This window comes from Macaca thibetana, chromosome 20, assembly GCF_024542745.1.
Source record: "Macaca thibetana thibetana isolate TM-01 chromosome 20, ASM2454274v1, whole genome shotgun sequence".
Lineage (NCBI taxonomy): Eukaryota > Metazoa > Chordata > Mammalia > Primates > Cercopithecidae > Macaca > Macaca thibetana.
The window spans coordinates 41114092-41385952 of NC_065597.1; the positions used below are offsets into that span (position 1 = coordinate 41114092).

General features: G+C 44.8%; 3 protein-coding genes and 1 long non-coding RNA gene across 9 annotated transcripts; 1 reads left to right on the forward strand and 3 right to left on the reverse strand.

The window, feature by feature from the left end:
* Nucleotides 1-2683: 2683 nt before the first annotated feature.
* LOC126944915 (uncharacterized) lies at nt 2684-45277 on the reverse strand. The gene is made up of 5 exons (XR_007722224.1): nt 45110-45277; nt 20857-20967; nt 20514-20773; nt 10692-10893; nt 2684-3282 (listed from the first exon to the last, which is right to left on the reverse strand). It is a non-coding gene; the product is annotated as an uncharacterized LOC126944915 (long non-coding RNA).
* A 58874-nt stretch (nt 45278-104151) lies between these two features.
* CYLD (CYLD lysine 63 deubiquitinase) lies at nt 104152-164166 on the reverse strand. 4 transcript variants are annotated; one of them, XM_050774787.1, is made up of 18 exons: nt 164094-164166; nt 163375-163454; nt 155963-156589; nt 154263-154565; nt 151662-151767; nt 129796-129894; nt 128140-128256; nt 126055-126434; nt 124685-124850; nt 123617-123758; nt 121666-121788; nt 119163-119254; nt 118259-118325; nt 114423-114555; nt 113408-113516; nt 112485-112603; nt 111709-111925; nt 104152-109772 (listed from the first exon to the last, which is right to left on the reverse strand). In XM_050774787.1, the coding sequence occupies exons 3-18, from the start codon at nt 156464-156466 to the stop codon at nt 109588-109590; spliced, it is 2862 nt and encodes a 953-aa protein (XP_050630744.1). In that variant the 5' UTR covers nt 156467-156589; nt 163375-163454; nt 164094-164166; the 3' UTR covers nt 104152-109587. The 4 variants fall into 4 exon arrangements, with proteins under 4 accessions (XP_050630744.1, XP_050630747.1, XP_050630745.1 ...); XM_050774790.1 differs by having other exon boundaries at nt 163394-163454; nt 164094-164127; XM_050774788.1 differs by having other exon boundaries at nt 164002-164102.
* A 9055-nt stretch (nt 164167-173221) lies between these two features.
* Nucleotides 173222-212816, reverse strand: NOD2 (nucleotide binding oligomerization domain containing 2). 2 transcript variants are annotated; one of them, XM_050774785.1, is made up of 12 exons: nt 212750-212816; nt 206092-206558; nt 197896-198001; nt 193538-195353; nt 189884-189967; nt 189577-189660; nt 186550-186633; nt 183905-183988; nt 183166-183249; nt 180970-181053; nt 176637-176720; nt 173222-174806 (listed from the first exon to the last, which is right to left on the reverse strand). In XM_050774785.1, exons 2-12 carry the CDS (start codon nt 206548-206550, stop codon nt 174734-174736), a joined length of 3042 nt encoding a protein of 1013 aa, XP_050630742.1. In that variant the 5' UTR covers nt 206551-206558; nt 212750-212816; the 3' UTR covers nt 173222-174733. The 2 variants fall into 2 exon arrangements, with proteins under 2 accessions (XP_050630742.1, XP_050630743.1); XM_050774786.1 differs by lacking the exon at nt 212750-212816 and adding an exon at nt 208725-208989.
* Nucleotides 212817-221522: 8706 nt separating this feature from the next.
* On the forward strand, nt 221523-235408 carry SNX20 (sorting nexin 20). Of its 2 annotated transcripts, none has more exons than XM_050774803.1 (4): nt 221523-221931; nt 229615-229753; nt 231221-231372; nt 232969-235408. In XM_050774803.1, exons 2-4 carry the CDS (start codon nt 229624-229626, stop codon nt 233635-233637), a joined length of 951 nt encoding a protein of 316 aa, XP_050630760.1. In that variant the 5' UTR covers nt 221523-221931; nt 229615-229623; the 3' UTR covers nt 233638-235408. The 2 variants fall into 2 exon arrangements, with proteins under 2 accessions (XP_050630760.1, XP_050630759.1); XM_050774802.1 differs by lacking the exon at nt 221523-221931 and adding an exon at nt 225436-225599.
* Nucleotides 235409-271861: the final 36453 nt, after the last annotated feature.

Sequence of the window (271861 nt, forward strand, 5' to 3'; positions counted from 1 at the left end):
GGAGCTAAGCCCACCTCCACTAGCTCCAGGGATGGGCACATGCTCTAAGTCCACCTGATTTGCACATTCCATTCCCCCTAGCTCTAGGGATTGATTTATGGGTGGATTTACTTCTGAGACTTCTTGAGCCATTAGGGAAGCGAAGAAAGTTGTGATGATATGTATCCAGAGCTACTAGCAGCTGTCTTAGCACCAAAAGGGGAGAACCTGCCTGAAAATGGAGCTGGTCCAGAGGAAACTAGAGCAGAGAGATGAAAGGACCAAGGGAGAGAGAGAGAAAATGCTAATACAATTGAGCACTCATATTCAGCCATCCCTGAAGTCCATCTTCCCCTGTAGTAACATAAACCAGTAATCTCCCTTTACTGCTTAGGTCAGCCTGAGTTGCAAATCTGTCGCTCTCAACTAAGCTTTTACTAGAGCAGTGGGAAAAAAAGAAAGAGAAAAAAAAGAAAAACAGCAAGCTTGACCTTCTCGCTTCTACTTTTAATCTTAGTTCTGACTTGTAGGAAGAAAAGTGCCGCCTTCTCCTTTTAGATATGTGAAGGTAACTCTCAGCTATCTGCCTGCTTTCCTCTGCCACTCTTCTGCCTCCACCACCACATACACAGGCACACACACACATGCATACAGACACATGCACACATATAATGCACACACATAATGCACACACACACAGTCTTCTCCAAGCTAAACTCCATAGCTCCCTCAACCATGAATCCAGACCCATCTTCAGCCCCTCCTCCCTCAGCAGCATCATTTTCAGGAAGTCTCCACTCAGACCTCCTGGACAAAAACTCCCTCCATGTGCAGAAAAGTCCTGAAGTATATCTGGTTAGGAACAGATAACTGAGGAAGGCAGGTCCCAACCGGGCTTCAGCCCTTTGTATTCAGTGTGTCCACATACAAAAGTGCAAGGGATCAGAGGCAGGCAACTTAGGAGGAAGCTCGGTGATAGGAGGGCGCAGACAGAGAGGCAAGGTCAGCAACACCACCCAGTGGGGGACGCCAGTTAATGGGAGGCAATTTTGAATTCAAATCCACTCTTTAAGACAGAGGTCACCAACTGGCAGCCTGCTTAGTGGACCAGCACACACTTACATTTCATTTGGCTTACACCGTGGTTTTAAATTATTTGAAACTGAAGAATGTCACATAAGAATCCAAACTTTCTTTTTTTAAATTACTTAATTATTTTGAGACAGAGTCTCACTCTGTTGCCCAGGCTGGAGTGCAGTGGCATGATCTCGGCTCACTGTGACCTCCGCCTCCCAGGTTCAAGTGATTCTCCTGCCTCAGCCTCCCGAGTAGCTGAAATTATAGGCACCCGCCACCATGCCCAGCTAATTTTTTGTATTTTCAATAGAGACGGGGTTTCACCTTGTTAGCCAGGATGGTCTCAATCTCCTGACCTCGTGATCCGCCCGCCTCAGCTTCCCAAAGTGCTGGGATTACAGGCATGAGCCACCATGCCTGGCCAAGAATCCAAAATTTCTAAGTCTCTTAGAAAGCTGGCACCACCAGGCCCATATCCCACAAGGTAACGACTGATTGGAGTGAGACATGGTAGCCCCTTTAAGAAAGGCCAGGACACTCCTATCTCCACCCTGTTGTCTCCCAACACCCTGCCATCGCTGGCATGTGTCAGCGAGCTTGTGCTGGCTGCTGTGTTTCCCATAGAAGAGAAAGACTCCTCTCTACCCCTGCCAATCAAATGGAAAAATAAACATCCATGTGTCCATGTGAGTGCATGATCTTTCTTTCTTTCCTTTTTTGCTTTCTTGCTTTCTTGTTTTCTTCCTCCCTCCCTCCCTTCCTCCCTCCTTTCTTCCTTTCTTTCTCTTTTCTTTCTTTTCCTTTCTCTTTTCTTTCTTTTCCTTTCTTTCGTTCTTTCTTTCTTTTCTTTTCTTTTCTTTTCTTTTCTTTTCTTTTTTTTTGACAGAGTCTTTCTTTGTCATCCAGGCTAGAGTTCAGTGGAACGATCTTGATTCACTGCAACCTCCACCTCCTGGGTTAAAGCGATTCTCCTGCCTCAGCCTCCTGAGTAGCTGGGATTACAGGTGCCCACGACCATGCCCAGTTGATTTTTGTATTTTTAGTAGAGACGGTGCTTCGCCATGTTGGCTAGGCTGGTCTCGAACTCCTGACCTCAAGTGATCCACCTGCCTTGGCCTCCCAAAGTGCTGGTGTACAGGCATAAGCCACCAAACCGGGTCAGCTGCTTGATTTTTCTTACATTTAGCCTGCTTCATTCACTTCCATTACTTCCCTGACCCCAGAAGTGATTGAAATAATTCTTACAAATTTCAAATATATTCAGAATTGATAAACAGTAATCATTGGCACAGCTCCATCAGATAAAATATTGAAATAATTCTGTGCTTATTGGTTCATTACCACTGTCCTGAGACCCTGGGGGTCTCCCCCGGTGCCTAACCACAGTCTCTGGCACTTCCCGCCCTCTGCAGTGATGCAAGTCAGGGGATAACTGCCACGCGAATCCCTACCTTCCCACGGCGATGCGGCAGGTCAGGAGGTAAGGCCCGGCACTGCAGTTGGTAACCCTTTCTGACTGGCCAGTGCCCCAACTGAACCACTTGTCCATGGTTTGCGTCTCACCCTTGAAAACACTCCACAGTTATCTTACTTTGAGTTCCCCTAGAGGCAGACTGTGAGACACAGATTTGGGTGCAGGTCATTTACTTTGGATGCGATCTCAGGAGGCAACAGTAAGAGAGTGAGGAAGTGAGGCCAGGAAGGGAAGGCAAGACAGGGGTGTCGATGAGCAGGTTACCAGGGTTGGACAATGGGAGCTTGAGCATGCTGGGGACTTGTGGGAGATTGCATAGAGCACATCTCAGGGCTGTCCCACCTGAGAGGGGAGGAAGCTGAGAATTTATCCACCAGCTCCATTTGTCATTGGTAGAGAGCTGCTTCCAAGGACATTAACTCCCTGGCACTTCTGGCCTGGCCTGTGTTCAGCTGAGAAAGGCTGCCAGGCAGGTAGAGAAGTGCGAATGCTTACAGCAGGTAGCTGGTGGTGTGCACTGAACAATTCACTGAAGAAGCGGGCAGGTATGACAGAGTCTGCTGCAGCAGTAAAAATCAGTGATGACATGCATGGCAGGCAGAACTGCTTTCCAGGTGGCAGGGGATCCCCAGTCATGGAGGTTTACCAAAAGGAGACTGGCTGTGTTTTTCCTGGATGATTTGTTTATATAAGATCCCACAATTCTCTGGCTCCTGGACTGCTTATTTGCAGAAATTTCAGGATTCTCCTGGCTGGGAAAAAAAAAAAAAAAAAAAAAAAAAAAAAAAAAAAAAAAAAAAAACATGGAGAAACTTCAACATTCAACATTCTAGGAAAATTTGGCTCCACAAAGATACTATCGACTCATTGCCTGCTTCCTGCTAATCTAACCATTTTCAAATTCCCCTTCGCAATTACTGCAATCAAGTTATTATCAATCATACTATCAATTGCTTGCCCCGCTCTAGGATGTAGGTTAAATATTCTTGTGTCAGTGGGATGCTGCATCCTAGATTTTCATTGAAATCTAATGACTTTCATCTTCAAAGAAACTGTTTGGAGCTAGCGCTCCATCCCCACCCCTGCTGGTTTAATTACGGCACTTCATACATTTCGCATTCTGAAGATAAACACCCTGTTCAGCGTTTATCCCAGGGAGATGCTTTTCAAGGGGTAATGTTCCTAAAGTGCCCACTCCAGCGAGAGGATGGCTCATCACCTCAACCTTATGAATGTGTACTGGCTTCTGGTGAAGTGCAGCCAGGAGGCTTCGGCATCCTCCCAGCTGGTGCCTCCCTGTGCTGGGACCTGGGCCCGTGCTCCAAACAGCCACAGAGAGAGTCTTGGTGATCGAGGCTGGAAATAATACCAGATCATTGAGTGGGCACTTCTGGAAAGTAGAGCATTTGGGTATTTTTCCAAAGCATTGTTATACGTTTAATGTGTGCTTCCTCAATTTTCCCACCATTTATTGAACATTCATTTAACAGGTATCGCACCACCACCAAGTCATCAAGACCTGGAGAAGGTGGGAGGAATTTAGGAAAGATAGTGCAAGATGGAGAAGATGGGTACCACTGGTGGTCCTGAGATCAATGGGGCAATGGGTGTTGTAGCTCATCCTGCCACCTCCCTTCTTCTAAGTGTCCCCTAAGAAAGAGAGGCCCATGGGAACTATGAATGCCTGTCATGTGCCAGGTACCATAGGCACAGCAGTAGACAATGCAGGTATCCTTCAAAGCATCCTGTCCACACAAAAGTCACATTTCCAAGGAGCAGGACCACACACACACACGGAAATATAAAACAATCACTAATTAGGATAAGATCCATGAAAGGGAAAATAGAACCCCACAGTAAAGAAATATAGAAGGGAAGGTGTTTAGGAGAGTTGAGCAGAGAAAGTGTATCAATTTAGGTCTTCTGAGAAGCAGATGTCAAGACAGGAGTGGATGTGCAAGAGATTGTTAGGCAGAATGTCGATGAAGGATAAAAGGTGAAGGAACAAGACGAGACGGGGAGAGCCTTCAGGTTGAAATGCATATCTGACACCTGGGAAAGGAGAGAGAGAAGGAGGGATTGAGTAGGGAGAGTCTCAGATACAGTGGAGCTCTGAGAAAGACTCAGTCGGGTTCATGAGGAGTTCTGGGAAAGACTCGGTCAGATTCAGTGGGTAGTACCTGAACAAAGCAGATGCACATCAGGCAGGAATGGTCCAACCCTAGAACCCAATGTTCTCAGTCACTAACAGCAGCCTGGGGGAAATGTGGGCTTAACATGAATGTAATGGTGGATCCTAAGGTGTGGCTGCTAGGGGCTGCCATTCAACGATGCTCCCCACACTAGGTCCTCTTGAGCGGAAAGCTACATGGGGCATCTCTATGGCCTCCACAGTCCACCCCTTGCTTTTACAGGTCCATTTCTCCACACATGTTTGGGGAGCAATTCCTCCCTAATTCCCATGGGCCTCTCTTTCTGAGGGGACACTTAGAAGACAGAAGGTGGCAGGATGAGCTACAACCCCCATCACCCCATTGATCTCAGGACCACAAATGGCACTAACCTTCTCCTTCTTCCACTGTCCTTCCTAAATTCCTCCCACCTTCTCCAGGTCTTGATGACTCATTGGTGGTGTGATGCAACCCTTCATTGCTAAGGAGTCTGAGTCCTTGGTAATCATACATTTCTTTTTTGTTTTGTTTTGTTGTTTTTTGTTTGTTTGCTGTTTGTTTGAGACAGAGTCTGGCTCTCTTGCCCAGGCTGGAGTGCAATGGCGTGATCTTGGCTCACTGCAACCTCTGCCTCCCAGGCTCAAGCCATCCTCTCACCTCAGCCTCCCAAGTAACTGGGATTACAGATGCATCCAAGTAACAAATCCCAAGTAACTGGGATTACAGGTCAACCATGCATGGATAATTTTGTGGGTTTTTTTGTAGAAATGGGGTTTTGCCATGTTGCCCAGGCTGGTCTTGAATTCCTGGGCTCAAGAGATCTGCCCACCTTGGCCTCTCAAAGTGCTGGGATTATAGGTGTGAGCCGCCACAACCAGACTTATCATACATTTCTTACTTTGTGTTTTCTGCATGTGTTCCTTCACAGTTACAATGGGGAAAGGGAAAACCAAGTTCCACACATATTCCTCTTCATTCCCATTGTGTACTAGCAGCCCTATCCCTTCCTGATGATAGGATCTATTATCCCTGCCATGATGGTGACTCCTCTCTTACCTGCTAGCCCCCAGATACAAAGTATTTAAAGCACCCTGGTAGCAGTGGTAGTTTTGTAATTCAATGGTACTCTTGCTGTGTCCCTGGCAAGAGTGTATCCTCTTTGGGAACCAAAATATTTAATCCCGCAGAGTCCACGGTTAGGGGGATGGAAAGCATAAAGTTTCCTGCAAGGTCAGTGGGAATAATGTTAAGGGATGCTTCCTTTCCTTGGTTCCTGAGTCCATGTACTTTTCCTACCTGGGACCCAGGAATCTCTGATAGAATGCATATATTGCCTTCTGAAAGATGGCATCTGATGGGCTTGCCGCCAAGCTGGCACTTACTTGTGCATTTGGAAGGCCATTCTAACATTATATGAGGCCAGCTCTTTCTGGATGATATGGTACATGACACAACCAGTAGACCCTAAGGTCACTGACTCAATTTTACACCTCCTTCACTATAAAATGGGTTCCCTAGACAGATGCTACATTGTGTGAGATTCCATGTCTGTGAATCAGGAATTCTACAAATCTCTGAATAGTTGTGCCAGCTGAGACTCTGCAGGCAGAAAGGCAGAACTACACCTGTAACAGGTACCTATCCTATAAGGTTGAACCACTGGTCCTTCTAGAACAGAAGGGGCCCAATGTAGTCAACTTGCTACCAAGTGGCTCAGTGGTCTCCTTGAGGAATAGTGCCAGATCTAGAGGCTCGGTATTGGTCCATGGTGCTGGCAAATTAGGTATTCAGTGGCAGCAGTAGCTAAATTGTCTTTCCTTTCTGGAAATTCATAATTAGACCCATACTAACCTTTGTCTCTACAATCATGGCCATTCTATTCATTTGTCCATTCTGCCAGTTCTGGGGTGGCCAATGATGAAGGGTGGTTACAGTCAACTGGCTGAGTCATTTTGTCTTCTTATTCAGTGCCTCTTCTGTGGTGGATAGTTTCTGGTCAGAGTTAATATGTGATAAAAAAATCTTCAGAGTTCACACCAACGTCCATATGTCCATCCACATGTCTCAACCTCAGACCTCCTTGTCTCCAATCCTTTCATCCTTTTCCTGCCAGGACTCTGATCAGTCAGTCAGGCTATTGGCCTCTGTCCAGGAATCTTTATATATTCTCAACTCAGGCCACTTCTCCTTGCTTTGAAAGATATTTTTTCTGGGTATACAATTCTAAGTTGATATGTTTTTTTTCTTTTGTTTTTTTAAAAATATTGCTCCACTGTCTTCCCACTTGCATTGTTTCCAACAAGAAATTTTCTGTCACCATTATCTTTATCTGTGTATACCATGACTCTTGTTTTCTCCCCTCTGGCTGCTTTTAAGGCTTTCTTTTTATAACCAGTTTTGAGTAGTTTGATTACAATCTGCCTTGTTATGGATTTCTTAATGTTTCTTGCTCTTCAATTTTGTGGAATTTCTTGAATCCGTGAGTTTATAGTTTTTATCAAGTTTGGGAAATATTTTAGCCATTATTTTTTAAAATTTTTATCCATGCTTCTCTCTTCTCTCCTTTGAGTACTCTACATATAACACGTCAAATAAAGTTGTCCCGCAGTTCACTGATGCTCTGTTTGTTTTTGTTCTTGTTGTCTTTCTTCTGTGTGTTTCAGCTCAGATAGATTCTACTGCTATGTCTTCAAGTCACTAATCTTTTCTTCTGCAGTATCTAGTATACCATTGATCTCATGCAATGTATTTTTTATCTCACATATTGTACTATGAGACCTAGAAGTTCAATTTGGATCATTTTTTCTATTGCATATCACTACTTAACTTTTAAAATATATACAACACTACTAAATATTAACTAATGTCTGCTAATTCTAACTTCTGTGTCAGTTTTAGTAAATTTTATTTGCCTGATTTTTCTCCTTATTATGGGAGACATTTTAATGCTTTTTTTCATGCCTAGTATTTTTTTATTGAATGTGAAGTATTGTGGATTTTACTTTGCTGTTTGCTGGATTTTTTAATTCCTAAAAGTATTCTTGAGCTTTGTTTTGGATACAGTTCAGTTACGCAGAAACAGTTTGCTCCTTCAGGGTCTTGCTTTTAAGATTCATTAGGCAGAACCAGAACAATGTCCAATCTACAGTGAATTATTCTACACTACTGAGTCAAGACCCTTCTGTGTATTCTACCCAATACCTCCTGAATTTTTAGATTTTCCCTTATGGCTAATGGAAACACGCACTGTTTCCAGCCCTCTGTGAGTATGGAGTGCTATTCCTTATAATCCTTTCAGAGGGTTCTATCCCTAGCCCTGGTCAGTTTCCTCACACGTAGGTATTTATCAGTTCTTTTCTGAATACCTGAGGGAATCCTTCTGTAGACCTCTAGAGTTATCCACCTGTGCAGCATTCTCTTCTCCAGGGTACCATCCTACAAACTCTACCTGCCTTTTTCTCTCCCAACTTTCAACTCTGCCTTCTGAACTCGAGAGTCTACCTGAGTTTCCCCTTTCTGGGCCATAATCTGGAAAATTTCTCATGGTAATAAGATGGGGCACTCATAGGGCTCCCTTCATTTGATTTCCATTTCTGAAAGGTTATTCCTCTTCCTTGCCTAAATTTTCATGTCTTGAAAACTAATGTTTCACATATTTTGTGTATTTTTGGTTGTTTCAGGAACAAGAGCAAATCTGAAACTTGCTACTCCATCTTAGCTGAAAACAGAAGTTCTCCACCTCTGTTCCTCCATATTTGCCTTCTGTTTGTAAATGTTAGGCAGCAGTCTTATTGGCTGCCTGAATATTTTGCCTCTAAAGACACCAGGCTCGTTATCCATGCTCTCAGTTCAAGCCACCATCGCAGCCCTTCTGACCTTGCCAGTCTTTGTGATAATTGCAGTCCTCTGGCTTCTGCTATATTAGGAAGTCATTATCTTCCTAATGGTCCAGTTCTGCATCTGCCTCTCCTATCAGCAGCCTTAATCTGAGGAGGAGAGCCAACAATGAGTTACTTGGGAGGCTGGTGTGCTTCTCACCAGTGCACTCCTGATGTTATTGGTGAATGGTGTGTCCTCTTGATCCTCTAATGGAACATATCCTCTATGGGCCTTCTGGCCTCATATACTGCATGTCCCTTTCCCTCAGGTTTTTTCCTCCTGCCAGAGAAACTCAGCTATTTCTACTTCATCTCAGTATGGGCCATTGCCTTCTCTAGGCTTCTAGAAGCTTCTTTAGCAGTGAGTTTGTCCCATTTCCTCAGGCCTTTGCAAGGCTATTAAATCTTAGTTCCAAGAAAGTGATGTCAATTCAATGAATTCTTATTTGTTCAGTTATATGTTCTGGATCTTTTCATCAAACACTCCAGAAATCCTATCCCAGAGGTACTCTTTTGCCTCCTGACAGTACATACTTGCTCATTCATGCAACTCCCTCAGAAGACCTCTTTCTCCTCTTGTCAGGTGAGCATGCTCACAGTAGGTTTATACTGGCCTGGTATTCATATATTAATATAGAAATTGAAGCATGCCATACCTAATAAAGGTGCACAAATCCTGAGTGTATTGATGGATTAATTTGCATGAAGTAAACACACCCAGACATCCATCACCCAGGTCAAGAAATGAAACATGGTCAGCGCTCCAGAAGCTCACCTTGTGGTACCTTCTAGTCAATGCCTCCCTTCTAAAGATAAGCATGAGCCTGACTTTTGCATCACAGGTAAATTTTGTTTGACTGTGAACTCTTTATAAGTGGAATCATGCAGTATGTATGCCTTTGTGTCTGGCTTCTTTGCCTCAACCATGTTTGTGAGTTTCATCCACATTTTCTCATGAGGTTGTAGTTCATGCATTCTCATTGCTGAGTAGTAACCCACCATATGATTATATCACAATATAATAATCTTTTTTACTGTTTATGGGCATTGGTTTTTTTTCCAGTTTTGTGATATCACCAATAGCACTGCTATAAGCACTCTTGTATGTGTCGGTTGGTGAACATAGGAGCACATTTCTGTTGGGTGCATATGAAGGAGTAGAATTGTGGGGTCTCTAGGTAGGTGTATGTGCATCAACTATATTTTGAAACAAGCTGGTGAGTGGGACTTTTCTCTCTAAGTCCCTGATCTAAGTTTGTCACAAGATAAGTGATAAGTGCCCTATATTCTATAGAGGAGCTGGAGGACACACCCCCTCAGACTTCTTAAGAGGTATCCTAACAGGTCACCCACTAAGACCTAACAGTATCCCCATCACCCACTCCAATCTATATAAGGAGAAGAGTAAATGTTTGAGAGAAATATGGGGAAGTAGATAGTCAGCTTTGAGAGTTGTCATCCTGGGCAGAGAGCACTGTGACTCAGGAAGAGGGACAGAAAGGGACCAGGCATGGAAGGTACAGCAGCCACCAAGTATGGGACGTTGCTCAAGAGATTGGCTTCAGGGACCAGCCTGACACCCATGGCTGGTGGCTTGCTGAGCTGTGGAGTCTGGGAGCCCCATTCCACCCTCAACTGGGATAGGATGAGATGAGATAAGAACCGTCCTGGGAGTGTATACTTAGGAGCTTAAGGACACATGTCTTAGGCTGGGTTCCCCCTGGAATCTGACCCCGTGCTAAAGACTCAAGCACAGCAGTTTGATAAATATTCCAGGAAGTACTGAGAGGGAAGTAGGAAAATGAGAGAGGGATGGAAAGGAAGCCAGTACAGTGTGCATTAATGAGCAGGGACCGTTGTGGGCAACTGGAGCTCAAACCCATTGATGACTATCATGCACACACCGTGACCCAAATAAAGGCAAGGAAGCTGGGGTGTTTGTCCACCGACTCCTATTCCCAGGCATGTAAGCTCCCCTGGTACATTGAGCAGAGCCCACAGGAAGAAAGTCACAGGTGCTAACCACGACTTTCACCCCATGGAATATGACAACAAGGAGAAGTGCATACCTGCTACAGCATATACGTACGGAGATTCACACCCGCTTCTTACCTGGAGAAACTCTGGAAGTGGGGGTCACGCTGGGGCAGCCTTCTGTGGAAAGGTGAGGAGAGAGGCAGCAGCAGGCACCCTATACCACCTCAATTTGCTGTAGCAAGACTGCACAAGTTTCCTGTGGACCAAATACAGGCCACGGGAGGTAGCTAGGCTCAAGATGTCTTGAAGGCATCTTGTCTGTTAGTTGTAGGGTTTCCTGCAAGAAAGGAGAGCAAGAGGAAGGTCCCATGAGGTCAGCCAGAGAACAGGCAACCCACACCCAGAAATAGTGTCACACAGAGATCCTTCCTGAGAAAACCATGATGCCCCATGAAAGCCAACAGAAGGTGCCACTCCCTGATAGAATTGATGCCTTGTAACGGCCCATCCAGGATGACATCTGTCCTCTCACCTCAGGGCTCACAGACAGGGGATAGAACACCCACAGCAGCAGATAAGAGGGCAAGGAGGGAGAAACATGCTAGACAGTCCCAATTCCCCAACCTCCCCTCCTCCAGGATTCCAGCTCAGGTCAGGCTGAGACAAGAGGAGGGAGGAAGACTGGAATAGCCTGCAAGACTGGATTTGATAGAAACTGGGCAGGACATTTTAATACCTGAAAATGAGTCAATTGCAGAAGTTAACAGGAAAGCTAACCCATCCATCTGAGATATTGACAAGGGAGGAGCAGACAAGACAGTTTGAAGGCAGTAGTGTGTGAAGACTGTTTCATAAATGGCTAACATCCCTGTCCTGCTTCTCCCTCCTATGTCTGAAATGCCCCTGCCCTCAGCCCACCACAGCAGAATCCTTTCTCTCCCTGAGACACAGGGTTTTCAGCCAAGCATCATCACCATCCCTCCAACCATTCCAGTAACGTGTTCCTATGTTCCCAACGGGGTGGGCCTGGCCTTCCCAGGGTAGGTGCATCTCTCAGGCATTACCAATCACAGGGCTCCATCCCATCAAAGCTAGGAAGAAAAAGATGCTCGCAGGATGTCCTGTGTTTTCTTAGAGTCTGTATTCATCTACTGGGCATCTACTCACTGGGTCAATTGTATTAACAATATTTCCTTTTTTTCTGTAGTATTGATGCTCTGACATTTGTGGTCTCTCTAACTGGGGAGAAACTGCCTCTCCCAGGACTAGCTGATTCCTAGAGATAATAAACAACTCAACCTGACTACACACCTTTCATATGCAAACCAACCAACCCTGAGTTCACACCCCCAAACACCTCCTTTATTCAACTCTCACGCCGCAAGGCAATATTTGCCCTGCCCCACATCAACCCAAGCTCAAGTACCAGACCACTAGGCACAAGTCCCTATGCCCCAAAGCCTCCCAGAATTATTCAGAATAGCTAATTCCAAACTAACTACCCCACACACCCATAGCCAATGCCTTGCCTTGCCTGAGGAAACCCTAATCAAGGCTCAGGCAGAGGCTTTCCCCTCACTCCCTCTGCCTCCTGACCAAAGCTGATGCTTCTCTCTGTGGCCTCGTGGTGTGGTATGTCCCTCCTCTCATGAGCTGTTCAGTAATAAAGGTCTTATTTCAATGTCATGGACCCCTTTGTGTCATCCCATGGCCACCTCTGTATATTAAAATCCTGCAGGAGGCCAGGCGCGGTGGCTCAAGCCTGTAATCCCAGCACTTTGGGAGGCCGAGACGGGCGGATCACGAGGTCAGGAGATCGAGACCATCCTGGCTGACACGGTGAAACCCCGTCTGTACTAAAAAATACAAAAAACTAGCCGGGCGAGGTGGCGGGAGCCTGTAATCCCAGCTACTCGGGAGGCTGAGGCCGGAGAATGGCGTGAACCCGGGAGGCGGAGCTTGCAGTGAGCTGAGATCCGGCCACTGCACTCCAGCCTGGGCGGCAGAGCGAGACTCCGTCTCAAAAAAAAAAAAAAAAAAAAAATCCTGCAGGTACACTTTGAGACACAGGATACAAGGGCCTTGAAAACTGGCGCTGTCAGGGGCATCTTTACAGCCCCATGTAGAGAGCTGCTAAATAACCACCCCAACCCAGGGGAGGCAGAGCTGAGAAATGAACACACGGCCACAGTGTGGACCACACTTTTGTAGCACCTGGGTTCATAGGCTTCACCCTGAGCATTCTGTTTATATAAGCCACAAACAAAACAAAACAAAAGTTTTTTTTTTTTCTGTTTTTTTTTTCTTAACTTTCCTTTAACCAGGTCAAGATGCACTTTCTAATCTTTGTAGCTAAACGTTCTGGCTAACGTACTCTCTTCCCAAATCCCTGATTAAGTCTCACCTCCTCCAGGGAGCCATCCCAGGTTACCCCAACGTCCCAGTCTCTCCCTCCTCAGAATGCCAACTGCTCCTAGGATCTTGTAACATCTTCTATTACTCTCTCACATGCCATCTCATACTATTCTCTAACCGTCCCATGATTTCCCTGTGCTCCCAGTTTCTAGAGAGCAGGGGTGCTCTTTAGGTCTCTTCCTGGGAATGCTCTTACGCCTCTAATTAATTTGGGAGCCTCCCAGTGGTACCTATCTGTGATCAAATCATCAATGGTCTAACAGCAGGTGATCTTCCTGCCCCTCCTTATCCCTAGATGCCCACACATGGCCTCACTGGAGAGGCTATGTATAAACCCAGCTGCAATTTCCCTGCATCTTATCCTAAAATTCAAAGACATCACAATTTCCCCTTGACTTCTCCTGAAAACTCAAGAACCACATCACTTCTCAAGGCTCACCTGGCCTGGCTCACCAGCCAGTGGAAAAGCCCAAATGGGCTAACACTAATGTAAACCCTTGTGGGTACCTAGTTCACCTTTGGTTTATCTCACCTTCCCCAACTGGTTAATTATGGGGAGAGGAAGAGAGTAATGACACCACTTCCCAGCCTCTATGGTCTGGTCCATTCATGGAGAGGACACAGCACTTTGGGGGTCACAGTATTCTGAGTTCAAGTCCTGGCTCTACCACTGCCTGACTGTATGTTTTCAGGCAAGTCTCGTCCCTCTCTCCAATCCTTGGGAACTTTTGATCTGAAATAGGGTCATTAATAATCCAGACAGTGAACTGGGTGCAGTGGCTTATGCCTGTAATCCCAGCACTTTGGGAGGCTGAGGCAAGCGGATCACCTGAGGTCAGGAGTTCGAGACCAGCCTGGTCAACATGGTGAAACCCTGTCTCTACTAAAAATACAAAAAATTAGCCAGGCATGGTGGTGGATGCCCATAATCCCAGCTACTCAGGAGGCTGAGGCAGGAGAATCCCTTGAACCCAGGAGCGGAGGTTGCGGTGAGCCAAGACCATGCCATTACACTCCAGCCTGAGCAACAGAGAGACTCTGTCTCAGAAAAAAGAATGAATGAAAGAAAGAAAGAAAGAAAGAGAAAGAGGGAAAGAAAGAAAGACAGAAAGAGAGAAACAGAAAGAGAGAGAAAGAGAAAGAAAGAAAGAAGGAAGAAGAAGAGAAAAAGAGAGAAAGAAAGAAAGAAAGAAAGAATGAAAGATGAAAGAAAGAAAGAAAGAAAGAAAGAAAGAAAGAAAGAAAGAAAGAAAAAGAAAGAAAGAAAGACGAGAGTAAAGAAGCCAGTATGTTCATGTATATTTTGTCTTAACATAAAGCTAGAAGGAATATTTAAGTGAAAATTGCAAAAGTAAGACAATCTTAAAAAAAGTATCAACAAAATAATTATAGAGTGGATGCATGGGCAGATATAGCAACAACAACAATAATAATAAAGATAATTGGTGATAAGGGCAAGAGGCCAAATCTATTTCCTAAAAATGAAAAGCAATGTTCATAATAAAAGCTTGGAAAGAATAATATCAAGCAAAACCATATTTCATTTTAATGTGTAAAGTACTTTCTCATCTATGATCTACTGGGCTAATCTCATGCAGTGAATGTTCCTGCTCTCCATTTTAACAAAATAATTAAAACTGAGGTTCAGAAAGACTAAGAGGCTTGTCCTTGGTCGTGTCAAGGCAAAGCCAGGGTTATATATCAGACTGGTCTGGACACTACTTAGAAAAAAGAAAAATCTCCGCACCTGATTCTGGGAGAATCATTCTAGGAAGAGTACGGTTCAGGCCAGATTCTTGTCCCAGCACCTTCTATCCTGAAGACACACCCCAAAGGTAGTTGGGATCATCCCCTTGGGCAGCAAGGGGCACGTTCACCCAGATCCCCAACTAAAATGTCTCTGCCTCATGAGTTTAAATGATTAGCTGCTTCCAACCTAGTCCCCTCTTCTCCACCCATCCCTTCCTCCCCGACTCTGGGGCGCTGACACTCCACTGGAGTGGCAACTCTTTTGAGGACGCTAAAAATTGCTTTATTTTTCACCACTAATTTGCCAACAAGCTCAGTCGTCCATCCAGTTGGCCCGAAATGAAATTCTATAATTATACAAAAGCCTGGGTCAGCGACCTTCTGATTGCAATATCTTGTCTCTTTTGTCCCTTCCTTCCACCACCTCACCCATGGGACGAAATTGCTTCGGCTCCTCCGGCAGCCTCCGGAATGAGGTGGTATTGGAAACTAGTGAGGCGTGGCCCTGCGGAGGTGTTCATAGCTTTGCAATAATTTACCCATTTTCATTTGTTTGATTTCATTAACACCTGGGTCTCAGGGGAGAGCCCAGTTGGGAAGGAGGGAAAAAACAAGTGATTTCAGTTGAAATCGAGTGGTTGTCACTGCCTTGTCTTGCAATACCAAGGGAGTGTGGAATGCCAAGGGTGTAGTGGGGTCTGAGAAGGGTGATGAAGGAGGCCTCTCCATACAGGCAGCTTCTGCTAAAAAGTCTTGCCTTTCACAATCCTCGGTCCTCAAGGGTCCCGTCTCTCAAACTCACCCCGTTGACACAAGGGTATGCCCTACACCAGTGTCCCTTTCTCAACAAGCCAGCCTTACTGACCCATTGGGCCGAGGTTACCAGGGTGGCTGCATTCAGACAGCATGGCTTAGTGTAAGGGCATGGATGCCCATAACTAGGATCCAATCTGACTCCACCTCCTGCTTGCCTGGTGGCCTCGAACATGGAGCTTCAACTCCAGGAGCCTCAGTTTCTCTCATAAATAAAGTAGAGATGACAGCACCTACCTCATAAAGTTGCTGCAAGAATTAGCTGGGATAATGAATGGGGAAGAGTCCTGAATGCTGTGTCTGACACATTGTGAGTGCTCAGTGGAGAAAGAACAATAGTAGTAGTTGCCATCTTTATGATTTTCTCTTCTTTTTCATCTTTGCTATCACCATCATCATCATTATCATCATCATCATCACCATCATCAATCATCACTCCCCACCTGGCCATCTCAGCCTCCACAGGCTCTCAGCAGACAGAACCCAGTCTCAGAGGGAAGGCTGAAATGCTCACTGGCAGTGAGCAAAGTCCCCGGGCCCAGCTTCCTCCAGAGAGTGACTTTGATCCAGTATAAGTCACACTACCGACCGGCATGGCACACCCTTGCTCAAAGGCATAAGAATTCTGGTGACTTTGTGATGTCCAAGTGATGGAGAAGGACACTCCATTGGCTAATGGCATCTGATGGTGAGACAGCCCCTTGTGGCCAGTCTGGATCTGTTTATTCTCCCCGTTCCCTAGAGCATCCCAGCCTTCCCCAGGGCTGGGAAGCAAAAGCCATTGCCATTTTAGCCCATGGAAATAGCAGACAGTTGGAAACATCACTTTGGGGTGCAAGGGTCTTCCAGAGGTCCCTTGAATCAGCAACAAGGGGCCTTAGAGTCTGCTTCCATCCTCACAAGAGGTTGATCTGCCTGTAAAGGCAAGTCCTTCTATTGCCAGTAACAAGAATGTGCTGATGACAACAGCTGGCATTTATTGAGCACTTACTGTGTGCAATGTTCTAGGCACTGTCCATGTGTTAACTCACTTCACCCTTATGAGTGACTGCCGTGTTTGTCCCCATTCTATTGCTGAGAAAGCTCAGGCAACAGGAAGTTAAGGCCCTTGGTCTGACAACCAAGAGTGGTCGAGCAAAGACTCAATCTGGTCTGCCTGACCCTAAAGTCCACGTCTTCCAGCTTTTGGACAGCTCCGGCCATTACAAAATCCTTCAGTAATTGGAATTAAAATCTTCTTCCTGGAACTTGTGCCCCTTGGTCATGGTTCTGCATTTAGGATTCTCTCTGCAGAACTCAACCCCCTCCAGTGAGACAGCCATGTCCAGGGATGCCTTCAGCTCCCAGTGCCCCCACCCAGCTCCTCAACTCCAGACTGCAAATGCCATTAACCGTAGCTCACGGGCCATGAGGTAAAGAGCTCCCTTGCCCAGCCATTCTCCTCTGGACCACCCTTTAAACAGAAGCCTCAGAACAAGCTCTGATGGCAGCAAAGGGAGGGGAACATCATCTCTACCCTTCCAGATGCCCAGCCTCTCATCGGGAATTCTTGACTACACAGTTCTGAAATTTCCCCATGCTCCAGAATCCTCTAGGTCACTGGGCACACGTGCAGATTTCTGGGCTCCACACGCAGACATTTAGCATTAGAAGGATCTGGTGAAGCCCCTAAACCTGCATATGTTAAAAATAAAACAAACAAACAAACAAACACCACAGGGAATTCCTAAGTAGAGAGGGTGCGAGTGGGGAATGGGGGAGGTGCACCTTAATTATGCCTTGAGAAACCCCGCCTGAGGCCTCAGCACCTCCTTGTCCAGCCATCCGCACGAGAGGGTCAACTCAAGTGCCTGAGTGTCCTCTCTGCACCCTGAGAGGCCGATATCCGCAGCCATGCCCTGACTCCAGCCTCCCGCACGGCAGCTGAGGTCCCCCACCCGGGACCATCACAAGCCCATTAGAAAGCCCCAGGCTCTGAATGCAGTCAGATTTCTACAGCAAAACCACATTCCTTCGGCCTAAGATTCCTTCTTTCTGTTTCTCTAAAGTAATAACTGGTCTCAGCCAGCGCCAGAGAAAGGCAGTCTCCCAATAGCTGAAAACATCTGAAACTGGTGATCAGCAGCTTCCTGGTAAGACCCAGGAGTTGGGCAAGTGGACTCAAGCATGCGTGCTAAGAGGCAAAATGGCAGCGTTTACTTGGTATATGACCTTCCAGGGATATTTGACTGGTAAAGGAAGAACGCCTCAAGTGAGCACACACACAACTTCAGTAAACACACTGCGCATGCTCCCATCCCAAGCGCTGGTAGGCTGCTGTGCATGCAGACAGCCCACCCCAAGGGAAGACAGGGGAGAAGCGACGCCCGACCCCGTAAGTAGGCTCACATATAAGACCCCAAGTCAAAGGTCAAACAGGGCACTTATCTTTCAAGTTGTCCATGGGCCCTCTTCCAAGTGTGCTTGTCTTCATTCTGTTCCTACTCTAAAGCTTTTTAATAAACTTTCATTCCTGCTCTAAAAACTTGCCTCGGTCTTTCCATCTGTCTTATGCCACTCGGTGGGATTGTTTCTTCTGAGGAGGCAAGAATTGAGGTTCTGCAGACCCGTAGGGATTCGCCGCGGGTAGCACTAACATCTCTCCATAGTTGGCTCCTTCTCCCCACCACCTCCCCCAGGGAGGTCTTCCCTGACCACCCTATCTGCAGTTAGCCCCTTCCAGACCCTCTCTGTCATATAATTCTGCTGGATTTTTCTCCATTGCATGGAAATGTCTTAGGCACACATGAAGCCTGTGTCTCTTTCTCTGCCTCAGTTTCCACATCTGTAAAATAGGGAAAATGCTACCTGCTGGGCTGCTGGGATAATGAAATGAGTTAATACAGGTACAGCACTCAGAACAGTGCCTGGCACACAGTAAGCACCATGAAAGTGGTGGCTTTATTCTTTATATTAATATCATTGCTCTCAGTCTCTGGAGCAGCACCTCATACACAGTAGGCGCCCAATACGCATGTTTGAATAAATATACGAATGGATGGCTGAGCCACCATGCAGAGAACCTGAAAAGTCCCACCCCGCCTGCTGCTGAAGACCCAGGCCACCCCCTTCTCATGGGCTGTAATTACCCAATAACAAGAAACCCAGCCCCTGGGGCTTCACGCACAGCACATTTTCCAAAGATGAAAAGCTCATTCGTTAATAACTACATAGCAATATCTAAAATTTTGGTTGCATTGTGAGGCCGGGTGGCTTCCCCATTCACCAATAATGACAGACCACTTAAAAAATAAATAACACATATAATTTAAGCAACTAAAACAAATGGCAGTGTTGGCTTTCCCTGGGAAAATATTTTCACTATTTCCTCTAGGCGTCCCCATGGGTGCCCTTGCCTCGGCCTCCCCTGCTGAGATGCTTTCTCAGCAGGTGGCCTGAGAGTGGAGCATGCAGAGCAGTGGCAGAAAGGAGGCCTCACCCACAGCCTCCCAGAGTTCTTTCCCAGAGAAGCCTGGGCTTGTGCTCTCCAGAGGAGGGAAGGGGGAAAACTGCCTTCTCCCTCCACACTCATATTCACTACCTTTCCCCACACTCTTTCCCCTGTGGGGAGAGTTTGTAACCTCAAATCCCTATAGGGCAGACAGGCAATGTACATGAGCAAAGCAGGTGGATGTATGAGGCAATAGGGACGGGTGGGACTTGTGGCAAATTGAAGAGGAGACACCCCTCCCATAGGGAACAAGCCTCACCAGTGGTTGCTATGCAGGAATGCAGGCTCAGTTTTGCAAAATCTCCTGACATTTCAAAATAAGCCATCAATTTGAATTTAAAATGTCAGTCCCTTTAACAACCTCACGTGTCCCTCATTCTGGGTCCTGCTGCCTCTAATTTCATCTCTGACTTCTCTACCTTTCACTCACCCCGCTAAGGCCACACTGGCTTCTTTACTGTTCTTGGACCAAGACGGGCACATTTCCACCCCAGGACATTTGCACTGAATATTCCCTCTGCCTAGAACATTCTTCTCCCAGATAAACTCATAGGTCAGGAGGCCAGTATGGCTGGAATGCAGTAGGTGAGGAGAAATATAGCAGGAAAGAAGTCGGGGTGGAGCCCGGAACAGCCAGATTATAGGTGAGTGGTGGGGAGGTTATAAATTTGTAGGCCTGTTTTTGGTCATCACAAAGATTGGGGGTATTAATGGCATTTAGTAGGTAGGGGCCCACATGCTAGACCCCTTGTGATGTGTGGACAGCTCCTCACACAAAGAATTATCCACCATATATCAAGGCAGGTAAAAAACCTAGATAGAATTTGGAGCCTGGAACCTAACTTGATTTCATATTTAACCCAAAGGAATGTGGGGTTATTTTTGGTTTTGTGTTCACGTTTTGCTCAATTTCATTAAACACTGAGCTTTCTGGGCTGCTGCTTGTGTGTGGATCAAGAGGAGGTTATGCTCTGTTTTTCTGGGGGCTTTATCAGGAGTTGATCACCTTCACGGGGACCCCATCAGTGAAAGCCATGCCCTTCATGGAGTTTGAATCATTGAGTGGGTGCCAAACTGTATTTGTTTTGCCCCATTCTTAGAAAGTCTACTTGCAGAGGGGGTTTTGACACCTTCGTTGTGTTCTTCAGAAGAGTTGGGCTGGAATATTTACATGCTGAGATAACTATTATTTTAATATAAATTAGTTTCCTTTTAATTCTCCTCTAGAATACAGTTAGGGCATTATGTGGCTTACATGGATTTATTTAAATTGTGTCTATTGATAGGTGATATTGCCTATGAATTTCATTTCAGCATAGTGTAATAAGGGGCATGTCAATGTATTTGTTATTTTAAAAGGAAGAAGAAAAGGAGACCAGGCCTGATAAGCCTGAGTTCCCAGATGTGGAATTTCGCAGGATACAGTCAGGGACTTGCCCTTTTCCTTGGCTAAGCCAGGAGCCCTGGCAGAAGATTCATCTGACCTGCACCTTTTAGATGCCACTCCAGGGGGCAAGCGTGAAGCAGCAGAAACTCCTTAGGAAACATTCAGCCGTCCAAGAGAAACGGGAACAGAGCAGAGGAGGTGGTGAGAGTGCCTCTGAGACTTGCTGAGGGGTTGGATGTGGAACTTGTGAGAAAGAGGACACAGGGATAACTCCACAGTGTGGTTCCGAGTTACCGTGGAAGTCGGAAAGGAAGTGGACAACTTCTGAGATCAGGAAATCTGAATCTTGATTTGGGTGCCTACCTGTGCCCAGCAAACAGAAAGAACCCAGTGGTAATGCCAGGGGCAAACCCCCATTCTGCCTCCCCCAGCCCATCCCGCCCCACCAATTGCCGTCACCAGCAGGTGGCGCTATGGAGCAAGCCTGAGACCCGGAGTCAGAAAACCTGGATCCGAGTTCTGGCTCCCGCAATGAGCAGAGGGGAGCAAAGTGGGTACTGCAGAGAAATGATCCCCTTGTCACCAACAGCACCGCTGTCCATCTTCCATGCCTCCTTGTGTCCCCACAGGCTAGCCTCAAGAATGGCAGGGACTCTCAGACCAACTCTCAGCTCGATTTTCAATTTATTATCTATACCCAGCTCCTTTCCAAAGATACTTGAGGTGTCTTTCAAAAACACACACAAAGGAGCGAAAAAGGAAGGGAAGACAATTAAGAAGAGGAAACAGATAAATAATTCTAGAAAAAACGGAGCTGTCATGACTGGGCACCATGGCAACAAACAAGACAAAATGGGAAGGCCAGCTGTTGCTGCATAACAAATCTCCCCAACATCTAGAAGCTGGAAACATCATTTGTCACTCCTCACAAATCTCAGGCTGGGCTGCACAGTTCTGCTTGTCTGAGCCAGGGTTGGCTGATCTTGGTTGGGCTCATGTGTGCATCTGGAGACCAATGGCAGGCCGCTGGGTGCTGGCTGCTCTGAGATGGCTTTAACTGGGACACCTTGGCTGGGTTCTACATGGCCTCTCATCCAGCAGCAGGCCAGTGCAGGCTTGTTCACATGGTGATAGCAGGGGTCCGGGAAAGCAGAAGCTGTCAGGCCCCTTGGAAAGCCTCTTCCTCTAGGCTTAGAACTGGCACACCAGCACTGCTGCTATGTTGCACTGGCTGAAGCAAGCCACAAGGCCAGACCAGATTTTAGGGGCAGGCAATGGACTTCACTTCTTATTGGGAAGAGTGAAGGTTATTGCCATTTTTGCAACTTACCACCATGATAAATTGTGGAGCTCTAATGATCAAAGAAGAATAAATATGGCAGTTTCTTGGAGCAAAATCGTCCCCCTTGACCAACTCAGAGAAACGTTCCCAAGGGCAGACACCACACTGGCCTCATTTTCTTCATAACAGTGATCATCCATTGAGTACTTACTGTATGCCAGACCCTAGGCGTCCTCTACATTCATGTGCTTCCAAGAGCACAGGAGGCACAGCACAGCTCTTCATCATGAGTTTAGCTGGTACACAGATAAACAGTTATGATGTCGTCTTCTTTGTTTTTTCTTATTGTTTTGCATTTGTGATAAGTGATATCAATTTTCCTCTAACGCTAATGATATAAAAATTTCCTTTTGAAATAGATCAGTTCAAGTCTTTTGACATGGATTCATTTAAGAATACATTAATTAAATAAATAACGAGGGCGGGTGTGGTGGCTTATGTCTGTAATCCCAACAGTTTGGGAGGCCAAGATGGGAGGATGGCTTGAGACCAGGAGTTTCAGACCAGCCTAGGCAACATAACAAGACCTCATCTCTACATAAATAAAGAAGTCAGCCAGGTGTGGTAGTGTGCACCTATAGTACTAGAGGCTAAGGTGAGAGGATCCCTTGAGCCCAGGAGTTTGAGGATGTAGTGAAGTATGGATAACACCTCTGCACTCCAGCCTGGGAAACAGAATGAGACCCTCCACCTCTAAAAATAAAATAAACGTAAGGGTACAGGTGGCATGTGGTCATAGCAAAACTCATGAGGCCGCAGACCACACACTGAAATCTGGAAAACACACTGAATTATCTCTGTTCATCCCTGAGAGATACGTATTGTTTTTCGTTTTGCAAATAGGGAAACTGAGGACAGACGGGGCCCCCAGAGGCACAGACTCAGGATCGTGCCAGATGTGCAGCTCTGTCTGAAAAAGCCCTGAGTGAACGTTCCCAGGTGGCTTGTAATAGGAAGCTTGGCACATGGCAGAGGCCCATGGTGGCATCTGTCACCTAATGAGACCCCCGGGGCTTCCAGGGTGCCCCCACCACTGCTACTTCTGGGCTTCTGAGGATAATGAGGATGGCAGGCTGGAGCCCTCACAAGGCACACTTTCAGAATCTGCATCAAATGGAATTTGAATCGGAAAGTTCCCTGGAGACCCAAGGGAGGCATCAGGCTGAAATCTCCAGTAGAGGTAGGTGGCAGGCATGGCGCATGTTAGCTGAAATCACTCTGCACCTGAGAGGCCACACACACAGGGTGGCACTGAATAAATTAGGAGAAAATAGACCTGCTTCTCGGAAAGGGTAGTGGAAGGCCTCTGTGCTCCCAGTGCTGTTGTGAGTGCATTCTTTCCTCAGGTTCCAATGAAAGCATGTCCCGTGGGGCCCATCCTGAAGCCAATGGGCTGGGTCCAGCGAGGGGCAGAGGAGGTCAGGAGGGAGGTGAGAAAGCTAGCAGAGCACTTCCTTGCTGCACACTCCAAGCTCTGGGCCTCACAAGCATCCGAGCACTCGTTCAGGGTCCCTGTAAAACAGATCAACATTCTGAACTGAATTGTACCCCCCATACTTCATAGGTTGAAGTCCTAACCCTCAGGACCTCAGAAGGTGGCTGTATTTGGAGATAAGGCCTTTAAAGAAGTAATTCAGGTTAAATGAGGTCATTGGGGTGGGCCCTAATCCAATCTGACAAGCGTCCTTAGAAGAAAAGGAGATTAGGACACAGACACTCAGACAGAGGGATGACCATGTGAGGTCACAGTGAGAAGACAGCCATCTGCAAGCCTAGGAAAGAAGCCTCAGAGGAAACCACCCCTGTTGATTCCTCCATCTCAGACTTCCAGCCTCCAGGACTCTGAGAACACGCATTTCTGTCCTAAGCCACCCAGGCTGTGGCATTTTGTTGTGGCAGCCCCTGCAGACCAACAACAAGCAGTGAGCGCTCTTGGCGGCTGCTATGGTGTTTACATCACTTAGAAGTTCTTCTTGGTGTCTAGATCTTTCTCTCCTTCTCTTCTTTCTACATGCCCTAGCTGGGGGATCAAAGAAAACCCGTATTTCATGGGGCATTCATGCCAGAGCATGCTCCAAGCAGGAAGTGCCCTGTGAATATTTCCAAAGTGAAGGAGTACCCAGGGAGAGAGCTGGGGGTGCTGGGTGGGGCCAAGAGTAGGGTGGGAAGGTGATTTCTGCCTGAGGAGCAGGACACACAGCAGACCAGAGCCTTCCTCTACTCGTGCATTCACTTACTCATGTGTTCATTCACTTATTCATGTGTTCATTCATTCACTTGATGGATTAGCCCTGATCCCACCTTCAGGGAATTAGGGGAAGGCTGCTGTGTTCACCCTCCCCAGCCCACCCAGTGGGGTGTGGCTCTGTAGGCAAGGAGTGAAGCCAGAGGGTCAATAGCCTGGCTTTGAAGTGTGAACCTGCCTTTATAGGTTGTGTGGCACTGGTGAACCCCGAAACATCTGGAGCCCTAGTTTCCTCACCTGCCAGCTGAGAATAATAATCAAATCTACCTTGTAGAGACTTTTGAGGACTAAATGAGATGACACAAGTAACCTGCTCAGAACAGAATGTGGCACATGGCCAGTACTCAAAAGTCAAGGTCACAGTTTATTGCTATTAATATTACTCCCATTCCCTGTCCTGAGAGATCCCAGCCTGTGCCCGATCTTCATATGGTCTCATGCTCACTTCATCCCCCAGGGCCCTTGCTCAAGCTGTTTCCAACACTCCACTGCACCCCATTGCACCCCCAGTCCTCCTTGCCTGAGGCCAGCCTACTTCTCACCTCCTCCAGGATCACCACCTCCCATGCAGCCATGCTCCAACCTTCTGCATCTGCAGTGCTGCCACTTAGCACTACTTGGGGTCCTCATCTCTACCCGGCACTGGGATGCTTTCTGGTCAGAACCTAAGCCCTCCGCTTTCTCATACCCTCCTCCAGCCTTACCTAGGTGCACTTCCTGGCTGTTCCATGGAATTTGTCCCAGAAATCAGCTCCAAACTTCATTCTCTAAAGCAGTGGCTCCCAACTGGGGCTGCTTTTGCCCCCTCGTCCCTGACTGAGGGGGCATTTGGCAACGTCTGGAGACGTTTTTGGTTGTTACAGAGTGGGGGTGGCAGGGGTGCTACTGTCATCTAGTGAGTAGAGGCCAAAGAGGCTGCTAACCTCCTACCATGAATAGGGTCTCCCACAGTAAACACCCACTCAGAATGTTCATAGTGCCCCAAGGTAGAGAAGCCCTGCTCTCAGGAGGCACCTGCTCTCCTTCAGAAAGGGTGAGCCCTGGGGTTCCGGGTAATTCGATTCTCAGGACAACGCACATCCTGGCTGGGAGGGCCTCTACGCGCGGCAGCCTCCAGCACCTGGAGCTGTCTGCCCCTGACGCGGAGCCCTCCCTCGCCCGCCCCTTGTCACAGCATCCGCGGATCCCTGAGGATTTGTATGAAGCAATTGACCTGTGACTAAGGCCAGCTGAGCTCGCCTTGTTCCCGCAGGGCGGGGACAATACCCCCATTAATTGGGAGGCAAGGTCCCGGCACAGCAGCGCAGAGCATAGATTGGGGAGGGGCGTGGAGGGGGGCGGGGAGAAAAAGGGCAGCTCCAGAGCCGTCCTAGGTGGGGGGCGGGAGTCCTTAGTACTAATGGTTATAATTAGCACAACATGAATATCAGCATCTCCTCCTAGATGCCTAGTACATGAGGGCTCCTGCTTATTTACATCCCTGATAAGATGCCTCCACCTGCCAATCTCAGGGGTATAGCCCTTGTTCCCACTTAATATAAGAGGAAACTGACAGAAATCCCAGACGATTTACCCAAGGTCACCCAGCTGGTAGATGGAGAAGTAGAGGCAGGAACTCGGATTATCTGAATTATGGTTTGTATTAAGCACTCATTCTGTGCCAGGCGCAGTGAAAGTACCAGATGGGGAGTTTGTAAACTGGGCAAAGGAGGGTCCCGGAACCTCAGAACCTGATGAAACCCTGGCCCGTCTACTCTGAGCTTCAGCCCCACCCACAGTGCAGAAGAGGCCCCTTTCTACCACCAGGCTCCACCCCCAGAGCCATTGATTGGACTGTGCAGAAGGGGTGGGGCCCTCCAAGCCGAGATAAGCCAATCAGAACCTCTCTTCAAGGAACTGGAAATTAGAACAGTGTTTGGGCCAGATAGATGGTGGTGGGCGGGGGAGGAAAGGTTTTGAGGGAGCAGCACCCTTGCCTGATGGGTGCCCAAAGCTAGGGGCAGGTGGAGGTGAGAAAAGGACAAGCTCTGCAAACGTTGCAGAAGCGTTCTGTCTGTGGAGAAGGCATGGGACTTTCACGTGGAGAGCAGCTTACTCCTGCTGAGAACTTTGGGGAGAGAGAGGGGAGCAACCATCTCAGACCTGAGCGGCTAAGGAGCTGGGTCCCCCTCTGTCACACTGTGCAGATCTGCTGGACTTTGCAGTAAGCAGCTTTCAGGTCTAAAGGTGAGTGCCCAGGGGATATGGGCGGGGCACTGATGGGGTGAGCTACACCAGATTTTTAGCCAGATCATTGGGAAAATGCTCATGCCATCTTCTGAGACACAACTTCCTGCTCAATTCCCTCCTAGGGCTTCCCAACACGTTTAGAATAAAATACCAGGAGATTATCCTGGTCTAGAAGGCCTTACAGGATCAGGCTCCAACTTTTGCACCAACCTAACACGCAACTGTTCCTCTCTACATTCAAGCCTCTGCTCGAATGTCGCGTGATTAGTGAGTTCTTCACTGTATATCCTCCTTACGGTAGACCCCTCCTCTCATCTCTCTTCCTGTCCACCTCATCCTGCTATCTTGCTATATATCCTGCTATAATTGATAATATATATTTACTTGCTTATCTGATTTTGTTTGGCCTGTGCCTGGCATATGCTAGTTAATAAATACAGTATTGGTTAGGGAGGGAGCGAAGGTTCAGCTGCCTGGATTTAAATCTTGGCTCTGCCACGTATCAGCTGAATGACCTTGGAAGTCTTCACTCTCTGTGTCTCAGCTTCCTCGTCTGTAGGACAGGAATAAATAAGAAAGCAATGATAATAATATCTATCTCATGGCATTGTTGTGAGAATCAGGTGAAATCATGTATGTACAATGCCTGGCACATATTCGAGTGTTTAACAAATGCTAACTGTGTTTATCCTTGGACCCCAATTACCCCATCTGTGAAATGGGGTTCTTGTAAGAATTAAATGAAATAATGAATGTAAAGTGCTTTGCATGTAGTGCACCCTCTATAAAAATTTGTGGTTATTTTTCATTAATACACACACACACACACACACTCTGTCCATAAAGGCTATCCATTTATGCCTTCCCCAAGCAGAGTTCCTGAATTAGCATGGATCTAAGTAAAACCTTGAAATCAATGGTGAAGGAGGACAGCTCCAGCTTAGCAACTTCCACACTCATTGCGTCTGAGCTGATGCCAACACAGCTTTCCCTTCTTGTGCACTCTGGGAGCTTCCTGGGAGCTCCCTTTCTGGGAGCTTTCCCTTCCTGTGCACTCTGCAGCTCTTACTCTCCAATAGGCAGCCTGGCGTCCCTACAAAACGGTCCCACACAAGCATCGGAACCCCGGCTGCTCCCCCTCCAGAGCCCAGACCACCAGGCTGAGCAGCAACCGCGCCTCTGTGCAATGTTGCTCCTTATTAGGCATCATTAGGTACACAGTAATTATAATAATTATGTGCACTGCTTAGGCGACCATCCTCAGTAACAACCACTGCTATTCAGAAGTCATAATTGCTGCATCGAGACTTAAAATGAAGGCTAATTAGATGTCAGTTGCTACCCCCTCAACTCACAGCCTCCTACATAATCTCTATATCCAAAATGCCCCATGACCACCAGCTATCCTTGATTAATCTGCAGACCCCAAAACAAACAATTTGGTCCACAGGAGAGCGTGGATATGCCAGCGGGATTAAGAGGGAACATGTGGATGCTTGGAGGGTACTTGCAGGGTGTTGCATCATTTCAAAAGAAAAGAATTTGGGATCAGAGGTGGCTGAAAAACTCAGGCTGAGAGTCAAGAGATGGGGTCTAAGTTCTGGTTCTGTCAGGGTCTTGATGTGGTGTTGAACAGATCACCTTTTTCTCCATCTGCAAAGTTGGAGGAATGGACCAAGGGATGCGCTGCAGGGGCCACTTTGTAAAGTATCAAGTGATACTTTATAAGGCAGCAATAAACAAAACAGATGCAAGCAGAGCCTTTGATTAAGGCAAAACAAGAAGTCTGGTGACTCCCTGTCCTTATCTATCTGCCAGCACCCTCTGAAATAACTCTGCAAAACCTTGGGTTTCCTAGGAGACAGATTGGAAACTGCTGGTGCCTGTGCTCTCTGAAGCACTGGTTCTCAAAGTTAGCCCCACATTGGAATCACCTGGGCAGATTTTAAAACGGCTGATGACCAGGTTTCACTCCAGAAGTTGTTTTCTTTGGTCTGGGCTGTGACCTGGTCATCAGGGTTTTTTAAATTCTTCCTGATGATCCAAAAACGCAGCCAGGCTTGAGAAGCCCTGCTCTACATGCCCTGACACCTGAACATTGAAAGTATTTACGATTCTGCTCGGCCTAGTACAAGGCTTCCCCTCTCTGGGCCTCAGTTTCCCCATTTTCTAAAATGAAAGCATATACACAGTGGCCTCTAAGGACCTCTGGTTTTAAGTTTCCTTCAAACTGGGATTAATCTAGAGCTTGGCACCCTGAGAGTGCTGAAGTGTGAGGGAAGCCAAGGCAGTTTGGGTCCACTTTTCTCTTCCAAATAATATTTGTGTCTACTCCTATATGTGCAGGCCTGTCCTCAATGCTGCAGAATAAAAATCACAAGAAGTCAGCTAAACGCTCTTTGCCCTAAGGAACTAACAGGGAATTGTATGTTGGAAATGAAAGGATTAAATAGCAACACACACACGCACACGTGCGCACACACACACACGGGCTCATCAAAGCCACCTACAGAAATGCTTTAAGGACTGGAGACAATACACAGAAGTTGTTATCAAGGTTCCTGGCCCACGAAAAATTCCCAGTAAATGACAATTTTTGTTATCGTTGTACACAAATCCAGCATTCTCTTGGGTATGCTGGGTAAAACACTGTCTTCTGTATTCTGTAATAGCAGCACAAATGAACTAAGACACCTTCCTAGCCTATAAATGCCCCAGAAAGCTTCTAATGCTGTTCAGCACAAGGGTACAAATGAGCTTCTCTTACCATGAAGCCTCATCTTTCAAATGCTGCCACTACTTGCATGAGCTACAGACAAGCTCTGCAGGGCCAGGAAGAAAAATAGCAGATAATTCCTAGACAGCACCTACTATGTGCTAGACCCTGTTCTAAGCATCACATATGTATTATCTCATTTAGCTTTCAGTATGACCCCATCAGTTGGGTACTACTATTATCCTCATTTTGCAAGTGATTAAACTGAGTCATGGGGAAATTAGGCAAGTTGTCCTGTTCACATAGCTGGAAAGTGGTAGGAAGCACATTGTAGAAGACTTTTCCCTTTCCCAAGTTCTTCCCTTGGGCATTTCACCAGCCTGAATGACTCCAGGTTTTCAAGGCAGGGCATTAGAGTATGGGGGGTATGTGTTAATATGGGACCCTGAAGTTTCTGTTGGGACACACTCCCTGAAGATCCTTGACCAATAGATGTGCTATGGATATACACAGTGAGCCTCTGCAAGCCTAGTTGAGAGCTGCTGCTGAAGGCTGAGAGCTGAATGGTGATATCAGAGGCTACAAAGTGTAGGGGGTTCTGGCCTAGCCAGAATGAAGAAACCCTCGCTGAACACCTCAGTCATTCAGCTGAGCAATCAGAAAGTCTATGCATAAAAGGTAAGGACCACATCCTAGAGTAAGAACGGTGTCCTAACACTAAGGACAAAACCTAAATCGATGTACTCTAACAAAAAATAAAATGCAGCTCAATAAAATCAAGACACTCTACCAGTAAATTAACTGCCTTCCATAACAAAATCAACACCATTTAAAGGATAACAACAAAATTCAGAATATCCAGAACACAATAAAAATTACTACACATGCAAAAAAGTAGGCAAAAGTGACCCAAAATCAACCAAAAAAAAGACAACCTTGAGAGGTTCAGAAGTTGGAATTAACATCCAAGGACTTGAAAACAGCTATTATAAATATGTTTAACAATTTAAACGAAAACATGGACATGATGAATGACAAATAAGGACTCAAATACAAACTGCAAAAGAACCAAATGAAATTCTAGAACTAAGAAACATAATATAATGAAATGAAATATTCAGTAAAATTAGTGAATATTTAGAATCATATTAGATATTGTAGAAAAAGTCAATGAACTTGAGGCTAGATCAGTGAAAATATCCAATTTGAAGAACAGAAAGAAAACACTTAAAAAATTAACAGAGACTTATCAACTGGGATAATATTAAGTAGTTTACTGAATAGTTAGACACATGCTATTGGAGTCCCAGAGTGATGAGAAAGAATAGGACAGGAAAAATGGTTGAAGGATTATTTCCCAAATTTCATGAAAAGCATCTGCTGAAAGATCCAAGAACTCAGCAGACCCCAAGAGTAAATACAATGAATATTTTTAGAGGACATATTTTAAGATGGTGAATAAAAAAAAATAATATATATGTGTATATATATATATTCAGAATTGTATATCTAGCAAAAATATTGCTCTAAATAAGGTTGAAATAGACATTTTCAGATAAACAAAAGCTGAGAGAATTCATTGTCAACAGACTTGCAACACACACACACACACACAAACACACACACAAATGCTTTTAAACATAATTTAGGCTTGGGGATAATTAAATCAGATGGAAATTCAGTTCTTGAGGAAAAAATAAAGAGCACTGGAAATAGTAAATAAGTGGCCAAGCATAAATGATTATCTTTTCCTCTCTTTAGTTTTGTAACAGACAACTGACTATTTAAAACAAAAATAATAGCATTGTTTTGTGGAATTACAACATATGTAGAAATAGTATATATGAAAACAGCAGGAAGAACATGAAAGATAAATGGAATTGTAGTTTTATAGGGTTTCACTTAAATTTAAAGTGAATCATAGTTAAAATTTCACTTAAACCTTAAGTGAATTTATAGAGTATTAATTCTAATAGGCTATGATGAGTAGGATAGCTAAAAATAGAGAGCTAAAAAGAGAATAAACAAAATAAAATAAAATAGAATATAAAAGTGTGCTGTATGCCCAAAATGAAGCAGAAAGGGAAGACAGAAGGAAAAAATTAGTGAAATAGAAAACAAATATAAGATAATAGGTTTAAACCCAGTCATAGCAATAATTACTTTAAGTGTAAATGCTTTAAACACTGCAATTAAAAGACAGCTGTTGTCACTCTGAATCAGACAAACAAGACCAACTCTATTCCTACAAAAGAAATATTTTAAATATTAATACAACAATTAAAAGGAAAGGGAAAAGATATATGCTATGTAAACAATAAACATAAGAAAGCTGATTTATCAGAAAAAGCTATATTATCAGAAAAAAAGACTTTAAGACAGAGTATTTCTAAAAATAAGTGAGCACATTTCATAATTATAAAAGGAGAATTCATTAGAAAGGCATGACAATTGTAAATGCCTAAAAGCCTAAAAATAAATTTTAAAATACATGAAACAAAAGCTGACATAACTAGGAAAAAATAGTTAAATCCACAATCATAGTAACTTATTATAAAACCCCTATCATACTAGTTAGACAAAATATAAGAATATGTGAAAAATAATATCAACCAATTTGATTTACTAGAAATTTATGAAAGTATTACACCCAATAACTGCATAATAAACATGCTTTGTGAGTGCACATGACACAGTTACCAAAATAGACTATATGTTTGACCAGAAAATAAATCCAATCAATTTCAAATGATTGAAATTTTACAGAGTATAATCTGTGACAACAATGAAATTAATCTAGCAATCAATAACAAAATTTAATAATCCCCAAATATTTGGAAATTGTACAACACACTTCTGAATAACGCATGAATCAAAGAAGAAATCACAGGAATGAAAATAAGGGCATTGTTACTGACCTTACTGGGAAATAAAGGAATTTAAAATAGATTAAGTAAACAATTATATGCCAAACATGTAACCCAGATTAAATGGACAAATTCCTAGAAGCATACAAATTACCTAAACTGACTCAAGAAGAAATAGAAATCTCAACAGACCTATAACAAGTAAAGAGATGAAATCAGTTAATCAAAATCTCCCAAGAAAGAAAAGCCTAGAACCAGACATATGCACTGGTAAATTCTAGCAAACATTAAAGGAAGAATCAATACCAGTCCTTCTCAAATTCTTCCAGAAATTTGAAAAGGAGGAAACACTTCTTACTTATTCTGTGAGGTCAGCATTTCCCTGACACCTGATCCAGATGAAAATATCACAACAAAAAGAAAGCTCCAGGTAATATACCTTATGAATGTATATGTAAATCCAACAGTATATTTGGATTTAGACCAAGTGATATTTATTCCTGGAATGAAAGAATGGCTCAATATATGAAAATCAATGTAATATATCACATCAACAGAATGCAGGGGGAAAAAAACCCCACACAGTCTTCTCAACTTATACAGAAAAAGTATTTGACACAATCCAACATCCTTTCATAATACAACTAGGAAAAGAAGAGAAGTTTTTCAATCTGTTAAGGGGCATCTATGAAAAACCCACAGCTTATATCATAGTCAAAGGTGAAAAATTAATAGCTGTCCCCCTAAGATCAAGAAGAAGAAAAAGATTCTTGCTTTCATCACTTATATTCAAAATTGAAATAGTTTTAGCCAGAGCAATTAGGCAAGAAAAAGAAATGAAGTCACCAAAATTGGAAAGGAGTAAAACTAACTCTGTTCACAAATGGCATGATCTTATGTATAGAAAACTCGAAAGAATCTACAAAAATAATCAAGTGAAGCTAATAAATTCAGCAAAGTTGTAGTATACGAGATCAACACACAAAAATACGTGGTATTTCTATACACTAGCAATGAATAATCTGTAAAGTTAAGAAACAATTACGGCAGGGCACAGTGGCTCATGCCTGTAATCCCAGCACTTTGGGAGGCCAAGGTGGGTGGATCACAAGGTCAGGAGATGGAGACCATCCTGGCTAATACAGTGAAACCTGTCTCTACTAAAAATACAAAAAAATTAGTCAGGCGTGGTGGCACGCACCTGTAGTCCCAGCTACTCGGGAGACAGAGGCAGAGGAATCGCTTGAACCCGGGAGGCAGAGATTGCAGTGAGCTGAGATTGCACCACTGCACCCCAGCCTGGGCAACAGTGTGAGACTGCGTCTCAAAAAAAAAAAAAGAAGAAAAAAGAAACAATTCCATTTTTAATAGTGTGAAAAAGAATACCTAGTAATAAATTTAACCAAGGAGATGCAAGACTTAGACACTTAAAAACTGTAAAACATTGCTGAAAAATAAAAGAAGCCCTAAATAAATGAAAAAACACCTTGTGATTATAGATCAGAAGAGTTAAAATTGTTAAAATGTCAATATTACCCAAAGCAATCTACAGATTCAATGCAATCCCTATCAAAACCCCAATGGCCTTTTATGCAGAAAACGAAAAATCTGACTTAAAATTCATGTGGAATCGCAAGGAACCCCGAATAACCAGAAAATCTTGAAAAAGAATAATACATCTGGAAAACTCATGTTTCCTGTTTTCAAAACTCACCACAAAGCCATAGATCAAAATAGAGGGGTACTGCCATAGGATACATGTATAGATCAATAAAATAGAATTGAGAATGGTCTATAGTCAAAACATGAAAATAAAACCACTACATCTATGGTAAATTGTTTTGACAAGGGTGCCAACCAAGATCATTCGATGGGAAAAAGTATTATAGAGTTTTCAACAAGTATGCTGAATGACTATATATCTGCATGCAAAGGAATTCACTTGGACCCTTGCTTCACACGTTATACAAAAATTACCTCAAAATAGACCAAAGACCTAAATGTAAAGGCTAAAACAATAATACTCTTAGAAGAAAACGTGAGGCTAAGTCTTCATGACTCTGAATTTGGCAATGGCTTTTCAGATATAATACCGAAAACACAAGTAACAAAAGAAAAAAATGGATAAATTGGAATGAATCAAAATGAGAAACTTTTCTGCATCAAATAACACTATCAAGACAGCAATAAAAATCTAAAAAATGAAAGATAATATTTGCAAATACTATATCTGCTAAATCTGGTATCCAATATGTATTATCTTATAACTCAGCAAGCAAAAGACAATTCAATCAAAATGTGGGAAAACGACTTGAATAGTCATTTTCTTAGGAGGATATGGAAAATCCCAAGAAGCATATGAAATAGTGTTCAATGGCATTAATCATAAACAAAATGCAAATCAAAACTACAATGAGTTAACACTAGGTTGGCTATAATAAAACAAATGGAAAATAACAAGTTTTGGTGAGAATGTGGAGAATGTGAAGCCCTCATGCACTGCTGGTGGAAATGTAAAATGGTGCAGCCACTTTGGAAAGCAGTTTGGCAGTTCCTCAATAAGTTAAACATAGAATTACCATCTGACCCAGCAATTCCAGTCCTAGGTATATACCCAAGAGAACTGGAAATAGGTGTTCAAACAAAAGCTTGTACACAAATGTTCATAGTAACAATATTCACAATAGACAAAAGGTAAAAATACCCAAGTGTTCATCAGTTGATGAATAAATAAGCAAAAGATGGGATATTCATATAATGGGATATTATTCAGCCGTAAAAGGTAATATAGTTCTGGTACAAGCTACAACATTGATGCACGTTTTAAACATTATGATGCTAAGTGAGAGAGCCAGGCACAAAAGCAATATACTGTATAATTCATTTATATGAAATATCCAGGATAGAAAGACAGATCCATAGGTTCAGAAAACACATTACTGGTTGCTACGGGACAAAAGGCAGAAAAGGATGAGAAGTTGTTATACAGAATTTTCTCTGGGGTTGGTGAAAATATTCTGGAACTAGATCATGGTGATGGTTGCAAAACATCATGCAAATTGTAAGTGCCACTGAATTGTACACTTTAAGATAGTTAAAATGGTGAATTTTATGTTACATTTATTTTACCACAATAAAAAGATAAGATACCACAAAAAATCTAGATGCTGATATTATAATAAAAGAAAATTGCACAATATGTACAATCTCCCTCATATCCATAAGTTCAAATAATTAACAAAATATTAACAAATAGAATACAGCAATATATAAAAAGGATAATACATTATGTCAACAAAATGAAATGTATCTCTGCATGCAAGATTGATTTAATATTTGAAAGGCAAGCAATGTAATTTACCACATTAACAAAATAGAGGGAAAACTATATGATCATCTTAATAGATTCATAAAAATCATTTGACAAATTTAATACCCACTCAAAAGCTAGCAGGAAACTAGAAATAGAAGAAAACTTTCCTCTACGTAATAAAAGGAAACTCATACAAACAAACAAACCTACCATAAGCATCATACTTATGACAAAATGTTTAATACTTCCTCCCAGAGACCAAGAACAAGGCAAGTATGTCTCTTCTCTGTATTTCTATTCCATATGTATTGGAGATTTTTCTCAGTGCAATGGAAGTAAGAAAAAGAATTTATTTAGCGGGCCGGGCGCGGTGGCTCAAGCCTGTAATCCCAGCACTTTGGGAGGCCGAGACGGGCGGATCACGAGGTCAGGAGATCGAGACCATCCTGGCGAACACGGTGAAACCCCGTCTCTACTAAAAAATACAAAAAACTAGCCGGGCGAGGCAGCGGGCGCCTGTAGTCCTAGCTACTCGGGAGGCTGAGGCAGGAGAATGGCGTAAATCCGGGGGGCGGAGCTTGCAGTGAGCTGAGATCCGGCCACTGCACTCTAGCCCGGGCGACAGAGCCAGACTCCGTCTCAAAAAAAAAAAAAAAAAAAAAAAAAAAAAAGAATTTATTTAGCAACATCTTTCGTCTTAAAAGATCTTGTGTGCGTGTGTGTGTGTGGTGTGTGTGTGTGTGTGTGTGTGTCTGTTAGCCATATCACCATGAATGCGCCCTATCTCATCTGATCTTATGAACTTAAGCAGGGTCAGGCCTGATTAGTGCTTGGAAGGGAGACTTCAAGGGAATACCGGATGCTGTAGGCTTAAAAAAAATTTTTTTTTAAAGAAGAGGAAAACTAATTGAAAGTCATATATATCAAAAATAAATAGTTACATTTATTTCTAGATTACATTATTATTATGGACTAAATGTTTGTGTCTCCTCCTCAGGAGGAGGAGGCTATGTTGAAGCTTTAACATAGTATTAGGTGGGACTTTTGTGAGGTAATTAGATCTATGTGAGGTCAGGACGGTGAAGCCCTCATGATGGGATCAGTGCCCTGATAAGTAGTGCCACGACTTCTTAGAAGAAGAAACATCAGAGTGTCCTCTCTCCACCATGTGGAGATACTAAGAGAAGGTAGCCATTTGCAAGCCAGAAAGAGAGCCCTCACCAAGAACCAAATCTGGTGATACAGTTACCAGCCTCCAGAACTGAGAAATAAATGTCTAGTGGTTTTGTTTTTTTGTTTGTTTGTTTTGTTTTGTTTTTTGTTTTGAGACGGGGTTTTGCTCTGTTGTCCAGGCTGGAGTGCAGTGGCACAATCTTGGCTCACTGAAACTTCTGCCTGCCAGGTTCAAGCAATTCTCCCACTCAGCTTCCCAAGTAGCTGGAAGTACAGGGGTGCACTACCACGCCAGGCTAATTTTTGCATTTTTAGTAGAGACAGGGTTTCAACATGTTGACCAGGCTGGTCTTGAACTCCTGACATCAGGTGATCCACCCACCTTGGCCTCCCAAAGTGCTGGCATTGCAGGCATGAGCCATGGCGCCCAGCCAATGTTTGTTGTTTGAGCCACCCAGTTTATGGTATTTTGTTTTTAACAGCCTGAGCTGCCTTAGATAATGATTGTTTACATAGAAAAATCCTAAGCAATCTACCAAAAATACTATTCAAACTAAGAGGTGGATTGAGTAAGGTTACAGGAAACAAGGTTAATATACAAAACCAATTATATTTGTATATAATAGTAAATAAAATACTACAATTGTAAAATAAATTGAAAAATTATACCATTGCCATAATATATAAAACATAATATAATTAGGAATAAATGTAACAACATATGAACAAAACTCCACAACAAAAACTAAAAACCTTTGCTGTGGGGAATGAAATCAGGCCTAAATAAACAGATATACCATGTTCATAGATTGAAAGTTCAATGTTGTTAAGATGTCCATTGTCCCAAAATTAATATAAATATTCAAGACAATCTCAATCAAAATCCCAGAAAGTTTATTTTTGTATAAATGCACAAGTTGATTCCTAAATTTACATCAATATTCAAAGGAGCTTGAGTAGCCAAAACAATTTTGAGAGAGAAAAAAGGACAAAATTGAAGCATTCATATGATTTGATTTCAAGATTTCCTATAAAACCATAATAACCAAAATAGTATAGTAATGAAAACTATGACAAATCAATCAATAGAATAGAATAGAGAGCCCAGAAGAAGATTCAAACATATACAACCATTTGATTCTCAAGGAAGTCATCAAGGCAACTTAAAGAAAGAAGTTTTCGCAACAAATAGTGCTGAAACAACTGTATAAATGGATGGTAGAGAAGGAATTTTAACCCCTACCTCACACTACACACAAATTGAGCTAGATCATAGACTTAAATGTAAAAGCTAAAACTATGAAAATGTAGAAAAAAAGCATAGAAGACTATCTTCACTACCTGGGGAGTAGGCAAAAATTCATTAGACAAGATATAAACAACAATAACAATAGAGAAAAAATAATAACTTAGACTCCATCAACTTTTTAAAATGGTCATCAAAAGGCTTTGTTAATGATATTAATAGGCAAGCCATGGTCTGGGAGAAAATATTTGCAAAACAAATCCTTGATGAAGGGCTAAAAATCATGATAGATAAGGAATTTCTACAACTCAATAATAACAGATATAAATAATTCAATAAACAACAAGCACAAATTTGAAAAGGCACTTAATGAAGGAACATATGTAAATGGCATAGGATACACATACAAAAAAACTGCTCAATGTTATTGATCTTCAAGGAAATACAAATTATAACCACATGAGATACATCTACACACCCACCATAATAACTAAAATTAAAAACACTGACAACGCTAAATATTGGCAGAAATCTGGAGCAGCCAGAAGTCCCACACATTGATAGTGGGGTTATAAATTAGTACAACCACTCTAGGTAGGTGTCTGAAGTAAACATATACTTTGCCAATGACCAAGCAATTCTACTCCAAGGTAGTATTTACCCAAGGGAGATGAAAAGATACATGCCCCCAAAATACATGTACAAGAATGCTCATAGAAGTTTTAGTTATAATAGCCCCAAACTGGAAACCACCCCAATGTCCATTAATAAGTGAATTACAAATGGGATGCTCAGCAAGCAAAACTAATGAACTACTGATACATGCTAAATATGGATAGATTCAATAACATAATGTTGGGCAAACTAAGCCAGTCATAAAAGATTACACATGTATGATTGCATTTACAGTCATGCACTATATAATGATGTCTCAGTCAATGATACTGGTTTCATAAGATTATTTCATATTTTCACTGTACCTTTCCTATATTTATCTATGTTTGGATGCACAAATATCACTGTGTTACAATTGCCTATGGCGTTCAGTACAGTAACATGCACTACATGTTTGTAACCTAGAAACAATAGGCTATACCAGATAGCCTAGGTGTGTATGTAGCAGGCTATACCATCCAGGTTTGTGTAAGTACACTTTGTGATGTTCACACAATAACAAAATCACTTATCAATGTATTGCTCAGAGCAATTCTCCATTGTTAAATGATGGATGACTGTGCATGAAGTTCAAAAACAGGCAAAATAAATCTATGTTGATAAAAATGAGAACATTCATAGCCTATGGTGGGAGTAGAAGGCCTGAACTGGAAAAGGGCATTAGGGAACCCCCTACAGTGATGGAAATGTTATCAGTCACACACTTGTCAAAGCCCAAATTGTAGACTTCAGACGTGTGCACTCCAGTGTTTGACATTTTATCTCAGTATCTTAAAAGTATTTGTACACACACACACACACACATAATCACAAGTATAAGTTGCCTATACTTGCTGCTCTCTCTGTGGCTCTACTTGGCCCTACCCAGTTTCCAGACACATAGCATTTCCAAAGCGTTTCCATACATTTCACTGAGACTTCTAGGAAATAGGGAAAGGATTGTGAACTCCATTTCACAAATGAAGAAGATTAGTCACAAATTGTGACTAAATCAACATGTTACAGGGCAGATATCTCTTAGTTGATAAGAAGTAGTGTTACTTCCTGTAAAATGCTACTTATGTAGTATCACTATTACTACTACTACTAATAATAATAATAGCTAAATTATTTTGAGTAACTAAAATGTATTAGGTCTTGCATTATTTTATTCCATTCAGTGTCTATGCTAGAGCTCGTTCATACCAGTTTGCAAGGGTCAATAGTTCAATTTTCCAAAAACAAAAAAAAGTCAGTGGGTTGTTAAATACATCTACCATTAAAAATTAAATCATATCAATTTACAATCAAATAAATTATATTCAAAACAAAAGTTAGTAATTCTTAAAACTCACCACTTTCTAATTATTATCCTATGATCCGTGGTCTTGGGGTTATTTATATCTATTGTATCTTTATAGTGAAAATAGTATGTGCTTGTGTGCTCCTGTGCATCTCTTCCCCACTTCAGGGTTAGTGACATCGTGTTGTTTTAAACTGGCCATAGTAGAAGTCTTTACACCGTGGAAATCAGCAAACACCACAAAGCAGGGCTTGATTTATTGATTTATTGATGATCTGGACTTTAAGAAACTGATGAGAGCTGGGAGCAGTGGTCCACAACTATAATCCCACCACTTTGGGAGACTGAAGCAGGAGACCAGCCTGGGCAACATAACAAGACTCCAGCTCTTAAAAAATTTTTAAAAATTAGCCATATGGGGTGACACGTGTGTAGTTCTAGCTACTTGGAAGCCGAGGCAGGAGGATCGCTTGATCTCAGGAGTTCAAGGTGGCAGTGAGCTATGATCACACCACTGTACCCCAGCTTGGGGAACAGAGTAAGTCTGCGTCTCTGGGCAAAAAAAAAAAAAAAAAAAAAAAAAAAAAAGAAAATGATGTTAATCATCAATTCAACAAGAAGTCTCTTATGCCAATGACAAAAAATGAAATTTTTAATAGATATTTTAGTTGTTTCACTTATATCTTCCTCATTAAAAAAAAAACAAAATTACCAACAAATATTTATGTCAGAACTATACTCATTTGTCAATTGCAACTGTAGGTTGTCTATGAATAGGAGAGTTTGACAAAAATCAACAAAAGCATTCTTGGAGAATCAATTGGCCATATGGAATTTATCATAAAAAGAACTATATGCTTTATTATTTGTAAATTCGGTATTACATTCATTTATATCGGTAAGTTTTATAATTAACTTACATATATACATGCAACTTTTTTATCAAGCTGCTTGTTATACATTTACCAGCACATTATTGATGTAGCCACAACACAAACATATAATAACATATATCATTACAAATGTTCTGTGGAAAGGAAATGAAGAATCAGAAAAATTAATTAACTTGCTCAAGCTCAGAGCTGACTGTCTCCAAAGTCCAGACTTTTATTCACCACACAGTAAAAGTAGCTCCCCCAATACAACAACTCTCAGAGCCATGGCATTCCATTGCTAGAAGGGATCTCAGAATTCATCTTAGCCAGTGTCTCTCCCACTCCCATTTTATAGCCAGGAAAACTGAGTCTCTGAGAAGGGAGAGAGTCTCGCCCAAAGTCAATACCTGGTTGCTGGCAGAGCCAGGACACGTTCTTATCAGGAGCTTCGCCTCTGCCCTAATAGACACCCAGAGAGGATTTCAGTGGCCTCTTTCCCTCCCAGTCCATTAGCCCCAAGCACCCAGCAGGTCTGGCACAGAGGGGCACCCAAGAAATATTTACCCAACGAAGCCAGAGTGAATCTTACTGCACATACTCAGGTTAGAAAGGAAGATCAAAATATTTTCTCTGAATCAAATAAAATTTCTCTTCCAAGCCTCCATCCAGCAGGCCTGGCCAGAAAATCAGTCTGAACTATTCTTGGTTCACCTGAGAGACCAGGAGGATTCCTTGGGGCACAGCAAATGGGAAGGAGGGCACTGTAGTTGCCCCCTTGTCATGGTGGCCCAGTCCCTTCACCAAGATCCATTCTGGGTGTAGCAGTTTCAGTGAGCCACCATTCCCAGGCCATTGGGTTTCCCAGTCACCCTTCCGAGGCCAGGTAAGTGGATGTTCCCGAACACAAGGCCAGATGCTCACACACATGTTCACACACATCTGAACACTGACGTAGGCACATAGAGACACACACTGAGAACCTACTCACACCAACACAGACACACCACACCTCGACACACCACACAGACACCACACCAGTCATCCCAAAACACACACCTTATAAGACACACTGATGTGCCAGGCCTCATGCACAAACGTACTAACGTCTACACCGCACACTCACACACAATGACACGAGCACAGATATTTGCTGAGATTCCCACTGAAACAGATATGCACACTGGCAAAAACATACACACACACGCACTCAGGCCCTCATCAGAGACACACACTGTGACCCCCAGCCAGGAGAGTGACACACACACCGCATTCACAAGGACACACACACACTCCCACACAAGCAGACAGACCTGCCCAGACAGAAGCATGCCTGCATCGCGACAGCACAGACACACATCCAAGGTTAGGTTCACATTCTGACATACATAGCCTCACGAACAAATGCAGATGGTTTGCACACCCGGACACCAGCACACGCTGCACACAGGCTGAGAAACCGCATGGGTTCTCGCACACACGTGCACACATGCCCCACGCCTGCACCCACGGAGCCCGCAGGCGGCCCCGGGCCTGTGCTGTTCCCTGGTCCATGCTGCCACACAGTGGAGAGGCGGCATCCTCCCCGGCACCCTCTCCCACCCTCTCCCACCCCTGCTCGGGCAGTCATGTGAATGAAAAGACAAAAATATAGATGGAGTGGGGGAGGTGGGTAGTGAGGAAGGGAAGGGGCAGAAGATGAAATAATAATACTGCTGGGTTTGTTCATTTCGGTGATAATTAGCGGCGCATTCACGCCGCCTCACCGGCCGCTCCCGGCTGGTCCCGCGTGATGGATGCCTGGTGGTGCTGAATGCAAATTAGCATAATTTCATTACCGAGGGACCCGTGAAAAGGTTCAATTATAGAGCAATCTCATTAATACCAGGGCTTGTTAAACTAATAGAAAGAGACAGGCCCCGCAGCTCTGAGAGGTAGACATGTGCTCAGAATGCAATTAATGCTGAAACCCCAATACCTGGGCCACACCTCACACCCTAGGACCTGCCCCAGTGCCCTGCACACTTGGGCTCCCGAAGGAACAAGGTTTCTGGTCTCGGCAGCCTAGATCATGTCAGAAAAGCAGAGCATCCAGCTGGGTCAGCCTTGTCAATAATCCAGTTCACTGTTATGGATGGGGAAACTGAGGCCCACAGTGGCGAAGTGGCTTATCCAGGATGTGTGGTATAATAGAGGGAGCAGGGCAGTAAGGAGGACATTCTGGTGGGGGGAAAGTGATATTCATCCCTGCTTTAGTGCCTGGTTCCATGACACATCACCCGTCAGGAGCTGCTCAACTGTGACTCAGTTTCTCCATTATGACGGAATCCCCACTCAGCATTCCTTCATCTCCCCCTAAAGTTTCTCAAGGCAAATGCACCCGCCTCAGCCCTTTCAGACCAGCCTGACTCAGCCACTGTCACCCCAGCTTCTTGAGATGGGGGCTCTGTCAGAGCCGGGTGAGCTGAAGCCATGGCTCATTCCGGGAAACAGCTTCAGCACCATCCTCTCCATCCCCGCTTCCACCCGACCCCCTTCCCACAGCCAACACCCCAGTCTAGAAACTAGAAAATCTGGAAGAAACAGCTCTCATTGAGGGAGGAACTTCCTTTCCTCTCTGAACTCTTGCAAATGGGAGGAAGACTGGCGCCTTCCACCTTTGGCCTAAGAAGATTTCTTAGGGATGTTAAAATCACCCCCTTATTTGACTTCCGCAAAAAATGGGTTGTATCTTAAACACACACCCCAAAGAACCCTTGACAGTGACCTCATGCCCCAGCTCTCTTTCCCGTCCTGGAATTGTACACACACTGAGCTGGGTCATATGAATTTGCTGTATTTTTTATCACCTCTGTAATATTTGATTTTTTGTGCAATTTTAAGTAAAACACCACAAGTCCCAAAATACCCCCAAGCTGGAGAATGACTCACACTGTATATTACTGAACATATAAAAATATGCAGTGACTCAGAAGGGCCCAGCAGAAGCAACAAACCCCACAAAAGACCTCATTGTTCATATTTTAAAGGTAAAGGGGAGGGAGCTGAGTGATTGCAAACTCAGAGGACGGATTCAGACTTTGACTGCTGACACTTGTCAAACTGCCTGTCAGTCTTTGAGGTGTTTTGGTTCTCTCTTTTTCCAATGACATAATGAAGCCAGATAATTTCATAAGAAGAGCAAGCCCACTGGAGACCCTCATTTCTATTTCAAAGTGATGATGCAGAAGGAGTGGGGAGGTAACATTAGAAACCCTTGGGCCATAAGACCCCAAGAAGCAGAATGTCCCCAGGAAAGCCGCAGGATTTCTGACCAGGCTGATACTCCCTCTCCTTGCAGGGGCCTGTGGCAGAGCCCGGGATGGGGGACAGAACACGAGAGGAACGACTCAGTGGAGTGATGGAACGTGAGCTCAGAGACCCAAGGCCCAAGGTCCTATGACGCTAGGACTGGCTGGTCACTGCAGGCATGTGATTGGCCACCAGGAGAGAGGGCTTGCAGAGCTGCAGGGAGGGCAAGGGCCTGGAGAGCCTCATCTTACCAAGAAGAGCTTTGAAAGCTTCACGAGATGCTTCTAGCATTGCATGACCCAGAAACCAAGGGGCAGGTCTAGTCCTCCAAGTTAGAAAAGTAACCACTAGAAGCACTGAAAATTAATAATGGGATAATGTGGCGGAGTGGAGGGGGTATGAGTGGGAGAGAAATTCTCATCCATCATCTTGGAAAGTCAATAGATTATGTCCAAAACTGATGAATCAGGAAATAGTGGCAGACATGCATTATTTAGAGATACGGGGCACTGGTGTGGACACAAGGCTGGGAGTTAATGTAGAGGCCTCTGGGGAGTAGACATGGGTGGGGATGGGTGAGGAAGGGGTCTGGCCTTTGTTTAATATTTTATTAAAGAGCTTTTGTTTATGCTCCTGACTGTGCCTCCAAATCACCCATTCCCATCACCCTGAATGGTTTTACTGACTACCTGAGAACTCAGATAGGAGGGCGTGCCTGTGTGTGTGCCTATGTGTGGATGTATACACATTTGCACCTCTGCCATGCATCCCAAAAATCACCACTGGGGGACAGTGACCCAGCCTCTATTCCATCTGGGCTTCAGGTTTTCTAATCTGCCTAATGAGAAGTTTGAGTGAGGGCCCTTTCCCTCTTGACAGCCTGAGGTTCCGTGTTAACAGAGTTTAAAGTCAAAAGTCCAGATTCTAATCCCGCTTCTGCCACTTCCTAGCTGTGTGTCCTTTAACAAGTCACTCGACCTCTCTGTGTCTACTTTCTTCTCTCTAAAATGAGCAGGCTGATGGGAGCTGGGCACATCTGTGAGGTTGCTGCAGCCACATCCTTGGTTTTCAGCCTCCCTGGACTCGCATGACACACCTCTACCTCCCCATTCCATCACCTCCGTCCTTCCACTCTGTCTTCCTTTCCCTCATCTCCTCTCCTACTCTTGGTGACCATTGGCAAGAAGTAGTCTAAAAGCGCAAACCACAGTGAAGGATCAGGAGATGAAAAAGAACAAGATTAGGAAGGGACATGGGCAGATGGATGGTAGAAGAAGGGGCACCAAATGTGGCTCTGGGTTAGTCAGAACTCTTTGGGCTGAGAGTAACAAAACCCAATTCAAACTCGCTCCAGCAAAAAAAAAAAAAAAAAAAAAAAAAAAATACAGAGAGAGCGAGCGAGCAAGAGAGAATTAATTGGGCTTATGTAACTGGGAGCCAAACACCACCTTCAGGTATGGCTGAAGGTTCAAGCAGTGTCCTCAACAACCCACCTCTCTCTCCACGTCTCAGCTCTCCTCTGCATCAGCTCTCACACCAGCAGCTGGTTCCTAATCACAGGAAGGATGGTTCTTCAGCTGCTGATTTCAGAAGACCCTCTCCCTCCCCGCATCCCTAGCAATCTCCCCAGAAGGAACTCAAATTGGCCCTCCTCGAATCACATGTTCAGTTCCGGACCAATCCCTGTTTCCAGGCAGGAGAGGTCTCCTGAATGGCCCACAAAAGTCACATGATCTGCCCCGGGGAAGGGAGGCAGGACCCTTGGTTGGCAGCCCCCATGGAGGTGGGAAGGAGATTCCCCAAAAGAGGCGAAGGGAATAAGGAACAAATACCTGAAAGTCACGTCCAATGCCAAGATTTTCAATTTGGAAATGAGGTCTGGAGAAGGAGGGCAAAGCCTGCATAGGCTGAACCGACAGTGAGACAAGCAGCAGAGACCTTTGGCAGCCCCTGGGGATGTGGGTTGGAGTTTGAGGATGAGGCAGAGCCAGTCTGGAGGCCATGCAGGAAGAAAACACAGTGCAAAAGGAGCAGAGACCCCAAGTGCACCTCATAGTTCAGAGATCGGAGTCATGCCCCAGCCAGCTCCCGGGTTCCGGCTCCTGGCTCAGATGTCCCAGAGGAAGGCCAGTGGAGCTCTGTTGACCAGGTCAGTATGGAAAGCCCTGGTTCTCAGGTCCCCAGCACCTGTCGCCCATCTTGACGAGGTAGATGAGGAAGGGTCAGGCTCCCACCAGGCCTGCCCCGATGCTCCAATTAGATACCACCCACCTCCACCCATCCTCTACTGGCCAAAGCGGCAGCTCTTCCTGCCCTTGGCCTGGTGTGGGAGGAGGACCTGATGAACCTGTTCACTGAGCGCTCATTGTCTGCTAGGCACTTCAGTTGCATGATCTCATTCGATCCTTATTCCAACTGTTTAATTCCCATTTTGCAGATAAGGAAATGGAGGCTCAGAGATGTTAAGAGAGGCTAAATAACCTGCCTGGGATCTCACAGGAAGTGCTGAATGCATCAAACTGAAGAGCCTATGCTCTAAACTACTAGGCTTTATAGTATATTTTTAAAAATATGTTTACATTTACCTGCCTAGAAATATTTTTGTACTTCTTACCAGGGGCCAGGAACTCTCCAAAGCACTTTATATGCATCAAGCCTTTTCATCCTCACATAATTCCATGAGGTCGATACTATTGTAACCCCCATTTTACAGATAAGGAAACTGAGGCACAGAGAAATCAAGTGACTGGCACAAGGTCATACAGCTAGTGAGTGGCAGAGCTCTGGCACCTAGGCATGTGGATGCAGAGCCTGAACCTTTACTAGTGCTCGACCATGCTCCTCAGGGGTGGGGGTGCCTCTGATGCCCCTCTGAGTTCAGAGCTATCCCGGCAAGTACTATGAGCTGTGTTGAATGGCTTTCGGTCTAGCACAGAAGGTTCTACAGGGAATTCAGCACACTGACTGCCCCAAAGCCCTGAAGTCAGCTTTCCTGAAGAGGCCTGGGACCAAGATTCTCTGGGCCTCCATCTCTTCATCTTTAAAGGGGGCTCAGACTTGGGACAGAGACACATTACTGCACGTGGGAGGAGGGGATGAGAACTGCAGAGGAAAACAGACACACAGAGGCAGAGAGAGGCATGCAAAGAGGAGAGACAGCCCTGCAGAACCTGGGGGACGCAGGCAGCCCTGCCACCACCGCCAGAGCACGATGAGGCGAGTCTGCCAGCTGGGCAGGAGAGGGAGGCAGCCCGAGGTTTCGGCAGCCCAGCTCACTGTGCATTCCCCCGGAACCCCCCCCACCCTGCCCAGCTGGCCTTCAGCACATTGTGTGGAGACTTTAGGGGATGCACAAAACTTTCTTCCCTCCAGGACGGAAGAGAATGGGGAGCGGGCATTGCTTGGAGATAAAGATAGGGCCTCATACCAAACATGACCCCAACTTCAGTTGCTGTCCCTGACCCCAAGACTGCCCTTCCAGAACAGAAAAGCCCTTCTTGTCATCAGCGCTGCTCTGACACCTGCTCTGGCTCCCGGGCCCCCAGCAGAACATCTGCACATCCCAGCCGACATTCCCGGCCTCCACTGCTTCTCCTTAATACCCCACCACTTCCTCTATACTCAGCCAATGTGCCCACTCCCCCCGATGCATACTTTGATTCAGTCCAGGCCCTACACACAGAACACCCTTCCCACCACCACTGCCCCAAGTCTGATCTGTCCTTCAAAGCCTGGCTCCAGTGTGGAGCTGCCTAGGCTTGCCCACCACTCTTACCCCAGACTCCTCCCTGCATGCTTCCTCTCCCTCACGTTCCCCAGCCTCGCTTCCCCCAGCTCTACTTCTTCAGGAATCTGTTCCCCGACACCCAGCCATCAACCAAGCCTGCTAGGGCTCCCCTTTTGTGCTTCAGTTCCCACATCTGCATAGGTGAACAAGGCGAGTATTTACATTGCAAGGTGGCAGTGAGGGTTACAATTAGAGAACACAGGTAAAATGTTTAGAACAGAGCCTGGGACTTGGTAAGAACTCAGTGAATGTTGTGTTGTTGTCATTAGTGCTATCTAGGAGGATATGGCAAGCTGTATTTTCCAAAATATTTTCAGTCCCATGTGCTCTTGAAGAGAACATCATCACATCCCATCAAGGATTGGAAAGGTCCTGTTCCCAGCACTTTGAGAGGCTGAGGCGAGAGAATTGCTTGAGCCCAGGAGTTCGAGACCAGCCTGAGCAACATGGGAAGATCCCATCTCTACAAAAACATAAAAAAGGAAAAAGAATTGAAGAATTTACAGTCTATTTCCTTAAAACTCACTAAGAAAGAAGTCATGCTATGTGACTTCTAAGGCTAGGACATAGAGCTTCTCTCTGTCTCTCTCTCTCTCTGTCTCTCTCTTTCTCTTTCTCTTTCTCTTTCCCTCACTTTTTCTCTCCTTCTTCTTACCCTTGGAACCCAGGCTCCACATTGTAAGAAAGCCCAGTCACATGGACAGACCATATGGGGAGTTCCAGCTGGCTGTCCCAGCCAAGGTTTCAGCCAACAGCCAAGATTAACCACAGCCACGTGTATGAATGAGCCTTCAAATGAGTCCAGCACCCAGCAGAATAATGCCCCCGCCCATTTCACAAAGATCACCATGCCCTAATTCCTGGAACCTGTGAATCTGCTGCATCACATGGCAAGCAGAACTGGCAGATGGAATTTAGGGTGTGGACCTTGAGGTGGGGAGGGCAGCCTGGATTACACAGGTGGGCCCGATCTAAGCACATGAGCCCTTATAAAAGCAAAGAACCTTTCCTCAGCTGCCAGACAGCTGGCAAACAGAATTGGAGTGGCAGAGAGATGTAATCAGGAAGGGCAGAAGAGACTTAAAAGGAAGAGAGGCTTGACCTGCTGTGGCTACCTTTGAAAACAGAGGAATGGGGCTCCAAGCCAAGGGATGCAGGCTGCCTCTTCATTGGAATACTGCCAGCAAGGAAACAGCCCAGCAATTGCAAGGAAATTAAGTTCCCAACAGCCTGAATGAACAAGAAAATGCACTCTCCCCTGCCATGCTCTGAGTTTAGCCTCGTGAGACTCTAAGCAGATACCCACGCAAGCCCACAGGACACAAGTCTCCACGTTTGTCACAGCAGCAGTCAAAAATACAGCAGCCATCAAGGTTTCCTTCTGAGGCCCTCGACATCAGGGAATAGAGACAAGCTCTCTTCCCACTCCTGACCTGCAGAGGAGGTGAACAAATGGCTGTTTTCTGCCACCAATTCAGGTATTACGCAGCTCTAGTAGCTGAATGGGGGGGCTTCCAGCCCCTTTCCCAGAAGGAACTGCTGTGTCTTCTGAAATCACCAAGCCACAGTTTCCTCATCTGTAAAGTAAGAATATGGACCATAAAAGAGGCAACTTGTATGTGCTGCTATAAAAAGGCACCAGGCGGCCGGGCACAGTGGTTCAAGCCTGTAATCCCAGCACTTTGGGAGGCCGAGACGGGCGGATCACGAGGTCAGAAGATTGAGACCATCCTGGCTAACACGGTGAAACCCCATCTCTACTAAAAAAAAATACAAAAAACCTAGCCAGGTGAGGTGGCGAGTGCCTGTAGTCCCAGCTACTCGGGAGGTTGAGGCAGGAGAATGGCATAAACCCAGGAGGCGGAACTTGCAGTGAGCCGAGATCCAGCCACTGCACTCCAGCCTGGGTGACAGAGCGAGACTCTGATTCAAAAAAAAAAAAAAAAAAAAAAAAGCACCAGGCTGGACTTTTTAAGTGAAGGGTTGATGACCAACGTACATCATACAATTCCATTTTGTGAAATGAAAAGCCTTCGTTGCCACAATGAGAAACCACTTCACACCCATTAGGATAGCTATTATCAAAAAAGTAGAAAATAAGAAGCATTGGAGAAATTAGAACCTTTGCACCTTGCTAGTGACAATGAGAAATAGTTTGACTACTGTGGAACGTGGTACACAGGTTCCAAAGATATAAAACATAGAATTATGTGGATTTATTCATTCCACTTCTGGGCATATACCCAAAAGAATTGAAAGCAGGAACTCAAACAGATATCTAATACCCCCATGTTCACAGCAGCATTGTTACAGTAGCCAAAAGGTGGAAACAACTCAAATGTCCATTGATGAATGAATGGGTTTTTTAAAATGTGGTATATCCAGACAATGGAATATTATTCAGCCCTGTAAATGAATAAAATTCTGATACATGCAATAACATGGATGAATCTCGAAAACATTATGCCAAGTTAATAAGCTAGACACAAAAGGACAAATATTATATGATTCCACTTACAGGAGGTACTGAGAGTAATCAAATTTATAGATATAGAAAGTAGATGGTTGTTGCTGGGGCTGGGAGAGAGGAGAATGGGGAGTTATTATTTAATGGAAACAGAGTTTCAGTTGGGAAAGATGAAAACATTCTGGAGAAGGATGGCAGTAATGGTAAAAATAGTAAATTGTATGTTATGTCTATTCTCCCACACTATTTTTTAAAACCCTTATGTGCACATATTGTTTGTATCTGTATTGTAGAAAGTTGAAAAGGATGCCTTCAACATTACTCAAGATAGTCACTATAAGGGGTAGGGGCATGGAACAGGAGGCAGGGATTCTACTTTTTACTTTATATACCTAAGCGCTCTCTAACCATCTTACAAGAAACAAGCATTAAATTTGCAATAATCATATAAACCAATGTGTATTTTTCAATGGTGACAGCAACACCCACCTCAAAGAGATAATATGAGGATTAACATTCTCACTGTAGGCCAGGCACGGTGGCTCACTCCTGTAATCCCAGCACTTTGGGAGGTCAAGGCAGGTGGATCACAAGGTCGGGAGTTCAAGACCAGCCTGGCCAACATAGCAAAACCCCATCTCTACTAAAAATACAAAAATTAGCCGGGTGTGGTGGTGCGGGCTTGTAGTCCCAGCTACTTGGGAGGCTGAGGCAGGAGAATCGCTTGAACCCAGGAGGTGGAGGTTGCAGTGAGCTGAGACCACGCCATTGCACTCCAGCCTGGCAACAGAGCAAGACTCCATCTCAAAAATAAATTAATTAATTAAATTAAAATAAAAAAAACATTCTCACTGTAAGAAAAGCACCTACCCAGGCCTGGAGTGGAGTTCTCACATGAAAAATATAAAAATCCCTTCCCTTCCTTTTTTTCTGTCCTGAGAATGTGCACGCTGTACAGAAAAGCCCACCAGAGGGTTGAGGCTGGAGCTGTCCATCTCACTGTCCGCATCCCGGGAGACCCAGCCCAAGCCTGGTAATCCCATCTGATCATGACCCTGGGAACCTCTCAGCGTCTCTGCAATTTAGCAGGAGTGTTCATTCTTAAGTATGGGGAATGAAAACATGACCCTTTCTAGGTGGTCACATTATTAGTGGTCACATTATGAGGGGCAACAATTGCTGCCTTCTGGATCATTCCCAAAAACCCAGAAAAGCTCTAAAAAGATCATATCACTCATCCTTCTGTCCTCTTGCCCCGATGCCCTCAACCACAAACAAACAGAATTCCTTTTACTCTTCCCTTTGACTGTGCCATAGTACTTTTTACTTCCTGGAAGTTCTTCACAGTGTCTAGTCCAAATCTGTCATGCTGCTGCCCCAAGAAAGTCTTTGCCTTTGTAAACTAGTGGCCCCTACCTAGCAGAAAAGAAACTTTACAGATGTCCTTCCCATTAGAACTAGAGCCTGTTCCATGCACACCACCTGAGGAGTATAGCAAATATCTTCAGTTCAGCTGTGTATTAGGGCTCTCCTGAGAAAGAAGCAATTGTGTGTGTGTGTGTATGTGTGTGTAGATAGATAAAGTAATTTATTATAAGGAATTGTCTCATACAATTATGGAAATGGGTAACTCCAAATCTGCAGTGTGGGCAAGCAGGTGCGGCCAATTGTGCAGATGAAGTCCTTAGGTAATCTGCTGGACAATTCTTTCTTACGTGGCAGAGGATCAGCCTTTATTTCCATTCCAGTCTTCAACTGACTGGATGAGGCCCATCTACATTTATAGAGGCCAGTTGACTGTACTCAGTCTACCAATTTAAATGTTAATCTCATCAAGAAACACCCTCACAGAAGTATCCAGAATAACGTTTGACTGAATATCTAGGCACCCCATAGCCCAGTCAAGTTGACACATAAAGTTAACCACGGCAAGTAGGTAGAGCATGGGTTGCCAGCCATCCAAGACACTGACATTGATCAAGCTGACAATATGGCACATGGAGTGCCCCTAATCACCAGCCCTGCCTCTGGGCCCATAAAACCAGAAGCTGTACATAACATGGGGTAGATGTCAATCTGGGATTAGCAGGATCCCCATCCTGGTAGAGCTTTCATCCCCTGGAAGTGCAGCCCTTTCTAATGAGCCCATACCGACCACCCTTTGAGTTTCTGTTTCCATCAACAGCCTGGTTTTTTTTTTCTGTCAAAGCCTGTTTCTGAGGCTGTGCAGACCCCCACCCTCCTCTTTAACTAAACACCCAGTGGTTATGAGTATGGGTTGTAGAGAGAGGGAGTGAGGATTCAAAAGGCCTCAGTTTTCCTACTTATAAATTGGAAATAAGTAATAATGGCATCCACCTCACAGAATGTTATGAGAAATCAATGAAATAATACATATATTGTGCTTATATAAGGAACCTCATTAATAGTAAAGCATGAATAAATATTTACTGAGTGAATCACCATCATCATCGTCATTGAATTGGCCCTTACACACCAAAATGAATCACTACAGTTTTACATAACAGAGCCAGCAGTATACTACTCCTTTGGTCTTTCAACAATTCCGAGAATAAATATAGGTGATTTTCTTAGAAAAACCCCAAAGCTCAGAAGAAAAATAATTTTTCTATGATCAAAAAATTTTATAATATAAAAATTAAAACTTTTATACAGCATCCAGATCACACAGTCAATTTAGACCATAAAAGAGCCAAGAAAATGTGTGCAATACAAAGAAAAAAGGTTAATATTTATAATGTATTAATGAACTGTTACCAATAGAGAAATTATTTTTTAATTTTAAATTGAGATAAGGTCATGAATTAGCAAATCACAGAAAACCAAATTCAAAAGGTCAAAAAGCACATGAAAAGATGTTCAAATACAGGGCTTACAAATTGAAATAACAGTGAGAGATCATTTTTCATCTGCCAGAATGGCAAAAATATTAAGTAATATCTACTGCCAAGGAGATGTGGGAAAATGAGTACCCTTGTTCAAAACCAGGGTAAATGGGAAGTATTTTAGGCTTTCTGGAATGCATTCCAGCAACAGCCATTAGAATGTAAAAATACATATATCCTTTGACTTGAAACTCTCTCTCCTGGAAATGTATCTTATAAAAATTAAAACCCTGGTACCTGGGAATAGACATGTGCTTGTCATACAGTTGTTCACCAGACTAGGAGATGCCTATCAAAAGGCAAATGGATGCATAATATTAATGTTATACAGACACTAAAAAGAACGTATTAGAGCTATGCCAAACAGAAGAGAATTTCCTCAAGACACTGATGAGTAGGAAAAGCAAAAAGCAGAAAAGTATGTACAAAATGATCCATTTTTGTAAAAGAAACAACAACCTAAAAACTCCAAATTCATAAAGATATGTAAATATTTGTGTGCATGAAACAAAAATTATGAACAACATAAATGCAAAAAACAGTGTCTGCTGTTTTAAATACATATTTACATATATAAAAGTATAAAAATGGTCTATCTAGAAGGATAACCACCAAAATGGAAGAATCATGGTCTGTAGAGAATTGGAGCAGGCGAGTAGTTAAATGACCTTTAGCTTTATTTATAATACTTTATATCATTGAAGGAAAAAATACTGCAAGCAAATATGAGAAATGTTAGTGGCTGAATGGTGCAAGTAGGGATGTTTGTTACGTTATTCTCTGAAATAACAATGAACTGAAATAAAACTGACTACAGATCTGTTGTATAGTGAGAGATCATCAAAAGCATTTGTTCTCGGGGCAGTCCATGGATCTACCATGTACAGCTTCCCCACCTGTACCATGAACATACATGACTACATTCACAAGTTGCTGAGAGGGTCAAATGAGATAATACATGTAAAAACACCCAACAGTCAGCCAATGCCAGTCAGTCCTGCCTCCCCAGACACTTGGGTAGATGTTTGCAAAGATGCTTTGGTGCTCTTCCCAGTGGGGGCAGCTGGTAATTTGGCCTAGGCTACTGTAGCACATGGGAGCCTAGATGGCTCATCTGAACTCTTGGCGGGGAATCTAGGAAGATTATAGGCAGAGGGAACATCACAAGAAAAAACAAACAAACGAACAAAAAACTACAGACCAATATCTCTTACAAATATGCATGTAAAAATCTTCAACAAAAATCTTAGCAAACCAAATACACAACATATAAGAAAAATTATATACCATGATCAAGTGGGATTTATTCAGGAATGCTAAGTTGATTTTCAGCATCTGAAAATCAATTAACATAATACATCATATAATAGAAAAACAAAAATTGCAAGATCCTCTCAAATGACACAGTAAAGGCTTTTAACAAAATCCAGCACTCCTTCATGATAGAAAAACACTCAAGAGACTAGGAATGGAAGGAAACTCCCTCAACCTGTTACAGGGTATCTACCCAAAAATCCACAGTTAATGTCATACTTAATGGTGAAAGACAGTATGCTTTCCCCTAAGATCAGGACCCAGACAAGGATTTCTGCTTTCAATACTTCTATTCAACATTGTACTGGAGTTTTTAGCCAGGGCATTAGACGTAAAAGAAATAGAAAACATTCAGAATGGAAATGAAAAAGTAAAGCTATCTCTATGCACAAATGACAAGATCTTGTATACACAAAATCCTAAGGAATTCACTAAAAAGCTATTAAAATGAATAAATGAATTCAGCAAGTTGCAGGACATAAGATCAATACATAAAAATCAATTTGTATTGCACTTGTAAAGAACAAGTTAATAAATGACATTTTAAAAACAATTGTATTAACAACAGCACCAAAAAGAATAAAATGCTTAGGAATGAATGTAATAAAAGAAGTACAAGATTTGTACCTGAATACTACAAAACATTGTTGAAAGAAATTAAAGAAGATCTAAATAATTGGGAAAACATCCCATGGTGATGATCAGAAGACTTAACATTACTTAGATGATGATACTCCCCAAACTGATGGACAGATTCAACACAATCCCCTTCAGAATCCCGGATAGCTTCTTTACAGAAATTGACAAGGGGATTCTAAACTTCATATAGAATTTCAAAGGACCACAGACAGCTGAAACAATCTTGAAAAAGAAGAAAGAAGGTAGACTCACGCTTCCTGACTTCAAAACTTATTACAAGCAACAGTAATCGAGACAGTGGACTCCTGGTATAAGGACAGACATACAGACCAATGGAAGAGAATTGAGAATCTATAAGTAAACTTATACATCTATGGTCAACTGATTTTTAATGAGGGTGCCAATACCATCCAATGGGGAAAGAACAGTCTTTTCAACGAATGGTACTGGGACAACTGGATAGCCACATAAAAAAGAGGGAAGTTGGACACTTACCTCACACTTTATATGGCTCACACCTGTAACCCCAGCACTTTGGGAGGCCGAGGCGGGCAGATCACCTCCCGAGGTCAGGAGTTTGAGATCAGCCTGGCTGACATAGTTAAACTCCGTCTCCACTAAAAATACAAAAAATTAGCCAAGCATGGTGGTGGGCACCTGTAATCCCAGCTACCAGGGAGGCTGAAGCAGGAGAATCACTGGAACCCAGGAGGTGGAGGTTGCAGTGAGCTGAGATAGTGCCACTTCATTCCAGCCTGGGCAATGGAGCGAGACTCCATCTCCAAAAAAAAAAAAAAAATTAAGATGGATCAAAGACCTCAATGTAAGAGCTAAAACTATAAAACTCTAAGAAGAAACATAGGAGTAAATATTCATGACCTTGGATCTGGCAATGCCTGACCCTTCTCAGTGTCAAGGAAGGCCCTGTGACAACTGTGCCCTGGCACAGTGCATGGCACATGGTGAGAACTGAGAGGAGACAATGTTGGTTTTCTCAACATTTGTTGGGTTAAATACATTTGTTGAATGAATTAGTGAATGACTTCTGTACCCAACCCCAAGTGGAACTGAAGCCAAGCCACACACACACGTGCACATGCATGCACACACACACACACACACACACACACACACAGTCTGTGCTATGGGCTGAATAAGGTCCTGCTGAAATCCCTTTCTCTCTTCATCCTCCCTCCCCACTCCCTTCCACAGACTCTACCTGACAAGACCCAGTACAGATGCCCGCTCTTTCTGGAAGCCTTCTCCTATCAATCAGTGATTCACTCAGCAATCACTGGGCATCTGCTCTAAGCCAGGCCCTGAGCTGGGTCCTGGCAACAAACAGCAGTACAGATGTGGGCCCTAAGCTTACAGCACTCACAGTTGCACAGGGGCCATGGACCGGAGCCTTGACCTTTCCTCCCACGTACATGCTCTGCTCTGAACTTTCGGGGAGGCACCGCACACCACCTCCTACTGGAGCAATCAATAAAGTGGCTGATTTGCCATTTGACTGAGGTACAAAGAGGCCTCCTGTGCCACCCAGTTAGGAGGGAGCAGAGTGGACTTCCCAACAACCCCAGGACCACACCTGTCTTAGGTGTTCAATACTCATTTATCCGTACAGGACCATTCTCGTGAAAAGTTGAAAGCTTGTTTCTCCGTGACAAAAAGTCCCAAGAAAAAAATGCCAACTGCTAATGCTGATGGTAGGAACAAAGAGAATACAAGAAAGAATACAAAGAGAAGCAGTTTAAGAAAGTAAACAATGGGATAAATTAAAAACTACAACCTATGTTAACCTGGGCTTGAGCAATGTTATGTCCACATCGCTTGAAATGGAAACCAGGAAAAGCAAATCATGAGACTGTTTCAGAAAGGGCTCCAAAGATGAGCAGATGACTCATCAAATAAGAAGGAAAACTTTAGGCAAAGTTTAAAAGTGACAGAACTTATTTTAATAACACCATTAAATCTTTCAGTGATGGGAGCAGGTACTTAGACAACCCCCTAATATTTTTCTCCTTGTGCATGGGAGATGGGGGAAGGAGACATGATACACTAGAATGTTGTATTCAAAGTGGGGGGTCTGAGAGTGTCTTCAGATCCATCCTTCCTGAAGAGGTATGGGGTCAGTGAAAACACCTGATGAACAGATATTCACAGCAGTGTTGGCTGAAGCAGCAAAGAATTGGAAAACATTCAAATGTTCAAAAACTCAGAGCCCCTCTAAGCCATGAGGGTTGCATCTACCCCACAGAATATATGCAGCCTCTAAAATAAAGGTCTTATGTATTAGATAGAAATGTGTCCTCTTGAAAGTATTATTTTTAGAGATGGGGTCTTATTATGTTGCCCAGACTGGTCTCAAACTCCTAGGCTCGAGTGATCCCCCAACTCAGCCTCCCAAAGTGCTGGGATTATAGGCATGAGCCATCATGCCTGGCCCTGGCAGTATTTGAAGTGGAGAAAAAAACAGGATACAAAGTGCTGTCTGGCTGAAAACGCAACTGCAAAACCATACATTCTGGAAGACAGACACAAAAGCATGGGACAAGGCCTTAATTTTAGAAAAATTGCAAACGACTTTTTTTTTGCCTTTTATTTTTATGGCTGTTGCTACAATATTGTTTGCACAATTAAAAATGCTGAAATCAAAGCCAAGCCATTTAAGGATAGTTATAACTCAGATTTCTCCAGTGACATTTAAACAATCACTTACTGAGCACGGACCATCAAGTCTGTGACTGGCCCTATTCTGGGATTTTAGGATTCCAGAGACAAAAAGAGGCTGAGCACAGTGGCTCACGCCTGTATCCCAACACTATGGAAGGCCAAGGCAGAAGGATTGCTTGAGCCCAGGAGTTCAAGACCAGCCTGGGAAGCAGAGTGAGATCCTGTCTCTGAAAAAAAAAAAAAAAGAAAGAAAAAACAGCCAGGCGTCGTGGCACACACCTACTATAGACCCAGCTACTCAGAAGGCTGAGGTGGAAGGATCACTTAAGCCCAGGAGTTCAAGGTTTCAATGAGCAATCACACCACTGCACTCCAGCCTGGGTGACAGAGAAATACCCTGTCTCTAATTTAAAAGGAGAGAGAGAGAGAAAAGGACATGGATCCTGTGCTTAAGGAACTCACAGTAAGGGATGGGAAGAGGAGGTAGAACCTGAACAGATCATCACAACGTGGTAGAAAGGCTTTGAGCAAGATGGTCATAGAAAATAGGAAGGATAATGTTAAGAATGACAGTGATGGTAACAATGTCCAACACTCTTGCAGTGCTGTATGAGGCAGGATAAAACAGGTTATGATGCAGTAACAAGCCCACAATTTTCGTGGCTTAAAACAGCCAAGTTTTATTTCTTGCTCATGCTACTTGTTCATTGCAGGTTGGCATTGGAGGAAGGGAGGGAGGAAATGCTGCCTGTTATAGTTACTCAAAGACCAGGGCAAGTGAAGCAGCCACCGTCTCAAAAGCTGATGGTCACTGTGCCACAAAGAAAGAGAACTCAGAGGGTATCTTATAACTGCAGTTAAATAATCTGGTCTAGGAAGTGACATCCATAATTTCTGCAAATAATTCATTGGCCAGGGCTAGTACCATTCCCCTAGCTTCAAGGGGAGTAGAAAGTGCAATTCTACCGCATTTGTGCAAGTCAGGGAACAAGAAATATTTAGTAAATTGCATTAATAACTATCATCTACATTTGCTACTTCAGGTACCACCCAAATATGTTACATAAATCAGTTGATTTCATGCAGATAACAATCATAGGAGGCAGGGACTATATCCCCATCACACAGTTAAGCAAAGGGAGGTCCAATGTACTCAACATTAAGTAATGTACCCAAGGTCACAGGGACGTGTCACAGCTGGAATTTGAACCTGGGACTCAAGCTCCAGACCCATGTCACTCTATCAGATGGACTCAGGAGAAGATGACCTCTTGGCCTCAGGGCAGGAAGGTGATCCGGAGAGGCATATTGGAGCCAGAGGTCACAAAGCCTCACCACGGTCAGGACACACACTCAGCCATCTTAAAGGATGCTCTCACCTAAGATGCGTCCAGCATTCTGCCAAAAGTGCATTCCCTGAATATAATCACAAGGAAACTATCAGACAGATCCAGGCGGAGGAACATCCTCCAAAGCCACTGCCCTGAACCACTAGCAATTCCAATGTTATGAATGACAAGGGGGAGGGCAGGACCTGGGGGCTCAGGCACTGTTCCAGGTGAAAGGGGTGTGAATGCCACTCTTGGCTCTCAGCTGCATGTTATATCTGGGGTGGGGGTGGATCCAGCCTGGGCAAGATAGCAAGACCCTGTCTCTACAAAAAAAAAAAAAAAAAAAAAGTTAATTAGTGGGGTGTGGTGGCACCCGCCAGCTACTCAGGAAACTAAGGCAGGAGGATCACTTGAGCCCAAAAGTTCAAGGCTGCAGTGAGCTATGATCACACCACTGCACTCCAGCCTGAGCAAGAGAGTCGGACCCTGTCTCAAATATATATCTATATTTGGGAGGAAAATGCCTTAGAGGACTTTACTGAAATAATTGACAAAATTTGAATATGAACACATTAGATAACAAATGGGCTCTTCTGTCCCCACAAATACCTCTAAGAGGGAAACTACTCTCATTAATGTCAGCACTAGCTAGAAACTCCTTGCAAAGTTTCCTCCCAGACCCAGTGCTTAGCACAGTTGTAGAATGAATTAACCTCTAGTAACCCTGCATGCCAGACTGGCTAATAATTTGTGAGGCCCAGTGCAAAATGAAAATGCAAAGTCCTTTATTCTAAAATTGTTAAAAATGTCAAGACAACCATCAAGAATATAAGAAGGCAAGCCACTGGGAGAAAATGAAAAAGACATGTCTGATAAAAGACTAGTATCCAAAATATGCAAAGGACTCTTAAAACTCAAAAATAAGAAATGAACAATTTAATTAAAAAATTAGCCAAAGACTCTAACAGACACCTCATCAAAGAAGATACACAGATGACAACTAGCATATGAAAAGATGCTCCGCAGCATATATCATCAGGGAAATGCAAATTAAAATACGAGATACCACTATGTGCCTGTTAGAATGGCCAAAATCCAGAACAGTGATAGCTCCAAATACTGGCGAGGATGGAGTCAATAGGGAGTCTCCTTCACTGCTGTTGGGAATGCAAAATGTCCAGACACTGTGGGAGACAGTCTGGCAGTTTCTTAGAAAACTAAGCATACCATTACCATACAGCAATCCATAGTACTACTTGGTATTTACCAAAAAAAAGTTGAAAAACTATGTCTGTCCAAAACCTGCACACAGATGTTTGTGCCAGCTTTATTCATAATTGCCAAAATTTGGAAGCAATCCAGGTGTCCGTCAGTAGCAAATGGATAAATTCTATGTCCAAACTCATAGAATGTATAACACCCAAAGTGAACCTCATGTAAACTACGGAGTCCGGTGATAATGATGCATCAATGTAGGCTCACTGACACAAATGGACTCCTCTGATGGGGATGCTAATGGGAGAGGCAGTGCATGTCTAGGGTGGCGTAGGGTGGGGTGTATACGGGAAATCTCTGTACCTTCTGCTCTGTTTTGTTGAGACCTAAAACTGCTCTAAAAATACAGTCTCTAAAAACTTTCTAGACAGTTACATTAAACTAAGGGCATTAAACTAAGCATGGTGCCTGCATGGGTCACACTCACACGAAGCCAGTCCTGTCTGCTGGGTCTCCTCACCTGGCCTGACCCTGGCCATCACACCCAGGCAGTGGGAGCCACCACACAGTCACTACTGGGCCCACTTTCATTCATTCATTTATTCATTCAACACAGATTTACTGCGTGTCTATGACACTCCAGGGACTGTGCTCAGTGCTGGGGACATAGCAGTGAAAATATAAGTCCCTGCCCTCACAGAGCTCAAATTCCAGAGGGAGAGACAAACAATAAACAAGATAAATCAATATATCATCAGTTCGACAGTGAGCAGGGCAGAGGAGATGTATGCAGTGTGGGGCAGGGGTCCAGGGGGTGAGGGGGTGAAATCATAACTGCAGAGGTTAGAGGAAGTATCACTGAGAAGGTGACCATTGAGTAGAAGTGGGGGACTGAGTCATGCCCAGTGACTGGGAGGCAGAGGCAGGTTCCAGAGAAAGAGAAGAGTGGAAGCAAAGGCTCTGAGGCAGCAGCATGGCTGGAGTGTTCAGGGAACTGCAAAGAGGCTGCTGTGGACCCAGGGGAGGGAGAGAGAGGGATGGAGGGGGAGGCGAGGTCGGTGAGGAAGGTGGGGCCAGACCACATAGCGCCTTGCCGGCCATGGCAAGGAATCTGGTTTTTACTCCAAAGAGAAAGAGGAAGCCAGGGAAGAGTTTTGAGCAGAAGAGTGACCTGGCCTGACTCCTGTTTCTAAAGGATCAGCCTGGCTATTGAGTGGAGGACAAGTGGGGATGGGGGACACGGAGAGGCCCGCTAGGAGATGCTGGCCTTCCCCACCACCCGCCATCCCGCACAGGCCATCTGCCTGGTGGCAGCACCCGGGACTCTCCACCCCTGGGCTTTTGCAGCAGGTTCTCAGGCAGCAGGAGGTGCTGGGAATTAACACCCCCAGGGAACAGCCCTCAGCCAGTGACAAATGGAGTTGAAGAGAAGACCACAACTTCCCCACCTCCAGGTGGGACAATCCCAAAGTGTGCCCCACAGTGCCCCCGCAGGCTCCCTAGCAGGACTGCACCCCAGCTGCCCATAGCTGTCACCTGCTTGATGACGTACCCTGTGTGTGCTCCTTCTCTCCTCTAGCACTGCTTCCTGGGACTGCCTCCGGGAGAAAGCACTTGGGGGGAACTTGTCTGAAGATGTGCTTCTGGGAGAACCTTCGCTAAGAGGGAAGTAACTTAAGTGAGTCGAAGGTGGCTCAGAGGGTGGTTGGCATCTCACATAGTAAGAAGGGATTCTGGCTACATTAAGAAGGGATTTACCGACGAGCAGGGGGTGGTGTCTGCAGACTCAAGGCACCTGTCTTCACCTCCCAAGCCAGGTGCCCAGGCCTGAAGGCACTCAGCCTCCGGGAGCCCACGAGGCAGGACTGTGCCCTGACCACAGGCCCTGGGCGCCGGGCCGCCAGCCCGTGTCCTGCAGGGCGGAGGGTCTGAGGCCTCCTGAGTTAATGAGGTCCCCAGCAGACGCACACCCCGCTGAAAATGACAAACGAACAGCATTACAGGCCGTTCCCACAATTACTATCAGTTGGCTGTAATATAAATATGCAAATTCTCTGGGCTTGAACTTTAACACCCTCGGTAGAGACCATTCATCTCTTTAAAGTATTAATTTAAGTTGTAAAAGGGCCCATACATCACCGCGTGTCATTTTGAAAACAAATATTAATCAATTTTACCCTCGGAATTGCTACAGCGGAGGCGGCCCCCACGGCTGCGGCTGTGGCACCAGGAAGCGGTGGCGGGAGATTTACATATTCATCCGAGCTTAAGGAAGCCGCGATAATACAGGTACAGCCCGAAACCCGCGCCCCCAGACCTTATCTGCGCGCCCCGCCGGCCCGCGGCTGCTTCTGCATGCGCCGCGCAGCGCCTTGCAAATGAGGCCCGCGGACCGCTGTCTGGATAACCTTGAACGCCACCGAGATAGGCGGCGAGGCCGCCTTCCGACTTCTTTCCCAGAAATCAAAAAGGATTGAGAAAGGCTAGGCTCTTCCTCTCCAAACGGGAGAAACAACTCCGGCCTCCTTGGAGGTCCTGAGCAAGACAGGCTGGTCCCTGAACCCAGCTTACTTTTCCACCAGCCTTAAGAACCAGGACACCAGAGTGGCAGGTCCTGGAGGAACGGGGAGGACTGGAAGTGGTGGTCTTCTGGGGACAGAAAAGGGCTTTGGAGTCATATAGCCCTGGCTTCCAAAACGGAGTCTGCACATACATGCCATGGATTTGTATGTGCATGGATTTATTTAACTTCTTGGTTACCTTAATGGAGAAATGTACCCAGATATTAAAGATATCAACTCAAAGAGTCGTTGGCAGGTTTAGAAATTATCTATGAAAAGCACCTAGAACAGAAATGGATATATAGTGAGGGTTGGGGTGACATCAACAATTATTATTATACTCAGTTATCTTCTAGGATGACCATGCCCCACTCCTCAACTGCACATGCTTTGATCTTTCTACCTTTGCATCTGTAGTGGGTTTGAGGGACAGGACCTCCTGCTCCGACCCTGCCTACTGCCACTGTGGTAGTCTAACAGAATCTGCTACCCCCTGCCTGAAGATCTGCCAGTTCCTTTACAAAAGGACAGGGCATCCTGGAAAGAAATGCAAGCCAGGTTGAAGGGTTAATAGCTCCCACTCCCCAAGGTACTGACCACTCCCTGCTTCCCCTAGGGAGATACCTCCATCCTCAGCCGGAGAGAGCACACTTCCAGCCTCCTCCTGAACCAGGGCTTGCAGGGCCACAAGGCTGCTGCCTTTCTCTGGTACTGGGGAGTGCCCACGTCAAGCCAGCAGAGGACACGTTGCACCTGCACAGGTGCATGAGAGATGCTCCTTTCTTCCCAGAGCCATCCTATAGTGGCCTGCACACCCTCATCAGCATCCACTGCATTGTATGCATGTACACATGCTGTATGTACACATGGGACACTGGCTCACTGTGTGGCTGACCTCCACATCGCAGCCCAGAAAACCCTGCCTCCCTTCATTGGCCCATCAGCAACGTTGGAACTGGACTTTCCTGATGAACTCTATGCATAGAACAGTGCACAGTCGAAGGGTTCTTCCCGGAATGGTGATGCTGACCAGTGAACATCGTCCACCACCTCCTGGTAATGCTGAGTGTTGGCCAATGTCAAACATTCACTAGGACAGTCGCAGATCCTGGCTCAAGTGAGGAAAAGAAATAGCTCCCAATCCTTCTCCCTGGTGCTAGGGTGAGAGGAACTCATTTCATCACTGCTAAGCCTGGGACAGGAATCACTCAGGGATGCAATAAAATCCCCACCCTGCAGGTATATCTGAACCAAATGAAGTACCCCATATATGTCAAATCACGTGTAAGCATGTGCACATGTATACACTGGACTATGTGTAAATGTGCACATTGCCCATGTATGTTAAGCCATATGCAAGGATTTACATGTGTGTATGTTCTACCACATGTAAGTGTGCATATGTGTAAGTCGCATGTGTGTGCACGTGTGTTGATCCACGTGAGTGTATGCACACATGTACATTAAACCACATGTAGGTGTGTGCATTGCACATGCACATGTGTATTGAACTACATGTAAGTGTGTGCATACATGTATGTTGACTCACACAGAAGCACTGCAGGTGCATATGTGTATATCGAACCACATGTAAATGTATGCACACATTATGTTGGTCTATGACAGTCTGTGCAAAAAAAGACATCCAGAGATAATGACAGGAAATAAACACAGTGGCCATTTAACAAAGAAAAAAAGAAAGAAAGAAATTCTGTTTAAAACACCCTATATTCAAATTTTTAATTAAAGCATTCATCCCACAAATGATTATGAAGGACCTAATTTTTTTTTTTCTTTTTAGAGGCAGGGTCTCACTATGTTACACAGGCTGTTCTTAAACTCCTGGACTCAGGTGATCCTCTGGCCTTCCAAAGTGCTGGGATTACAGGTGTGAGCCACCATGCCCGGCCGGACCTAATATATTTCAGGGAAATGTCCAGTCAGGAGGTCAAAGGGCTGAGTTATGGGGAATGGACCAGCCAGAGTTTTCACACAGTTCATTAAACCTAAGACACAGTTTTAGTCTATGAAAGAAGGTACGCTGTGATAAATTCAGGAAATCCCAAGTCAAGTTCTTTCCTTCTGGCCTACGACTTAGTAATCAACATGGTTATTCCCTGCTACTTAAGGAAAACCCATGGTTCTGAAGGACAGTGGTAGTATAGAGGTAAAACCTTCCAGAAAACAAGTGTATTGGTTTTTTTGTTTTTGTTTTTTGATACAGGGTCTCACTCTGTCACCCAGGCTGGAGTGCAATGGTTCGAGGCTCACTGAAGCCTCGAACTCCCAGGCTCAAACTATCCTCCCACCTCAGCCTCCCAAGTAGCTAGAACTACAGGTGTGCACCGCCGTGCATGGCTGTTTTTTTAAATATTTTTTGTAGAGACAGTCTTGCTGTGTTACCAAGGCTGGTCTCAAACTCCTGGTTTAATGCAATCCTCCTGCCTCAGCCTCCCAAAATGCTAGGATTATAGGCATGAGTCACTGTGCCTGGCAGTGGTTTTTTTTAAGTGCATAGATTTTTTTTTCTAAGTGGAATGTTGTAATAAGTTGGCCTTTGCCAGGAAATCTATCTTGACGTCATATTTTCCATGCAGGCCCAGGATACCTTGTTAGTAGATCTCTAATTTCCTGGAAGTCAATTACCTGATCAACTGAGCAGCAAAGACAGTGACCTTGGGCACGTTACTCACTGTGCTTCCATTTCCTCACCTGTGAAACAGGGACAACACCAGGACATGTCTTTTAGCATTGTTGTAAGGATGAAACCAGTCCAAAACTGACTCTGATACATGATGAGCACTCACTAATGTTAGCTATCATTAATCACCATTGTCATCATCATAACTCATCATTGCCAGCAGACATTTTATTTTATTAAGAATGCTTTTTTAAATTCAGTGCCAGTACTAAAACACTAGACATAAAATTTAGAATCCTAGTTATTGTTTAAAAATCCAAACCTTAGTGGGGCACAGTGGCTCACGCCTATAATCCCAGCACCTTGGGAGGCCAAGGAGGGAGGATTATTTGTGTCCAGGAGTTCAAGGCCAGCCTGGGCAACATAGTGAGACTCCATCTCTAAAAAAAAAAAAAAAAAAAAAAAAAAAAAAAAAAAAGCTGGGTATGGTGGCACGCACCTGTAGTCCCAGCTACTGAGAGGCTAAGGTCATGAGATTGCTTAAGCCTAGGAGGACTACAATTGCTGCAGTGAGCTGTGATCGAACCACTGCACTGCAGCCTGGGCAACAGAGTGAGATCGTATCTCAAAAAAAAAAAAGCAGGAAAAGAAAAAAATAGTAAAATAAAATAAAAACTCAAGCCTCTGGGTCCACCAGGCCTGGATTGGCCCAAGACAACTTGTAGTGGCTGCCCCTCCAGGCAGAGAGGCATGTGCCCTCCAGCTTGCCACCGTCCCCATCCAGCTCAGTCGCCCATCTCTATTGCCGCCTGGCCCCCACGTGATCCTGAGGGTGAGAACCTTGGTGTCCTGCTGGTAAACAGATGGGAAGACTGAGGCCCAAAAAGGAAAAAGGTGCTTCCAGCTCTGGGCCCCAGGAGCCACATGCCCCCAAGCCCTGGCCCGGAGCCCTTTCCACGCTTCCATGCTAAATTCCTTTGGCCCACAAGACCAGAGGGAGGCTGAAGTCTCAGCTCCGATTTTTCAAAACTGAAAGAGACCAATCCCCTCCTACTCAATATAATGGGATTTCCAAAGATGGATGGAGATAGTAGTTTAGGGTGGGGCTGGGGTTGTTGCAGGAGTGTGTGGTATGTCTGGTGTTTAATGTTTCAGCCTCTCTTCTGCGTTCTTTTACATTTAGTGAATTACTAATATTAAGGCAAAATAGATCTATTAGACAATTACCTAAGGGAACTCAGCTGCTACCATAAAGCCAATGAAGTTATGACAGCAGGGCCCGGGAGGAATCAGAGCTGAGTAAAACCTGTCGAGGCTGCTGACAAATGATGATAAAGTGATCGCTTGTGCCAGCGCTCAATGGAAATTGACAAGGTGAGCCTCCCCACCTAATGAACAGATCCAACCCCTGCTCCCGATGAAATGCACAGCAAGTTTAATCTCAATAAGCATCAAAATAAATTTGTTCCCACATTTAGAGACAGCACAGACACGTGGGCAGGAGCCATGGTCTTCATGGACAGGACCCAGTGTGTGGTGTGGGGGTGGCAGTGAAGGTGCTGGGGACTTTCCCATACACAGTATCCCAGGTGCATCTGCCTAAAAATACCTCCGTTGCCCATCCCTTCACTCCCAGAACAGAAACTGAGGCTCAGATGGCACCTACGTCACAGAGACCCCAACCGCTCAGAGAGCAATTGTCTCCGTAACTCCTATTAAATGTGCGCAGCTCTGATTCTTATAAAGTAATGTCAGTTATAGAACAATACCAGCCTGCCAGGCAAGACACATTAGAGGAACAAGGCGGGTGGCGTGGGGGTGGGGGGAGAGACACCCCCACCACCAACCCTCGGAATACAATGCACCAGCTGCACATTAATAAATATGTAATGTTTGATTAGAAATATGTATAGTATTTTTTCCCTCCCCAAATGCCGGCTCGCCCTCAGGCGGAAGACGGGATCTGGCCCACACTGACGGGTTTCTTTCTTGCTTGCTTTGAAAATACAAACTCAAATGTTTTCCTGTCCCAGCTGTTTCCCATTGTTGCTGTTTATCAGCTTGAAGGATGAACAGTGGAATAAAAAAACACGCTTGCATTTCAAATGTGCCAGTCAGTCACTCCATTGTTCAAAGAAGAAAGCTTAATTGTCTGTGCTGGCAAACTTCTTTTTGGTGAATGTCCAGGTTTTAAGAAAAGCTATTCAGCTGTGCAATTTGTTTAATACATGCAGAGAAAAGCATATAAAATCACACGTTTTTCTGAAAAAAAAAAATTAAATAAGGGGAAAAGAGGAATTTTGGAAAAGAACGAGTCACACATTGAAGTTTCCCGATTGCCCCCACTGGGCACAGGTTTCTGTGTCCTCTACTGAAGTCTCGGTTTTCTCTTGGGACGCTCCAGAAAGTCCCACTCAGTGGTTGAGCTTGGTGCTGACAAACAGCGCCGTCTCTGAGCTGACAGCCCAGGCAGCAGAAACTTCAGATTGTGCCGACCAAAGCTCGGCTTTCCCTGTGATTACACCAACTTGTATTTGAGCAGCTCCTGCTTTCTAGGAGTGAGGTACAGACATAGCCAGCAATGCTTGGGAACTTCTGTGGATAAGGTTAGTTATGCCCAAACAGAGAGGCCCTGTCACAGCTCACCTGTCAAGGAGGGCACACAGGGATAAGCCTGGGCACCCCCCAGGAACCCATCTATTTCAGGGGCAAGTGGAATCTGTGGTTGCCTGGTGAGCCTGTGGGGAGAAGGCACCCAATCTCAAACACCACCTCTGTCCAATCCCCAACCAAATGGCCGAAATGCAGTTTCAAAGGAGCATGGTCTTCTGCTCGGACTTGAATGTTCTGGGCTTACCTTGCAAAGCAACCTGGCCTCAAGAGGTTTCCATGTCAAAACTGGATGCTTGGGGACGGGAGAGTAGTTTGCCATATCAGTAGGAAGAGCTTCTGTGTCCCCTCCAGACCCCCAACTGTTTAAGAAATGGCCCCTAAGATGTAGATGCCTGATACCAGATCCGTATTGGTGAGCAGAGGACAGAAGAGAAATTGGACATGCTGGCATTGAGGGTACACCAAGGCACTGGGGGAAAGGGCCCCCATAGTGTGATGGAAAAAAGAGGCAGCTTCATATCTTACCCGGAGGGTGATGGTATTACCCATCTCAATCACTCTCTTTCCAGATTTTACCAGTAATATTTTTCGATGATAAGTAGAAAGAAATGATAAGGACATAAGTATCCCCACCCAGTTCTTAACAATGCCCCCCACCAAATTTTTCAACATTCTTGCCCTGCTGTGTCCCAGTGTCATTCACAGTGAATTATTCACAGCTGCCCCATGAGGTCAATGCCCCCACTGCCTCAATAACGGAGAGAACGAGAGACTTAGAGAGGGCCATGGCATCCCAGCATCCCACAGCTGCTACGTGGCAGCATGAGGACTTGAACCCAGTCCACTGAGTTCTGGTCCACTTGGGCTTTGTGAAGAGAATTCCCGGTAGAAAAGGTTAAGCAGAACCTTGTCAAGTTTCTCAACATCCCAACCAGCACTCTCCTAAGAGTAGCTCCGGACTGGCCAGGGCAGCCTCTCTGGGCTGGGCACCTGATCCTAGGGGTGGCCTCAGGGTGACCCAGGAAGCCTCTGTGTCCCTAAGCGGCTCTCTGTCACACTCTCCAAGGGGGTGATTTCAAACATCCTCCCTTGTCTAGAGCTCCTTGGCTCTACTCTTCAACTCTCTCCCTCTGCTTATGACAACTTCGAGTTCCATCTCACAGGGAACACAGAAGGAACAAACGGAAGCACAGTTCATTTCCTGCCACCACACCTGGGAACACACCTACAGCTATGCCTGCTCTTGACCTGTCCTGCCTGTCCAAAGCTAGCCCAGCACCCGACCTTCAAGCCTGGCTCCTCATGGTCTCCCAGGAACTTCGCTGCAGCCATTGTCACCTCTTCTCTGCATCTTCTCCCCTACTGGCCACTGCATCACCATGGAAACATGGCTAAGACTCTCCTGACTTAAGAAAAATGAATACACAAGATAGACTCAGGAGGACAACCCAGGCCTAGCCAGCTACCTGTCCTCTCACCCCAATTCCTCAAAAGAAAAGCCATATTTAAAAGACAAAATGAATCTATAACCACATGTGGAAAAACAAGAACTTGTCCGCAATTCCTGGAAGATGGAAAGCAGATGGAACTGGGTTGGCAGGCTTGGAGGAAACCACAGCCAACCACCACGGCCAGAGCTGCTGAGAAAGTAAGAGAAGATCCAGGGTACTTGGGTTCAGAGTAAACAAATACAAAGAAGAGGGGGTGGAGTGATCAGCAGAGAAATTAGCAAAATAACTGTGTTCAGAATTGGTTTTCATTGGAACCAATGGAGCCAACACCCACCCCCATACCCAAACAGGAGATTGCAGCAGCATTTAGCTCTAGGTCAAAACTGAAGGATTGCACAGTAAAAAAAAAAAAAAAAAAAGAGAGAACCCACATCTGCAATCAGTTTTATCCACTGATTTGCCACAGTGAAGTACAGGCACCTTCATTCAGCATCAAGAAACATTTCTTTTTCTACAAGCCTAAACAATCCTGTTATGGTGTAAGTACAATGCCAGAAACCCTCTAGTCTCATTCACAATGAAACAAAAAATATATATAAAATACCTAGAGATAAACCTACTAAGAAATGTTCAGGACCTATGTGAAGAAAACTATAAAAATTTACTGTAGGACATAAAAGAAGACCTGAATAAATGGAAAGACATAACCATAGACCTGGATGGAAACACTCAATATTGTAAAAATGTCAAATCCCCTGAAATTAAACTATAAATTCAATACTATCCCAATCACTATCCCTACAGAATTGTTTATGAAACTGGGCAAGCCAATGCTAAAATTCATTTGAAAAAGAAAATGCAAGAGAATAGACAAGAAAAATTTGAAAAAGAAAAACAAGTGTTTGCATATTCCACCAAATATTAAAACAGACCATTAAGTGGGTACAAGAACATGAAGCTGATAAGACCAGGCAAAGAAATCAAAGAAGCAGAATATAAAGCCTAGAATGGAAGCCTATTTATAGGAAAAATCAAGAAAATGATGGCGTTTCAGATACATGAAATTGTGACATCTAGAGTCCCATTGGAAAACAGAAAGAAAACATAAGATCCCTACCTCACATCATATATAAAAGTAAGTTCCTACTGGATTAGGAAGCTAAATATAAAAGACAAATCCAGAAAAGTATTAGAACACAACACCACATGTGCATTTGAATGATGTAATTTTGAAACTATGTAATATAAAAATAATAATGTCTCCATATTACATACAAAATGTGAAATCCTCCCAAACGGGGGAATTGGCAACTCATTGAGAATTCCATAATTTTCAAACTGGTAGGCCGGTGAGTTGAAACTGCATTTCCATTAGTGCAACATGGCAATGCCGCTAGCTGGTGAAAAGAAGGACGTGCTGTCCTTTGTCATTATTGTGTGACCCTTGCTATTGTTCCCCTATCACAACTTCCAACAGTACCTGTAGTGACTAGTGCATATTATCTTTAACATTAACCGATCTTGTGATTCAAAATATTTTGTAATCTTGTAGGAACATTATCCAAGCATTGATTAAAGGGTGGTGGTTGTGCTAGAGTTTGTGCTAAAAATAAATAAATAAATAAATAAATAAATAAATAAAAATAAAAGAATAAAATAGCCCAGGCATAGTGGCTCACACCTATAATCCCAGGACTTTGGAATGCTGAGGTGGGTGGATCACAAGGTCAGCAGATGGAGACCATCCTAGCTAACACAGTAAAATCCTGTCTCTGCTAAAAGTACAAAAAATTAGCTGGGTGTGGTGGCACATGCCTGTCATCCCAGCTATTCGGGAGGCTGAGGCAGAAGAATCGCTTGAACCCAAGAGGTGGAGGTTGCAGTGAGCCAAGATTGCACCACTGCACTCTAGCCTGGGTAACAGAGAGAGACTCCATCTCAAAAAAAAATAAGAATAAAATAAAATAACCACCTAAAAATCAATAACTCTGGGCCAGAGAAGGGAAAGGATAAAGTTATTTTGAAGAAGGCCAAAGTGCATGCTCTGTAAAAATGTCAGAAACATTACTGAAAAAAAATTACTATCATTATAGGTATGTGGCATTCCAAGAATACAAAATTGCCACTTACCACCTCATGGAGAAAGAACTTGTGAATTATGGAGGCTATGAATTACATGGGGTCTGTAGGATGCTGTTTTTCCGCTCCCAGATTGCCTTTCCGGACTCCAGTGAGTTTGCACCAGCTGCACCCTTCCCTGGAGAATTGCCTTCAGCCCATGAGAGGGACTATGACCTGGAAGTTGGACCCCAACACACAGCAAGGGCAGCCCACAACTAATGACTGACTGATCAGTGTGATTTAGAGCTCAGGGCTCTTATCACCATGGCTCAGACCAAGATTGAGCTTTGCTTAAGGTTTGCTTCCTTGCTCTGCTCTCTCCCTTGTCTTATTGTGCCTAATTCCCTCCCATAGAGGATTTTCCTGAAAAGAATTCTCCTGATTAATCATGTGCTCCTTGAATCCTTTTCTCAAGCTCTGCTTCTAGGGAATCCAAGCTAATATATTTGGTACCAGGAGTGATCCTAGGAAATAGATGAGAAGGGTAGGATTCTGAAGTTCCTAGATGGCTAGAAATCACAGCCCCATCACCGGTGCTTAATGTACAGTGGCAAATGGCAGGCAGTGATTGTTGCTAAGATTCTACCACACCCAGGGCGTGGGACACAGGTGGAAGAGGTTCACTGCCCTGTGCAAGAGCTTTGATGTTTGAGAGGTGTGGAAAAAAAGAGTTCTTATAAAGACTGTAGAATTGGGTGCCCACCAGTGAATGCCAATCTTGCCTTAAGAAGAGGAAAAGACAGACTCAGGGCCATCAATCACAATGTGAATCACAATGTGAAGCAAAACATGAGGGTCTGAGAGTCCCTTGGCAGCATTATAGGAACTCTCATCTCCCACAGCTGGAGGCAGTCAGCTGACTCCCAGGCCCTGGCCTTAGGGATATGAGGAAAGGACTTAAGGATGAGAGTGGCAACTTTTGGGAAATTTAAATTCTGATTCTCAGCCTAAGCAAGTTTTCTACACCAAAGTCAGGCCTCTGACGGAGAAGGTGCAGGAATCTGGAACTTGGAGTAAGAACATTTGAATACCTGCACTTGAGAACTTTGGGTCTTCTGGGTCTGCAGAAGTTGCCCATCCCCCCTGTTAGGAGACTATCCAAGAAGTCTCAAATGAGGATTATTATAAAGCAGCACTGAGCCTCCTCAGTATCTGCTGTCACCTCCTCTCCCAGCCACCAGGCTAATTTGTAGGGCCAAGTCTCAGCATGAGTCAACTGTGTGAGGCCTGCCTAGGAATGGGAAATGGGAAAGTTTCTAAGTAAAAGATTCTGCAGGTACTAGTGGACATGCCCTGGCAGGACTGGGAGGGCATGCCCAGGAGTGGATCCTGGGGATGCTGGGTCAAGGTGGACAGAATTTATCACTGAATAAGGGAACATTTGTTGACAAGGCAGCGCTCTCCTTTGACATGGAATTTAACACCCTGGCGAGGCTTCCAAGGATGGGTCTAATACATAGCTGGGATGGCTCTTAGAATCTTGGAAAAAGCTCACATTGGCCCTCATTAAATGAAGCTGAGATGCCAGAGCTCTCACTGCAGATGATGGACGAAAGGATCAACCAAGTGGTAGCTGAATTGCAGTTCCTATGCCAAAGGAGGTCTGTTTACTACAGCAGAGTAACACAACCTTGGCTATGTGGCTATTTATTTCTGATCTGCCAAACGTGTTCTTTCCAATACTATGTTTGTTTCCTGGGGCTGCCATAACAAATTACCACAAAGTTAATGACTTAAAACAACAGAAATTTATTCTCTTACAGTTCTAGAGGCCAGCAGTCTGAAGTCAAGGGGTCAGCAGGCTGCCTCTGGAGGCTCTAGGGAAGAGTCCTTCCTCTCCTGGTGGCTGCCGACTGTCCTTGGCATTTCTTGGCTTGTAGACACATCACTCCAATCTCTGTCCTCTCCTGTATATATTCCTCTCTCTTCTCTTATAAGGAAATTTATCATTGGATTTAGGGCCTACCCTAATCCAAGATTATCTTATCTTGAGACCCTTTATTTAATTATATCTGCCAAGACCTTCATTCCAAATAAGTCCACAGTTCTAGGTTCCAGGTGGGCATATCTTTTCTTTGGTGGGGTGGGGGGAGGTGCATCATTTAACCCCCTATACGTGCCCATCACAAATGAGGATCAGAAACTGTTTGCATCTATATCCAATGGATAATAGCATACATTGATAATCCTGCCCTGGACTATGGTAGTTCTGATTTCTGCCATAATGTAGTCCATAATGTGACCTAGGCCATCTGGACACTTCACAAAGAACCTGAAATTACTTCTCTGTATCAGTGATATGTTAATTGGATCAGATGAGCAAGAAGAGACAAGTCATCAGGATGCCTGGGTAAGATACATGCTGTCCAAAGGATGGGAAGTAAGAAATGCCAGGTATATATCAGCAAAGTTTCTAGGGTCCAGTGGTCTGCAGCAGTGGAGCATCTCTGTATTATGTGATTCTTGCATTGCTGCAAAGAAATAGCTAAGCCTGGGTAATTTACAAAGAAAAGAGGTATAATTGGCTCATGGTTCTGCAGGCTTTACAGGAAGCATGGTGCTAGCATCTGCTCTGCTTCTGGGGAGGCCTCAGGAAGCTTACAATCATGGCAGGAGAAGGGGGAGCAGGCATATCACATGGCCAGAGCAGGGAGGAAGAGAGAGAGAGAAGGTGCCACAGACTTTTAAACAATCATATCTCGGGAGAATTCACTCACTGTCACCAGGACAGCACCAAGGGGATGGTGCTAAACCATTCATGAGAAATATGCTCCCATGATCCACCAGGCCCCACCTCCGACATTAGAAATCTCTAATTTCTAATTTGACGTGAGATTTGGGTGGGCACATGCATCCAAACAATATCAATCCCCTCCAAAATAAAGTAAAGTTATTGTTCTGTGCAACTCTTACCACTAAGGAAAAAACCCCAGTGCTTGGTAGACCAGTCTGAATTGAAGGATGCATACTCCCACACTTGGGAATACTGCTCTTGCCCATTCAATGACTTGTGAGGAAAGATGCCAGTCTTAAGTGAGGCTCAAAGCAAGAGAGGGCTCTGCAGCAGGTCTAGGTTGTGCTACAAGTCCTGTAGCTTGGACCATGTGACTCCATAGACCCCCTGGTACTGGCATTAGAAAAGAAGTAAGATCTCGAATTAATAACTTCAGCCTCCACCTTAGGAAACTAGAAAAACGTGGTTCACGCCTGTAGTCTCAACACTTTGGGAGGTTGAGGCAGGTGGATCACGAGGTCAGGAGTTTGAGACCAGCCTGGCCAATATGGTGAAACCTGTTTCTACTAAAACTACAAAAATTAGCCAGGTATGGTGACAAGCACCTGTAATCCCAGCTATTGGGAGGCTGAGGCAGGAAAATCACTTGAACACAGGAAGTAGAGGTTGCAGTGAGCTGATACCACACGACTGTGCTCCAGTCTGGGTGACAGAGCAAAACTCTGTCCAAAAAAAAAAAAAAAAAAAGAAGAAGAAGAAGAAGAAAAGAAAGAGGAGAGAAAGAAAGAAGGAAGGAAAGAAAGAGAGAGAGAGAGAGAAAGAAAGAAAGAGAGAGAGAGAAAAGAAAGAGAAGGAAAGAAAGAAAGGAAAGGAAAGGAAAGGAAAGGAAAGGAAAGGAAAGGAAAGGAAAGGAAAGGAAAGGAAAGGAAAGGAAAGGAAAGGAAAGGAAAGGAAAGGAAAGGAAAGGAAGAAAGAAAGAGAGAGAGCAAATTAAACCAAAATGGAAGAAAGCAAATAAAAATTAGGACAGAAATCAATAAGATAAAACATAGGAAAATAGGAAAAATCAATAAAGCAAAAACCTGGTTCTTTGAAAAGATCAATAAAATCAACAAACCTTTAGACAGAGTGATCAAGAAAGAAGAGAGAAAACACAAATTGCCAATATTAGGAAAGAAAGCAGGTACACAATGATAGACCCTATGGAAATTAAAATGTTAAAGAGGTAATACTAAGGGTGACTTTGCCAACAAATTTGACAATTTAGATGAAATGGAAAAAAGCCTTAAAAGAGACAAACTACCAGTGTTTATCTGACAAGAAATAGCTTTTCATATAACTTTTAAAGAAATTTGATTCATTGTTTAAAACCTTCTCACAAACAAAACTTCAAGCTCAGATGGTCTCACTGGTGAAATCTACCAAACTTTCAATGAAGAAACACTACTTTTCTATAAAGCAGAAGAGAAGGTAATACTTTTCAACTCATTTTGAGGTCAATATTGCCCTGATATCAAAACCAGACAAAGATACCACAAGAAAACTACAGACAACGTCACGCATGAACATAGACTCAAAAATATTTATTAAAACATAGCAAATAAAACTCAGCAATATATAGAAAGTATACTACATCATGACTAAGTGGGGTTTACCCCAGAAATGCAAGGTTGGATTAACATCCAAAAATGTGTAAATTCGCCACATCAATAGGCTGGGAAGAAAATGAAATGATCATCTCAAAAGATCTAATAATAGAGATTCAAAAAATTCTCATTATCTGTCTGGTGAGGACCTGGTTAGTATTTTAAAAAGTCAAAAACTAAAGAAAAAAATTCCCATTTTCACCACTTCTGTTCAACATCGTACTAAAGGTTCTAGTCAGTGCAATAAGGAAAACAAAAGAAATAAAAAATACGTGTATTCAAAAAGAAGAAATAAAACTGTCTTTATTTATAATCAATATGATCATATACATTTAAAGAAATCTATGTGAGTTTAGCATGGTCACAAGTTGCAAGATCACTATACAAAAATCAATGACATTTCTGCATACTAGAAACGAACAATTGAATATTTAAATTTTAAAAAATTACAGTTGCTTCAAAAAGCATGAAATAATTATGGATAAACCTAATGATATGTATGTGGGATTTATATGCTGAAAACTATAAAACATTGCTGAAAAAAATTTTATAAAAGACCAAAATAAATGCAGATAAACCAGGTTCATGGATAAAAAAAACTCAGTATTGTTAAAATGTCAATCCTCCCTGTGATAATTAATTCTAGGTGTCAACTTGGAGGATGTTTTTGGATGAGATTAACATTTAAATGGGTAGAGTTTGATAAGTGGATTGCATTTCTTCATGGGGGTGGATCTCATTCAATCAGTTGGAGCCCTAATAGAACAAAAAGTTCGACCTACCCTAGCAAGAAGGAATTCTGCAGCAGACTGCCTCCAGACCTCATCTGCACCAACAGCCCTCTTGGGTCTCAGCCTGCCAGACCACACTTCAAATTTGCAATTTCCAGCCTCCATAATCATGTGAGCCAATTCCTTATAATAAATATAAAGATATATGTTATACACACACACACACACACACATCCTATGGGTTCTGTTTCTCTGGAAAACCTTGACTAATACACTCCCCAAATATTTCTGTACATCCAATGTAATCCCAGTCCAAATTCTAGCTAGCTTTTTGTGGACATTGTCAAGCTGATTCTAAATTTACATAAAACAATGAATGACCTAGAATAGCCAAAACAATTTCAAAAAAGAACAGCAAAGCTAGAGGATTCATGCTATCTAATTGCAGATGAGATGGTGTAGTGTTTGCATAATGAAAGTCATATAGATCAATGGAATGGAATGAAGAGTCCAGAAATAGAACCACACCTCCATGATCAATTTATTTTTGACAAAGTACCAAGGCAATTGAATGGGGAAATATTGTATTTTCAATAATAGTGCTAGAAAATGGGGCATCCATTTCAAAAGAAATGGAACCTTAACCCTTTTGTTGCAGCATATACAGAAAGTAACTTGAAATGGTTACCTAAATGTAAGTAACTAAATGTAAGAACTAAAGATTTAAAACTTCTAGGAGAAAATATACATGACCTGGGTTTTGACCAATAATTCCTGGATAGAAAACAACAAGCGTAAGTCATAAAAAAGTTGATAAATTGGACCTCATAAAAATGTAAAACTGTGCTCTCCAAAAGATATTAAGAAAAATGAAAAAACAAGTCACAAATTGAGAGCAAATGTTTGCAAAACACATATCTGATAATTGTATGCATTCTCAATGGAGGCAATACCATTGAGGGGGCAAAAATTTGTTCTTGGGGGCTAAAAATTTTAGATATCATAATGATATGTGTGCCTGCAAAGGATCATGGTATATAAATAGATATGTGGTATGTCTGTTATATTAAATTTCATGGTGGATGGAGGGAAACATTAGGAAAAAATGTCTTAAAAGGCTCTTGAGGGGCAACATTTTAAAATATAATGAGAAAGTCTGGATAAAGAAAGGGCTTGTATCTAGAATAATATATAGAACTCTTTACCATGCAAAAAGACAAAGAATTTGATTTAAAAATTAGGCAAAAATATGAACAGATACTACACCAAGAAAGATGTAGGAACGGCAAATAAACCCATGAAAAGATGCTCAACACTGTTAGTCATTAAAGAAATGTAAATGAAAACCACAGTGAGATATTATAACACACATACTAAAATAGCTAAAATGAAAAAGACTGACAATATTAGCTGTGGTAAGAATGTGAAGCAACTGGAACTCTCTTGGAAACCATTTTGCCAGTCTTTGGTAAAGTGATGCATACCCTGACCTCATGGCCCAGTGGTTCCACTTCCAGGCTTTTACCAGGAGGAATGAAAACCTGTGTCCACACAAAGTTCTGTGGTCAAATGTTCATGACAGCATTATTTATATTAGCTTACAGTAGAAATAACCCCCAAACCCATTAATAAATGGATATGATGAAATACTGCTTAGCAAAAAGAATGAACTACTGATCTACGCAACAATATGAATAAATCTCAAAAACATTATGGTAAGTAAAAGAAGCCAGACCCAATTTGTATGATTTCATGAATATGATGTTCAGGAAAAGGCAAGACTGTAAGAACAGAAATCAAATCAGTGGTTGCCAAGAACTGTGGGTGAAGAAAGGGGACTGAACAAAAAAGGGACAAGAGGAACTTTTCTTGCTTGCAGGAGATGTTTTATCTCTCAATTGTGGCTGTTACATGCCTATATATATTGTTAAAACTCATTGAACTGTACACATTTAAAAAGCTATTTTTACTGTATGTGAATTACACCTTAATAAACCTGAAAAAATACAACTTTTAAGGCATTCTAGCTACCTGCAAGGCTCTAAGCTGACCCTATTCTCATGAAGCTTATGTGATTTAGTGATTTATCCTGCATATGGTTCCAAGACCAAGACTGAAAGCAACGAATGGGGAATGGATGGGAAAGCAGAAGTGGGCTCAGCGCAGGAGTCCTCCTAACGGCCACTGCGAACTGACTCGTTCTCCCTCCCCACCCGGAGCGTACTGACCACTAAGGCTGAGAAGTTGCTCTTCCCCCTCTTTCCTCAAAGTGTGGTCTCCAGACCAGCAGGACCAGCACAGCCTGGGGGGCTTCATCAATGCAGCCTTGCACACCCCACCTCAGGCCAGATGACTCCAAATCTGCATTTTCAATCAGACCCCCCAATTGTTCCCATGATATTTTCCCCAGATGTGTTCCTATATATATAAAACCCCCTCCCCAACTCCCCAGATACACTCTCATCATTAAAATCAAAGGTTGAAAAGCTCTGGTCTAGTCACAAACTCACTTCTGTCCCCACCCACCATTTGAGTTGGAAGTTGACCAATATCAATTGTATATGTTCCCAGACCCATGTGATGCCAGCGTTTCTTACTGAGTTTCTGTGGCTTTTTAAAAAATTTTATATTCAGGGGTACATGTGCAGGTTTGTTACAGAGCATATTGCATAATTCTGGGGTTCAGGCTTCTATTGAACCCATCACTGAAACAATGAACATAGTATCCAATAGGCAGTTTTTCAACCCTTGCCCTCTTCCCTCTCTCTCCACTTTTGGAGACCCCAGTATCTATAGTTCCCTTCTTTATGTCCATGTATACCCATTTTTGAGCTCCCACTTATAAGTGAGAACATGTAGTATTTGATTTTTTGTTTCTTCATTAATTCACTTAGGACAATAACCTCCAGCTGCATCCATGTTGCTGCAAAAGACATGAATTCATTTTCAATGGTTGTAAAGTATTCGAAGGTGTATATGTACCACATTTTTTAAATCCAATCCACCGTTGATGGGTGCCTAGGTTGACTCTATAACTATGCTATTGTGAATAGTGCTACAATAAACATACAAGTGCAGATATCATTTTGATAAAATGATTTCTTTTCCGTTGGGTAGATATCCACAGGTAGTATTTGTTGGGTCAAATGCTAGTTCTATTTTTAGTTCTTTGGAGTTTCTATAGCATTAATTAAATAATATTCAACCAATGAAATATGAACATTTTTAAAACTAATTTGAATGTTTGTAAAAGATTCCATAATGGTAATTTGCTTTTAAAATGTTGTGTTCCCTAATGAAAGCAGTAGACAAAAAAATATTGTCATGGAAATAGAGATGAACAAGACAAGTATAAATGTTAGGAGAAAATGTCATAGAAATCCAGGCTTATGTATTCAGATTGCTTCACATGTGTCTTTGTCACTCAGGCTTTAAAATGCCGGAATTGGATGTAGCCAACCTGCATTGCAGATGTGATTTAAAAAGGAAGACAACACTGAGTTGTAATTGCTATAGAACTCACCTCCACCCCAGGTCTTCCAGGGGGATTTAATAGTAGAATTTCAGGGTCTGCAATGGGCACAAAGGAGCTATTTGGAATCAGATGGGCAAGGACTCAGACCCAACTGGTCTTGGGGCACCCTGCAGTACCCCTCACAACCACCAACCCTGACCTGAACAACAGCCTCATTTTGGGGGGTCTCAGACTTCACAGCTCCTGTCACCCTTTTTTTTTCCTTTCTTTTTATTTTTAGAGACAGCATCTCACTCTGTTGCCCAGGCTGGAGTGTAGTAACACAGTCACAGCTCATTGCCTCCCTGGACTCAAGCGATCCTGCTGCCTCAGCGTCCCAAGTAGCTGGGACTACAGGTGTGCACCACCATGTGCAGTTAATTTTTTATTTTATTTTATTTTATTTTATTTAGAGATGGAGGTCTCACTATGTTGCCCAGGCTTCAGAACTCCTGGCCTCAAGTGATCCTCCTGCCTCGGCCTCCCAAAGTGCTGGTATTACAGGCATGAGCTTCTGCACGTAGCCCTCCTCCTTCCTTTTTCCCCAAACCCCCATTCTTCTCCTTCCCGCCAGTGCCCACTCTGCCCCACTCCCTCTCCCTCCTCCAAAAGCTATCTTCCTTTGCCCTCTCAGGATCTGACAGGGCAGACAGCAAACCTGGAGGATACCTGGAGAAGACAGCGCATGGGGCTTGAGAAGCTGTGAAGGGCACAAAAACACACCATCGTTTTTGAACCCCTGCTGTGGACCTCACAGTTCTGTCTCACCCCGAGTCTTTTAATCAGTGTGTTCACTACTGTGAGGTCAATAAAAATGGTGACCCAGTGTGTTAGTTTCCTTGGGTTGCTGTGACAAATGGCCACAAACTTAGTGGCTTAAAACAACAGAAATGTATTCTCTTACATTTCTGGAGGCCAGAAACCTGAAATCAAGGCATTGGCAAGACCACACTCCTTCTGAGGCTTGGCGGGAAAATCTGTTGTCACAGTCGGTAGTTAGTCAGATACGAGCAGAGCAGGAGAGGGTCACCCCCACCAGGAGTGTCAGGCGACCATCAGGTGATGGTCGGATGGTTACTAAGCTGTCTCTCTAAAATAATAATTGGTGACAGCCGGCACCAGGGAAAGGCTGTCTCCCAATAGACAGAAACACCTGAAACTGGTGGTCAGCGGCTTCCCAATAAGATCTCAGGAGTGGGCGAGTTGGCTCAAGCATGAGCACTCAGACGCAAAATGGCAGAGTTTACCTGGTATATGACCTTCTAGGAACACGCCTCAACTAAGCATGCGCACAACTTCAGTAAACACACACACATGCGGCCCCTGCCAAGTGCTGTCAGGTCACTGCACGCGCGGACGGCCCACCCCAGTGGAAGAATCAGGGGAGAAGGGACACAAGACCCCGGAAGTATGAAACCCTAAGTCAAAGGTCAAATCACACACTTGACTCTCTACCCACCCGCTTGACCCTCTTCCAAGTGTACTTTACTTCCTTTCATTCCTGCCCTAAAACTTTTTAATAAACTTTCACTCCTGCTCTAAAATTTGCCTTGGTCTCTCACTCTGCCTTATGCCCCTCAGTTGAATTCTTTCTTCAGAGGAGGCAAGAAATGAGGCTGCTACAGATCCATATGGATTTGCTGCCAGTAACACACTTTGATGCTACGTGACTCGGACAGGTTCCCTAAGTGCTAACGGTTCCTGTTTCTCTGGCTTCTGATGCCTGCTGGCAGCCCTGGGCATCCCGTGGCTGGCAGACTCAGCGCTCCCATCTTTGTCTCCATTTCACATCGGTTTCTCTCCTGTGTGTCTCCTTTTCTTTTCTTTAATTTTTATTTATTTATTTACTTTGAGATGGAGTTTCGTTCTTGTTGCCCAGGCTGGAGTGCAATGGCACGATCTCAGCTCACTGCAACCTTCGCCTCCTGGGTTCAAGTGATTCTCCTGCCTCCCCCTCCCAAGTAGCTGGGATGACAGGCACCCACCACCATGCCCAGCTAATTTTTGTAATTTTAGTAGAGATGGGGTTTCACCATGTTGGCCAGGCAAGTCTTGAACTCCTGACCTCAGGTGATCCACCTGCCTCATCCGCCAAAATGCTGGGATTACAGGTGTGAGCCATCGCGCCTGGCCTGTGTGCCTCCTTTTCTGTCTTATCAGGATACTCGTCATTGGCTTTAGGGCCCTAATCCAGGTGTAGCATTACCTTGAGGCCCTAGTCTTAACCACATCTGCAAAAATCCTTATTCCAGATAAGACCACTTCTTAGGTTCAGAATATCTTTGGGGAGGCTGCTGTTGAACCTCATCCAGGCTCTACTTTTGGAGAATGGCTTAGAGGGATCAGCTCCTCCCTCCTGGTTTACCTACCCTCCCTCCCGTAAGTAACCAATCAGAAAAAATCTCCATGTGATACTAGAACCCAGAGCTCAAATTATTAGAAAGCCAAAAACTGAATTTCCCATTTCTTAAGAGCAGGGAAGGCCTTGTCTTAGGAAAACACAACTGCTAGGTCTCCACTCTCTGAAGGAGAGGGTAATTTATATGTATCTGGGGAAGGTCCACCCTCCCCTCAAACCACTCCAGGAATAGGCCAAAACCCTCCTTCAAAGGGAAAGCGGGCTGATTGGTCCTTTTCAGGATGACATAAATTCTCATTCTCTGCACAGGTAATTTGCAGGATACAATGAATGAGACAAGTGGGGTGAGTACTAAGGACTGAGCGTAAGGGGCTGGGGGCAGGGGGTTGGTCCTCCTTGCCATTTCCACCAGCCCTTCCCCCTTACTTTGATGTAAATAATTGGGCTTTTCTGACTCCTGGGCAAAGTTATGCAAACCCATCTCCAAGTCTCTTTCTTCTAGTGAGGACCCTTCCTACAGGGAAAATTTCAGAACCAGTGCATTGGTGCATGTGGAAGGAGAGATATTCTTTGCTTGGATAATCAGGGAAGGCTATACAGAAGGAGAAAGTAGACACCTGAACTGGGCTTTAAGAGCATTCCTAAGCAGAGGAAACAGAATTGAACCAAGCAAGACAGAAGCAACACATAACAGAGCAAGGTACAGGTCAGACACAATAAACAGATTTGTAGTAGGTACCAGGAGCGCTGTGTTTAGAAGGATTGTGAGGTCACAGCCAGGCTCCATGCAAAAGTTCGATGATCAGTTAATGATGTCTGCTGTGAGAGCGGTGATATACAAGTCATCCCTGACCTAGGGTGTCAGCAGAGTTCGATGTCACGGAGGAGAAAGCGAGATAACTATAACTCATTTGGACAAATAAAGTCGATTCCTAAAGCCACCTGTTATAGGTTAACTTGTTTCCCCTCCAAAAAAAATATGTTAGAGTCCTATTCCCCAGTCCCCTAGGTGTGACCTTGTTCGGACATATGGTCTTTACAGAAGTACTCAAGTTAGAACAAGCATATTAGGATGGGCCCTAATCCAATATGACTGATGTCCTTATAAAAAGGGAACATTTGGACAGAGAGACAGAGGCATTGACAGAAAGTCTCGTAAAGAGACACAGGGAGAAGACAGCCATCTGCAGACCCAGGAGAGAGGCCTGGACCAGTTCCTTTCCTGATAGCCCTCAGAAGGAACCAGCCTGGGAGGCAGCATATGTGGATGGACCCCGATGGCCTTCCCTTTATGCTAAGGGTTGCAAACTTAATTATCTCTGGTGTCCAGGCCCTAGGAGGCAGCCAGGCGGGGACTGTGGAGAATGGCAGAGCTCAGGACTGATTGTGGGGGTCCTCTCCTGCCCCTGGATGCCCTTGTAGATAACAGCACCTGATGTGCCAACTCCTCCAGTTTTTCAGGAAAGGCTGGAGATTCAGATTTTGTGTGAAATCTTCCATTTTTCTAAACACTGGTTTAATTAGAGTTCTCCAGAGAAACGGAACCAATAGAATATACATGTGTGTGTTTCCGTATACAGAGAGAGAGTGGGGGAGACAGACAGACAGACAGAGAGGGGTTTATTATGCGCAACTGGCTCCTTCGAGTAGGGAGCCTGAGGAGCCCCTCGATCTGCCATCTGCAAGCCCTTTGGGCTTGGACTTGAACTACACCAGCGGCTGTCCTGGGAGAGCAGGTGGAGTCAGTCCCAGTCTGAGGGCAGGAGAAGATGAGAACAAGATGTCCCAGCTCAAACTGTGAGGCCAGAAAAAAGTGGGAGTGGATTTCTTCTCTTTTTAAAATTCTATTCAGGCCCTCAAAGGATCGGATGCCCCTCACCCACAACTGCTTAACTGAGTTCACGGATTCAAACGCTAATCTTGCCCAAAACACCCTCACAGACACACCCAGAAGCAGTGTTTAATCTGGGGACCCACTCAAGTTGACACATGAAATTAACCACCATGGCTGGTAACTTTTCACAAGTTTTTGCAAACATCATGCAGGCAGGCCTTGAGTTTGCAGCCTCCGCTCTATGACGCACAAAGCAGGGAAAAGGCTATGGTTCGCAATCTCTATTGCTTCTCCTAGAAGGGGTAGAACTTCCTTGGAAACACAGACCAACCCATTCTAGCCCTTGAGGGAATGGTGTACCCTCAGGGGCAGGAGTGCGGCCCCTGAGGGTACACTCTGAGCCACTGGTCTAGTTCAAGCCCAAGCCCAAAGGGCTTGCAGATGGCAGATTGTGGGACTTCTCAGGCAGACTGAGCTTGCAGTTCGCACCCACCAGAGTCTTCTCAACGCTCTGATGCACTCCCTGTTATATCCTCCATGGCTCCTGTTCCCTCCCTCACAGGTAACCACATGTCAGAATCCAGCCCTTGCTGTATCTGGAATAAGCTGATCAAAGTGCCCTTTCTTTGCCAGAGACACTGATCAATACAGGGCTGTGAAGTGCCTGGCACACTCAGGGGCCACTTATAACAGATAGGACTCCTCTCCCTGAGGCCCTTACTATCCCTCAGCTGTCCACCTGCCCACCGAGATCCCTCCCACACACCCCAGAAACCTCTGCAAAGCAACATCGTGTTTCCTCCAGCAGCAGGTGTGGGGTGTAGAAGGATTCGGGTTTGATAAAGAAATGCTGGCCAGGCACTGTGGCTCACGCCTATAATCCCAGCGGGTACCTGTAATCCCAGCCTCTGGGAGGCTGAGGCATGAGAATTGCTTGAACCTGGGAGGTGGAGGTTGCAGTGAGCCGAGATCACGCCCCTGCACTCCAGCCTGGGTGACAAAGTGAGACTCTGCCTAAAAAGAAATGCTCTTTCCCCCAATGACCACTTGGCCCGTGGGCAGATTTTTAGGACAGCCCAGAGTGAGTTTACTACAAAAAGCACCTGGAAAAGCCATTTCAGAGGAGGAGGGGGAGGAAGAGGAAGCAGCAGCTACAACCTGGAAACAGTCTAAATGGATAAATAAGTGACAGCACAACCAAGCAATAAAACAAAGCAGCTACTTACAAAAGTGAATACACCTTTATGATATGCTAGTATTGATCGGCAGTCTCCGAATTGTGTGATTCAATGCATAAAGCCAGTCACGGAACCAACTGTAGAGACTGCACATGCAAGGCCAGGCGCAATGGCTCATGCCTATAATCCCAGCAGTTTAGGAGGTCGAGGTAGGTGGATCACCTGAAGTCAGGAGTTTGAGATCAGCCTGGCCAACATGGAGAAACCTCGGCTCTACTAAAAATACAAAAATTAGCTGGGTGTGGTGGTGCGTGCCTGTAATCCCAGCTACTCCGGAGGCTGAGGCAAAAGAATCGTTTCAATGGGGGAGGTGGTGTTATGCCTAGACCGTTTATTCCCCGAAGAAGACCACCAGAGTCCAGAGTCAAAGCTAAGCAGCAAGGATCTTTATTACAGGTTCGAACCTGGAACTCTCCCCTCGCTCGTGAAACGAGACGGGCAGGAGAGCTCCCCCACTCAGCTCCGAACAATGTTATATAGTCTAAGAAAAGTGGGCATAGAGTTATTATACAAATCAGATATATGATTGGCTAGTGTTTGAACAAGGCGATTTGCTAACTATGATTGGTTCCTGCCATTTCTGATATTTTGGTTCAAACTTTGAGGCGGGAGAGCAGGTTTATGGCAGCAAGAGTTTATCTTACTTAAACACGTCTTGTGACCTTGCCTCAGAACTTACAAAATCTCTGGTATGTGCAAAACAAAATCTCTGGTACGTGCAGAAAACCAGGTACTCACAGAACTTACGAAATCTCTGGTATGTGCAAAGATTAGAGAGCAGAACAAGGGTGTAGCGGGTGGAGGGCGGGTACACATCTATCTTTGTGTCCTTTCAGTGGAGGTTGCAGTGAGCTGAGATTGCACCGCTGCACTCCAGCCTGGGCGACAGAGCAAGACTCTGTCTCAAAAACAAAAAACGAAAAAATGAGAGTGCACGTGCATCCTCAGAACAGGGGTGGGGTGTGCATTTGTTTGCCTATGTCTATACATGAAAAAATTATTTCTGGAAGGAAATAAGAAACTCGAAAAAAAGGTTCAACTCTAGGGACAGGAATTAGGAATTGGAAGGCACAGGGAGGAAGGAGATTGGCTTTTCACCTCTACACTGTTTGACAGGTTTTTTTTTTTAACTGTATGGTTATATTAGGGTTTTTTAATAAACATTTTTGTTTATTAAACAAGTGATGGTTGGAATAATTTTAGGTTTGCCCCAGAGTTGCATAGATAAATGAGTTCCTATATACCTTCATCCAGTTTCCCCTAATGCTAACATCTGACATCACTGTGGAACATGGGTCCAACCTAGAAAATTAGCATTGGCACAATCCAGCAGGGCACAGTGGCTCACACCTGTAATCCCAGTACTTTGGGAGGCCAAGGCACGTGATCACCTGAGGTCAGGAGTTTGAGACCAGCCTGGTCAACATGGGGAAACCCCATCTCTACTAAAAATACAAAAATTAGCCAGGCATGGTGGCATGTGCCTGTAATCCCAGCTACTGGGGAGGCTGAGGCAGGAGAATTGCTTGAACCCAGGAGGCAGAGGTTGCAGTGAGCCGAGATATCGTGCCACTGCACTCCAGCCTGGGCGACAGAGGGAGACTCCATCTCAGAAAGAAAGAAAGAGAGAGAGAGAGAGAGAAGAAAGAAAGAGAGAGAGAGAGAGAAAGAGAAAGAGAGAAAGAAAGAAAGAAAGAAAGAAAGAAAGAAAGAAAGAAAGAAAGAAAGAAAGAAAGAAAGAAAGAAAGAAAGAAAGAAAGAAAGAAAGAAATTGGCACAAGAAAGAAAGAAAGGAAGGAAGGAAGGAAGGAAGGAAGAAGAGAGAGAGAGAGAGAGAAAGAAAGAAAGAAAGAAAGAAAGAAAGAAAGAAAGAAAGAAAGAAAGAAAGAAAGAAAGAAAGAAAGAAAGAAAGAAAGAGAAAGAAAGAGAAAGAAAAAGAAAGAGAGAGATTGGCACAATCCTATTAACTAAGCTATTGCCGAGACCAGCTCAGTCCGGGAGACCCTAACCCAGCAGGGCTAGAGGAATTAAAGACACACACACAGAAATATAGAGGTGTGAAGGGGGAAATCAGGGGTCTCACAGCCTTCAGAGCTGACAGCCCCAAACAGAGATTTACTCATGTATTTCTTAACAGCAAACCAGTCATTAGCATTGTTTCTATAGATATTAAATTAACTAAAAGTATCCCATATTATGGGAAACAAAGGGATGGAACGAATTAAATGAATAGGTTGGGCTTAGTTCACTGCAGCAGGAACACGCCCTTAAGACACAGATCGCTCATGCTAATTGTTTGAGACTTAAGAATGCCTTTGAGTCGTTTTCCGCCCTGGGCGGGCCAGGTGTTCCCTGCCCTCGTTCCCCTAAACCCACAACCTTCCTAAAGCTTGTGCGTTAGGGCCATTATGAACATGTTACAGTGCTGCGGAGATTTTTTTTTTATGGCTAGTCTTGGGGCCAGTTTATGGCCAGACTTTGGGGGGCTTGCTCCCAACAGCTATAGACTTTATTGAGATTTCACCCGTTTTTATGCAAAGGCCCTTTTTCTGCTCCAGGATCTCACAAGGCATTTAGTCATCATGGCTTCAGTCTGTGCGTTTCTGAATCTTTCCATGTTTTTCGTGTCCTTGACACTTGGGAAGGAAAATCAGAGGAAAGGAGCCTGTCCTCCAGTTGCACCCCAACTCTGGCTGTGCTACCTTGGGCGAGCTGTGTCCCACTCTGGGCCTGCGTTTTGTCCTCGGCGAGGAAGGGCTCCAGAAGCCGCTGCCCTACCTTCCTCAGGGATGGATACCTAAGAGCTTTGAAAACTGCTGAGCTCAGGGAACATGAGGTTGCATACCGCTGATCCTCAAAGCTTTATTCCCTGTGCAGGGAATCTGAGTGCCTTTCCCAGCCTGGGCACCTCGGTCTGTTTAAGGACCCCTCTTACAGGCTTCAGCAGGCTTAAAAGATCCCAGCCTGCTGACCACCTCCATTCCAAGGTGCCAAGCAGAAGCTAGGTAAAGGGAGAGATCCCCACCTCCTGCCGCTAATCCAGGGTGACAGAAGCAAGGGGAACAGAGGAGAGAAGGGGCTTCCCCAGTGCACTTCATGAGCCTGCTCCCACCATGCCTTTCCTCTGAGCAGGGCTGTGGCTGGGAACTCACTTCACAGTCCTGGAAAGCGAGGCCACAGTGATGCTCCCAAGGTAACACAGTGAAAACCTTTCCCATCGAGGACTTACCGCAGGTCCGGATGTCGGGCGGGAATTCCACCCTATGCACCACCCCATCCAGGGACCACCCCTCTGGGCTGGGGAAGAAGCAGGGGCCACTAGAATGAACCAGCTCTTTCCTCTCCCCGACATCTGCTCCTCCTGCCCAGATTTGGTTCTCTAGGGAGTTAGCCCAGAGGATCCATTCGGCCTCCCTCTGGAAATCCAAACCTTTCCTCGAGGCCCCCATACTGTTTCCTGCAGGGATCTGGGCTGACCAGGCAAAGGCTTCAGAAAGGGCTTTGGATTCTCTTGGACCTGAGTCTTTTTGTTTGTTTATTGATTGACTGATTTTTAGAGACAGGGTCTTGCTCTGTCACCCAGGCTGGGGTGCAGTGGCACAATCACAGCTCGCTGTAGCCTCCAACTCCCAGGCTCAGGCGATCCTCCTGCCTTAGCCTCCCCACTAGCTAAGGCCACAGTTAATTTGTTGTTTTGGTTTTTTGTCTTTTGTTGTGTAGAGACAGGGTCTCACTCAGTATGTTACCCAGGCTGGTCTTGAACTCCTGGACTCAAGTAACACTCCCACCTCAGCCTCCCGAAGTGCTGGGATTACAGGCGTGAGCCATTGCACCCAGCTTGGACCTGAGTTTGAATCCTATCTCCTTCACTGCTTAGCCAAGACATCTTGGATGAGCTATTTCCTTTATAAAATGGAAGTACCAAGCCCCATCTCTCAGGAATGTCTCAAAAATTGGCTGAATGTGTGTAAAACACTTGGTGTTTGGTAAACGTTCTGTAAACAGTAGCTGACATTCCCCAAGTAGCTCAATATCAGTCCTGCATCCTTCATGCCTTCATTCATTCAGCAGGTCTTCATGGCACTCCATCAGGGCTCAGAATCCGAGACCCAGGGCTAAGGAAGTGACACAGGGTTGCTCTCATGGGGCTTGAAGCCTGGTGTTGGAATCACACGGATGGAAAACGACAGCTGGGAAGGGTACCCATGTTGCCCTGGCAGCTCATCCTTGGGAGGTTGATGGAGAATGAGGGTGAGGGAAGGCTTCCCCGAGGCAGTGATGCCTGAGCAAAACCCAGGGGATGGTGAGGGATTGTCAGAGATGTATGAACCAGAGCAACTCCATCTTGAATAGGGGCTAGGTAAAATAGGGCTGAAATCCGCTGGGCTGCATTCTCAGATGGTAAGGCATTCTAAGCCACAGGATGAGGCAGGAGGTCAGCACAAGATACAGGTCATAAAGATCTTGCTGATAAAACAGTTTGCAGTAAAGAAGTCAGCCAAAACCCACCAAATCCAAGATGGCGCTGAGAGTAACCTCTGATCGTCCTCACTGCTACACTCCCACCAGGGCCAAGACAGTTTACAAACGCCATGGCAACCTCAGCAAGTCACCCTATATGGTCTAGAAAGAGGAGGCATGAATAATCCACCCCTTCTTTAGCATATCATCAAGAAATAACTACAAAAATGGGCAGCTAGCAGCCCTTGGAGCTACTCTGTCTATGGAGTAGCCATTATTTCATTCCTTTACTTTCTTAAAAATCTTGCTTCCACTTTACTCTGTGGACTTGCCCCGAATTCTTTCTTGTGTGAGATCCAAGAATACTCCCTTGGGTCTGGATCGGGACCCCCTTCTTGTAACAGGATGAGTAAGGGTGGACGGGGCAGACGGCGGCTTCCTAGTTCCGAGAGGAAGGCCAGAGCACTAGAGCCTGAGAGAGTGGGGACAGGGCAGGGAGGGAATGTGGACTAGGTGAGCATCCAGAGAGGTGAATGAGGAAGCTAAGAGGCATTGGGTTTAGGTTGGGGAAACAAAGACCATCCAGAGGGGAGCAGCCAGGGGCTCAGGTCTGGAACATTCTACCCCATTCACACCAGCTGCCAGAGGGGAGTCCCTGTGCTCCCTATTCATTACCTGACATAACTAATTGCCTGGTGACATTTCCCATATTATAGACAAATGTGACTTATGGGCCCAGCTGTTCCCCTTCTCGTCACCAGGAATCGGTTGATAAATATGTTTATTCGAGGTCAGCCTGGCCTCATCCATTAGAAATATTGTTTTTCTAAACATTACATTGATTTAATTTAACTCTAATCAATTTAAAATGGTTCTGACAATTAACAAAAGCTTCAAATATGACCTTAAAGTAATAGGATTCATTAGCTATGTTTAGGATTAAACTTACCCTAATAGGGCAATTTTTCTTCCGAGGGTATTTGGTAAGCGACTGGTGGTCAGTCAAAATGAAATCAATTATTATAAATTATACAGTTAAAGTTGATTATGTATCCCCTGCTAATTTGTATAAATAAGGGCCTCTGACAATGGGAGTAATTTATTAATAACTATCTCTACCCCAGCCCGGTATCACACTTCATGTTACAGCTGCCAGGGCATCTATAACCCATGAAGTATTATTTTCCAGGGCTGCTCACGATGTATGCTAATTACACCCATAATTAATTGGAACAGTTATAGTTAAACACACAATGCTGACGCCCTTTGCCCTATTATTCATGATAGTCAACTCATTCAAAAGGCAAGCTAATCAAAAATTCATATGCTAGCTCGGGCGCCCCGAAAGGAAGGCGATCGCACTTCAGAGGGTGCCTGCCACATGACAGCTGGCGTATGGGGAGGGGCGGGTGTAGTCAGAATTCAAGCCCTGCACCTTTCTGGGGTTCCTGCCCTGCCACCACCCACCAATCCCCCAGATGGAAGGTATATAGAGCAGGATGTCTAGGCCAGAGCTCAAAGAGCTGGTCCATATGTTACAGGACGGGGACCCCAATCCAGACCCCAAGAAAGAGTTCTTGGATCTAGCACAAGAAGGAATTTGAGGTGAATCCATAGAATAAAGTGAAAGCAAGTTTATTAGGAAAGTAAAGGCACAAAAGAATGACTACTTCAAAGGCAGAGCAGCATCATGGGCTGCTTGACTGAGTATACTTCTAGTTATTTCTTGATCATATGCTAAACAAGGGGTAGATTATTCATGAGTTTTCCAGGAAAGGGGCAGAGATTTCCCTGAACCGAGGGTTCCTCTTCTTTTTAGACCATATGGGTAGCTTCTAGATGTTGCCATGGCATATGTAAACTGTCATGGTGCTGGTGGGAGTGTCTTTAACATGCTAATACATTATAATTAGTGCATAATGAGCAATGAGGACAACCAGAGGTCACTTTTGTTGCCATCTTGGTTTAGGTGGGTTTTGGCCAGCTCCTTTGCCACACAGTTTTATCTACAGGGTCTTTGTGACCTGTATTTTGTGCCGACCTCTTATCTCATCCTGTGACTTAGAGTGCCTTAACCTCCTGGGAATGCAGCCCAGTAGGTCTCAGCCTCATTTTACCCAGCTCCTATTCAACATAGAGCTTCTCTGGCTTACACGCGTCTGGCACATACAGAGTTTTAAAAAAAAAATTGCCAGATTTTTACAGATTGGGAACTTTCACTTCTCTTAGAAATTTCTGACTTGGTCTGAAAAATCAGAATATACTGGCCCGCTTCTTCCTTTCCTTTACCACATCAGTTCTCTGCCAACACTCCAACCCTCTCCCTTCCCTAAGGTACCTGCCTGGCCCCTGTAGACAAGTGGGCTTGAGAATCCCAGTCTAGCACACCTCATTTTACAGACAGAGGGACTGAGGCTCACAGACAGACAGTCTTGCCCAGGAGCACGGAGTGACCAGAGTCCGGTAGCTTGGGTGTGGCTGGTTTCACAGAGCACCCAGCTCGACCTGGTGGCCCCCAGGGAGGTGGATCGGCTCCTGAGTGGGCACTTCCCCTGCCTGGCTCTGGCCAAGGCCTAGGGAGAATAGACTGCCCATAGTGAAGCTAAGCTCAAGGCTCAGGGGCTCCCAGACAGTGGGGATGAAAATGAGCCAACACCATGCGTTGGAGTTTGCCATGGAAAGCAACAGGCTGACCTGGGTAACTCCAGATGCTCCAGATGTGGGTGAAGGAAATTCTTCTGTGTCATGCCAAGGAAAAAGGGGACTGGAAAAGCCTTCCCGCCCAAAATAGCATGGTGCAAAAAGCACCCAACTTGGAAATGCCCATGTAAAATGACCGATGGCTGCACAGCTTCCTGAGAATCATTCAGTCTCCCAACAAACATGGAGGGGGGCCACAGTTGGGGCCCCCTGTGCTGGTTGCTGATGAGACAGGGACAATGTGGCTTTCACCCTCTGGGGCCCCACTGCTGAGCCAACAGATTAGTCTAAAGCACTGCACAAATGCAAGGACTCCTGGAGGGGTGTGGGGACCGTGGGCACCTCGGGATCCCCTAGCAGTGAGCTGAGACTTCGTCTCTACCCAGGCAAGTGCCTGGGAATATGGCGTTTATATAGGGACAGGCTTGAATTCTTCCTGAGTGTGTCAACCTGAGGCAGGAGGTGGCAGGTTGGCGAGGAGGGAGAGGTGGGGATGGTCAGGCCTAAGGCCTGGAAGAGCACTGGGGAGCTGCTAAGGGACAGGGTAGAATCAGGAACTAGAGCCCTCTTGGCTTCAGAGTGTGCGGCTGAGGCCACTAGCCCTGCCAGACTGTGGAATCCTCACAGCCCAGGAAGCCCAAGGAAGGCTGGTGTTTGAGTCACTTAGGGAAGGCCTGGTGCGCATGGCAGGAAGAGACTCCTCTCCACCCAGGAAAGCCTGCAGAGCTCAGACCAAGCGCCAGCCCCAGGTGCTGGGCCTCCTTAGTCAGAGCCTTGGGCTGCTCTACAATGTCCCAGGGTGAAATGGCCCCCGTGAACACAGACTTCCCATGCTGGGGTTCTATTCCAGCTCTGCCTCTAACTCTGCCCCTGGGTGCAGCCCTGCCTCACTAGACGACAGCCTTTAAAGTTGGAAAACTTTAGAAAATTCTCCAACTTTAAAAAGAAAGGTTGAACTGGGCCTGGGAGGCTGAGATGGGAGGGTTGCTTGAGCCCAGGTGTTCCAGCCTGGGCAACATAGTGAGACAGACCCTGTTGCTAATGAACTAAACAAAGAAAGAAAAAGAGAGAGAGAAAGAAGGGGTGGACCCATCTCAATGGCTCCGGTGACTGAGGTCCCTGATGCTAATGGTAGTCCAGACTAGCTTTCTACACTGCTTTCTGGGCCGACTTTCAGTCTCTTTCTCCACCCGGTGCTGAGCCTGGGGGTTTTTTTTGTTTTGTTTTGTTTGTTTGTTTTTTTTTTTGAGACGGAGTCTTGCTCTGTCACCCAGGATGGAGTGCATGGCGCGATCTCAGCTCGCTGGAAGCTCCGCCTCCCGGGTTCACGCCATTCTCCTGCCTCAGCCTCCCAAGTAACTTGAGACTGCAGGTGCCTGACACTACGCCTGGCTAATTTTTTGTATTTTTAGTACACAGACGGGGTTTCACCGTGTTAGCCAGGATGGTCTCGATCTCCTGACCTCGTGATCCGCCCGCCTCAGCCTCCCAAAGTGCTGGGATTACAGGCATGAGCCACCACACCCAACTGAACCTGGGTTTTATCAAAAAGAGGAAGGAACGTGCAGGCACATGCACCTTGAGCTGGAGGTGACTACTCCAAGTCACTGAACTGCAACACTAAAAGAAAGTTTGTCAGGTCCTGGTGTGGTTGCTCATGCCTGTAATAGAGCTTCGGGACACCCAGGCAGGACGATCACTTGAGGTCAGGAATTCAACACCAGGCTAGGCAACATAACAAGATCCCCAACTCTACAAAATTTTCTACAATTGGCTGGGCATGGTGGCGCATGCCTGTAGTGCCAGATACCTGGGAGGGTGAGGCAGGAGGATCGCTTGAGTCCAGGAGTTTAAGACTAGCCTGGGCAACATAGTAAGACCTTGGTCTCATAAAAAATAAATTCATGAATGTGTCAAAACTCATCTAACTGTTTACTTAAAAAATGTGTGTGTTACTCTATGTAAATTACACCTCAGTGGAGTTGGTTAAAAAATAATAATAAAAGAAGGAAGGAGTGTACACTTTGGAAAAGGCAGTAGCTGTCTCTCCTAAAGCTAAAATCCACCAACTCAAGAAGGATCACAGTGGTGTCATGTGTAGTAGCCCCGAACTGTCAGCAATGCCCCTTTCCATCAGCAGGAGAACCATAAATAAACGATGGTGTATTTACATCAGAGAGCACATAGCTATGAAGTAGAATCACGGACATATACAACAGACACAGCCCACAGGATGCACACAGCATGACGTCAGACACTACCTGAAGTGTGCACGATCCATGACTCTCTTTAGATAAGTTCAAAACCTGGTAACAGGGATCTACAATGATGGAAATCGAAATAGTGGTGATCACTGGTGCAGGGAGGTAACTTGACTTGCGGGAGCAGAAGGAGCGTTGGAGGTGCTGGGAAAGGTCCCCAGGCTGACCTGATGTATGGCTGCAAAGGTGTGTGGAAATGTAAATTTCCATGAGCCCTATACAGGGGCCCAGTGCCCTTTAGGATAACAAGATGCATCTCAATAACAAAGAAAGAAAGGAAAAGGGAGTAGCCCATGCTTCCCTAGGGCCATCCAGGGTCTAGATTCTGGGCCTCCCCTGGCAGCGCCCCTCCCCACCGGCACTGTGGCTCTGTGCATAGCCCTGGACATGGGCAGAATGTGACAGAACTGGAGCTGCGCCCACAGCAGATAGGCTGGCAGGGGTGAAGGGGCTACCAGGGGCTGGAGGAAATAAAATTTAAGCTGAGCACAAGGCCGCCCTCCCAGGCAGGGTAGATGGCATGCTGTCTTGGCACTCTGGGCTACAGAATGGGTACCAAACACAGGCCACATCAAAGAGCAGCAGGCCCTTACCTGACTGAACAGTGGGAACCCTGCCAACTGCTCCCTAGCTGAGGGGACAGTGCCGGGGCCCAGCAGAGCCTTGCAGCCACCTCCAGAGAGACCGCAGAAGCAGGCAGGAGCTGAGGGAATCATCTTGGACCAACCTGCCCTCCTCCCACTCCTCATTTTTAGAGTCAATGCCAGGCCAGTAGAGGCAGGTGGCCTTGACTTCAAGTCCCACTGGCTCTGCCTGAGCCTCAGCTTTCTCATCAGATAATTGGGAATGAGGTTCTCACAAGAATAAGAGAGCATATATCGGAAGTACCTAACACAGGGCCCAATGTTCACCAAGTGGGGAAACTGAGGCCCAGAGAGCAGACACACCACACTCCAGGTAGGCCAGGCACAGTGGCTCATGCCTGTAATCCCAAGACTTTGGGAGGTGGAGCTGGGAGGATTGCTTGATCAATTTCTTCCTCGTCCCCTGCTCTGGGGTCTCCAGAATGCAGTCCCTCCCACAGTTGCTCTTCGTCTTAGCCCAAACCACCTCCTCTCTCCCACCTCCTCTGTCCACACAGCATGTTCCAGGCACGCGCCACTCTCCACAGCACCCTATGTTCAAGGTGTCCCTCTGTCCCGGAACCCCTATCATCTGAGGCTGGGAAAGGGTGATGGCATTTTCCTATAGGGCAAGGGGGCTCCCCATGGTCACTCCTAGCTGCTGCTCTCGTCCTGCGGGACAGTCCCACAGCATAGGTCTGATTCGCAAGTAACCCCAGTGAGATCATCGAGCTCCTTTAGCCCTAGTTTCTCCAGCTGTGAAATAAAACTCTCCATTCTGTCTACTCAGAGGGTGGGACAATGGGTGTGAAAAGATTTTCTAGGCGGCTACCTGGAGGGCTGAACATAGAGCAGAGGGCGATGCTGGCTGAGTCTGATTTTTATACCAACTGGACAGAATATAGTCTTCCTCTTTCTTCCTCGCCTCCTGGCTCAGCTGCCTCAGTCTCCCGAGTGTGATCCTGACATTTATGCCGTATACTATCCTCTACAGGACCCCCACCACACGGAATGCTCCTCCTGATCTGGGGATGGCTTCTGTTTTGATGGAAACCATTGGTGCACCCCAGAGCCCCCCACTGCCACGCCCACCCCTTTGATGTGGTGAGCTCTTGGTAGCCTCACCCTCCATGCCAGCTGCAATGCACTCCCTCCAGGGAGCCATGAAAGCCTCTGATCTCCAGGGGCCCAGCCACAGCCCTTCCAGACAGTCTTTTTCTTCCCAGGATGACCAGGTCTCTTTTCAAAACTGGTGGAAGTCCACGTGGGTCTTTATCATGCAGATGACCTCGGAGGTGACCATTCCACACTCCCAAACAGCTCAACAGTATTTGATTGACAGCCCACACCCTTTCTGGTGTCCGTTCTCTCCTACTGATTAATGGCCCCTTCCTGATCATCCTCCCTACACATCCTGCCATTCAGTCAACCACAGGTTTTAATTTAGATAATACTGACAAGAAAAAAACACAAACATGAAAGTTATCTGCACTCACTGTCACCTCAGGAATCAGCGTATTCCCTGCGGACAAACTTTTCAGTACCTGCACAATTATTTATTTATTTATTTATTTATTTATTGAGACAGGGTCTCCCTCTGTCACCCAGGCTGGAGTCCAGTGGCGCAATCTCAGCTCACTGCAACATCTGCCTTCTGGGTTTAAGCAATTCTCCTGCCTCAGCCTCCTGAGTAGCTGGGATTACAGGCATGCCACCACAGCCCAGCTAATTTATTTATTTTTAGTAGAGACAGGGTTTCACCATATTGGTCCGGCTGGTCTCAAACCCCTGGCCCCAGGTAATCCGCCCACCTCAGCCTCCCAAGGTGCTGGGATTACAGGCATGAACCACCATGCCCAGCCACAAATTTTTGTATACACGAAATTAGATCTATTATGATACATAGGTTTTTAATAATCCACTTTTTTCACCTAATCTATTGTGAAATTTTGCTCATGTCCTTAAAAAAATTACATTCCAGAAGAATCATTAATGACTGCACATGGTTAATGGTTACGGTATAGTCTAGCTGTACCATCATTTATACGGTCCTGCACATTTAACTTTTTCAAGTGTGGCCCCCCCTTATAAGCAGTGCTGCTTGGAGTCTGATGGCTAATCTTGGGCACATCTGTGATCATGATTGCCTTAGAAAAATTTCCTAGCAACAGAATTGCTGGGGATGAGGTACGCAAAACATGAAAGGCTTTTGAAAAACAAGCACCTACATGACTCACAATTTGTGCAAAATTGGTTAGGGGTAGCAGGTAGAGAAAAAACCAAAGCAAGAGGAATCAGCATTCTGAGGAGGGGTCTCTGCATACACCAGACCCAGACACCACGGAAGTGCCACATGGGGCAGGGGCTTCCAAAGCCCTGAGCCGCCCTGAACGTCAGAGCTGGAAGGGACAACGCAGACTCTAATACAATTCTCTGTATTAGGAATGGGGAAACTGAGGCTCAGCGAGGCACCACCCAGGAAGGGGGTGACCTCAGTACTGGAATCTTTCCAACACAGCTGTGTGCTTTGTTTGAAGTGAGCCCTGCTCTGGGAGAAGAGCCCGAGGTGGCAGGCCGAGCGTGGGTATGAAAGTGTAAACCATTTTCCCTCACCTCCCAAGCAGAGGTGGATGGGAGGGCGTGAGGAATGCTGAGGAGGCCTCCAGCCGGCCTCACACCGGTAACAGCAGCAGTAGTGACCCATTTGAGCCCCCATGGTGTGCCAGGTGCTGGTCCCAGGACTTTGGGTCTGTTATCACTGAATCCACACATAAAATGAGCGACAGGGGCACTGTGGCTTTGTGAGAGATGCTCGCTCTCATTTGCACAGAAAGGAGTTCATGCAAGTCTTTTTATTATTATTACATGTCACCTCAACAGGGTCTTGCAGTGGGGGAGAGAGACTGGACTCAACTCCCCACTTACGCAAGTCTTAATCCAAGTGGAATCTCTTCTCTGGATTTCTAGAGTGGCGGGTGAGCGGGGCGGGAAGCCTCTTCTCCATAATGGCAGCGGTTCTCACACTTCAGCGTGTGCCCGATTCTCTTGGTGGGGAAAGGGGGAAGTGTTCAAAATGCACATTCCAGGGCCCTCCCTGAGATCTTGATGCTGTAGGTTTTGCACAGGGCCTCCAAGACCAAATTCTCTTTTTTAGAGACAGAGTCTTGCTCTGTCGCCCAGGCTGAAGTGCAGTGGTGTGATCATAGCTCACTACAGCCTCCAACTCCTGGGCTCAAGTGATGCTCACGCCTCAGCCTCCCAAGTAGCTAGGACTACAGGCGTGCGTCATTACACCTGTCTAGTTTTTATTGTTATTATTATTTTTTGTAGAGACAAGGTCTTGCTGTGTTGCCCAGGCTGGTCTTAAACTCCTGGCCTCAAGCCCTGCCCGCCTCAGCCTCTCAAAGTGCTGGAATTACAGGTGAGCGCCACCACGCCCAGCCAGAGTCTGCATTCTTAAAGGCCCCTGGATGACTACCACGCAGGCTGGTCCAAAGACCCCTCCCTCTCTGGGAAGCACTGAAGACAGTGTGGTTGATTTTCATACTGGGATCCTGACAAAGTAACCTGTACTAAAGTTAGCACAGTAGATATGAGGCTTACACCGAGAAAGGGTCGCTAATAAAGGGAGGGGACATCAGACCGACATTCCCCCAGTAAAGCCACAGATTTGTAATTCATTCATTCCTTTGCAGATTTCAGGACCTCACAACCGACCTTACGACATTCGCCCAGTAGATGGCGCTAGCTCATTTTAAACCCCGTTTGTAGAAGATGCCTGAAAGCTCAAGACAGAGGGAGCCGCAGATACAGAGAAAGGGCAAGACAGAGCCCATTATGAGAGAGGACAGCCCCAAACAGAAATGGTCAACTTAACTAAGCAGCTGTCCCGAAATGACTCAGAGGAAACTTAATCCGTCTTGGATGTAGTGTGTAATCTAGTGTGTTGCCCCGACTGCCACATTGGCTTTCAAAAATCCCTGCTGCCTCCCAAGCCTGGGTTCCGGTTGCCGCTCGGAGTTCGGGAGCTGAGATCTGGGACAGCGCCATAACCAGTAATGACCACAAGATGGTGCTGCTGCACTCAGGAGGACAAGATGCCTGCGAAAATCTCAATCTCAGAAAACCATCTAAAGACTCAAGAGTGTGCCTTAAAATAGGATCGTGGAGGGAGATGAGAGGCAGAAAGAGACCTGCTGATTAGACTTTGCACCCTGTCTCTCAAGTTCATGTTTACGATGTTAGTACTAATGCTGCTGCTGCTGCCACTGGTGGCTGCTGTTTACTGAGGGGCTACGGAGTGCCAGGCACTGTGACAAGCACTTGCCGTGCATGGTTTCATTCAAAGTTCATCAAAGCCCGAGGAGGGGAGTTCTACGATGTCTCCACTTCTGAGAGGAAGCATTATGTGGGGAACTAGAGACGGAGATGTCTTGTGCTTTCTCGAAAGAAATGGGGACAGTGATCTAATTCTGAGCACAAGGACAATAGTGAGTGGGGCTTCTACGAATAAAAGGCTGAAACAGCCTGGACAACATAGTGAAAGCCCCTCCCTACAAAAATGTAAAAAGTCAGCTTGCGTGGTGGTGTGTACCTGCAGTCCCAACTACTCAGGAGGCTGAGGCGGGAGGTTTGTGCCAGGCACTCATCAAGGTGGTAAGGAAAGACAATTGAAGGGACTACAGGAAGTCCTGAGGAGCCCAGGATGAGCCATGCGGCCAGGGGATCAGTGCTGTGGAGAAAATGAAGCGCGCAGGAGTCTATAAGTGCCTGTAGGTGCGTTTGAGATGATGGCAGAAATAAACTGGAGCTGGCATCCATGGCTCACAAGAGCCCATTATAAAATTTTCAGGAATTTTGCGAGTCAGTTCTTGGACGGATCTATTATCGAATTATTAAACTACCAAATTATATAAACTTAAAATGAAATTATATTTAAAACAAAGGTAACAAATACTCACAACTCATTACTTCCTAACTATTTTACATTTTACCATTTTCTATGCCAAAGGTAAACAAACTGTTTCTGGGAAGGGCCATTTAGTGACTGTGTGAGCCATAAGGGTTCAGTCAAAACTATTTGACTCAGCCATTGTAGCACAAAAGCATTGATAATATAGACTGAACATCTCTAATCTGAAAATCTTAAATGCTCCCTAATCCAAATATCTGAAATGCTCCAAAATCCAAAACTTCTTGAGCACCAACATGACACTCAAAGAAAACGCTTGTTGGAGCATTTTGGATTTTGGATTTCTGGATTAGGGGTGCTCATCCGGTACTGCAAATATTCCCAAATCCAAAAACATCTGAAACCTGAAACACTTCTGGTCTCAAACATTTCAGATAAGGGATATTCAGCCTGTACTTAGATAAATGATCATGACTGTGTTCCAATCAAATGTGGTTCATAAAATCAGGTGCTGAGCTGGTTTGGTTCATAGGCTGCTGTCTGACACCGTGGTTCGTGCACAGGTATTTATTGTATCTGTATGGTGGAAACGCTATGTACTTGTGTTAATCCCACTATGTAAGTCTTCCCTAGTTCCTTCAAAGGTGTCATTTTGGTAGCTTGCAATTGGCCATGGTGGGGGTATTTATACCACCAAATGAGCAGAGGCTACAAACAGGGTTGCCTCTCAGCCCCCAAGAGTTGGTTGTTAAACATTTGCCAGCACGCCCCGGCTAATGTGGTCTGTGAAGGCCTCTTTAGGGAGGTGACCTCTGAACAGAAACCTGAAACTGCACTTAGTCCTTCCAACCTGCAGCGGCCCATCCCACCCCCAGTGGGCGACCTACAGGGCACAGTTCAGAAATACGTCGGAACAAAACAGTCTGAAGTTTGCAGAGATGGCCAGACCCAACAAAATACACATTTGTTTAAAACACAATATATTCCAATGTCATCGCCCCGCCACGCACTAACCCAGGAGTAGCCTCGCCTCTCTGGAGCCAATAAGAAGGCGCGGCTAAGAAGTCACTCTTCATGGCCTGAGGCCTGACTGCATTTACTGCAGGCTGCTGAGTCCTGCCTGCCACCAAATAGAACCTGCAAGGCAAGGCCTGAGGGGTCGCTTCCAAAGTCTGCTAAAGTTGGGGAGGGCTGGAGGAGAGGGACTCAGGAAGGCATCTCCAGTACAGTCAACTTCGCCAACTCTTCAAACCCCAGTGTAACTTCAAACTACTTACTTTGGAAAAGGCCATATTGGATGTGAAAACAGGTTTGTGTGTTATTTGTAAGGTGACTTCATACACAGAATTTAAAGGTTTTCATTAACTTCTAGTAAAGTGGTACAGTCAGAAGAGTGGACGCAACTTGCACATTTGAGTCACACTTTTGTAATAAGGGTCAGCCTGCTGGGTGAATTACACTATTCTTATAATATCCCTTTCAGTCTCCACTCATCTAATTACTCTAATTAGACCTCAGAATCTACCTCCTTTCCAATCAAATCCACACTCCAAGGGGTCTACCGAAGCTGGCAGCCCACGGAGACCTGACTGCCCACAGTTCAGCGTGAAGACAGGCTCGAAAGCTTGCCCCAAAACAGTCCCTCCCCAAGAATTCTCCTACCTTTTTTTTCCCCGTAATCAACTTGGTGAGCTCTCTCTTTTCTTTTTATACATTTGAGGTTTATCTCTGAAATATTTCCTAAACAAAGAGAATAGCATCGTCATCATGCCCCTCTAAGGATATCTTTATGTCCTCTTCACAAATAGTGAAATTTTCATCCTACTTCTAAATTATCTGTCCTGCCTCTGGAACACATTCCTCATATGTTCCTTGGGCTCTTCCTTAAGGGACTGGGCTGGTAGCTTTACAATAAATTTTCTACGTCCCCCCGAGGAGCTTGTTCATATCCACATTCTCTTTCTCTAGGGCAGAATGTTCCACCAGGGAATGCCAAGTTGATTCTGTCTCCCTCAGAAAACTCCATTCCTCCTGACAATTTGTTCCCAATCCTGGCTGCGCAGAGTCACAAGGAGTGGGGACTATGAGAAAGTGTGCCAACCCTTGAATGTGACAAGGAAGAGCAGTGCTGTCAGAACAGCATTGTTTGGCCATCAGCATGTATATCCACCCATGGGGTTCTGAAACAGAAATGCATAAGGAGCTTTGACAAGGACCCACTCCTGGCCCTATCTTCAGATTCCAATAGGTCCGGGGTGCACACAGCCACTGGCGTCTTTAAAATCTCCCTATGTGAATTCAACATGCAACCAGGATTGAATGGAGAACTGCTGCTCGAAGGCAGTGCACACACGTTCTTCGGGTGATAATGAGGGAGAACATGCCTCAGCAAGTCAGGAAAAGGGGCTTAGGGGAGGGCCAGTGGCTCCTCCTTTTCAGCCAGGCCAGCTTTCTTCTGACAAGGACTTGTTTTCACTTAACTGTCCAGATCCGCAGAAGGGCACAAGGAATGTGCTGTCACCGTCACATTAACAGACCCAGAGTCACAAGGAGTGGGGACTATGAGAAAGTGTGCCAACCCTTGACTCTGACAAGGAAGAGCAGTGCTGTCAGAACAGCATTGTTTGGGTATCAGCATGTATATCCACCCATGGGGTTCTGAAACAGAAATATAATGTCCTCTTCACAAATAGTGAAATTTTCATCCTACTTCTAAATTATCTGTCCTGCCTCTGGAACACATTCCTCATATGTTCCTTGGGCTCTTCCTTTGGGCTGGTAGCTTTACAATAAATTTTCTACGTTCCCCCGAGAAATGAACATTCTTCAGTGTACTGTTAATACCACTATTACAAACTCAGACCATTCTAGCTTTCCTATCATGGCACATTAAGTGATTTAAACTCCAAATAATTTCCAAGGAAGGTTGATCTGTTACCTAAAAGAAGACCAAAGTAGGAATTTCAGTCCACAGTACATCATGTGACCATTCCTCTGGTCATCACAAAAAAGTAAAATATTTAACTGCCTCTGTGGCAGCTGTAGTAGGATGGGACACGCTACTGGCCAGGCGTGATGGCTCACACCTGTAATCCCAGCACTTTGGGAGGCCCAGGCAGGCAGATCACTCGAAGTCAGGAGTTCGAGACCAGCCTGGTCAACATGTGAGACCCTGTCTCTACTAAAAACACAAAAAATTAGCTGGGCATGGTGGCGCACGCCTGTAATTCCAGCTACTCGGGAGGCTGAGGCAGGAGAATCACTGGAACCTGAAAGACAAGACATTGCAGTGAGCCAATATCACACCACTGCACTTCAACTGGGGCGACAAAGCGAGACTCCATCTCAAAAAAAAAAGAAAAAAGAATGAGACACACTGCTCTTTAGTCAACGGTGTTGGGTTCATGTTTATAGATGATGGAATGAAGCAGCGGGGGACAGCTTCTGGTTGGAGTGGCGTGGAGGCTGGAGCAGCTGAGTTTTAACGAGCATCAGAGGTCAGAAATACTCGGCTAGATCAAGAAGCCACACAGCACCATAATGCCACTGGCACATCTCCCAGAACAGGGTAAGTGTGTGAGGTTTTCTGAAGCAACTGTAATGGTGGTAGAGGCCTGATCAAGAAACAGAGATATGGCCGGGTAAAGCATTTCCTCAAAGAAATCTTACCACAGCAAAAACTTAAAGTGTTGCAGAGACCCAATTCCAGCTTTCTCATAACCCAAAACCCTTCTCCCAAAGAAATCCAGGAAAAGGAACCATAAAAATGTAATTTTAATGATACAGAAATAGTATATGTACATTTCTTTCCACAGCAGCACTTCATTCATCTCTAAAAAATTTAACAAAATTAAGGCTAAATCAGAGTGAGCTGATAGGAAGGGGTATTCTATGTGGTGGTCTTCTTAAAGAATGTTCTCATAAATATAGGATGTTCTGCAGACAAAAAATAAAAATAAAACATGCTGAACAAGATACTAGAAATGGGAAATGCCGTAGAAAATGAGCCCCTTTCTACCTATCTACTAAGAATCGCAACTCCCCTGGGAAGTTTCAAATGGGATGTGAGTTCTTTTAATGAATGTTTATGATCTGATGCTAAGACTTTCTAAAATTAAAATTCCACAGTACTAGGCCATTTTATAAACTAAAACCAAGGGCAGTTGAGTCTCCAATATACTCCCTCTAGAAATGTTTAAGTTAAAGTGGACAGTATTTAAAAATGCTAATTATATCTGAAGCTGTGGTGCTTGAAAGGACGATCCCTCCATGAGTGGCCCTTCTCCCTAACCCATGTTATAAAAATAAATGAAGACTTTAAAACACAGTGAAATAAAAATGCCATCACTGCCAAGGCAAAGGGCCAGGAAATCAAATGGGGTTCTTGAGTAACCTGGCTACAGAGACTGATGGATGCTACCATCATGGGGGAGGAAGGCCTTCCTTTCCCACTCTTCCACTATCCTTGGCCACACTGGCTGGTTAATGTGTTGCCACTGCATCCTGACTCAAGAGAAAACCTTCAGCTGCTCCAGCATTGAGAATAAGATGAACAGTCTTTCTCCCCTCCTCCCATCTCTTCTCCCCAAAAAGAGGTCTGAAAGGGGAACGGAGAGGTGCAATGCGAACTCCCTGTAGGAAGCCTCAGTCTAAACCCCAGTCTCTGTCAAGAGGGGAAACCCCCTGACACCCGCAGAATCCTGGCCTTCATATGGCCCCGCACACATCTGCTTTAAGGGGTTTACATTCCTTCTTCCTCCACCTCCTCTTTTGCACGTGAGTTTTCATTTTAACATTCCTTTCTCCTCCCCGACTCCTCCCCTGCTTGGAGGAATTCAAATATTATCTTCATTAATGGAGAATTGCACCAACCCCGAGAGAAAGGGGTATTATTTTAAATTACAGGCCTTATAGCCTACCTACTTTAAAAAGACCTCTCACTTTATGACAAGGATTTGTTATCCCAGAGAAAAATGTTCTCATATAATTTTAAAATTTTCATTATAAAGTAGCAAATAGTAAGAAATAATGTAATTTTTTTCTTTAACTTTGCCTAAGGATTTTGTTTTCATTTTTTTGACTCCTAGAATCTCAATTTCCTCTAAATAAATAAAAGGGAAAGAAAATACCCAGGTAAATAACATCAAATATCCTCTTAAGTCTTATTTGTATTCAAAGACTACTAACACCTCTAGGAAACAGCAGGTTGAGGTACACAGACTAAAATGCATTTCTTACATAAATTAGTATGTAAACACAGAGAAACAGTATGATAAACATCCAAGTACCCACGTTTATGTAGAATAATACAGTAACGTTACATGATCACAAAATCACAAAAAGTGAAGGAACCTTTGAGATCTTCCAGTTAGCAGATTTCATACCTGGCTGGTCACGACATTCCCCTGGGGAGCCTTCCCTCACAGATTTCCTAGGCCTCTTCCTGAACAGTCGGATTCAGCAGGCATGGCCTGGGACCCAGGAATTTGTATTTTTTTCCTATAAAATTCAGTAGTCTAACCCTCTCATTATGCAGAGGAGGAAACTAAAGCTCAAGAGGGCAAGCTGTTGTCTAAGTGTACAGAACAAGTGACAGAAACAGGGCTAGAATGCAAGTCTCTCGTCCCTACTCTGCCACTTTTTCCATCACACCACACCACCTCCCAAAGCTTCCCCTACACCTGTCACCCTTACCCTTCAGCTAAGTAGCCTTTAATAGATATTCTGTCATCAAAACTAGGTAGGGCAGGGACACATCTCATATTCCCTCTGATACAATCCTAGGTACCTAGTAAGTGTCCGATAAATACTTCTTGGTTGGCAGTCACTCAGCGAAGGCCTAATACTTTATCCTCCATTCACATCTCAGTCTACAATCATCCAAGCAGATGCAAAACTATCTGGCCAGATAATTTTCAAGAACCAGCTATAGAGGTTAGTGAATCCTGAATCTATGAAGATGTCATGTTCAAACAAGCAGGAATTTGGGTGACAACACAGTTCTGTAAGATTAATGGAATCTTAATCTTCCGTACTATGTCTCCCCCTTGTTCTCAAAATCTGTGAAGAAAAAAAAAAAAAAAAAAAAAGGAATCCTAGGGATAGGAAGAACCTGGCCGTTTATCTACAGTATTTGGCAAACAGCAATTTTTGAAAATCCTAAATTATTCTAAGGAGAAAATCCTTAGCAACAGTAACAACATATTTAGTTGATTTTTGTTGCTGTTTTTCCTAGTTTTCAACGTGTTTTCCTAGTCTTCTAAAACATTCTTCTGCGGATGGAGTCTAACTCCTTTATAAAGCTGACAGTGAGGGATGGGGCACATTTAGCCTCTCTCTATATGATAACATTGCTCTCCTTCCCCACTCTCTCCCTCTCCACCGCGCGCGCACACACACACACACTTATTTGGAGGTGAGGAATATGACATATTTTCTACTTGTAATCATGAATCATGAACCATGTTATAAATGAGATAATTCAATTATATTGTCATCTTGATTGTAGATAAGGAATAAAAGATAACCAAAACCTTTAAAAAGTCAACAGGAAAATATTGAAGAAAACTTAAGGCTAAAAATTAAATAACCAGCAGGCACATCAGCCCCCGCGCCATGCAGCCTGGCTCCAACTATGTCCCTCCTGAGAATCCAGGCTGTACTGAAGTGCGGAACAGGAGGGGCTACCCAGAGGGAGCCAGGACAGACAGGTGCGGGGGGAACCTTCCTGCTGCCTCATGATACTCAGAAGCAGGGAAGGACGCAGCCTCCCCAGGAACCACCAGAGCTGGCCCTGGCATCCCCTGAGGAGCACTCCCTCCCCAAGTAATGTTAAAAAGACGGCAAGCGCCACCTGAAGATGTCACCAGAAATCACTTATGGATGAGGCCCTCCCAATTAAGACAGTCTCCACGCCTGAAACCAGGTGTCCATCCAAACAGGTCTTCTTCAAGTCCTCTACCATGACAGCCTGGGTAGCAGAGCTTCCTCAACTTGTATTTCATTTTAATTTCTACAGGAAAGGAACTGTCTTCTCTCTCCTTTATTTATTTTTTTTCCAACTGTTAAATCCAATCTCACCTAGATCGTCAGCCCTCAGTATCTGCAGGGGTTTGGTTCCAGGATCCCTGCAGATACCAACATCTGAAGATGCTCAATTCTCTGATATAAAATGGTACAGAATTTGCATATAACTGACACACATCCTCCTACATATTTTAATTAAATCATCTCTAAATTACTTATAATACCTACTAAATGTAAATGCTACATAAAGAGTTCTTGTATTGTTCAGAAAATAATGACAAGAAAAAAGTCTGTACATGTTCAATACAGATAAGAATTTTCAAAATCCGTATTTTATTTACGGATTTTTAAAAATATGGATTTTTTAAAAAAATCATATTGTCCATTTGCAGTTGGTTGAATCCATGGATAAGAAACCTGCAGATACCGAGGGCTGGCTGCATTTAGATTCCTAATCATTCCTCCAGGTAGTCAATTTTTTAAAATCACATTGACAAGCTCATTCATCCATTTCTGCATTCAACACATATTTATTACAGGGTGACTGGACTTCTAGGTGGTCAGAGCTAGAAAAGGCCTTACAAGTCTTGTACCCCACACCCTTCATTTTACCCAAGGGGGTTGGGGGCAGGGCTAGCCCTAAACCCAGAGTCCCTCAGCCTCACCCCGATCTAACCCAACCAAGCACTTAGCAGTATAAAACCTTGTGCAAAATATATGTACTTTTTCATTTCAAAAATGAAAAAATTACAAGATGAGTTTTTGTACCTTACTGTAATTTATAAAGCTAGTAAATATTAGCAAAATGGAATGACAAAACCAAAGAACAAAAGTGCCTTTAAAAAAGTAATTGCAGGGTTTATAAAGATTCTTTCCACTTTTTTCACATTAAATATTTTATAAAGTCATATGCCATATACTTGTGATGACTTTTCTGCCTTTCTGCACAGTTAGAAAGTCATTCAGGAAAGACAATGATACCACAAAACAACACTCAGAGAATGCACATTCCACTGCACTGACATGTATAATCTATGGTCCTAGTCTACAACATCCACTGTGGTCTAAACACACACTATGGCTATTATTAAACAAAACATCCCATTTCTACTTACTTTAGTCAGAAGGAGGATGAAGCTGCTGCTAACATTTCGATGACATATCTGATTATCTCAAGTGAAACCACACTGAATTTAATGGGAGTACTGGCTGACAGATCAAACTTAAGTTCTGGACAATCTTGTCTAAAATAATAGAGGTTTAAATATCCATCTCTTTCAGGAAATTGTAATAATTCTATACGCCAAATTCATCCTTTTATGGCCTGTATGTTTGTATAGGACTATTTACTTATCACTCCAATTCTTTCATCAATTTACTTTGCCCCATTCCATAAAATATTAATAGTTAAAAGCCTTAAAAAAACCTGTTAGCTGACAGTAACTACTATGAATGAAGAGCTTCAACTGCTAAATACCCTAATCCTCCAGGAAAATCACTTCAAAAATGGACATTTTGGGACAGAATCACTCATTTATCTCAAAACCAGAACAAATAGAAAACAACACCATTAAGGGAATTTAAGTATTTTTCTGACCACTATTGCAGAAACACAGAAAAACTGAGCAGATTGTAGACATGCAAGGATCAGCAGTATATAGAAAGGATTAACAAATCAAACTCAGTACATCTTTAATAACTGGATTGAGAGTAGACTCTTAATAAAACCAAATTATTTCTTCCTCAAGGCAACCGTTAGCTACAAAGGAAAAATGATTTCATATCCTTGGTCCATAAAGAAGACACATTTATTTACATTCTCAATGGACTAAAAGAGGCTTTAAACTTTCACAATTAAAATTGTATGCTTCCAAAAATATCATATGATCAATGCACTTAACTTAAAGCTTCAGGTATTAATAACTTCATTTAGACTTCTTAAAAAACCAACACAAACATACTTTCTAGAGTGCAAAATGCTTCTTATTAAATACTTCAGGGACACAAAAGCAATTTGTTTTTAAACACAGGCATCCTTTTCTGAAGGATCATCACCACAAAGACATCCATTGCCGGCAATGGACGTGGAACAGAACTGCCAGCTTGAATAAGATGCAACGTTAGGACTCTGCCTTCAGTTTCTTCGCCTCTCCCGATGACCCCAGTTATTTGTACAAACTCATTGTTGGACTCTGGTACATGCACATATACGCATCACAAAGCAGTCTTCGCGCACAGCCTTGGATTCTTCTGGAGTCCAAGGAATGCAGGTCTTCCAGAGACATCTTCAAGTACTCTCCTACTTCTGGGCATGGGGTGACTTGAGGAATGTTGAAGCCGTTCTGACCACCTATGGCACAGAGGAAGAACTCTTTATAGGGCAGTCAAGTTCTAAACCCTTTTGCCAGTGATTTTACAATCCTATCATTTCCAAAAAGCTAATTTCAGGCTCTAAAAGCCTTTATTTTTCTTCTGATTTCTGGAAGTGAAAGCCTTCTTTAATTCTTGACATATTCTCATTTCTTGGTTTCTGAAAGGATTCTGGGTTCAACAGTGAATAAACCTGGTAAAATAAACCTGGTTCACATGAATTCTGAGGTAAGCCCCAAACCTACTTTCCAGACTTCTCTCTGTAGTCACTCAGGGAATCATGTTATCAATACATATGTAGACAACACTCCGTTCTTCACATTTCATTTCCTCCCAGACACAAGTCACCCAGCACACTTCACCAGGAGACTGTCCGATTAGGAACAGATCTAGTCAAATGAACACTATTGTAGCTCCCTACACTTGAAACACATCCTTACCCAAATCTAAGAGTTTGTCTGACACATGACCAGGCCCCGATAAAGGTGCTCTGGGGTATGACTTCAGAGATTCCAGGAAAGGCTCCTCTGGGTTAGCTCAGTGGCTTTTCCAAACCTATGCTGTTGCACTACGCTGTTCAGTACAAATGTTAACTGGGTTGGGGGCACATCTACAGATGGGGCTGGGATCCCTCAAGCATCAGAGAACTGAGAAAAGGTGGAGAACTCTTGGTCTAGGGCCTGGGCCTCTGTTTAAGAGGCTGCCACAGGGAATGTCTTAGGCTACTGGAGGGCCACGCCAGAAGATCGTGGGGGCTGGACCTGAGAGAGCAGCTGAAGGAAACATAGGGTGTAAGAATGAAGGAACATGAGAGTCACACCTCACAACCTTGCCCAGGCCTGGTCTTAACGGGCAAACTCCTTATAGGGAGAGGCAGGGCTGCTTTAACAAACATTTCTTACCTGAAACCCACTATCCCCCCTGGCATTCGTTAAGCATTAGTTAAATAATGATTAAGCATCCTAGAAAGTGGCCTGGCAAGTGCAGCCTATTCCCCACCTCATGGAGAAACATACTACATGCAAAAGAGGCTTTACTTTTCTAAAGAGGATGTTTGTTTACTTCTGCTGTCAGCTTTTGGCAACTGGAAGATAACATGGTTTAGTATAAAAAACATAAGCACTGAGATCAGAAAGACTGAGTTAAACACAAACTACATGACCCCAAGCACCTTAAACCTCAGCTTTAATAACAGAAAAACAGGAATAATCCCCATCTTGCCCGGATTTAGGCAGAATGACTTAATGGTGCTCAATAAACAGCTACCGTGGCTCCTACAAAAATGAGAGGGGCCTGAAGGAAGACAACAAAGCTGGAAATAAGATCCCTCAGGGCTGAAATAAGACTTCCAGGATTCTTTTTTTAAAAAAGAGCATATGCATGTCAAAATATCACAACAATATGAGGTTGGGCGCACCAGCTCCTCTTGTAAGCCCAGCACTTCGGGAGGAAAAGGAGGGTGAATCACTTGAGGCCAGGAATTTGAGACCAGCCTGGGCAAAATGGCAAAAGCCCATCTCTACTAAAAATACAAAAATTAGCCAGGCATGGTGGCATATGCCTGTAGTACCAGCTACTCGGGAGGCTGAGGTGGGAGGATTGCTTGAACCTGAGAGGTGGAGGTTGCAGTTAGCTAAGATCATGCCGCTGCACTCCAGCCTGGGCAACGGAGCGAGATTCCATCTCAAAAAAAAAAAAAAAAAAAACACACACACACACACAATAATATTATTCCTTAGTTCAGCTAGCAAGGTTGTTAATGCAATCCAAGACATAAGACTGTTGTCACCAGAATAATCCTGAAAGGATTTTCTCGGAAAATATCATGTCACTCAGAACAGGTGATCCCACTATAAACCGTCCCCACTACAAACCAGAACCCAGTGCCACATGCAGAAGAAAGGCATTTTCAGTACCATCCCGATCGGCCATGCTGTCAAAGAAGAGCCAGGCGGAGTCGTCCTTCCCATACTTCACAAAAGCAACATAGTGGCTTGTTTCTATGCAGAGAACAGCAAATAACTCCATCTTCTGGCAAGGGATGCAGCCGTGTCTCCAGTCCCAGTCAGGTAAGTCTTTGGGAAGTGACACTGGGTTATATTTATGATTCAGCCTCTTGGGATGAAGGTGGACCTAAAATGGACCATGAAAAGAATATCATTAGGTTGAGGTGGGTGGATCACAAGGTCAGGAGTTCAAGACCAGCCTGGCCAAGATGGTGAAACCCTGCCTCTGTTAAAAATACAAAAATTAGCTGGATGTGGTGGCGGGCACCTGTAATCCCAGCTACTCGGGAGGCTGAGGCAGGATAATGGCTTGAACCCGGGAGGCAGAGGTTGCAGTGAGCCAAATCATGCCACTGCACTCCAGTCTGGGCATTAGAGCAAGACTCAGTCTTGAAAAAACAAAAACAAAAACACCCAAAAACAAACATGTCATTGATGAGCGAAACTCAACGTGTCAAGTGAATGGGCTTCCTTACTCTTGTTAAATGCATCCCTTACTCATAGTAATCAAGTACTTCACCAACAGCTCTCAAGTAAACAGAAAAGGCAAAAGCAATACAATTTTATTATGAATTTTTAACTGTTAATTATGATTTTAAAAACTGCCCAAAACCAGCATTCTGTTTTCAACTATAAATAAGTTACTGTTCAACAAAAGTTAATCCATTAAGTGAAGGGAAACTCACTTGAGTGTTGCAGGTTTTACAAAACTGCTTGATTTTTCCAGCTGAGATGTCCGGATCGTCGTAGCATTCTCTACACTCATACATTGCAAGCCCTCCACATATCCGGCACTGTCTGGGAGCTGAAATGTGGGGACGGGGAGGGAAGTTAAGAGGGCTTTAAAAAATGTTTTCTTTCATTAAGAAGATGTAAAGAAAAGTTAGCCTGTAAAAAGGATAATGTTCATGGCTTCAAAAAAGTCTCTTTCTCTTCCATCCACTTAAGCTCTCAGTTAGTATCTGAAATATCTTTAAAAACATTTTATCAGACCAAATAATTTTTCTAAATAGTGTCTCCTAGAGTGTTTTTCCCTTCATTATAAAATGCCCATTGATGAAAATTCAAAGATACAAGAAAGTATAAAGGAGAAAACTAAAAGCATCTACAATTTCAGTTGGCAGGAGATAACCACTGTCAATATGATTATGAATTTTCTCTAATAATTTCGTATCTGAATATTTACATAAGTATATATGTGTGTGTGTGTATATATATGGCTCCTTTTGTAGAACATATCAATGTACTTACCTTTCCACTTAATATTACACCATGACCATTTTCATACACACTGGTCTTCAAAACCATGAATTTTAATGGCAGTAGTGTAATTGTTAGATACACACTCCTCTGGTTAATATTCAAGTTGTTTCTAATTTCTTAATCATATGATAATAAGTATGTTTGCATATCAAATTATTTTCATTTCTATTTTCTCAGAATAAAGTCCTAGAAATAAAATGACTGGTTTCATTTTTTCCAGGCTCTTCAGATGCTCAATTGCCTTGGGAAATACTGTGTCCAGTTAGAGTCTAACCCACAACTGATGGGAATTATCTGACAATTTCCACAAAACCAACAAAACAAACTAAAAAAATCTCATACTTACTGTCTTCAAGTAAATCGGTTATATTTAATTCCAGAGAAGGAAAAATTTTTTTAAATAGTTTAAAGTCTTTTCCAAATCGAGGCATCTGAATAATCAGACATGATGGTGCCTATAAAAAAGACGGATATTTTTAGAATCAAAGTGTTAAAAAAAACTTTTCCCTATGAAACCAAAATAGTCATGGCTGTCAAACAAAACAGTGAGTTCTGCCTTAATATTGGTGTCCTATGAAATAGGATCCATATGTCACCATGGGCTGTGGACACAGGACACCAACAAGCCACAGGTCTTCAAGTGGCTCATGATCGCAGGGACACACTAGCACCTCGAGGTTACGAAGTTCAATAATCTTGGGTCTCAGATAAAATCATGGCATTTTATTTGGGTTTATATTTATTAAAGGTTTTGGAAAGGCTGTTTTTGCAAATATGATACAGAAAATATCATCACAGAAGGAGACTGCTCATTATATTTCAACAAATAAATAACTGTGGCTTTTCAGGTTTTATCAAAAATGATTTCAGAAATGAATACAATCAAAATAAACCACAAGCATATACTATTAAAATTATGGCGATTCTTAGACAATAAAAGAAAAATCATTTCTATCACTTGTTCTTTGGCAAATATAAATGAATTTATAGACATTTTGTCTCTTAATGAAGGGGGAAAGGACACACTACATTTTGATATATTTGGGTAATATGCTTGGGTAAAATGGCATTTAAAAAAACATGTCTCCTTTTGCTTTAAACTACCTAAAATTTTTCAAGTTACACAAATTAGCTTGGTGTTTTCTTTGGCAGCAGAAATCCAAAAAATTCAATCTTAATTCTAAGACATTTTCTGTAAAGGCAAAGTTGAAACACTGCATACTTTTTAAAATTTATGTTTCTTAACAGTTTGTGTTTCAAACTGTTCTCAGCTAGTTAAAATCAATAGACACTGAATCTACCAAAAGTCTTAAGACTCCCACAGACTTTCATATAAAATGCCACAGACAAGTAGCACTAACCTCTGCAAATTTCAGGTTACTGTTGATGAAAGACCATTCTAACAACTGCTGAATTGTGGGAACTCCAACTTTCTCATTTTTTTCCATAAAAATTTGATAGAAGTAACAATCTTGTACCTTTTGACCTGCTGATCTAAAAACATGCAGAGAAAAAAATACATACAACCTATTTATTAAATGCTTAAATCAAAACGTGAAGTTGTCCTAGCAGTATTTGAGAACAGAAAAATCATAAAATTGATGGGGTAGCTTTGGATAGTCAGAACAACAGAGGGAAATAAATGATTTGAATAAAATAATTAAATGTGCTTAGGCACAAGACCTTATACATGATTTGTTTAGTTTTTAGATTGGAAAGTTCTCTTAGTGATTAGGAAAATAATAATGGAATAATAATCCCAATCAAGAAGCACTGTGTGAACAGAACTAACCAAAAGGTAAATCACTTAGTGCAATTTCACTGCCCAAATCTAGAAAGCAGCAAACTGTATTTAATGCCTGAATATAAATTATTATATGCCTGGATGTGACACATTCTTAGCAGACCTTCTAGACCAAACTTTTCATTTCTAAAATGAAGACGCTGAGATCTAGGGAAGGAGAATGACTTCTCAGCAAGTCAAAAGCAGAGCTGAGTACAGAACCCAGAGGCCCTAACTGCTGCTTACCATTCTTTCCGCTAAAGCATGCTGATAGTCACTCGTTTATTCAACAAATACCAAGTAAGCACCTACCATATGCCAATCATAGTGTTACTCTTATATTTTCAGCATCTTTCCTTCTAAATATTTTACTATAGCATGGCATTAGTCTTTAAGACTAACTCTACCAGAAGGACTAATAATCCTTAAGTTTACTATTTACCTTTTCAGCACAATTTCTGGATATAAAGTTAGACTGTTTATATCTAAACTTATATCTAGATTTCAAGATTTTTAGCGGGAAATATTAACATAGTTTTCACTTAAAAAAAAAAAAACTCAGCTATTCAGAGATCAGCCTGCAGAAATCCTCAGCTTCCCAAAGCAACTTACATCCCCAAATAAACAAAACTTAACTGGTAACAAAACAGGAGATTCTGGAGACCCACAGCAAATACAAACAGATGATAATCAAAAAACCTGAAGGCTACGCTATTACCAATGTTTTAATCAGTTGTTGATGACTATGACAAAAGACCAGAATTTTTCTGTGAAAGTCAAAAAGCATAGAAAATTAACAGTTTACAGGAAAAAAAAATAAGAGAGGAAAATAAGAAACCAGGAAGTAGTAGAGGTTAAGTAGTTGTAATCATAGTAATGGCATCAGGGGAGGAGGGCTGGTCGTTGAACGGAGCAGTGCATTGCAAACACTAAGAGAAAGGAGGCAGAAATGAGGATGGAGAAGACAATTTACTAATTTCTTGACTTTCCCTTGTTTCTTGCATCCCACTCCTTTATTCTAAACTCAGTTTTGTTTTACTGAAGTACATTCTATAGTAAGTCTCTGAATGGTAATTTAGTACTGGTTCTTCCTGCTCCGAAATTCTGAATATTTTTATTCTTAGAATTTCAGTCTATCAAAAATTCTAAAAATTCTTCAGCTATTATCTGTTGAAACATTGCCTTTTCCCTATTCTCTCTAGTATCTCCTTCTGGAACTCCAGTTAGAATCCATCTTCCATGTGTATTATCCTCGCTCTCTTGTTTTCTAACTCTTTATTCCTTTGTGCAACATTCTCGGTACTTTCTTCAGCTCTGTCTTCCCAATGAGCAATTCTCTCTTTAGCTGTGCACACTGCATCAATGAGGTAACATCATGATATAGTTTCTATTTCTGGAGATTCTGTCTTTGGTTATTTGATTCTGTTTATCAAATCTGTTTTATGTTTCATTGGCATCTAGTTCTTTTGTCTCTTCAATCATTTAAGAACATCTTATAGTCTCTTTTAGACTATCTAATTATTTCAGATTTTTTAAGGTACTCATCTTATTTGTTGCATCTGCTGACTCTGTCTGTCAAAATGAAATGCTAGTGGAGGGGAAGAATTACTCTGGAAAAAGAGCCAACTTAGAATATTTATAATCTTTAAAAAGTGATTCTCAATATGAAGAGGTTGTTTGCAGGTGTAAAGGGGACAGTGTACCCTTCAGGGGGTGTAAGAACTTCCCAGGGCCCTTTCAAGTCCCACAAGGCATTCAGACTCTGAGATATATTCAGAGATGCCCCGATCCCTCCCTACCCGCTCTAAGGATCACTGCAGTATTCAACCTATGTTATTACTGGGTGTGTATTACATTCCATAAGTGTGTAGGCTAGAAAAGGGGGTAAAGAGGATGAAAACAACTGTTTGAAGCATCTGAAATTTATCTCTTTAAAATGAAAAACCAAATTGACTTTTTTCTCCCAAAGTGCCTTCTAGGTTTCCTACATCATGTACTAAACATATCTTTCCTTTCCCATTTCTGTTTGAAAGTTGACTTATAAGACACTGAAATTCTACATGCAGTTAATTCTATTTCTGAGCTTTCCATTTGGCCCCATTGATCCATATTTCTAATCTTATGCTAGTATCACACACTATTTTAAAGTCTATTGCTTTGCCTTCGTAGCTTATAATAGAAATCTATTTTAAAAGCATTCTTCAAGATTTTGGCCCACTTCATTTTGTAGAGAACTCTAAATCCACTTTCCTGAAGTATGTTAAGATCTTGCTTGTGTGCAAATTATTACATAATCATCTTTAAATTATTTAATTGTCCTACCCAGAATGCAATCTTTCTCACTAATTAATCAAATCCCTTTTAGCTCTCTATAAGTCTTTAAAAAATCTATCTCAATAAAATTGATTTCTTGGTATTTTATACTTTCATGAAGTATGAAATTACTTTTTCATATCTGCTTGAAGGTATACAGAAATGCTATTGATTTTTCCATGGATATTTTACGTAGACAAATTATGAATTCTTTTGCTAATTGTAGTAATTTTTAGGTCATTTTCTAGGATTTTTTAGGTGTACATATGGCTATTATCATCTTTGAAGAGAGAATATGAGCTCTTGATGGTTATATATCATGTCTCATTTCATTAATTAGAACTTCCCAAACAATATCAAACCACAGCCATGGCACTGTCCACCCTTCCTCTCTTGTCCTCACCCATCAATTCAAAAGTGGCATCAAACAATATCACTTTAAGACATAGAGATGAGGAAGAGTACTTGTCTATGCTTAGCTTTTCGGGAAGTCTATAGGATATCACTAAGATTCTCAACAGAGAAACCCAAGCTAAAATGTAAAAAAGGTTCATTGTTTAGACTGAGAACATTCAAACTACCTGGAAAGTTCAGTCATTTAGAACATTTCATTAAGAGCTTTACTACATTAAACAAGGCTTTCATTCAACATGGTGGGTGGGGAGGGGAGACAAAGTTATACAACTAAGAACAGGAAAGCTAATTTAAGACTAAATTTTTTGAGTGATGAGTAGACAGAAAACAGTGTTCCTGAAGTGTCTGATTAAGTTAGAATAAGATTTTTTTTTCTTAAAAGGCTCATTAATTGAAATTACGAAAATATATATACAGTATCAAAAGAAAATGATATGCAATAATACTTATCGCTAAGGTTAAAAATTATAGTACAAATTTACATTGGATTTGATCTTCAAGTAAACTATGGTACTGTGGCGAGGACAACAAATAAAATTAACTTGCATGATATTCCCCTAGCCTATTAAGAGCCCTAAACAAATACAATATTAAGAAATCATTCTGGAAATCATGTCTGTTGAACAATGGCAGTGGAAATGAGAATTGTCTATTTTTCCAACGCTTCTAGAACAATTTAAAGGTTACCTTATTTTTAGCAAAGGTTCTACCCTTAAAATATGATGAAACAGGATATTCAAGAATTCCTCAGGATCTAGGAGAAAATTTAAAAATCAAATAAGTCACAGACAAAATTTTTAAATCATTTTATTTTTTATTTCTAACAGTCATATTTTAATACTGAATTCTGTTTCATTCACCCAATATTATTTCAATTAAAAGCACAGTTTTCAAGTTTTCCTGACAAAGGAAAAACACAAAAGACATTTAAAAGTTATAATCAAGTATTATGTTTCAATTTTGTTGTAAGTTTATTACATTTGAAAGGGTGCAACAGATCGCACATAATGAAATAGCTGTTATTTCTTTTGGGGGGTTTAAGGTAAGTGAAGTACAATCTGAAGTATGCCCTGTTTTTTCCTGCAAGCCTCTAAACATTACAGCTGGTTACAGTATGCTGCTGACAAGTTCAAAGTCAGGTGGTGAATCTTTGAGTAAGCCCATTAGCTAGGAAGAGATTGAAACACTGTTCCCTGACTATAAACTTAATCCTAGTCAGCAGCTTTCTAACTCCTTTTATAACAAGGAAAACTCAGTGGGAAAATGTAGAAAACCCAATGCAACTCTGCACCACAAGAGAGAAACAACTGAGAATATCATTGCTGGGTGGAAAGGAAAGGACTTTTTATTTAAGCATTTAGTATACTAGAACCAGCCAGCTTCTTAAAGGAGTTCATTATTCCACATCATCGATCACTTTTAGAAGAGAGGAAGAATTTACAAAAAGGGAAGATAACCACGTATCACATAGAAAGAAATTTCTAATTTAAAATAAAACCCCCCAACTACACAGACACACATTTCAGTTAATACTTTGACATGTGAATATGCTCTTCAGTTATGTTTAATGCATGTAAGTTAAGATGGTCACCTTTTTCTTCAGAGGTAAATCCTGATGCAGCCTCCACCTTTTCAAGTATTTTCCTCAGTTTCATAATTTTTGTGGCACACACATATCCATATCTATGTTAGTAAAAAACTATTAATTGATATTGGCATGTATTAAGTTATATAACACATCTTAATCACACAGTTCTTTTCTTTTTTTTTTTTTTTTTTTGAGACAGAGTCTCACTCTGTCACTCAGGCTGGAGTGGTACAACGGCCCGATCTTGGCTCACTATAGCCTCCGCTTCCCAGGCTCAAGAGATTTTCAAGCCTCAGCCACCAAAGTAACTGGGATTACAGGCGTGCACTACCATGTCCAGCTAATTTTTGTATTTTTAGTAGAGACAGCATTTCACCATGTTGGCCAGACTGCTCTTGAACTCCTGGCCTCAAGTGATCCACCTGCCTCGGCCTCCCAAAGTGCTGGGATTATAGGTGTGAGCCACCGCGCCCAGCCAACACATTTCTTATACAACTCCGGTATGTTATAAATCAATAGGTTAGACAATTAGTTTGAAGAAAACAATTACAGACTTCTTCTTGAAGCTTGCAAAATTAAAGATCTAGAACCAGAATTATTCTAGACACTATTATATGCTCTATAAGTAACTGTCTTACACTAATACAATACAAAAATTATTTTAAGTTTGTGGTGACTAATTTTTTAAATAATATTTGCTTGGGAAATTAAAGCATTTACTTTATAAAGCAGAATATACAATTTTGAGAGAGAGTATCCTTTTAATAGGAAAGTGTGAAACAGCCACCAAGGGAAACGGGAAAAGGAATTTATAAGAAACTGAAAATCTAAAATCTGCAATCAAACCAACTGGCATAATGATGACATCTTCTCTCTTCTTTGTCTGAATGCAAGACACATTCAATAAGTTTAATATCACTTTAAATTTGTAATTCTAAAAATGGCTTCAGAGGACAACTTAGTGGCTACCATAAGTTTACTAAGGACAAGTCAGAACTAGCTAATTTTATATCCACTTTTTATACTATTCATTCACTCGTTCATTTCCTGCAACCAATGCAGACTGAGAATCTACCACTTACATAGTAATGTAACCTGTCAGCCACTGGGAATACAAAACGAGTATAAAAAGACAGAGTGTCTGAAGAAAAGCAGAGATTTCAGCACCAAAGAAAACCAGTCAGCTATATACAGATATGAATGCTATAGACACAGACACAGGGAATCCCGATCACAACAGGGCATCTGACCAGTTTCTTACTGTATACAGGGTAAGAAAGTGTGATTAACTATGATGCTTAACCGGTTGAACAATAGAATCCAAAGAATGTTTATTAATGAACTTATGGCACTTTGGAAGGAAGGAAGGAGGTGGTAACATCCCTTAGAGTTTCGGGTTTGACCTGTCTTGTTCCAGTATCAATTAGTTGGGGGAAAAAATAGTATGTTTAAACATTTGCATAAGATAAAATAATGGATGTGAAAATCAAGATTCACAATTATCTTAAAAGGTAAGATCATTTAGAGAATTCATTACAGAATTTAAGGAAAGCAAAAGATTCAAGTGAGGAAATTTATTCTCTTATAATTTACTTTCCTAGTCATGTGATATAGCAGATAATTTGGGATGCTCATTGTATTTGAGTATGCTGCTTTTTTGGTTCAAATTTGATATAAAATTATTTTTTACTTTAATTGATAAATAAGAACAGTATATAAAAGGATTCAAATTTATCTTAATATGGACTTTAAATTATATCACTTTCTCTCTATACTCCTGAATGAGCAAATTTGTTTTATGATCTATCGCCCTAATTCTTCATAGTTTAAATTTTATAATGTGACATTATCACATATCACTACTACCACTTATTCAAAGTCTTTACTAGATATCTGTCACTTGTGCTTGTACCATTACAAATTGCTTCCTGTGGCCATAAAAAGACATATTTATAATTCCTAAAGTAGGAAATGGAAAAATAATCACCTTTTTAAGGCAGGTGGAAAGAGGCCAAATATATTCCTTTAACCAAAAAATATGGCACTAAAATACATCTCATCTGTTGCTAGTCCAAAATATTAAACATTAGCTATTCTATAAAGAATTTCCCTGGTTCCTTTTCTTTCAGATTTAAGAAGCTAGACTATATCAATTTAACTAATAAGCATGATTACTTGTAGCAGAGGTGTTGGAATAAACTATTTCAAAAGATAAGAATTCTAAGTATTATGTATTAGCTTTCCTAAATGTACTGCAATTGCTAAATTATAGTTTACTCTAGCAAAATGGGTTAAATCATTTCATGGAATATGCTATCAGATTTAAGAAATTAAATAAACAAAAAAGTACAAGGACCAAAGGTTTAAAAATGTAATATTTTACCATGAGAACTAATTTTCCCCCATCTCTTATTATATGAAGACAAGGTATAAATTAATTACTATACCAGAAAACAGCAAATAGAACACCATGTAAAGGCAAAATAGCAATATGTCTTCTACTTACATTCTCAGAGGATTAACAATTTCTGTCCTCAGTAACTCTTGGGTTTCACTATAATATTCTACATCATTCTTTTCTTTGGGTCTAAGTAACACAGTGTCCAGAACAGAACTAAAAGCAAATAAGCTGCAAAAGAAAAAGGATATTTTTCTTCATGCTATAAACATATTTTTCAAGGAATAGATTTTTTAAAGAATTAGAAGAGGAAAAGAAGTAAAGTCTAGAGAAGAAATAACATAACAATTTGTGTTTTTCGTTAACACAGGTACCAGGACCCCTGTGAAGATGCCCATGGTTCAATCATCAGGACCTACAGATCTTTCCATGTTAAGGGCAATACCAATAATACTGAAAAAGCAAACTGCAGATCAACGGTGTTAAAGGATAACAATGTGCCCATAGAATATTAAAAAATAAAACTTCTTTGCAAAAGTTGAAAGAGGGACTACAAATCTGTCAAATTACAGACAACAGAGGACATCATTTATAAACAACTTCCCGAGGCAAGCACTACTCAGTGCCTCACTTAATATCACTTATGAGTGACTAACAGGCCAGGTGCGGTGGCTCATGCCTGTAATCCCAGCACTTTGGGAGGCCGAGACGGGTGAATCACCTGAGGTCAGGAGTTTGAGACCAGCCCAACTAATATGGTGAAACCCCATCTCTACTAAAAATAAAAAAAATTAGCTGGGCATGATGGAGTACACCTGAAGTCCCAGCTACTTGGGAGGCTGAGACAGGAGAATCGCTCGAACCCAGGAGGCGGAGGTTCCAGTGAGCCAAGATCGCACCACTGTATTCCAGCCTGGGTGACAGAGCGAGACTCCATCTCAAAAAAATAAATAAATAAAATGAGTGACAGCAGTAACTTGCTGGTATCAAAGAAAAAGAAAATTTAGCTAATACAGATTTTTATCAGGAAATCTAAAGAATATATCAATGCTGTAAGGCTTGTTTTTACCAAAGTATTCTGCAAATAAAATGACCACCACTTTATTCTCCCTACTTTAAAAATGTTAACATCCCATATTAACTTCCTAATTCTTATCATCTGGCTACAGAACTGGCAGGCTACTCTCAATTTAGCTCAGTCTACAATCCTCAGAACCTAAAGATTCTTGGTTCAATCTCCAGAGCTTAAAGATCCTTGCAATGTTAAGGCTGGGCATGGTGGCTCATGCCTGTAATCCCAAGCACTTTGGGAGGCCAAGGCAGGTAGATAATTTGAGGTCAGAAGTTCGAGACCAGCCTGGCCAACATGGTGAAACCCCATCTCTACTGAAAATACAAAAAAAAAAAAAAAAAAAGTTAGCTGGAAGTGGTGGTGCAGCCAGTAATCCCAGCTACTCAGGAGGCTAAGTCAAGAGAATCGCTTGAACCTGGGAGGCAAAGGTTGCAGTGAGCCCAGATTGTGCCACTGCACTCCAGCCTGGGGGACAGAGTTAGACTCTGTCTCAAAAAAAAAAAAAAAAAAATACTGCAATGTTAAGTTGTTCCACTTTGGAAAAAAATTGCATATATGAGGGCAGCAGTGCTGCTACTGAAAATCGTTTTTTAAAAGAAAGTAGTTTTATGACTGCCTTTACCTACTAAAAGAAATACAGCACACAACAGCCAATGGCTTTACTGCAAGTTATGTTGTTTGACACTTGCACAACTATTTCTCAGATACCTTCTGTATATCTATTTCATTTGTAACAATTTCATTTGTAACAATATCATTCACCTTTCTGGATACAGAAACATGAGAGGACATTCAAAAGCTTCCAAGGAGTATGTCATGAAAAGCAAATTTGCCTTTCGATCCTGACCCATGGTCATCAAGTTTCTCTGCTCAGAGGCAGGTGGCAGTTTCTTGCACACACACTCACACACGCACACACACACACACCCATATGCGTCCCTGCCCTCATGGCACTATCTATACCTATTGTATTTATTTTACACTTACCAGAATAAGGTTGAGTCTAAGTAACAAGAATTGTAATGACCCTGAATGCCTTTCTTCTTCCCAATCATTATCTCCAAGCCTTCTTTTTCCATTTTTGGCGGAGTATTTTCTTCTACTACTTCACTTAAGTAGCCTCCAAATGCTGAAAAGATTTTTTTTTTTTAAAGTAAATGAAAAGAATTCTTTTAAACTATTACAATATGTATTCCCATAAATGTTTTTTCATTTTAAAATGTTTTTGTATTTTGATGCAAAATTTGTTTCTTAACTTTAAGTGGAAAGTAGGCTTTGGTTAACTGCTATTCAACTTGGCTTATAAAAACTGCTATTGTTCATTTTCAACTTCATTTCCTCCAAGATTTAAAAACACACTTTAGGGTATTATGTGTAAAAAGCATCTGTCAAGTAAAATATGTTTCCCAAATATTTTACTATTTATCTGAAGATGCTTCATTTTCGAGTTTGAAAAGAAAATGAAAATTCCAAAGTACTATTTCAACATAATAAGAAGTGTTTTTCATAAAGATGGCTTTCCTGTTTGCACCTGCTGAAGCCCCAAGACGCTTTTTCACTATTATGTAAAAGTGGAAAGGAACAGCACCAGGAAACTGCCACCAATTACACGTGATGAGGAGAGCTGTCCTCCAGCAATCAGTTGAAATCTACTTCCTTCACCAAAATGCTGATTTCTTTGTAAGATACACTCACTGCTGTACTTAAACAAGATACTGTGAGGGAAGTCAGTTAAAAAAAAAAAAAAGGTCACATTTCAATTTCTACCACTAGCATTGCTGAAAACTAAATGTCTGTCACCAACAGGAAGAGAAAAACAAATCACACTATTATTCACTTTATAAGTCCCAAACACACATCCTAATACTTTTTAAAGATGTCCCCTTCTTAAAACAACTTTCTTATACACCATGCAACATTTTTACTGATTTAAAGCTTAATGAGAGTTGGCAAGAAATATATTAAAACACTGTCACCATCACCTAATATAACATGATATGAGATTAGAATTAGAGTCATTCCAGGTTGTTAAGTAAACGAAAAGCATCCAAATACCTAAGGAGTTACAGCGCTCGATCTGATTGGAAACCGGCTGCAATGATGCAAACCTAGAGTCAGGCCTGCAGCTCTTCAGTTTCACAAACAGCGCCTTCTTCAGGGCACAGGTGAAATACCGAGTGCCTCTGAAGGTTCCATCCGTACAGCCTGCACACTCATCTTCCTGAAAAAGAAATGCTTCAATATGCATTATACCGTGCCTTACAGAGACAGTATACAAAGAACTAAGGTTTCTAAGACCTGTTTCTAGTATACCCTTTCCCACCACTCCCTCTTCGCACCTGTACTGAGAACCTCGTCAAGAAAAAGGAGTTGAGTAATCAGTGCTTCAGCCCACAGCTACTGATTTAAGAAGTGAATTCCTTAATCCAGCATAAAGCCCTTCTTGTATTTCCTTTCAGAATATATGCTTCAACCTCCCCTGGTTAAACAGGCTTTCCTGCACCATTTCTACAAGCATTAAAACAGGCAGGGAAGGAGAAGGCTATTTATTTTAATCCTCATTCTTGCCTTCCCGCCGTGCCCCACAAGATAGTATTCACTAGCATGGAAACAAATAAGAAAAAAAAAAAAAGAAAGAAATATATTTAAATTGGCCAGGTGCGGTGGCTCATGCCCATAATCCTAGCACTTTAGGAGGCCGAGGCAGGCGGATCACTTGAGTCCAGGAGTTTGAGACCAGCCTGGGCAACATGGCGAAACCCTGTCTCTACTAAAAATACAAAAAACTAGCCAAGCATGGTGGTGCATGTCTGTATTCTAGCTACTCAGGTGACTGAGGCAGGAGAACAGCTTGAGCCCAGGAGGTCAAGGCTGCAGTGAGCCCTGACCGTGCTACTGCACTCCAGCCTGGGCGATAGAGTGAGACCCCATCTCTAAATAAATGCTAACATACTCAACTTCTCCTTTCCTGATTACAAAATATCAAACGATATGTTCTCCTGATCTCTAAAGGGAAAACCTTTCCCTCTAGCAAAGGTCTCAAAAGATCTCTAAAAATGGTGATTAATTTTAAAGCCAGTGATATAATTCTTAGAACTGACCAGGGGAAGTGGCTGAAGAAGAAAGACAAAAGATGATGGCAAATTTGTTTGATTTACTAAATTTGGTTTAATATAAGGAGCCTAAATCGATTGGCCTAAAAATCAACTTTCGTTCCTTGAACGTAAATCAACTAACATTAGGACAAGTGGGTCGCAAGCCTCAGGGGTGGCAAAGGGAAGTCAGGCAACATGGTGAGAAAATTCTTCTGCAGTGATAGCTTTTCTGACAAATATAACAGTTTGTCAAAAAGCATATAATAGGGTGAAATCTGCATAAAACCTCATAGAGAAAAAAATTGAAATTTTGGGGTCAAGTTAAATTACCAGTTCCAGTCCAGCAAGTACTTCATTCAGTCCTGGGGGCTGACCGATCCAACGGATTACCCCGTAGAAAGGAGGGTTCTCCTTAACTTCAGCCAGTGAGCCCACTTCTAGACCATGTGAGTTCCCAGGAGGCATAGCCAAGGGTGGACTCTCTTGCACGGGTGCAGTGTTCAGCTCTTCCATCACAGACTGGGCTGACAGAGAAAGTGGACTGTGGCCAATACTTCCATTGGTATTAGGCATCTTTGTGAGACTGAACGGTAAAGAGTGGAATCTGTTCTCGGTGGACAGTGAGTTCACAGGAGGAGGCTGGAGTGGTGGTGAAGAACGGTCAAAGTCTGTAGATATCTCTGTAAGAGATTTTGCAGGGTCTTCTGCAACTAAAAAATTATTCCTAATTAGAGAAATGTATTCAAGGATATCGACTCTGTCTTCCATTTCTAAAACTTAATATACAGATATAGTCCAACCGCCCACCTGACCTCCCTGCTATTAATAGTACTCTCATAGGCACAAAGTTACTATCTCCAACAGTGTTCTCGCTTCTCCCTCCACCTCCATATTTATGCACCTCAGTCAATGGCACCCAATTGTTCAAACCAAAAAATCTTCATCACTGGGTATCGTATAGGTGATAGTCTTTGTCCAAAATACAATTAATTGAGAAAGCAGTACAAAAAGATACCAAAAACCTTGAGAAACGCTTCTAAATAACTAATGGATCAAAAAAGAAATAATAAGTTTTAACAATAAAGAAAAAAGAGAAAAAGAAACAAAGAAAGAAAGAATCCTTGCGGAACATGGCTAAATTAATACTTATAAGGGAATTTTATAGGCTTAATTGCTTATTTCAGAAAAAAACAAAAGCTAAATATGAACTCAGCATACAACTTGGGAAGTTAAAAGAACAGAATAACCCCCAAAAAGGTAGAGAAGAATAAACTAAAGAACAGAAACAATAGAAGAGAGAAAACAAACATACAATAAGAAGTTCAAAGCCAGAACAAACACAAACACACAATGTAATTTAAGAGAAACCAAACACATGATAAAGAGAGCCACGGCCAAAAGCTATTTCCTTAAAATGACTAATACATTTGACAGGCAGGTACTGCAGATCATTGAGGGAAGAATGAACTTCTTACTAAATGCTGTTGAGATAACTGGTTATCCATATGTTTAAAAAAAATTAAACTGGAATCCTACTCATACTCTATACGAAAATCAGCTCCAGGTGGCTTAAAGACAAATGCGGCAGGCAAAACTCTAAAGGCTGGGAGACCACAGAGTAAGGCCTGTTTGCCTTTCCATTCTCATCTCATGAGTGTCATGCCTCTTTCTCTGTTCCAGTGCCTGGCAAACACTAGCTTCCATTCTTCCACTTTCCATATGCTATTTCTTCTCCCGAGGAGGTTCTGGCCCCTTTCACTTTGTCATCTGTCAATCCTCTGGTAAACCTAAGCATGTGTCACTGCCCCAAAGAAACATCTCCAAGACGCTGAGAAAAGTCATCTTTGGTGTATTCTCACAGCATCACGCACCTTCACTGCACACAGCACCAAGGCAACTCTACTTCTGTGTCTGTGGTTGTTTGATTAATTTCTGTCTCAACAACTTAACTGCAAACTCACAAAGGGCACGAACCATGTCTACTTTTTCTCGCCATTTTCATCTTGATGCCTAAAAGAATGCCTGGCAATCATAAGCACTCAATAAATATTTGTTGAACAAATGAACAAAGAAAAGAATAAACTAGACGAAAATGATGTCCCAGGACCAAGGGAAGATAAAATTTTTAAAAGGGAGTGCTTTAAAGAGGTCAGGAAGGAACCAGACAGAAATCTTCCACCCTAAATAGATCGGTTAAAGGAAAAGAACAAATTACTAATCCATTTCTTAAACATTTTAATAATCTTAACAGCAGTACAGTTCAAACTGTGTACAATATTTTAGTTCAGCAATATTACAAAGAGTGGTCTACTTACTCTGTTTCCAAAAACTACAAATATTGCTATAAAAAGCCATTTTTATTTGATGAGTTAAAAAGAAAGGATCATTATAAAGAGCACTAAAATTACAGATTACCTTCATCAATGTACCATGTATTTTTTGATTTGGATTGTGGTTGTGAGTCAACAGAAGACCCATTTAAGGTATAAAATAATTCAGATCTGTTTCTATTTCCAGGGTCTGAGGTAGATCCTATAGAACAAGAAAAGTTTCATTTAAAAATAAAGTCAATATAGCATCAAAGGTTTTTCTAGTAGAGAAATTAATATGCATATGATGTTAATAACTGTTTACATAACCAATAAATATATATAAACACAATATGTTTTTTAACTGTCTTCAGCTTTTAAAAATTTGGTAACCATTTTGGCAATATTAAAAATATTCTTCAGCCCAAAAGTCAATATAGGAGGGAAACAGGAGTAAGTGAAAAGAAAGGTCCACTCATTTAAAAAAAATGAACTGCTTTAAGTCATTGTTCCATGTACCACAGCTTATTTTTAAATGTCAAAATCACCATTCCCCAGCTTCATTTGATAGACCCACTGGTTCACAAATTTAACCTATTATTTTAAAAGAAGGTAATCCTCAAATGCTATATATAAATCGATACACAAATTATGTTTAAAAATAGTTAAGTTTTAAACATTTTGGAATTTTTGGTCATCAAATTCCTTGTATCTTTGAAAAAATCAAGCACTATTATTTCTTATAGATTGGATTTATTGTATGTAAGAGGGCAAGTGTAGCTATGCCACAGCCATTTCAAGACATTACCTTGCCTCAGTATTAATTCAAGGACATGCCACACACAGTGGGGGGCAGTGGGCTCTCCAGAACCCACAAAAAAACTGATTTTCCTTTTCAAATTAAAGTAGGTAGCTGTACATTTTATAACTTTAAGATATACTACAATACAATTAACACGACATATCTTAAGAAAATCTTTAGTCTGTTTCTATTTAAATGAGAGTAGCAAGTTTGAGCTATCCTATATAGATCTATAGGTTAACACAAAAAAGACTGTTACCTATATATCCTGTAATTAATCCTAAGTCTCCCAGGCTCCAATGTCACACAAAATAATTCTTAAAGTACAATTTCCTTTTAAATGAGCCAAAATTGTAATAATTGAGGAAAAAATATTCTTCTTCTAACCCGTATCTGAGTTAACAAAAATTCTTAGAGCCTTTTTAATGAGCTGTTTGGCTTGTATAACTACCATTCTATAAATCTATGAAGTATGTGAAAGCTAACAAAAAAAGAGCTGTAAGCTCCACACATATTGTGAGGAAGCTTCTGGGAAAGAGAATAAATTTTTGCTTAGCAGTTTGAGATTTAATTTGTGCCACATCTAGTCAGTAAAATCCATTTAATTAATCTCTATTATACTTTATCCTATATAACATTATCCATAAAGGATTATTTTACACAGTTGCAATCCTAAACTACACATACAAATATTCCAAGTAAGGAGTTCCAAAAACCAGTTGATTATAGACCAGCAAAACACACAAGTCCTTATAGGGAACTCTTCCTGAGGTAAAAAAGGCTGGGAACAGTTGGCTTAAACAGTATTTATATACAAGCTTTAGTTTCACTACTAAAAATGTTTGAAAGAAAAAAAGTCTACATACATGTTCAGAAGTAATAGCTTATAACCTTTTTTTAATGCTATGGCAAATTAGGCATTATGTAAATTACTAAAGGTTATATGCTATTAATCCATACCTGTCGCCTTTGGTTTATTATGACTGGACGAACCTTTGTCCCCAACACCTCTTGACATAAAGGCAAGTTTGGGAGGCCTCCTTTCCTGTGACACGCTCTCTGAAACAGTGAACATATTTTTTAAAGATAAAGGCAAATTCTTACAGAAAAGAAACAATCAAGAAAGCAATGACAGTAACAAAATTAAAAAAAAAAAAAAACCCTCTTTCCACAAAAAGGCAGAATTTTTAGTCTTACAAATTATTTTTAAAGGCCATCAAAAGTATTGAAAAAGATAATACCATGGGGGAAAAATCAATGCTGTATTTCAAAATGTAATTTCTATAAGAAAATACCCTCTCAAAATACAATTCAGCTAAATGCTTTAACCTCCTGAAAATTTAATTGCTTGTAGTCAATTTTATTTGATCTCTTAGAACACAACAAAGAAAATCTTACTCAGTTTTTTTACAGCATTTCCCAAATCAGCAGGCCTAGAACACCCCTGTGTATTATAAAGTGTTTCGAACTCAAATATTTCTTGAAGATGCTGAGATAAACAAAGATAAATAATTTCTTTACTGCATGGAACCAGAACCTTTAATATGCTAATGTACATTGTGAATTGCTCAGGGAGAAACAAAATAAATTTACTGATAAAAATTTTTATGCTTAGCATCTTAGATTAATATAAGATTAATCTATATTGCTTAGCATCTTAGATTAATATATTTCATGAACACAGTTTGAAAAAAGCCTGGTTAGGAACACGTGTCATCGTTAGGAAAGTTCTGGTTAAGAACATGTATCTGCTTTTAAAAACATATATGTTAAGAATAACACAGATGTGTATACAAACACATATATATACAGGAGGAAAACACAGAGAATTACACACAGATTAAAAATACAGAAAGCCAGAGACATAACAATAATATATGTGAAAAAACACTCACAATTATTTCTGAAATATAGGTGTAATAAGTGTGGCAAACTTGTTTTGAATACAAAGACCACTCTAGACCTTAAAGCCCAGCAATGATCATAAAATACTCCTAAATACTGATCAAGGCAATGTAGAAGAGGCAGTGTGGAAAGTTCTTCCTTTGAAAAATTCAACGACACATCCGTGGAGTCCAACACGACACTTAGGAGTCATACCTGATAAAGCTGTGTGTCAGCAAAAACGATATCACCCACAGTGGATTTGAGGACAGAAAGAAAGAAATAGGAAAATTTTTACATTTTAAACACAAGGAAAAGACTTTTCTTTAAAAAAAGAGGAAATCATACTACATGAATTATATGTACATACTTGGTAACTTTTTCCATGGTTGAAGGAGAAGGGGGATGTATTACTAAACTATATCTTAAACATCTCATAATACGATCCAATAGAATATGAAAATATTTTAATTCAAAAATTATACCAGTTAACCATGATTTCCATCAAGTGATATAAGAAGAGAAAAGCTATGTACTAATACTGTGGTCCCCACTTATCCACACTTTTACCTTCGATGGTATCAGTTACCCACAGTCAACCACTGTCCAAAAATATTAAATGAAAAATTGCAGAAACAGACAATTCGTAAGTTTTAAGTTGCATACTGTTCTGAGTATTATAACGAAATCTTGCACCATCCTAATCTATAACCCCTGGACACGACCCATCCCCCTGTCCAGCATCTCCACACTGTGTCTACTCCCTGCCTTGGTAGTCACTTGGTAGCCACCTCAGTCATCAGATCAACTACTGCAGTATCACAGTGCTCACGTTAAAGTCACCCTTATTTTACTTAATAATAGTTCTGAAGTACAAGAGTAATGATGTTGCCATATTGTTATTATTGTCTCTTTTCCGATTAATTATTGTTTTTAATATCTTATTGTGCCTACTATATAAATTAAACTTTATCAGAGGCATGAATGTAGAGGAGAAACACAGTATATGTAGGGTTCAGTACTATCCATAGTCTCAGGTATCCACTGGGGGTCTTGGAAGTATCCCTTGATGAAAGAGGAGACTACTGTTCTTTTATGATGCTGTCATTCAGATATCTTTAAATAGCACCCATGACAGCTACTTCAGAAGGAAAATCTTAGTCACTGAGAAGAGTTCCCAAATTATAGCATGTAAATTTATTAAAGAAAAACAACTCCCACTATTAACTGTAATTAACTGCATATAACATTTTTTAAGTATGTTCACATGTATACCATGATATAGATCCATTATATAGTTAGTAACCATTGTAACAAATGCCGCAAGTGCTCTTCCCTTTGTTAGGCTTTGAAGGCAGCCTGGCAGGACCGGAGGGCCAACTGGATGGCCAGTGGTGACAGTTCTGCAGGTGACACTAGGGAGGAGCTCCAAAGATTAGGAATGTGAGCAGGAGGGCACTGGAGTTGGAAACTGTGGCTACCTTCTGCCAAAGGCTGTCTGAGAGGGGGTCAAATATCAGCTCTGAAGAAGTGGACATTCCATCAGAATTCTATACAGACAAAGGGGCACAAACCACCTCTAACTGCCCTCCAGCAATTACACATCAAATATTTCTTGCTCCTTTGTCACAACTGTGTTCATGGCCCAAAACTACTTGGGTCAAAGCAAAGCTTTCAAACTTAAATGAATTATAAGTGATTACCAACTCAGGAAAAGATAAATATGGGATGAAAAACAAGGTAAGAAATAAATTCAGCTGGCAATTTTGTGTGATTAAAACGATCCTGATTAAAGATATTAAAAGATATAGAAGATAAGTCCACCAAACAGCATGTGTAAATATGTACAGAGCAGCCCTATTCTTTATAATCAAAAACTGGAAACAAGCTATTTCGCAGAATAGAGAAACAAATTATGGTCTATTCATACAACGGAATACTACACAGCAATAAAAAAGGAATAAACGACTGATAAACAGGGCAACACGGACATTGTGTTCAGCAAAAGAAACCAAACCTAAAGTATCCATTATATATACACAGCAAGACTGCATTTAAATGATAAAATTCACAGCTTATCCATCACTTGTTGAGTTAACCAGAAAAAGAAAAAATCCTTTGGAGAATCTTGAGCTGGAAATCATAACAATAAACTAGTGAACAAGTTATTGTTCAAATCAAATGAAATGTCTATGAATTTGAATGACCCAGTAAATTAAGAGAAATTGTTTAATTAATGTGCTGCTTAACATCAGCAGCCACAAGAGCATAATTCAGACTCAAATGAGAATTTAATATCCACAGAAATCTTGTGAAGAAAATACAGTTTACTTGAGTAGAATGAGGTATTATTAAACCCGACACCAGAAATATCCTAATAGCAACTATTCAGAAATCTCTAAAAGGTTGGATTCCTGATCAGAATAAATATTTTCCATAATAGTATATGAAAAATTGTTCAAGAAATGTTGGAAGATGACATACAGATAACACCAAAAGTTGCATGCTGTAGACCTGGTGCTTCAAATTATCCTTCTTCAGGGCTCCAGCTCTAACTGTCTCATAGGACCAGGAGTTCTCCCTATACAGGCAATATTCATGGTGACTCTGACTGACAAGCCATCTCTACAAAAGCCATGTATTACTGTCTATCAAAATGTAAAATGCACATAGCCTTTGACGTAGCAATTCTACTCCTAGGAAGTTATCATTTTACACTGGCACACATGCTAACTGATACATAGATACGAAGTTATTCACTGAAGCACTGCTTATAACAGCAAAAGACTGAAAACAACCTAAATGCTCATCAGTAGGAGACTGGTTCAAAAACTATGATACATGCATAAAATGAAATATAATGCAATGATTCAAACAAAAGACTAAGTATACAACTTATATACTAATATTAAATAATCTCTAATATCTATTGTTAAGTTAAAAAGGAAGGTGGCAACTTCTACTTCTGGAAAGATAAAGTAGATGTACGTCCTATTTCTCTTGCTAAGTACAACTAAAATCTCTAGACATAATATATAAAACAAATATAAGAAGACTTTGAAAGGTAGAGATGGGAAGGTAGACCAGCTAGGAACCTCAAGACCTAAGAAATAACATCATGGAGATTTCCCTCTGGGTTTTCTTCTTGACTACATTCTTATCTCATACTTAGAGCTAAAAAACTCAGCACCGTGGAAACATCAATAGGCACAGACTAAAGAAGGCCCCAACAAAAGTTCTGCTCTCTCTAGCCAAAGGATATCAATTCTCCCCAAAGTCATATACAGGTTTAATGCAATTCCTATCAAAATCTCAAGAAGATTTTATATAGATGTACACAAGATTACTCTAAAATGCATACAGAAAGGCAAAAGATCTAGAACAACTAAAACAATTTTGGAAAAGAAGAATAAAGTAGGAGGAATTAGTTTAATAGATTGCAAGACTTACTAGTTAGCCACAGTGATCGAGACTGTGGTATTATGGGCAGTAGGACAGACACACAGATCAATGGAACCAAATGGAGAACCATGAAAGAGACCCACATAAATATACCCAACTGAATTTTGACAAAAGCAGATAAATAATTCAACGGAAGAAAGAATCTTTTCAACAAATAGTGATGGAGCAATTAGATATCCACAGATTTTTTCGGTGGCTCAAGCCTGTAATCCCAGCACTTTGGGAGGCCGAGACGGGCGGATCACGAGGTCAGGAGATCGAGACCATCCTGGCTAAAACGGTGAAACCCCGTCTCTACTAAAAAATACAAAAAACTAGCCGGGTGAGGCGGCGGGCGCCTGTAGTCCCAGCTAATCGGGAGGCTGAGGCAGGAGAATGGCCTGAACCCGAGAGGCGGAGCTTGCAGTGAGCTGAGATCTGGCCACTGCACTCCAGCCTGGGCAACAGAGCAAGACTCCGTCTCAAAAAAAAAAAAAAAAAATGAAATTCTACTTACATCTCACACCTTATACAAAACTAACTCAAAATAGATTATAGACTTAAATGTAAAAAGTAAATCTATGAAAGTTTTTGGAAAACAGAGAACAAGGATGCAAAGAAATTAGAACCCTCATACACTGTGGCTGGAAAAGTAAATGGTGCAGCTCCTTCGGAAAACCATCTGGCAGTTCCACAAATGACTAGACACAAGGTCACCATATGACCCAGCAATTCCACTCCTAGGCAGTACCCAATAGAACTGAAAACAGGTGTCCACAGAATAACTTGTATATGAATGTTCACACAGCATTTTTAATATAGTCAAAAACTAGAAACTGATGTCCATTGACTGAAAAATGGATAAACAAAATATGGCAGATCCATTTATTGGAATATTATTCAACCATAAAGAAGGTTAGAGTACTGATTTTGCTATCACATGGATGAACCCTGAAAAGATTGTGCTTAATTGAAGAGGCCAGACACAAAAGCCACACATTTTTTATTCTATTTATGTGAAATGTCCAGAATAGGCAAGTCTGTAGAGACAGAAAGCAGATCAGTGGTTGTCAGGGTCTCAGGGTAAGAGACAATGGGAAGTAACTGCTTAATGGGTACTGGGTTCCCATGAAAATGTTCTAGAACTGGATAGTGGTAAGGGTTGCACAACATACTACATTTCAATTTTCAAAAGCTTAGGAGAAAATCTTTCATATGTAGAGCTAAACAAAAGTTGTTGAACTTGACATAAAAGCTTGATCCATACAAGGAAAACTTTATAAACTTGACTTCTTAAAAATAAAAATCTTGTACTCTGTGAAAGACCCTATTAAGAGGATGAAAAGACAACTACACATTGGGAGATAAAATGTATCAAAGAATTCGTATCGAGGATACATAAAGACTTCTCAAAACTCAACAGTAAAAAAGCACAGGATCCAATGAAAACCTGGGCAAAAGAGATGAGGACACCTTTCACTCAAGAACATATATGAAGGCTGGGCATGGTGGCTCATGCCTGTAATCCCAGCACTTTGGGAAGCCGAGGCGGGTGGATCACTTGAGGTCAGGAGTTTGAGACCAGCCTGGCCAACATGGTGAAACCCTCTCTCTACTAAAAACACAAAAATTAGCCAGGTGTGGTGGTGCACACCTGTAATCCCAGCTACTTGGGAGGCTGAGGCAGGAGAATCACTTGAACCCAGGAGGCAGAGGTTACAGTGAGCCGAGATCGCACCACTGCACTCCAGCCTGGGTGACAGAGCAAGACTCCATCCCCCGCAAAAAAGAAAAAGAATATATACAGATGACAGTGAGCACACGGAACGATGTTCAACATCAGCAGCCATCAGGTAAACTCAAATCAAAATCACGATGAGATACAACTACAAATCTCTCTGAATGGATGAAATTTAAAATAGTGACAACACCAAATACTGGAAAGGATACAGAGAAACCAGATTACCCATATATTGCCAGTGGTAATGTAAAAGAGTACAGTCACTCTGGAAAACAGTTTAGCGGTTTCTTACGAAACTAAATTTGCAAATATCAGCGAGTATGCACTCGGACAATTATGTCCAAGAAATGAAGATTTATGTGCACTCAAGAAACTGCATACAAATATTCGTAAAAGCATTATTCATAATAGCCAAAAACTGGAAACAAATCAGATGTCCTTCAATGGGTAAACAGTTAAACAAACTGATACATCCATAATATGGAATATTACTCAGGAATAAACAGGAACAATCCATGGATATATAAAATAATATAGATAAATCTCCAGAGAATTATGCTCAGTGAAAAAAGTGCCAGTCTCAAAAAGTTACATACTGTACAACTCCATTTATATAACATTCTTGAAATGACTGAATTATAGAAATGGGGAGCAGATGAGTGGTTGTCAGAGGTTAAAGATGGGGCAGGAGTAAGAGGGAATTCATGCGGCAATAAAAGGGCAACATAAGAGACCTTTGTGGGATGGGAATGTTCTGTCTTTTGATCGTATCAGGGTCAACATTCTGGTAGCACACGTCTTGTTTTACAAGATGTTACCACTGGGGAAAATGGGCTAAAGGGCACACAGGATCTCTCTCTCTCTGCATGTGAATCTATAATAATCTGAAATGCTGTAAATCATATAGCTGAAAAAGGGCTTGTATTCAGAATGTATAAATAACTCTCAAAATCCAATCATAAAGAAATAATTAAAAATTGGCCAAAGACTTTCACAGATACTAAACCAAAGAAGATACATAGATGACAAATACACACATGGAAAGCTGTTTGATATCACTGGCCACCAATGAAGCGCAGAGTAAAACCACAATTAGATGTTAATAAAATTTTAAAAACTGATCACACCAAGTGTTGGCAAAGATATGGAAGGATCATCTCTCTCATATACTCCTTCTGGGAATGTAAAATAATGCAACCACTTTGGAAACGCAGCTTGGAAGGATTGGAGGTTTTATTTAAGTTAACAATCACCTATGATATTACCGGCCATTCCACATCTAGATAGGTGCCCAAGTGAAATGAAGGCATACGTCCATACGAAGATTTGTACACAAATTTTCATAGCAGCATTATTCATAGTAGCCAAAAACTGAAAACAACTCAAGTGTCCATCAACAAGTGAATGGATATAGAAACTAGTATAACCATATCAGCAATAAAAAGGACAACATGATGGATAAAAAATAATTATGTCAAGTGAAACTAAGCCAGACAAAAAAGAATACATCCTGATATATTCCATTTCTGTAAAATCCTTTAAAATGTGAACAAGCGAATACTGACGTAAAGAAGACCAGTGTTGTCTGAATGTAGAGGGTAGGAGGACAGCAAGAGGCAGAGGGACGGATCCCAAGGGACATCCTTTGGGGTGATGGATATGTTCATGATCTTGATTGTAGAGATCGTCAAAAAAAATTGCATTATACTCCCAATCCCCACAACTAGAACAAAAGACACAGGTTGAACTAGAAAAGCAGAAATGTATAATTTTGGGGTGGTGCTAATTGATATGCTTCATCATAACAACTTCAAGAACCTGAACATAATGTCAAATTAGATATGTTAGCAGTGTTTTTAACCATTTAGAACAAATTAGATATGTTAGCAGTGTTTTTAACCATTTAGAACAAATTAGATATGTTAGCAGTGTTTTTAACCATTTAGAACAAATTAGATATGTTAGCAGTGTTTTTAATCATTTAGAACAGAAATATAAGAGAGAAACAATTTTATAACAGGTTTAAGATTCCTGCATCTTTTAATCAAAGGTATCCTTCAGAAGCCAACTATTACAAGCAATTGACTAGAAAGAATTCTTTCCCAAGTTTCCCAGCTATTCAACTGCTCCAAAAAGAATCTTTTTTCTTTTTTAAAGGCTGGAAATATTAGTTTTGTCTTACAAATGAAGGCAATTGGGCAAGAAAAAGAAACTAAGGAACTAAACGAGACACTTTCACTGTTTTTTTCCCCTCAAGAAAAGAGTCCTAATGATGACATGAAAGGCAGACGAAGACTCATTTAAATAAACTAAATTAATTTTCATTTAAACAACTTTAGTTTTTAAAGTCTATTTGCAAGCTTTATTTTGTTGACAAATAAGTGTAATTTATGTATTATGTTATAAAAGCTGGTATCATTCTTAATTATCTCCTATTGACGGTTTATGAAAATCAAGCTTTAAAAGAAAAAAAAATACCATTCTTTTCCTTTCTCTTCACTGCTCTGAGCCAGCAATAATGACAATGATAACTACTGATTTAGAAGATCAAAGTGTGCCTGACAAGTGACACCCAAGATATTCATGTAAGTAATTTTTATTATTTTAATCCTCCACCAATATTTTAATAAAACAAAACCGTAAATGTTTTTAAGATAAATACTAGTAATGAAGAATTCTTTGTCAGGTTATATTCCAGGAAAAACAGAAAGGGTGGTTTTTTTCTTTGCTTTTCTTTTTTAGTGCTACTGTAGAACCCAAGATAATTTACATTTCAAACCAAATTGAGATGTGGAAAAAATATACAGAAGGAAATACAGCTCTAGAGTGTGTGTGTGGGAGAAAGCACTTCAAGTATTTATTTTACAGCCAAGTGAGAAAAACAATCAATTATACATAAGTCAACTTCATAGTTCAGGTATCTCAATCTTAAATTATAATACTAAACTAATGATTTCCCTAGTCTCCTAACCCATTCAATATAATGAATTACATTCAGTTGTAAAAGGTAAAATTCAAAGAAATGCAATTAAGGTAAGTAAAGAGAACGGTTACTGTCAATCGAAATGCTTTTTTTTTTTTTTTTTTTTTTTTTTTGAGCTTTCAAAAGTACCCCTTGGAATTTTATTTAAAAAAGAAAAATTGAAACCCACAAACCCACACAGGCATACCCCGGAGATATTGCAGGTTCTGTTCCAGACCACCACAATAAAGCAAATATTACAATAAAGCAAGTCACACAAATGTTTTGGTTTCCCAGTGCATATGAAAGTTATGTTTACACTATACTGTAGTCCATTACGTGTGCAATACCATCGTGTTATTAAAAATAATGTATATACCTTAATTTTTAAAATATTTCATTGCTAAAAAATGTTAATGATTATCTGAGCCTTCAAGGAGTCATAGTCTTTTTGCTGGTGGAGGCTCTTGCCTCAGTGTGGATGGCTGCTGACTGATCACGGTGATGGTTGCTGAAGGCTGGAATGACTGTGGCAATTTCCTAAAACAAGACAACAATGAAGTTGGCTCTTTCTTTCATAAAAGATTTCTCTGTAGCATATGATACTGTTTGATAGCATTTTACTCACAATAGAAGTTCTTTCAAAACTGGAGTCAATCCTCTCCCAAGCCCTGCTGCTTCTTTACTAAGTTTACGGAATATTCTAAATCCTTTGTTGTCATCTCAGCAACGCTCACAGTATCCTCACCAGGAGTTGATGTCGTCTCAATGAATCACTTTTCCTTTCCTCATCTGCTCAAGTTTTATCATGAGACTGCGGCAATTCAGTCAAGTACATTTTCAGGCTCCACCTCTAGTTCTAGTTCTTTTGCTATTTCCACCACATCTACAGTTACTTTTTCCAGTGAAGTCTTCAACCCCTCAAAGTCATCCATGAGGGTTAGAATCAACTTCTCCCAAACTCCTGTTAATGTTGATATTTTGACCTCCTCCCATGAATCATGGATGTTCCTAATGGCATCTAGAATGGTGAATCCTTCTCAGATAGTTTTCAATTGACTTTGCCCAGTCTATCAGAGGAATCATGATCTATGGCAGCCTTACAAAATGTATTCCTTAAATAAAACTTGCAAATAGAAATTACTCCTTGATCCATACGCTGCAGAACAGATATTGTGCTAGCAGGCATGAAAATAACATTAATCTCCTTGTGCATCTCCATCAAAGCTCTTGAGTGACCAGGTGCACCATCAATGAACAGTAATATTTTGAAAGGAATCCTTTTTCTGAGCAGTAGATCTCAACAGTAGACTTAAAATATTCGTTAAGCATGCTGTAAACAGACGTGTTGTCATCCAGGCTTTGTTGTTCCATTTATAGAGCACAGGCAGAGTACATTTAGCATAATTCTTAAGGGCTTTGGGATTTTCAGAATCCTGGCTTCAACTTAAAGTCACCAACTGCATTAACCCCTAACAAAAGAGTCAGCCTATCCTTTGAAGCTTCGAAGCCAGGCATTGACTACTCCTCTCAGCTATGAAAGTCTTAGATGGTGTCTTCTTCCAATAGAAGGCTGTTTTGCCTACACTGAAAATCTTTTGTTTAATGTAGCCACTTTCATCAATTAACTTAGCTAGATCTTCTGATAACTTGCAGCAGTTTCTATATCAGCACTTGCTGCTTCACCTTGTACTTTTATGTTATGGTGATGACATCTTTCCTTAAAGTTTATGAACCAACCTGCGCAAGCTTCCAACTTTTCTTCTACAGCCTTCTTACCTCTCTCAGCCTTTACAGAATTGAAGAGAGTCAGGGTCTTGCTCTGGATTAGGCTTTGGCTTTGGCTTAAGGGAATGTGCTGGTTTGATCTTCTATCCAGGTAACAAAACCTTTCTCCATATCAGCAATAAGGCTGTTTTGCTTTTTTATCATTCATATGTTCACTAAAGTAGCACTTTTAATTTCCTTCAGGAAATTTTCCTTTGCATTCACAACTTAGCTAACTTTGGCACAAGAGGCCTAGTTTTCAGTCTCTCTCAGCTTTCAACACACCTTCCTCACTAAGCTTAATCATTTCTAGCTTTTGATTTAAAGTGAGAGATATGCAACTCTCTCTTCACTGAAATACTTAGAGGCCATCATAGGATTATGACTTGGCCTGATTTTAATATTTTTGTGTATCAGGAAATAGGGAGGCCCAGGAGCGAGAGAGACAGAGGCCCCACTGGTCAGTGGAGCAGTCAGAACATACACAACATTTATCAGCGGAGTCTGCCATCTTATGTGGGTGTGGTTTGTGGTGCCCTAAAACAATTTCAATTGTCATATCGAAGATCATTGATTACAGATCACCATAACAGATATAATAATAATGAAAAAGTTTGAAATATTGCAGGTATTACCAAAATGTGACACAGAGACACAAAGTGTGCACATGCTATTGGAAAAATGGCACTGATAGACTTGCCCAAAGCAGGATTGCCACAAACCTTCAATTAATAAAAAACACATATCTGTGAAGCACAATAAAGAAAAGCACTATAAAATTAGGTATGCCTGTATTTGATTTCATAAGACAAGTGAAATTACATTTAGCCATGTTACTTTGGGAAAAACAATATTGGCACGGAATTGGTTACCCCTGCAAGAATACAACAATAATCAAAGAAAAATTATTTCACAAGTGATTCCCCCATAGCTATCCAGCAAGTTAACATTATAAAATAAGCATAACTCCTAGAATTTGCTTAGGACAGAGTGTCTCAAGCTTAGTTCTACTGAGGTTCTGAACCAGATAATTCTGCGTTGTGCAGGGCTGCCCTGTGCACTGTAGGAAGTTTAGCAACATCTCTGGCCTCCACCCATTAGAGGCCAGTAGTACTCTCACTTCAGATGTGGCAATCAAAGATCTCCAGACACTGCCAAATGTCCCCAGGAGACAAAAGCATCCCAGGCTGAGAACTACAGGCTTAGACCTAAAAAATGCACTAGTTACACAGTAAAAAATAATAGCATATTTTAAACAATAACAAGTATATCTAGAAAGAATTTTAAAAGCCAAAAGTTGGTCCTTTGGAAAAATGCAAGTCAGAAACCATGGTAAGATTGGTGAAGAATGTGAGAAAGCACAAATGATTAACATTTTGGATGAAAATAGGAACACAAGTGCAGGTGCTGCTGAGGCTGAACAGAAAATTAGAGGCTTTTATAAAGAACATGACACCCAAAGCTTTGAAAACAAATTAAATGGATACATTCATAAAAAACAAAACTTACAAAAGACAATCAAAAACAAATAGAAATGTTAAAGGATATTTCATCAGTAGCTAAACATTTCCACAAAAAGAAGCTTGCCAAATAGTCAAGGAATAGGTAATTCTAATCTTACATAAACTCTTTCAAAGAACAAAATAAAAGAAACCTTTCCCAGGTACCTTATGAGACAAGCATGACTTTGATTCCAAAACCAGACAAGGACAGCTAAAAGGGAAGAAGTATAGGCCAATATCTCTTATAAACAGAGATTTTAAAAACAGCATGCAAATACTAGCAAACTGGACCAAGCAAAGTATGAATCATGAGGAGGTTGGGTTTACATCAGGACGTAAGGTTGATTCAATATAAGAAAATTAGCAGATTAAAAGAAAATAGGATTATCTCAATAGAGAAAAAGGGTTTGATAATATTCAACATCAATTCATGATAAAACTATTAGAAAACTAGGAACCGTAGGTAACTTCTCTAACCTGACAAATGACAGATACAACAACAAAACTCTATAGCAAACATCACATTTAATAATGAAACGTCGCAAGCATTTTCTTTAAGATCAGAAAAAAAGGCCAAGATGCCAAGATGCCTTCCATCACTACTTCTATTCAATATTGCATTTAGAGGTCCTAGCTAGGACAGTAAGAAACCATTTTTAAAAATACAAGATAAGAATTCAGAAGAAGAGGCAAAACTGTTATTATGTGCAAACTATAATGACTGAGTATTTTACAAGTACTCCATAGATTGTGAGTAAGATATTTTAGTAAGACTGTTGGTAAGAAAAATCAGTACACGAAAGTCAATTGAAATTGACTTCATTCCCACTAGGATGGGAATCAAAAAGTCAGATAATAACAAGTATTGACAAGGACATGAAGAAATCAAACCCCTTATACACTGCTAGTAGGAATGTAAAATGGTATGGCTGCTTTGGGAAATAGTCTGGCAGTTCCACAAATGATTAAACATAGAGTTATCATATGACCCAACAATTCCACTCCTAGATATAAACCCAAGAGAAACAAAAGCATATGTCCACACAACAACTTGTACATGCATGTTTGTGGCAGCATTATTCGTTTTAGCCAAAAGGTGAAAAAAAGAAAAAACTAAATATCTATCTACTGGTGAATAAACAACTTGTGAGGTATCCGTACAATGGATTATCATTCTGCCTTAAGAAGGAAGGAAATTCTGACACAAGCTACAACATGGAGGAACCTTGAAAACATTATGCTAAGTGAAAAAAGTCAATCACAAAAGACCACATATAATGTGATTCCATTTAAATGAAATGTCCAGAAAAGGCAAACATACAGAGACAGAAGTAGACTGGTAGTTGCTTAGGACTAACAAGGATGAAGGGTTTTGGGGGGTGATCACTAAGGGGTATAGCATTTCTTTTTGAGGTGATGAAAATGTTCTAAAATTATCTTGACAATTGCACATGTCTGTAAATGCATTAAAATGCACTGAACACTGAGTGAATTATAAACTAGATCTCAGTAAAGCTGTTTTCTTAAAAAAAAGAATCAATTGTATTTCTACATCAGCATGACACTGTTAGAAAATATGCTTTATAATGCATCAAAATGCATGTAAGCTCTTGATGGAGAAAATTATAAAATTTTACTAAAAGGAAATTAAATAAATGAAAGAATATACAATGTTCATGTATTAGAAGTTTCAATATCATAGAAACGTCAATTCTCCTCCAGTTGTTCTACAGATTAATTTCAATTCCAAAATCCTAACAGAACTCTCTTATAGTATTTGAGAAGTTGATAGTTAAACTTACAATGAAGCCCAAAGCTAATAATAGCCAAGACACTCATTAAGAAAACAAACAATGGAAAAGTACTCTCACAGCTACCAAGACTTCTAAAGTTATGGATAGACTTCGTGTAGGGAAATAACAGGGCTCAGAACGATCCACACGTATACATCTGGAAATTTGGCTTATACACAGCAAGCATGGAAGGTCAAACTGGGTATCTGTACCCATATTTCATATCCTGTATAAAACCAAATCCAAGTGAATAACACACTTAAATGTGAAAATGCAAAACTACCAAGAAGACAACTATTTTGAAAACAGTATATAGAACAGGAAAATTCAAAAGAACAGTGAGAGGAGACTAGTGTTAATAATATTAAAACACGTTATAAAGAATCACACGTGGAAGCAGAGTGTGGGAAGATGAACAAAGGGGACTTGGCAGGTGGCGGGGTGTGGATGATGGGAAGTTGCCTGGCGGGTACAACGTGCACTGCTCCAGTGATGGATGTGCTGAAGGCCCTGACCTCACCACAGTGCAATATAGCAGTGTAGCACAATTACACCTGTACCCCACGAATATATACAATTTTTAAAATATCATTAAGAACAATGTGGTATTGAAACGTGGGGAGATACAACAGAAAGTCCAGAAATATACCAAACTGCACACAGAAATTTAGTATGATGAAAGTGGCCTTTCAAACCAGTAAAGATGGACTTTTTAATAAATGATACTAAGACAACAGAGTATCTTCTACCTGTGGGCAAACATAAAAACTAAACTGGATTTGTATTTCACATCATATACCACATAAAACAGAAATGGGTAAAAAATACAGATAGATAGATAGATAAATAGATAGATAGATAGATAGATAGATAGATAGATAGATAGATAGATAGATAGAGATATGTACTAAAACCACAGAGTACTAGAAGAAAACACAGGGAAATTCCCTTATAACCTTAGAGTAACTCAAAATCTAGAATCCATTAAAACAAAAAGAATACAACAGCATAAAAATTTTATAAATCCTGCATGGCAAAAAGCACCAAAGTGAAAAGACATCACACTAAGTGAAATGTACCAGATACAAAGGACAAATGTATGACACCACTAATATGAGATACCCAGAGTAGGCAAAGTCATAAGGACAGAGAGCAGAGAACAGAGATGACCAGAGGCTGGAGGGAGAGAGGAACCAGCAGGTATCTCTTGATAAGTATAGAGTTTCTATTTGGGATAGTGAAAAAGGATTCTGGAAATAGTGGTGATGGCTGCACAATTGTAAACATACGTAATGCCACTGAATTACACACTTAAAAATTGTTAAAATGGTACATCTTGTTATGTATATTTTACCACAATAAAAACGAATGAGGGTGACCAGATAAATAAGCAATTTTACAAAAAGACAAATGAGGGTGGAGGAGTGGGCAACATTTGCACCTTGCATCACAAAAGAGTTTGCCACCCTAACACATGAAGAAATCAGTGAGAAAAAAGACCAATAACCTAACCCAATTTAAAAATAGGCAACAGATGCAAACAGTTCACAGAAAGAAAAATTACCCTTAATCATATGCAAAAATGTTCAACATCACTCATCAGAGAAATACAAATTTCTATTTGCAAATATATTATATACACTGAAATATATTTTTTATCGATCAGATTGGAAAAAAAGTTAATAACACACTCTCATGGGAAAGCTGTAAGTTACCCTTGTATGCTACTGGCAGGAACATAAATTGTTATATCCACGACTGAAGGCAATTAACAATATCTAGAAAAATACCAATGCATACACCCTTTCATCAAACAACTCTACTTCTGGGAATATATCCTCCAGATATGCTAGCACGTGTGGGAAACAGATACGTACAGGTTACAGTAACATTGTGTGGAATATCAAAAAGTCAGAAACAACCCAAATATCCATTGATAGGAAACTGGTTAAATACATTATGGAATTTTTTTTCCATACAATGGAAAATTATACACTATAAAAAACAAGAACCTCTGTTTGCATGTATACAAAGAGTTCTAACATATAAAATTAAGAGAATAAAGCAAACGGCAGAAGAGCACATCTAGTACACTCCTTGAATTAAAAGGGAAGGGGAAATAAGAATATTTATATTGTATAAAGAAACACTGGAAAGATACATAAGAAATTCATAAAAACTGTGACTAGTGAGAAACAAAGGATGGAGTAAGCAGACAACTGAGGCAGAGGGGATAAAAATGGAAATGAGATATTTTACTGTACTTTTAAATTTTGATTTGAGATATATGAATGATTTCTTATTTAAATTGTTTTAATAATTTGATAGAGGTTTCTAATTCAAGGGTATATATGTATTAGTTAAAACCCAAATAAATCCATATGGTCATTATATGTATGACTTCTATCTGAAATGAAAAAGAAAACCCTAAATACTTATCTCTAGTTAATTAGATGCACACTGAAGTATTTAGGAGGAAGTGAACTGGTGTCTGCAGCTTAATGGGAAATGCACAAGAAAACGTGATGGATTAGTACGTGAATAGAGAGGCGGACAGATACATATAAAGCAAGTAAGATGTTGATTGTAGGATCTAGATGATATGCATAAGGATGCTTATGCAATATACAATTTTCAGTTTTTCTGTTTAAAATGTCATAACAAAATGTTAAAAGATGTTTTATTAAAATTCTCAAAATAGAGAACTCATGAATCAATAAATGAGCACCTCAACAGAAAAACAGGCAAAAAATACGTGTTTAATAGAAGACACAAATGTTGTATAAACATATAAAAGGCTGTTCGATCCTACTTGTAATCTGGGAACTACAAACTTTTAAACCACCTTGAGATACCATTTCTCAGCTGTCAGACTGACAAAAATTTTAATCAGTACCAAGTGTTGAAAAGGAGGAGGAAACAACCTAAAACCCAAGTGTCCATGAATATTACAATGGGCACCAAACTGTGGAATAGTCACATAACGAAATATACTATGAAGCAGTGAGAGGGAACAAACTACTAATACCCAAAAGAATCTCAAAATACATTTTAAGTAAATGATGCAAGTAATTTAAAAATCAGTAAGATTTTAACTACATTAAGTTCAAAAGCAGGCTAAACTAAACAGTATATTGGTTATAGAGCTACAATTAAGTTATTAAAAGCAAGGAAAAAATTAATGAGCAAAAATCAGAATAGTGGTCACCCGAGGGAGAGATTGCAGTTATAATGAAGACAAGATATTGCAGGTGGTTTTTAAGGTATTTCTAATGTCCTGTTTCTTAACCTAGATGGTCAGTTTCATGAGTGTTCATTATTATTCTTAATATATGTTGTTACATACACTTTTGCAAATACATTCCACAATACAAAGTTTCTTTGTTGAGATGGAGTCTCGCTCTGTCACCCAGGCTGGAGTGCAATGGCACGATCTCAGCACACTGCGACCTCCACCTCCCAGGTTCAAGCGATTCTCCTGCGTCAGCCTCCTGAGTAGCTGGCACTACAGGTGCACGCCACCATGCCTGGCTAATTTTTGTATTTTGAGTAGAGACGGGGGTTTCACCATGTTGGCCAAACTGGTCTCGAACTCCTGAAGTCACGTGATCTGCCCACCTCGGCCTCCTAAAGTGCTGGGATTACAGGCGTAAGCCACTGCACCTGGCCAAAAGTTTCTTAAATATGAAAATGATCAGCACATTGCCCGTTTTTTTCCTTTTTTTTTTTTTTTTTTTGAGACATTGTCTCACTCTGTCGCCCAGGCTGGAGTGCAGTGCCGCGATCTCAGCTCACTGCAAGCTCCGCCTCCTGGGTTCACACCATTCTCCTGCCTCCGTCTCCCGAGTAGCTGGGACTACAGGTGCACACTGCCCATTTTTAAGGATTAAAAATGAATTATTATAATATTAACATAAACATTCAAATGAAATCGTTTAATAGCTATCTCAATTTTAACACGATCAAACCAAGATCCTGACTTCCAACTCTCAATCCCCGCCTCTGCCTGTTGTCTTTCCCACCTGGGTAAATTGCCCCTCCAGCCTACCAGTTGCTGAGTCCAAACCTTGGAATCATCTTTGATTCTGTTCTTTCTTACTCAAACCTCACACCCAACCCATCTGCAAATCTTGTTAGGGATCTTTACATTATATCCAAAATCCTTCACTTCTCACCATCCTCTTCATACCACCCCAGTCCCAGCCACCACCGTCTCTCACGCGGGTAACTACCACAGTCTCCTTCCTGGTCTCCCTGTCTCTGTCCTCCGTCTAGTTTACTCTCAACAGGCAGCCAGAGAGATCATTTTAAAATGCAAATTAGGGTGAGTTGTCCTTTGTTCAAAACCCACCTATAGCTCCCCACCTCTGTCACTGTGAAAGCCAAGAATCCACACAACAGCCCACTTAGCGCTACCTGTTCCAGCTCCCACTGCGGCTCCTACCACTTTCTCCCTCACTCCATCTGCTACTACCACAGCCAACTCTTCACATTGCTCAAACTGGCCATGCTGGCTGTGGCCTTGGGCTCTCCCTTGGAATCCACATGGTCACTCCCAAACTTCCTTCATGTCAAGAGCTCATATGTCACCTTATTAGAAGGTTCATCAGAACTACCCTATATGAAATTGAAAAATCCTGCCTTACAACCCAGTGCTCCCTTCCCCCTCACGTTCTTTATCATTCTCCATCTTATTATCATGTAATTAATCATATACATTATATACTTACTGTCTCTACTCACTAGAATGAAAACTCCACACAAGAAGAATTTTTACCAGTTTTTCTTCCTACTATATCCCCAACATCTAGGTAAGCACTTAATAATATCTGAATGAAGGAAAGGCCTTTTATTAAACTCTTCTTTAAATGATAAGCACTTATCATAATAGTTAAAAGTATTTTAATTCATAAAATAATAAATTGTATTATCTCCATTAACAATCATGAAAAAGTAAATTAAATTTGGCCAAATAAAATATCAAGCACATATATGCTTTTTCCTGAATATACACCATTTGTTTCCGGAACCAAAAACAAAAATAGCTAGGAATTCCATTTGCAATAAATTAAAAATTGATTTTAAAAAAATCAAGTAAAGTATGTCACAATTTGATGAAGTAAAATTGAAATAACGCTATAGTTTGAATCCTATACCTCCAACTAAATTAATGTGCTCTTGCTGTAAAGCTAAAAACTAAAGCAGAAACCATGCCCTAATGTGAAAAACAAGCATTGATTACTTGCCCCAGCAACAGGAAAACAGGAAGGGCAAACAGTGCAGGCTAAAAGGAACCTTAAGAATCATCTAGTATTAGTCCCTTCATTTTTACAACAAAAGAAACTAAGGACTTGAAATGACCTGGAAAAAAAAAATTAGTTTGCTTATTCAATTGTGATCCTTGCTATAGCAAAATTCAGCTTTTATAGAATTAGAGACAAAATATATCTCCATGGAAACAATATTCCCAAGTACACATGTGAGACTGAGAAGTATGGTTTTCTATGCAGGTCTTCACATCCTAAATATACAAATAGGATTTGGGGTGGGGAGGTACTGAAAAGAGCACAGTTCTAATCAGACAGGTCTGGATTTAAATTCTGGCTCTACCATTTACTTTGATTTTGGTAATTTTTGTCCATCGGAGCCCCAGCTTTTTATCAGCAAGATGGGGATCATTAAGACCTACATTGTAAGTTTGTTAGGAATGTAAAAAAGTATTAAGTCATCTAACTCAGGGCCTGGTACATTCCTGGCTACAGTCTGCCTGCAGGCCTTCTGACATTTTAATCAGAGTTGCATAATGCTCAGTGAGAATCACCATCTCTGACTGCCACTGTTGGCTTTATTGCACTAGCCTATATCACAGAGAGCTCCACTAACAGCAGGGCAATGAAACTGTTGATGCTGTTATCAACAGAAATTGTCAATTACCTGACAACAGATGCTAGGTGCTACTTGTTTGAGGCAAAATAAAAGACTGCTTGATTTTTCTTCTAAATGTAAAGTTGAGCAATCTATTTCTTACTAAAGTCCTGATCCCTGATCAATCATGCCTTCTCAAAACCAAAAGGGATCTCGCAGGTCATCTAGCAAGAATATTCTCCACAGTACATTAGGTTAGATTAGATGACCAATTTCTGTGTAAAGCCTGCTAGTTTAAACCAAGCTCTCACTCAGGTAGCAGTTTATTACATTTTCTGATCCTTCTAATTACCAGGAAGTGTTTTTTCCCCCACTAAGAATGGACAGGTGATGAAAAAGTGAATGAAAACATATTAATGCCACCCTTATACTCATATACTTCTGGAAACAAAAATCTTAATTATTTTCATTTGAAGGTAACAAAGGATATCCTATTTAATAACAGTTCCACAATATAAAAGTCAAGTTCCAAAAATACACCTTGAAGCTTACATTTACATTCTCAACATATATATTAGAAAGTTTGTCTTATACAAAGACTTAAATCTAAGACCTGAAACCATAAAGATTCTAGAGGATAACTGGAAAACTCCTTCTAGACACTGGCTTAGGCAAAGACTTCATGACCAAGAACCTGAAAGCAAATGCAACAAAAATGATAAATAGACGAGACTTAATTAAACTAAAAGGCTTCTGCACAGCAAAAGAAATAATCAGTAGAGTGGAAGAAAATCTTCACAATCTATACAAAGAACTAATATACAAAATCTACAAAGAACTCAAACAAATCAGCAAGAAAAAAACAAACAATCCCATCAAAAAATGGGCTAAGGACATTAGCCCACTTTTAGACAATTATCAAAAGAAGATATACAAATAGCCAACAAGCATATGGGAAAATGCTCAGCATCACCAATTGTCAGGGAAATACAAATCAAAACCACAATGATACCACCTCACTCCTGTGGGAATGGCCATAATCAAAAAATCAAAAAATAATAGATGTTGGCATGGATGTGGTGAAAAGGGAACACTTTTACACTGTTGGTGGGAATATAAACTAGTACAACCACTATGGAAAACAGTGTGGAGATTCCTTAAAGATAAAAGTGGCTCTACCATTTGATCCAGCAATCCCACTACTAGGAATCTACCCAGAGGAAAAAAAGTCATTATAAGAAAAAGATACTTGCACATGCACGTTTACAGCAGCACAATTTGCGATTGCAAAAATATGGAACCAGCCCAAATGCCCATCAATCAACGAGTTGATAAAGAAAATGTTGTACATATATATATATATATATAAACATATATATATATATAGTACATACACACACACACACACACACACACACACACACACACACACACACACCATGGAATACTACTCAGCCATAAAAAAGAATGAAATAATGGCATTCGCAGCAACCTGGATGGAATTGGAGGCTATTATTCTAAGTGAAGTATAATAACTCAGGAATGGAAAACCAGATACTGTATGTTCTCACTTACATGTAGGAGCTAAGCTATGAGGATGCAAAGCTGTAAGAATCATACATTGGACTTTGGGGACTCAGGGGGAAAGAATGGGGGTGGCAAGCGGTAAAAGACTACACATTATGTACAGTGTACACTTCTCGGGTGATGGGTGCACCAAAATCTCAGAAATCACCACTAAAGAACTTATTCACGTAACCAAATACCACCTGTTCCCCAAAACTTAATGAAATAAAAAAAAATAAAAATGTTCAAAAAATTGTAAAAAAAGAAAGTCTGCCTTATAAATGTATAAAACAAAGAAAACATACCTGGGATGATATCATTGATGTGCAACAGAATTGTACTTTCAACACACGCAAAACTGCAAAGCTGCACTCCGTCGAATCTTCCATCCCAGTTGCCAATAGGGTTATCCTAGAAATTAAATAATAAACACTAAAATCCTCCTCAATGAAATGTAAATGTGAAAGTCTGTATTTTCCAAAAGAATCCTCCAAAATATTTTACACTGGTAAATGTTAACAATTTTACCTAAAAGAAAGAAAGAATACATTAGGAATAGTTGCCATAGTAATAAGGCTTTGCTTTTTTCGTTTGTTTGTTCATTTTTTTTCCTTAGGGAAATGAGATCCAAGAATAACCAAGTTACATAGTAAACCCCTAGATAAGCAAAGAATCAAAAGTGTTTTTTGTACTTTACTGAACAATACATACTAGTCTATGGAATAACACCCATTTGAGGTTTTAAAAGACAATGTTTTGCATAGAAAGATTCATTAATAATATATTATTTCACCCAGAAACATGCCTCTAATTAGCCCTAGGCTCTTCATATTCCCTGAGTACTTAAATATTGTCGATCTGAACTTCTGTATGCCTTTCTGTACATAAAAAGTCTATTTTCTAATTGTTCTTTTGTCATTTTATGCGCATACAGGAATCTTCTCCAAGATGGAGATGTTTATATTTAATTATTTGATATTCTAATATAGTGCCAACTAGCACTGTGCTGTTCAGGGAACTACATCAGTAGATGGGCCAGACAACTGCCCTGGGCACGAATGTGCATGGCATGCTAAAATGCCCCTGGCAATAGAAGATGAATAGAAGGAAAAGGAGATAAAAGAAAGAAGTTCTGGCATTTGCTCTCAAGGACTATAATAGAAGTGTTTGGAATAAATGTCTACACAAGTCAACTATGGGACAGACGGAGGCAGGAAGAGAAGCTGGCAGGGCAAACCTCTAGGCAGCTTGCCCCAGGTAAACAAGGTGACCCCAGACTGCCATCTGAAAAAGGCAAGGCCTAAACCCTAAACAGCTTCTGCCAAGTTTGAGGCCCAAGGTAAAGAACCTGACACAAGGGGAGACCAACCCCGATGACTAGTGGCCCTGTTTCTCCAATCTTCCCTCCATGCAGGCCACAATTCTTGAAATAAAGACAGAATTACTCTTTAAAGAATATTGGTTAAAAGGAGTGCTTTATTGTCAGCTATCCTGAGAGGCATACATGTTTTACTCTGGTTCTAACTTTTCACATATTAAGAGTAAATGTTTAGTAACTAACCAATGAGTATCAAATAGAGTTTCCTAAACTTTCAAGCACAGGAAACACTACACTAAAACAAACATTACCTTACTAACCAAAAGGTGTACCTGAATAGATAAAAACGACTAAAAGCATCCCCATGGTGAGTATAAGAGACTACTACTCACGTCCCCTCCTAACTCATTCTAGTGTTCAATAATTCCATATGAATTTCTTTCTTTATACATAACAAAGTCTTGCCAATATGTTCCATATATGATAAAAATGGTCTCGGCCTTTCTCTTCTTATTCTCTCAATGCCACAGGTATAAGTCAACCTGCCACACTGGAATGGATCCATTATTAACAAGTATGATTGTAAGGAAACATTAAAAATAAGTGACAGAAACAAAAGGTCAAAACTTGTATGATTCCACTCTTATGAGGAGCCTAGAACAGGCAAATTCACAGATACAGAAAGCAGAAGAAACTGTGGTTAGCAGAGGTTGGGGAAAGCGGGTAGTTACTGTTTAACAGGCACAGAGTTTCAGTTTGGGGATGATGACAAAGTTCTGGAGATGAGTAGAAGTGACAGTACAACAACGTGAATACACAATGCCACCGTATGCGCACTTAAAAATGCTTAAAAGGTAGATTTTGTTATGTATATGTTACCACAATTAAAAAAGGTTTTTAAAATGAATGAAATCCTGTGAGATATTCTAATTGTCTATTCCTCAAAATCAATGTGGTTTTCCTCTACTCAGATATTTTCTATAAATGATTTTTATACTAATTATTAAAATATACTAATTATTAAAATGGTAATATAATAGTAATATACTATATTAGTATATAATAATAGTAATAAGGTACTAATTATTAAAATAGTAAATATACTAATTATTAAAACCAGATCAGCCATTAAATTGTGTGGAATATCATAAAAAAACATAGATTACCCCAAAAAACTTTTTCAAAATAAAGAAAAATAGGACGTCATGTAATATATGTGCATTTTGTTTTGTTTTGTTTTGTCTACTGGTCAGCTACAATAAGGCAAATTTAAAGATTGAGAACATTACTCCAGTTTATTCAAATGGGAAAAAAAAAAACTAAATGTAATTCTACATCTAGACCCCTGTTCTATTTCAATGCTCCTTTAGCAAAGATAAATTAGAACATGCTCTTTAAAGTATTCCAAATTAGATCATGTTAAATATTCGAAGTGTTCAATTTGCAAGTAAATTGGTCCTAAAACTAATACATATATATATAAACTATACATATATAATATATATGTGTATATATGTTTATGTATATATACAAATATATACAAACTAATACATATATCACAAAGATATTTAATCCAAAAGTTTCTTACCATGTCCACACCAACAAAATATCCTAAGCTTTCTTTTCCTGGCAAAACATCACAGAATATAACTGTTCCAGATTCTATTGTTTCTCCAACCTTCAAAGAAACTCTGGAGTTTATTTCCAAAGGAGGAAGCTCGACCTGCATTGTGTCCACAGGACCTGCATAATCACTTTCCAACGCAGTGTCATCATCTTCTATGAGTTCTAGCTTGTCCAATGCAACAAACACGCCACAGTCTTCATCACACTGAAAAAGCTGTTTCCCTTGGTACACCCCGTCAGTGAAACCTTGGCCACGACCTTCTTCCTAGTTTTTAAGAGAGAGGGGAAAGAAATAGATATAGAAAGACTACTCATAGGGAAGGGGGTTCATTCTAGGGATTTCAGGAAAATCACTCTGGAAAAATTCTAAATGACACATATAATAAATAATATAATTATTAGCAGTCGCTGTTGGATTTAAGGTGTTTAAAAAAATAAGAAAGAAGTTGTATCTGATGCTGAAATATTATCTGATAATTTCAATTCATAACTCTATTATGAAAAAGCTAGGCTGAATTCCACGTTGTGATTCTAACATTAATTTGGTTATGAAAAGAAAATGTTACTTTAAAATAGCAGTAATGTTAGCTCCATTCATTAAGCACTTACTGCCAGCCACTGTGCTAAATCCTGTATCAATGTACCACAAAAATACTACAAGTCATGTACTATTAACACCACTGTACTGGTAAGCACGCAGAATGAGAGAAGTTAAGTAGCTTTGTTAAGTAACCTGGCAACCCAGCTAGTACATGGCTTAACCGGGATTCAAATTCCTAATTGTTTACAATCACTGCTTTAAAAAAAAATTAAATCAAGAAGCAAAGAAGACATGCAATTCTACTGGCAATGTCAAAATGTAACTGGCATTTCAGTTACTGTGAATGAATATTAAGTTTGGAAACATATCACAGCATTCTTGGGTCTCCTTCCAGTAGAAATAAATTCCAAGGATGTTCACATATATTATCAGGGACAATCACAAGCAAGTTTAAATTTCTGCAACTTTTTTTCAAAAATTTTATATCTAAATTGTTATTACTTAATAACATACATTAAGAAGAACTAAGAAACCTACAGATGATAATGCAAGGTAATCAACAACTTTTGATGTAACTATTTACAACTGGTAGTGTTAATGCTTAATATAGGCAATGTTAAAATTTCTAAAATATAAATGCCTGCAATAACCAGGTGAACCTCTTTGTATGTTCCTATCATAGCACATAGCTTTTTAAAACTTTCAACATCATCTTTACAGCATCGCAATTCATCATTAAAAAGTAAACAAAAAAATTAAATCAAGAAGCAAAGAAGGCATGCAATTCTATTTGCAAGAATGTCAAAATATAATTGACATTTAAGTTCTTGAGAAAGAATATTAAGCTTAGAAACATATCACAGAGTTCTTGGGTCTCTTTCCAACAGAAATAAACTCCAAGGTGATTTTCACACATATTATCAGTGATAACTATAAGCAAGTTTTGGATTATGGATTTATCCATAACATGGATTCATCAGCAAGGATGAAGAATATTAAAAATTACAGAAGACTCTTGGGAAAATATTTTTGTATTTAAAGGAGAAAAATACGTATGTGCATACAAATACACATAGACACACAAACACAAACACACTACTAAAATGGTTTATCAAACTTACCAGCAATTCAACTCCAAAGAATATTCCAGAGACTGTCCTCTCTGCTAACAGTGGTCCTCTGAAGCGCACAACTCCAGGAAATTTTTCTTCCCCAGATCTCAACTGTACTTTCACAGGGCAGCCCACGTCTATTTGGAGGCCTTTACTTAGTCTGTTTCTGTTTTTAAACAGGCTGAACCTCTCCTCACAATTGGTAATTGCCAAAAGTAACTCTGTGAACTTTTCATTTATCTCTGCAACATCCTTTTCATCAACAAAGAGAACTGCATGAGGTTGCTCTAGAATTTTTAATCCAATCTGATTTTTCTTGCCTTTTGCAGAAGGAATCCTTGAATGCCCCACAGAACGATCTTGAATATACTGTCCTATACTTCCCTTCGGTACTTTAAGGAGCTTTTGTGTTTGTTTGTCTGTAACGCTGCATTCTTGAAGGAGCAAATAAAAAATCCGCTCTTCCCAGTAGGGCGAAGTAACTTTTTCTTGGCTCCATAAGCCTGAACTCATTGTGATATTAACTTCAAAATACTAATTCAAAAAAACGAAACTACTAATAACTTTGTCATAAAACCGCAAAAAATAAATTCAGTGGCAGTCCCAAAGCATGTTTTCAGCAACGTGGTGTCCATGCTGTAAAAAGAAAAGAAATCTAAATGCCTGCTGAAGAAGCAAAAATAAACTTTAGACTTCATTCTACACGACTGAAAATTAAGACTGAAGACTTTTAAAATTTTCATTTGACCGGTAAACACATATACATAAATGAAATATTTTCAAAAAAACATCTAAAAGAGTTAAAGACATACAGTATATTACTTCTATCTACTGCAAATGTGCATATTTAATTAATGAAATCCAATTGTAAGGTACTTTCAAACACAACACAATAATGTTTGCTTCCAAGACAATGAAATTTATAAAATCAGATTCTAGTAAAAACTTTTAAAGGTTACCCTGATATACATATTCTAATTTTTAAAAAATTTATTTTTATTTATTTATTTATTTTGAGACAGGATCTCACTTTTGTGGCCCATGCTGGACTGCAGTGGCACAATCATGGTTCACTGTGGCCTCGACCTCCCAGGTTCAAGTGATCCTCCTACCTCAGCCTCCCGAGTAGCTGGTATTATAGGCACGTATCACCACACCCAGCTAAGTTTTCTATTTTTTGTAGAGACAGGGTCTCACTATGTTGCCTAAGCTGGTCTTGAACTCCTGGGCTCAAGTAATCCTCCTGTCTTGGCCTCCCACTGCGCTGGGATTACAGTCGTAAGCCACCAGGCCTGGCCCATGTTCTGACACTAATAAACTTTTAAAAGTAGCATTTGGGGCTGGGCTCTGTGGCTCATGCCTATAAATGATAGCTATGATATGGCCATATTTTGATAATGGAACATTTTACCTCTGACTAAACTTCATTTCATATATTTTGTCTGAAGATGGGCAATGTTCATCACATTAATCATAATTATCATCTAATTTCTCAAATCGCAAATATCAGATATTATAATGTGACTATATTACAAATATTTTAAAAATCAATTTTGTAGCATCAAAACTTGTACCACAGAGCAAGAGAATATCATGATATAATTGCATTCTAATTTATTTCTATGATTTCTTTTTCAAATTTTCATTTATTTTATTTATTTATTTATTGAGACAGCATCTTGCTCTGTCACTCAGGCTTGAGTACAGTGGTGTGATGATAGCTCACTGCAGCTTCAAACTCCTGGGCTCAAGTGATCCTCCCGCCTTGGCCTTCCAAGGTTCTAGGATTACAGGCATGAGCAACTGCACCTGGTCCTCATTTAAAATTTTTACAAGAATAATAATCTTTCCAATGAAGTAGCCTTATTCTCAAACCTATTTTAACTGATGGTTAAAAAACTACACAATTTCATTAATTCAAACTGAGACTTTACTTTATTATTTTAATTAATTTTCTGCTGAAAACAATAGTTCCCAGGTATCCCTGTCATAAGAATGTGGCTATCTGGTTTCCAAATACAGTACTTATTTCATCCTTCCTTGAGCTAGAGGTATCCATTTCCATTATTCTGGATAATGGCTGCAATTGATAGCACTATCATATTTATTTTATTCTAGCAATTCAGAAATAAATACTCCTAAAACTAAAGAACCAAATTTTAGATTTAATCACTTAATGATCAAACAACCTGGCAAATCTATACACAGAGGAACGCTTCTTTTAGAAAGCACTGCTAGATAATGAAGTATTCCATAATGGTAACATTTTTAAAAGTCTCTCCCTCTACAAGACAGCGTGAGACATGTGGTTTAGCCAAGACAGGATACAGCTTAGGCACCCCCTTCAAACCAACCTGACTGAACTATCTGTGTAACACTCAGTGAGGGTAAAGGCAGAGGTAGCATGAAGTGGTTCTCTTTTTTTTCTTCTTCTTTGTGGTGTGTGTGTTTTCATTCCACTTGAGGGCACTGTCTACTTCAGCAAGAATGGTATCAATTCATATCTGCCACTTACATAAGACACCTGTGGAAACCTCTATCTTGACACCATATAAACAAAACTCCTTTTAAGGGCTGCCCAAACAGCTACCCAACCCCTCAGTTTGGTTCTATTCCTTTAAAGGACCAAACTGAAGTGTTGGTTCTTTTTGACCAAAATGCTTTTAACAGGTCAACACTTTCCACAAGAAAATGTCCTTAGTTTTTTCTTGATCGTTGATGTATCATTATGACTGTAAATTATTTTGCATAACTCTTGATCTGCAAGGCTGTTATTTTGTTAAAAGGCTGTACCTTATGCTTCCTGAGGTCACGAATGCTTTCTACAGATCTACTGTCTAGAGTTTTCCCTTGCAATCAGCCATTTTCTGTGGTTTCCTGCTGTATGCATTTGACTCCTTTTACGGCCTTGTTGCTTTTCAACTTACTGCTTCAAATCAGTTCTGAGAAGCCAGGTGGTGAAACATGTTTGTGTGTTTGAAAAACAAAGCAACAATCGTGAAAAGAGGTACGCATACATTCTTAAAGGGTCTTTCGGAGCAAAGCGCACATAAGGTTTACTGAATAGATATTTTGGTCACTTCCAGAAGGTTATGATAGTCAAAAAGCAACATCCAAAACACTGAGCTGTGGTTTTGGTTCTCTTTAAAATATATTCAGATTTTTTGGACCAAAAGTTTTTTGAAAAGGGTAAAGCAATTCTATTTTGAAAAGAAATTCCTTTTTAAAATTCCTAAGATTAATGTCTTCAAATATTACAATCAGAAACTTCCTTGAATCTTAATTATTGCTTTATACCAACAGCTCCTACTCTATTGGTCCTCTAGCTTAACTATTCATGTCACAATTTAAAATAAAAATCATTAGTGCTAATAATCTATTATTAAGACAAAACTAAATTACTACATGTGCATTAGGACACTAGGTTAAATAAATTTGATTATAAGCTTGCTTTCTGAAATAATTTAAGGGAGGGAATCCACAGTAAAAATTGATGTAACTGCTAGGTTTATGAAAATGCTTTGGGTAATAAACAATAGCTTTCAAGTACCATATTTTAAAGTGAACTCTACAAGGAGCAGTAACTTTTTCCCTAACTTTCATGAGCACAAGTGGAAATGAGCTTAGACTTAGTAACACGATGGGTCATGTTAGACAACTAGAACAGTCAAGCGCAAGTTATCAAATATTTCAAAAGCATTATCCAAAAATAAAGGATACAGCCTTTCCTCTTTCAGAAAGAATACATTAAGAACAGGTTTGAAACTATCTGATTAAAAATTGATTCTCTTCATTGTAACTGATAGAGAAAGTTGAATGGGAAACTTCACAGCTCGAGCCTAGAGATATACAAGGCAATAAACTGAATGATCATTAATATTCTCAGCCAGGCGCGGTGACTCACGCCTGTAATCCCAACACTTTGGGAAGCCAAGGTGAGTGAACAGGTTGAGCCCAGGAGTTCGAGACCAACCTGTGCAACATAGTGAAACTTCATCTCTACAAAAAGTACAAAAGTTAGCCAGGTGTGATGGCATGTGCCTGTAGTCCCCGATACTTGTGAGGCTGAGGTGGGAGGATGGCTTGAGTCCTGGAGGGAAGGGCTGCAGTGAGCCATGATCCCACCACTGCACTTCAGCCTGGGTGAAAAAGCAAGACCCTGTCACGTACTCTCTCACATATACACACACACTCATATATATATATGTATGTATGTATATATATGTATGTGTGTGTATATATATACACACACACTCATATGTGTGTGTGTGTGTATATATAGTACTCAAAATACCAGTATTACAATAAAAATATGCTAACATACATTTCTTCCCACTATAGAGGTGAACATAACGCCAACATTCTACTTTCACTGGGATGTGCACAGTAGTTAAATAGTTAAAGTCTTAGGTACCCCAAGCAGTAAACACTGACTCAACACACTATGAAGGGAAAGATCTAAATCACATTGTAAATGAGTTATTTATCATCAAGAAGGTTGGTTTGTTAGTTTGGTATTTTTTATGCTTTCAGTACAGAGTTAGATAGTGAAAACTACATCATCTAGGCTAGGCACAGTGGCTCACTCCTGTAATCCCAGCACTTTGGAGGCTGAGGTGGGAGCATCCCTTAAGCCCTGGAGTTCAAGGCTTTAGTGAGCTGTGATAGCGCTACTGCACTCCAACCTGGGCGACAGAATGAGAGCCTGTCCCAAAAGCAAGAAAAAAAAACCAAAGAAGATAAAATTAGCAGGGTGTGGTGGTGTATGCCTGTGGGCCCCGCTACTCGGAAGGATGGGAGGATCGCTGGAGCCCAGGAGGTCCAGGCTGAAGTGAGCTATGATCACGTCACTGCACTCCAGCCTAGGTGACAGAGAAAGACCTTGTCTCAAAAAAAAAAAAAGGAAAGAACAACAACAACAACAACAAAAAACATCAATCCACATTCACTCAGCTTCTGCCTTTAAGTAAAGGCCTAGGGAACAGTAAGACAACGGAAGGAAAAAGAAGCACAGCTAAATTCAAAGTCACTGTAGGGCAGGTGGGGATGAGGGGTCAGTGTGAAGGGAGAAATTTTCATTTGTATTCTCTTATTACTTTGCAGGTTGAATCACTTTGAGTGAGTATATCACAAATGACTCATCTAAATACTGTCTTTCTTCAGGCTGGATAACTGTGTGATTATGAATATCCTGCTAATAAATACTGAATGAAAATTACCAACGAGTTGAAACACAGTAATATGTTTAACCCTAAAGCCATGTTGAACACAAGGCCTTTCCTTTGGGGACACTGAAGAAGGAGAACAGTTCAGGTTCACATAGATTTGAAAACATTTCTGGTTATCTGAGCTTGTTGATGGTCTGGATTCTAAGTAAAGGGGAACTTATTTGTATTAAGATAAAGTCATTAAACCAAGATGAGGGTTGGAAGGCACAAATATTTATCAATTTTCCATGAAGGCAATGGAAAGATGATCAGGAAATAAGCTTTACATGAAAATGTTAAAGATTACAATTACCACATTCTGAAAGGCAACATATACTACAAATGAACATCAGTAGCAACAGAAAACTAACAATGGTTAACTTATCCAGAAGATACAGTGTCTTTCTGATTCTCAAGTTATCAGGTTATATTGTTCATAAGGATCTCACAAAGACAGATCCAATTCAAGAGCTTTTTGCATCTCTTGAGATATCCTGCTTGTTCTAAAAAGGAAGCTACCTAAATTAGAATAAAAATTACAATACTTAATTCTGCCCCTAATTACCAATGGCAAAGAGGTAGGAAGGTCAGCGTGGACACCAAAGAAAGAAGACATGTGGGCCTTTTCCCAAAAGCTTCTGGATAGCTAGAATGATTACTCTTTTAAAAAAGAACACCTCTCACTAAAAGACAAAGTTGTTATATTTCTAAACAGCTAAAGAATAGGGATACAGAGATTCCGTGGCCAGAAAAAAAGACTGAGTCCGTTTTAATTTTCCTCAATGACTAACTTGTGTCACAAGTACACAGTCCCTAATATAAGTGGGATTTATAAGGTTAAAAGAAAAGCAAAGCCTCTCACATCTGCATATTCCCGCCGGAACACGGAATACTGCTGCCTCTCTAGTGTTAAACCTAGCCACTCCACTGCCAAACTGTGAATTCCCCAAGTCCTTCATTTTTATATTATCCAGTGCCCACACGAGAGCCTGGCATATGCTAGGCACTGAATACGGAGAAATGAATGAAAGACTCAAGTGCCAACAGTGAAAACAAAATTACATTTCCTCCTCCTGTTTAAGGGATTAAAACAAGAGAAAGAGAAAAGAAAAAGACTAAGGAATTGGGAACATTTACTGAATTTTGCCTAAAACTTCACTAATTCTCTGGATAAAATGAAATCATGCTAAACCACTTCATTGTTACACATATAAGAAACAAATACAGAAAATTTCACAATTATGAAACCAAGTTGTTTTGAGGTTTATTTGAAACTAGCTTCCTAGAGCCTCACTAGCATGTATCTACTTAGAAATTCTGTTCAACCAATGGAAAAAAAAAAAAAAACTAATTTAAGATCATAGTGTGAAAATCAGGAACAAAATACTAATAGTTCGATAAACAACATAAGTATTCCTTTCTCTCTCCTTGTGCTGGAGACTTCCTTAAATCAAACAAAACCACAGTTTAGGTGTGCCAGACTACAAAAATTATTGCTGCTTAATGTTAGTTGTTGCTTTATACAAGTCTTATCTGCTTCTCACAAAAGTTACCACCCAAAGGAAGGTTTATTTGCAAGAATACTATACAATTTTGCAGCAGAATATTAGAGAATGTTCTGGGTGTTATCGACATCCAGAGTATATGAACTTCAATAAGAATTTCCAGCAAATCATTTTCTCCTAATACTGTTCTAGTTCAAATCCACCCACTACTCAGTGGGGAATGGCAGGCTAAATTCTTAAGGCCATTCAATCTACTTGGGGCATGAGGGGGTGTGTAGAAAGCCAACAATCAAATGAACACCCTCTCAAGGCCTGGGTGCTTCTCTGAGAGCCAATGATTGCAAAATGAACAATCCTATTAAGATCTCTAGACCATATTCAAAAGCAAGGTAGGCATGCTCCTCAGCTGAGCTAAGGATACAACTTTCCAGGAAAAACTGGAGAAAAGAAAGTGGCGGGGATGATGGGGGCTGGGAGATTGCAAGGCCACAGGCTTGGTGGCTGGAAGATGACAACTATCCTAAAACATTCAAATGCCAAGGGGTGGAAAAGAAACGATGCCAAGTGCATGAATAACCGGCAGCTGACCCAGCTGAGTACCAAACTCAACACCATCTTCCTCAAGATTTCATGACTTCCCTTCCGCCCCCTTCCGCCACCCCCCCCCCCACCATTGTTAACACGAAAGAAAAACATAAAGAAAGAATACTTGTCACAACAGGGCGCACCTTTCAACTAAGGAACTCCAGGTGGCTGTGTAGAACCATCCTCACCCTGGAAAGGGGGAAACTGAAAGAAAAAGCAGAACACGCCATTAACGAGGCCAGAACCCCGACTGCGATTTCTGGACGGGAGCCACCAACACCCGCAAAATCGATCGCTGCATACGCCCCGCGGCGCGGACGGTAGGAATCACAGCCCCGAGCTCCTGAGGCCAACCGTGGCCGTCGGGGCCCGCCAGCGGCCTGTGCCTCAGTCTCCCCATCTGTAAATGGGGTGGGGGGCGAGAAGGGGGACAGTGTCCCGCGCGACTCCCGCCCCAAGTCCTCTCTCCTCCGAGGGTCCCGACGGTGGAGACCCGGCACGCTCCCCGGACTCGGAGCCCTCCCGGGAAGCCTCGGGGGATGGGGAAGCCCCGGGGGTGGGGAAGCCCGGGCTGACGTCAGCGTGCTCGGCACCCCACTGGCCCGGCCGGCTCGGGCCCGGGCAACTAACGGGCCGGCGCCGAGGGCCCGACGGTCGCCGCAGCGGCTCCGGACGCCCTGAGGCCGGGTGGCTGCGCCGAGGGGATCCGGCCGCCCGCCGCCCGCCGCCCGCCGCCCGCTCACTCACTAACCTCGGGCGGCGGGGCGTTGCCCCTCGCCCCGGCTCCCCAGCCTGCGTCCCGGGCCGGCCCCGGCGCCCCACACCCACCGCCCTAGTATTTACCTCCGACGCGCGGCCCCCGCGCAGCCGAACCTGCTACCTGGGCCCGCCCCCACCTGCCCCGCCTCCGAACCGCCCAGAGGAGAGGGAGGGAGCGGGGGCGGAGGGGGCAGACGCCGCGCTGGCCAATCGCAGGCCGAGCTGCTCTCTTGAGCGGGCCCTGATTGGGCCTCCCTGTGACAGACCTTCCTCCAATGGCTGCCGGCCCGGCGCCGGCCGAAGGGACTTTCCGCTCTGTCAAGCTCGGTGGAACCAAAGGGAAAGCGGAGGGGCGGGGCGGAGAAGAGCGGGGGATGGAGGCGGGGAGCTCAAGCTGATTGGGCGAAAGGCTATGGGTGCCGCGTCACCATTGGCTGGTGCCGGAGACGGGGCGGGGCAGGGCGCTGCGCTGTCACCAGCTCCACCTCCCGTGCTCCTGCCTCAGCTGTCAAAACTGTAGACGCTTAGGTTTGGGCTGGGTTGAGAGTCCAGATGAAGGTTGGGAATAGGATTCCAGGATGCCGTGAGAGAGCAAAGCTTTAGAATCAGACCTCACTTTGAATCTTTGGCGCTTTCATTCAGTGGCTGCGTGACTCGGGGAAGTCACAACCACGCTGTGCCTCAATGTCCTCATCTGTAAAATGGAGATCATAGTATCGGTTGTCTTAGAGGATTGTGGCAAAATACTGAGTTAAAGTTTCTGGCACGCAGTAGCAGCTCAGGAAAGGTTCATCTCTTCCTCCCCCGCAGATTCAGCCTGGGACGCTTGCTGTTTCCGAACCTCTGTTGCCACCTATCCCAGTTAGGAGGGAATTTTCCCAAGGATGGTGAAGAAGGGATTTCCACACGCCGCCTCACTCAGCCCTGCACCCCTGGCCACCAGCCAGGACTTAGGGTGTAGTTAAGGATCTTTCAATTAGAAGGGAGGCTTCTGATTCCCAAAAGTACTCAAAATATTTAAGGAAGTGCTTTTTATAATCGGTCCCAGAGCCTTGCTGCACTGGATACTCCTGTTAATTAATTTCTTCTCCTTTGACATTTTAAGTGCTAATTATAGGAGAAGGTGATTAACACTGAGAAAGGAGGAGGGGTGTGTGTGTGTGTGTATGTGTGTGTTTAACCATGACACAAATTTCCCCCAGTGGAAAGTAACATGTTTCTGGAGATCCAGGGAATTTAAACCAATGAATACATAAAAGCAGTCACATGAGTGACGAGTAACAGTAGCAGTAGACAGGCCACCACTCTTCCCTGCCATAGTCATCCAAAATGAAATGAGCATCTTTTGAAAACCTAAGCCTCTTTCTACTCCTGTCCCTCTTTTGTCACCCCTATCTTCCTGTATTCCAAGCTTCACGACCACACTGCCAAAGGAAGCCATAAGTTGGAAATCAACAGGCCTGGCTTGTGTGGCCTTAGGCAACACCGTTCTCCTCTACATCTTTATTCTCCAACAAAGCTGGAAGGACTCTGAGGTCACAGTCCAACTGTCTGGAAGAAAATTTCAGCTGAAATTTGGTTTTGCCTAACCCATACAATAAGAAGGAGGAAAGAGAAAAGAATGTAAAGGAGAGAGATTTGCGGTCCTTTTAGGCAAGGCAAACATTCTCATGCTATGGCTGGGACCACTTCTCTTATCTGCATGATCTACATCCACTGGTCCCTTAAGGCATTTGAGTTTGTCACTCTGGACTGGAATATTTTCATGTCCCTTCTTTTTGTTTTTGTTGTTGTTGCTGCTGGGGTTTTTTGTTTGTTTGTTTGTTTGTTTGTTTTGAAACAGAGTCTTGCTCTGTTGCCTAGGCTGGAGGGCAGTGGCGCGGTCTCAGCTCATTGCAACCTCCGCCTCCCAGGTTCAAGAGATTCTCCTGCCTCAGGCTCCCAAGTAGCTGGGATTACAGGCGCCTGCCACCATGCCCAGCTAATTTTTGTATTTTTAGTAGAGACGGGGTTTCACCATATTGGCCAGGCTGGCCTCAAACTCCTGACCTCAAGTGATCTGCCTGCCTCGGCCTCCCAAAGTGCTGGGATTACAGGCATGAGCCAACGTGCCCGGCCCATTTTTGTGTCCTTTCTGTTGATGGCGTTTGGTGCTGCTGAGGTCTCTACTTCCATAGGGCTTTCTTCCCCAGGGTCTGTCCTGTCATATGTTCACTGACTCAGTGCCGGGGCCTGACAACATCTAAGGGATCTTCATCCAAGTCAAGCCTGACAAATAGGGCTTATCTCAATTATCGTTTCCTATCAATTGGGAATGGCTGCCTAGAACATTGCGTTAAAGCTAATTCTGAACTTGTATTCAGGCTCACAGGGAAGACAGATGTCTGCCAGGGGAGGAGATGGGGAGATAGTGTCATGGTGCTATTCTTTGCAGTCTTTGGTAAACCAGCCTCTCACTTTACAGATGGGAGATGAAGGCCCAAAGACGGTAAATTACTAGCCCCCTGTCACTCAGGAGATGGGCCGACACCCTGATTCCAAGCCAAGGCTCTTTCCACCTCTGTTAAAAATGGATTCCCCAACTGAAATGCTCATCCTCTCTGCCTTCCAAATCCTCCCTTCATGGAGGACCTAGTCAAAGTCCTTTACAGACATGTCTTCTCAGAGGGCTCCAGCCCTCACTAATGACCTCTCTCAATCCACCACCCCACAGCCTCTTCCATCCAACCTGGTCCTGGGTCCATGGAACTAGTGGTTGAGTTATTGAGCAGGTACCAGGAAACAGCAATGCACAAGAGAGATACCACCCTCCCTCTGGCAAAAAAATGCAAACTAAAATACTCATTAGATGATCACTTACTTAATTAAAGCTGTGATAAGCCTCAGAAGAAGAATCTCTCTGAGCATGCCTAAAGGGAGGTTGGCCACTCAGGGAAGACCTGTTTGAGGAAGTCACCTTTGAGATGAGATGGGAAAGATAACTGGCAGGCAGGAGTGAGGGTGAACACTCCAGAAATAGGGAACAGGAAAGTGCATGACCTGTTGAAGAAACTGGAAGAGGCAGAGCACAGGCAATGAGGGCACAAAAGGGCCTTGGGAGCCAAGGATAGGGGTTGTCCTCCATCCCAAGAGCAATGGGAAGCTTTTGAAGGGTTTTGAAGGGAACATAACGCTGGTTCTTGTTTCTTGTTTGAGATGGGGTCTGACTCTGTTGCCCAGGCTGGAGTACAGTGGCACAATCATAGCTCACTGCAGCCCTGTCTCCTGGGCTCAAGTGATCCTCCCACCTCAGTCTCCCAAGTAGCTGAGACTACAGGTACACACCACCATGCCCAGCTAACTTTTCTCTTTTGAGTAGAGATGAGGGTCTCACCACGTTGCCCAGGCTGGTCTTGAACTCTTGGCTTCAAGAGATCCTCCTGCCTTGGCCTCCCAAAGTGCTGGGATTACAGGCATAAGCCACTGTGCCTGACCTAACACTGATACTAAGCTGTCTTATGTCGTTCTGTCATTGCACACAGCAGGAACCTAACATAAAACTATTGAATTGAATGGCGCTTTCCCCGCGGAGGATGGTAAACTCCAGGTAGCCTCGTAGGGGCATGGGACATAGAGTAACAACACATGGTCAGGACTCAAGGAAACCTGCTCAGTAGCACCAGTCATGGTTATTGACTAGACTCTGCTCCATGCTTCCCAGTGCCTACCATGGGGTGCCTCCTATTTGCATTTTCTCCAAATTTGATGTCTCTTTTATATCCTACCACCTTCTCAGCATCTCCACTCAACACAGCCAGAAGCGAACTCCTGATATTCCCCACCAGCACCCCCTGCAATCCCTCTGCACTCCCCATCTTAGTAAATGGCAACTCCCAGATGTCCATCCAACCTCCCATGGCTCCAGCCATTTCCCACCAATCCTGTGAATATGGGCATTCAGAATGAACACTGGGCCAAGGGGCTAACTGGACCAGGTATCCACACAAGCAAGGATACGTCACAGGCGCTTTCTCCACGGTAGCCCAGCACAGTGTTTTGATCCATGGATGACGGGTTGAGGTCTTCCATCTCTGAGATGTGCTTATCTCTTAGGGAAGGGAAATTCCAAGTGCGACTGAACATTCTGTCTGAGGACTTTTACTCTGACCACCTAAAAGCTCTTTTTGATAAGATAAAGGGGATTACTTTAATCATCTTTAAACTAATCCAGCTGAACTATAAATCCATGCTCTCCCATTTGAGCTATTTGCTGGTATCAATGACAAATAATTTCTATGTTTGATTTTTAAAACACACACAGAAAGCTCTTTATTAAAGGGAACTCTCTGCTACATCTGGATCCCATTTTGGGCAGTTGATGCATTAGGGATTGTTCCATATCCCAGGGAATCTTCCTCCCTTAGAAAGGAGACAGATGTCAGAAAAAGGGTGACTCGTTCTTTTTTTTTTTTTTTTTTTTTTTTTTTTCTTTTCAGACAGAGTCTTGCTCTGTCGCCCAGGCTGGAGTGCAGTGGTGCAATCTCGGCTCACTGCAAGCTCCGCCTCCCGGGTTCACGCCATTTTCCTGCCTCAGCCTCTTGAGTAGCTGGGACTACAGGCACCCGCCACCACACTCGGCTAATTTTTTGTATTTTTTAGTAGAGACGAAGTTTCACCGTGTTAGCCAGAATGGTCTCGATCTCCTGACATCAGCCTCCCAAAGTGCTGGGATTACAGGTGTGAGCCACCGTGCCCGGCCAGGGTGACTCATAAGCTGCCCCAACTTCTAGTTTCTGCCCCATTTAATAAAGAAAGTGGATCCTTCCTTCATTCAACAAATATGTACTGAGCACCTACTATGTGCTAGGCACCTTTGTAGACTCTGAGGACACTGCAGTGAGCGTGGTTCCTGTTCTCCAGAAGCTGACATTCTAGGGGAAGGGAAAACTGACCACGTGTCAGGTAGTTCATGCACAGAAGACAATACAAAGGAGGGTAGGCAGTGATTGGAAACTGCTATTTAGGTAGATCGTTCAGGGAAGGACTACCTCATGTAGGTGGCATTTGAACTAAGACCCGAAGGCAGTGAAGAAGCCAACCACACCACCGTCTCAGGGAACAGTGTTCTCATAGGAGGGGACAGGTGAGTGCAGACGTCTGGAAGCAGCAATGTGCCAGGTGTCCTCAGCAATGTGCCTGGTATGCTCAGGGAACAGCAAAGAAGCCAGTGAGGTTGGAGCCCAGAGAACAGGTATGAGTGGCAAAGGGGAGGCCAGAGAGGACACAGCGGGTCCAAGTCAGATGAGACCTTGACTTTTACCCTGTACCAGACAAGAAGTCCTGGAGAGTTTACATCAGAGCAGTGGCTGATCTGACTTATGTTTTAATAGGTTCACGCTTCATATCAAAGGCAGTAACAGGGAGACTGATGCAGTAACCCAGGCAAGGATGGATCCCAAAGGGAACCCCTTGTTTCCTGGGGGTGGAGGCAGAGGAGGAGAGAGGGAGGGGTGCAAGGGGATGTGGAACTGAAGATATCAAGAGATAAGTTGTTACAAAGCAGAAAGAGATGTAGCACTCCTGAAAAGAAGCATTTTCAGGGTGAGTGATCAGGGGAGTGGTGATGCTTAGGGGACTGGATCTGTGGATTGTTCAGGAAATAATAATAGGTTGTGATTAAATTTAGAGGGAAAAAAACTGTCCAAGGGAAGCCAATCAAAGAACCTGGATTGCCGGTCTTCCCTGCTGTGATCTCTGCCTGTGATTCTCCAGGGGAAATGTCCTTTATGACCTTACAGTTCACCTGGAACCCTCCACCCAGGGCCTGAGGCAGCGCATTCTCTTGTGCCCAGGCACTGCCAGGCATTGCCCTGAGTACTGGGCGCCTCACACACTGAGCTGGACCACTCACCCGAGTGAAGAAGGAGGCTTGAAGCTGTCCTGGTACAATAATGGAATGAAGGGTTAGCCTCAGCTCAGCCGCTTGGAATATGACTCCACCTCTCACATTTCTGTGGGGTGTATTCATTTCAGCTTTTTGTTTGGTGCTATGGGGAGGGAAGGGCCCTCAGATTGGCATCCTTTTTCTTCTGGGATGGTGGTGAATATTATGAAAGTCTGAGGCTGTTTTTAAAATTCTGCTCTAATACCTTGTTTTTCTGTGCATGAGAATTATGTATTCTTGGCTGCAAAACTGGAATCTGTCTGCTCATGGATAAACTTCTGGCCATGAGCATGTACCTTTCAGGTAACTTTTCTATCAGAGAAGCTTACAATCAAGAATCCTACTTCCCTAGTTCCCTACACTGGCCCAGGAGGCTTTTGGTGGTATCCGCTGGACTTTTGAAAATTAGGGAATTTCTCCTATTCTGAACTCTACTAGGAATCACATATCAAGATCTCAGTACCATCTTACCTAGGCCCTCTTGACCTCTTCTTTCTCCATAATCTCTTTCTAGCTCATGTCATCCAGACTCAAGGGCCCCATTCTCAGTTTGACACTAAGGACGCCCACGCTGTTACCTCTGGCTGTGACCTTTCCCATGAGCTCCAAATTCACACCATCTTTTGACGTCTCCACTTAACTTCTCCATTTCGGTGTCTCAAACTTGACAATTCAAAACAGAACTCCCTCCCACTTCCAAACTGGTTTCCTACCCAACTTTCCCAAGCCCCCAGTTTCTCAAGTCAGAAATCTATGAGTCATCCTTGATGTCTGCCATTCCCTCATCCCTCCCATCCAACCCATTCGTAGGCTCTTGGGAATCTACCTCCAGAATGTCTCTGGAATCCATCCTCTTCTCTCCACCTCCACTGCCAACCGCCTCTCACCTGCAATAGCTCTGAGGCAGCCTCCCTACTTCTTCTGCCTCCCATCCCCACCCCTACATATTCCTGTCCCATCTCCACCCAGGAGCAAAGAAGGTCTTCTTTAACTGTAAATTGGTTCACATCTCCCCTGCTTAGAACTTTCCAAGGCCTTGATGTTATTCCAAGATCAAGACCAAACTCTTGACTGTGGCCAGTGACACCTTTCCTGAACTGGCCCTACCTACCTCTGCAAACTCATCTAGTGACACCTTTCCCTTAGCTTGCCTCCAACATAGTGTATTAGTTTCCTACGGCTGCTGCAGGAAATGACACAAATTATTCCCCTATAGTCCTGGAGGTCAGAAGTCCAAAATGGGCTGGAGCCAAGGCAGGCAGGGCTATGCTGCTTGCGGAGGTTCTAGGGGATAATCTATTTCCTGGTCTTCTTCACCTTCTAGAGCTGCAATCCTTGGCTCATGGCACCTTCCTCCACCTTCAAAGCCAGGAGTGTAGCATCTTACTTGGTGATCACATTGCTTTCTTCTCTGGTGTCATATTTCCCTTTGCTTTACATTGTCCTTTAAATTTCTCTTATAAGGAAACTGCGATTGCATTTAAGGCCCATCCAGGTAATCCAGGATAATCTTTCCATCTCAAGACCCTTAACTGAATCCCACCTCCAAAGTCCCTTTTGCCATGTAAGGCAACATTCCCAGGGTCCCGGGAATTAGAATCTACGTATCTTTGGGAGTAACTATTGAGCCTACCATGCATACCAGGCTCCTTCCCCCACGAAGGTCTTTGTACTGCTTGTCCCCCATGACTAGAATGCTCCCTTGTTCCCTCTCACTCTTTGCTTGGCCATATCTTTCTCATTCTTGGGGACACAGCTTACCTGGCACCTCCTCAGACAACCTGTCTCGGACCAGGCCCTCAACAGCCTGAAGACTTTTTTTTTTTTTATTTTTTTGGATATAGAGTCTTGCTCTGTTGCCCAGGCTAGAGTGCAGTAGTGTGACCTCAGCTCACTGCAACCTCTGCCTCCCGGGGTCAAGCAGTTCTCCTGCTTCAGCCTCCCAAGTAGCTAGATTACAGGCACCTGCTACCATGTCCGGCTAATTTTTGTATTTTTAGTAGAGACGGGTTTTCATCATGTTGGCCAGGCTGGTCTCGAACTCCCAACTTCAAGTGATCTGCCCGTCTCGGCTTCCCAAAGTGCTGAGATTACAGGCATGAGCCACAGTGCCTGGCTGAAGATTTTTTCATATCTTTTTCAACTGACTTGTTTTCTGCCTGCCTCTCCCTCTACCCTCACCTAAGCACCTTGAGGACCATGTCTGTTTTGTCCATCCACTGGTCGTCCTTATATAACTGGTTAATAAATCATTGCTGAATTAATGAATTAATTAATTTATGACAGTCTCGCTCTGTCGCCCAGGCTGGAGTGCAGCGGCATGATCTCAGCTCACTGCAACCTTCTCCTCCAAGATTCAAGCGATTCTCCTGCCTCAGCTTCCCAAGTAGCTGGGATTACAGGCGTGCGCTGCCACACCCAGCTAACTTATTTTTTTCTTCTTCTATTTTTAGTAGAGACAGGGTTTCTCCATGTTGGCCAGGCTGGTCTTGAACTCCTGACCTCAAGTGATCCACTTGCCTCAGCCTCCCAAAGTGCTGAGATTACAGGCTTGAGCCACCATGCCTGACCTCATTGCTGAATGAATTTAAAGATGACAAATTGACAACCCAATATAGTGCTATGCAAATGGGCTGCTGTGGGTTCACCTCAGCGAAAGGAGACTCATCGCCACCTTCCTCCTGATCTGCTATATTAGAAACAATGGTCTGGGCAGAACACGGCACCAATCACAAAGAAAACCCACAGACACATTCCCACACAGGGTCCAGGGAGATGCCGCAACACCGAGTAAACCAGACACGCACAAATGCAATCGCAGTTTCCTTATAAGAGAAATTTAAAGAGAAATTTCAAGGAAGTAGCATTTCACCTTGCTGGGCGACCACCTGATCCCTTGCTCATTAAACGCAACTAAGCATTATTTTAACACAAGGCCTGCATGAGAGGCTGCTCGCTGTGGAGAGCCAGCCGTAGGTAAACCTTCTCCATCTTTCTCCTGTTAAAGACTCCTGGAGCCACTTTGAGGGAATGCAGGGCAGCCAAGGGGCCTTTTCACATGTGTTGCAGCCTTTTAGGTTGGGTATGGGGCGGCTCCTGCACAGCTGAAAACTCCACGGGGTTAAATTTTTCTAAACTGAAGCCAAAAGTGTTTTGATTGCCTGGCTATTTTCTAAGAATTGCTTTTGCCTTAAGCTATACAAGATCGGGTTGAAAATATCATTTTTCCCCCCTTCAAGTAGAAAATTGTGCTTTAAAATTTGATAAGCTTTAGGAATATTTTTATTTTTTATTTTATGTATTTATTCGAGACAGAGTTCCACTCTCGTTGCCCTGCTGGAGGGCAGTGGTGTAATCTCGGCTCACTGCAACCTCCGCTATTTTTAGTAGAGACGGGGTTTCTCCATGTTGGTCAGGCTGGTCTCAAACCCCCGACCTCAGGTGATCCGCCCACCTCCGCCTCCCAAAGTGATAGGATTACAGTAGTGAGACACTGTGCCTGGCCAGAATATTTTTAAATGTTTGGTCACAAGGAAGATGGCTGTTTTGACTCAATACTTTATTCCCCTCTGATTATTTACAGCATCAAGTTCACGGCCATGTTGTCTATAAAAGTATAAACTTAAGACAATAAAACAAAGTGATTTATAAATATTAACCAGTTTTCACACATCTTAATGTTGAAAATAATAACATTTGCACAGCATCTGACAACTTACAGAGGCTTCGACATGTATCATTTTGAATAATCCAGGAAGACATTTGCTTAGAAGGAAGGGCTTAATTTTTTTCCTGTAAGCTTTCAATCCATAACTGTACATCCTAAAGCATTCTAGCACAAATGAAATGGAACTGCCTCTTGTGAGTCTATTTCAGAAGTCTGTTGTCAGAGTTCAGTTCACAGGCATCAACCAGAAACCTAGTGAGGCCGTTTGAAATTCTGGCCCAGATTAATTTTTTAAAGCTGCATTTGGAGCTTTTTAAAGTGGAGCTGTTTCCAAAGGCTTAACTGAAGAGTAATTGATTTCACTGGAAATAAAAGTCCACGTGTGATCCCAGCTGGAGTGTGGTCATATTTTTCTTGCAAACCTAGAATGTCTTGGGGGAACAAACGGCTGTCATGTGTCCCCTTCCAAAAATGTCTTAAACACCGGAAAGGAGGGCAGGCTGAGGTGTAGCCCTTCCCACCCTGGGTGCCAGGGTTGGGGGTGCTGTGAGTGAAATATCAAAGCCGAGGTCACTACTATTCTGAATCTCAGCCTCAGAGGAAGGAGCGTGTGCAGGAGTCCAGGAGGAGGGAAGGAACCAGAGATGGGGAATGGCCTGGATGGATGAGTGGAGACATGGAGAAAGTTGCTTCCTGAATTGTGTTCTGTGCACTCCTCTTCATCAGAGCAGTGGGAAGGGGTCTTTTGTGATAGTCCAGGCCTCTCCACCAACAGGCACCCAGTTAACAAGCACATCCATGGGCCCCACTGACCCACATGGAAGCCTGGGAGGATCAGTAGAGGCCAGCCCCATACCGTGGAGGAGGGGCTGTCCCTCTTGTACATCCTGGGATTGAATCTTGGGAAGAAGTCGATGGCAAAAGTAGCCTTGGGAAAAGTCTATCCTGGAAGGCACTGATGCTCCCTCCTCTGCCAGAATAAAGGTGACCTATGGTGTTCCCAGAAAACAAGCTCAGCGTTAGGCAGGACAGGGCTCATTTTGAAGAGGCTGCCAACAGGTGTCACCCAGCCTCTGGGGCCCGAACTCACAGCTTGCTCACAAACAAACTGAGATGAACATCCTCCTGGAGACTTCAAAGCAAGAGTCTGGTGTCCCTGCAGCCAAGCTTGTCAGCCTCCTCCAGAGAGAAAGTGTTCCCTCGGAGCCTAAAGGAGATCAAGTGAACAGAGGTTTGAGTGAGGACAAAATTAGAGCGGGGCGTTCAAACAAAAGCCTCCACTTTTTAAACCCATGCCTGGCATGGGCTGACCCTCTGGCCCAGCTGCAGTGTTTCTTGCAGGGAAGTCAGGGCCGTTTTACCCTCGGTCAACCAGGGCAGCTCATGAAGCATTCTGAACAAGGCTCCATGACTCTGCAGAGAGAGAGAGTCCACAACACCGCACCCAGCCAGCCACAGACTCCCCGAGGCCAGTGATTCTTTTTAAGGCAACAAGGGAATCTGTCAAGAATGCAATGAGCAAACCCTGGTGCCCTCCCAAGTTCCATCAACAGGCAGCAAATAGCATCAGATCCCTTAAAATATCAACCTGATGTTGGCTAGTGCCCAGGACACAGAATGTGATGTTTCTTAGGACTGAGCAATGGTTTCAAAAACAAAGAAACAGAAAACCTACGCTCTGCCCAGAACCTGATGATGTCATAGGCCACAGAAATGTCACAATCTTACAGAAGGAAAAATCTCTCCATCACAGCATAGATTTTTGAAGTCACTTTTAAATTTTTTATTATCTTAAGAGACGGGAATCTAATTCTGTCGCGTGTGCGGTGATGCAATCGTGGCCCACTGCAGCTTTGAACTCCTGGGTTTAAGGGATCCTTCCATCCCAACCTCCCGAGTAGCTAGGAACTACACCGCACCCAGCTGAATTTTTTTTTTTTAAGAGAAGAGGTCTGATGTCAAACTTCTGGCCTCAAGTGATCCTCCTGCCTCAGCCTCCCAAAAGGCTGGGATTACAGGTGTGAGCTGCCACGCCCAGCAAAGCTTTTGTGTTTAACTTCATCATTTGATATCTGCATTTGCTGCAGCCTTGGTATGCTTTTTGAAAGAAGACAAGGCCTGCATATTTAAAGCAGGGATGATAAGCTTATGGGAATGAGTTGCCAAAGGGTCCTGGTCTAAGGCAATAGGCTTGGTGGATCTGCAGTCAGCCAGAGTGGGTTTGCCCATCTGAGAAGACTTAGCCCTTCTTGTACTCTGGTTAACTACTGGAATCATGAATGGGCATCCAGAGTTCCCAGCTCTTTTGAGAAAACCCTGAGATACAGATTTTTTATAAGAAATGTCCTGGCTTTTAAATATTAGTCTCTAGCCCAGTGCCTGGAACATACATACTAACATTCACTTATAGCACATTAGGCCAGGGAAAACCTTTATTTATTGTCTGAGAAATAGATCCCTGGAAATAAGAACAAATCTTTGAAGCTGTGGCTCAGCAGAGAGAAAGTCCACAACACTGGACCCAGCTGCCCAGACTCCCAAGGCCATTGTTTTTAAGGCAACGAAAGAATCTGTCAAGAATGCAATTCTTGCTTTTTTCAAATACATGAAGGACTATGGCTTTCTTATAGAGAACTGGATACACTGTGCAACCTGCTCCTAACCTGTGTAACCTCCATTCAGAACCACAGAAGGTCTGATCCAGTATCTTTGACCTGTGAAGGCAGATGCAGTTCCCAGGAGGGCAGGAGCTGACTTTTCTTTTCATTCTTCAACCACGTCCCCATTCCTACACTATCTCATAGAACAGAGAAGTTGCTGAATAAATAGTCAAGGTTTAAAAATGAAATCATTGCTTCCTACTTAAAGATGTGAAGACTTCTTAGACAGAAAACCAGATCCCTCACATGCAGAATCATTCTCCCTGAATGTGAGAATCAGAAGGATCCTCGAAATTTTCCTCTCTCCCACCACCCCATTTTACAGATAGAAAAACTGAGGCTCAGAGAGCTAAAGCAGGCCTGCTCAGGGGCCTTACCAGACTTCCAGGATGGTGTCATTCCTTTCAAGGGCCTGCAGGAGGGCTTCTGCCCCTAGGTAGGTGATGCAGTTATTGGACAACCTGGAGAAGAAGATAGAATGGTGAGCTTCAAGGATTCTTGGTTTTCCTCTTGAAACTGTCCAGTTAAAGAGACTTCAGGAGTTATCCAGCCTACTGAAGCCCACCTGTCCCCTAGACACCTCCCACTCATGTCTGAGATTCCCAGTGAGCTCATCAGCGAAGGCTCAGTACCGTCAGTGAAATGTACCCATCTCTCTTCCATTCACTAGATGAGTTTATCAAATTAACTAGCCACTCCCTTAGGATAGTAGTTAGGTACATGCATTTTAGTGCTAGATGTCCTGGGTTTAAATCCCACCTACACCACTTCTTTTTTTGATCTTGAGCAAATTAGTTCTAATTTCCTCATTGATAAAATGGGCCTAAAAGAGTACCTGTGTCATCAAGCATAAGAATCTAAATTGTAATGGGTGTAAGCAGGCTCCTGTTCACATCCACCATCCATCTCCTTGTGGCATGAGTCCTGGGCCATTAAGTCAGCCACCAGTCCCGGCATTATCTCCCCACACTCTGCTTGCCGGGCAGACCCACCACTCTCTGCAAACCTAAAACACTTGCGCAGTACTCGATATGGTTTTGCTGTGTCCCCACCCAAATCTCATCTTGAATTTCCACATGTTGTGGGAGGGAGCCAGTGGAAGGTAATTGAATTCCATCCTGTTCTCATTATAGTAAATAAGTCTCACGAGATCTGATGGTTTTAAAAAGGGGAGTTTCCCTGAACAAGCCCTCTTCTCCTGTCTGCTGCCATGTGAGACGTGCCTTTCACCTTCCGCCATGATTGTGAGACCTCCCCAGCCATGTGGAACTGTGAGTCCAATAAACTCTTCCTTTCAAAAAGTGCCCAGTCTTGGGTATATCTTTATCATCAGCATGAAAATGGACTAATACAGTACTTAATTGATAGAAAATAACCAATGAGCAGTAATATTTCCATTTTTAGGGGGGTCTTTGAGGGCACAGACACAGAGATTAGAGAATATATGAGGTGGCTGACAACAGGGAGGGGAGACAGGATAGGGCCAGGGACAGTAACAGAGGAGTCATGTGTTTCCCATGTTGCTCTTTTGCTTATAGCTTTGCCTTCCGATAATGTCCACTCCAGGTCCTCCCCCTTTCCCACAATTTTAGGAACGTCTTTCAAGTTGACCCTAAGGCAATGCTTGTAATTGCCAGTATTTGTTGAGCTTCTATTAGGTTGGTGTAAACGTAATTGCAGTTTTTGTACTGTTGAAATTTGCCATTTGATATTGGAATACATTCTTAAATAAATGTGGTTATGTTATACATCGTTTTAATGCAGAATTCTCACTTTATGATTTCTTGCTAATGACTTAATACTTTCTGTTTATTTTATATTTATTTTAGACTATGAAAATGATGTTAGACAAAAAGTAAATTCAAGCAATTTTCTTATTCGAATTCAAAATGAGTCATAAAGCAGCGGAGACAACTCACAACATCAACAACGCATTTGGCCCAGGAACTGCTAACGAACGTACAGTGCAGTGGTGGCTCAAGAAGTTTTGCAAAGGAGACGAGAGCCTGGAAGATGAGGAGCTGTGCTGGCAGGCCCTTGGAAGTTGACAATGACCAATTGAGAGCAATCATCAAAGCTGATCTTCTTACAACCACTTGAGAACTCAACATCGACCATTCCATGGTCGTTCAGCATTTGAAGCAAATTGGAAAGGTGAAAAAGCTCGATAAGTGGGTGCCTCATGAGGCTGAGTGAAAACCAAGAAAATCATCATTTTGAAGTGTCATCTTCTCTTTTTCTACACAACAGTGAACCATTTCTTGATCTGATTGTGACATGAGATGAAAAGTGGATTTTATACAACTGGCAAGGACTAGCTCAGTGGTTGGACCGAGAAGATGCTCCAAAGCACTTCCCAAAGCCAAACTTGTGCCAAAAAAAAAAAAAGGTCATGGTCACCAGTGGTCTGCTGCTGGTCTGATCCCCTACAGCTTTCTGAATCCTGGCGAAACCACTACATCTGAGAAGTATGCTCGTCAAGTCAATGAGATGCACTGAAAACTGCAACACCTGCAGCAGGCATTGGTCAACAGAAAGGGTCCAATTCTCCACGACAATACCCGACTGCACGTCGCACAACCAAAGCTTCAAAAGTTGGATGAATTGGACTATGAAGTTTTGCCTCATCCGCCATATTTACCTGACCTCTGGCCAACTGACTATCATTTCTTCAAGAATCTCGACGACTTTTTGCAGGGAAAATGCTTCTACAACCAGCAGGATGCAGAAAATGCTTTCCAAGAGTTTGTCGAATCCCGAAGCACGAATTTTTATGCTACAGGAATAAACAAACTTATTTCTTATTGGTAAAAAATGTGTTTATTATAATGATACCTATTTTGATTAATAAAGATGTATTTTAGCCTAGTTATAATAATTTAAAATTCATGGTCCGAAACCACAATTACTTTTGCTCCAACCTACAACTTACTTTTATTACCTACATTCTCTCAGTGAATGCTCATGGCCTGTAATGAAGTCCAGACATTATCTCCATTTACACTTGAGGCAACTGAGGCACTCATCCAAGAAGAACTGGCTGGTAATGGTGGAGCAGGGGTAAGACCCAGGCTGTCTGGTTCTAGAACCTGGACTCTTTATTATTATTATTATTTTTCTCATCTTTTTTTTTTTTTTTTTTTTTTTTTGATGGAGCTTCTCTCTTGTCCAGGCTGGTGGGGAATGGTGTGATCTCGGCTCATGGCAACCTCCACCTCCCGGGTTCAAGTGATCCTCCTGCCTCAGCTTCCTGAGTAGATGGGATTATGGATGTGTGCCACCACACCCGACTAATTTTGTATTTTTAGTAGAGACAGGGCTTCTCCATGTTGATCAGGCTGGTCTCAAACTCCCCACCTCAGGTGATCCACCCGCCTCAGCCTCCCAAAGTGCTGGGATTACAGGTGTGAGCCACTGCACCTGGCAAGCCTGGACTCTTAACCAACTCTTGGCAGAAACTAAGCCTGGAAAAGAAAAATGCAGGAATTTCTCTTTTTAAAAAAAGATATATCAGAAGTTCAATTTTTGTGGGGGATGATATAGTTTAGGATGCTGAATAATAAGGCTGATGACAGGGTGGCATGGGACAAACCCCGGCCTCATTGCCTGGCACCCACTTGAGTCAAGTGGAGTAAGGCTGTGACAAGGAGGGAAGACAAAACTGCCATATCCACACCTGGTCAATAATGGGCCTGGTATTCCCAAAGGCCCATCCTCAGTGCAAAGCTGGCATCTGGCTCAATAACTGGGCTTCACCCCAACTTCCCAGCCCACTTCCACCCAAATGATTAGTGGAAGTGTTTTCACCAAATATTTGGAAATTTCCTAGCTTGTGAAAGCAACACAAACAACTGTTGCCAGAGTGGATAGCAGCCTGGCAGCAAAGCTGGCACTCACAGAGGCAGCTGTCTGTCTGTCTGTTTCTAAATGGCAAGCGTTTTCCTAGGACCACATTTGCCTAGGCAGATGACACTTTCCTCCAGCCAAAGGAGCCATCTGATGGGGTTCCTGAGGTCTCCTTGAAATAGGAATTTCGGCATCAGCCTCAGAGAGCACCCTGACAAGCCCGTGATGGTCACTAGGTGGGTTCATGTTCACCTCAGTTGTCCATCTCTTTGTGGCACAAGTCCCAAGCCACTGAGTCAGCCACTGGAGGAGGCCACAGTGCTCCCCATCACATCACCTCCCCAGCCACTGCTTGCAGAAAAGACTTGCCACTCTCTGCCTAAGACCATTCTCCTGACCCCAGAAGCATGTTTAGCTGGGTGAGGGTGAGCTGGAAGTGCTAGAGAATCAGTGCCCCATAAGTGCACGTCAACACAGGAAGGACAGACGGTTGGTGGATAAATGCCACGGCTTTCTTGCCCATTGGTTGGGTAGGTGACCAGGTGTTTTCTGCACTGGCTCCAGGAGTGCCCCAGAGTACTGAGCTCCATTTTCCCTCATTGATAACTCTCTTGGTAACTCTCCTTTATTGGTTACCTTCGCTTTCCCATCTCACTTCACCACTCTCCTATCAGCATTTACTGGGACCACCTCCCAGATAAACAACTTGCGCTGGAATCCTTGTCCACCTAGACCAGGGCAAGCTGTTCTACCAGGCCACCACACGTGAGTTACCCCAGCGGGGAGCTGCCCAGATCTTAGTCAGAAATGCCCCTTCCAAAGATCAGCAATTATTGTCCTGTTTCCTGCTTATAGGTTCCTTACTTCAGGATTTTCAAACTGGAATTTCTCTTCAGTCCTTCTGCGAGACAACATACACCTTCATCCTGGAGATGGTTCTCCTCCAGGCTGGTGAGAACAAGAGAGAAAATCCAGTTGATATAACATTGATTATGGAAGATGATGTCAATAAAGATGAACTCACATGCCCCCCATATAGGAAATCCAACATCTGAAAACCCAAACTCAGGATAAAGAAAGAACAGATAAAGTACGTTGTGGGGATTCTCAATTCCAGGGACATATTTGCAAGAGAATTCACTCCAAGGGCTCTCTATGTAATAAGTTCCCTCATCCCCCAGCTTCCCAATATCCATCTTTCCTTTCTTCCTTATTAATGGAAGTCTCATTTCATTTGGACAGCCATGCACTTGGTGAAAAAACTGTATTTCCCACTCTCCATTGCAGCCAGGGCTGGTCAAACAACATACACGTGGGTTGGTCAAGTGACATACACATGGTTGATACAAAAGGGGAAGCTGACAGGTGGGACTTCCAGGAATGCTTTTCAAAGGAGAGAAACACAGATGGCTTTCCCTGGTATATAGACCGAATCCTGGAATACAGAAGTAGTGCCGCAGCTGGAGCAGCCATCCTGTGATCATGAGGCAACCAACCATGTGAATGAAGTCACAGGCTAAGGATGATGGAACAGAAAGATAATGAGACAGAGCTAAGACCCCTCCTGGCCTCTTGTAGCCACTGTACAAACCCTACACTGCCTACTTCCAGCTGCCTATACAGGAAAAAATAAACCCTTTCCTTGTTTAAACCTCTATAGATGAAGGTATTCTGTCACCTGCAGCTTAACGTATAGTTAAACCAAATTTGGCCTGAGACTGCCTCCGTACTTTGAGTTCCTATGTGGCAAACTGCAACCTAACGATATATCCTTGTAACAAACAGCTAAGTCTCAGTCAATCACAGCAGCCAGGCTTCAGTCAATCATAGCCTACCAGCTGATCAGACTATGTCCATATAAGGAAAATGCCTCATCACATCATGCCCAAACAAGGCAAGTGCCCAGCTGCAACCAATCAAGCTGTTTTGTACATCACTTCCTTTTCCTGTCTGTAGATAGTGCTTGCCCACCTTGCTGGGTGGAGCGCTCCCAGTTCTGAATGCTGCCCAATTCATAAATTGCTGTATGCTCAAATCAGCTCTGCTAAATTTAATTTGCCTGAAGTTTTTCTTTTAACAGTAATCATAACTGATGCTCTCACAATAAGGTTCTCCTCTACTAAGAAATTCCAAGTGGCAAAATCCGGTCAGGATAGAATCAAATCATAGTTTAGTGGGCCTAGTAAGCCCTGCAACAGCCAAGGTCCATCCACAAAATCTGTTTATGTCAATGCCCATATGTTGCAGTGCCTTTCTGCTTCCTGGGAAAATCAAACATTCAGCATTTTATCTCCCTGACATAATCTGAAACTGCCCAGAACATGTCAGAAAACTATACTAGTGGCATCTAAAGGATGAGAAACTTAGAATCTGCTTCAGGTCAACAGTATAAGCATGATTCATGGTTCCACTTTCAACTATCAAAACTCCATTACACCTTCCAAAGTGACCTATGACTTGAATACCCAGTACTCCTAGGAACTCAAATTCACTTTAAAATAACAAAACTTTATTATTAGTAGTAGTCACAGTACTAGTAGTAGTTGTAGCAGCAGCAGCAGCAGCAGCAATAGTAGTAGCAACCCTGTCACTATTCTAATTTAACATTTATGGAGCACTTACAAATATGCCAGACACTATATTAAGGTCTTCACAGGCACTACCTTATCTAATTCTTGCAAAAATCCTTTATGGTTGGAAGTATTCTTACCCTCATTTTACAGACATGAAACTTGAGATTCTGAAATTGTTATTTAACTTGCTTAAGATCATGGCCTGCTTGATTCCAGAGTCTATGCTCTTAACACTTATGCCATGTGGAGGCAGTCATCAAACCAGCAAACCAATATATTTTATTAAATTAAAAAATTAGCATGTACATACCAGGCTCTATAAGCTTCATACCACTCAGTACATATAAAGACAAACACAATCAATCAATCAGTCAATCACTCAATCATTGACCTTTGTCTGTCCACACAACTGCTCCTATGGATGAGGCCAGGGGATCAACAGAGATTGTGATCCACCTCCCCAGAGCAGAAAATCCCCCAAACTCACCAGAGTTCTTCTAGCATGACATTCTTTGCCAGCATCAGTGCTAAGGCTTGGGCACCCACACTGCCAATGTTGTTCCCCACCAGGCTGGAGGTAACCATGGAACAAAAGCATGTCAGAGCAGGGAAGGACCTCAGAGATGAACTAACCTATGGAGGACAACATTCATGGTGCTCTCCTGGTCTGCTCCATTTCAGACATCACTAATAGATTGTGGTGCTCTCTTTCTCTCTCTCTCTCTCTTTTTTTTTTTTTTTTTTTTTTTTACACTTTTTAGACATCACTAATTGATTGCAGTGCTCTTTCTTTAAACCTTTCTTTGATATTACTAATTGATTGCAGTGCTCTTTTTGTTTTGTTTTTTACCTTTTTTAGACATCACTAATTGATTACGGTGCTCTTTAAGCCCAGGTGCAGCCTTAGAATTCTTCTTAACGTTGTGCACCAGGCAGCCACTACCAATGGATTGGAATTGGTCCTTAAGATAAAATGTACCTGATCCAGCCCAATATCTTCAATTTACAGATACTGTATCAAAACCCTGAGAGGACAAGGGACATTTCCAAAGTCACCCAGAAAGACTCAAGTGTCCTGTCTTGAAATCCAATGGTGTTTTTTCCTTACTCCATTGCCTAACATTGTGGGGTAGAAATAAAGTTCAAAGACCTTCAAAATTGGCCCGAGTTCCTCCCTCTTTACCTGATCTCTCCAAGAAAACTGCATGATAGACTCTGAAGCTTACCTGAGCCACCTCAAGCTCTGGTGATCACCCAAGGCTTCAGCCAGGGCCTGGGCCCCCTCGTCACCCACTCTGTTGCCCCAGAATCTGAAAAGGCCAACAGTCAACAGACAGTGTCAGTGAGTACCTGATATGTGTTCTAGACATGAAGTAACAGTCCTCCTTCCTCTGCAGTCCCAGCCAGAGGGGCAGGACCACTCAATCCCAGAGTGGCCTCACTGGGGCTCCTGGTTCCAGCAAAGTGGACCTGTCTCCATCTTTTGGGTGGGATGGCCAAACTTAACCCAAGAGTTTTCAGTGGTTTTACATTACAGACTTAGAGAATAGTAGAGGCCTACCCAGCCCCAAACCTTTAAGGACAGGAACTCACTGACAAGAGTAATTTACAGTTGAGACACTTTTTCTGACACTTAGTTCAGCTTCCTAGTAACTGCCACCCACAAATCCTTAGCTACCCTCCAGTACCTGCCCATAACAAAGTCTAACGCTTCTTCTGCAAAGCTCTTTATCTCTTGCTTCTTCCTAACACCCCGCCACACCATCAGCTTCAACACCCTCAGCTTCTGGGCCATTCTCCTCTGACTCACTGTAGTTTGAAAACATCCCTTTCCAAAAGGTAGAGCCCAACTCACACCTTCTGACTTATCAACTGTATTCTAGGGACCTACCCTGGACAGGTATGTGCACAAGTTAGCAAAGGATGGCTGAATTAGGATGTCCACTGCACTTTCATTCATTAGGTACATATTTATTGAGCTCCGGCTATGTGCCAGCACTGCTCTGTGCCCCAGGGATATGACACTGGAATAACAAAAAACCTGAAAACAACTTAATAGTCATCAAAAAGTGACCAGTTAAATAGATTATGTAACACTCTGTGGCTCTTGAAAAATGAAGTCAGGCTGAGCAAGGCAGCTCACATGTGCAATTCCAATGCCTCCTTTGGGAGGCAAGGAGGGAGGATTACTTGAGCCCAGGAGTTTGAGACCAGCCTGGGCAACATAGTGAGACCTCGTCTCTACAAAATATTAAAATATTGGCCAGGCATGGTGGCGTGTGCCTGTAGTCCCAGCTATTCAGGAGACTGAGGTAGGAAAATCGCTTGAGCTCAGGAGTTCAAGGCTACAATGAGCTATGATTGCAACCACAGCACTCCAGCCTGGGTGACAGAGCGAGACCCTGTCTGTAAATATTAATAAAATAAATAAATAGGTAATTAAGTAAAGAGATCATAATGACCTAAAAAAAATTCCTATAATATATTGTGAAGAAAAAAAAAAAAAGAGCAAGTTACAGAACACTTTGTATCATATGACAGCGTTTGGGGGTTTTAGCACAATGCCTGACCCAGACAGGTACCCTAATAAATACGTGTTGAAAGAGGTAAATACCCCCGATGTGGCAGATGTGACCTCAAGCAGAAAAGAGTTCAGTGGGGCTGTAGCCTCCTTTGTTCTAGACTCTCTTGCTACTAAAGCAGTGTGGAAAAGATGTTGATTTCTAGAGCAACATAGTCCCATTTGTGGCTCAAACTGAGCTTGAGGGCTGGGTGCGGTGGCTCACACCTGTAATCCCAGCACTTTGGGAGGCCAAGGCGGGTGGATCACCTGAGGTCAGGAGTTCGAGACCAGCCTGGCCAACATGGCGAAACCCTGTCTGTACTAAAAATACAAAAATTAGCTGGGCGTGGTGGTGGGCGCCTGTAATCCCAGCTACTTGAGAAATTGAGGCATGTGAATCGCTTGAACCAGGGAAGTGGAGGTTGCAGTGAGCCGAGATCGCACCACTGCACTCCAGCCTGGGCGACAGAGTGAGACTACATCTCAAAAAACAAAACAAAACAAAAACCTGAGCTTGGGAGTAACTTGCCTCCCTGTGAAATGGGCTGGAACACTTAGGCCCTAAGGTTGTTCTCTCTTCCTACAGTTCCAGGTTCTAAAACTCCTAGTTCTTGTCAAATGGACCCCAGTTCACACTAGGGCATGAGAGGATAGGAGAGCGGCTGCTGGGAACAGCACAGGTGCAAGCCTGGGTGCCTAGCAAACAGAGGAAGCCCACCCTGGGGCTGCAGTTTGGGGTACACCCCTCCCTGGCAGACCCTAGCATGGTCCTACAGGGAGCAAGAGCTCTGAAGGACCTTGCACAGCCCCCTCTTACCCTGGGTGCCTTCCTGTCCTTCCCCATTTCCTTCTCTTTCTTAGGTCAGGGATCCTCACCCCTGGATGTCCATCCCCTGGGAAGCTTTTTAAAACTCCTGATACCTAAGCCCTGCACCTAGATATTTGCATTTCATCCGTCTGGGGTGGGGGGCCTGGCAATAGTGTTTAGAAGCTCCCAAGTGGTTTTAATATGCAGCCAAAGTACAGCTCTAGCGCCCCTAGAGGCCCAGAGGGCTTCCTGCCACCAGCTCATGGGCACTGCCCTCCCCTAACCCCAACATCCCAAGCTTCCTGTTTGTCAGGCCTAGACCAAGTGTGAAGGTGGCAGTCAAGGGCCGCCCACTCTTTCCCTGGCTTGCCCCGCCCCCCTCGCCACACTGGAGCAGGGCTGCCTCTGGGGCCTCCTGGCTGAAGAGTTTCACCTACCCCTAAATCCTCAAAAGTCCCAAGCCCCTCCATGCAGGTCCCTCTTCCTGAAATCCAACCTACCCCAGGAACTGCAAGGAGGCATTGCCTCGGAGCCCCTCGGCCAGCACTCGGGCTCCCGCGGCGGTGATGTGGTTATTCCCCAGCCTGGAAGGGAAGATAGAGGAGGCTGAGAGAACACAGCAGCAGCCAGAAGAGGAGGGCCATCTGTGCCCTGGCCAGGGAAACACAGGAAGAAAGCATTGAGGACCTGCCCAGGAGGCAGCAGCCACAGCAGGTGCCCTTGCCGCTCGGTCCAGTTTACTCAGCGGCTCCCACAACTTGGTTTTCCCCCAGCAAAGGGAAAGAGGCAGTGGGATGCTGTTTCGCACAGCAGTGTGACAAGTCCTGGCAGGAGCCACAGTAGGCAGCTGTCCTGGGAGGTGGTTTCCCTGCAACAGCAAGGATGACTCAGGGTCACACCTTTCCCTCCGGCCTCAGCCACCATCGATCCAGATCCCATCGTGCCCTCTGCAGCCTTCCCAGATCTGCTGTTGCTACAGGTAGGCTTTACCTGTTGCACAAGAGCCCTGGGCAGGTCCAGGTGGGTGGGAGAGAGGGGTGGGGCCCGCTGAGCCTTCCAGGAAGGAAGGAGAGAGGAAGGGCCAAGGCTAGGGATGGGGAAAGATCCCAGCAAGGAAGGATCCTGCTGCAACCAAATCCAGACACCTCGGAGAGCTTCGGAGAAGCCCCAGAGCTCTCACCTGCAACCCCAGGCTTCCTGGGATAACTATACGTCTTCATTCTTTTAAGGAACTTCAAGCTACTCAGCTTACAGCAATCCTATAAGGCAGATATTACTGTAGCCTTGGAGAAGGGGTGTGGCAGCTAGGAGAACTCGCCCTTCAGGTCTCCAGCCTCAGCTCCCTGGAGGTAGCCAAGGGCCCCAGCTGCTGTGCTCCAAAATCTAACATCCAGGTGTCTGCACTTGCCAGCCCCTGCCTGAGACATCAGGCTCCCCTGCCTGGTGAATTTGGTTCAAGAACTCCTCATCAGCCTTGCCAAAATGTCTTAGGACTGCACGGAAGTCCAAGGTGCCCCGTCTCAACCTTCCTTCCTTCCCTCTCTCCTTCACTCAGGGACACATCCCCCAGCCTCCCCCAGCTCCCTTCCCCACTTCCCCTCTTAGGACTTTTCCCCAATAAATGTGTGGCACATCGAATCCCTGCTTGGAGGACCGGACTCATATAAGGAGAAGCAAGCTGAGTGCTTGTGTAATTTACCCATCATCTTTCAGCCACTCGCTTACTATATAAAGCCCCTGCCAGACGGTGTAGCCCTTCATGTGGATTAACTCGCTTGCTCATCACTACAGCCTGTGAGGTAGCCATGGTTATTACCCCCATTCTACAGAAGGGGAAACGGAGGCACACAGACATTGGGCTGACCTGAGGTCATGCAGCTAATGAGGGTTCAAACCTCGGGCAGTCTGGCTCCAGAGCCTGTGCTCTCAATTACAATGATATACGGTAGTCTCCGCCCCCTGCTTATCCGCAGCTTCGCCTTCTATGGTTTCAGTTATCTGAATTCAACTGCAGTCCAAAAATATTAAATGGAAAATTCTAGAGAAAAACAATTCATACATTTTAAATTGCATGCTATTCTGATCACACGCCATCCGGCTCCATCCCACCCAGGACGTGAATCAGTCCCCCGTCCGGGGCATCCACGCTCTATACGCTCCCATTTGGTAGTCATCAAGATCATCTGCTCCTGACATCCAGCCGCCGACCTCATCGTTGCTCAAAAATTCAGGATCTCTGGGAGCAGATGATTCTCCTCCTGACGTGTGGTCAGGTCAACAGCAGCCCAGCGCTAGAGCACAGTGCTGCGTGCGTCATCCACCTCACTTCCTCCCATCACACAGGCATTTTACCACCACACATCTTCCCAAGAAGAAGGGTGAGTACAGTACAAGAAGATATTTTGAGGGAGACAAAGTCCATATTCATATAGTTTTTATTATAGTATATTGTTATAATTGTTCTATTTTATTGTGAGTTGCTATTACTCTCTTACTGTGTCTAATTTATAAACTACACTTTATCACAGGTGTGTAGGCACAGGAAAAAGCATGGTATGTGTAGGGCTTGGCATTCTCCATGGTTTCAGGCATCCACTGGGGTCTTAGAATGTTTCTCCTGCACATAACAGAGGACTATTGTGTTGGCCACAAACTCAGCCTCCATTTCTGAAACTAGCACCCTTCTCAGGGATGGGCCAGCCAGGTCTGGCCACAGCCTATTCCAGGCTTGTGAGTCTGAGGGAGCAGGCAGTGGTAGCAGGACTGTGTCCTTTGTACAAATTGGCACCTGTGGTTCTGATCTCAGTAGCCCTCGCTGAGGTTGAGCTATGTGGCCAGCCATTTTAAGATGGCAGCTCCCATCCACAAACCCAGCCCAAGGGGTAAAAGAATAGATGGAGGCAATTCTTTACTTTGTCTTCTTTTACTGCCTCACAAATCACAGGAGGCAAGAATATCTGAGAGAGGGAAAGAGAGAGAAGCCAGGCCAACCCAGCAGCCAGCTAAAGGGGCGATTTAATGGCATCAGGCAGGAGACAGAGAGACTCCAGTTGAAACTGGGAAACACTGGAGCAGCAGAAATGCAGACCCAGATGGACTGCAAACCTTGCATGCGCTGAGTGGTGAAAGGACCTCCTGGGAGTGTTATAGCAACTGGCTGCCACAGCTGGGGTGGCAACTGACTGTGTATGCCTTCCCCACCGGGACAAGCTCAGCATGCATCGCGGAACTCAGTAACCCCAGAAAACTGTGACACTCTTAGACACAGAAAAAGAAAGGGGCCTAGAAAACCTTTTTTGCCCTAAGGGCCAAAGGTCAAAAGACAGGAAGTCCTCAGCAGGGCTAGTCCAGAGTTTACTGGGGAGATCACAGCATTAGATAACCCCTGCTTAAAATGAGCCACTGTCCCTGCATTCAATCAGGAGGTCAGGAGTCAGTGTGGGCAGCGCCAGGCCAAGACCAGATCAGACTGACTCAAGTATGGGGCAAAAAATAGTTTCCAGGAAATAAGGAAAACCTGGGCTCACCTCAATGCCAAGAAGTTCTGCCTGCATGCAAGGAGCTTAGCCATGGAGTGTGCACAGCCGTCAGTCAATTTGTTGTTGAATAGACTGTTCGGTTCCAGAAGAGAGGAGACACAGAAGCAAAGCACAATGGACAGTGAGCACCAAATCCCAGGGTTGCCCTTCCCCTCTGGGCAGGAATCACCGGCACCCCTCCGCATCATGCAAACAGCCCCTGCCCCAGCCCATCACTCACAGCTTCCCAGGCTGCACAACCTGGGGTGAGACCAGGGGACTTGGGGCCCATTGTCTACAGCCCAGGCTGACTTACGCTAACTTCTGCAATTGCTCGCAGTGAAGAGCACATTCAATGAGCTTGCAGATGCCTCGGTCTGAGATATTGTTATCGCGCAAACTAAAGAGACAAAATAAATACATTTGAAAATGGAGCTAGTAAGACAAGAAAAAAATCTACAACCCCCCAAAAAGACTTTCATTCATCCCTGATGACATCCCCAATGACACCACTCCAACAGGCTAGTCCCTGCTGAGCAAGCCCTGTCTGCCACTCCTCTTGGGGCACCACTCCCAAAACTCACCTGATCACAACATCATCTGAAAGCTTCCCTAAAATACAGATTCTCAGGCCCGTACCCTGGAGCTGGCAATCAACTATCTGCGGGGTGGGGCCCAGGAATCTGTATATTTTAACAACTGTGCACATGATTCTTTATCTTCAGGCAAACTTGCGAGGCCCTGACTGAATGGTTAACAGCTCAGGCTCTGGAGTGCCTCAGCTGGATATTGGGATCGTGATCAGCCACTTACTAGTTATTTACTGGTCTCTTCATCTATAAAAAAGGGAACAATAGCATTATCAGCCTCACCAGTCTGTGCACATAAAGCCTTGTGAGCACCTAGCACACAGTAAAAGTCACCTAGAACCATGATTGCTAGCATTGGTCAAAATCCTTAGCACTTCCTAGTAATAACATTATTTCCTCCTCACGACAAGCCAGTGAAGTGGGTACCATTATTATGTGCATTTGTGAGAAAGAAACTGAGGCACAGACAAGCGAAGTGACTTTGCCAAGGCTGTACGGAACATAAAGGCTTTGAGCCTAGGCAGCCTGGTTCCAAACCCCACTCTTAACCATGACATTGTGCAGCTTCTCCCTTAGGGCCTCTTATGGCCACTTCTCTAGTGCAGGGATTTTTCAGACTGCAGGGTGCAGGTCATGCAAACCATTTTGAAGGTCCTGAGCAGCATTTCTAAAATGGAAATAGAACAGAACAGAAGAGAGCAGAGTGCCTCAGAGTTCACAAAGCAAAGTCATTTCGTAAAGCTTTGGTTCCATGTTTACACGGTGGTGCGCTCTCTCTCTCTCTCAATCACTGTGGGTCACATTCAAAAAACTTTTAAAGTCATCACTCTAGAGTCTGAGAGAGCCAGAGTCTAAAGAAACCTATATAGGGGCACTGTGTATATAGGATTTCCTAGAGGCTGAGGATTTCAGTTGGCATGGAAACACTTCAAGTGGGAGAGAGGCAGGTTGGCACTGTGGGAAAGGAGCCTGTGCCCTCCCCCTTCCTCCCTTCCTCTCTCTCTCTCTCTTTCTCTCTCAATCTCTCTGTCTCTCTCTCTCCCTCTCTCCCTCTCTCTCTCTCTCTCTCACACACACACACACACACACACACACACACACACAATGCACTCACAGCAACCTCATGGTTGCTTCCCCTCCCCTACGGCCTTGGCAATTTTAGTGTGTGTAAGGTGAAGAGCAGTAAAACTCGCTCAAGGACAGTAATTGCTAATGGAAAACCAAGCTGGTTGCTGCAGACCAGTAGTTCTCCCAGAGTGAGACCACTTGTATCAGAATCCCCAGGGATGTTTGTGAAAAATATAGATTCCCTGGGCCCCACCGCAAACCTACTGAATGGGAATCACTAGAGGCAGGCCCAGGAATCTGCATTTCCACAAATGCCTTTACACACCACAGTCTGAGCACCAGGAGCTAGAACCAGGCCACCCTCACCTTTCTCTGAACATACAGACAGACCTACAGGTTTCCCAGAGCCCTTCTGCACACCCTGGGAATCATGGGGACATCCTTAATCAAGGATGGAAGATCCATTCAAGAATTCCAGAGATGGACTGGCCTATGAGGATCACACAGGCCAGTGATGGCTGGCCTCTTAGGGTACAAACTATGAGTCTACTACCCAGGAAAATGCACATTCTTATTTCTGTCAGGGAAATTGCTCCAACAGACAGGTTTCCAAATTCCCACTCAAAGTATCAGGATCCTCCCTCCTAGGGAAATACAGTTTGGTGCTGGCTGTCTTCCACTTGCCTGGCCAGATCCACTCTCCCCCTTCTCTACCCATCTCTGGCTCCTGGGAGGCTGATGCCTGGGGACGACTCCAGCAGGCAGCCCACTCGGTCTCCCTGTTGGGTCCAGTCAGTGGAAGGCGCTGGCCAGGGGCAAGAATCAGGGTGGGGAGTTAGGGCCAAGCGGTATTCTTCCAGGTTGCAGAAGCTCAGGCAGCCCTCTCCATACCTTCCCCCCAGCTAATTAGTCTCCCTCCCCTTCCCCCTTCAAGTCTACCCTCCCCCAGCGGTTACTAACCCCAGGCCCCTGCAGCAACCCTCTCGCTCTTCCTAACTCCTGCCCATGGCTTATAAACAATCTCTTTATTAAACTCTCCTCAAATCATCCATTTTAAGTGTATCATCTGTTTCCTCCAAGACCATGATGGGTATAATCATATTTATATTCATTGTGTATAACACATATATATATATTCACTATATATGTTATGTATTATGTTGTTATTATGCTTTAACCTTATGACCATGGTCCTTATGTCAGGGTTAACAAAAGTCACTGCACGGTTTCTAGTGGATATCCATGTGTTCGGCCCATAGTGAAAAATAAATCTTGTTGCTTTGCCCCAGAGAAGATGTATACCATCCTAATACTCTCAAGAAGAGGTTTGTCCCATGCTTAGGGTCAATTAAGGTCATCCAGGTGTAGCCTAAAGCCCCTGGAGGCTGGGAATCGATTTTAACTTCAATCTAGAACTTCTGCTTTCCCATGGGTTCTAAATAGAAGCAGGGCGTCCCCTTTCAAGCTGGAAAGATGTTGGGGAATCTGTGGCATGCTGATCCCCAGGCCTAGGCACACCCTCTGCCCTTGCCTGCCCCCAAGATGTGGAAAGAGGCCACTGAGTTCAGGGGCACCGATTCTCCAAAGGGCAAAACCTCATATCTTTGGCTGGGGCTCTTAAGCAATACAGGTAGTGCTGAAATCCTGTTTGGATACTGTGCTACCTCAGGAATCCAAGAGTGGCTCCTCTTCCATTGTTGAAAGTGGCCAGGCAAATGGAAGATAGCCACTGTTGAAATCCTGCAGCCACTTTCTATTTCTTGGGCCCTGACATTCCCATCTGATTGGGATGTTAAAGTCTCTGATGGGGCACTAGTCACCTCTGATTTGGTGACACATAGTACACAAAACTTTCTGCATGTGACCTCAAGGTTTTCAGGGAGCCTCTGAAGTGTATCCAGAGACTGGTGGGGGGCAGGAAACCTGTTATCAGAAAGATGTGATTTGTGAACCTCAACTCTGCCATTTCCTGTGTGACCCTGGACAATTTACTTCACTCCTCTGAGCCTCAAGTCAAGGATACTGGAGATAATAACATTCCTGCCTACAGCCCTGGGTAGTTGTAGAGATTAGATGAGGTCATTCCGGAAAGAGTAGCACCAGACCCAGCACATAGGCCAGTCAATAAAGTATGGCTGTCATCGCCACATATTGAAATTAAGACCCAGAAGGGAAGGGATCTGGACAGGGGTGCAAAGAAGGGTGGCAAAGGTGAAGCTGGGCCCAGATTTCTGGATCCCAGCTCGGTGCTCCCACGCTTAGCCTTGATGATGCTTCCCCATGCCTGAATAGCAATGCCCAGTAACACTCACTACAGAGCCTTGCAGACACCAAGGCAAGGCAGCAGCTGCTCCACGCCAATGTCACCCACAGAGTTGTAGTCCAGCTGCAGGGCCACGGGCTGCCGGAGGTGCCGCAGCACAAAGGCCAGGGCAGCACACTCGGCGGGGCCCACACTGCAAAATGTCAACTTGAGGTGCCCGACATTCAGGCCACGTGCAGCCTTCCGTGCCAGCCGCTCCTCCTGCATCTCGTATAGGCTCCGGATAAGCCAGATGAACCCGGGCATGGCGTGCATGCTCTTGGCCTCACCCGGCGCAGCTGGCGGGATGGAGTGGAAGTGCTTGCGGAGGCTGCGGGCCAGACACCAGCGGGCACAGGCCTGGCGCCGGAGCAGGGCCTTCTCAGATGCCTGGCACTCGGCCAGCAGGTCCCAGTGCTCCCGGGACAACAGCCCCGCCAGGAAGGCTGCCGTGATCTGAAGGTTGTGCGACTCGGCCTTCTGCAGCAAAGCTGCCACGCTGCCGTCCTTTCCCTCTGAGCCCTGGATGCACAGCGTGGGCAGGAGCCTGGCCATCGGTGAGTTGCCGGGCCTGCCACAATTGAAGAGGTGTCTGAGCAAAGCTGGTGACACATCAGCACTGAATGCCAGGTAGAATGCAGCAAAGAAGCACTGGAAAGTGATGTGCAGGAATTCCAGGGGCGCCGTACTCCCTGGCATGACACCTTTGGCACGCACCAGGAAGCCAAGAGAAATGTCATCAGGGCTGACCTGTGCTGCCTGGAGCTGCTGGGCTGAGAACACGTAGCAGCACATGCCCAGGCCCCACAGGGCTAGTCTGCCCAGGTGCAGAAGGGTGGGGAGACGGCCCCGAAGAAGACTGGGTCCCAGACCCTGGGAGGCTGAGTCTGGGGAGGTGGCATGCAGCAGAAAATGCTGCAGGATCAGCAGGTACATATCTGTAGTGGTCTTTGGGGACACCCCCTCCTGCAGCAACAGTTCCTGGTGGCATTTGGACACCATCCACGAGAAGACGGGAAGGTGGCACAAACCGTGCAGGGCTGAGGTCGCTTGGAGCAGGCGGATGAGGCGGTCCGCCACCCCAGGCTCACGATGGCGCTTCCTCAAGTACAGCTCGATGCCCTGTTCAGAGAAGCCCTTGAGGTTGAACTCGGTGCGGATGTACTTCCTGAGGAATGCTGACACAGCGGCTGGACGGCTGGTCATCACCTTTCGGGCATTCTTCAGCAGGTTGCCCTGCAGAAGGTTGAAGAGCAGGGTCTGGACAGAGGTGGGGTCGGTCGGGGAGCAGTGACGCTCATGATCCGTGAACCTGAACTTGAACTCATCAAAGCCATCAAAGGTTAACAGGACACGGTCAGGGTGGTCAAGGAGGAACTGGAAGATGTCCTCTTGATCAACATCAGGCCAACAGCAGTGCTCAAAGAGTAGCGTCCGCACGGAGAGTGGTTTCGCCACGCACTGCAGCTGCCGGCAGCTGAATGGGAAGACAAAGAGAAATTCCTGGAAGTCTCGCCCTGCAGCCCACAGCAAGTGGAGCCGCTGCAGGAGCGTGCTCTTGCCGCTGCCCGCCTCACCGACCACCAGCACGGTGTCTGCATCGTCGTTGAGGTGGCTGCGGGTGCTGAAGAGCTCCTCCAGGCCCAGGGTGGCCGGGCTCTTCTGCGGGGGTCCAGCCATGCCCACGTCTGCCCAGACCTCCAGGCCATTCTCTGTGTATATGTCCTCCAGGCAGAGCGTCTCTGCTCCATCATAGGTGCTGAGGAAGCGAGCCTGAGCAGACACCGTGGTCCTCAGCTTGGCCATGTACTTCCTGCATGTGGCAGCTGGAAGGCAGAAGAAGAGGCAGATGAAGGTGGCACCATGGTGAAGAGGGGACCTAACCAGACAGTGGGCTGCTGTGGGGGAAGCTGACATAACTGAAGGGATAGGACAGCCAGCAAGCGCCCATCCTGGCTCCTGCATTCACAAGCTGTGGACTTTGAGGACAATCAAGGAAACTTCCTAATGGTCAGTTTCCACCTCTGTAAGGTGGGAGAAATGTTGATCTCTACCTTACAGACTTTTTACACGGATCAACTAAGATGACGTATGTCAAGTGCTCAGCACAGTGCTCAACACAAAGTAAGTCCAAAGACATCAGTGACTGCCGTTATCATTACTCACACCAGGAGGAGTTGTAGATGATGGGAAGGGGCTCTAGGCTGGGATCAGAAGACCTGTATTCTGATATCTGTCCTGCCATAATGGCCGGGTGGCTTTGGATAAATCCCTTCACCATTCACTCTCAGTTAACTTTTTCTAAGGGGAACAAAGGGCTTCAGGGCTCAGGAGCCCAGTCTCTGAAGTCAGACACACCTGAGCGTGAAAACCTGCGTCCACCACACACTTGGGCAAGCCATTTAGCCTTTCTGGGCCTCAGTTCTCTCATCTGTAAAAATGGGGACAATATACACCTGGAAGGATTGTTTCAGGAGGCAGTGAGATAAAATAGAGTTTAAAAGAATATCTGACATGGCAAACTCTCAAAAAATGGTGCTTATAATCATTATTATTCATGGCTATAGTAGGCACAACAATAGACCCTCGAAGATGTCCGTGTCCCGATCCTCAGAACCTGTGAATATGTTACCTTATGTGGCAAAAGGAACTCTGCAGATGTGATAAAGTTAAACTTCGAGATGGGGAGATGAGCCTGATTGATCTGGGTGGGCCTAGCAATAGAAGGCCTCGGGGTCACCAGGGTGCCCCAGCTGAGCACTAGAATGAGAGTCTGTGATCCTGCCTCCACTTCCTCATCCTCCCCATGCACCCCATGCAGGGAGAGTTTTCATGCACAGGGTGTGTTTGGAAGGCTACTGCTCTTCCTTTCTCATCCTGAAAGCAATGCGAGCGAGCCATTTCCTGTGTCAGGGTTTAGTTCCCCTTTCAGGAAACGGGGAAGTGCTGGTTTAGAGTCCCCGGCTGGTAGGAACTCAGCACGGTCCCCCGCCATCACAGCCTCACTGCCCCCAACCAAACACTGGCCCACTTATTTTCAACCCAAAAACTAACAAGTAATTTTCAGAGAGCTCTGAGCTCACTGACGACTATCTGCAGTCACACAAAGGGGACGCCCTGTGTTTACGTCACCTCTGTTGTTCCCAGAGTTGATGATTATTGCTGAGCTTTCTGCCCTCTGAATACACCAGGATCCCTGAACTTAGACCATAAGGTAAATATCTTCCTCTCCAATACATATCAGATATATATCTTCCTCTTCCGACCTGATTTCCAATGCAGGCTTTCCAGCCATCACCAATGATACTAAAATTCTCCGGAAAAAAAGAAAATGTCATTTTATAGAGAAATAAACACACCTTTAGAAGTGTGGGGAATCCTGCACCCTGGCCTGGTCTTACAGCGACCAGCTGTGCTTGATGATATCAACGGCAAACCTCAACCAAGGGCCAAACCAGGCCCCGCGCTCCATGCTGCTCAACCCCCCTGTGGTGCACTGATGTTTAGATCCCGTTCTTTGATGAGACAGTGCACTCGCGAGTGCCAGGCACAGACTTACAGCCACCCCTCCCACAAGTTTGCTTGCTGCCCACAGGGCAGGGCCCAGGGTGATAGACCCAACTGCCAGCACCACGCACAGCTCAGGGAGCTTCAGTGCCAATGAGCTTTCCCTACAGTGGTATAGGAACAAGCCCTAAAGAGTGCCAGACTTTTGCACCCTCTCTTTACAACTGACATTTCTTCTCCCAAGAAAAGAGAAAGTGTAGGTGGGGACAATTTACAATCAGACCCATCTCCCCCTCCCTTGTCACTTAACCTCCCTGCCCAGTTTCCACATCTATAAGGTGAAAAAACCACCACCTACTTCTCAGGGTTGTTGCAAAGGGTAGACATTGTCCATAAAGCACCCGGCAGGATGCCTGGTATGTTCAAGAGGTGCTGTCCAAGCCCCTCCTGTTCCTGAGTTTGGGTGGTGACCCTGGGCACTGAGGGATACCAGAGTCTCTAGATCCACTTGGTTCTTGAGTTTCCGATTGTGAGCTGCTAAATTTCAGAGATCAAGAGGTACCAGCCCTAACTCAAAACGTGTGTCCGTATCTTTTTGGTACAGATAACGAGAGTTTGGATGGTAAGTAACACCTTTAGTTAGCCTTCAGCATATGGTAGCTCCAATTGTCAGTGTACTGTGTGGGAGATAATGAAAGCTAATAGCATAGGGGGTGGTGGTAGCCTTAAAACAAGGAAACTGAGTCACATGGAGGCTACACTGCCAGCATATGGGACGCTAACCGAGGTGTGTTCTACTCTTAACCATGGATCTGCACTGACTGCCCTTCCCTTTCTGATTAACTGAGAACATATACCTACCTTCCAAAGGCAGGGCCAACGGGACTGGTAATTCCTGAACATGTTGTAGAAGGAAGGCGGCCAATCCATTCGCTTTCACTGTGGCAAGATCGAGCAGCCTTCTTGCCTACGGGAAAGACAGAAGACATTGTTCCTCCAGGAAGGCTGATGGAGCAGTGTGGGAAGGCTTACTGATTACTACAACTTCATAAGCATCTCTCTTCCGTCCAGAATAAAAGGTCAGAAAAGCAACCGAACAACCACAGAAGTTTCAAGTCGTTAATAGTGTTGGATGGTGAATTGGACACACGCATCCAATCTGGCTCCTACCCAAAACTCACTGAAACAGTGAATAACTGAAAAATAAATGAAACAACATGAAGACATAAACCTACAAAGATAGGGAAAATGATTCTGTAGGCTGTACACCTATTGGAAGAGAAGTGATTTCGTCAAGTCTCGTGGATTGAATATTTGAATACAATCTCTGCTCAGACTCCCACATCTTCATCTCCAGCCTGAACTGTCCCCCTGAACCCTGGACTTACGCATCCAACTGCCTAGTTTCCATTTCCACTTAAAAGTTTCATAAACACCTCCAACATATTCAAAACTAAACTCCTAACCTGCCCACGCACCTGCCAAACCAACAGCCTTCCTCATCTTGGCTAATATTAACCCCATTCTTCCAGGTGCTCAGCCCCGAAGTCGTGGAATCACCCTCGAAGTCTCTCCTCTGTAATCTGTCAAATCCTGTTGACTCCACCTTCAAAGCATGTCCCAAAGAGCACTGTCCAACAGAAATAAAATGCAGGGCACAAATGCAAGCCGCATGTGGAATTTCAAATCCTCTAACAGACATATGTTTTAAAGTTAAAAGAAATAGGTGAATTAACTTTAATCATATATTCTATTTAACCCACAATAGTCCAAACATTACCATTGCAACATGTAATCCATGTAGAAAATAGCAAAATATGGCCGAGCCTGGTGGCTCACGCCTGTAATTCCAGCACTTTGGGAGGCCAAGGCAGGCAGATCCCCTGAGGTCAGGAGTTCCAGAGTAGCCTGGACAACGTGGTGAAACTCCATCACCACTAAAAATACAAAAAATTAGCCAAGTGTGGTGGCATGTGCCTGTAGTCCCAGGTACTCAGGAGACTGAGGCAGGAGAATCACTTGAACCTGGCAGGCAGAGATTGCAGTGAGCCCAGATCACACCACTGCACTCCAGCCTGGGTGACAGAGCGAGCCTGGGTCTCAAAAAAAAAAAAAAAAAAAAAAAAAAAAAAAAAGAAAAGAAAAGAAAAGAAATAGCAAGGTATTTTTCATTCTTTCTTTCATATTAAGTCTTTGAAATCTGGTGTGTATTATGTGCTTATGGAAATTCCATGTGGACCAGCCGGGTCTCTAGTGCTCAAATGCCATCTGTGGCCAGTGTCTACATACCAAACACACAGCTAGAGAGCCCTGCCACTTCCTGTCACCTCCTCTATACCATCCTCCTCCAACCCACAATCCCTGCTCACCTAGAAAGCTGCACAGGCCACAAAATTGGTCCCCCTGCTTCTGTTCCTGCCCCCACAGCCTAGCCTTAATGCCACAGACAGAGTCTAATCTGTTACAAACAAAACTCAGGTCACATCGCTCCTGTACGAACGTCCCAATAACATCCCTATTTCCTCAGAATAAGAGTCCAAGTCCAACAGTAAACTTCAGGGCCCAAAACAGACAAAAATACCTGTCTAGAACCATGTGGACCCAAGTTTCTCCTTTCATGCCCCCTATTACTCCACTCAGCATCCTGGCCTCCTGTTTCCTAAAACTACCAGGCATGCTCCTGCCTCTGGGCCTTGGCTCTGGCTGTCCCCTCAGCTTGGAAGCCTTCCTCCAGCCATCCATGTGGCTAATTCACTGTCCTCCTTCAAGTCTTTACTCGAATTTCACCTTCTAAGTGAGAACTCTGACTACTCTATGTAAAATTGCCATCATTTATCCCCTTCCCAAACTCTCAACTCCCAAACCCATTTTACTTACTTTCTACAGCACTTATCACCTTCTAGCACACTCTGTAATTTCCTTCCTTTGGCTTATTGTCCCTCTCCCCTTACTGGAGTGTGCGTATTTCCAGGACAAAGATTTTTGTCTATTTTGTTCACTGAGGTATCCCCAACACCTAGAAGAGTGTCTGGCACAAATCGGGTGCTCAAGGACTTGCTGAATGAACAAATGGTAATGGACTGGGGAGACTCCTGAAAGTCAAATCTTAATGTCAAAATGAGAAAGTTGAAAACCATGCAGTGTGTATCCTAGAATCTGTAAAGGGCTCTGGAATGATCAGCATGAGGGACCTCCGGAACTGGAGGAAATGACTAAAACAAGGAGGACTGAATCAAAGTGTTTTCTGAAACACATTTCTGGTTTATCCCCAGGCAAAAGTCTGTGGTCTACTCAGACAACTTGATTAACCCAGGAGGCAAGATCTAAAGATATAAACACTGTCATTTCCCAAAATGTCTACAGTGAAATTCATGGTAGACAAGTTTCACCCACGTGCTCAACAAGTTTTAAAGTCCTACCTGTTAGTCTTGAGAAAGAAAACCAAGGAGTATCATGAGCTCAGAGAAAGCATCTAATGTGGGAGATAGAAGCCAAACAAGGGAGGAAGGGGAAAGCTACTTGTAGAAAAGGTTTACATAGGGTCAAAAACAGTCAAACAAACAAACAAAGAACCCACCTATCTTATGATCCTTAAGTCAAAGAAGATGTTGCATCCATAAAACAAGAGTAAGATACTACAAAAAAGAAACAGTCAAACCTACCTCTTGCAAACTAAAATCATGACATCAAAAATGAAAAATTCAAGAGTTTAAAGATAGAGTTGTGACTATCATAGAAAAGTAGATCAAAAAGACACAGAGATGGAAAATAGAAGAAAATTAAATGAGTGGTCAAGGAGTTCTAACATTGAAGTAATAGTAGTTTCATAAAAAGAGAAGAGATAAAATGGAGAGGAAGAAATCACCTATAAACTAATCAAGAACATTTCCCAAAACATAAAGACAGAAGTTTCCAGATTCAAAGTACCTCTTGGGTGACCAACACAACGGAAGAACACCAAGGCACATCATTGAAATTTTAAAATGCTGGGGGCTAAAAGAAAATTTTACAAGCTTCCAGAAAGAGTTTTAAAATGGTTTTGGAGGCTGGGTGTGGTGGCTCACGCCTTTAATCCCAGCACTTTGGGAGGCCAAAATGGGCAGATCACCTGAGGTTAGGAGTTCAAGACCAGTCTGGTCAACATAGCAAAACCCCATCTCTACTAAAAATATAAAAATTAGCTGGATGTGGTGATGAGTGCCTGTAATCCCTGCTACTCAGGAGGCTGAGGAAGAAGAATCGCTTAACCCCAGGAGGTGGAGATTGCAATGAGCCAAGATCACACTACTGCACTCCAGCCTATGTGGCAGAGTGAGACCCTGTCTCAAAAAGAAAAAAAAAAAAAATGGTTTTGGAATTCTTAGAAGCAATATTGAAAAGAGATGATAATTAAATAATGCAATCAAAATTCTGAAGGAAAATGATGGCCAGCCCAGAATTTTTATACCCAGCTAAACTATCGATCCAGTATGAAGGAACTTTCAGAAATGTAAGAGCTCAGAAATTTTAACTTTCATACTTTCATTATAAGGAATTGACTGGAGGATATGGTCTAGCAAAATGGAGTAAACCAGGAAAGAAGAGGCCACAGGATTCAGGATATAGGAGACCAACTCAGGAAGACTATGTAGGGAAATCTCAGGTTGACGGCTGTATACTATAAGTAGACGGCCACCAGTTCAGACAGAATGGAGTAGTGACTCAAGACTCAGACTTGTTGAGGGCAGTTATCTCCTAGATGTCCAGGCAAGCCTGACCTTAACCTTTATCTATGTTTGACTTTTCTTCACCATGAACTAATATAATTTCTTTTTGACTCCTGCTGCCTCAGTCAGCTGAGGACATTCATTTTACTCCACAGAAGTGCTTAGCCTTGGCCTATTCCTAGACTAGAATAGCCTTTGGCAAGTTTACCACTGACTGTACAAAGCAGCCTACTACCTCTGGACATTTTCCTCTGGACAGCACCTAATTCACATCAGCCGTACCAGACCCTCCAGTTGCAATGAGCCCAATATTTCCCCAGACTCATTCATGACATTGCCTACTAACTTCCCAGAAGAGGTCCTTATAAATTCCCAGGGAAGGCAAAGCCAGACCAAGTTCCTGGGACTCCACTTAGCTTTCCCTGCCTTGGGAACCTTCATCTAAGAAAAGGTAATAGTGACCTTTCTTTTTTTGAGACAGAGTCTTGCTCTGTCGCCCAGGCTAGAGTGCAGTGGTGTGATCTCGGCTCACTGCAACCTCTGCCTCCCAGGTTCAAGTGATTCTCCTGCCTCAGCCTCCTGAGTAGCTGGGACTTCAGGTACATGCCTCCATGCCTGCCTACTTTTTTGTATTTTTAGTAGAGATGGGGTTTCTCCATGTTGGCCAGGATAGTCTTGATCTCCTGATCTCGTGATCTGCCTCCCTCGACCTCCCAAAGTACTGGGATTAAAGGCATGAGCCACCACACCCAGCCTAATTTAAGTGACCTTTCTTTACACAGTTATTTTTGGCTTGCTACTCAGTTTTTCAAAATAGAACAATACATTGTTTGGGGATTTATTTTAAAAGATGCTAAAACATTAAAGAAAGCAAAGAAATGATTTACACAAATCATTTTTTTTTACCAGTGTTTACCTCTAGTAGTTGCATTTTTACCAGTGTTTACCTCTAGTAGTTGCAATTAAAGAAGGCCCCAGGTACTGACAATGTCCTGTTTTTTAACCTGGGTGATGGGAGCAGTTTACACCATACATATGAAATATACACACTTTTCTGTATGCATGGTGCATTTCCCAATTTAAAAATGTTTAAGTTAATATTGTTATAGGAATCAGGCAATTCAGAGCTCAGTCTGACACCTCAGCCCTATCAACTTTAACAGTTGCATGAGTCAGACGGACAGCTGGTATTACAGCTGGTGTTACCAGCCTCAGGTTTCCTAACAACTGCTATGCCCAACTGAGCAAGTTTACCACACAAAGCCCCCACATTTTATGACAGACAGAGAATAGCACAAGCTCTGGAGGAAAACAGGCCTGGATTCAAATTCTAGCTGGGCCACTTCCCAGATGGGCGATTTGGGCAGTTTCTTCATTGTTAAAAAACAGTGTAGTCACACTACACCCTTGTGGGGCTTAAATAAAACAATACAGGGAATGGACTGGGTACAGTGCCTGGCACACAGTAGGCATTCACTCAGTCAGTAGTAGCAATGGCTATTTTTGGAATTTAGTTCTTTAACTTGCATTTTGTTTCATTCCACAGCATTTTCTGTCCCTAACCTGCAATCAATGACAACTACTTCTTCATAGGAAATTAAAAGGCCATTTGGGAAGACATGTTGGTTGGATATACCACAAGCACCATCCAGATAAAATCAGAAAGGCCACTAAGGGAAGGCTACCAAATCAGAGTCACAGAATGTCAGAGCTCAAAGGGGGCTCAGAGAGAGCTGGATTCTAAAGGCTTGAACCTCAGACAATGCAATCCCTTCAAAATCTCCTAGTATCCTCAGATCTGTTGCCCCCTATCCCTGCTACCCACTCAGCTCAGTCCCAGCCTTCAATGTTTGCTTTTGCTGTCTATTTAGCCCTTTCTTAAGATGAATTCTTAGCTCATTAAAATCCAGCCTTAGATGGGCACAGTGGCTCATGCCTGTAATCCCAGCACTTTGGGAAGCCGAGGGAGGAGGGTTACTTGAGCCCAGGAGTTTGAGACCAGTCTGGGCAACATAGCAAGACCCCGTATCTACAAAAAAAAAAAAATTTAGCCTAGTATGGTGGTGCCAGCCTGTGTCCCACCTGCTTGGAAGGCTGAGGCAGGAGGATCACTTCAGCCCAGAAGTTCGAGACTTCAGTGATTTATGATCGTGCCACCGCACTCCAGCAGCCTGGATGACACAGTGAGATCCCCATCTCAAATAAATAAATAAATGCCTTTCTTCTTTCCTAATCTAGGCATCTAAGGTTGTAAATTTCCCCCTATGTTCTGCTGTAGCTGTATCTGATAGATTTTGATAAATAATATTCTCATTATTTTTTGGTTCTGAATATTTTCTGATTTCCATCACGATTTCTTCTTTCACCCATGAGTTATCCCATTTCTTTTCTTCACCAATTCGGAGGTACTTCCTCTGCTCATATCCTGTCTTCTCTGGGTCCTAGGGATCTAGGCTACCTTCTCCAAACCCCTCAGACCATCTGTACCAGACCACATTGCTGAACTTTTAAAGATGACAAGACACAATCTTGTAACTTCTCAGACGGGTTGATTCAATTCCTCTAATAAATTATAAGAGAAACTAAGGTCAGTCCAATAATGAATATATCTTCTGTACGTGTAACTAATCAGAGAGGACTGCACCACGTCTGCTCTGTAAATACCTAGCCACGTGAGCCAGCTTTAGTGCAGCCTTGAAGACAAATTCGTTTATTTCATCAGTCTCAACCTAGGGTTACCCAGACTCACATGAACACCACATACATTTTTGGAAAACAGACAAAAATAAAAACTAAAATGTTCCCCAATCCAGCCCAATTTAATACTGCAGTGTCATTCTAATTCAATCATTCATTCAATAACTCATTTATTTCATCCACAAATATTTATGGAGTACCTACTATGTGCAAAGCTCTATGAAGACAACAAACTTTAAGCAAATATGTATGAAGCACCTAGTAGATTCTGGCTGAATAAATGAATGAATAAATGAATGATGGATGAATAAGCCAATGACCAATGTTGGCCAGCTGGTCCAGCATTGGCCCTCTCATTAACTATTGTGAGCTTATTCAAACTACTTTACTTGGTCTCAGTTTCCTGATTTATAAAGTGGAATGTTAGTGAGTGTTCCGTCTGCCTCTCAGGAGCCCTAAGAATCACTGTTTGGAAGAAAACAAAAGAGTTTCAAAAATATTCAGTGGTCATTTCTCTGACCTTCTGGTCTCTGTTGAGTCATTACCTTCTTGGGGCAGTTATATCCCAACTCTGAACATCTATGATCTAATGCAATTTCATATCAGAAATCCTACATAAACATTTAAGCTATATTAGTATATAATATTCCACGTTAATTATAAAATAGAGATTCAACATACTACAATGTTATGATCTGTTGTGCTGTTAATTTAAAACAGACAGAAACAAAAGTGTACAAGTACAGAGTATCACTCATAACAGAAATAATCAATAGCAGCCAGTGGTAATAGCCACTATCCTAAGCATTACTCAATTTAACTCACTGAATCCTCCCAAGAGCCTTATAGGATAGGCACCATTTGACTATTACCATTGTTTTATAGATGAGGAAACTGAAACAAGAGAGACTGAGGCTGGAGAGGCTCCACAGGGAAGCCTGAGATCACACAGGGTTGACCTTGAGCCTGCACCATTCTGGCTTCAGAATCTGAGCCCCTGGCCACCACACACTTCCTCTCGGCAGAAGTGGTATGTTGGCCAGGCAAAGCGGTTCATGCCTGCAATCCCAACCGTTTGGGAGGCCAAGGCGGGAGGATTGCTTAAAACCAGGAGCTGGAGACCAGCCTGGGCAACATAGCAACAGCCCATCTCTAAAAGAAAAAAAAAAAAAAAAAAGCTGTGCATGGTGGTACAGCACCCATAGTCCCAGCTACTCAGAGACCAGAAGATCATGAGTGCAGGAATTCAAGGCTACAGTGAGCTATGATTGTGCCACTGCATTCTAGCCTGGGTAACAGAGTGAGACTTCAAAAAGGAAAAGAAGGGAAGGGAAGGAAGAGGAGAGGAGGGGAGGGGGAGGGGAGGGGGGGGAGGGGAGGGGAGGGGAGGGGAGGAGAGGGAAGGGGAGGGGGGAGGGGAGGAGAGGGGAGGGGAGGGGGGAGGAGAGGGGAGGGGAGGGAAAAAGAAAGAAGGAAAGAAAGTTGTATGTTGCCTGCCAAGAGTCAAGAGCAAATTTTACCTGCCTGGCTACCTTTTTAGGGGAAATCCCACAGACCAAGTTACCCCACAGGCTGACTTCATGAGGACAAATCAGTCTTGGTGACTAAGCACCCCTTTCCTGGGAACTCTGTGATGTATGCAGGAGTGCCTCACCCTCTGGGACGGTGTGAAGATTGGCAGCCTGATTTCGTCACATTCGTACTGGCTGACGAAACCCCGTTCTCGTGCCAGGTCCAGCACGCCCTCCACATGGCTGTGGAGCCTCCTGACAATGGCTGGCCGGTGACTCTGCAGGTCTTGGGCTGGGTGGAGCGAGTGGGGGTCCCAGCAGCCATGCAGCTTGGGGGATTGGCTGTCGGCCTGGGCTTCCTGGGCAGCAGCGACAAGTTTCTGACAGGCCCAAGTACCCTTATTCCAGACGGTGTCCAGGAGGCGCCTGGCCAAGTGGGAGAGAGGCTGGCCCAGGAGGTGGATGCCCTCGTAGTCTTCCCAGGAGAGGACCTCCCAGGACAGCAGCCAGTCCAGGACACTCTCGAAGCCCTCCAGGGACCCTGAGACCAGCAGCTCCACCAGCTGACTCCTCTGTGCCTGAAAAGCCTCCTGCGAGCACATTTCACAACCTGGGGAGGAGAACAAGGTCAGTGCAGGACTTCTCCAGAAGCCAGACGCGGGGTGGCTGGGGAAGGCCAGGGCAAGTCAGCCCCAGCAGAACCCGAGTTGGCCATGGTTCTAGCCTCAGACATTACCCAATCCAAGCTCCCCACCATACAGACGTGAAAATTGAGACCCAGAGAAGGCAAGAAACACCTCAAGGTCCCACAGAGAGTTTGAAGCAACCAAGAATTAAATCAAGACCCCTAACTCCCACATCCATGCTTGGTCTCCGGCTTAAAACATTTAAAAAGGCTTGAGGTAATATGAGGAGCAAGAGATCTCCCAAGGTCACTTGAGATCAGGAGTTCCAGACCAGCCTGGCCAACACGGTAAAACCCTTTCTCTACTAAAAATACAAAAATTAGCCAGGCGTGGTGTGGGCACCTGTAATCCCAGCTACTCAGGAGGCTGAGGTAGGAGAATCACTTGAACCCGGGAGGCAGAGGTTGCAGGCTGCACTCCAGCCTGGGCAACAGAGCAAGACCCTGTCTCAAAAAAATAATAATAAAAATGTAAAAAGTAGAGAGAGAGAAAGAGAGATCTTCCGAGCAGTCAGGGAATTCGTTCTCTTCAAAGCAGGGTGAGAGGGGCTCCTTCACACTGGCCGGATTCACGCTACAGCAGTTTCAGTAATGGCTAATATTAATTAAGCATAAACAACACACCAGGCGCCATTCTAAGTGCTCTCCTGCGTGAATTCACTGAACCCTCCCAGCCACTCTGAAGTAGTGCCTATGATCTGCCCATTTTACAGAGGAAGACACTGAGGCACCGAGAGGCTCAGCGATTTGTACGACATGTCACAGCTAGACAGGCAGAGTCAGGATTTCAACACAAGCCGTGTGCAACTCCAGAATGCATGTCTCTAACTCTTACATTTGGGTTCCCCACGGGGGCCCCAAGCCCTTGCTGTGTGTTTTGCACACTGCTACTCCAAGGGGTACACTCAGAGTATTGTTCTAAAGGTCCTATCCTAGGCTAAGTGAAAAATTACGGTGCAAACTAAGTTGTTTCCAAGCATTCTCGTGCCTTGTCCCCCATCAACACTTTCCCCACACACTTGCCCTAGGGCCCTCACCTCCCTCCCACGCCCTCGAAACCACCGTGCACAGACTGCTGCTGCTGCTACCGTTAGCCACCTGCTGTGGGTTCTGGGAATTTGAGGGCAAGTAACCCTCCAGGAGCTTCAAGCCCTGGGAGGATCTCTGAGCAGCTGAGAAAATCTCTCAGCATGGTTAGTTCTGCGATTGTCGTGGGGTCTGTGGACAAGGGCTGGTGCAGTGCCTCGAAGAAACGAAAGTGAAAGGGTGTAGGCATGGACAACAAAGAGAGCCGTCGGCTTCTTTTTATAAATCAGGGACATTCCCAGCCACTCGAGGGAGTAGACGCCAAGCGGCCTGGGGATTTTGCCTCTTTGCTGATGGTTGTTTATGTGTCTCTCTCCCTGCCTGGGTCACGTGGAAGCCTGGGTCTTACTCGTCCTAGCATCCCTGAGCCTGGCACGGCACTGTCCCCCGCAGAGACACTGTGGAAATGTTCATGAATCAAATATCCCCTGGGCTGGGGGTGGGAGGAACACTGTAACCATCCTCATACGGCAGCCAAGGTAAGCAAAAGGAAAAACCTCCAATCTCTCAGAACGCTGCTGGGGCACAGGAGGCCCTGTGCTGGTCAGATGGGGAAACGGAGGCAATGAGGTTATGTGTGTGTCTGGCTGCTTGGGAGAGAGAGTGTCCCCCCCTGCACAGGCCACTGGAATCCAGGAACTAAGGTAGTTCTCTCAGGCCAAGGAGGTCTCCTCCCGGTGCTCACCTCTAAGCAGAGGAGCCAAGAGGGTGGGGTGGCGGGGGACGGGGGAAGAGAGGACCAAAAGGGGGTAGAATAAGCTCTGGGCTTGGCCCTGGAGTGGTTCTCAGCTGTGGAAACATCAGCCAAGGACGCGACAGCAGCCCCCACCATCACCCCTGCCAGGGTCCTGGGGAAAATAACCACCCACCCACTCTCCCCAGAAAACAGCCCAGAGACACAGTCAGCACTCCCCATCTCACCCCAGGCCTGGGAGCATGCGCGCAGCCAGGGATGAAAGAAGGCTGAGAGTCAAGCTGAGACAGGACAATGCCTGCTCCTCTTACCCAGAAAATGTCCGAGGAGGACACTTGCTCTTTCCTCCTCATCGGGAGAGACTGGACCACCCCGTCTTCCCCCATCAAAGCCCATTAGGCTTGGGGAGCAGGCATGGCATCTGTGGGTGGGCCTTGTGCAGAACACCAAAAGCCCAGCGGCACAGGACTGGTGAGCCTGGATCTGTCTACCAACCCCACCTTCAAGGGAAATTCCCAAAGGAAAAGCCAGAGGCCAGAGTTGGTCAACCAGCCTTCCAGAACTAGGTAATTCCAGGCAATTCTGGCACAAAGCCTTGTGCATCCTGGAGACCATGACCCTCCCTGAAAAACCCCACTGGGGACATGAGACACATTCACGAGGGGACAGGCCACAAGTAAGTAGGGGCCCCTCCCTAGCACACCAAGCCTAGGGCAGCCTGGCCTACGTGTGAGCCATACACACCCCCGCTAGTGACGTCGGGCTTCTGTGGGCACCAGGAAGGGGAGGGCCGCCCAAGTCACGTGACTCGGAGCTCTGTCCTCCCAGCAGCTGCATCACCGCACCTCTGCCCTGGCCTTCTTCCAGAAACCTCAGAGCAAAGAGAATCCTGAGGGCCAATTCAGCCAGTCCCCTGTCTCTGAGCAGGCATTGTCCTGTCTCATATTAAACATCCGGAGAGGAGGGCCTGGCCTTAGTGCTGTCCTCACTAACCAGCTCAGGAAGCTCACCAGCTTGGGAATTTATTCATTATGTCTAGCTTCAGTTTCTCCTGCTTCAGTTTAACTTGGGAAAGAGACAGAAAAAATATTCACTCATTATCTGTTTCCTAAAAATTGTCCTTCACATCCTTCCCCTTACCCCTTTATTACCTGATCGGGCTTCCCCTCTTCAGGCAAAATCTATTAGTCTATCTGCATTGCCTTTTGATCTTTACTTCAGTTACTACAACTTCAAAGACACCATTGTCCTCCCCAAGGTGAGGCCCATGTAGAGAAAGGAGCACTTCCTTGCTGAAAGAGAGGGTCAGGGAGCGACCCACAAGGGCCCTCCCTGAAACCCAGGCCCAGGCCTGAGCCTGGACAGCTCCTTCCTTCCTGAGACCACAGCCAACCTGGTTTCTCTGGGGCCAAGAGCAAATGCTTTGCTTAAGTGCTGAAATCTCAGCCCACTGACCCCTTGCAGACAGGAGAGGAAGGGAAGCCCAGGGAAGCTCAACTTCCCAAGTATCCCGGGTCTCTGCTGGGGCCAAGCGCCCCCACCCTCCCCCAGCCATCCTGCATTCTCCCTCCCCGGCACTGAACTTCTCTTCCTAAGAGACCAATTCCCCCCACCAGTGCACAATGCACTATATTCTCCATTGTAAAAGTAAAGCCCTCTCTTGACACCCACCTTCTTCATTTGGCTCCAATCCCATTTATCTGCTCCCCTTTATAGCAGACCCCCTTGTCTATTGCCTGTACTGCTGTCCCCAAGTCCTCCCATCCCCTCCCTCACCCTCAAGTTCCCCATCCAGCTCCAGTGAAACTGTCACCAGTGACCTCCCGTTGCTCAATCCTCAGCCCTCAGCCTGCTTGCTCTGCCAGGGGCATTGGTCATATTTGTTCCCTCCTTCCTCTTTGGGGCATTTTCCTCATTTCCTCCAGGGCACCCCAACTCTCTGATTTTCACTCTTTCTGTCTTCTTGGCTGGTTCCTAACACTGGGGGCCTCAGCACCCCTTCTCTTCTCCATATCACTCCCTCCCTAGATGAGACCACCTGCTCTTGTGGCTTTAAATACCAGCTATATGGTGATAATGCCCAAAGTTTTATTTCCAACTCCAACCTCCGCCCTTAACTTTTCCCAACTGCTTACTCATCATTGATGCCTAATGGACAGCTCAGACTCCACAAGCACAAAACCAAACTCTCAATCTCCCCTAAGCAACTCCCATTTCAGTTCATGGCAGCTTCAAACCTCCAGAAGCTCGAGCCAAAACCTCAGAATCATATTTGACTCTACCTTTCTCTTACACCCCAAATCCTATCGACACAGCCTTTGAAATATATCCCAAATCTGAATGTCTTGTTTTTTAAATTATTATTTTTTTTTTTTTTTTTTTTTTTTTTTTTTTTTTTTGAGACGGAGTCTTGCTCTGTCACCCAGGCTGGAGTGCAGTGGCCGGATCTCAGCTCACTGCAAGCTCCGCCTCCCGGGTTCACGCCATTCTCCTGCCTCAGCCTCCCGAGTAGCTGGGACTACAGGCGCCTGCCACCTCGCCCGGCTAAGTTTTTGTATTTTTAGTAGAGACGGGGTTTCACTGTGTTACCCAGGATGGTCTCGATCTCCTGACCTCGTGATCCGCCCGTCTCGGCCTCCCAAAGTGCTGGGATTACAGGCTTGAGCCACCGCGCCCGGCTTAAATTATTATTTTAACTACCTCTGGGCCATGGTGCAAGCCACCATGGTCTCTCCCCAGAATGACAGCAATGATCCTCTCACCAGGCTCTCCTTCTGCCCTTACCTCACTCCCCACGACCCATTCTCCACCCCACAGCGAGGTGGGCCTGCCAGACCCCAAGTCAGAGCAGGGGACTCCTCTGTTCCAAACCAGTGCTCCCATCATGCTCAGAGTGAAAACCAAAGCCTCCCAGCCCCCCAGATACTCACGTGGCTCACCCCTCAACTCCTTATGACTTTGCCCAGCTCTCCTGGTCTTGGGGAAGCCTTCCCTGGCTGTGCTATATACAATGCAATACCCAGCCCCAGCACCCCATCCTGCTTCCCAGTTTTGTTTTACTCATAGCACTTCCCACCACCTGCCATGCCATGTATTTACTTATTTCATTGCTGTCCATTCCTTTCTAGAATGTGCACTCCATGAGGGCAGGGAGTTTTGTCCGGTTTTCCTATTGCTCTGTCTTGTGTCTCATCCAGTGCATGAATGATGATCGCCGGAATGAATGAAAGAATGGACGTGCTCTGCGTGGCTCCGGGAGACAGAGGTGGAACCAAGGTGTAGAATCTGCAAGCCATAGATTTTAGCTAAAGAAAACAAGAGCTGCAAGGCACTGAAAAGCCACCTGACCAGTAGCAAGCTCCCCACCACTGGGCATGTGTCACAGAGGGGTTCTGCGATGGGTAGGAGGGAGGTGGGCTGGATGAGGATGCTTCCAGCCTCAGATCCCAGGGTGCAGAGAGGTAAAGGAGCCTTGAGTGGCCAACAAACTCAGGGGCCCCAGCAGCCTCATGGCTGAGTGATCGGGTCAGGCAAGTACAGGTGGTGGGGATGTCACTCTGGTCTTCTTCACTAAAGGGTTAGAGGAGGGTGACAGGGCAGGTGTTTCCCCTCTGTAGAACAAGGACCCTGGAGGAGGCCAGGTCACAGCCCATGGGGAAACCAAGGCCATGGCAGGAAGGGCTCAGAAAGAGCGAAGTCAGAAGCAGGGGTCCAGCCCCCAGCCCTCATGCAGCTTCAGGAGGCCCTCCCCAGGGGGATTGAGGTGGAGGGCTTTTCAGTGTGTTGGGATGAAAGCAGGACCAGATGGCTGCTCCATCAACTTGAGAAGCAGAGGAGAGCAAACAGACAGGAGATGTGGCCTCGCGGGTCCTGATGTGGGCTGTCTGGGAAGGGATGGATTTAAACTTTGATCTCACACCCAACAAGGGAGAAGCAGGAGGCAGGAGATTCCCCTAAGAGGTGCGGAGAGCAGCAGTAGGATCCTCCAGGCAGACTCGCCCACTTACACCCACCCACTCACTGGCAGGGTGAAGATGGGAAACTGAGTCCCACAGAGAGGAAGGAAACCAAAAGAGTTGCCCCCTCTGAGACCTGAAGCCCAGGCTCCTCAGGACTGCTCACTCCTGCCGGGGACCTCCCCCACCTCGAGATGCCCCCTTTCCGTCTCACTTCCCACCTACACCCCGGGACTCTCCTAGGAGAAACCGAGGCAACCCTTGCCCAAGCCCTGCGGCCAGGACGGCTCGGAAGCCAAGTGTTCAAGTCACGGGGACGGGACCCTCGGCGCCCACAGTCTCCCCTTAGCCCACCCCCAGGCGCTGGGCACATCACTCACCGCGAGCCACCTGGGCGCCGACTCCAAGGCCCGCTCCGGGCCACGACTCCCGGCCCCGGCTCCGGCTCCCGCTCGGGCTGCGGCTCCGGTTGCGCGGGCGCTCGGCTCCGCCCCCGCCCGGACCCCGCCCCTGCTCTGCCCGGACCGCAGCACCGGCTCCTGTCCCGTGGCCCCGCAGCCCCGCAGGGCCAGCTCCAGGACTGGCCACGCTCACCTGGGACAGGGCAGGACCGGGGCTGCCTGCGGGGCTGGACGGCCCTGGCTGTGTGCCCTGGCCAGTGTGCCTCTCTTTCTGGGCCACGTTTCAACCAGGAGGGAACCGGGGAGTCGTCGGAACAACCCGCTTCCCAACACACACACACACACACACACACACACACACACCCCACACCGCTTCCCAACACACACACACCACACACCGCTTCCCAACACACACGCACACACACACACCACACACACACCGCTTCCCAACACACACACATACACCCTGCTTCCCCCAACACACACACCCTGCTTCCCAACACTCATACACACACACACACGCCCTGCTTCCCCCCCACACACAAACATGCTTCCCAATACACACACACACCCCTCGCTTCCCCCAACACACATACCCTGTTTCCCAACACTCGCGTACACACACACACACACTTCCCAACACACGCACCCTGCTTTCCCAACACACACACCGCTTCCCAACACACACGTGCACACACACACACACTCCACTTCCCAACACACACACACCACACACCCTGCTTTCCCAACACACACACACCCCACACACCCCCCACACACCACTTCCCAACACACACACCGCTTCCCAACACACACACACACCGCTTCCCAACACACAAACATGCTCCCCAATATACACACACCCCACTTCCCAACACACACACACCACACACCCTGCTTTCCCAACACACACACAGCCCACACACACCGCTTCCCAACACACACACACCACACACCCCCCACACACCACTTCCCAACACACACACCGCTTCCCAACACACAAACATGCTCCCCAATATACACACACCCCACTTCCCCCAACACACACACACCACACACCCTGCTTTCCCAACACACACACAGCCCACACACACCGCTTCCCAACACACACACACCACACACCCCCCACACACCACTTCCCAACACACACACCGCTTCCCAACACACACACACACCCCTTCCCAACACACACACGCCCTGCTTCCCCCAACACACACACCCTGCTTCCCAATACTCACATACACACACACACACACGCCCTGCCTCCCCCCACACACAAACCTGCTTCCCAATACACACACACACCCCTCGCTTCCCTCAACACACACACCCTGTTTCCCAACACTCGCGTGTACACACACACACACACTTCCCAACACACGCACCCTGCTTTCCCAACACACACACACCCCACACACACCGCTTCCCAACACACAAACATGCTCCCCAATATACACACACCCCACTTCCCAACACACACACACCTCATTTCCCAACACACACACACATCGCTTACCTACACACACACCTCGTTTCCCGACACACACCACTTCCCAACACACATACACACACACACACAGCCAAAACTAGGAAAGCTTTTCCAGAGTGTTACACATTAGGTAAGAGTGGACTGGTCATTGAAGGTTCTTTTTTTCATTTTCCTTTTAATTTTTCTGTTTTTGTTGAATGGAGTTTGTTTCTCAGTTTTGTACTAATAGGGCTGGAGTACCTCTCTAGCACTGCCTAGGCTACTTGGCTCTGAAACTATCTAATTAACTTTAATAGCATTGTTTTTGTTTCCATTAAACAATTTTATTTTACATTCTTCTGTTCTCTGGAGCCGATGACACCGGTTTTCCATTTAACGTGTTAATATAAATGCCCCTTTTAAAACTCTTATATTTGTTTTTTTAAAAAAATGTGAAGTCAATTTTTTAAACTAATGAAAATAACTGGCATCTAGAAAGTGCTTACCAAGTGCTAATCTTTACATACAGTAACTCAGTTACTTCCACCTCTAGGGTATTGACTATTATTGCCTCTAACTTATAGATGCAGAAACTGAGGTACAAATTTGAACTTGGATCTCGCACCCACCAAGGGAGAAGGAAGAGGCAGGAGATACCCCTAAGAGGTGCAGAGAGCAGCAGTAGGATCCTCCAGGCAGACTCGCTCACTTACACCCACCCACTCACTGGCAGGGTGAAGATGGGGAAACTGAGTCCCACAGAGAGGGAGGAACTCAAAAAAGAGTGACCTCTCTGAGACCTGAGCCCGGGCTCCTCAGGACTTCTCACTCCTGCGAGGGGCCTCCCCAGACTCAAGATGCCCCCTTTCCTCTGGCATCAGAGATGGGGATTTGCCCCAAAGATGGGATTTGCCCCAGGCCTCTGACACAAATTAATGCTGTAACCGCTACCCCCCACCGCTTTCAGGTAAATACCTGTACAGGTGGTGCACAGTCAGCCAACATTGGAAAATGCTGCATTAGAAGGACTGAATCTACCCTAGAAAACTCATTCTGGGCAGTGCACAGATCCATCTACGAGGATATTCACCACCATCTTGCCTAAAGCAGTGAGAAGCTGGAAATCTCCCTAATGCCCAGTAACAGAAAAGTAATTAAGAAAACTGACGGAACATCTGAACCTAGAACACTCAACCCGACCCATCTTCTCTCAACCCCACTATCCAATTTGGGAGCAAATTTTTCAACTTGGCCTTCAAATATTTCCAAGATGCAGCCCATCTTTTCCATATGCACCATTACCACCTGGGTCCACATCTCCATCATCTCTCACCTCGGTGATAGCAGGAGCTCCTGGCCACTCTCCACGCCTCCAACTACAGCCCTTCTTCAGTCCAACAGCCAGAGTGAGTTTTTTGCTTGTTTTTTGTTTGAAGTCAAATTATATCACTCCTCTGCTGAAACTCCTGTTGATGACTCCCGTCCCAAAGTAAAAGCCAAGGTCCTTTCAATTGCTGTTTGGCCCCTGGCACCCTCTCTGCCCCGCTCCTTACACTCTCCTCTTACTCTGCTCCAGCCACACTGATCTCCTGGCTGTTCCTCAAATATGCCAAGCCTGCAGTTACACTCAGGCCTTTGCCTTTGCTGTGCCTGGAATGCTCTTTCTTTAGAAATTTCCATGGCTCCCTCCTTCCTCTCCTTTGGGTCTTTGCTTCCATATGACTTTCTCAGCAAGGCCTTCCCTAACTATTCTGTGTACAGCTGCAACACCCCCCAGTCCCTTCTCCTGCTTTACTTTGTATTTTTCTCCATAGCACTTATCTGCACACAACACATTATATATTCCACGTATTTATTGCCTTTGTTGTCGGTCTCTCACCCAAAAGAGCATGAGCTCCAAGGGAACAGGGACTTTTTGCCTTGTTCCTTGCCTTCTCCCAAGGCCTAGAACAGGATCTGGCATGCAATAAAATCTTTGTTAAGTGAATATACTAAAAATAATGCTGTGATTCTAATAACCAATGAAAATAAATGAACCACTGTACCCCCACGAGAACTGCAGCCTTACAGACATAATGTTGGGTGAAAGAGGCTGAGTGCAAAAACATACATACAGAATGGTATCGTTTCTATAAAGTTCAAAAGCAGGCAAAACTGCGTTACAGTGGTAGGAGCCAAGATAGAGGCTATATCACTGGGGAGAAAGTTGGAGGTAGTGACTAAGGGAGGGGTGAAGGGGACTTCTAGGGTGCCAGTAATCTCCTATTTTTACTCTGAATAGTGGTTGCATTGATGCAAATACATTGTGAAACTGACCAAGTTAAACACATGATATTTACATTTCCCTTTATGCTTGTCGTATTTCTACAGATATTTATTTTTTAAAGATGCTATAAGTATGTTTATCAGATAGAAAAATGCCTAGAATATACAAGACTAAATTTAAAAAGCAGACTTTTTTTTAACAAGGATGCCAAGATAATTCAAGAGGAAAAAATGGTCTTTTTAACAAATGGTGCTGGGAAAACTAGATATCCACACGCAAAAGAACTGAATTTGGACTCCTCCCTCAGGCCTTATACAAAAATTAACCCAAAATGGATCAAAGTCCCAAATGCAAGATTTAAAATATAAAAATCTTAGAAGAAAACAAAGGTGAAAATCTTTGTGACCTTGGATGAAGCAATGATTTCTCAGATTTGACATCTAAAGCACAAATGACCAAAGAAAAAAGTAGATGAATTAGACTTTATCAAAATTCCAAGCTTTTGTGCTTTGAAAGGCACGATCAAGAAAGTAAAAACACAACTAATGGAATGGGAGAAAATAGTCACAACTCATATCCTGAATATATAAAGGACTTCTGAAACTCAGTAAAAAAAGACTGACACAACTTTGTAAATGAGCAAAGCATTTGAAAATGTTCAGAGAACATACGTAAGTAGCCAACAAGCACAAGAAAAGATGCTCAACATCATTAATTGTTAGGGAAATGTGAATCAAAGCCACCATGAGATACCACTTTACACTCACATACCCAGGTGCCCTTAGTCCAAAGGACAGAAAACAAGTGTGGAAAGAATGTGAAGAAATTGGAAGCTTCATACATTGGTGGTCACAGTGTAAAATGGTGAAGCCACTGTGGAAAATAATTTGTTGATTCTTCATAAAGTTAAACATGGAGTTACCATATGATCCAGCAATTCTACTCCTAGGTATACTCAACAGAATTGAAGCATATATACGCTGTACACAAACATTCATAGCAGCATTATTCATAAGAGGAAACAGTGGAAGCAACCTAAATGTCCCTTGGCTGATGAATGGATAAAGAAAATGTGATCTATCTGTGCAATGGAATATTATTCAGTTGTGAAAAAACAACAAAGCACTGATAAATGCTACAACATAAATGAACCTTGAAAACATGCTAAGTGAAAGAAGCAAGTTACAAAATGACATACATTGTATAAGTCCATTTACATGCAATGTCCAGAATAGGCAAACCCGTGAAGACAGAAAGTAGATTTATGGTTGCCAGGAACTGGTAGGTGGGAGGAATGAGGAGTGACTGCTAGTGGGTGTGAGGTTTGCTTTTTGTTTTGTTTGGTTTCGGTTTTTTGGCATGATGAAAATATTCCGGAATTAGATCATGGTGATGGTTATACAACCTTGTGAATGGACTAAAAACCAGTGAATTACACACCTTAAAAGGGTGAGTTTTATGGTATGTGAATTATATCTCAATGAAAAACAGTTGGGCTGCCAAATGCTTTGTGTAGAAAGAATATAAGGCTAAATTTTAAAAGTAGGTTGTTTTTTAACAAGGATGCCAAGATAATTTAAGGGGGAAAAATGATCTCTTTAACAAATGGTGCTGGGAAAACTAAATATCCACGTGCAAAAGAAATGAATTTGGACTACTACCTCACACTTTATACAAAAATTCTGTAAAAGATATGTGTGAATATATGCATTGAAACATCTAAAAGACAAGTTAGGATCAGATTGTAAATGGACTTTTAAAACTCTTCTGTGCTAACCTGTATTTCCTAATAAGCATGATTGACTTGTTTAATAATAATTTTTTAAAACTTTCCAATGAGTTAAGGGACATTGATTAAAAACTCCCTGTGTGCAGGACCCTCTGCCGAGACAGGCAATTGGGATGCCCTGGGAACATTTTGGTCCTTGAGTGCTCTGACCTGGGCACCAGCCAAGAAGTACTCAGAAGGGGCGGAGGGAAAATGCCTCCAGGATACCCTGGGCCTCAGAGAAGAGAAATCCTTGGGTTGTGTTATTTAAAATTCTCCGAGGCGGGGAAGCTGCCTGTGCCTGAGCACTTCCCCCAGGAGTGAGGACTGCCCCCATCAGCAGGCCTGGATGGTAGGAGCTGAGCCCATGAGCGGCTGCTGCTGCTGCTGGCAGTGGTGGTTACCCGACCTCATGCTGGGCTGCAGTCTCTGCGCTGGTGGTCCTCTGCTCCAAGCAGCCTGCCCACTCACCGAAGTCCAAACCGTTCCACAAGCTGGCCCAAAAGGATGAAGACAGGAATGGCTTTGCCTCCCCCGTCTCTGCACCCCCAGCTCCACCAACTTCCCACAGCTCTTAGTACTCCCACCTCTGAGCTTCTGCTCACTCTGTGCCCCAGGCAGAGGCAACAGGTGGCAACTGCAAGGACTCTGGCCCCAGAGAACCTGGATTTGAATCCCAGCCCTGCCCCTTAGCAGCTGTATGCTCTTGGCCAGTCATTTCACTTCTCTTGACCTCAGTCTCCCTCACAGTTAAGTGGGGATGACAGTCCACTTAGATCTTGTCATGAGGGATGCATACACTAGGACTTGATGCCTGGTAAACAGTGAGTACTCCACAGTGTAAATATGTTATTGAACACTTGCCATATGCCACGCCCTGTACCCTCACAACACCTCTATGGAATAGGTTCCATTCCTCATCCCCATCTTTGAGATGAAGAAACAGAGGTTTCAAGAGGTTCATGAATTTCCTAAGATGACCCAGATATGGAATGGTGGGACTGTGAGTCAAGTCCACGTCCTTCTCTACCCACTTTTATTTGGACCTTCCATGCCCACCTCCTGCAAGGAAGCTCTCCAGACCCCACAGTCCCTATGGGCTCTCCCAGTCCTCTCAGTTGCAAAGATCAGCCTGCCTGTCCTCCTGCTGGCCATCAGCCAAGACGGTCCTCCACTGTTGGCCCAAGTTCCATGTGTCCGTCCTGTGTTTCACCAGACCATGAGTCTCTGAGGGTTCAGGGTATCCCTTCCTTGCCACTTCCTTGTTGCTGGACCTCAGCCTCTGGCCCAGTGCTCGGCCCAAGTCTGTTTGCAGAGTGACTTTTTTTTTTGGGGGGTGGGGGGGAGTCTCATTCTATCCCCCAGGCTGAAGTGCAGTGGCGCCATCTCGGCTCACTGCAACCTCCGCCCCCTGGGCTCAAACGATTCCTGTCTCAGCCTCCCAAGTAGCTGGGACTACAGGCATGTGCCACCACGCCCGGCTAATTTTTGTATTTTTAGTAGAGACAAGGTTTCAGCATGTTGGCCGGACTGGTCTCAAACCTTTGACTTCAGGTGATCTGCCTGCCTTAGCCTCCCAAAGTGCTAGGATTACAGGCATGAGCCACTGCGCCCTATCCATGGGTGACTTATTGACAGAGGGACAATGCTTTGAGAGAAGGACACATTGGAGCAGGCAGCTCTCCACAGAGCAGCCTCCAGCCTGGGAACCCGACATGCCTGCATCTCTTGGGCAGCCTCTGAGGTTGCCCCATTCCCACCTCAAGAACAGACCCAGCATGTTGTCACTTCCCCACCTCAGGTCCTAACCCAGTTCCAGGCTCATCAGTACACGGGGCAGGAAGGTCAGACACCCAAAAAACACAATCCAGATCCTCTGCCTAAGCCTCCTCCTGAGACTCCTTGCTGTGCCTCCTCTCTCTCCTTCCCTTCCACCATATTGCTTCTAGAATCACCCCTCTGTTCTCAAGCCCTGCCATTCTAGCCCCAAGCTTACAAACCCCACTTCAGCAACATAAAATGTTCCGTTGGCCAAGGGTGTTGTCTTTGAAAATCAGTTTCTCACTCCTTCATTCATTAACTCACAGAAGACCATATCATTCTTCTTTTCCAATGTGTGGACACAAGTGCCAGCTTCATCTGCGTAGTCACAAGTGCCATCTTGGAACAGAAGAGACAGGGCTGGATTTTAGCCTCTCTGCTGCTTTTTTTTTTTTTTTTTTTTTTTTTTTTTTTTTTTTTAGGTGGAGTCTCGCTCTGTTGCGCAGGCTGGAGTGCAGTGGTGTGATCTTGGCTCACTGCAACCTCTACCTCGTGGATTCGAGCAATTCTCCTGTCTCAGCCTCCTGAGCAGCTAGGACTACAGGCATGCGCCACCATGCCCAGCTAATTTTTGCATTTTTAGTAGAGACAGGGTTTCACCACGTTGGCCAGGATGGTCTCGATCACCTGACCTCGTGATCCGCCACCATGCCCGGCCCACTGCTGCCCTTTTTTAGGTCCTCTGTGCAAGGCATATACCTTAAAATGATTTACAATGGCCCTGACAGCCCTTAACCCCACCCAAACTGCTCATCAGCACCTTTGCCCAAACAGATGTCCCAAGAATGGGAGGTGTATGTTCTCCTGATCAGAAAAGTTGGACTTTCTCCTAATCTTAACCATGAATCTTTACACAATTCCCAGTTCTGACAGTCCTGAGGTTGACAAAGACCAGGAAGTTAAGTAATGGTGACTGAAGCTCCCTCAGCCTGCGGTGTAGAAATAAATGCGCCTGTACCCAGCCCCACCCTGCCATGTCTCAATACAACCAGAGTGGTGCCCCGCGTGCATCCTGTCTGCAGCCCCAGTTTTTAAATCCTGCAATATTGAGAACCTTTGAAATTTAATAAAAGGCTAAACGGGCACATCCAGCTGCAAAAAACAAGATTGACAAGATCAAATTTTGTGTCACCTGTGAAAAACCCTGGCCAGTTGTGGTTTGCTGTACCAGCGCTGGGAGGCACACTTGGGCCTGATACACTCTTGTTGAATTTCTCGAAGAAGGCGTATCAGTGTTGCAGTTCCAAGCATGTCAGGCATCCAGAGCGGCAGTGAGGGGTAGCTTCTAGTACTCAATTGTTTGCTCAATGTAGAATGCTTTGGTGGTAAAAGGTCGTCATTTAATTTCATGTTGCAGTTAGGAAAGCCAAAAATCAGGGTGGTGGCCTGCCCAGAATCACACAATGAGTCAGGGCTGAGCTGAAGCCACAGCCTGGGTGACCACTTCTCTGTATTCACCCTGTCATTCATTCACGCATACAATGGCTTACTGAGCACCCACTATGCTGCAAGCACTGTGCTAGGTGCCGGGGACACAGATGATGATACAGACAAAGTCCCTGCCATTGTGGCATTTGAGACAGGAAATGCACAAGTATACAAATAAGCAAAACAAGGACAGATCCCGACAGAGGGGTCAGGTGAAGGCCGCAGGGAGAAGCGACAATGAAGCTGCCGCTTCATGAGATGAGATGAGATGAGACGAGACGAGACGAGACGAGACGAGACGAGAAAGCCAGAGATGGAAAAACCAAGCGGAGGGTATTTCCAGCTGAAGGAACTGTGAGGACAAATGCACGTCTGAGCAGCAGTGAGCAGTCTGGGTCGGCTGGTGTGTGGTAAGTGACACTGGGAGTGGACCGAGTGACAAGCGGGAAGGCAGACAAGAGGCAGATCATGGAAGCCTCAGCAGAGAGTTCGAATTTACTCTGAATGCAGTGGGAGGCCACTGAAGGGTCCAAGCGAGATGGAGAGGTGCTCTGATTTTGAATTCTAGGAGAGGCATCAGGTTCTGAGACACTACTAGCATTTCCCCTTTCTCACTGCTGGTGCCTCGTGGTGACCCTCCTCGCCATCTGGCTTCAGCACTGCAACGGAGGATGCCCACTCCTGTGTCCCCCGCATGACGATGGGACCTTGCCTGCCTGTTATGAACTGAATATGTGCCCTCCAAGTTCATATAGTTCATATATCAAAATCCTAACGAAAAAGGTGAGGCCTTTAAGAGATAATTAGGCCATGAGGGTAGAGGTCCCTGAGCACTCTCTAGCCCTCCTTCTGCCATGTGAGAATAGAACAAGAAGGCAACCATCTGCAAACCAGGAATCAAGCCCTCCCCAGACACTGAATCTGTTAACATGTTGATCTCGGCCTTCCCAGCCTCCAAAACTGTAAGAAAGAGATGTCTGTTGTGTAGGCCACCCAGTCTGCGGTGTGTTGCTACAGCAGCCCAAGCTAAGACACTACCCATGTCTTCTGCCTCCACCACAGAGACCTCTGGCTGCAGAGAAAAAGCAACATCCAACAGGTGGCCATGCGTGGCATCTTCCGGTCACTCTGGTTCAGCCGGGTCCTACCTATGTGGGCCAGGCCCCTCTCCATCAGGGGGTTTCCAAGAAACGTCTCCTTTCCCCATAAGAGGAAGCAGCGGCAACCACACATTTTCCCCCTGTGGTTGCCTTTTGCAGCGTGAGAGGCCTACAGGGCCGCAGAGAAGGGCTTAGATTCCACTCTGGTGTCTCGCAGATTCCAGGCCTGGGCAGCGAGTAGGCGAGAAAACTGGAACGTTACGGGGCACAACCCAGGGAGGAGAGGGCGCAGGGCATTCCAGCCTCACTGGACACAGGGAGCCACACCACCAGGCCCTCGGCTGGGCAGGGGGAGGCGGAGATGACTGAGGTATGGCCCCTGCACTTACGGGGTGCCCCAGCTAGCAGGCCAGAGGCACAGCATTCATGGCACTCCTCATGAGCTCCGCCCAGAGACAGACCTTTGCAGATGTGGAGGTTCTTAATGACAGTGATGGCACTGCAGAGAGGTGGGATTGCAGGGCATGTCAATAAGCAAGGTCAATAGGTAAACAGGGACATTATAGAGCCTCCAATGAAAAAGACAAGCGATAACGGTTTTAGAATAATAAGAACTGCCAGCACTTGTACAGCACAGAACAGTGTTGTTCTAAGTGTTTGGCTCATCTGAACTCCTCTTGAGGTTCACAAGCCTATGAGGTTGTTGCAGAAGCAAATACAGGAGAAATCTCCATGCCCTCCAAGGATGACACTGGCTCAAGGCAGAATGCTTTGGTACTAGGAGGGCTTCATTAAATTTCATGTTGCAATTAGGAAAGTCAAAATTCAACCATATCAAAGGACTAATATGGTTCTTTAAAGTTGGCAACTTCTATTCATCACAAAACTCCATTAAGAGAGTACAAAATACAAACTGCAGGATGGAAAAAGATATTGAGAAGCACATAAACCCAAATGAATACATAAAGAACACCTACAAACCATTAAAAATAATCCAGTCAATAATGAGCAATGGCCTTGAACAGACACTTCACTGGAGAAGGTATAAGGATGGCAAATAAGCCCATGAAAAGATACTCAACATCATTGGTCCTTAGGGAAATGCAACTTAAAACCATGATGAGAGACCACTGCACATTAATGCGGTGGTACACTGAAAAACACTGACCAGGCCAGGCACAGTGGCTCACATTGGTAATCTCAGTGCTTTGGGAGCCCAAGGCAGAAGGATTGCTTGAGGTCAGGAGTTCAAGACCAGCCTGGGCAACGTAGTGGCCATCATGGTCTATCTCTACAAAAAAAAAAAAAAAAATTTATTAGCCAAGCATGGTGACATACCTGTAGTCTTAGCTACTCAGGAGGCCAAGGTGGGAGGATCATTTGAGCCCAGGAGTTCTAGGTTGCAGTTAGTTATGATGGTACCACTGCACTCCAGCCTGGGTGATAGAGTAAGACCCCGTCTCTAAGATAATAAGAATAATGACCATATCAAGTGTAGGTGAGAAGGTGGAGCACCCAGAATTCTCATACACTGTTGGTGAGAATACAAAATGGCACAGTCACTCTGGAAAATATTTGGCGTAATCTAGCACAGTTGAAGCTATCCATACTCTGAGACCCAGCAATTTCACCTCAGATAAGTACATGGACTTGGAGAAATGTGTAAGAATATCATCAGGGGCATTGATCATGATGGCCGTCCTAGGGACACCCCAAGTGTGCATCAAAAGACAGTAACAACAAAAAAAGATAAATGGCAATGTATTTAAATAATGTAGCAACAGAAAACCAAACACCGCATGTTCTCACTCAGAAGTGGGAGTTGAACAATGAGAACACATGGACACAGGGAGGGGAACATCACACACTGGGGCCTGTCGGAGGATGGGGACCAAGGGGAAGGAGAGCATTAGGACAAATACCTAATGCATGCAGGGCTTAAAACCTAGATGACGGGTTGATGGGTGCAGCAAACCACCATGGCACATATATACCTATGTAACAAACCTGCACGTTCTACACTCATATCCCAGAACTTAAAGTAAAATAAATAATAATAATAATGTAGCAACACAACAATGGAAATGAAAAAACTAGCTACCCAGAAATGCATCAGTGAATCTTAAACACATAAATGTTGCTTGAAAGAAGCAAGGCACTGGAGAATACACACAGTATGCTTGGCTCAATTTATATAAGATTCACAAATGAGTAAAATGAAACTGAATTGTTTGAGGATCTCATGGGTGGTAAATTTCTAAGGAAAAGCAAAGTAGTAACCCCCATCTGAATCAGGACTGTGACTACCTCTCATGGAGGGTAAGGGAATCATGGCTCAGAAAAAAACATGTGGTAAACTTCTGGGAGAGCCAGCAAAGTTCTTTTTTTTTTTTTTTTTTTTTTTTTTTTTTTTTTTGTCTGATTTCCTCTCTTGCTGTCAAGGCCACAAAGATGAGTGGCCATGAATCACACCTCTGCCCTGGGGTTTCGCTTCCCTGGTACTTTCTGTTGGTGGTGATGGATACAGCTTTGCTCAGAGAAAAGGCGCCAGATGGAACTGTAATTCCACCCCACTGCTCTTCTATGTCAGTCACTGGCTCTGTGTCCCACCAGCTCTGTGACCCAAGCCTCGGTTTTCCCATCTGTTCAAGGGGCATGACGGTCCTCACTGCAAGGCTGCAGGGAGAGTGAGGCTGAGTTAGATCCCACAGGGCTGGCCCTGCACTGCCTTGCCGTTCCCTGCGCTACCCGGAAGAAGAGGTGGCAGGCTGTCAGTTGAGTTCAATATACCATGTTTCACCAGCCAATGGGCTGGGGCGATCAGGAGCAGGTCACACAGCCTGTTTCCTGTTTTCAAACGGGGAACTTAGAAAGTGTCAGTCCCTCGGCTGGTCGCCGGAGCTGAGAACCAAGAGCTCGAAGGGGCCATGTGACACTCCTCCCGGACCCCTGGACACGCACAGCCCCAGAGACTGGAGGTCAGTATTTGATCCCAAACTCAGCTGTCCTCTGCCTGCTGTGGCCTGAGTCCCCTCCTCCTGGGACCCTGCCTGGCACCTGTTGGGGGCAGGGTGGGAGGGGAAAGGGTTAGTGACAGCTACTGTGTCTGGAGCTCTCCTTAGCGCACTGAGGCAGAGGAAGGGACAGCTCCTGGACCCTCCATCACCTCCATTCCTTTTGAGATGCTAGGCGCTTGTACAACCCATCTTGGGCCTGGAGAATAAGTCATCACACCTGTGTTTCTCAAAAAAAAAAAAAACAAAAAACGGTGTCAGGGAATCCCTGCGTCAGCATAGCTTTAGGGGACTCGTGGAAAATGCAGAATCCAGGTCCGTTCAATGACACTTTCCTGTGTTAGGAGCCAGGAAACCTGCTTTTGAACAAGCCCCTGGGATCCCACCCCCACCCCACCAGGGGATTCTTACGCACACTAGGTTGGGAGCCCCTGGCTTTGGCAAGGCTTCTCAGGTGAGCGTTCAGTTGTTGGAGGGTACCCACCCTTTCCCCAACAGAGGCAGCCACACATCCAACGTCCGGGGATCTCCTGTCTCCCAGAGTGGGCCAGGAGCTTTATTTCACCCCCTAGAGGCTCGTCCCCCATGAAAAGTCCTCTGCAGGCCTTCAGAAAGATGGTGTGGCCTCTGTGTGCCCAGCAGAAGAAGGACTGGACTTGGCAGTCAGCTTTTGGAGAGGGGGGTGGTCAGGACACCTGGGGACAGGAGGAGGAGAATGACTGTCTATGCACACAGAGCGGGAAGGTAGAGGGGACTGGGAAGCTGCTCTGTTCCCTGGGCCAACTACAGGCCTCCAGGCCAACAGCACCAACATTTATAGTATTTTGTTATAAAGTCAAGAAATCTTTGCTACAGAGAGTGAGGAGAGGGGAGGAAAGGGCCATGGAATCGTCTATGTGGCTGTCCCCAGAGCTTTTAGAGCGACGGGATTGCTTTCCCATTTCACAGATGAGGACACTGAGGCCTGGAGAGGGATAGGAAGCTACCCAAGACCCCACGGATACACCAGTGCACAACTCTTTCCTTCCCCTTCCTCTTTAAATGGGTGATTCCCAATGAAACCTGTAAGAGACAACTATAAGGGAGCTGACTGTGGCTGCTGAATTTGATTTTTATTCTAAGGCCGGGTTTCATAATCAGCTTTCTCAGTCTTTTCTGGAGTGTCAAGCTGAGGCATCATTTCTAGGGTCTTACAGGGTCTCTGGGCCAATAGTGCCCTGCTTCTCATCTGGAGCCAGCTGCCTGGTCATGCAAACAGGTCTGCAAAGGTTGGGGCCCCTGAGGCCAAGGGCACTCACCATCACCCACTTTACAGAAGTGCTGAGCATAAGAGTGCCCTGGGCCCCCAAGAATCCCAGCCACCAAGAATCACATAGACCACCCGCTATCTCACTTAGACACCTACCAGAATGTAGGAAACCCATCCCTAGTCATCCATCATCTTATCAACAGGATGAGGCTTGTAGCCACACTTTTCAGGTGGGGAAACAGAAGCCTAGAGATATTAAAGCACTTGCTTAAGGACACACAGTTGGTCAGGATGGAAGGCAATGTCTCCTGACTCCCTGACAGGGACAAGAGACAAGCGAGAGGTGCCCGTGACAGCATGCTCAAGAATGTGCAGCCCTGGGCCAGCCAGGCCCCTGTTCTGTGTCTCTGTTTGCCCATCTGTAAAAGGTGAGGTTGGATCAAGGGTCCCTAAGGGCCTCACACTGGACGGCTATGCAGAGCCACATGGAGAAGGCCCCAGGGTTCCTTTCACCCTACACAGCAAGCACTTCCCCATGAAGTGCAGACTCTGGGCCCCAGCTGACCTTCCCTCTCCCAGGCCAGGAGCTCTCATCCCTGGAGCAAGGGACAGGCACTGGCTGTGCTCAGGGACATGCATGACCTCCCCCCCCGTCTGTGCTCAGGGGGTGCCAGGGAGGCATTGGCTCTATCTTTCTCTAGGCCGTAGTCAGCCCAGGGGTTCAGATCAAGGGCACAGAATCCAACAGACCAGAGTTCAAGTCCCAGCTCTACCTCTGTGTTCCACCAGCAGCTTCCTCAGGTCCTAGTAGAAAAAGGTGAGGTCACTTGCACCTTCCTTGTCTTGAATTTCCATGCCTAACCAGTATACCACCTACTCGCTCCAGCCTAGCTTTAATTGTCCCTTTTTCTAAGTTGTCTCAAACATTTGTAATTCTATTCCAATCCACCTTAATTTAGTCATTTAATTCGCAAATACTTCTGGAAACATCTAGCACTTACCAGACACTAAGAGCGGGGGTACTACACAGTCTCCGGAATGGACAGGGCCCTGAACTGAGGCTTCAGAGTCTGCCTGACTGAATCCTCACCCCAGCCTTGCGAACGTGGGTTCTGTTATTATCCCCAATTTATGGGAAACAGAAGCACAGAGAAGTTGAGTCACTTGCCAGCTACCAGGTCATCCCATCCACTTATCCAGGTCACAGACGGAGTTATTATGTAAACCGGATCCCAGCTGCCTGTTCTCCTTCCCTGAGTAACGTGGAGAGAATTCTGAAGTCAGCCTAGCCTGGGTCTGTATCCTGCCCACCACTCACCAGCTCTTTACCTTCGGCAACGCTAAGTCTCAGTTCCCTTATCATAAAAGGGAGCAGCAAACAGTCCTGAGTGCAGACAGTGGTCAGGTTAGCGTGAGAGTGTGTGTTGGCTGTCAAGCGCACCGCCAGCACGTCACAAGCACTGGAGACAAACTCAGCTTTGCTTGTTGCGCACACTCACCAGCTGCGTGACTTTGGGCTAGACCTCAGTTTTCTCATCTGTTATGTGGTGGTAATGATAGACTTTTGTGAGCATTAAACTAGATTAGGGGCTGTGAAGAACCTAGGTGGGTATGAAGTGGGTATAAGCTATCAGTTAATTTTGCTGATAGATAGATAATTGATTGATTGATCGATAGAAGATTCATACCAGTATCTACCTGCTCTGAACACTGAGCTTTCTTTTTTTCTTTTTGAGATGGTCTTGTTCTGTCATCCCGACTGGAGTGCAGTGGCGTCATCGTAGCTCACTGCAGCCCCAGTCTCTTGGGTTTAAGGGATCCTCCTGTCTCAGCCTCCCAAGTAGCTGGGGCCACAGGCATGCATCCTGGACAATTTTTGTTAATTTTTTCTAGAGACGGGGTCTCACTACATTGCCCAGGCTGGTCTCAAATTCCTGGGCTCAAGTGATCCTCCTAACTCAGCCTCCCAAAGTGCTGGGATTACAGGCATGAGCCACCGTGTTCAGCTTGAACACTGAGATTTCATTCGCATGTGTAACATAAAAGTGAGTGTCTGCACAAGCCAGCATCTTTCGCTCGAGTAATCGCTAAAGCCAATACTTTTGCTTGAAATCATCTCATTTAAGGCCGGGCGCAGTGGCTCAAGCCTGTAATCCCAGCACTTTGGGAGGCCGAGACGGGCGGATCACGAGGTCAGGAGATCGAGACCATCCTGGCTGACACGGTGAAACCCCGTCTCTACTAAAAAATACAAAAAAAAAACTAGCCGGGCGAGGTGGCGGGCGCCTGTAGTCCCAGCTACTCGGGAGGCTGAGGCAGGAGAATGGCGTGAACCTGGGAGGCGGAGCTTGCAGTGAGCTGAGATCTGGCCACTGCACTCCAGCCTGGGCGACAGAGCAAGACTCCGTCTCAAAAAAAAAAAAAAAAAAAAAAAAAAAAAAGAAATCATCTCATTTAAAACTCTGAGCAATACGTAAGGATCACCTCAATTATACATGGATCATCACAATAGGTGAAGGGTCTTCTCTGCCTTGGAGTAACCTGCCCAGCAAAGGGGCAGACCCAGGTCTGGGATCTGGCAGCTGGGAGAGTGGGGAAGGTTGAGCCGTGGGGCCATTGTCATTCCCTCTGACTGCCAGGAGGGGGCATGACACAGCTCCTAGGCACTCCAGGAGACACCGGGAACCCCAACTGGAGTGGGTACTCACTGTTCTCTTGTTCCTCTGGCAGGCTTGGAGCATGGCAAGTCCAGAGCACCCTGGGAGCCCTGGCTGGAAGGGACCCATAACACAGTGCACAGCAAGGACCCAGCAGGAAGCACCAGCCGCTGGCCCTGACCTCCCGCACCCAGGACCTGACAGGCATTTAGGTGGGCTTGAGGCTTGAGACTCGGTCTGGGGGAGAGGTCTGAAGGCATTCAAAGTACAAATGTGGGTCACTTTGGCGGATATAGCAAGAGGCCCGGGCAGCTCTTGTAACTTGGGTTATCCCAAAGCAGACACTGAGACACAGATTTGGTGCAAGCTGTTTATCTGGGAGATGGTCCTAGGAGTCACGGCAGGGGAATGGGAATGGCAGAAAAGGGCAAGAGGCCAGGGCAGGACATCAGTGAACAGATAGGCATGATAAGTGGCTGAGGCTCAACCCTAGCGGGGGTCTTCTGGGAGACCTTGGAATATATCTCTGGGTTGTGCTATCCTGGGGTGAGGAAGCCGGGCTGTTATCTACCAGTCCTGCCCTGCAGAGGAGAAGGGACGCTCCTGGGCCTGCTGCTATGGCCCTAGAAAGCCCTCAGGGAAGCCAGTGGCATGTTCTGGAAAAGTAAGTGCCAAGAGGGCATGGTCCAGCCTGGGGCATGGACAGCATCTGCTGTAGTGCCATCTCCTGGAACAAATCTTTTCTTACAATCCTTCAAGATGCGCCTACTCAATACCTGCTCTGTTCCTGGCCCTATGCAGGGCACTGGGGAAACAGAAACAGGAACAAATCAAACACTGCACTAGTCCTGAGGTTTGGTAGAGAAACAGATCAGTGAAAAATAGATGTGCCATGCAAAACAAATAAATAAAATAAAAAACTATAGGAACAAGGTGGGAGGCTCTTACTCTAATGCCAAGGGGCATGTGCAGTGATGTGGGGGCTTGGTCTTGAAGGGTAGACTGGAAAAGAGCTGGGAACCATGCCCTTTGCGATAAAATGCACAATTATTTGCGCTTCTCAAGAAGCTCAGAGGGGCGCAGGGCTCAAGTGGGGTTTAAGAAACACTGTGTTCGTTTTCCAGGCATGGAAATAGAGGGTTGGATGCCAGGCAGAGGAGTGCACGTCCAAGAAGAGCCTAGCATGTGAGCAGTTAGATGAGAAGGTTAGGAAGGGCCAGCCCGCTGACGCTGGAACATAACATCCTTATTGCTGCCTCCCCTGCCCACTGATGTGTGCTCAAGGAGTCCTGGCGACAGTCACAAAGTCAGGGCTGCAGGGAGCACAGAAACACACAAGTCAGTCTCTGCTTGTCCAGAGCAGGGATTTCACCATGGCCAATCTGCAGACCAGAAGTGGACGATGCAAAATGCCCACACCACATTCCACAGCTAAGAAACCACTTGGGGGTGATGGGCTATTTGAGATTGTCAGTGGTAGGGTGGATTCTGCCAGGCTGGGCACAGAGGTCTGTCTGATGCCCCAATTGGGCCTATCAATGGTGGAGTGGGAGAGAGGGATATTCAGTACTCTTTAGGAGTTCTGATATCCCATCTCAGATAGACCCAGCCATCTCCCCAAGCCATGCCTCGAAAGTGCACTGAGAGGGTGCAGATCCTTAAGGGTGTTGTCCTTCCAGACATGCATAGTGGCCTGAGCTCCAACTCCAGCATGACCACGCGGGAGCTCCAGCAGTACTGGCAGAACGAGAAATGCCGCTGGAAGCACGTCAAACTGCTCTTTGAGATCGCCTCAGCTCGCATCGAGGAGAGAAAAGTCTCTAAGTTTGTGGTAAGCAGAGATCGGGAAATGGTGGAGCCTCTCTCACTCTGCTTCCTTCCCCGCCCTGAATAAGTCTTGTGGGGCCTCAGGTTTCCCAACTATGAAATGGGTCAGCACACTTCAGGCTCAGCACCTGCTAGGGTCTGTGAGGATTCGAACCATGGAAGTCATGCTTCTTGGTCCCAAGAAGGAAATAGCCCAGTTTAATCCCATCTTATCGGGTGTCGGTCACCTGTGTCCTTTCTTCACCAATTTTGCCATATCCCTGTATCCATTATAATTATTACTAGTTATTTTTTCTTTAAATTGGATCACTTTTTAAAAACACAAAGTACATTTATTTCAAAGAGAAATACCTTAAATGGAAAACCAATATCACATGGCACAAAGAAAAAGTAACATACTAGAAAAGTCGAAACAAGGAAAATCAATACAAGGAAAGCTATGCGCTGTTATTAAATTCTAGCTGGGTACTGTGGCTTCAGGAAAGCCCTGCGCCTGGGGGCTGCTCTCCCTGTTAGACTGGAATTTTAGCTTGTGTTAAGGAGATGTTAAAGACTGCCTAAGAGCCACACTTCATCCTTCTCCTTCACTTACCTGGGACCAGGATAAATAACGAAGCTGCCATTGAATGCCAATGGCATGCTGGGCACAGCTCCATGTGGTTTCAGTACATTAACTCATTTAATCCTCACCGGGTGAGGTAGGCACTATGCCTCTCCTTGTTTTATGAATGAGAAAAGTGAGACTCGGAGAGGTTAAATTACTCATCTAAAACAACACAGCTAGACCATGGTGGGACTGTAATTATAACCCATGCAATCTGGCTCTGGAGTCAGATGCATGGGTTATAATTGCCCTTAATATATAATTGCCTGTAATCAGGATTCTCTTGAAAGAGAATTGAAAAGGGATGATTTTCTTACCATATAACGGCATCACCAGTGTACCTAAATGATGTTATATTGTACCTAAAACTAACTCCCAAATGTGAAACATTTGGAAAACACAACATCTCAGTTCAGAAAAAGGAGGCCCAGTTTTAGCAAGTAAAGCCAAGAGTGACCCCAGCAGCCTGCAGGGCAGGACCCTCTGCCCTTTTCCTTCCCAGATGTCCCCACCTTGCTCTGTTGTTGTTCCAGGGTTGACTCAGCTGATGTCAATAGTAATTTAAAACACAGTGGCTCAGGCCTGTAATCCCAGCACTTTGGGAAGCCCAGGTAGGAGGATCGCTTGAGCCCAGGAGTTCAAGACCAGCCTGGGCAACACAGCCAGACCCCATCTCTAAAAAAAAAAAAAAAAAAAAAATCAGCCGGGTAGTGGGTGTGCCTGTAGTCCCAGCTAGCTACTCAGGAGGCTGAGGTGAGCGGGTCACTTGAGCCCAGAAGCTCAAGGTCGCATCACTGTACTCCAGCCTGGGTAACAGTGCGAGACCCTGTCTCTAAAATTTAATTAATTAGTTAATTAATAAACAGAATTGCATATAAGGATCGCCCGTTTTCAGGGCATGCTTTACACCGGCCTGGTTAACTTTACTCTCGGGGTACTGCGTCCACCGCAGCCCCCGCCAGGAGGTGGCCACGGCTCTCTCTGGTTGCGCCCTAGGTGTACCAAATCATCGTCATCCAGACTGGGAGCTTTGACAACAACAAGGCCGTCTTAGAACGGCGCTATTCCGACTTCGCAAAGCTCCAGAAAGCGCTGCTGAAGACGTTCAGGGAGGAGATCGAAGACGTGGAGTTCCCCAGGAAGCACCTGACGGGGAACTTCGCGGAGGAGATGATCTGCGAGCGTCGACGCGCCCTGCAGGAGTACCTGGGCCTGCTCTACGCCATCCGCTGCGTGCGCCGTTCCCGGGAGTTCCTGGACTTCCTCACGCGGCAGGAGCTGCGCGAGGCGTTCGGCTGCCTGCGGGCCGGCCAGTACCCGCGCGCCCTGGAGCTGCTGCTGCGTGTGCTGCCGCTGCAGGAGAAGCTCACCGCCCACTGCCCCGCGGCCGCCGTCCCGGCCCTGTGCGCCGTGCTGCTGTGCCACCGCGACCTCGACCGCCCGGCCGAGGCCTTCGCGGCAGGAGAGAGGGCCCTGCAGCGCCTGCAGGCCAGGGAGGGCCATCGCTACTACGCGCCTCTGCTGGACGCCATGGTCCGCCTGGCCTACACGCTGGGCAAGGACTTCGTGTCTCTGCAGGAGAGGCTGGAGGAGAGCCAGCTCCGGAGGCCCACGCCCCGCGGCATCACCCTGAAGGAGCTCACCGTGCGAGAATACCTGCACTGAGCCGGCCTAAGACCCCGCAGGGACGCTGGAGATTTGGGGTCACCATGGCTCATGGTGGGCTGTGTGGGGTTCTTCTTCTTCTTTTTTCCTTTTTCCTTTTCTTTTTTGTTATTTGAGACAGTCTTGCTCTGTCACCCAGTCTGAAGTACAGTGGCTCAATTATGTCTCACTGCAGCCTCAAACTCCTGGGCACAAGCAATCCTCCCACCTCAGCCTCCCAAGTAGCTGGGAAACAGGTGCACGCCACTACACCAGGCTAATTTTTAATTTTTTTTTTTTTTTTTTTTTTTTTTTTTTTTTGTAGAGACAGGGTCTCTCTGTTGCCCAGACTGCTCTCAAACTTCTGACCTTAAATGATCTTCCTGCCTCAGCTTCCCAAAACACTGGGGTTACAAGTGTGAGCCACCACCCCTGGCCTGGGGTTCATTGTTAATGGGAAAAGCCCTTGGGGGCTCTAACTCACTGGGTGACTTTGAACAAGCCCATCCTCTGGTCCTCAATTTCCCCATCTGTATCAGACAGAGGTGCTCCTGGGACCCCTTGGAAGCCTCTGCTTGTGTGCCACGTCCCCTTGATGCCAGGGCCACTTCATCTCCAAAACACAAACCCAACTGCCAAAAACATCCAGACCAGTGTCCACCCCACCAGTGTCTTCATGGGAAGCTGGAAGAGAAGTTCACCTCGCACATTCTAGACAAAGCTTAGTCCATTTCCTTGAAGACAGTTCTCTCCAGCTGCTCCAAGGCTTTTCTCTCTGTTCCTTCCACCTCAGAATTGCTTTAAAATATTCCCATCCATTATCCTAATACTATCCTAGTATTCTAGCCCTTCCCCCTTACCATGTAGACCTGATGAAGCAAAACAAATCTCACCTACTGCCCTCAAGAACAGCCTCTACACACACACACACGGTGAGAGTTGTATGCCATCCTTTTGAAGGGTGGGAGGACCCTGGGCCAGAAAGCAATAATGGCATAAGATTCTGTGATACAAGGCATTTTTGGCAAGGGAAGTTGCCAACAATTTTTCTGGCTGGGATGGCATAGCACACTGTCTAGGGGTGGATCTTCATTCATAAGGCAGCTGTTTCCTGAATGGCTTCCCTGGGTTATGTAGAAACAGCTCTGGGGGGAGTTGATACAACATACTTAATGGGGCTTCTGTGTAGAAGAGACTGAATCCTCAACACTGCCCCTTTTGAGGATCTGTGATCCTGGAACCTCTCTGATGGACTGGGATACCCTTGACTGAGGTCTGCTGTCTGGAAAGGACACCACAGGCCCAGAATGAAGGGGCATCTGGACCAATGACCTAGATTCAACACAGGGCTTGGAGCTGGTGGTACAGTCTGGTTTTGGCCCAATGTATGTTGGAGGCTGGAAGCCCCTGAAGACCTAAACTGCCTGGATGAGCTCATTAGGGTGCATTAAAGAGTCTGTAATTTGGGAACCTTATTGTGCAGCACCACTTAAGGGGAGGGACTTGGCCCAGCAAGTGATCACTCTAGAATTGGACAAGTATACACTAGACTGCACCAGAATCTGTTCAACAGCGACACCTTGTGGTAACAACTGTAGACGCCCCATCAGGCTTGATGGGAGACTAGAAACAGACTTTCTTGTGTTTGGACAGATATCCCTCAAATCTCCCAATCTACTCTAGGGAAAAGACACTTCAAGTGAGAGATATTGGACTTCTTGAAAATCTAGGCCTATGGAAAATTAAAGTGTTAAATGGAAAAATTAAAGAGCTACGAGTCTATTTGTAATGACAGAACAGATTATATTGTTTTTGTCAGTTATTTCTTCAAATCTAAAATGCTGTCAACTCTAAGATGCACCAAATGTTTACTAAGAAAGAAAAAATACCCAACATGGACAGTTTAATGCGGTATTCCAGCAAAAAAACACCTGGAAAACCAAAGAGTTAGACCCCTGATATAAGGATTAATACCAAATAAACCTGTTGTACAGGAGGGGACATTAAGAAAATTCACACAAATCAAACTGGCACTGGGTGGAGTACAGGGAAATTCCTCTAAGAGTCTGAACTGCAAGCTGGCACTCACCCATGTTTTAGGGCTGAATACATGCAGCGTGGTCCAAAATCCCTCAAGCACAGAAATCATGTTAAAGTGGTCTCAGATGGAGGTGTTCCAGAGGCCTCAAGACCTGGAGATCTTCAGGTCTTCCCTGGGACTGAAGGATGTCAGCATCAAGCCAGGCCTATAAGGAGTGTAGGATCCCATTGAGTTCAGAGGTGCTGAAATGTGAAAAAAAAGAGTGCATCTCAAAATCACAGATAGATGATATGTGTGTGGGGGGTGTGTGTGTGTGCTGTGCACAGAGAGAGAAAATACTTATATGGGAGTAAAGGAGCCTATAGAATCACATGGGGGGCTCCCCATCAGTACCTCTGAAGAGGGGTTGGCTTCCCACACAGTGCACAGGAAATGGATTTATTCAGGCTTCCCAAAAAGGGACTGGCCACACAGGGCAGCTTCAGGACCATCACCTTGCCTCTTCCTGATGACACTCAATGCTGCCCCTTCCTCGTGCTTCTGGCAGCCTTGGCCTGAGGGTCCATGGGAGTTTCTTCTGGCCATAGACATTGCATCTTCATCCACTACAAGTTGTCTGATGGCCTGGGATGGCCCGCCACAGTCAGCTCCTCCTGGAATCTCCCATATGCTGCAGCAATTAGAGCCCACTCATTCCTTGGGTTCCTGCAACAAGTCCTTGAATTCCTCAGGCCCCCTCCTCCAGCAAGCTTTCCACAGGGCCCACTGCCACCCCACCAGGGCACCCCACCTCCCCTGTTTGCCTGGGCCCTCTCCCACGCCACCTGTATTAGTCCTTGTTTCTAGGAGACTTTAGAGTGGCGGCAGCTGGGACTGAACCTTCTTCTCCTGACCCCCCAAAAGCTGGGTCCACAGGAGAGGTGAGGAGTACCTGACCTCCATACCCAGGAGGGAGCCTTGTTAGGAACACAGAATTTCAGGCCCAACCCTAGACCTGCTGAATCTGCACTTTAACAAGAGCTTCCCCTACTGCCACAGGTGGCTCTTACCTGCGTACCTCAAAGGTTGAGAAGCCCAATGGTGAACTGACTTGAAGGCACCTCGATGAAAATCATCCACGGAACTGGGCCGTCTGTGGTCCTGGGTTCATCCCCATCCTTGTCTTCTCTCCACCCGGGCCCTCTACCGTACAGGTGTCCCATCCCAGGGGACTGCAGATGGGCCCACCATGCCAGCCTCACAATCATACCTGCAAACCCACTCTGGGCATTTGGCCTGGAGCTTAAAGGCATTCATTCCAATGAAGCCCTTCTCCAGCAGCCACTCCCCGCCACTGGCTGTGACGGAGTCCTGGGGTCTCCTCTTTGAGCTGGGATTAGGCATCCTCATGAGACCCTGTCCCCTGGGATGCCGACAGGTCCATGCCAAGCCCACAGTTGAAAACAAGCTCTGCACACAGCTCCCTGTATGGTAAAAGTCAGGGCTCCCCAGGCCTACTGTGTGACCAGGCACTGTCGGGCCATTGATAGCACTGTCAGTCCAGCTCTGCTCGGGATATGTTCCTATCCCATGTCTCAGTTGAGGAAAATGGGATCATTTGTAACATTGTAATCTGGGGGGGTTAAGTGACTTGCCCAGGGTTACACAGCTAATAGCTGGAGCATGAAATTAAGCCCAGGTTTTAATTTGACCCAAGCCCTATTTTCCTTGCTGAGCCCCACATTAAAGGATGTGGAGGAGAGGGGAAGGGGTATGTCCCTGGTCCCCTCACTGAAATGGGTCCTTGATATGGTTTGGATGTGTGGTTGTCACCTCCAAATCTCATGCTGAATGTGACTCCCAGTGTTGAAGGTGTGACCTGGTGGGAGATGTTTGGGTCATGGCGGCAGGTCCCTCATGGATGGCTGGGTGCCCTCCCCGTGGTAATGAGTGAGTTCTTGCTCTGTTAGTTTATGTGAGAGCTGGTTGTTTAGAAGAGCCTGACATCGCTCTTGCTCCCTTTCTTGCCATGTAAGTCATGAGCTCCCCCTTCCCCTTCCACCATAAGTGGAAGCTTCCTGAAGCTTCACCAGAAGCAATGTCGGTGCTATGCTTCTTGTACAACCTGCACAATCGTGAACCAAATAACCCTCTTTTCTTTATAAGCTACTCAGCCTCAGGTATTCCTTTATAGCAATGCAAAATGGACTGACATGCCCTTAAAGGTTATTTTACTCATCTCTGTTTACAGATGGGAAAATCAAGGGCTGGAGAGGTGACCCACCCAGGGTCACATGGCGAGACAGGGACAGTACCAGGACCAGACCCGAGATGTCCACGTCAAAGTGACATGCTCTGAGAGGCAGCACACACAAAATAACCCTGCATTCAAATTCCAGGAAGCCTTTAGGGGTCACCCAGCTGGGCCTGGGGGTGCAGGGTCAGTGCTGAGTCCTGGGCAGGGCCACTGGCCTCTCTGAGCTTCCTGGCTCCAGGCTGGGAGGCACAGTGCAGGGTGGACTGTGGCCCCTCAGCCTGGCATGCCCTTAGCTCTGCTCTCTAGTGGCTGTCCCCGTAGCTCTGTTTTGGAGCAGCAAAACCAGTTCCACCTGCTGGTAGGGGTAGGTTGGCTCCCAACATGTCCCCAGCGGGCCTCTCTTGGGCTCAAAAGCCAAGCTGTGCCCAGTCACACCTCCAAATGCTTCCTGGCCCCCATGCAGCAACTGCATTTAGCTGCCTTCCCAGAAATTCCTGTATGCTTATACAGCCCTTCCCTCTGGGGCCCAACAATGCCACAGCCTGTTCTATCAACCACCAGCCGTTTTCCTTTGAGCAGTCTCCTTTTACTTATGCACATTTACTTGAAAAAGAAACTTCCTATTACTATCCAAAATGGAAACTCAGAATCACTTGCTACAATTAGAAAGCAGCTACAAAAGTAAACACAATGAAACCGATCACTGTTATTACACCCTAACCGGCTTTTACCTGAGACAGGCCCTGAGCCTGAGGCTGATGGTAGACTTTTGTTAAGGGAGACAGACAGACAGAGACAGAGAAATAAGCATTAAAGACCTGCAATCACCAAGCTGAGATTTCTCTTTGATTTACTCAGAAGGACTGGAAAATGTTGTCCCACGAAAGGAGGTACATTTCTCACCACGTAGCACTGATCCTCCCGTGTTGCCTGTGTGTTGCTGCAGACCATCTGGGGTCTTGCCCAAGTGCCCTGAAGACTTTGCTCCCTGGCTTCCTGGTCCCCAGGTCGTGTGTTCAGCCCTGTGTGCTCTCCAGCTCCTAAGTCGTGGGCCTGGTTTCAGCTTTGATTGCCCACTCTTAGCTTTCAACCCATAGGCTCCGGCTCCTGATGCCACACCCTGATATCAAGACCCTCAGATGGAGTAAGTGTTCTGAGCTGGTTGAAGTCTGGAGCCGCAGTATGTCCTTTAGTGGGTCCCCCCATCCTGCCACCCATCTAGCTGTTGCCCCCATGGTAAGAGCAAGAAAATGCCCTCCTCTCCAAAAGTCCCTGCACCAAGCCCCCATCCCAGTCAGTTCCCAGGTTCGGCCCCCTCACTAGCTCCAGGCTGGGAGGGACAGTTCAGGGTGGACTGTAGCCCCTCAGCCTAGCATGGCCTTAGCTCTGCTCTGTAGTGGCTGTCCCCATCGCTGGAACTGTTTTGGAGCAGTAAAACCAGTTCTACCTGCTGGTAGGGCTAAGATGACTCCCTACACATCCCCATTGTGTTGGTGTTGGGAGCCATGATCTAACTGCTCGTTTTCTCAATAACCAACCATCCGTGGCATTCCTATGTCCCAGGCCTTATCTAGAGCTGGGGATACAGCAGTGACCAGGACAGAACTGGTCCCCGCCTCATGGAAGTGAAGTGTCAGGAGGCCTCTCCCAGAGCAAATGGAAGCTGACACAGAATGGTGTCCTCAGCCAGGTGGTCAGGGAAGGCTTCTCAGAGGAGGCGCTGTTCAAAGAATTACAGAGCATACAAAGGAGCTGGCCCTGGGAGCACAGGGAGGGGAGAATTTTAGGCAGAGGGATAGCAGGAGCACAGCCCTGAGGCAGGAAACCACCCCCCCCACCGCTACCCTCGGCATCCTCAGTTCTGGTTTGCACCTAGAAACAGGACAAGTCCAGGACACACCCGGCCTGACGTGTCACCCTGGCTGTGCCAGCTGAGAGAGTGGGCTCCAGGCACTAACAGAGAAGCCTTGCAAGGCAGATCCATGCACCGCCTGCCTCCAGTTACTGCTAATTACAAAGGAAATGAGCTGGGAGCTTGTGTGTGGGCCGTGCGGGCCCTTTTGGTTACAAGCCACAAAAACCCAGGTTAACCTGAGGAGGAAGGAATTTATTATCTGTAAAGTCCAGGAGCAGGCTGACTTTACACCAAGCAGGATCCAAGGACCCACACTTTGTCATCTCATGTCTCTCTCCCTTTCCCACTTTCGCTTTCTCTGTCTCTTCTTAGTTCTGCTTTCCTCTGCTGTGCCTTTGCTCTCCAGAGCTCTCTCCTGGCAGTGACAAGATGGCTGCAGCAGCTCCAGCAACCTCAGAGGACTCCCCCATCCAGGGTCCTTGTGAGCTCCTCATCTGTAGGACGTGCAGTAAACACTCACATGTCCTTTCCTGAGGAAAGGGGTGGGGGCCGAGGGGCAGCCTCTACACCCTCACAATGCAGCAACCTTAGTTATCTCACCCATCAGGGCAGACGTGGGCAGAAATCATGTTTTGGCATATTGTTTTATAATCTGCTTTTTAAATTGTCACTATATATTATGAGCATTTCCCGATAATATATAATATTCTTCCACATTATGTTTAATGGTTTCATTGTATTCTAATGCATATTCTATAGTTATTTTAACCTCCCCCCCCCCACAATGTTACAAGATTTCCTTATTTGGGGCAACACTGTTGCAAACACTGCAAACACTTAGACCCATATGTCCTTTTTGTGTGCACTCTTATGGCAACTTCTAACGGTGGCATTTCTGAATCATAGACACTTCTTTGACTTTTACATATTTTATTTTTTTAGTTGACAAAAATTGTATGTATTTATGAATCATAAACGCTTAATGATTTTGCTATTACTTAATTTTTCTCTCTTCAGAAAGGCTGTATTCACTCCTCCACCAGCTAAGTGTGAGAGAGGCCCTTGAACTTTGCATAACAGTGGCTGTCAACATTTTAAACCTTTTTTTTTTTTTTGGAGATGGAGTCTTGTGCTGTGGCCAGGCTGGAGTGCAGTGACAGGATCTTGGCTCACTGCAACTTCTGCCCCATCGTTCAAGTGATTCTCCTGCCTCAGCTTCCCAAGTAGCTGAGATTACAGGCGCCCGCCACCACGCCCGGCTAATTTTTGTATTTTTAGTAGAGACGGGGGTTTCACCATGTTGGACAAGCTGGTCTCGCACTCCTGACTTCAGGCGATCTAAACTATTTTTAATGGTTTAATCTTTTTCCCTTTCCACGGGGCACGTCTGGAGAGACCGAGAGGGTCTGATCCTGCAATTTAAAAAGTAGGCAGCAGATGGCGCTGTCGCCTAGGCGGCTCCGAACGCATCCCCGCGATGCAGGCGGAAAGAGCTGAAACAGCTAGGCAACCGAACCTTTCTCCAGGTTTCTGAAAGCCCTTAGACGGGATTTGAAATCATGCTGCAAAGGAAGAGCTTTGCTGCCTTTATAAGCTCTCCCCAGCAAGTGTTGGTGGGGGGTCCCCGGGCGACCTCCACTTGGGGTTCGGAACCTCACTCCTTTTCTGCCCCTCCATCATCTTCCCTCAGCCCAGAGGCCCCAAAAGGCGGAGGCCGCCGCCCTCCACCTCCCACAAGCAGAATCCGCAGGGTTTCACAAGAGAGGGCGCTGCAAATAACCAGTATCGGCGCCCCCAGCAGCAGGGTCGGCCACGGCTCCCGGGAAAAGGCGTAACTGCGCTTCTCTCAGTCTGGGGGAAGAGGCCCTTCCCCAGTAAGACCCTCGCCACGTCGCTTTCCAGGGGTAGAGATTGAATGCCCTGCTCCTCCCAGATCCCATCTCCCACGTTTTCAGGACCCAGATGGCGTGGGGGGGCTCCCCATCCATCTGCCTACTGAACTGAGGGAGTGGGAAGAGGACTCCCAGGGGATGCCACCAGTGACCTTTTAATTCACGAGTAGATACACAAAGCTCAGTATAGAGACTGTGGGTAATGTGGGTTGGATAAATAAGTAAAAGAAAGGAAAATGGAAGGAGGCTGGGAGGAAAAGAAAAGAGAAATGACATTCCCTGCTTGTTAGAGTATAAATGGTACAACCACTTAAGAAAACCATTTGGCACCATCCTTCAAAGCTGACCGTAAACTGCGCTATAAGTACCCAGCAATGCTGCCCTTAAGAATATACCCTATAGACAGGCAAGCATGCTCAACAAAAGACATGTACCAGAATTGCACAGCAGGAACCATTGCTGATACTGTCCCCTAGCTGGAAACAACCCAAATGTCTGCGAACCATAAAACAGAGAAGGGAATTGTGGTATTCTCATGTGGAACATGAGGCAGTTATGAAACAAGCTATGCTTGGACACAAGGAAGTGGACGAACCTCACAAGAGACTGCGTGAAACAAGCCAGACACAGACTGATGCAGCCTGTGTGGTTCCATTTCCTGAAGGTCAAGGACAGGTCAGACTCAACCAGAGGGCTGAAGGATGATTGCTTAGATGGCAAAACTCCTGTACTAGGCTCTCCAGAGAAAAAGAGCCAAGAGCAGAGCTAGATATGGATATGGACATATAGTATATGTCTATATATTTGCATATAAAGAGATTTAGTATAAGCAATGAGCTCCTACAATTATGGAGGCTGAGAAGTCCCAGCCTCTGCCATCTGCAAGCTGGAGACCCAGGAAGGCCGGTGGTGCAATTTGAAGGCCTGAGAGCCAGCAAGCTTACGGTGTAGATTCCAGTCCGGGTCTGCAGACCTGGGAACCAAGAACGCTGAGAGCAGGAGATCCAGGCTCCAGCTCAGTGGTCAGAGAGGAGGCAAATCCAACCGTCCTCTGCCTTTTTTGTTCTGTACGGGCCTTCAGTGAATTGGAAGATGCCCATTCACATGGGCCTCACTCAGGCCATCAACTCCATTGCTAATCTCTCCTAGCAGACGTACCCAGAAATAATGTTTAATCAGACATTCGGGCATCCTGTGGCCCAGTTAAGCTAACATTAAATTAACCATCACAACTCCTGAAAGAAAAAAAAGCAGAAAGGGTTACTCTAAAAGTTGAGATGGTGGTTTTCACTTCCAGGGGGTCAGGTTTTGATTGGGATGGGGACAGTGGGGAGTCTCACTTCTTACTCTCAGGTGATAGTTATGAGTATTTGCTTAATAATAATTTGCTAAGCTGTATGCTTTTATGCACTTTTCCCTGTGTGTTATATTTCACAATACAAATATCTTAATAGGCTGAGTGCAGCAACTCACACCTGTAATCCCAGCACTTTGGGCGGCTGAGTTGGGAGGCTCACTTGAGGTCAGGAGTTTGAAACCAGCCTGGCCAACATAGTGAGATCCTATCTCTACAAAAATAAATTAAAATTTAAAAATGTTAAAATTGGTTGGGTGTGGTGGCTCACGCCTGTAATCCCAGCACTTTGGGAGACTGAGGCAGATGGATAACCTAAAGTCAGGAGTTCGAGACCAGCCAGGCCAATGTGGTGAAACCCTCTCCCTACTAAAAATACAAAAATTAACTGGGTGTGGAGGTGGGACCCTGTAATCCCAGCTACTTGAGAGGCTGAGGCAGGAGAATTGCTTGAACCCAGGAGGCAGAGGTTGTGGTGAGCAGAGATCGCACCACTGCACTCCACCTGGGCGACAGAGTGGGACTCCGTCTCAAAAAAACTAAAAGTTAAAATTTAAAAATATGAATATTTTAATAAAAGAATAAATGGGTGCATCAAATATATATTCAATATTTATTAGGTACCAAGTACAACAGCAGTCAGAGCTGGTATTTGAACCTGAGGCTAGCATGGTGTTCTGACTCCAAAGCCCCAGATTCCCTAATCTACAGGAAAGAATCAGGAATAGCAAGCAGCTATCGGGGCCATGAGATCCTCACAGGCACCTCCTTAACATTACCAGTGTGTGGTGAATTATAGAGATGGCCTGGATCTTCATCCCTCCTTGTCTTCATGCTGTTTGCCACACACCTTTATAGTTCTTCTCACTAAATAGGTAGGGTTCATTTCCCCACCCCTTGAGTCCGGGCTGTCCTGGACACTGGCTTTGCCCCATGTCATGTGGCAGAAGGGACAGTGGCGTCAGCTCCAGGCCTTGGCCTCAAGAGACCTCATGCATTTCACTTGTCCCCTCGAGCTTCTGCTGTCATTGTAAGAAGAACATGTCCAGAGTATCCAGCTGGAGACACAGGATGAAGTGACACATGGATCTGAGCCAAGGGCAGCTGAGATCCACTGATAGCCAGCCCACTCCGACATGTGGGCAAACTCAGGCAAGATCAGCCAATTCTCATCCATGTGTTTTGTGAACTCAAATCAGATGTTATTGTTGTTTCCAGCTACTGAATTTTGGGGCTGTTTGTTATGTAGGAATAGCTAGCTGATACATTGTCTGTAAACAGTAGTGAGGTCTGGGGATGTGTTGGCATAGGATTCCTGAAAGGACCTGTCTGGGATAGGGAGTGATCAGCACCAGTCTACCCAATGCTCCTGCCTTCCCTGGATTCGCTTTGAGGCTCCAAGCAGCTTCCATGTAAACATAACCACCAATTACTCATGCCTTGTATGTAGACAGCGCTCATACCAGGCCCTGGCTCAGCACCTTATGGACCTGGCCCACTTAACCCTTACAGTGGGCCTATGAGGTAGGCCCTATTACTGCCCCCATTTTACAGGTGAAAAGACTGAAAACAAGAGCTTAGCCCACGGTCACATGGCTTGTAAGAGGCAGAGCTGGGATGTGACTTCAGAGCCTGTGCTTTACCACTGTGCCACCCTGCCCGCCCATCCCAGCCTGCTCTCCTTGAAACCTCTTCCCCAGCCTTGAGATGCCAAGCCTCTGGGCTCTCAAAAGAGGGCCACCTCGTGCCCCTGCTTGCTTTCTCCTCTCTCCCAGGGTCCCCCAGGTCCCCAGCATGAAGATCGCGCTCAGCAGCATTATGCCCCAGAAGATGAAGGCTCCTGTGGATAAACATGAGGCCACTCTCCAGGAAGCAGTCAGCAGAAAGAACGCTTAGTGACAACCTCTAAGCAGGACGAAGGCTGTTGGAAGCGCATTTGTCATCGTGATGGAGAATCTTGGAATATTTGCATTGGAAGGGATTACAGAGCTGCCCCAGTGCAAGGTACAGACTTTTTTTTTAAGCTACGGAGTCTTTTCTTCAAATGGAATCTGATACAGAAGCTCAACATGTAAAAGAGACCAAAGCCAAGTTTTTCTAGCTGGGAAGCAAGGGAGCTCTGCCTTAGGCCTACCGAGGGCACCCCTAGGCTTTGAGGGTGCTCCATCAAAGCCTGGGGTGCCCTCGGTAGGCCTAAGGCCGCAAAGCCTAGGGGTGCCCTAGGTAGGCCTAAGGCAGAGCTCCCTTTGGGAGTCACTGGGGTGGTTTTGCTGATGGAAAAAGGGCCTCAGGGCCACAGAAGGAATGAGTAGAAGAGCCAAGACTTGAACTCAGATCTCCTGCCTCCCGCCTCTAGGCTTGTTTTCCTATTCCAAGTGTTTAAAAACAAAAGCATGCACCCCAAAAGAAAGATGTAAACCTGATTTCTTTTTCAAACATGAATTTTTCAAAATAACGCATGTGGAGGCCAGGTACCATGGCTCATGTCTGTAATTTCCAGCACTTTGGAGAGCTGAGGTGGGAGGATCCCTGGAGGTCAGGAATTCAAGACCAGCCTGGGCAACATAGTGAGATGCCATCTCTACAAAAAATTAAAAAATTAGCTGGGCGTCGTGATGTGTGCCTGTAGTTCCAGCTATTCGGGACGCTGAGGTGGGAGGATCACTTGAGCCCAGGAGTTTGAGGCTGCAGTGAGCTATGACTGTGCCACTGCACTTCAGCCTGGGTGACAAAGCCAGACCCTGTCTCAAAAAAAACAAACAAAAAAAATCCAGTCATGAGATTTCAGGACCCCACTTCTATAGAGCATCACTGTGTTTAGCAGGAGGTCCACTGAGACCTTTGGCTCTTTTCCTTGGGGGTTATCTCTGGTGACTCCTCTCCCTGCACCTCGCTGCACAGCCCTTGTGTAGCAGGCTTTCCGCAGAGCAGCTGCCGCCAAGACAGCTTTTCCCCGGTGTCTTTGCAGCCTCTTTACTCCAGGGCTATGGTCTGGCTGCAGGGGTCGGTCTGCAGGTGTGATAAGATGCTCCAGAGCATTCCCCAGGTGGGGAGGAGCCAGAGGCGCCTGGGAGGGAGCACTGAACTGCGAGTCATGCATTAGATGCCTCTGGGTTTTTCCTGCCTAGCTCTTTCTGGAAATAGTAGCTGGTTATTCTTCTTCAGGAAGACACCCCTTCCTGATTTCATTCCATGGAGTTTGGGTGGACTGGAGCACCAGCTACCCTTGGGCCAGTCCCTCCACTTATTGGGCCTCCATTTCTCTACTTGTAGAGTGTATGTTTCCTGGGGCTGCGGTAACAGACACAAACTGAAAGGTATACCCAAGTTCTGGAGACTAGGAGTCTGAAATCTACGCAAGTTCTGGAGACTAGGAGTCTGAAATCTACGTGTTGGTGGGGCCATGCTCCCTCTGATGTTTTAGGGAAGAATCTGTTCCACGCCTCTCACCTGGCCTCTGGCAGCTTCCAGCAACCCTTGGGGTTCCTTGCTGTGTAACTGCTTCACTCCTGTCTCTGCCTCTGTGTTCACATGGCCTTCTCTCTTCTGTGCGCTTCTGTGCCTGAATCTCCCTCTGATTTTAATTTTTTTAGAGACAAGGGTCTGGCTATGTTGCCAAGGATAGTCTTGAACTCCTGGCTCAAGCGATCCCCCTGAGTAGCTGGGATTACAGGCATGAGCTACCCTGCCCAGCAAATTCCACGCCCAGCAAATTCCTCCCTTCTTATAAAAACACCAGTCACTGGATTAGGACCCACTCCAAGCCAGTATGACCTCATTTGAACTTGGTTACATCTCCAAAGACCCTATTTCCAAATAAGGTCACATTACATATACTAAGGGTTAGGGCTTGAACATATATGTACAGGGAACACAATTCAACCCACAACAGAAGTGAAAGGTTGTCCTAGGCGCATGCCCACCTGACGTCCCCGGATTTTGTGAAATAAGTGATGTTTCAGGGACTGAACCAAATGGTAGTTGATCCAGACTTATCCACAGTGTCCAAGCTCTCATCCTTTCCCAGAGGCCCCACAGCACCCTGTCTGGGCCACTCTTAAAGCACAGATCCCTTTCTACTTCCTTTCCCCTATTAGAGGGCAGGATGGGTCTGTTTCACTCCTTATCCATTGGCCCCTGGACCCACATCCGGGGGTGGCAGAGCAAACACCAGGCCTTGAATCCACCTCCCAGTCTTTTCAGTCCTACCTTCCAATATGGCCCGACTCACCCCGTCCCCGCCTCCCCAGTTCCACCCCACCCAGGCGCCACTGCCCCCCAACTCTAACATCTCCCTCACCATTTCTTTCCTGCCTTGCCTCCTCCAATCCACTCTCCACACAGCTGTCAGAGAGCCCTTTCAAAACGATAAATGGATCATCTCACTCCCTGGCTCAAAGCTTTTGGGGGATTCCCCTCATTCTTAGCATAAAGTCCAAGCTTCTCTGCTCAGCCTCCACACCTGCCCTCATCTGGCCCAGACGACCTCTCCCACCTGTGTCTGCCTTCTTTTTTTTGTTTTGTTTGTTTGTTTGTTTGTTTTGAGACAGAGTCCTGTTCTGTCACCCAGGCTGGAGTGTAGTGGTACAATCACAGCTCACTGCAGCCTCAACCTTCCTGGCTCAAGTGATCCTCCCACCTCAGCCTCCCAAGGAGCTGGGACCACACATGTGCACCACCATGCTTGGCTAATTTGTTAATTAAAAATTTTTGTGTGTGTGTGCGGAGATAAGGTCTTGCCATGTTGCCCAGGTTGGTCTTGAACTCCTGGCCTCAAGCGATCCTCTGGCCTCCACCCGCCAAAGTGCTGGGATTATGGGTGTGAGCCACCACACCCAGCCTGTGTTTGCACTCTTGATCCTCGGAAACACTGACCACTTCTGTGGGGTGACTTGCTCCTGTTGCTCCACATGCTGGCTGCACTGAGGAGGCTTTCCCTGACACTTCACAATCTTTTTTTTTTTTTTTTTTTGAGATAGGGTCTCACTCTGTTGGCCAGGCTGGGGTGCAGTGGCATGATCTCAGCTCGCTGCAACCTCCACCTCCCAGGTTCAAGTGATTCTCCTGCCTCAGCCTCCCGAGTAGCTGGGGTTACAGGTGTGCACCACCACGCCTGGCTAATTTTTGTAATTTTAGTAGAGATGGGGTTTCACCATGTTGGCCAGGCTGGTCTCGAACTCCTGACCTCAAGTGATCCACCTGCCTCGGCCTCCCAAGGTGCTGGGATGACACGCGTGAGCCACTGCGTCTGGCCATATCTCCTTTTTTTTTTGCGATGGAGTCTCCCTCTGTTGCCCAGGCTGGAGTGCAGTGGCACAATCTTGGCTCATGGCAAGCTCCGCCTCCTGGGTTCATGCCATTCTTCTGCCTCATCCTCCCGAGTAGCTGGGACTACAGGCGCCCGCCACCACACCCAGCTAATTTTTTGTATTTTTAGTAGAGATGGGGTTTCATCCTGTTAGCCAGGATGGTCTCGATCTTCCGACCTCGTGATCCGCCCATCTCGGCCTCCCAAGGTGCCGGGATGACAGGTGTGAGCCACCATGCCTGGCCCGTATCTCCATTTTTAACAAGAGGGAGGCCCCCTCCTGCTGCTTAGGGCAGGCCACGGCGTCCAGCTAGAATTGACAGCCACGTTGTTTTTCACTGTATGTATTTTTGTGGTGGTTTTTCTTATTGTGGGTTGATACCATTTCTTGCATTGATGGTGGTGACATAAATGCTCCATATTAAATGGAAAGCAGGGCCAGGTGATGATGGATATGGCAGAAAATGTGAAGGAGGCCTGAGGGAAAGAAGGTAGATTCTGAATTCTGATCCGGCCCCTGATCCGGAATGGATGCTGAAGCTCAGAGAGGGAAGGGACGGGTCTGGAGTCACACACAGTGCCAGGGGTGACGCCAGTTCTCAAGCTCGCAGCCCAGTGCTCCTTCCTCTGACCTTTCAGCTGTACTGGGCTTCGATGCATAATGAATGGAATTCTGAGCTGCCGCTTTACTCCCAGAAACCCCTGCCATCAAGTCCCTCTCCCCAACTCGGGGTCCCTTGGCCCATTTAAAAACCCAGGCTGCTGGTGAGTGTGTAGAATACATCCTTTTTAACGATACTCAGACAAGCAAGTCTGGTGCCTAGAAATCATGTTTCTGCTTTGAAAACCGCCACCGACTGCCTTTCCCACCTTCTGCTTAGCAAATCTTCACAGGCCGTGTTTTAAATACTCTTCCTCCTTTTGCTATGATCAAAGGAATTGCTTGTTCCCCTGATAGGTGACAAAAGATGTCAGAGAAACAAATGAGAGAATGTGGTTGCAGCCCCCTTTCTTTCCCCTGGAGGAAGGAGAATCGCAAGGCATCTTGGGCTGGGTGGCTTTTAGCATTGAGTAGGGTGGGGGTGCAGAGATAAGGGAGGAGGCTGCAGGCAAGGGCAGAGGAGGGGATCCCAGGCAGGCTGATAATTTGGCACCAGTAGTTGACATCAGTTGGGTGGGCCGCTCAGCCTGTATTTCCGCTTCTCCTGGGCAGAGCTTCCTAATTTTGCTTTAGGGTACCCACCCTTCAGGAGGCATTGACTCCATCCCCAGCACTGGGGCTGTGTGTGTGACTCAGACCTGGCCATGTGATGGACTTCAAGCTGGGCATGTGACCTAAGCAGAACCAAACAGGAGCCATCTTGGGCTTTGTGAGATTGACTGCTCAGAGACAGAAGACACCCCTTCCTGCTGGGCTTGGGGTAGGGCTGTGAGCCTGGAGCTACAGGGAGCTTGGCCAAGAGGAACTTCGGAAATGGAGCCAAAAGACGGGGTGGGAAATGGACAGATGCTGAGTCCTGTCCTGATGATCTCAAACTCCTAGATCAAGCTGCGTCTGACTATGTGAACTGTCTTTTTTTTTTTTTTGGAGACAGGGTCTCTATCTGCCACCCAGGCTGGAGTGCAGTGGCACCATCTCAGCTCACTGCAACCTCTGCCTCCCGGGCTCAAATGATCCTCCTACTCCAGCCCTAAGTAGCTGGTAGCTGGGAGTATAGGCGTGTGCCACCACACCTGGCTTTTTTTTTTTTTTTTTTTTTTGAGATGGAGTCTCACTGTTGTTACCCGGACTGGAGTGCAATGGCGCGATCTCAGCTCACTGCAACCTCTCCCTCCCAACTGTTCCAGCAATTCTCCTGCCTCAGCCTCCTGAGTAGCCACCACGCCTGGCTAATTGTTGTATTTTTTGTAGAGACAGCATTTCACCATGTTGTCCAGGCCGGTCTCAAACTCCTGAGTTCAGGCAATCTGTTTGTCTCGGCCTCCCAAAGTGCTGGGATTACAGATATGAGCCACCATGCCAGGCCTGAACTGCCTTTTTTGCTGAATCGTTATTTCCTTTCATTTGTGACAAAAGAAAGTCATTTCTGATGATCTCTTATCACTTGAACATGTATCTTCAGGCACCTCGCCCCCTGCAACAACCCCTAAGGACTTGGAAAATAGTTTTTTCTACCTCTAGCCACATTTCTAGGCACAATTTCAGCCCCTTCCAGGCTCATCACAGGCCAACACTGGAAGAGTCTCTGTTAGAGGCCACAAGTCCAGACTGGGAAACTGAGGCCCTGTGTTGGTCCATTTTGTGTCACTATAAAGGAATACCTGAGGCTGGGTAATTCATAAAGAAAAATGATTTATTTGGCTCAGGGTTCTGCAGGCTGTTCAGGAAGCATAGTCCTGGTCTCTGCTTCTAGTGAGTGCCTTAGGAAGCTTTCACTTGTGGCAGAAGGTGAAGGGGAGCGGGAATCCCACGGTGAGAGAGAGGGCAAGATAAAGACAGTGAAAGACACGCCAGGCTCTTCTAAACAACCAGCTCTCCTGTGAACCTACAGAAAACCCATTCATTACCACGGGAAGGCACCAAGCCATTCATCCGTGATCTGCCTCCAGGACTCAAACGCCTCCCACCAGGTCCCACCGCCAACACTGGGGATCACATTTCAACACGAGATTTGGACGGGACACACATCCAAACCTTATCAGGCCCATTCAGATGGGATACTACAGAAAGAATTCCTGTCATGGGCCACGCCTTTGCAGTGATCTCAGCCTGGGTGTCTTCCTACCCAGCAGACAGCCTGCAAAAAAAAAAATGATCCAAAGCCCTTGTAACCCTGTGAATCCTGCAACCAATGTCCTTCTCCTTGAACCTGACAGTCCCACTATACAGGTTTGGGAACTGAGCCAGCAGGGACAAGGAACTTCTGGCATGCCTACTCTCACCTCCTTATCCTGACACACACTCAGTGCTTCCTCCTTCACTTTTCAGCCAGGAGAGACGGAGACTGACAACATTGATTATGCTTCCGGATCCAGCTATGCCTGAAGGCCCTAGAGCTAGCTCTTGGATCTTTCCAGAGCCAGTCAATCCTCTTTTAGTCATAAACCACGTTGAATTTGGATTCCATTACTTGCAACCAAGAGTCCTGATTGTGTAGCTGCCTTCAAGTCTCTGTGGCGCTGTGTGTCTGGGACAAAGACAGCAGTCCTGGAAGTCAGGAAGGCCTGACACAGGGAGATCGGGCATGCCCTGGACCCCCTAGTTATCCCAGTGGGTTACAGGGCCTGGGAGCAGTTGGGGGTGGGGGAAGGCTGGTAGTGTGGGGATGCAGTGAGGACCAGAATGAGCAGGGTAGGGCACCAATGCCAGGGCAAGGTGCCTCTGGGAGGGGGGCTGGTTTTCCAAGAACTGGGGACATAGAAGCCTGACACCAATGATTCTCTGAGTATGGTCCGCAGACCAGCAGCATCCGGGAATTTGTTGGAGATGCACATTCTCAGGCCCTGCCTCAGACCCACTGAATTAGCAGCTCTGGGTGTGGGGCCAGCAAGGTGGGTTTTAACAAGGCCTCTGGTTGCCTCCAATGTTGACTGTTGCTTGAGCGCCACTGCCTCAGACATTAAATGAATTAAATATGCTCAGAGAAGAAAGCAAATTATTTAGTATTGAGAACAGATGTGAGGGGCCCAGAGTATACTGTTCACAAGTATCTAGGGGACCCTTCACAGCTACAGAGGCTGGGACAAGGACCCCTGTACTTCTCCCCACAGGCCTGTATCAAGCAAGATGGCAAAGCAAGGAAGGGCCACCACCTCCAAGTCCCTCCAGGCCCATTCTCCTGGGCCTCCTCCTGAGGACCCTCCTCCACCAAGGAGACCCCATACAACAGCCTGCCTTTCCCGGCACACAGAGAGGAGGGGATGGCTCAGGGGTTGTGAGTGCCAGGCAGGGGTTGACCGGATGACCGTGAGCCTGTCAAACTAGGATCACACCAGCCAGATCCCTGAATCCAGCCCTCCCTCTCTAACTCCGTTTCAGAAACTCTGCCTTGTAGTCAGAATGGGCTGGGTTCTGTGGCAGGAACATAAGCCTGCATATAGACAATAACCTTAACTCTCCGTGGCTTCACCCATCACAGGGTACTTCTCATGCTCACAAAGTCCAGAGCAATGCAGGTGACTTTCCAGGATAATTTCTTTTCTTTTCTTTTCTTTTTGAGACAGGGTGTCGCTCTATTGCCAGCCTGAGTGCAGTGGTGCAATCATGGCTCACTGCAGCCTCGACCTCCTGGACTCAAGTGATCCTCCCGCCTCAGCCTCCCAAATAGTTGGGACTGATGCCTAGCTGATTTCTGTAACCAAGAGCCTTTTCTTCCATGCAACAGCTCAGCAAACCAGGGTGCTCCTCTCTTGCAGCTGTGCCATGTCAACACGAGGCTTTAGGGGCAGAGAGAACTAAAGAGACACAAACTGGCTCTTAAATACTTTCACCCAGGCACTTCCACTCCCAGCCATAGGCCAGAATGAGCCTCATGATCCCGTGCAGGCAGGAGGGAGCTGGAGCACATGGGGAGTGTGTGGAGAGCCAGTGATCAATATAAATCTCTGTCACCTTTCTTCTGGATGCCACCAGCTGCAGTCCACTCTGCCGCCTCCCATGGGATCACTGCCTCCCAAAACACCTGCTGAAGACTGACCTGACGTAGACCTGGCACTGTGCTCAGCACCAGCTCTCCCATAATGACCAGGACAGACATGGTCCCATCCCATTCCTTAAGGGGCTCATATCAGAGAAGGGAGGGGATTGAACAGACCCTCCTCAAAGTTTCCTGGCCCCCATTTCTGTGTCCCTTTTTTGTGAGCATCACCATCCTTCCTGACTCACAGAATAAGCTTAATCAGTTCTCAACCCTGGAATGAGCCTCAGTTTTCTCATCTGTACAACGGGGATAATAAGAGACTTAACAGAGGTCATCTGATGATCATAAGAAAACGAGTCTCCAATTGGTGCAGCCTAAGTAGCCACCAGGCAGTGGGGCCAGGATTCAAACTCCATCATCTGATTCCATTGCTCCATTCTCTGCTGTGGCCCTTCCTCGTCCTCCTTAGCTGGGTGGGCCCTGTAGAGTTTGCCTCAAACATTGAAGCTTTTGCTAAGAAGGAGGGGATCTGAGAGTCCAACTTCCAGGTGAGCCGGGCCTGGCCTTGAGCCAACTTGGTTCCCTGAACACTGCCTGAACTAGCCCAGCCTGATCCCCAAGGCGTCCCTGGAACTGGCCCTGGCTCAGGTCATTCCAGGAGGGCCACAGCAGCTGTCCTGCAACCCAGGACCCAGACAGGGCCAGCTCCAAGCCCCTCACTCCCACCACACTTTCTCTACATGTACATGTGGTCAAAAACCTTACCATGGGACTGGTAAGGCCACCACGGCCACCATTAGAAACCTGATCCTGAGCTGCTGATTAAAACCAGGAGGGGGTTTTAATCAGCTGAGGCCATATGCTATTTAACGGAAGATGAAAGCACGAGTGATAAGCATCATCTCAGAAAGGCTGTCATTAAAGGAAGAGCAGAACAGCAAGAGGCAGCTTTTATCATTATAGCAGCCCCTCGCAAAGCTCTTGTGAGGGGCTTTGGGGAACATCTGGGCTCAGTCTATTATGCAGTACTTAACAATGTCATTGTGTTTGACAACGGCTCCTGAGCCCACGCCATGCTAAACTTCTAAATATACAATTAATGTCTATTAATTATAGTTTTCAAATCAGTAAAATGAGCCTTCATTAACTTAATCGCCTCTTCTATTTGATCAGGAAATTGTACTCTCGGTGTTCATAATCCCCGCATCTGAAACCCCCCTTTGACAGGCGGCATGTGATGCTTGGCTGACTGTTTTAGGGAAGGCCTGCCTGTCCTCCCCACATCTAGGCACCCCCCTACTCCACCCTCGGCCATGAGGTGGGAAGCCACCCTGGGCCTCCGAAGTATTCCAAAGGGTTCGTGAGCAGGCATGAGGTTCGGGAGAGAGCAATGGAAGTGAGGCGGCAGCTGCCATCATGGTACCTGGTCAAGCTGGAGCCCAGCTCAGATGGAATTGGATCTGAACCAGTATGTGTTGGGGGGATGATGTGGAGAGGAAACTGGCCACTGCCTCCTGCATCTCTAGGCAGCCCTCCTTCTCACTGTCAGCAGCCTTGGGGATTACTTCGCTGCTCACAACAGCCGGAGGCTTACGGTGTAATTAACCCCATTGCAGTCATGGGCAAACTGAGACTCACAGAGGGAAACGGTTTCCTCGGGACTGCAGAGCTCATTGTCAGCCAAGCTGAGCCTTCAACTCAGCTCATCTAATGCCCAAGATAGGGCCTCACCCTGAGTTTGCATATATAATGGAGGTCACTGTTGTTCAGTGAACTTTCATCCTTTTCTCTCCCCTTAGCATGAAGAGTGCTTCCCTACCCCATGGCTTTTGGGCTTGGCCATGTGACTTGCTTTGTCCAATGGGATGGGAGTGAATGCCATGAGTTCAACCATGTAATTTACTTTAACCAGTGAGAGAGGAATGAATGCCATGAGCTGGGCGGTGTAGCTTGCTTTGGCCAGTGGGATGGGAGTGGATGCCATAAACTTGGCCATGTGACTTAGTTTGCCCAATAGGATGGGTGTAGATAGGATGAGCTTGGCCATGTGACTTGCTTTGGCCAATGGGATGGGAGTTAATATGATGAGCCTAGGCCATGTGACTTGCTTTGACCAATGGGATGGGAGCAGATGTAATGGGCTTGACAGGTGACTTCCTTTGGCCAATGGAACAGGAGTGGGTATGATGTCCACCATGGCCCCTTCTTCTTGGGTGATCAGGAGATGTGCAGAGAAGAGGGGTGGGGAGAGGGAGAGAGAGAGAGACAGTGAGCAAGCGAGAGAGTCTTTGGACCTAATTGGGTCAAATGCCTTAGACAACTTACACAACTTCCCAGTTTTACTGTCCTCTGCAATAAAATGGACGTGATAGAAAGCCTGCTTCCTAAGATTGCTGTGAGGGTGACATGGGCAGTGCTTTGCCTGGAAGGCTGGAGAGTGGCTTTGCCTGGTGGGATTCTGGCACCATGGCATCTCAGAGGGCCCAGAGCAAGGAAGTGGCTGCACCCCAACCCCAGCTTCATGGGTCGGCAAGCCCTGGACTGTTCAAACCCTATTGCAGCCTTCTATAAATGCAGATCGTCTTTACAGTTCTCTCCCCTTGGCTCCAACTTTGTTTCCACTGCCTTATTTTAAGCCCACCACCTCAACTCATTTATGCCTTAAAGAAGTTTATGGCTAAGTGGGGACAGCAGACAGGCAGCTGTGATATGAGGCCTATGCAGGAGGCCCAGGAGGGGCATCTACCCAAGGCTTGGGGGTCAGGGAGGGCTTCCTGGAGGAGCGGGGTCTTGAAGAAGGAAGGGGACAGATGTACTAGAGACCCACGGCCACCTGTCATTTCAGCTGCAGCTACTGAGGACAGTCTCACAAACACAGACTCACCTCATCTCAGCAGAACTGTACCTGGCCTTCTTGCCCATTCCCTGGGCCTTCTCCAGTCCTGCAGGAAGCGAAGGGGCATCAACAGCCCCAGAGACACCCCCAAGACACAGGCTGGGGCCTTTCCCCCTGCAGCCAGACACCCCAGGGTCACTCTGTCCTCATCCTAGAGGGCCGCTGTCTCTAATGATGACCTCAGCAAGGCACCTTCATGTCACTTTGTCACCTGCCATCTTGCCTTCCTGCCCCATCACTCCTCTCCTGAGCATCACCCTACCAAAAACCCACCCCCAAGTCTCTGTCTTAGGCCAGGCCTTGGGGAACCCAGACTCGGACCAGGAGCAGCTAGGTGAGAGGTGAGGACAAGCACTGCACGGAGAAGGAGCAGCATATTCTGGGCTGGAAGAGAAAGGAAAATCCTCCATTGTTTAAGGGTTGTCAGGGAGCACGGGCAGTGGGGCAGAGGGGAAAGGCAGGAAGTCATGGAGGAGACAGGAGACAGGGAGCTAGTGGCTCCTGAGGGCCGGGTCTGCAGGGCTGGGAGCTGAACCCTTGTCCTGAGGGCAGTGAGATGGGTTTGCAGTAGGAAGTGGCATGGTCAGATTGGCGTTTCTGTTTTTGTTTTTTGTTTTGTTTTGAGACGGAGTTTTGCTCTGTTGCCCAGGCCAGAGTGCGACGGCGTGATCTCGGCTCACTGCAACCTCCGCCTCCCAGGTTCAAGCGACTCTCCTGCCTCAGCCTCCCGAGTAGCTAGGATTACAGGCACCCGCCACCATGCCCGGCTAATTTTTTGTACTTTTGGTAGAGTCGGGGTTTCACCATGTTGGCCAAGCTTGTCTCAAACTTCTGACCTCAGGTGATCCACCTGCCTCGGCCTTTCAAAATGCTGGGATTACAGGCGTGAGCCACCGCACCAGGCTGTTTTTGTTTCTTTTTAAACAGAATCTTTCCCTGTCTCCCAGGCTGGAGTGCAGTGGTGTGATCTCTGCTCATTGCAACCTCCACCTCCTGAGTCAAGAGATTCTCCTGCCTCAGCCTCCTGAGTATGGGATTACAGGGATGTGCAACCATGCCTGGTGACTTTTTGTATTTTAGTAGAGACAGGATTTCGCCATGTTGCCCAGGCTGGTCTCGAACTCCTGACTCTGGTGATTCGCCCACCTCGGCCTCCCAAAGTGCTGGGATTACAGGCATGAGCCACTGCACCTGGCCCAGATTGGCATTTTTAAAAGTGCTTTTTGTCTGCAGTGTGGGGACTGATGGGAGACAGCATGGCCAGTGGAGGAACTGTCCCCAGACTGGGGAGAGCCAACAGGAGTCTCCGCTAGGGTATGCTAGGGTAGAGTGGAAAAGGCCTCAGTAACCGGAGTGATGAGGGAAAGAGGAGTCAAGGATGACACTCAAGCTTCTGGTCTGGGTTACCTGGATTGTCTTGCCATCTGCTGAGCTAGGAGCAGGTTTTGGGGTAAGATGATGAGTTTCTTTTGAGGCATGTAGTTGGGACTCATTGATAGCAACCTAGAGACAGTCATGGCAGTGGACGAGATCCCAAGAAGTGAGTCTATAGAGAAGGCCAGGCAGCCAGCACTGAGATCTGAGCAATGCCATTATTTTTAAAACTTTTATTTTGAAATAATTATAGACTCTCAGAAAGTTGCAGACAAAGCCCAGTCAGGTCCCATGTACCAGTTTGATTGCCACCATCTTGAAAGGAGGATTAGACAAATCTGACTGCTAAAAGTGGCCCAGGGATTCTGGAGAAAACCCAACAGGTTTGATATCAGGAAAGCAATTTCACTTACAATTCAGGTTTGACTGCAAGTGAGAGTGGTTGAAACAAGTGAGAAGTTGATTGCTTCCTCATATAATAGTCTAAATACAGGTGTCCAAGCCTGGAATAGAGGTCCTGGTCCTCTAAGTTCTCAGGAACACAGGCTTCTTTCAGCCACTCCACATCTCTAGGGTGTTGTCCTCATGGTCCAAAATGGTGGCTGGAATTCCAGCCATCACACCTGCTTTCCAAGCAGCAAAATGGAAGAAGGGACATAGAAGAACAGAGATGACAATAGGTATAAACAACCTCTCTTTTTAAAGGAGATTCCCAGGAGCTGCTACATGACACTTACTGTTGACTAGAGTTTAGTAGCAAAATTTATTTGTGAAAGAGTCTGAGAACTGTAGTCGTCTTTATTCTTGGACTCAAAATCAGAGGCTCTATTACAAGGAAGAAAGAGTGTATCCAGGGGAACAACTAGCTTCCTGTGCACAGAATCCAAGGGCAGAGGGTGTTCTGAAAGGGAAGGTGTGTCAGTATCACAGAAACAATCAAGAAGTCAAGAAAGGTAGCAATGGAATGCCCAGTGGATTTAGGGACAAGAAAGTCCAGTGGCAACTTGGTGAGGATAATGGCAATTATCCATCTGACAGAATCCTTGATTCGGAGTGCCTAATGTTTTCCAGAGTCAGCTTTTGTCCAGTGGATAGGGCAGAAAGATAGAGGTGTTGGAGTTGAGGGTGTTGGAGTGCAAATCCAGGCCACAGGTGACAGTACAGCAGCAGGAAGTGGCAATGAAAGAATGAAAGGGACTCCAGGAAGAACCAAGAGGGACTGACTGTGAGAAGGACAGGAACAAGGACAGAAGGAGACGGCAGAGTGTGTGGCTTCCATGGTGTGGCATTTATGGGTTCACAGTGGGGTCCAGGAGTGAGTGGCTACAGAAGAGAGAAAAAGGAGGCCTTTCTGGTGGTGGGGGCCATAACATTGGGAGACTGGGGTTCAGACACCTGCAGAAATCACCCAGGATGCTGGCAGGGTGTCAGGTAGAGGTGAATGCTAAGCTTCTGTGGAGTTTTCCCAGTTACCTCAACACCACTCCCAACTCTGCTGCCAAAAGAACCTGTTTAATGTTCTTGTGGTTGACACCTGCCCCAAACCCTCAATGGTTCCCCCACGGATTCTCAGGAAATGTCCAAACCCCTCACCTTTTTCTTTGCAGTCCTTCTATGATCACCTGGGATGGGTTAGGATGCTTTCAGCTCTAAGCAACAGAAACCCCAAGTAACAGACACTGCCTGTGCCTGGCTTGTAACCCCTGTAGGAATCATTTGTGTTTGCTGGTCCAATTTCCAGCTGCCAGTACCTGCGATTCCACTGAAGCCTATGCCTGTGCACGGAAATAACCCTTGACCAATGACTGACAAGGATGGGTGGATAAATACCTCAGCTCCCTCCCTGTGCTGGTGGGATAACTCTGAGGTATGTTCCACGTGGGCTCCTGGAGTGGAACTTCCCTTCCTTTCCTGCCTCACTTCCCCATTCTCTTCCCTGTCTTTCCCAGGACCACCTCAAAATCAACAACTTGCTCCTGAGTCTTCATCTCAAGACCTCCTCCTGAGAAAAACCAAACAACTAAAATGCAGATGCTGGATGGTTGCCAGGTTGTGTATAAGTGCTTGCTCAACATCATTCCCGAGGACCCAGGACTCTCTGTCTGTGCTCTGTGATCCTCAGGCTGTAGCAAGATGACCACCATCATGACATCCTACAAGTTCCTCAACAGACTTCCCTTCAGATCTCATTGGCCAGAATAAGGTCACACATGGTCTTTCCTGAATCAATCACTGGCAAGGGTGAGGGCTTTGCCATGTCTGGCTTAGATGAATCACCTATGGGCAGAAAGGATGATGGGGTCAACTACAGGGACCACACCACCATCCCATCACCTCTTCTAGTATGACTCTACCACTGTAGGTATGTAATATAGTGAAAAGAAAGAGCTCTGTGTTCTCACTATTTCACATTCATTCATTCATTCAACAAGCACATATTGAATGTTGACTGTGTCCCTGCTAGTTCCTGGGGCTGGGGATGTGGGAGACAAGAAAAGCACAAAGGGCTGAATGTGATGGGGTCTGGGTGGCAGAGGCATGACCCTGGGGATATCCTGACCCAGGTGTTTTGCCATCAGAAATGTCCCACCCCACTGTCTTCCCCTTAGGATCATACCTGCCCCCTAGAGCTCCTCTCCTCCAGGAGGCCTTTTCTGAATTCCCCAAACCAGGGGGTTCCATCCTGCCTCGGAGCCCCCTTGGGTGTTCCAGAATGTTCTTCTGGGCTGGCACTGTCTTGGCTGGCTCTGAAGTGTCCTTGCTTGCCCATTACGAGTGACAGTGTTCTTCTTGTTTTCCCCACGGAGGCTCCTAGAGGGAGGGCACTGTGTCCCCAGGGCCTGAGCCACAGCCAGGCAGCTCAACCCTGCAGGGCTGACCCAGAGCCTGGGTGGACCCACCCGGCCCTAGTCCCTGCCTCCCAGCACCTGCTACAAGGCTGCCTCCTCCCCTCCCCATGTCTCTCCCATCAATTTCTTATTTCATAAAAATCAATTTCTGTCCCGTTTTTGCCATGTACATAAAAGACTGTGGCATCAATTAGCCTTCGTTCTCTCTCTCCCCCTCTCTTTTTCTTCCTCGTCTTTTTTGGAAACCTCTTTGTAGGGAAAATCTCATATTTCAGCAATTTGCATTATCCACACACTCAGCTTTGAAGTTCTAAGTTATGGTAAGAAAAGGACCCACTTATCTGCCCATAAAAAATGTTCAAAGCTTATAAATTCCCTGAAACAGATGTACATTATCATTGGATTTGCCTTTCTTTTTGCTAGAGCATGCCTAATAGAGTTTCGGCCGCCCCCTGGCCCCCTTCCCCCGCCCCCGTTAGCATCTTGTCTCCACAGAAGCCCGCTCCCCACTGGGCCAGACCGACTTCAAAGGTCCCAGGCTGTCTGTTAGAAGCAAAGCACAAAGTGGGAACATAGGGGCCTTTTAAATCCCCCACGTTTAAGTCAATATCATGCCTCCCTCCTTTCCCCTTTCCTGGCAGAGGGACATAAGTCAGCCCTTCCCTTTCTGCCTTCACGAGAGCCAATTCAGCAACTACCAGAGAGAGGAAATCAGGGCTTCTTTCTCTCCCAGTCTCTCTGTCTTTGCCCTTTCTTTCTTGCCAACTTTTCTTTTTGTTCTTTCCCCCGCTTAAGATGCTCGGCAGCACGGAAGGTAGTGCTGATCCCACGTGTAAGCAAGCAAGCAGATCCTTAAGTGCTTTCATGGGTAAGAATGTAAACAACGTGCATCCCTTTGGTCACCATGGGATTCTACCATGAGAGCCCCCTCTCCGGGCTACTGTTTCCAATCCCTTCTCCACGTGGTGGTGGCTAGAGTGTCACATCCTCTCTGCCCCAACTGACCTTCTAGCTTCCTGATGTGTCTCTTGGGGTGACGAGCAGACTCTCCACCATTCAGGGCCCCAAGTCCTGCCCATTCCGGGCCTCCCCGTTGCCAGCTGCACCGGGCCATACAGGCCTGCACCAACTCATCAAGCGTTCACCCTCTGTCCACCCTTGAGGCCCTTGCACCAGCTGCTCCCTCTAACTTTCCACCTGGCTAATTCTTCCTCACCCTTGAAGTCACCCCCTAAATGTGGCTTCCTGGAGAGTCCCTCTGCAGCCCCCATCTCCATCATGTCCCCTCTGTTATTTCCTCCCATGTCTCCCCGGAAGTTATCGCAGTGGATAAAAATGTCGTTTCTGGGTGGAAGCAGTCCTCCCCCCCGACACTAGACTAAAGCTCTGCAAAGGTAGGTAGAGATGATGTCCGTTTTATCGAGTGCTGAGCATGGTTCCTGACACATAGTACTTGATCACTAAATCTTCGAAAGTACGGATGAACAGAAAGCCTGGAGATGAACTTGGCAAAGGCCAGCCAGGCCTGAGCAGGTTCCTTCTGGGCAGGAAGTACCACGTGTGGGTCTCTCTTTGCTCTGCCCACGTCTTGCCCAGAAGCTCAGTTTTGGCAGCTCCTTGCCACTGGAGGGTGGTCACACCACAGAGACTGACCTGCAGTCTAACTAAACTGCTTAGCAAGAGAGAGTGAGATACTCGAATGTCAAATTCTTTCTCCCCAATGAAGAAAGGAGGGAGGAGGGAAGGAAGGGAAGGCAGAAAGTTTACATGCACCACACTGGAAATATTCTGGCCAGGAATTTCTGGGTCAAATCACAATCAGATGCTGCCTTTTGAGGACAGAGTCAGAGGAAATGGAATCAGGTGATGTTGGCTAAGATGGCCAGGGGTCCATCTGGAGGGGATGTGGCCAGGGGACTTGAGCCACTCAGAGTCACCTTGGGCCCCTGTACCTAGGTGTGCTGAGAGCCCACAGGCCGAGCCCAGTGACACTATCTGAATATCCCCAGGAGGTTCCAGGTTTTCAGTCTGTCTGCATGCTACCGCCCTTCTCTGGTGGCAGTATCAACATTCCAACAAGTCTCAGCATTGGGAACCCACAAGAGGGGTGCCCCTTTTCCCATCTATCTTTATGAATTCGATCAACAAAGACCTGTCAACAGCAGGCCATGTGCTAGGTCCAGCTGGGGGCGGGTGGGGAGGCCAAGAATGTGTTGTCCTTCAGTCACTCAACAGACATTGAACTAGCACCTGTCTTTGCTGGGCCTTTGGGATTACAAGATAATTTGGTGAACAAGTGCTTTGGTGGAAATCAAATAATCAGAGGCATAGATAAGTACCTATGGTGGATCCTCACCCTCTGTGGATTCTGTATTGGAGAAATCGCCTATTCACTAAAATTTATCTGTCACCCGAAATCAACACTCGTGGTGCACTCACTTCATTCGTTACATGCGCAGAGCGGCAAAAAGTTTGAGTGGCCCAGCCACATGTTCTCAGTTGAGGTCGAACAAGATGATGCTCTGCTTTCGTGGTTCAGTTCTCGTCCTATACGCAAACATCCTTCTCACAGTCTGTGTAGCATCATGCTTTGTGCATGTTTGTGCTTTGTGTTAGTGATCTGGCTGCCTAAAATGCTCCCCAGGCATGGCGCTGAAGTGCTGTCTTGAGCTCTTAAGCACAGAAGGCTCTGATACGCCTTACAGAGAAAATACGTTGACTGAGTTCAATGTTAATGAATCAAGAATATATAGTAAATTAGGCATATTTAAACAGAAACACACATAAAACAAGGTTATGCACTGATTGGTAATGAAAATGTTGTGACTAGAAGTTTGCAGGAACCTAACCCTGTATTTCCCCTAGGAACAACAGTTCCGTACGTGCTAACTCACTGTCAGAGGCAACTTTATAAGATGTAATGACTGCAGTGAGCCGAGATTGCACCACAGATCGTGAGACTCTGTCTCCAAAAAAAAAAAAGATGTAACTACTGCAATGAGTGAGGATCAACTACAGTTACAAACATGATCAGTACTAGGAATGAAGGGGACCATAGGTTACCCTGAGAGCTTGGAGCACCATCTTGCTGAAGCTGAGGTCTCGGCCACACCAGCAGCCCCAGCTTCCAAAGCTCCCCTTGCCTCATGTGTCCCTGGACTTGGCTGGAGTAATGACAGACAAGGGAGTAGGACTGGTCTTTGTCAATCTGTATCAATGCCAGCAGGCTCCTGGAAAGGGAGGGTCACACGTCTAGCAGCTTCTCCCCAGGGACAGGTGTCAGGCTTGTGTTTAACCCTACCAAGCATTAGCCATGAGTTAGGTAAGTTGCTTAACTGAACTGTAACTCTGTTTCCTCATTGGTTTCCTCTCAAGGCTGTTTCGAGGACATTAGTGAATGTGGGCTGGGTGCACAGTAGGCACTCTGTAAGTGGCAGATATGGCAATGTGGACTCCTCAGCGATCCTGCAGCTTAGGAGTAGGGCAAGGACAGTCCCAGATGCAGGGTAGCCAAGCACTGCTCCAGAGGCCACCTCTTTCCCCAAGGGAGGCACTGCTGGGCATGGCTTTCAGGCTGCCCATCCCCACCACTGCCCCTACTGTTTGTAGGACTCAGAGCTGCCACCCTCATGGTCTAGCTTCAAGCCAAGGGCAGTTTCATAATACAAATATGGTACTGAAGACCAGAGACAGCAGGGGCTTGTCCAAGTTCACACCACAAGTCGGGTCTGGAAGGAATAGAGTAATCCCATCAAACTTGAGAGGGAAAAGTCATGTCCTCAAGTGTTTCTTGAGTGCATAGCAGAGGCAACATGCCACAGCAGCTGTCTCACAGGGGGCTCTGCAGCCAGGGTGGGGGACAGGTACCTTTCATCCATCGGGACTGCACCTCCTTTCCCATGAGCCTTCTGGGGTCACATTCTCCTAACTGCAGCTACTGTTGCTGTTTTAATATCGAGGGCCTATTACGTACCAGGCTTTGTGCTGAATGCTTCAAGCCCACTGGATCATTTACTCATAACAGCTCAGTGAGGTAGTTACCCCAATTAGCCCCATGTTAGAGAGAAACACCAAGGCACAGAGAGGGTGAGTCTCTTGTCCCAGGTCACACATCTAGGAAGCAGTAGAACCAGGACTTAGCTCAGGTCCAAAGTCTCACCCATGGGCTGGTCTGCCCATCTTAGCCGAGCCCCTAAGCTGCATTCTCTGGTCCAGCTACTGGATCCTGCAACCTTCTCAAACTCTTTCCATGAAGCCAAGTGCACAGGATCTAGGACATCAGGTCCAGAGAATTTGGCGCCACATCTTCCTGAACCTGCAGTTGGGCAAGGACCAGACTCTAGCCTGAACAGTGAGATGCAGCCCAGAGAAGTGGGAGTCACAGACAGAGCCTGGCCTGAGGCTCCTACTGAGACTGTCACCCAGGGAGTCCCCATCCCCTACCCGATCAGCAGTCTTTCTGCTTCCCCCTCCAAGAGAGCTGGGGGCATTCATCCAGGAAGCCTGATATGTAACAAACTCCTTTCCCGTTTCTTGCTTTGCTTAAATCTCCAAAGTCCCTGGAGCTGAAGCCAAGTGGGCCTCACTGGGTCCACTTTACAGAAAAGCAAACTGTGTCTCAAAGCGGGGAAGTCACTGAGCCAGGTACAATCCAGCCAGTCTTTTGAGTTGGGGCTTTCCACCTGTCTTGGCTGTTTAAGGAGTGCTGGGCAGGGTCTCACACAGCCTGGGACCCTCCGCCGGGGGTTCCAGCCCACTCTGCCCTACCTAAAGGAGGAGTGGTGCCACGCTGTGAGGGTCTCCAGGACTGCCCCAAAGACTTCCCCGTGAATGTCCTACCATGCCTGAAGCTGCTCCGTTAGCCATCCTCCTGTCTAACGCTCTGCCCTGAACAGGTTTGTTTTTTTGTTTTTTTTGAGACGGAGTCTCTCGCTGTTGCCCAGGCTGGAGTGCAGTGGCGCGATCTCGGCTCACTGCAAGCTCCGCCTCCCGGGTTCCCGCCATTCTCCTGCCTCAGCCTCCTGAGTAGCTGGGACTACAGGCGCCCGCCACCGCGCCCGGCTAAGCGGCATCACTGACCTCCAAAAATCAGGTACTTGAGGCTGCGCAGGGGTCATAAGCTGAATCACATCAAAGCCAGGCCTCAACATCAGGCTGAGAGGGGCTCCGGGCACGGGAAGAAAGGCACGTGCATCAGTGGAAGGGGTGAGCAGATTGCAGCCATGTGGGAACAGAAGCCTGGGGTAAACACACTTTCCGATTTTTATGAGAAAAGCCAAACATCCAGGTTTTTAGGTGAAACCCTCAGATTTTGGAAATTCAAACATTTTGAAACCCTGGACGGGTCAAACATGACACATCAATGGGCCATGCTAGGTATGGTCCCAGTGAGCAGAGGATTGACTTCTGGAGGCTTAGAGTGGGCAGGGGACAGGAAGGCAGGGCAAAGTTCCAGAACCCACAGCTTCTTGGGGAGTGTGGCTCTGGGCAAGTTGGCCTCAGGCCCACTCCAACTTCTCTACCTGGCACCAAGAGACATAGCTCAGTGCCGACCATTGAACTGGCCATGACAGGCCTGCTGACACAAGCAGACCACCCCCACCAATGGCCTCTGTGGAGTTACTGACCAGTGTTGGAGGTTGCAGAAACCCCACCTCCAGACATCACAGATGTCACCCTCCCCCAAGTCCTTTGCAGACAGCTAAGGCCATGACTGGAAAAAGGGCCTGCAAGCTGGTCTGTGCTCAGGTTTGGGAAGAACTGTCCATCTGGACTCCACACCCCCATCTGGAGTCTCAGGTCTTCCGTCTCTAAAATGGGAAGGGAATTCTAGCCCTACTATGATGTGTGGTTGACCAAACTTTCACTGGTTTCCAAGGAAAGAAAACAAAACAAAAACAAAAAGACAACACAATGAGGTTTTTTTTTTTTTCTTTTTAACTTCTTTTGGTTTTTCTTTAAACAGTAAGGGACTGCAGTTTTCTATTCTTTTTCTAATATACTTATTTAGCAAAATTAAAAGTTGGCGATGCTGTGTTGCTTTCCCAGACTTTTATTTGAAATGTGACTGCTTTGTAAAACTCCAGAGTCAAGGACTCATAGGCAGGAGGATGTCATACATTAACAGGAAAGGATGAGAAATCTCCACTCCCTCCCTTCTCCCTCCCTTCATCGCTCATTCCCTCTCTTCCATTCATTAACCACCCACTATGTGCCATGCCCTAAGGAAGCTCCACTACGTGCCATGCCCTAAGGAAGCAGTTATCTAAGAAGTCCCTGCCCGAAGGGGCTTTATAGACCAGGAGGAAGGCAACCCACAGAGCCAGGATCCTGATAACCACTGCTGACTGACCCTCTGCCTAGGCACCAGCTAAGATGGCTCCAAAAAGTGAGGCCTTGTTGGGAAAGAAAAAAATAGCAAAGGTCAGCTTGGATGAACCCACCCAGAATTTTGCGATCAGAAATATCTAGAAAAGAGTTATTCTAGAAGAGCAGGGGGATGCCAGGGCTTGGGGATGAGAAGTGATGTTTTTGTTGCTTAGGGTCCCTGAAGGTCTTGGTCCTCCTGCTCAGAAGCCCAGGGGGTCCTGGGTTGCCTCCTCCAGAGATTGCCCTCGGTCCCTGGCAGTTCCTTCAAGGCTGTTGTACTTTAGTCCTTCTTCTAAGCCTCGAATGCTCCTCACTACCTACCTCTCCCCCTGATGTGGAGGCTGGGGAAAGGCTCTCTGAAGGATCTGACCAGATGTGACCCCAAAACAAACCCTACTAGGGGCACAGCAGGGCCCCCATAACCTTGGAACCAAGCCTGAGTTTGTAGTACAGCAAAATGAGACAGCTGGTAGTTGCAACAAGCTCTAGTCCCCAAAGCTGGCCTTGACCAAAGGCCCCCAAGCAAAGTGGGAAGATTGGGAAGAGAAGTTTTTATGAAAGCCACTCATATCTCCCTAATTTCAGACCTTAGTCCTGAGCCAGGGGAGGGAAGAGAGTGTGTGGTCCATGCACCAGGGGCCACTGTGGACCCACCCTAGTTGGAGGACCTTAGGGGTCTTTCGCAACCTGTAATCTTATGATAAAGGAGGAGAGCTGGGTTTTCCAGAGGCCAGATGACAGGGCAACTAGAGAAAGAACTCAGCCCAAACACAGAGGGCTCTTGCTAAATCCACCAGCCTCATCCTCTGCACTGCTTGCTCTAACATCCAGGAAGTTTTTGGAGGTCCCCGGTGGGGCAGGGGGCAGGTGGAGCTGTCTCTGCCTCCCCTACCACGTTAATGCACATCCTCCTCAAGGCAGGGCCACTGGGATTCCACCCCGCATGCGCCAAGGCACAGGCAATGGGACTCTCAGACTGTGGTCTGTGGGTCCAACCACACCACCATTTCCTGGAGGTGCGAAGCTTGTGAAAAAAACTGATCCCTGCGCCTCACCTCTGACCCACCTCAGCTCATCTCTGCGGGTGGGCCTGGTATCTGCATTTCACATGCTCCCTGGGGGATTCTTACGACCCCTGACGTTAGGTATTTCCCTCAAATCGGGCCGTCTGAGGTCATTTCGGGGAAAAAGCAAACATCTTGACGCCTGGGCCACATCCCAGACCCACCACTCAGCATCATCAGAGGTGGGACCCCCTGCACCAGTATTCTGTGAAATCTCCCCAGGTGATCCGAAGCATTCAGGGGATGAGAACTGCTGGTGTGAGCATCCCCTCTGCCTCCCTGAGCCACCGCCAACAGGCTGGTCAATGCCAAAGTCATGTCTAAAGGGCCTCATGTCTAGATAGGGATCTGTGCCAGGCTCATGGGCTAAATGTACCAGGATTCTTCTACTTTGTGGGAGACAGTGGAGAGAAGAGGAATCCCATTGGCTGGTCAGCCGGAGACAGGGAGTCTCTGCCAGGCTCTGCCATTTCCTCCCAAGAGTCGTCGTCTGCTACTGGCAAATGGGTCTCACCTATTTCCCCTTCTCATGCTGGAGGCAGATGCTAGGTATAGAAAGCCCTTTGTAGGGAAATACATAAATTAGGAAAATCATTTGGGTTGTGAGCCCAAGGACTGCTGGTTTGGGAGATGATGAGACCGAACACCAGATCAGAGCCCCACACAAAGGTCCTGACTGTGGCAAGTGATCAAAGTTTTCATGACTGCGGAAGGGTGTCCCGAGCACAGGTTTTAGAAATTAATAAAGCATGTGGCTGAAACATCTGTCTTTGCTCTGCAAAACGAGGCCCTGCACACATCTGGAGAAGGGGTGTGTGTTGGGGGCTGGGTGCAGCTGGTCTGGGGAGGCCGAGGCAGGGGCCAGGAGGGCGGGTGCTGGGGCGTGGGGGGACGAGGGGCAAGGCTGCGTTGGGGTCTTTCAGGTGTGCAGTGACTAGGTGTCTGCTGTGTGGCAGGCAGCATCATCTTTAAGGAGGAGGGGAGGGTGGTGGGTGGAGGGCGTTCACAGCCTGCTGGCACCGAGCACCTCTCAGGGGTCCCCTTTCATTCCTGAGAGCACTGACAGGCCTCAAAGAAGCCAGGTTATTAGTGCTGGCATCTGACAGACACACCAAGGTGCAGGCAGCCTTCCCCTCCTACTGCCACACTTTGGAGGCTGCCTTCCCTCTAGCCCAGTAATGATTTGATGTCTAAACACAGAAAACAGGGCTGGAGGAGTGAAAGAAACTGCTCCTCGCTGTTTCCTTTGCCAAAAAGTGTAATTAGCACGGCTGGATGTGAAGTGCAAGAGTCCCCTAGGCTCCTGGCCCCCGGGCACTCCCAGGAGATGACAGCAGGCCCCAGTGGCTGGGATCCTCACCTGGCTGTCTGCCTTAAACACACCCAGTCCTCGGTACCCAGTGACAGATCAGCAGAAATTGGCATCCTCTCGCCAGGAGTCTCCCCAGGGGAACCCCCATGCTCAGAGCTCAGGGGATGGGGCAGTGGCAACTGCTCCTCTGGAATGGCCTTCAGAAGATTTGCAAACAAGACCAAACCTCTCACCCGTGCCAGCCTGCAGGAAAATGTGCTCAAAACCTCACCAGCAGCCACGGTTTCCCCTTCTAGTTTTCCCTCTTTCCTTCCTTCCAACCTTCCTCCCTCTCTCTTTCTTCTTCCTCTGATTCCTCATTATTCAGTATAACCTCTTTATTTATTTATTTGAGATGGAGTCTCACTCTGTCACCCAGGCTGGAGTGCAGTGGTGCAATCTTAGCTCACTGCAATCTCTGCCTCCCAGGTTCAAGCAATTCTCGTGCTTCAGCCTCCCGAGTAGCTGAGATTATAGGTATGCACCACCAAGCCTGGCTAATTTTTTGTACTTTTAGTAGAGATGGGGTTTCACCATGTTGCCCAGGCTGGCCTTGAACTCCTGACCTCAGGTGATCCACCCAGTTTGGCCTCCCAAAGTGTTGGGATTACAGGCGTGAGCCACTGTGCCCGGCCAGTATTACCTCTTTTAGAGGTCATTTACAATCACATCAAAATGGAAATCACACTTGCTCTTGAACTCTGCAGTTCCATGTGGACACTTTCTGTCGCCTGTCTCCTGCCCGTGGGCACTGGGAGAGCTGTGTGCAAGGACTCTCAGCAGTGTTCGCCAGAGCCTGGGATGAGAGATGACCCTTATGACCACCAGGAGGGGATGGGGCAAGCTGGTGACAGCACCTCTAGCACAGAAGGCCGAGCAGCTGTTAGAGAGTAGAGGGCAGAGCTCTATGATCTAGGGAGGGAGATCTCCAAATATATTCAGTTACTGAAAAAAAATAGCATAAGTATGAACACTATGCTCCTTGTGTAAAAATAAAAGGGTGGGGTGAGAAGAGGATTAAGCAGTAACTGCAGGGTCCCCCACCCCCTTAAAAATAGATCCGAAATAAATATTGCAAAATGTCAGCATTTGTAAATTCTGGGTGGTGAGTTCACAGTTACTATTTCACAATTTTCTGTTTCAAACTTTGTGTTTGAAATACTTTAAAAATTAACAAAATGCATATGGGGAGATATAGAAATGCATTTATTCTGGTAAAGAACAGCTAACACTTTCATAGTGCTCACATGGGCCAGGTACTCTCACGATCCCCGCCTTTATAAAGGAAAAACTGAGGCACAGTATTTCAGTTGAAGCACAGAGCTACAAAGAGGCCTTAAACACACTCAGTCCTCGGTACCCAGTGGTCAGGATTCGAACCCAGCAAGCTGGCACCAAAGTCTGTGCTCACAACCCCTACACTACACTGAGGGGCCCTAGGCCACACCCAGAAAGTTGGCATCAGGGATGCTGGCGGGCCTGGGATGGAGGGAAGTTTACTTTTTACTGTGTACCTTGTGTATGTACTATTTGAATCTTTTACATGTGCACGTTACTATTTTTTTAAATAATGTTTTTAAAGCTGGGAAAGTCCCAGTTACCAAGAAGTAACAGAATCCTGATAGGTGTGGAGCTTAGGGAGGCAGAGGAACTGCTCTAAAACCAGTAGTTTCAACTCCCGGCTGGCCTCCAGGGTTGCAGCAATTCGGAACCTGGGGCGCCATTACTTCCTCTCCGGTCTGCACCCCTCCACTCCTGTCTTCCGGTATAGACCCCCACCCCCTTGCGGGCAGGTTGGCCATGTGGCCCCAGCTGGGATGTCATGATTGGTCCAGCTATGGGCACCAGATCTAAGCCCAGCCAATCAGAATCCTGCCTTGGGCTTTACACTAATGGAAGGTCCTTTTCCTTATGGTTAGGGGACCCAGAAGGCCAACAGTCAGGGCTCCCTGACAAAGCATGTAGTTGAGTACCAGTATCAATCCGAGGGACAAGAGGGAGGGACAAGAACCAGTCTCAGCTGAGTTCACATCCTGGACTCTGTCATCTCAAAGCCAGTTCCCTCCCTGCCTTCCAACTTGGTTTCATTCACTTTGGATTGAGTTGACTTCTCACCGACAGAAACCCACAACCCACAACCCAAAACAAGGGCAGCCCATGGCCATGATTAAGCTCTGCACCAGTGGCGAAGGGATCGAGTGGGAGACCAGAATCCCAGCTCTGCCCTGTGTGTGGCCTCAAGGGAGTTACGAACTTCTGAGCCTTAGACATGCTCCCTGAGCTGCCACCAAGCTGCCTCATGGGGCTGTCCTAAGTATTAATGTATTAATCCAATCCCAGGCACATCAGTCATTAATAAAATTAATAATATGGTAACAACTAAGCCCACTATCTTTGGAAGTAACTCCTTACTAACTACATTAAACCCAAACTCGAGGCTCTGGAAAAGAGGATGCCAGCTGGGAGCTAAAAAAAGTAACTCCTTACTAACTACATTAAACCCAAACTCGAGGCTCTGGAAAAGAGGATGCCAGCTGGGAGCTAAAACGGCAGAAAGGAAGGTAGCTGGAGTTGCTTCTCCCTCTTGTGTCCCTCTAGATTCACTGTAGGCTCTCCTCTCTGACCTGGGAACATGCCCGTGTGACCCACATCAACAAGCTCCCTCGGCCCGGTGGCTTCCAGCGGCCTCAGTCAATGGATTGAGGCAGGGGCAGGAAAGCAGGGTCAGGATATTAATTTCCCTGGAGGGTCCCCATGACTGGCTGTATCCTTTGAGCAAAGGTCACAGCTCCTTCAGGTGCCCCTCTCACTCCTCCAGCAATCCTCTGTCTGCTAAAGATAACTCCTTCCTCACTCAGGCCCAGGGGTGGGAGTAGCGCTCCACACTGCTAGCCCCAGGGTTCTGCATTCTCGTGGGAGGCTTAGCCCACACTTCGTAAATATTGCCTTTATTAAACTCTGCTCAACTTACCCAATTTGAGTGTGTAATCTGCTTTTCTCTGAGACCCTGGCTAGC

What these genes read in the sequence shown, in the direction of transcription:
- CYLD (XM_050774787.1), bottom strand. Translation starts at nt 156,466, where the DNA reads ATGAGTTCAGGCTTATGGAGCCAAGAAAAAGTTACTTCGCCCTACTGG. An exon ending in AACCGATTTACTTGAAGACA is followed by an intron (nt 112,604 to 113,407) that starts GTAAGTATGAGA and finishes CCCACATTTCAG; the next exon opens with CTCCCAGACAGTGCCGGATA. An exon ending in GTAAAACCTGCAACACTCAA is followed by an intron (nt 111,926 to 112,484) that starts GTGAGTTTCCCT and finishes GGTCCATTTTAG; the next exon opens with GTCCACCTTCATCCCAAGAG.
- NOD2 (XM_050774786.1), bottom strand. Translation starts at nt 208,809, where the DNA reads ATGGGCTTTGATGGGGGAAGACGGGGTGGTCCAGTCTCTCCCGATGAG. An exon ending in GCCTCCTTGCAGTTCCTGGG is followed by an intron (nt 183,989 to 186,549) that starts GTAGGTTGGATT and finishes TGGCCTTTTCAG; the next exon opens with ATTCTGGGGCAACAGAGTGG. An exon ending in CAGAGCTTGAGGTGGCTCAG is followed by an intron (nt 183,250 to 183,904) that starts GTAAGCTTCAGA and finishes GGTTACCTCCAG; the next exon opens with CCTGGTGGGGAACAACATTG.
- SNX20 (XM_050774803.1), top strand. Translation starts at nt 229,624, where the DNA reads ATGGCAAGTCCAGAGCACCCTGGGAGCCCTGGCTGGAAGGGACCCATA. An exon ending in AGGACCTGACAGGCATTTAG is followed by an intron (nt 229,754 to 231,220) that starts GTGGGCTTGAGG and finishes TTGTCCTTCCAG; the next exon opens with ACATGCATAGTGGCCTGAGC. An exon ending in GAAAAGTCTCTAAGTTTGTG is followed by an intron (nt 231,373 to 232,968) that starts GTAAGCAGAGAT and finishes GTTGCGCCCTAG; the next exon opens with GTGTACCAAATCATCGTCAT.